Here is a 224,574-nt window from a genome sequence, read left to right on the forward strand (position 1 = left end):
CCCCCCGCTGCTCTTGCAGACGGCTTCGCCAATTTCGTTGCTTTTGTTATGATTGCCAAGTGACGCAAAATTGAAGGCTTGTTGGTTCCTGGATTACGTCGGGTGGATATCAATAGCTTGGGTTGTTTCGTCTCCATGCAACGACGGGGCTGGTCATCCAGAAAGCGTGCAACCAAAGAGCTCGGTTCTCAAGAGACGCTTAGCGTATAGCAATGTCCCGTGCTGGAATCTCTTGTCCTGAGTAGTCTGTAAGGATCACCGATGGATATCCCGTTCATGGCTACATTGTACAAATGAAAATTGAAGCCGGGAACAGGCATGTTGGCCCGGGTCGGCATCGGAGCGGTCAAGGAAGGGAGGAGGGTGGTCGGATGGAACCCGAGGAGAGGTATCCGTACTTTGGGGAGGACGGGGGGATGACGGAAGGCGGGATTTGTAGAGGGCCAGCAAGGCGCCGGGCCTTTCCGTTGACCAGTGATGTGCTTCTAGGAATCGGGCTTCCAGGAATCGAGCAAGAGCGACCAGGTAGTATTCAAGACATGTCGGGTTGGCTGGGGCTCTTCGGGGCAATCGTACTGGAATTGGGTGCAGCGCCGGGAATTGGCTGGACCCCCCACTCCTCGGTCTCTGCGGTCCCCCTCGGTCTCTACCTGGTGAGAGCGAGCGGGAAAGTGTCAAAGCACACCGGGCTGCCACTGCTAGTGCTTTCCGCCCGCCAGCAGGGGTCGGACTCTCACCTTCCCGACACACTCCCATCCCGCCTGCCGCCTGTGGTGGGAGCACCAACAGTGCAACTCCAACACCAAACAACACTATAGTACCTAGACGGGAGGGATCGCCTCACCTCTTGGAAAATTCCATCTCCGGCGCTAGAACAAAGCTCCTGCATCAGTCCTGCACCGGTCCTGCATCGCCCAAACAGGCCGTCACGCTACAGGTTCCTTGCTTTCCCCTAGCGCACCTAGCGTGGATACTTTGGTCAAAGTATTTCTGCGCCGCAAACCATCTACCATGCTACAATGTATGATTCTACCTACTCATCCGTTCGGCATTACGATTGGCATCTTTGAACTGTATCGTGGGTTTGAGAAACGTGGGTTCTATACTATCTTGGCACGCTGCACCATCTTCACTTCTGCTTGTCGTCAAAATTGTACAGAGGTGAGTGCAAGGGCGAGGGCGGGCGGCAATTCTCCGCCTTTCCACTTCACCACACTCGATTCCCTCGATCCTGAGAAAGGAACACCATCATCCATGACACCACGCAGAGGACATATCCGTGCTTCAAAGAGCCGAAGACAGAATACCGGGATCGAAGAGACGGATAAGGCGCATCAAGGGACAGCCTACAGTCCGTGCTCTCTCTCCTCTTTCTCTCATCCACTCCGTCAGCCTTGAACCGCCCTTCCAGCAAGCATCCTTTCCCCTCCCCACACCAACACCCCAATCCTCGTCGGACCAGCCCGGCTTAACTTCGCACTTGGCCGACAATGGACCAGGGCAGGGCGTCTTGAGATGCCTCAGCCTAGCGTCGAAAAAGGAGCACTTTGCTTTGCCTTACAAGGCCGCAACCCTCAATCAAGGGGGATGGAAACCGTCGCAGAGGCCTGCAAGCGCAGAAACCCTGCCGTCTACTCGAGGGCCCTGGTAAACTCAATGTCAATTCCAAAAAAGCTCGCTCGACAAGCCGTTTTCATACAGCGGAAAGATGGTGCTTGGCATAGTACTACCTAAGGTACGGACGGGTAAGGAGAGTTAACCGGCCGTTGGGTTTGGTTTTACGACTAGGTCGAGTGACGACCAGACAGTGAGCCAGACCCAGACCCAGACCCAGACCTGACCTAAACCCGAAGCAGCACAGAGGAACCCAATCCCCCAAAGCTGAGTGGTGTGTGTGGAACACTGATCTTCGACCACTGGCAGTTGCTCGGCACTTTCCGGTCCAGGATTTGGCTCCCTGCTTTTCGGGGCAGTGAAATCCGGCGCTTTTACATCATCGCCAAAACGCCGGATGCTGAAAGACTCCATGGCGCTTCAATCCCCGTCCAAACCCTGGTGCCGGGCCCTGGCTGCACTCGAGAACGGCCACTGGCCAACCCCCCAAACCCCTCATGACCCAGCTCCCAGCTCCCAGCTACCAGCTCCCACCAGCTCCCACCAGCTCCAGCTCAAACCCCAGCCCCGGCCGGCGGGGTAGCAAGAACGCTGCACTGAATTCCTCGCTGGTTGAATCTCGCGTCATCATCCACCCAGCGACCCTCGACCCAGGCATCGCGCATCAAAGTGAAGAGCACAGCACACCAATAGGCACAGGCGTAAGGCGCAGGGACGATAGCATCAGCTCCGGTGTCCTCTGCCATCTGGTGTGGCCGGTTGCCCTTGGCCCTGCTCAACGCTCGGGCGCTCATCTCTAGGTTCATAGCTAGAAAGCGCTACGCTTCACCAGAGTCAAAAATTGACCAAAGACAACTGTTGGTACGGATACCTTACTCCATACATTGTGTTTCCGCGAGAATTCACCTCTTGTTGGGAGCATGCAGGTTCTAGTTCTTGGGCAGGGGGGAATTCAACCCACCGCTCCAAAAGGGAAAAGCTCACCTGGAGATGTGCGGCCGCCCTCACTTCAAAAGTTCACTCACCTCAGACAATCTGCCCGACGAATACCTTGCTTTGGTGTCCGTACCCATTCTGGCCTATACTATGAGTACGGATACAGAGACTCCATAATCTAAGGTACCCTGCCGCATCGACCATCGCCAAAAGGGTATAATGCAACGCCTATGACAACCTTGGACCATTGTTCACGGGTCAGCTCAACCCATTCCCCGGTAATCAGCATTGCATTTCGTCCCTATCCTGTTGCGGGATGGAGTGGGCGACGCACCAATCCTCCGGCAGTATTTTCAAGTCCTCTTCCTCGTCACCTTCAGGGGCCCTGGAACGGGATGAGGAGAAAAAGAGCCCAAGTTTATCAACTGTCAAATGAAAGACCAAACAAGATGGCGAAATGAAACCCAGTCCTGCTCGTATGCAAGCGGTCGAATGGTCCGCCAGCATCAGCGCCGCCCACTCGTCCCGAGCCCACGGGGCGTCCTGGTGCCGTTGAGCTCTGCTGCATCGGTACATCCCCGGGTCGAAAATGGCCAGCCTGATAGGTTATGTCGGACCTGACCCAGCCGGGTCTTCACTGCTCTTCATGGAGTGCCGTGGCACGCGTTCATACTGCGTGCTACGTAGTGAACGAAGTTCATACACAATGCCATGCCCACGCGCCTGCTTGGCGGCCGCCAAAACACTTGCCCGAAGCTGGGGTTTAGCCACCTGCACTTGAGGGCGGTCTCTCACCTGTCGTCTGCGATGTCAGACACCAGAAACAGTTCCAGCAGCAGTATAAATGGAGGTAACCCTGCTGAGCGGGCGAAACCCGCAAGCCAAGCCTCGATTCAGGACGATGTTCCCTGGGATTCGGTACGTATCTCGTCCATCTCCCAGCCCAGCCCCTGCCACTCAGTCACAGCGACTCCGCGACTCCGCGACTCCTCTCTGATCGCTGATGGCTCACTGCCCGTTAATCTATCCTTGGCGCGCTTGTTTACATCACTTACGTATTCTCAGGAGCTTGCCTTGGAAGGCCCCAAACTCTAAAGCACTTCCTGTCATCAGGTTTTCGATCGTCTGATGCACCTCGTCTCTTGCGGAGACAGCAGCTTGCATACGCGAAAGAGGGGGCAGATGTATTACACGTCGACCCATAAGACCATGTCGGCTTGGGCGAAGCGGAAGCTACTGGAGTGATTGTGGTATGCGCCTAGCTGGTTGGCGAGACCTAGTCGAGTTGAAATGTAAGACCTTCCAGACATCAAATGTCGACTTCACAAGTGACGCTATTCTTTAGCCGTCCACACCCGCTGAGAGACACAATCGGCCAAGACGGCGACCGGCCAAACGATCGCTCTAGGTAAAATGTGTTGTGGAGGTGGGCTGCAGTCCATAAACATCGCCAAGATTTCACTTGATCTATTTATCTTGCTCCTCAGAATCCAGACCTCTGCACAGCGGTACGAGACCCAGAACCAACACTTGAGACCTCCGACGAACTGGTACTTGGGTCTGGCTCCTCCCTCAATGGGCCCGCCACGTTGACTAATCTGCCATCGCCCCTCCTCTGTATGCCTACATAGTATGGTAATTACTGAATGCCTCCGCCGGGAACACGCGAACACTTCATGCATCTGGCCCAGCTCGCACGCACGTTCATAGTATGCAATGCTGGTCAGACAATAATGATGGAAGTGGTTGTGGCTCATACCCCGTGGGAAAATACATAGTAGGCGCAAAGCGATTGAAGATAGGGCCCTGACTGCGGGCGGTCGATTTGTCGCCCTTCCACCTTGAATCAAATGATTACCCAGTGCTCCACCTCGTGTCGACCATCTCCCAGGACAATCCACCGTCTGCAAGTTGCAACATATTCAACAAATGAAGCGCTGGAGCACGCCCAGAGATACGGAGGGGCCGGACGCGGTGCGAGAGAGAGAGAGGAGAGCGAGGCTAAACTCTTCCTAGACTCCAAGTGGAGTTGACATCTTGCAGGTGAACCCACTCCACGTCACAGCATATCCATGCCATTCCTCCACTAAGCACCGAACCCAAAACATACTCACTTTCATCTTCTTGCACCCCACCAGGGAAGGGGAAAGGAAGAGTACATGGTGTGTTGAGGAGCAAGGGAGGAGATGGGGCGTCAGTGGGATGGTCCATGACTCCATGTTCAGATCGGCGTTGAAGAGGCACGACACGACCTGGCGCAATATCGCTGCTTTCCAGGTCTTCGGTTTATCCTACGGCCGTCCGCCGCCCTTGGATCATTAGATGGTCCCATGTTGCTCTCAAATTAGAATAAGAATGTTGCTAGTGTGGCCGACCAGGCCGATACCCTTCCCCCGTCTCCATCGTACCTTCAGATCAACAGCATGAGCATGTGGTTGGCCGTTTTAATGGTCTGCCAAGTCGGGGGCATTCCTGTCGCTTATTCTCCCATCGGCTAATTTATCACATCGCTTAAGATAGTAATATGCGCTTAGAAGATCCTTTCCTCGACGAGACGGTTGAGCTATGAGGCTCTGGGCCTCTGTCATTTTTGATACATGCCACGAACAGCGATCAGGGACCAGGACTGGCTGTTCACTTCAGAAAATCGGTGGAACTAGGTAATAATGTATTGATTGCAGCAGAGAATGATGGATGCAATAATGGCCGGCTCGGCTTGTCAACGTTTTCCTTCAAGTTTTTTTTTTTTTTTTTTTTTGTATCCCCCTTCCCGCTCGTCGTCTTTCATACAGCATTGATTGCATGGGACACGACAGTCGCTTGTACGGATACAAAGACCCCGGTCGGCCACTTTTAGCCATACCGGATGAAGAGAGAGGGTCCAAGCAACATTGACGATACTGCGACCTTCTCTTCCCAGTTCATTCGATACGCCCATTCAGGCTTGGCCTTGCTTCGTTCGCCCAGATCGAGGATTGACGGAGAGTTCACCGGTGTGTGAGTGTGGGTGGATACGCACCTTCCTCCACTCACTCTACCGAGTCTACCCACCCTTTTTTTTTTTTTTCTGCTCAGATCAGGAGAGCGAGAGAGATTGCCTCTGCAACAGAGAGATTGAAGGCAGAAATATTAGGAAGCGATAGATTGAATTACACCACCAAAGCTAGGCAGTGGGCAGAGCGGGCACTCGCGCGGTTTGTGCGTCTATCCATGCGGCAAGGGCGCCTCCCCTTGTCTGGGGCCCATGTCCGGACACAACTTGCCTTGTCGTCCAGTCTTATCCCCTCTTGTCCCTGGCCGAGCTGACATGGTAGGCTGGCTAGTGGTGCCGTCCCCCAATTAAGCCTCGTCAAGTCAATGGCATGGGCCCTTTTGATATCAGCACGGCGAGACAGCGCCGGCCCGGCTCGGCTGAGCAGCTGCTTTGGTTTCTCAGGTCAGAGGAGACGGAAAGGATCCTATCGGCCAGACAGCAACAACGACCGAAAGCGAAAGAGGGAAAGAGAGAGAGAGAGAGAGAGATGGAGAGATATGGAGAGAGAAAAGTCCAAGACGGTTGAGTCGGCTTCCATGATTGGACCGTGTCCTGAATCCCCCCTTTTTATAACAAAAAGACACTTTCTGTCGATATCTCTTGAGGGGTGCTGCACATTTGTATACTGCATAGCAAGCAGCTAGTCTTGGACTTTGCAGACTGGGACAGGGAAGAGGGTTGTGTTCCTTTTTTTTCTTCCTTACCCCTTTGACCCTCTCTGTCTAATATCTACGAAGAGACCTTAACCCCCCTTCGGCTGGATTGGTCTCATGACTTGTGTGAAGGAGCTACAGTACGGAGTACGCCATGATGCGTGATGGGGGGTGGTGGGTGTTTGTCTGAGGTTCCTCCCCCAGCTCCCCAGCTCCCCAGCTCCCCAATGATCCCATCTCTTCTCCTCTTTCGTCCAGCCACAAAAAAGGGCCCAAAACACCCGTCAGTAGGCGAGAAGGCAGGGGTAGCCAATATAGAGTTTTTGAGTCCTGCCGTTCTTTCCAAGATTGGTCTTGACATACTTGGTATACTTGGTGTTCCATCCTCGGATCAATCCGACGCGACGGAAGTGACCGACCCTCTATCTACCCTCTGAGGTCGGAGTCTTCCTCCCTCTTGCTCATTGCGGCACTGTGATAGCCGGCTCATGGTACGTGTATACTAGAAAGGTTGCGTGTGACGGGTCAACGGGCGCGACTCGAAAGTTGCTGATCGGCACTTCGTAGGTTGTCATCGTCACCTTTCCAGACTACAGAGTTCCATCCCAAACTACCAAAGTCACCTACCTACCCTCATCTCTCTCTCTTTCTCCCCCCTCCCACTCTCGTTCCCCTACACCCCTGTCCCATCCTCGCGCGCTCTCGACTGGACTCATGAACTCGTGTGTGCATATGATGTTCTAATCAAACATTTTGGTGTAGGATCGTCAGTCCATAGCAAACTTTGCTCTCCGGTGTGCGTGTGTGAAATCTGTTGATCTTGTTTTGTGGTTTCTTTCTCGCGTAGTCTGGATGAGACTTCCCCTTTCCAACCCGCATAACTATGGTTAAATATGAAAAAAAATCCATAATCACATTCTTTTGATTCCATCCCAGAATGTGTGTGTATCATCCCCCGTTTCCCCAAGAAAGTCTAAAAACCGCCCAATGGTTTGGTACCCAAATGATGAAAAGCAAGGCGAGAAAAAAAACAAGAAACCCTCCTAAACCTTGTAAAGCGCCTTTCATTCTCCAAATTTCCCACCAAATGAAACAAAAACACAAAATCAGTGATAATTTGGGTTTGACCGCAGAAGTCCTCCAACCTGTTTCTGATGCACCGGTATCGCAGGTTAAAAAAATGGTCAAGAAAAAAAGTCGTGAAAAAGAACAGAAAGAGACCCAGCCACCACAGCCTCCTGGCCCGCATTCAAAATGCCATGACAAAACCAACCCTTTCTGTTTTATCTACTACAACAGACCCAATCAGGTAAAGTGTATGTGACTGTGTGCATGTTGTTTGATGTGTTTACCCTTGAGAGGTCCCATCCCATTCCAGCTAGAATGAAACTCAAGTCTCGTAACAAAGAAGGAGGACTTGAAGGAAAATGGAGACTAAGAGCTCCACGTTGTGAAGTATTGACAAGTAGGCGAAGAATTTGGCGCCAAGTGTTGTATCCGTCTCAGGAACCCTCAACGGCAACACAGCCACGAAGTTCGGGGTAACGGCGAACAAAGTTCTCATTGAGGCGCCAGTTTTCTATACGCATTGCGTGTGCTGTAAACGTGTCGCTGATCCACATCTCTCCAGATTGCGGGTCAACTACCAAAGCGTCAATCGGTCGGCACGGCCAATTGATCAGTCTCAAACTAGACGAATATACGCCTTGGAATTCTTCGTTTGCGTATAACTCCTGCCGTTCGATAATGGCGGTGCGCAGAGGTGCCCACAGAATGAGATCGACCCACTGAGGATGCGGGATGCTTGTCTGGCAAGGCTCCGGCGTGAGTTCGGGCATAATGGCTTGATAGGCCTCATGCGTTGGGCGAACAAGCCAGACGACGGCTCTTTGCGTGACGGCGAAGACGGCTAAGCGTTCGATGACATTTGTGACACCTGCCTTGTTGACGAGGGCGGTGATAAGCTCAGCCATAGGATGCTTGGCGCCGGGACTTGCGACCGATGTGGAAGCGGCTCGATCAAGGTCGGCTAGCTGGCACCGTGGAGGTTCTGTCGTGGGTGAGGCCGGGTGATACTCGAGGAAATTCTTCACGTTGACCCTAGTAGGCCGGAGGAGGTTGTCGAGACACTTCAGTTGAGACAGTCGACGGCAGTCCTGGATACAGCCGACTAACAGCTGGTCGATTCGACAAGTAGGCGGGACGATGAGGGTCGGGATCTCCCAAAGGGTGGTGCCAGGGTGGCGGATCAGTGAGCTGACGGTTGTTGGTAGTACACCGGAGTTGGATACGAATTCCACGACTGCTGATGATGAAGATACGGCTGATGATGGTGAGAGATGGGCACTTGCTGCTGGTGACCCAGTGAGTGGTGGTTGTGAGGGTATCCAGCGTCTGGAAACTGAGTGGTTAGCGTCTCAGAATTGCGTTGCAACCCAACCCACTGCACGGAGGGAGGACAACCCACCAGAGTCAACATCGTCATACTCGCTCATCTTCGCCGGAATGCTTCGTGCATCCATCATGGGCGCGGGAACACTCGTTGGGATGTAGCCTGCGCCGTACTCGTCTGTGTTGGCGGAGGATGACGGGCTTGAGACGGTTGAGGGCACGGAAACAGGAATGCCTGGGCCCCATGACTCTGACGCATCCGGCATGGGCACGTAAGAGGGGCCGAGTTCTTGCATCACATTGTAGTCACCATTTGAAGGGAACGGCGATGATCGGGGGCTTGGGACTGCGCCGCTAATAGAGCTCAAGTTGTCGTCGTACACTGGAGCCGAGTCAGCACGAACCAGAAGCAACCGCGCAGAAGTCGAGGCGATGGAAGCAGCCGTACCTGAATTCGGGTAGGACTGCCCATTGGGAACGCCCATGCTCTCTCTGAGCTTGAACAGTTCTTCCTCAAGTGCCTTGTTCTTGCGCAAAAGCTCCTGGACGGTCTGGCTCTGATCTCGGCCGCGCTCGCTCTTAAGCTCCTCGAGCTCTCGCTCGAGTCGTTCAATGTGCTCTTTCGTTCTAGCTCTGATGGCGCGCTGGGCTTCTCTGTCATTGGCACGCTTGCGCGCCAGCTGGGAGGGCGTCAAGGTTGAGACGCTTCTGGTGCCTATTAAAGGAGGCGGCCGAGTCAACATATTGTTCGTCACTGATCACGTCGCAGGTGGGGGGGGCGGGGGGGTGGCGCCCGGGCGGGCGGGGGGGGGGGGCGGGGGGGGGGGCGGGGGGGTTAGGTGGGAGGGCGCGGGGGGGGGTGAGAATATGTGTTGAGGGAAGAAGGGGGGGGGGGGGGGGGGGGGGGGGGGTGAGGGACGATCGAGGCGAAGACGGCAGAAGGTAGAACCACACAACTGCTGCCGCCTTGGTCACACGGCTCAGAAATGGTGCTGATAATGCGTACCCTTGCGCTTGGTAGGCTTTGTAGGCTCTGCGGAAGCTGATCGTGTCATGTTGTCGGCGGCGTACTTGTCGTCGTGGTGTGCAACAACGGTAATGGTGACAGGTCTGGTTCGTGTGTTGGCAACGGCAGTATGGGCCATGCTCTGAGATAGAAGACTGGAAGGAGGAAGAGAGAAAGAGAGACACGATCGGGCGACGAGTTGTAGTTGTTGTTGGTGTTGCAAAAGCAGGGATCAAAACAAGAGGATCGAGAGGCAGCGCATCTGGAGTTATAAGATCTATTGACGACAAGAGCAGACACAAGAACAGGGCCCCCCAATGCCGGCGGCAAAGTAGTTTCAGGGCAGCTGGGAGCAATGGGTACCTTAGTAGGAAGGTACGTACCGGGGCCGCATGGATCTAGGGGGGAGGAGGAGGAGCAGGGTCAGTGACTTTGGTAAAGGTTGAGGATGAAGAGAGACAAGACAGGCAGGAGTGTGTGAGTGGATGGAGGAGGAGGAGGAGGAGGAGGAGGAGGAGGAGGACGGAGTACGTACCGTACTGTGCCGATACCTACCAGCTCAAGAAATGGCATTAGAACTAGCAGTACATAAAGTAGGCAAGTCTGGAGCAGGGGTTTGAGGGATGCATGCATCCGGGCTAAAGCAGCCCAGTCTTGAGGTAAGGACGTGGGACCGTACCGTAGAGTGGGTGGTAGGGGTGTAGGGTCAAAATGGAAGGTCAGAGACAGAGAAAGTATCCAAGGAGCCGTAGGTACACCCGGTCCCGAGTGCTTCTGGGACAGAGAAGGGTCAAGTATCGGTGAAGAGACGTAACTTGGCACATGACAGTCGATGTTGGGCACAGACATGGCGCAAATTACTAGCCCACTTTGAGAACAACATACAGATCTTGCAAGGATGGACTGGGGATGGAGAGAAGCGGCAGGGGTCTGATCAGAGGAGGACAAGACAGCTGCAGGGAACATGGGGGAAGAAGAAGAAGAAGAAGTCGACGAAAGAAGCGGATGAGGCAAGGCAACAAGCAAAGGAGTACCTAGGTACGTGGTAGACAGACGGGACGGGGGGTGTTGTAGGCACCGAGATTCCCTTGAGCAATGTAGACATGTACCTTTTCGAGGCCAGTCACCCATCGGCCTCGACGGGGCGGTGGTGAAGAAGGAGGGGGGGGGGGGGGGGTGTGGAGAGCGGAGGGGTGGATAGTGGCCCAGGGGCGTGATGTGAAACCAGGGGGGGCGTGGGGACCAACTTCGTGTGAGGTGACTTTAGAAGAGCAACAGAGGTGCCCTTACCTTAGGTAATGTGCTGGATGGGTCACCACTTTTGCATGCCCGAGTTGTGGTGCTTTGCTATGTGTGCCTCACAATAGGAACTGCGTGTTTTGATGCGGAGGCAACAAGTTTAGGTTCTTCAGGTTACCTCGAGTTGTAACCAGCAGCCGCGGAATTCGAACGAGGAATTTTGCCCGTATCCCGCCGGACAGCACTCTCCAAGACTCATTCGGCTAGGTTTTGGGTTTGTCTTTACTCTGGTTCTCGTTGTGTCGTCGTCTGAAGCGAGCAGGGTGAATGGGAGAAGTGCTTTTACCACAGTACTATATCTGCAGGGGGAGATCCTCAAGCAGTAGCAGTCAATGTGGGTGGGCAACCTCCTGCTTTGTGACTGTGGCTTTGTGCTGGCTCGAGTCCGACTTCTATCTCAGCGAACGGGTTACCGGGTGGGATTCCTTATCCGCACTGCAGGTAGGGAAAGGTAAACGGGGCCAAGGTAAGGCAAGCATAGAGTTAGGAAAAGGTTAGCTGGGTGAGGTGACGAAAGGCAACGAGGGAAAGCAAGGCAAGGCAAGGCAAGGTTACGGGAAAGGAAAAGGTACCCAGGTGCCTTGTCGGATCCGTTGAAGATGACAACCAAATCAAACTCCTTCTCCTCCACCTCCTCCTCCTCCTCCCGCACTTGACCTAGTCTGTCGACTTGCTAGTGTATACCCTCCCATGGCCCTGTCCTGTCCGCCTTATCCATAAATGCGAATGAGGTGGGCAGGCACGTTGAAGAAGAGATAATCCCGTCTGGGCTTACATATTGCGTTGACCTGACGGCTCGGAACCCCGGGGGGGGGGGGGGGTTTGCAAGGCGGGTGACGAGGCCTGTACACTGGAAACAAGCATCAACGTCAAAAGGAAGGGCAACAGTCCCGTCCGGCTGATGTTCGGAATAGCCACACCCATGGCAAGCCCTGGCCTGTGTGGCCAGCCCATGGAACGCGCAAACCAAGAAAGGTGAGGTAATCTCCAATGCCCATCGCATCGCGTTCAAATCCGTATTGTGTACACCGTACGGTAGATGAGGGGCGAAGAGCTCGAAGAGCCAGGCTGAGCGAGCAGAGCTAGACCCATAAGCCTCAAATCTGGTCGAGGCTCAGCACTGCTGCACCGCTGCATTTGCTAACGCATCCCCAGCAGCCCGGGAAACCATTCGGCCACCCTCCGATGACGGGGGGGGGTTCCGATACAATGACGAAATGATGTTTTTCTTGCCGTGCCGCCAGGCCTTGTCATCTTTTGAGTACGGATATGGATTATCACTAGAAAGCAGTTAAGGAGTACAGAGTACTGTGTACATCGGGCCCGGAAACCACCAATGGCCAGCAGAGCGCAGACGTGCGGCCGTGGGCGGGAAGTGCGCGCTCAGGGATGGTTAGCATCGCATACGCATGTGTGGGTGTGAATGGCCGCTGGAGTAGCGTGTATCCGTAGACTCATAGGGGGAATATATGGGCTCTGGATGTCACACACACACACATATACGAATACTTCGTACACACACACACAAACGCGCGCGCGCGCAATAGATGAGGAGAGGCATGTCGAGTTCCATTATGAGTTAACCGGGAAGTGAGCGAGGATCGAAGGTGAAGTGTGAGGTGAGTGTGAGGACCAGGGCCCGTGAGGGCAGCTGGGCCCCAGAGGTAGGTGAACTGTGGGAAAAGGTGGGGATTCCTTACACCAGAAGGGGGCACGTATCCACATGCGAAAAATAAACTTTACGCTAAAGACAGATCTGTCGTAGCCTGGTGGGTGCCGATACGCGGCCCATCAGTGACTGCAACAGCCAGTAGTCAACACTCAGGAGCGAGGGAGAGGGGGACCAAAAAAAGTGGTCTGCTAATAAGGTACCTTATCGACCAGGGAGCACCTCACAGTCTCTGGCGGTCCTCTCTCACTCATTAGAATGGAATACTGTCCCGGTCGGTACGTGACCGACTACCGTGAACCATCTGCTAGCACCATGCAAGTGCACGGAAACCTGCTCCCACGTCGCTGCTCCGGCGGCGGCCAGCCCGACCGGTACCTTGTCCCCCCCACCACATCCAACCGTAACACGCTTTTCCCTTTTTAGAGGGTGTCTTCTGCCATGGCTCGTCGGCCGACATTGGGGATGGGGGGGTGGGGGGTTTGGGTGGTGTGCGGGCAGTGAGATTGTGTAGGTAGACCGTAGTACGAGGAGAAGTTGGCATTCGCCCTTGTAGCTCTACTCTCTAGCCAGCCATCTCTCTCTATCTCGCATTCGAACCGACGAGGAGCAACAAAAATGAGTTTGGGGGGGGGGTTGGCACCAGGTGGACGGAGATTCCAGAAAAAAAGTCCGCCATCGGCCCTTCTCACTCAAAGGGCGAGAGAAGTGGTGTCATAGAACGTCGAGGGTCTCCTAGTAGTAAGAACCGTTTGCCAAATGGAGTATTCCGGTGCGGAAACCCTACGTGACGGCGGCGGCGGTTTCGAATGGCGCGTTCGGGCCTGACGAACAAGAGGACCTTCTGGCCTGCCGACCAGAAACATTGAATACCAGCCGCCCTGTGCCCCAGTGCCGGTGCTATTGCCAGGAACTTCACTCGCTCTGGCGCTCGCTCTGGCGACATTCTGGCTTTCGGTGAGCCACGCCGCGATGACAATTCATCAACGGCCAAGACGGTCTTTCCAGCTAGCACGTCCGACGATCGGATCCAAACTATGCCTGGCCTAGATTTCGCGACGGCTCGCCCAGCCTCGTCACCCAAGGGCCTCGATTTGACCTCCAATCGTTCCGTTGGATAAATGCCCACTTGAACGGCATCCTCGGATTCCGTCGTGGGCAGGCCACGCGAAATTGAGAAATTCTTCTCTATTCACCGCTTTCGAACGGCTGGCTTGGAAATAGAATTGGGCAGGAGCGCGCGCCCTCCATGTGCGACTGAATGGCGTTCAATGTCGTTCCAATCATCGGACCTGGTTCCGGTTGCCCAATCCCACAGGATACCGCTACTGAACTGCCGTTGTCAATCTTTTCCCCCGATGGCTTTTTTCCGCCTTTCAGAATGCAGGCTCATGACGGCTTGTGCGTACGGCACCCCTGGTCGTCTGTCTGCAACTCGCAGTCTCTTGCCATTGAACGTTAGTCGAGTAAGCGTGGCCGCGGAGGAACCAAAGATTGGGTATTTTCTCCCTGCTCTGCCGAGTCTTATGTCGGCATCGTGTCTCACTTTTCAGCTTCGCGGCACGCCCTTCTGACCGAGCCAACATTGATTCAGCGCGGTCAGCGGATTCGCAGAAACACTCGCTCGAGGCGCGGCGTGAAGAGCTCCGCCAGATGGGTATGCACAGTATGCTCAATCGACCGAATGCCTGTCCTTGGCTGCCTGGTCAGCGAACCTCAGATCGTCGCTGTCAACACGAGCTGAGCCGAATTTCGCACGTGTGTTGATGTTGCCTCTCGTCCGTTGTTTCGGTTTTTTTTTTTGTCTTTTCTTCTCCTGGTTTGCGGCTTGTCTCTGCTCCAGTGCGTAGAGTGTAGGGGACTCGGGTGCGGTGTGAGAACTGAGAGGTGCACGGATACTGAATAGCAATGCGCCGACATTCTCTCTGACATGCGTGGCGGGCTTCTGGAAGTTCCATGGCTTGCTTTTGTCTGGGTTCTGCGTTGCCTCGGGCGTTCGAATTTAGCCTCTCATCGTCCAAGGGTCATGTCCGAGCACACCCATCGCGGTGACTAGCCATCGCGTCGGGGGAGGCGAGGAGGAAAAACGAAGCATATCTGTCGCCCAGCTGGATGCGACATTCACAGGGTTTCCAAGCTGGCGGGATTGTGGCGTTTCGGGGGCTCCCTCCACCTTCGAGAGTCTGCTGATGTGTCTGAGGGAATCTGTTGGTTCTCATCTCCCCGGGCCCAAAAAGTCTCACTCTACTACCTACTGTCAGTGAATGTTTCCAGCTGTCAATTAAGTCTCGTCCTCCCTCGTTGTTCCTTCATCTCCCTGCCGCATTTGCTTCTCATTCTTCCCCAGCTTCATCGCTCGGCATCGTGAATTCCAGCAGGCTGGTCGTATAAGGCGTTTCGTGCCGGCCTCCCGAAGCTGCACGCATGTTGTTCATGGGTCGTAATCGCTAAAAAGTTATGTCATAGGCGTTCGGTTCTGGTTGACGAGGGTGTCGGACACGGCGAAAGGCGTCGAGAACGTCAACAAAGAGGGCATCCGGAATCAGCGATTTTATGAGTTATTTCGGGGTGGGCTTAGCAATGCCGGTCCGGGGGTGATGAACCCCTGAAGAATGCCGTCTCGTCGGCGCAATGTCCAGTTCGGATCTCTGTTTTGTCAATTCTGACTCAGAAAGTCGGCCGTTGTATGTTTCGTTTCCTTCTGTCAATTCCTTCGGGGGATATATGCCAGACCAATGAGGCCGCCATCCCCAGAGGAAAAACAGGGCCTGCAGCAGACCCTGCTGCAAGACCCGGCGCTGTGCCTGGCATGCGCCGGGCACCCTCATCCTCCAGCCTCGAGCCTCTAGGCTCCAGCTGGTTAGGACGTTAGGGTGTTAGGGCAGGGCGGCCCAGCTGAGGGGAATGGGGGTGAGGACTGAGACCGAGGAGGAAGAGGAGGAGGGGAGCGGTCTGGCGGTAGGAAGGGCGGAAATCCCTCCGGATTCTGAGCACGAGGTACCGGAGCTGCTGAGGTACCTCGAAGATTTGAGCGCCTCCTTGACCCAAATCCAGGCGATACATGCGCTAGTAGCATAATGATGACCGCTTTTTCATGCAGCCCGACCAATCACTGGTCCACCCGGCCAGTACGGATCTCACTCCGTTGGGGCGGCAGGGCCAGTGACTTGGCATTTCCGGGTTTGTGGTCTGAGTATGGTGTCGGCTGCGGGAGAGACCCCAGAGACCCTGGACAAGTGTGAATCCTTCAGGCCGGGACTGTCAGCGGCCATTCCGTCACTTGCACGGAAATTCCGTGCAACTGCCCGCAATGGACATCATGTACATCATCGTGCGTCTGGAACCTTGTATGTCTCTATGTCTCTGGAAAATAATTGATACTGAGCATTGTTTGACTCTGCCCCTGTACAATGCAGCAGCAGTGCAGCCCAAGCAGAGCTTTCTATCAGTATCTGTTGTGGCGAAGAAAACGTCGTAAATGCCTCAATCTGGGGTATCACATCGTCCCAAGTTCAACAGAGAACTGGATCAGTGGAGTTAATCAATCGAACCGCCTTGGACCGTGCTAAGGTGCGTAATCGTATCTTTGCTTCCGCCGTGAATATCTCAGGCAATTTTAGTGTCTGTGTCTGGGACTGCCCCCACCAGTTCCTCCAGTCCCCCGACCTCCGTTGGCCCGTTCACGCCGTCCGGAGGAAGGGCCCACGCGGGCATCGGACTGGTGTAGCTCCAAGCCCCTCCGGCGTCTTCGTATCGAAGGCTGTGAAGCCAGAGCGACAGCTCGTGCTCGCCGGGGTCCGTGTATAGCGGCGTGTCGCAGATGTCGCAAAGCTCTCCCGACAGCTTTTCGGCCCTCCTCTTCTGGTACATGTCCACCAATTCGTCGTGATAGGCCACAGCGTCGGCGATGTCTTGTTTGCCCATCCTTTCCAGGCGCGACATGATATCTTCGTCCGTATTCTCAACTGCATCCGAGTCGTTGCAGCCCAGGTTAATTCCCCAAACTCGCTGGTTCGCATACAAAGGATCATTTTCAATTGGGTGCCCAACAAACTGCAGATGCACGCGGATCTGATGCGTCCTGCCCGTCAGAGGCAGGCAGCGAACAATCGAGTAGCCTTCTTTCTTGATCCAAGGCCGGCGTTCCTCGTCCGCAAGTCGTTCCGGAGTCTTGGGCTGCGCTGCCTCCGAGTCATCCAGGCTGTCCGGTGGATAATAGGCCAGGCGTTTGAAGACGGTGCGGGCCGATTTCCCGTTGGCGCGCACACGGTTAAGCCCTAGCCGTGGGGATATTTGGAGGATAGGTTGATCGCAGACAACTTCGCCATCAGGAAACTTCCCAGCAACGCGCGCCAGGTATTCCTTACGAACCGTGTGGGCTCTGATTTGAGCAGTGAGTTTCACCGCAGCCTGCGGCGTCTTGCCGATGAAAAGGATTCCACTGGTAAGGCGGTCCAGGCGATGGCATGGATATGGCAGGAAATGCTCGCCTCGCTCAGCCTTCATGATCTCGATAAGTGTGTTATACTTATATCTGCCAGCAGGATGTACCGGTACACCGGATGGCTTGTTGACGACGATCATCTCATCATCTTCGTGAATAACACGAATTGGCTCGCCCGTAACAGGTGGCTCATGGCGATGAATTGTGTGATTCACAAGGTCTCCATTCTTGACCACATGATCCGGGCCGACTGCCTTTCCGTTGACAACAATGGCTCCAGTTACCATGGCATTCCGGTAATACTCTAGGGTACGGTCCCTGAATTCATCCTCAAAGATCTCGATTAGCTTCCGGCCGCGCCAGCGTTCCTTGGCCCAGGTATGATAGGTAAAGTGATAAGGGGCAACTCTGCGAAGACCGTCCTCGAAGAAGTACGGCCGGGGCCACATGTCGCCAGTGGGTGTCGTCAAGACTTCAGACAACTTATCGGAAGCTCCAAATGGCTGGACATCCGGCAGCTCGGCGGCTCCAGCGGCGTGAGTTGCAGCTGACAGCGGGGCCGCTGGTGACGTTTGTGCCGTTTGATCGGAAGCCATGGCAGGCATGAGATATTCCCGTCGGAATGGCAGCCGTGCCAAAGACCAAACTGTACGCCAAAGGGTAGCCAGGATTGAACGGATAGGTAAGTTGACAGGCGGGGTGCGCGATGGTGTAAGTAGCGGTTGCGTATTGTGGAACTCCGTAAAACTTTGACTAGCCGTAAGTAGGAAGTTCTTGAGAAATCGCTCGCTGCATGCCTCGGTAAACCTGAATATCAAACACTAGCAAACTCTGCAGGTACGGTGCTGATATGTATCTCGAAAAGAGTCACAAATTATGAGCGGTCAGACGTGGCAGAACTCTGCTGAAGTCGATTGTAGCAGGCTGGCTCAGAGGAAAGGTGGATCTACAACGATGTGATTGGCCAATGGAGTATTCAGTAACACGGTAGGTAGGCTCATTGTTTATGTAAGCCCAGCTGGAGCTGGACGACAGGACCCGCCACACGTGCCACCTTATTCCGGCTAACAAGCACCCCTGTCTTACAGGTGTTCCGGCTCTGGACCAAACACGTCTGACGACACTGGCGATTGGCTCCTATTACCCTCGCGGCAACATGCCATTCTGCCTCGGCCCAGCCAGACCATCTACTCACCTACAGTCTGATTGTGGCAATCCCCCTTCAGAATCTCGACGATTTCTCCGCAACTATTTAAATGTGAAAAGTCACCAGAGCTTCTTCATCAAAGGAAGGTTCGAAGTAACGAGCTGGGCCAGAACTCAATAGAGAAAAGTGCCGAAAGGCACCGCACATTACTACTGACGTTTGACTGAGCATACCTCTTGTGTTCTTCTCTTGTGTCTCCAGAGTCCAATTCCATGCGACCAGGGCCAGGGCCAGTACCTTCGGCATTCCCGCCTACGACGTGCTCCGATCTTTCTCTCTATCATCTCGCAAGAGAACCACCATGGCAGGCTTTAACCAGTTAAGGCAGCGTCGAAGGGAGGATTACGGCTACATCCTGGACTACCGGACGCGATGGTGAGTTTACCTCCATCCCGTCGTAGTTTTCACAAGCTGCCATTGCGGCTTCCGCTTTTACTCCTCGTCCTTCCTGCGATCGACCTCGAAACGGAGGGACCGAGCTCAGTCCTCGCAAAGCTTCAAGGGGGGCTTGTCCGTGCTGCAACCGGACGGTCTCCTGTCCCTCGCCAACCTCTCATGCCCGCAGTCCGCCCCGGCCGGTCAATAAGGGGCGAGAGCGCCTTCACAGCATATCAGTAGCCATCATGTTCTCATCACTATCATCACCACCTTTCGCTTCCCCCCTTTGCGCTTTTGCTGCTTGGGCAGAGATTGACAAGGTTTCTTAGGGCCGACAATGATATGTACCAGCACATGAACAATAGCGTCTACAACTTCCTGTATGCTTCTCTCAATCCAGCGAAGTTCCGCGCGGCGTCCAACTAAATGCTGCAGATACGACTCGGTAGTCAACGCCTACCTGATCGAGCACTGCGGTCTAACTCCCTTGGGTTCTGAGCAGCACGGCCTTGTGGTACACTCGCACAGCGACTACTTTGCATCCATCTCGTACCCCGCAGTCGCTCAATTAGCGCTACGGGTGAACAAGTTGGGTAAGTCGAGTGTAACATACGAAATTGCCTTGTTTGAGAAGGGAGTGGACGAGGTGAGAGCAGTCGGGGAGTTTACCCACGTGTTTGTCGAGAGATCTACCGGTCGTCCAACCGCATCCGGAATGAAGGACGAAATGCGGAGGGGTCTACGGCGACTTCTGGTGGCGGATGGCAGGGAAAACAAGCTCTAAATTGAACTCTATCACCCACCCACTTGTGCCCATGGAGCTTATCTCTGAAGAATTCCTTACAAGTTACTGCTGCAAATACAGCTTCTGGATTGCGCCATCCTGCTCGCCACTCTTGAAGATCTTCTCGAGGAACTCCAAGTCCGCCAGCGCCTCCTCAGGTGACTGCAGGGGATTAGGTTTCCCGGCGACTAAACCTTCAGCCCAGGCCTTCACCTCCTCTTTCACACCACTCGTCTGGTCAAATTGAGTTGTTGTTGCCTCGCCATCAAAGGGCTTGACGGTGAGGTTGTGACTCGACAGGGTCACACTGCCCTTCTCGCCCGCCACGTGGAAGTCGAAGGCGTTGAGGGTTGAGCCAACACTGACGGCGAAGGAGCCGGTGGCCCCCTGCTTGGTCTTGACGACGGCGTTAATGGTGTCAATGGGCGGCAAGTGTTCCCGGGTCAAGTCAGAGAAGGCGGCAACCGAGGCCGGCGCCGCGTCCTTGCCGAGCAGCAGGCGAAGAGCGGCGGCGAAGTGGACGCCACCGTCGAGGAGGAATCCACCCTGGTAGTCAGGCTTCTTACGCCACGCGGTCTCAATGTACTTGCCGCCCAGCTTCACGAAGAAGAAGACCCTCACGTTGAAGCCGATGACCTTGCCTAGCTTCCGCACTTCGTCTCTTGCCGAAGTGTAGCGGGGTTGGAAACGATAGTTTTCTGCTATAGCAAAAGTCACGCCCCTTTCGGCAGACGCCTTCTTGTAATATTCAATGAGCTCCTGTGCACGAGCAACATCGGCGGCGATAGGCTTCTCAGCTAAGACGTGCTTTCCAGCGGCAAGGGCCTGCTTAATATAGTCGGGTTGGTTGAGGATGGGCAGGGCCAAGATAAGTGCCTGGATGTCATCACGGGCCAGGAGGTCCTTGAATGACTTGCCCTCGCCCGAGTCGTCAGAGTACAAGTCAGGCGAGGCTGACTTTGTGACGAGCTTGGCCGTGTCCTGGGCAGACTTGAGGGAGCGCGAGAAGATGGCCTTAAGGGTGAGGTTGTCGCTAGCTTCCACAGCAGGCTATCTGTTCCGTCAGTGACCAAGAGGGAGGACCGCGGCTTCCGCGGCTGGCGCTGTCGGCTGGTTGTCTTACCAAGTGCTCCTCCTTGGCAAATATGCCTCCGCCAACAATAGCTACTCCGATGGGGGCCATAGTAATCAGATGTAAGGTATCGTTCAAGATCGCCTTCGTGACGTGCGGGTGAATGGAGCCAAGTTAGAGTGTATGTTTAGTACTGGGTAACCTTCTGGTCTGATATGGGAAACCAAAAAGCCGACGAAGAAAAGAAGATCAAAGGTGGTTTATTTATTCAGGCTCAGATCATATTCCAATGAACCGTGTACCATTCAATTCCTTATTTGTCCGTATAATGCCATCATCGGCTGTCTCCTCCAATGTCTGGGGAGCTTCGTGACGACAGTGGGGTTTTGTTGGCGGGGTTTTTAGGGTGGCACAACCGTCCCGCCCGTACCTAACAAGTTGGTATAGCCATCGATAAGATACTAACTGAAGCTGGTGCGGCCAGAGCGCATTTCTGTTAACGTGTCATTAAGAGCACCCCGCTCTGGGTGTGACGCCTTACTCTTTTTGGAAAGAATAGCAGTTGGGGTTACCCGCTTCCTCATGCATAAGCCATGAGGTAGGCAGTATGAAGTTACGAATACAGAGGGGAGTGCAGAGATGAGGTGAATGTGAGGCAGGTGCTCACAACAGATGAGGCTGCGGCTACTACATTTTCAGGTCCCATACGGATATGCTATGTTGATCATTTAATCAAGGAAGGAAAGAAGATACTGACTAATCAAACAATTGCCCTTGATCATGGACAAGCCATCTCTCCCACGTTCTACCAGTGGCTGGCTGCAGACTCGCGAGACTCCACCACGGCTCTTCTACAACTCGGTCTCCTGATTTTCACCCTTGCTGCCGCATTCCGGAGCTGCAACCTCGAGACTCGGCTCCGCCCGACTTCCGATCTTTTTAGACCACACCAGAGGTCGTGCCTTCTGATTCAGCCTCGCCGTCGCTGCTGTCATCTAGTCGGTCGAGGGCTCGTTGACACTCCTTCTCCCACTTACTAAACCCAACAATCACCCATTCCAACGCCCCGACCAGATACAAGGCGACACATTGTCCAATCCACAAGCCGGCGAGACCCCAGCCATGAAAGGCGAGGTAGATGCCGGCGGGTAGGGCCCCGCCGTAGTAGCTGACGAGGTTCACCACAGCCCCGACCCACTGACGGCCCATGCCTCGAAGGGCACCGCCGCACGATCCATTGAGACCGTCTGCTATCTGGAAGAGGGCGACATACGGCATCACCTCCCCTACGAGCCGGACCACTCGCTCGTCATCGTTGAAGATTTTGCCAAAGACGTCCTTTGTCGCCATGAGCACAACAAGGACCACGCCACCGAGAATGACGGACAGTATTGCTGCCGAGTGTGCTGCTATCGCTGCGTCCCGAGGCCGCTGCGCTCCCAGCAAGTTTCCCAATCTTGCCGACGCTGCTACCCCGAGACCGAAGGGAATGGTATTGATGATTTGGTCCGCAGTCATGATGACAGACTGGGCGGCCAACGGGATAGTGCCAAGTCTCCCGGCAGCCAGTGCTACGATCTCAAAGGCCCACCATTCTGTGCCAACGTGAACGACTCCTAGAAGCGCGAGCTTAGAAAAGGGTCCAATGTTTCTGATAGCTTTCCGAAGCTCCAGGCCGCCCCAGCATTCCTTGCCGCGAATAAAGACGGCATAGGCCACCAGAAGGAGAAACGATACCCAGTACGAGATACCTGTGGCCAGGGGAGCACCATACAAGCCTAGTTTGAAAGTGTGGATAAACAGATAGTTGAGTCCGGCGTTCATCGGGGATGTTATCAGCAGCACGTATGTGCCCGGGCGATAAATTGCTATCACAGCCACGTCAGTGCCGTCATCTATCTTCTCTCATTCTTGTACTTTCTGGAGTTGGCACTCATCACCCTTGACTTACCTTGCGCCTGCAAGTACTTCTTCATGGCCTCGAACCACACGTACCCCAACCCGCCCGGGATCAGGCATCGCAGAAACGCCGAGCTTTGCACGCAGATAAACTCTTCTTGGCCCAGCGCCCGGAACACCGGTTCAGAGAACCACCAAAGCAATGCCACCACGGCATAAAATGCCGACAAAACAATGATACCTCTCTGCAGAAGTATGCCCAAGTCATGCTTGTTCGATGATCCCGTGAAACTACTCGATGCCAGCGTATCGAGCGCCGTCGTGCCGCCCAAGGCAATGAGCCATGCTGTCGCCATGGCGAACATGTAGCTGAACGCAGCGGTGGCGAGTGCTTCGGGGCTCAGTCGGCCAACGATGAGGACGCTGATGGTTTGCAGGCTGTTTTGCAGCGTGTACGCCAGGATGACCGGAACAGCGGCTTTGGCCAGGAGCAGAATCTCAGCCAGCCATTTCCGGACTACGTAGTATTCCTCCGACTTCGCCGCCGGGGGCTTCGGTAGCAACGCCGTAGTCTCGGACTGGGACGACATGGACGGAGGGCCCAGTGTATCGGCCGACGACGTATCCGACATGTTGGTGCTTACTCGGGTTGCAACCGCTTTCTATCAAGCTCGTTCTTACTCCGAAAGCAGTGTTTGTGGAAAATCCACCCGATTGATGAATCCGTTTTCCGAAAGTCGATATGGTAGACTGCAAGCGCGAGTCAAGGGACGAAGCAGATGAGACAACCCGAGGCTAGCTGTGCACCCAAGCACCGACGTGTTTGTTGGCGAATCTCCAAGGACTTAAGGGAGGGAGTGAAAGTTCAGACGATCAGATGTCGAGAAAAGGACAGCGGGAAACGGCTCAGCATTGTATACGGCATTTTTCAAAACTCCATCTCGCGACCCCTCCCCATCCCATGCTCGTCTCGAAAGTTCAGACACAAGATAGGTGACAAGAGCTATTTGCCACGCGCAATTGGGTCAAGTCTGTAACTCAACGACGGATAATTGACTTTGGTCGCCTCTCGCGAGGCATGCCTGGTTCTCATCGCGCGGGGAGAACCCCTCAATCAACGAGCCAAGATTGGACAGCGATTAGTCTGCATTTCGGCCGACATGAATTCCCTTCCACGCTTGCGAGGGTCTACTTGGGCGAGAAGGACGGTAGACAGCGGACCGTTGACTCTGAGTGGCTGCATCAATTATCGCACGGCAAATGGCCCATCCGAACTGACGCAATGAATGAGGTCGGATTTCTCGAAGGAGCAAGCGGCTGACATTGTGCGCAGATGCTGCGACTCTCCCCTACTTATTCTCTAGACAAGCGGCGGACACCTTGATGAGATACCAAGAGATTCGTGCCCCAACGCGCCGGAAATGCAGCTCGTGCATCCCGCATTCTTCAGCACGCTAAGCCAAGAGAAGCAGCCGATGCACAACCGATGCAGATTCTCTTATCTTGCATCTTATCCGCAAGCCGAGGACATCGAGGCTCAGCCTGAGCCTGGAGCAAAGGCCTGCGGCACCGGCAGCGGGAGCAGCGGGCAACGGCGGGCAATGCTTCGGTGAACCAAGCGACGGGAAACTGCCGACACCGGTATCGGTTCCAGCTTGGCCGGCGGCCGAGTGGAGGCCAGACTCACAAAAAGGGCTGAGGGGAAGGGAGAGGGGAGGGGGCGTTGCCTTATCGGCCAGTCGCATTGCTTCCAATCTGCTAGTACGGGAAATCATCGATTCATCATTCACACCAGAACCGACTGGCTAACAAGGTACTCTGCTCATCTAGAAGACTTGTCGAGGTCACAGCGCATAAGTACCGATTCCACTCTATGCTCATCCTAAGATCATCGTCGCAGCGACGACAGACCGACCTGATGACGAACGGGACACGATAAGGAAGAGGGGAAAAACAAATTTCCAACTTGCATTGGTACAGTACGAGAATGGGAGACGGAACTATTGAAGCAGCTCCAGAAGCCACTCTAGAAGAACCTTGGTCCAAAAAGAGGCAAAGGTGGAGACCATCGCCTGAACATCAAAGCGCAACGGTCAACACCGGGCCGGTCAAGTTGGGCAGAGGGCACGACGCACGAGGAGTCCATGGTCAGGGGTTCATATATGCCATCATCATCTAACATTCTCGCACAGAGTAACAACAACGATCAAGCTTTGGTCACGGAAACTTCTCGAAAACAGCCGGAATGGTGCTAGCTGCTTGAACAAAACTATCCAACTTTGCCTGCATAGGTCCAACGACGATTGCGGCCAATGGAAGACAAGGACACGACTAACAAAAGGCGATACCAGGTACTTTTCATGAGTCGAACTGGCCAGGAAGTACGGCTCCATCTCACGCGACACGAGGCGACATGATTCTATTTCATCACTACCTACTGCATTGATTGAGTCGAGCAAGAGGCGAATGCGGCTTCTCCAACGGAGAGAAGTGAAAGCATGCAGGGTTGAGTCCCTTTTCACAGAACGCATAACGGCGTCATACAGATCTCATGGTTACGGGTGAGAACCAACGAATTCTGCAAGACCAAAGTTAAAGTCTAAATAGACAATCCCCGTCCCCTGCCTGGTCAGCGCCCGCGAAGCCCGTCTGTCAGCCCGCTAGCCCGCCCACTGAGCGACATTGAAGGGTGCCATTTCTCATCGCATCTTGAAGGCAATCACACAAGGAAGATTCCCTGCCCGCGTTGGCGCAAGGTACAGATCAAATTCAGCAAAAATGGAGTCTGATCTGGCATGGGACGTGGCAGCCTTCTGCATGTACTTGATCCATTCTTTGATTGGGAAAGGAATTCGTTCGAAACACGCCGTGGAACGTGGCCCTAAACTCTAAACCTTTCATCGGGGAACCCCGTCGTCCACTTCCCCTCCGTCCCGGACTGGGCTTCGAACAAGTGAACACCGCCTGTTCCATTTCGACCAATACCTGGCCTTGCGAGGTACCGGACGCAATGTCTGTACCTCAGTTCGTCAGTGTACGGATACATCGCGACAACTGCCTCTCTCTTTCTCTCTATCCGCACCACCTTGACCGACGTTGTACAGTCACCCCTACCTACTATAGGTACGCGTGAGGAAGTCATTTTCCTTCACTTTCCTCTTCCTTGCTCGTGAGACACCCCTTTGCATACACCACCTAATACACGGCACGATGCTTCCACAGGTCCACACACCATTTTCCATCTCTCTCTTTGCCTTTGTACCCTTGGTATTCACCCGTCCTTGGTCCTCCTATCTACAGCCCATCATACACCCTCCTCCTTCCCCATTGCAGAAAGCTCATTCGCGTCGGATCGAACTCACCTGCTGTGCAGGCTTTTCCTAGCAGAAATTCTTCCAGCGGGCTTCCAGCGGACGTTCGGGATCGTCGCCGCCTTGCCCCTAGGCTCTAGCTTCCTGAATTTTTTTTCGGCTTCGGGGTTTGACGTCACTTCCGGGCGACGGGCGACGGAAGGGAAATCAGACTCCGGGTGCGGAAATTCCGAGAGAACGTTGACACTCCAAGTCCAACCGTTGAAAGGATCCAGCCAGCCGCCCACCCCCGGCACAAAGTGCGGATGCCACATACGGAATGGTTCGGGAGTGCCTCCTCTTTCCACATGCCCACCACCGTCCCGAACCCGCCAGTCTAGCTCTCTCCCTCTCTCCCTCTCTCACTCTCTCTCTCTCTCTCTCTCTCTCTCCGTGCCTCTCCGCGTCGCGATTACAAAGGTTGAGCATGCCATTCTACCGTGCGTCGTTTGCAAGGAACGGCCACTTGCAGTACCGACATTACTCAGCCGCAGCGACCTCGCTTGCTAGCACATCCGTACGAGCGTATCGTTTCCCCGGGGTAGCGGTGGAAGGGAAGTCAGGGCGTCCAAACGGTTTAGGGTTCTTCAGTGCAGCTTCTGCCGTGTCCACGTGGCTTCCGGCAGGTCAACGGACAACCTCCCGGCATCACCCTTTTTTGCGGCTTGCCGCTTCAGCGATGGTCCCTAGTTTCACGGGGGCCTCGAACGCTGCCCACCCCGGCCGTGACGAGTTACACGTTGCCGTCAAAAACGTGCGCAGCGTCGTTTCGTCCATACATTGTAGAGTGTCAAGAGAGGAAGTTGTCTGCTGGGCGCCCGCTGCCGGGACTGTTCCGCAAACTGGAACATAACACACACACCCTATAGAAAGGGACGAGGAGGCAGAAGAGGGGGACTACATTGTATGCATCCTCGCCCACTCTTTAAAGTTCGAGGCCGCAGCAACACCGCAGGTCAGTCTCTCCCCCCGTACCCTCCCTCTCGACGCTTGCTCGTCTTGACCCTGGTCTTTCTTCGAACTTTGCCAGCGGAAGGTGCAAGCGCTTTCCCCAGGAGTAATTTCGGAAGTCGGATCGTAGGGATTGTTGATGGGGATTTGGAAATGACGACGTTATGGCCCAGGTACGAAGTTACTGTTTCTCGCACAATATCCGTAGTCGTGATGCCAAAAAGAAAAAAAGAAAAAACCTTGCACCCTGCCGTATGTCAGGCCCCCTGGGGTTTTATCCTTGTCCATGGAGTCTTCATCTCCCCTGTCTGTTCCCTCCCCAGTGTCACCTTTATGCAGTAGCTCTCAGCAGCAAGCTGACCCTTGAGTAGCAACCGCTGTGCTACGGTGTTGCCGCCGGCAGCGGCGTCTTCTTCACCACCTCGTGGCAAGTTGAAGTCTTGCAAATCCCAGGAATGGACAGCCCGAGAATGGCAGGTTTGTTGTTGTCACAGACGTTATGCTCAAGGGACGTCATACTCGACGCAGAACGCAGTACTCTGCTCTACCAGTGGCCCCCCCTAATGCTTCACCCCCCATGATGGAGGGAAATATTTTTATCGATGTCGGGTTTTGTAACCTGCAATATGCGGCCGTGGACCGACGTGTCCAGCAACATCCATGGCTTTGCGGAAACGGAGTCTCTCCACCAGCCTGGAGGAGTCTTTCCAGCAATCGTCGTGTTGCTTGGCTACACACCCATTCACCGCTCTTCGCGCCCGGAGCGCCTTTCCCCTCTTGCTGATGCCGCTCCATCCCTCATCTCCTCCTCTTCCTTCTCCTCCTGCTCTCCCATGTCTTGACCCTCGAGCCAATGCTGCAGCCGCATGCCGGTCGTCGCGGCACCCATAGCCATTGCCCAGTTTTCCACTCCGAGCGTGAGGGTGCTGATCGTCATCATATTCTTCACGAAGCGCGCGTGCGGCGTCCGGTGGCATGCCGGCGCGATAGCCAGCATAATCCAGTGAAATATGCCCACGGCATCATTCCATGTCGACAGGGGTACGCGCCATGTTGTCGTCCAGATCTGCAGAAATTCCGATTCCGTGCACGTCCCGCTCAGCGGCGTCCTGGTCATGACGGCCCGCGTGTAAAGTAACGCTGTCAATCGGATAACCTGGTACATGAAGTCCGGACTCTGCTGCTGGTGGTATACGGATCGAGGGCTCGTCGGAGAATCGCTAGCGTCTCGGGTGTGTGACTTAGTTGACGACCATTCGGATGTGGTGGTGGAGTCGGAATTCGGACCCGAAGGTGATCGGCCCGGGCCAACGGAACCAAGTCCGGCTGCAGTGCCTGTGCTGGACATGCTCCCGCTTCGTACAGCCTCTCTGTCGACGGCGGCGGAATAGTCGCTATTGGGCGGCGAGCTCGTGCGAGTCGAAGGATTTGGAGAGAGGCCCTGACAATATCCCGGAATAGTAGGATTAAGACTGGTGATATGTTCATACATGTACTTTCCCATCGGTCGGGCCTTGAGTGAGGCTTGGATAGTTGCCATCGCCGATGTCGCCGATTCGCCGTAAATCGCGTCGACGGCGCTGAGGAGATACCTCACATTGTCAAGTATGGAGGCCGTCGCCGGGTGGATACGCAGACTCGTGGCACAATCGGAGAAAGACGGTAGTAATCCGCTACATGGTAGATGTGTAACCATTGGCGATAGATTCGCTAGACGAAGGGGCACGTCTTTTATAGGGTCGATGAAAGCGTACGGCATCGCCGAGATTCGATATGCTGAATTTTCCGCTCCAGCTGTTGTCGTTGACCCCGTCGCCCCTTCGTATCCGCTTCCATGGCCTCTACGGTCGTCGTCCGAGGGCGACAGAGTCAGTAGCAGTGGACTGTTTTCGTGGGCGAGGGATATGGAGACATCGTGACTGTGCATATGAGTCAGTTCATCGGGAAGGTAAAGACCACCCAGATGGGTATATCGTTTGTAGAAAGAGGACCCGTTCGCAACTCAAGCGAGTCAAGAGTCAAGGCCTCGAGCGAAAAAATGAGACCATAGAGGGTCGGACGGAAAAATGGAAACATGGGAAATAAGGCGGAGGATACTGCGTACGAGAAAATTGCCGGATAAGCAAAATAAAGGACGCAGCAGTGATACGGGAAGTGAAATGTACAAAACATAAAAAACGCATACAACTAGCAGTGAAAAGGACCTGACAAACGCACATCGACAAACCAAGGAATGACAGTCATACGAGGTCTGTCCAGCAAACAGATAATGGTTAGGACAAAAGACGCGTCTACGTACACGATGGCGGTTTTCGCCAAGAGGCCGTCCATGCCGAGCTGATTGAAGCCGCCGCGTAATCTGATCATGTCTCGCAAGCCCATGAGGTGGTATCGTAGGTCCTGTTCCATATCGCCCCAGTACCACTCAGCTACAGTGAGCTGAATGACGCCTGCGATGGCTGCATCGCTGGGTTTTTGTCTTCCTACCGCGGTGGAACTGTTTGCATCGGCTGTGGTGAGTGCGGTGGTGTTTGGTGCTGTGCGTTTGCCGTTGTCCGGCGTGAGGTTTTCGTTGAGCATAGCGATGGCTTGGCCTTTGTAGGTTCGCAGAACCTCTGTCCGTACATCCCCTGTTTCGTGGAGAAAGCAGGCCGAAGTGTAGAGGATGATCCGCATCACCAGGGGATCTTGGAGGCAGAAGGGAGAGTAGTATCGGATGAAAGGGTTGTTGGGGCTTGGGTCGCCGTTGATGGAGGCTTTGAAGCGCGAAAGGACCGCGATATCTGTATTTGCATGTCAGGATAGTGTTCTTGGCTGCTCAGGGGCCGTGACCACGCACACATTCTGAGTAGCTTCTTGTTCAGAGCGGTTTGATCCACAGGCAAAACGGCTATTTGCTCATCTATACCACTGATGGGTCGCTCTGGGAATGGTGTCCTAGACCCTGCTTGATGAGACCAGGCTCCAGGACTCAGTCGATGCTGTAAGACATTTTCGTTGTCACGGTTCGCGTCAAAGATTTCGAGGACCAGTTTTGGGACTGCGAGTCGGTGTGACAGGACTTGCTGCGATGCCTGGAACGTATCGGCATCTAGTATGCTGCGGTCAGGATTGACCAGTGGAAGCCACGAGACTGACGGCGGGACATGTCCAGCATCAATGTTGGGAGGCTCCGTGTCTAGCCATTGTGTGCCGCTTGTAGGTTGATCTGTTGCCGATTCCGAATTGGGGCCTGGGTGTAAAGTTAAGAGGCCTGATACAGCCCAGCCGGCGATAGAAGGATTCCCGAATGGTCCTGTTGACTGAGATGTTTGGATCAGGGGGGAGCTTACTCCGGGGAGTGCTGGAAGGAAGGGACCGCGCCCACCTGCTCTCGCTGGTGTCAGGAAGGTAGACGTTCCCGGTATCCGGCTGCTGCCATATCAGATCATATCCAGAACCAAGATAGCAGTCGTGGACCTGGCAGGAGGTAACAGGGTTCGGCACCGAACTTACTTGCTCACGCGATATTCGCAAACCGGTTGAGGAAATCGACGGAGGCAGTTGCTACATGGCTGACCTTGATCACACTGTATCCGAGTTAGTCTGGTGGTTCTCAAATAGGATTGGCTACACGCAAGACGAGAAGGCTTCCTTCGTTTCATGTCCCGTAAGTGATCGGCGAACACTCCATACCGGTACCCTCAGTACACGTCCAGAAGAAGAAAGGAAGTCTCAAGCAATCTATGTACATACATACCTTCTGCTTCCTCCTCCTGCACTCCCCACAAGAAGTTGTCGTCCTCTCGGCGCGTACCGCGTTCCGCAACGTCCGTTGCTGCTGCGAGCTATCGGACATCTTCTGAAAGCGGCACGGCGGCGGCGGCTGCTGCTTCCCTCTTCCGTCTTCCCCGGAGCATCCGTTCCTGGGGTCCTTGTTTTCCTGTTCCACCTTTCCAGTAGGTCGGCGGCGGCGACACAATAGCAAACATGGCGTGACTTTGGACCCGAGAATCTGGTTGAAATGTTCATGGTAAGGCTGACTTATAAACAAATCGGATAAAAGTGCAAAAGATCATTGTCGAAGCCTGGTCAAAGGAGAAAGGAGGCTTTGTCTGAGCTGCACATCGTCGGGTTTTGACACATTGGGTCTAGCGTCGTGGGGATGCCTTCCTTAGATCGAGCTGGGCTGAGGAAACGCCACAAAACAAGCCCTCTATTTCTTTCTTGGGGTTTTGTTGATGTGCACACTAGCTTCCTCGCTAGTGCGAGAGCCCAAACCTGGAAAGCAGTAGTTTACTGGTTCAAGGTTTTGCTCGCTGGAGAGAGGGCGTATATTGACCAGTCGCTTTGCTAGAATATCCGTGGGCAACGGGTGATGCATCGAGGTCAAGACATGAGATCGAGTGTGATGGATACCGGTCTCGACATCAAGACTTTGAGAGTGACTGCTGTGTGAAAGGCACACCCTGCTCAACACCTCTCACCGAGCCGTCGCGAGCATCCTTTGGCTGCGATCAACCTTTACGGTGGCTGCTTCCTTTCCGAAGTTTCCACAGACCGGGCAATTGAGCCACTGGGTACCAGTAGTCTTACCAACCACAGGCTGACCGCAGAAACAGTGTAAGCTCGTAAGCCTCATCGTTGACGGCGTACCATGCTCGAGCCTTGTCAAAAAGAGACTGGACAATACCACGCCGGTGGTGAGATAGAGTGGGACGTCAAGGTTGAGGATGTAGCCAGCGAGACAGGACGGCGGGCTCAGACAGACTTTCCAACGGCCCGCTTTCGGTGAAGCCCGAGGCGGACTCTCGACTTCAGGAATGCAGACCCAGAGAGCCGCCGATGGTTCGTCAATGTGCGAAGACGGTCAAGCAAGTCAACTGTGCCGAGATTCGTGACAAGCCTGCCCAAGAGTATTCTCCATGCTAGGGAATGTGACACCCACATAGTAACGAAACGATACAGCCGCAATTAAGCAAGTGCTCTAGCATAAACATGAATTTCCCAATCCAGACAGCTGAAGTGAGCCCGCGATGCTTAGCCTCCGCTCAATCTCGTGGATCTAGAGACTTCAAACTTAATCGACGTCGCTAAAGGTACGAACCGCTTAGCAATAGCAGAAGCCAAGAATGGCTAGGTCAGGTTTCCCGCTGAGGCAGAGATATCCCTTGGGCATCTCTGTCATTCAACCCCTGCGGAATTCGTCAGCCCTGTCCGTGGCGCACCGAATAAGCAAGAAATGAGGAATGGTTCTCCGTAAAACGTGTGAATGGAGACATGGCTTCGTAAAACGTGCCTATAAAAGCCCACTGTCGGCACCAAAATGTCTCGGTTGGCTTGGTCAAGGCGGCATTCCTGGGGTTTCCCAAGGCTTCGAAGACTCCACCTGCTGCTGATTCTCTCTTTGGTCTGTGATGCGAACCATGGTTGAGGTGGTAGGGAGGAACGAAACGAACATCAGTGAGACATTGGCATGTCCCTCGCGGCAATTCACATTTGCTCTGACGGGGTTGGTGGGTGCGGCGCTGTGGGCGGCGAGTCTGGAAAAAGCCCCGTTGGCTAGCTGAATATCTTGTGGACGCTATTGCAGATATGGCAGCAGAGTCGATGTTGTGTCGGCGGCTGAAGCATCGTTCTCAAGCCTGATCTTTGAAGCTTTGTCCGATCGAGTTACCAATGAAGGTTGCACAGTGGAAAAGAAGTCGCAGCATATTATAAGGAATCCAGTTGACCGAAGCAAACGGAAATATGATGGAGGTAAACACGTTTCGGTGGCACAGGGGAACGTGCCTTTAAGCTTAAGGTCGGTTCATGATCAACAGGGCCCACTCTGCCGTGACGTAGTGACCCACTAGGCGACCGGGTTCTCGGGTTCTCGCCACCGGCAGGAAAGGGGAAAGGTCCCGGATTTGGAAGTCACTGCACTGACAAATTAGGTACCAAGAGAGATATCTAAACGTGATGAATATGTCATTATTTCATTAAAATGGCCGGCTGCTGTGCCACCACTGCAAATCGCCAGTGGTAACGCCTACGTTGAAATGGTATCTTTACTTAAACCCGCCCTCAAACTGACTTCATTTTCCGAATAGAACTCCCTTTTACAGTGTGCTCTTACAAAGTCAGAGCCTCGCAGACCAACTCAGGCTCAGAGTTCCGCATCTCTGATGGTGTCAATTTACGACCTAAACTGTGTGCCGAGTGTTCTCCTATGGAGAAATGGGGTACCTGATTGATCTTCCTTCATTTACCTCCCGCGGTAGTCTGGCTTTCTAGCCATGTTCACTGGTGGAGGTTCGTCATCCACCGGATAGGGCAAAGGCGACGAGCCGATGGGACGGCGGCCACCGGCTGCCTGATGCTCAGGAAGTGGCGTCTTGGGAGGCAGCGGCGGCGGAATGCGCTGTGGTTGCTGCGATTGTTGAACAGGACCGTTGTTGTAAGGCTGGTTCTGCCATCGCGGATGCTCATCGGGGCTCATGATAGCAATCTTATCAGCGCCTGCTGCGTAGCGATATTGCGCTGGGGTGGGCGCAGTGACAATGAGTCTGTCAGTCTCGTCGTCCTTTGCCGGGGGTGGGGGTCGTTGCTCGGGCCGCGGTGACGGTGATGGTTGCAGTCGTTCGCCGGAACTTCTTGGAGAAGGGCTCATGGGCGAAGGGCTCATGGGCGAAGGGATATGCAAGTGCTCAGAACCAGATTCGTAAGATTGGCGGCTGGGTGGTGTGTTGTGCGGCGGCCAGGAGGTAGGGATATCGGCTGGCAGTTCCACCGCAAACGACATTGGTTCAGTCGTCTCCGAGTTTGACTTGACCAGTTCGGGGACATCTGGTAGGCGGGAAAACCTGATATTCGCTTTGTGAATTTTGGCCATCTTCGCAGAAGCCCCTTGGATCATCTTCTGTTCGACTTCCCGCCTCAGGTACTGCCGTGTGCTCGTGCTAATCTCAGCCAGGCGATGCCATTCGTTCATACCAAACTCGCCGACGCCCACCTCCACATTGAGACGATAGTAGTTTTCGACGTTGACGTTCCGCTTCGACAGGTGCTCTTTCCTCATTTGCTCGTGGATCGCCTCGCATCCTTCGATCTTGGAGATGAGCTTCCGGCGGGCTTCCGCAAACTCTCCCAGGAAACCCTCATACCACATATGTGAGTCCGCATCACTTCCTTTGGGCCGTCTACCCGTGCCGACACTGAGGAACACGCCGACTTCGCGGCCAGGCCACTCATTCACCACGGCTTCGTCAAGAGCCTCGGGGGAAGGGTTGAAGGTGCCGCCACCGTCGTCGTGAAACACAGACTGTCCGATTTGAATGGGCTTGAATGCGAGGCCGATTGCACAGGTCGCCCGCCCAGCCTGCCAGATCTTGCAGTCAAACTCCGGGGGGGGCTCTCTTCTTGAATCGTAGGATCGCAGTACGGCGGCAGGGCTATCCTTGCGGGAGCCTTTGTACATTGCCAAGATAGCGCTGGAATAAATAAAGTGTTAGAGATACATGTGTTTTTAGGTAGTAGGTACACCTTGGCAGAGTGCAGGTAACCAGTGTGGTCAAAAACGTACGTCTTGGTCCTGTTCTCCCTTGCGTCGTAAAGTCTTGCGTTTGGGTCACCGTGACGCGAGTTGAAGGCAGGTCGTGCCATCTGGGCCTGGGGGCTACGTGCGCTGAAGCTGACAGTGCTGGCGTTGCTCGCATGTCTCTTGGGATTTGACGTGTTGTAGCCGCTGAGAGGGCTGACTATATCATTCTCGGTGCCGTCATTGCCCTCTTTTTGATAGACGGTGTGTTCCCTCACAGCCTCCTTGATAGCCTCCTCAAGCTTCGAGGCCTTGAAGAGGGTTGAGCGGTAGGGAATGCCGGCGATGGTCTTATCGGTCTCGAAGACCATGCGCGTCATCCTAACGTAAAGCTCCTTGCACTGCTCTAGATCTAGACGCAGTCGACCGAGCATCAGGGCTATGAGACCGCCGGTACCGGTTCCGACGATGAGATCGAAATGATCGCAAGGTCGAGGGATTTCGTTTCGCCGCGGGGCTCTCCCCTCGATCTCGACAAAGGTGCGGTGCATGAGTTCCTGGAGAATGATAAACATGGAGTAACCACGGACTCCTCCGCCATCTGTCGCAAGGGAAGTCAGTTGAGTGCAAGGGCGCTTTCAGGCCAGTTACGCATGTCTTGCGCGCGATTTGGGTGTCGCGAGAGCGGCCTGTATGATTCGCTTCACTTACCTAAAGATAGGATGCGTAGAGGAGGGCCCTTTGTGGTGTCTCTCCTCTTGACCCCATTGAGGTCCATGACTTGAGCGGGCTCCCGTGGGTTAGCCAGCTTGGTCGCGATCCACCGGGCTTCTTGGTTTCTGTTGTAGGGGTTCAGGTGTCGTTCTTGCACAGTGGATTATGTTTTCTGCGAGATGCAAGATTTTGGGGATTTCCGAGACGAGGGACTAGTACTGTAGGTGCAAGTGAGTAAGTAGGTAGTTATGTCAGGCGAGGTAAGGCAAAATGCAGATGGTAATAATCCACCATCCACCTGCGGTACAAGGCCTGATGACGATTGGGAGGGTGACGCAAGGAAACGGCTTGCGCCTTGCACCATCCACTCGGATGGGATCTTGGCCAACCCTGTCACTTGCCCATTTTGTGGAGGAGGTGCTCACCACTTGCGGTCACTCTACCGGTGATTAGCAGATTGTCGCATTCGCAGCCTGTGCTGGTAGAAGTGCGAAAGACGGTCGGCTGGTAGCGATTGCGAAGGCGGCTGGGAGACAGAATAACAAGAGGGAACCTGCATTCCACCTAAAGCAACGGCTAAGATAGGTCGCGACAGCGTGTGACGCCACAGTAGTGTAGCTAATTTATAACCGGCCCAGGGTGTTTAAGCGACTTGGGAAAAAGCGCGAATGGGATGCCGCCGTTGCTCCTAGGCCCGATGTCTTGGTTCCCTCCCTTGTGGTGTCAGCGAGTGGGAGGCGGGAGTGAGATCCAACTAGGATAAGATCTTCTCCCTAATGAGGCGCTGAGGGTAGAGGTCCGAGACGAGTGCTTCAAAAGGCGAGAGGAAGGTGGTATCTTTCTTACTTTGGATTTTCCTCCTTGTGAGGGCGCCGAGGGGAGTTGATGAAGGAGTCGGGAGCACCGGCAGGGCAAGTGGTAAGAGGCAAATAATAAAGTGGGAGATGGGAGAGGAGAGAGGTGGCAGGACCTGGTCAAAGAAGTAAGATACCTCTCCAATGTACCTGCCTCGGGACGATGGCTGGGATGGTCGGATGGATATTTGGTCCTTCCCTCCTCTCTCTTTCTCTTTCTCGTTGTCTCTCGGAGGGAGCGAATGACCAAGCTCATGCTCTTACCACAGACACAGGCGCATCTGCCGTAGGTAAATAAGCCCAATTGCTCAGAAAGCGGTACTTCGTACTTGGGCGGAGACGACATTGCCCATTATTCACACATTCGCTACCTTAGTTACGAGCATCCTTTCCAAGTCTTTACACAGTCAGTCAGTCTATGCTTCTAGGCACAAACCAAAGATGACACCTCAAGACGAACGAGCCAAAATAAGACTCCTGCTGACGCGACAACTACCCCGAGGCAGGTCGCGAGGCAGACCTGTACACGGTTTGATAAGCTAACAAGTTACAAAGACACGGCCGTCTCGTAGCCAGTGCCTTACCTCCTGTCTGTAGACGAAACTAACCCCCAAGCCCGCAGGGACGCAAAATGTTTCCCACTCCGCCCAACCGCGGCCTGTGAAACCGAATGTCCGCCCACGACTCTTTCGGGACCTGCAACTTTGGGGGCCTTTGAGGCCATGTTCCTTGCTAGAGGATCCCGGGGACCTGCACTAGAATCATAATCATCATTCTCGAACCTCTCCTTTCGCGACAACGCCAATCGAAGCCGTCGCACCTACCTATCCATGCCGCAGCGCCGCAGCGCCGCAGCAGTCCATGGATACTGTCTCTGTGCTGGGCCTGCCCTGACAGATAATTACCCCGCTCCCTCGAGCTGTTCCCATGAAAGGAACCCATGGGTACTTCTCTGTCCCAAAGCTCCGAGCGGAGGCCGGGGCCGAGAAACACTCAACACTCTCTCTCCTCGTAATTACCCATGGTTTGAGGTTCGGAAGCACCCCACCAGATCCTCGGTCACTCTGGGCCCCGATGATATGACTGTGCTGCCATGGTCTTGGCCTATTTCTGACCTCAGCAGCCCAGTGTTCCCCGCGTCTGAATCTTTGCCAATTCACCATCTCTCAGCGTATTATCGTCCGAAGCCCCTGTCCTTTGAGACAATTCTTTTGAGGATCCCATCACCTATTTGGGTTACCGAACATTGATTTTACTGCATTTCTCACTTGCAGTAAAGAAGTAGCTGTCACGAGGTCTCGCCAGCAGTATCCTAGGCATTCCCGCATCGGTTGGTGATGCGGACAGGGGACCCCTTCGGATGACCACACCCATACGTCAGCAGTGCCACCAGCTTTCAGCTTTCCATGTGCCGTCTGGCCGCGCGCTAGCTCCCACCTCGAGCTATGAGAAAACTCACTGGTCCGAGGTCTTGATTGGCCATGGTGCTTTTTTCTCACCGAATCACAAGCTCGAAGCCTGTCTCCCGCGTGGCTGTGCAAGGCTTGGACGACTCCTCAACTCTTCTCACTCGTCCATCCTCACTTCTGAGCGTTTAAATTTCACTGTTCAGAGCCATCGTTGCCGCTCGGAAGCGCTCGCGTGACAAAACACGGTTCCCTTGCTTGTCGATTTCTCGAACGGTCCTTCATAGTGCCTCTTGGCAGTAGAATGTAAATCCACTCACTTGTCGGGTTTAGTGTACAGAGAAAGGCTTCTCCAACCCGACCAAAAAGTTGGTCAATACCTCCTCGTGTCCATTCATGCCCGAGGAGTTGTAAGGCCCAGTCCATATGACCCGCCCACCGAATACCGCGCTGCGACTCATCCTTGACTGGGCCACCGCGCCACACCAGGGATTTGTATATTCTGCTTGTGCACGCCACCTTGGAATACTTATCCTAGGCGCGGACTTCTTACTTCGGTCATCGTATTCGAGAAGATGGTCCTTTTCATGCGACTTGGCACCGGAAGATGCGGATCCATGGCGACTTCACCAGCTTGAGTAAATGACGGCGCCTTTACCATGTAGTCCCTCCAAGCCCTTTCCCGGTGACAACGCCGACAGCCGGGTGGTTGTGAGCCAGGCACGAGAGGCCAAGGTGGTGCAAGATTTCCCACCATCTCTTGAGGATTCGGGGCCAGCGTGGTGTTCATCGCATTCGGCGCGCTCAACCCAGCAATTGAAAAAAGACTGGGAGAACCCGGAGACGACGGATCGACAAACACCGGCTGCCTCCTTCTCCGGGACCCACTTCTCGGCTCGGGGCAAGCCGCGGCCGGAGTTCCCAGAGCTTTCAACCCCAGCATTGTTTTCACGGACCTAAATCGGTAGCGAAGTGGACAGACAAGCAGATGCATGCTGGTGGGCAATTCAACCTTCACTGTGTCATCGAGCCGCGAAGGCCTTCTCTATGAGTTTGTGACCGATGCCATACCCGTCCTGCTTCATCCTTGAGAACCATTTCTCATGACTGCAACAATTATACACGACTTCACTGGGATGGCAAGTATCGCAAATCACTGTTCCAAGTGTGAGCAGGATACTTCAAACATAAATTATTACTTCGTCCAAGCCTTGCCACCGCAATCGTGATAGTGTCAAGCGCAGCTGATGAGATAAATCCTATTTTCGCCGCGCCTCCGCTACCAGCCTACGACTCCACGCTGCCGGCAATGTGTGACGACGGCCGAAACTTGGCCAAGAGTGCATACCTTTGCATAGCATTATCTTGCACGCCAGCTACTTGCTCCCAGCCTCCAGCAGCTGTGGTCCCTACTACTGCGAGGGACCCTTGATACAAATTATCAGCGCCGCCTATCGAGGCCTATCATGCATTGGGTAGCACAAGACCAAGCCTCTGGGAGGTTTCAATGCAGGCATGGCAGTATCGAAGCGCAGCTTTGATAAACGTAGCAAAGCTTCGAATTTCACGGGTAATTACAGCATATCGAGACATAGTGGGAGCTTTTAAAACGCTGGGAGGATATGGTACAGCGTGGATGTCTTCCACACGGAGGCGGAGATGGGGCCCAACAGCGCAACGCGGAGGCTGGATTCTGGGAGGTGTAACTGACGGAGCAAAACAGCCGATAATTCGGAGGGCGGATGCACTGGAAACTGCTGAGACTCGGTCGTGCAAGCTCAATTGGCCAGCAGCAAAGGAGGTGGAGTGAGAAAAGGGTCGGATGTGTGGGACTAGAGGCCTGCAGCCATGCATGCCTTGCCGACGCGGGCAGAAAGTGTAATTGTTAAATCAACCAAGCAGAAGGTGTTCCGTCCCTCACCTGTTATGCTACCATTCTGCCGCGCTGCCCAGTTTATCGGTTAACAAGCCTGGACATCGAAAAAACAAATCTGGCGGCCTTGCGGCGCCATTCGCCGGTTGATCGTCAGACTACATTAGCCGACCTGTCACGCCTCGCGTGTGGCGGCGGTAGCACCGATTGGTATTGTGCTGCAGTGCCGAAAAGACACAGATAAGTCACTTGGTGCCTTAGGTAGGCACGTAGGGGCATGAATGAGGAGGGATGGGATGTGTGACGGATGACAGGTGGCAGGTGGCAGGTGGCAGGTGGCAGGTGCCGGAGCAGGCCAATTCAGGTCTATAAACACACCCGATGTCAAAGTCAATTCTGTCGAGCCTATCCGTGCTCACAGTCATGTCTGTTGCCTGGCTTGGTGACCTTGAGAGCGCACAATGCACAAGTCCAGATTGACCTTGCGGACTGAGGGAGTGTGTGGGTGAGATGTGAGGAAACGGGCTGGCGTGGCCTTGGACCCCCGAGGCATGCCCAACGGAGCTGCCTTGCAGCACAAGGTTGTACAGGTGGCACCAGTAAATGACATCGATTCAGGCAGGGTGCATATGAAAGACCAGTTATCAGGTCTTTTTGGACGCCTAGCAGCACGGCAAAGGCGTGAAGAGGAGGGGCGGTCGAGGCGGCGGCGGCGCCGGCGCCGGCGGAATGAGGGGCACACACACACCACACTCACACTCACACTCATACTCACAGAGATACACGCGAGGTGAGGTAGTTTTTCTATTCAGCCCAGTCAATATGAGTGAGCTGTAGGTTGCCCAAGGAATGGAGGACGAGTGACGGGGATGTTGATGTCGTCTGCTCGAGGTGACAAGAGTGACCATCGTCGATTTCCCCTTAGTTTGGAGTTTGGCGGGATGGCCAGATGGAATTGAGCCGAGATTGGGCAAGACCGAGCAGGATTTAGCAAGGGGAGAACGAAGCAATTGTAAGCGTCTCGGGGAGAAAGAAGCGCCTCATGACACGAGTGGTTGAGTGAGGTGCATTGTATCGAGGGATCTTAGGTAGGTGTGTATTCGTGCTGCGTACATAAGGATATCTACCTAGCTGGCGGCGCAAGGTCAATGAAGCTCCACTCTCACTCCTGCCCGCCTCGCTGCACGGACCAGAAGAGAGCACCTGGTGAGCTTTGATTGGCCCGTTGCAGAAAAGGCAGGATCGGCCCAGAGCCTTTCCACCTCTTTCCTGCCTTTCTCCTGCAACGAGGCTGTACGTAGACGTCCTCGGTACCTCTTCTGACCCCCCAATTATCACTGCCCACGACAATTCAGCCATCCCCCAATTCCTCCAGTGCCTAATTCCTGAACCTTCACACCTCATTGAGCGCCTCCATGATCATAACGCATCTCAATCCCAACCCGCGATTGTACAAATTGTCTCCCCATTGACATCTGTAGATGGAACAACCCCAGCCATCCAAGAAGCGGCGGCTTATGCCAAAGGAATCGCCGTCAAACCACACCACACAGCCGGTTCCCTTTCCCCATGAATCGGTGAGGATTCTATTCTGCGCTCCCGTGGCTTTCTTGAGCTGCTGGAATTAACCTTCTTGAACCGTCCAGCCTCAGCAGCACCCATCCCAGGAGGCCCCTCCAGTCGAACGCCATGACTTCGAATCCTTTGCGAGGCATCTTCAAGATGCTGCCATGCTGATCCAGCGCCAAACCGAACGAGCACCTTACGATAGCGTTTCTGTGCTTCTCCTGCAGTGGGAGGAGGATACCTCCGCCGAGGCCGACCTGACGGCCTTGGAAAAAATACTACGAGACCGCTACAACTACCAGACGAATCGATGGGCCATCCCGACCGTACCCAACCCCAGCATCAAGCTAGGGGTCCAGATGGCCTCCTTCCTCGAACATGCACGACCAAATCACCTGCTGATAATCTACTACGCCGGCTATGCATATGTTGGATTGGACAACCAGCTCTACTGGGCTTGGTGAGTCGAGATTCTACCGCGAAACACGCAACCGCATCCTTCTGACCGCCCTTCCATAGCAATACCCGAGAAGATGCCGCAAAGCTCAAGTGGGATGGTGTACGCTGCCTCTTTGAAGATGCACAGTCCGATATTCTGCTGTTGCTTGACGCCTGCTCTGTTCGTGATATACCCGTGTCTGGAAGCCATGGCATCAAGCAAGCCATTGCGGCGGGCGGCCCTGAACAGAATCCCAGAGAGTCTGCGGGCAAATCCTTCACATATCATTTGATCGAAGCTCTGCATAAACTGAGCATTGCAGGCAGACCATTTAGTGTATCGAGGCTACACGAGGAGATTGTCCAGCTGAGGCAGCAGGAAAGCGCACAAGCAGCTAAACTCACAAATGGTGCCGGCAAAACTCCGCCACCGTCGCCACATCTTCCCATCTGCTTCACCCTCACCCCCGGAAAAGGTCAGAGTCTGAGCTTAGCTCCCTTACCTGCTCGAGCGGCTCAACAGCAATCACCGCGCAATGGCGCTGATGGGGAATCACAGTCAAGGGCTGTGCGTGAAGACCAGCTCATTGACCCTGAATCCGTCGCTGATCTACGTTTCGATGAGGCACGAGTACTTGTGTGTACGACATTCGTTGGGGACGCCAGTCCAGACATGTCCTTCTTCAACGGCTGGCTTCACAACACACCGCCTCTGGCTGCCAAGATTGAGGTGGAGGGAATGTTTCTCGGCCCGCCCACCATGCTTCTGATATCAATGCCCCATTCTATATGGAATGTTGTACAGCATGATAAGGTCTGCTGCTTCCTGGGGTACATCACATCGCATAACATGATTCACCTATACCAGAAGCTCAAAGGCTCTCCCGGCATCCCTAAAGCCACAGCAAAGGAGGTCGAGGACGGACGCATTTTGCTGGAAGCGCGAGAGCTGGCAGCAAGCACACCAGCCATGCATCAACGCGCACTAGACAGTAAAGACGCATCTTTTCATGAGACGACGAACCGCATGGATTCCACGCCTGTCGCCGCAGTCGTTGATGGTAAAGATGATGTTGAGGATTCGGCCGAGATGCAGGAAGCGGCAGAGCAGTTGAAAGCTCTGAGTCATGTTCGCCACTTGAGCGACGAGGCACCACCGACAGTAGAGCGGCAACGTACGACTTTGCCAGACGGAGCAATGCCTACCAACCACGAGGACACAGGGTCTTCTCACGATGCGAATGAGTCGGGTGCTGATGACACGATGCACTCGATTGACATGAGCACGCCCAATGCGAAGGCCAAGCATCGGCGATCTTTGCAGAAAGCGACGCCGAAGCAAGAGACGAGATGCACATTATGTACTCATGCTCCTTTCAAGGATTCATCATCACTTCGCAAACACATTGCGGCCGCCCATACAAGACCGTTCCCCTGTGCTTTCTCGTTCGCAGGTTGCACTAGTACGTTTGGCTCGAAGAACGAGTGGAAACGTCATATTGCATCCCAACATCTCTGTTTGCAATACTACCGGTGCTCGTCTTGTCCGCAGAGCACAGTTGAGGGTAAGGGTAACGAGTTCAACCGGAAAGATCTCTTTACCCAGCATCTTCGCCGCATGCATGCGCCTTTCGCGATCAAGAAGGCCATTGCCAAAGGTGACAGTAAATTGCAAGTGGAGTGGGAGGGCCACGTCAAGGAGATGCAGACCACTTGTCTCGTTACACGCCGGTCGCCGCCTCAAAAGTCAGCGTGTCCGAAGTCAGATTGCCAAAGCATCTTCGAAGGGCCCGGTTCTTGGGATGAATGGACAGAACACGTTGGCAGGCATATGGAGAAGGGTGAAGGCCAGCGACTCGGTGTGGATCGGCTCCTGGCAAAGTGGGCTTTTGAAGAAGGAATCATCGAGCGAAAAGAAGACGGTGAGTATCGTCTTTGTGCTGGAAACGGCCCCGGCAACGGTGGTGGCCCCATCGGCGGAGACTCAAAGGATTCGATATCGGTGGCATATCCTGAACCGAAATTGGATGTCGACGAAACAATCGAGACTAAGGATACTGCCGAGGACAAGATGGAAGTGGATGGTTAGCGTGGAAGCGGAAACTGGTGCGGGCGTTGCGAACCATTTTCTTCGACCTTCTATACTACGGCGTCATCAATGATTGGAAGGAGTTTATCGGGTACGACTGACATGAGACACATGACCGGCTTTCATTCTCTTCGACCATATTTCGCTTCTTACTAGCTCAGAGCTCGCCTGCTTGGCAATGACGGAGCAGCCAGTCTCATTTGGTTCGTAAAGTGCTAGCACCAGCTGTGGGGAAACAATAGGGAATCAATAGAACAAAAGGCCAGACAATAGCCAGAGCAAAAGGGATCATCTTGAAGATTCTTACACCGTACCTGAGCATAGCTGTGTTGCTGGCCCAATGATGAGAGAAGCGATCGGAGACGGGGGTCAGTAAAGCTTCGCACTCATCTTGATCCAAGGTCTCCGTTTTCCCTGCAACCTGCTGGTCGTCTGATCCTTTCTAATCGGCCTAGCTTTGCAGCAGGAGCTGGCTGAGATTCGAGAAAGTGGCCAAGGTAAAGGGGAACTCGGGATGGATCAGTTCTAGCCCATGGTGATCCGTCCGCGTGGTTGTGTTGCATGTCATCATACCAAGCTTTGAGAGCCCCAGGTCGGGCCCGGTAGTCAAACCCCCGGTGATTCACTTAAACTCGATTTCTGTAGATCAGCCGATGCCCGATGCGGGCGGCGCCGCCGGTTTGACGTTGCAGCAGAATGCGGGGAACTAGCTGCCCCTAGTTTTTATCGCCTTACTTACGGAGGTACCGACAACCCCTATGTAATATCCCCCCTGGCACATCAGGGCACGGGGCTCCTGGTGGTGTGTTTCCAAAGGAGATGCCTATGGTGGAGCACATGGTGATAATGCCATGAACACCTCCCCCCTCGGTCCGAGCTGGGGTTGGATTTGAAGCGCTGGCTGACGATTGAAGGAATTGCTAATTTCCCGGCCGAGTTAGCCGTTTCCAGTTCGTCGCTTATCGTACCGGCATGGAGAACGGGGAACGCGACACAAGGAGGAACTAGGCCGTAGTAGGCTGGACGAAAGCTGAAATGACAGGTCTTTGAGATGCGCTCGAATAAACAATATCGAAATGACATGGGGACCTCGGAGCCGGCGGGGGGTTGGGGGGTTGCACTCTGGATGATTGGAACTCGGACAGTGGGCCGGTGATTGATGTGATAGTCTGTCCCAGAGCGAGCAAAGGACAACGCAGGGGAATATCAAAATGTATATAAGTCCGGGAGGGTCACGGTTTTCGAATTTGGGCTATGCTCTCCCAGCTACTTGCGTCGGTTGTGAATCTTCAACCATAGCTAGCAGTGGCAAACATCTACATCTGATTTGACGAGCACCGAGTCTTTCACGATGCGCCTGTTCAACGGTCTCGCCTCTCTGCTCGCGGGCGCGGGCTTCGCTCAGGCCACGCTCCAAATCATCCCCGGCGGAACTTGGTCAGCGGTAAGAAAACCAACTTTCCGTCTCAAATCCTACGCAGAAACTTGAGCTGGCTTTCTGACCTCCGGGGTTCCGTATAGAATAACACGGGCCGTCACATCCAAGCCCACGGCGCGGGCGTGACAAAAGTCGGCTCGACCTACTACCTCATCGGCGAGGACAAAACCGAGGGTTCGGCCTTCCAGAACGTCAACTGCTACTCATCGACCAACCTCGTCGAGTGGACGTACGTCGGCGCGCTGCTCTCCCGCACGGCAGCGGCGGGCGACCTGGGACCCAGCCGGGTCGTGGAGCGGCCGAAGGTGATTTACAACAGCGCCACGAAAAAGTATGTCATGTACATGCACATTGACAGCAGCAATTACGGCGAGGCGAAAGTGGGCGTCGCGACGAGCGATACCGTGTGCGGCAAGTACACGTATATTAGTAGTTGGCGGCCTTTGGGGTTCGAGAGCCGGGACATGGGCTTATTTCAGGATGATGATGGGTCTGCGTACCTCTTGACTGAGGATGTGAGTTTTCTTTTACCCTCTGTTTTCTTCTCCACATCATGGGTGGTGGTGTGCGTGATAGTCGGGCAAGGAGGGTGGGTATTGGATAGATGCTGACAGACGTAAACCAACAGCGACCCAATGGTCTTCGTATTGATGCCCTGAGTTCGGATTACCTCAACGTTACGCGCAACGTCTATCTCTGGTCCGAACACATCGAGGCTCCCGCCATCTTGAAGAAGAACGGATACTACTTCATGTTCGGGAGCAAGCTCACTGGCTGGGACCCGAACGACAACGTACGTCTTTCTCTCTCTCTCTCTCTCTCTCCTCTCTGTGCCCTCCTCCCATCTCCCATCTCTCTACACTTCACCAAATCTAACATATCCCCAAAAGGTCTATTCTTACGCAACCTCCCTCGCCGGACCATGGTCCGCCTGGCAAACCTTTGCCACCGTTGGCTCAAAGACGTACGACAGCCAAACCAACTTCATCCTGCCCCTCGGCGACACGGCAATCTACATGGGCGACCGCTGGGTCAGCACGAACCTCATGCGGAGCACCTACGTCTGGCTTCCCCTCGCCATCTCAGGCACCACAATCACCATGGCAGACCACGTCAATTGGGTCCCCAATGTCGCCGCGGGCACCTGGGCTGCGGGACCCAGCGAGACATCGTACGAGGGGGAGAACGCGACGCTCGCGAACGGCGCAAAGAGCATCCCCTGCACGGGGTGCAGCGGGTCCGCGGCCGCCGGGTACATCGGCGGCTCGGCCGGCGGGAGCGTGACGTTCTCCGGTGTCAGCGTGCAGGCTTCCGGGAAGACGACTGTGCGGGTGAAGCAAGTGAATGGCGATACGAGCCAACGGTGGGGCACGGTGACGTGCAACGGCGTCTCGCAGATCGTTGGCTTCTTGCCGACTGCTGATGGGAACACCCCGGGCAGCAGCTCTGTGTTCTGTAGCCTCACTGCTGGATCTGGGAATACCATCAAGATTGCGAGCTCGGATTCATCGTGGGTTGCTGACATTGACCGCATCTTTGTGCCAGTCAACTAGCAAGAGCATCACACAGGTCAGAGAGGGGTTGACGAACTCGCGAGGAAAGTGTAGGCAGTCAAGTTAATGAAATTCACGCTCTAAATATACACATTCAGAAAAGTGAAGGAACTACAGCTTGCACAGCGTGATCCACCCTAGACGAGCTCAATGACGAAAGGCCCAGTCAAGGGATACTCAACATCAACCGTCTTAACCGTCTCCTGTCTCTTCCCAGTCTGACCTCCGCTGAGAAGCGTAACCTTGGATACCTGGAGCGGCGTCGAGTACCCAAACTCACCATCCACGGAAACTTTGCCGTCCTTGTAATCAAAGGTGACGATCGTGACGCCTGCCTGTTCCAGGCTAACACCATCATCGAGATAAAGCTGACCCTTGGCAGTGCCATCCCTGCCAGCCGCGATCAAGAGCTCAAAGTTCTCTTCGCGCAGCTGCTTGGTCGTCATGGTGCTGTTAGCGCGCAGAGGCAGAACGGAACCGCCGCGTATGAAGAGCGGGATGGTGGTGTAATCCTGATTTGTCAAGGAAATGGTGGCACCGGTACCCTGGATAACTTCATGGGTGTACCAGTCGTAGAACACATCGTCGGGGAAATAGACACCGACTGAAGTTGAATCTTCTTCCGTAACGGGCGCGACGAGAACTGCGTCACCGTAGAAGTACTGAAGGTCCAAACCGAACGTCTTCTCGTCGTTTGGATAGAGGTAGAAGAGCGGGTTGATGAGCGGAGTGCCGTTCTTTGTCTGCTGATATAGCGCCGTGTAGATGTAATCGAGCAGGCGGTAGCGGATGGCGATGGCCTTGCGGGCACTGTCAGCTACCGTGTCCCAGCGGTAAAACTCCTGCGAGATACTGTCAATGGAGTTGTGATTGCGATAAAATGACGAGAAGGCGGCGAGGGCGGCCCAGCGCGCACAGAGCTGCTCGTTGGTGTCATCGCCGAAACCACAAGCATCGGAGCCGACCATGGGCACCTGGTAGATGGCAGCGAACTGCAGAAGCTGGGAGATGGAGACGCGGTACTGTTGCCAGTTGGAGAGGTTGTCGCCGAGCCAGTGGCCGACGTGCTTTCCGACGCCAGCGAATGTGGAGCGCGTGATAATGAGGGGGCGTAGGCCCGGGCGGCGGGCTTCCATGGCGACTCTGGAGGCCGAGGACATCATGGAGCCGTAAAGATTATGGGTATCGTACATGGCGAGGCCATTTTGGTGAATCACGTCCGTATTAACCGTCTTATTGGAGATACCACCACGGGCTGCGTTTGACTCTGTGTCCCAAGCGGCCTTGTTGTGGATGGCGTACTTGGGGAAGAGAAGATCACGGTCGGGCAAACCCTTCTGATCACCTGATGATTGTCTCTCCGAGAGGATCAAGTTATCGAACGTCTGCCCGGCGGGCAGTATCCTAGGCGATATCTGCTCCCGGACGAGAATGTCAGATCGCTTGGTCTGGTTATTACCGCAGTTTGTTCCAGGAGGTTGGAAATCGCAAGGCCAGCCGGGAAGAGGTCTGGGATTCTCGCGGACGGCTGGCGGCTCAGGGGGAAACCCAACAGCGGAACCATACGGGTCATCGCAGGGGAAATAGCAGGGGAAGTTGGACGGCTCGTTCATGTCGATCCAGAGGGCGTCGATGTCGACTCCCTTGTCGGCCGAGAAGAATTCAGCGAACTCATTGTTCCAGTATGAAGTGATATTCTCTGCGAAGAAATCAGGGAATACAGTCACACCGGGCCAGACGACACCGATCCAGACAGAACCGTTGCTACGCAGGAGCCAAATGTTGTCGTCGATGCCGCGCTGCAGGGTGGGTGATTCGACGTAGGCCACTGCAGGGTCTACCATGACGATGTAGTGCTGATCATTCTTATGAAGCTTATCGACGAGCTGGCGGACCTTTGCGAGGGGGTACCGCTCAGGATCGAGCGAGAAGACTCTGCGGGTTGTTAATTTGTGTCCAGGAGCATGCGGCAGGGCCAACGAGGCTTACCTTCGCCTGTCCATGTAATCAATGTCAGTCCACATGGTCTCGAGGGGAATCTCGGCGATGCTGTAGTTGTAGACGACCTCAGCAACGTCAAAGACGTCGCGGTATCCGTAACGACATTGATGGAAACCTAGACCCCAGTATGGCATCATCGCTGGCAAGCCGGTGATCTGAGCATATTGCCGAGCCACCTCAATGGGAGAAGGACCGGAAACGAAATAGAGGTCTAGGACTCCGCCGAGAGCGTTGTACTGAAGGTACTGCCCAGACTCCTCCGTCTTGTTGATAAAAACATCCATTCCGTTGGAGTTCAAGAAGAAGACTCCATGCGTGCCATTTTTGCGATGCTCGTAATAGACGGGGTGATTGCCGTACAAATTGGCACCCAAAGGAATACCGTACGAGTCCTGAGACCACAACGTGCGGATGTAGTCAGTCGTCTTCAGACGGAAGGGGTCCGAATGCTCGCCCAGACCATAAAGGTTGGGGTTCTCGGGCAACTTGGTCCGGAGGCGCAGGTACTGGCTTTCGAAGACGAGGCTGGCTCCAGAGGTGTCGAAGAGAACCTCGCCCGTGTCGGAACGGCTTACGCTGAATGAGAAGGGATTCTCGGTGTAGTTGAATTGCAGCTTGGATTCCGCAATGGTCAAGCTGGTGGCCTCGGGGCGGGGGAACACAGACTCGGGGATCTGGTAGACCTGGTTCGCGGCATCCTGGATCTTGACGTGGAGACGGGTATCTGCGGTGTAATCTGAGCAACTCTTCGCCATCCACGGCAGTGGAATTGAATTGATCGGAAACTTTTGGAGAACTCACCAGTCTGATACTCGACAGTCAGAGTCAAGTCCATCAGATCGGTTCCGTACGCGTTGCAGGCAACCCCAGCCAGGGACAAGTCCGCTGTCAGTCCGGTCGAGGTCAATTGGACTTTGGAAGCCTTGTAGCCCGGGCATGCTGAGAGCGCATCGTCGCTGGAGTAGTCTCTGCGGATCACAGCAGCTGAAGCTACGGCCGTGAGCAGTCCGAGGACAGAAAGCTTTCTCGCCATGGTGACAAGCTTCCAGTCTGACATATGTTTGGCAAAGTATGAGCAAACACGGGGAGAGAACCTTCGACGACAGCCCACGCCATGGCTCGCTCGGTGGCGGACTTTATACTTGGTGTCGCTTGCAGGTCTGAGGATGCGCAGTCGCATTGGCTGGGAAGTTGGGATATGCAACCCCCCTGGCAGGCGGCAACGACGTCTCCTGCTCTCCAACCGTTCATCCCGAGAGCCCCCAGGTCCCCATTACCTAATTGGGCTTTCACGCATGTTTTCTGAGTTAACCTTTGCAGGTGGCCTATGATAGGTGCAGGGTCACAGCATGAACGTCACCCCGTCTCTCATCTGTGGTGCCTGGAACTCCCTGGGGGAGCCTGGTCGATGCCGTATTCTCCTGGCGCGCAGCTCGCCAAGGTTCGGGGCCGGGCCTTCGGCGCTAGAAGTCTATTTGATTGAGTGGTGCGAGCAAATAATGGAGCGAGGTAAGGCCGCGTCTGCCAGTCCGAAGAGCAGGAGAAAGAAGAACAATGCAGGAAATGTCCGGTCTGGTAGGTCACGCCGTTCATTCTTCGCCCTCGACTTCCCCGCAGTCCACCGGCTTTTCAGTTGGAGGCTACGGGATTTTTGGGTGGATTGTGATGATGTGCATCTGCACCGACTACAGCGGGAGACAAGGCCGAGGTGGAGAAAACGCCTCATGCTAAGACAGCGCTGCGCCGCTGGTGCAAGCTTGCTGTTTGCCCGGTCCCAGGGTAGCTGTGCACATGCATGAGCTGTCATTGGTGGTGTCGAGGGAAGAAGGTGGGTTGAAACGAGACTAGCTTTTGAAAGCGAGAGAACTGATCCAATCTTTTCTTCTCATGTGTTTACTTCCAGCTGGCAGTGGCCTCTGGCTTCTGGCATGGGATGGGACAGAACGCGGTGGAGTGCCACAGTGCCCAACGGCCCGAATGGTGGCTTGACCTTATGGCGGGGAAGCTGGAGGCCCCGCATCACCCCGCACCCGCAAAATAGCCGTTGCCCCTCGGCAGACCTGGTCTGTCGGCGGAGTCTCCGCAAGCTCACTCCCTTCTTTTTAGCGTTGCTTCAGCTATCTGCTCCGACATTGTGTCACCCCATCGTGTGCCAACTGTGCCAACGATACACTTTTCCCCTGGTCAGGAGCTTGGGGCAAGCAGCACGCGGGACCGTATCCGGCCGAGTTGAGCATGGCCTCGGCCATACCGCGGAAGGGTCTTCTGTACCAAGCGGATGTTGCTCAGACGGGTTAGGGTAGAAGAGTGACCCAAGGAAGAGAGATATTACCGGGCGATCGCCGAACCTGTCTTGATTTGCCCGCTTCAATGTGGCCGCAATATTGGGTGGCTTCATCATGCGTTATTGGAGAGGTGTTGACTCTCTCTTCTCCCTCTAAATTCTACTTCTAAAGCATATCGATATTGTTGCCTTGAGAGTACCAATTCCATGAGACACAGGCAGCACTAACAACCACTGGTCATGACTCAATGTCTTCCTGTGACTGTTCAAAGGGACATGCAAAATTGGACCAAAGCCACAATGCCTTTACCGGGAAGTAAAAGACCATTTTCCAGGACATTTTTCATGCATACGGTAATGTTACTGTGTGATTCCTTCCCGACGTCGACATGTGTTTTGAATGGACTTGAATCCAAACTAGCCTGGCATATACCGGGCTGCAAATCATGTTCTACACTTCCACCAAAGCCGCCACCAATATCTTCAAAGCCATCTGCTACCGAGGCCGAAGGTGATTTCATGTGCCCTCGGGAGTCATGGAACGTTCTACTAGTCACCTGATCTGCGAGGTTTTTTTTTAGCTATCTTGAACTGTACTTTATGCCGTAGCTGAAAATAAGACTCCTTGCGTCTAAGCTCATCCCAATGGACCTCGGACTTCTTGATCTCTTCACACAGGACTCCTCAACAACACCCTCGATACTCGAGACCATCTCATCTATATGATAGAGTAGTCTACAGACCGTTGTACTTATAAGCTGTGCTCCTGGGACTTCTCGGACTGCATCTAGTAGTTCTTTCAGGGCCATCCTTCACTTCTAGAGATGGTCTCGGTGGCCAAGCACTTGTATGATATGGCCCTCTCACCGGAGCACCGAGAAAGCTTGGATCGATGAACGCCTCTTACCTCTCCATGGTAATTTGGCTCCACGAAGAGGGCACCCGCCTCCACAAAGATGAATAATAACAGCCCTTTCTGGAGGGCGCCTAATCCTCTCTTTCCCTTCTTCCTCATCTGAAAGAAGCTGGGTCAAACGTCAGCAGCTTTTGTTGCCCAAGAAACCCATCATTCGAGTAGGTTTGAGAGGAGTCTCTTCCTATCACCAAGCCTTTGCCATTCTGACTATAAGCTCTTGAGCAGCAGATCTTCAACTGGCGATTCCTCGAGTCTTCTCGACTGTTGGTGCCGGACCGGGCCTCCATCAGACCTGGCTCTTCATTTGGCGAATGACTTCTTTCGCGTCTAGCTAGGCACTTCCATCCATCAGCCATTGCCCTTCTTATTTCTTCCTTGCCTCCCATTCAGAGTCGAAAGCGATTCTCATCAACGTTCTGATCGAGAATCATTCTTCTATCGACGCCACTTATCAAGTGGCTTGTCTTTCATCGACAGATCAACAACCCATCCTCGCCTGAGCTCTACTTCAGTTTGCGGAGCTTTCCCGTCCTGAGGATCAAGAAGGCCGTGTTTTCCAGCCTGTAAGCTTTATTTCGATTGGCCTTCTTCATTAGCTGACGATTGATGTAGTCAGAGTCTCACTCCAAGAGTCCAACTTGACCAATAAATTCTTGACGAAGAAGAACAGTGCAAAATGGCGTCTCATGGCAACGACGAGAACAAGGGTCCTGGCGATGTCCGTCGAACTCTTTGGCCTGCGGCTCATCCTATGACCGAGATCACTAGAGAGACCAACAATTCCGAGCAGACCTCCGACAACGAACTTGTGGAGTTGCCCAGCGATAAGGAAGAGGACCTCTTTCCGGACCCAGGCACCGATATCAAAAGTGCCCAAGACTACCACACGCCTATTCCCCGCTGGAGTCGCGACAAGCACCTCCGTCATGGTACCAAAAACAAAATGGTCCGCAATTCCAATGACGGACTCAGAATGAATCCGGTCCACGGCTTCGGTGGCTCTACGGACGGCGATGCCCCCGGTAGCTTCGAAGATCCCGGTGTGACCCCTACCAAGCGACCCCAGCATGCCGTTGAGACCCCGCGTACGATCAAGGCTCTCCGTACCGCTCGCAATGTCTATGCTGGAAAGGGCAATGATGCGAAGAAGCCAGGCTTCGGTGCTGTTAAAGTTCTCGATTATGACCCTAGCCCCAAGCATTTTCTGGCGAAGGCTACCGCCAGCCTCCAGACCGATTCTTCCAAGGCTATTGACAAGCCTGACATCGAGCGCAGCTTCTCGACTCCTCCCCCTGGCTTCCGCAATGATGAGGGCATCGGCGCACAAATCCCTGACCGCCCGCACACCGTCAAGACAGCCCCTGCGACCATGTTCGCCGATATCGACATCGAGGAGGATGACTCGCCGTCCATTCGTCGCCAGATGGACCGTCTCCGTATCGCGTCCGTCCCGAATTCGGGCTCTCTTGAGCGTCCCTCGGGTCAGCCCGCTGGTCCTCGGCCACTTGGCCTCGAGCGTCCCCAGCACTACGCACCCATCAGCGCTGGTGGTGTGCAGATTACACCGGCCAAGATCCGTGGCAAGCGAAGCCGCAGTGAGTATGAGAAGACTTCTTCCATCTCTGGCCGAGACGTGACACTGGAGAGAGAGATCATGCGAAACTTCGCCGCCGCGGCTCGCGAGGAGGAGGACGATGCAGACGAGGAGAGCAGCCAGGATGAAGATGAGGATGGCGAGCTCACGCCCAAGGCTTCGGTTCTCAACAGTCACATGGATATTGATGAAGACTGATTCGACCACATGGCTGGAGTAAAAGAGTAGCCTCTTTACGGCAGTGCTCTCGTTCCCACTCGGGCGTCTCTTGAGGTTCTGTCCAGGGAAGGAGAGACTGGGTTGAAAGGGTGAAGAGCCGTTGGTCGTTAGTTGGTTGGTAGCCGCTTTATGCATAAATCGATCAAAAGCATCGCTTACGTTAGCACCTCTGTCCTTTGTTGCTCATCCGCTTAAGTCAATATCATATCCCCCAGGGCGTCTCGCAGCAATTACACCCCCTTCTGCCCCTTCCACCCTCTCTACCATTCCAAACCCAAAACGGTACGGATACAGATACATCCCACGAAGGAGGCCCGTCGCACCCGGACACGCGCGCCAGATAAGCTCCACCCCCAAGAGTGTCTTGTCAATCAAGACCGCCTTTCCATTTGGCAGCGGCGCCGGTTCTGGTCCCGTCCCCGGCTCACCTCCGGATAAAACACAGAAGCGAGCACGAGAGCATCTAACCACGGCAGCTGCCCGCCAGTTGTGCAACCCAACCACACTCCACCCCAAAGCGGGCAGAAATACCAAGGGCCATGAACTTTCCCACCTCCACCTCCAACGACTTCGCCTTCAACCCCATCCTCAGCTCCAACAACCAGTCGCAACAATCTCAACAGCAGCAGCAGCAGCAGCAGCAGCAGCAGCAGGTTCAATTCTCCTCCCGTCAGCTCCAGCTTCAACAGCAACAACAGCATCACCATCAACAGCAGCAGCAACAGTTACAACATTCATTGCCGCCTCCGCAACCTCCTTCCCCTGCGTCGTCCGCCAACGCGCAATCCCTCTCCGCCGCCCAGCAAGCCCTCGCTCACGCACAGTACCAGCAGTTCGTCCTTATGAACGGAATGAACGGCGGCAATGTGCCCAACGGCATGGGCGGCGTGCCCACCCCGGCCGGCCAGCAGGCCGAGCTCAATTATATCTATGGCATGGTCGAGGAGCTTAGCAGGCAGCTTACGGAGAACCGCCGTGTCACCGAGGACATAGTCTCTGGTCTTGGCAGGGTGCGCAGTCGCGCGAGAACACAGGGAACGGGCAATGACGACCTGATTCACAACGCCGCTGACGATATTCTTGGTACGCGCGCGCAAACATACGCACCAAATTGCTTTTCATCACAATTACTGACACATTCTCCAGCTCAGGAACAGAATCTCGACACACTCATCTCCATCCTCTCCGAGTCTCTCGAAAAGGCAAAATACAGCCGCGATGCCAACGCGACACTCCTCAGCCAATACGCGACAGTCTTCGCCGCAATGCTGAAACAATTCCACGAGTACAAGGCAAAACACGTCACTGACGTCGCCGCATGGCATCGCTCCTACCGATCGCAGCTCGCCGAAGCCCGTGCCGAGAATAGCAGACTCCGGGAGCAGATCTGGGAGATGCAGGAACGCGCCGGGAAGGCCAATGAAGTGCTTCGCAACTTCCGGCGCAAGCACGACGAAGACGAGACGCGATGGGATCGGCGCGTGGAGGACGTTGCCGCGCGCCAGGAGCTTCGGTTCTGGAAGCGCATGGCCATGCCCGAGGTGAGCGACGAGGACCCGTGCTGGAGCGACGACGACGATCTCATCGACCCGGCGGAAAAGGAGCGTTTGAAGGAGCTGGATAGGGAGCTGGAGAAGAGAGCTGCGCAAGAGCAACTTTCCGGAAGCCAGCAAATGGGTGACGAATACTCGCGTCCGCAGTCTCCAGAATCTAGCATGATGGGCGGCGTCCCCATGCAGAGAGACCTGGGGATCCCCATGGGCATGCCCGTCCCGCCGCCGAGGCCCTCGAGTGCGAACTCGAGCACTGGCTCCTCTGGCCAGTGAGGCAGCACATGACGCGTTTGCTAATTTACGAAGCATGCTATCGGGACTGGGGCGTATGGAGCATTCAGGGTAAAAGTTACCGGCGTTGGGGATTGCTGGGAAGGACAATCGCTTGAGAACGAGCGATCGCATTATACCTCATGTCATGCGGGTCAAGCACCTTGGACTTGGCCTATTTTATCGAATACATTAATGGTTTGTTGAAACGAAACAAATCTATTAACCGCATTGCCCCATGTGTACTGTTGCTGTGGCTGTTTGCCTAGGAGAGCACAAGGCACACTGGTTTCGATACCAACTCATTAAACTCCTTCCCATCGCTGCGATCGGCCAGCTCAACAATGTCGTCGTACGTCAATGACCCATATCACTTGCCACCAGTGATTGTAGTAACTCTTGCGTCGTCCGAGCTAGAAACATTGTCAAGGAGACGGATGCCCGTCCGCACATCCATATCTTTCAATGGAATGAGTACAGGCTGCTCCACCTTCATGATCCTCGACTGCCAGACCCGGTAGCCGATATACAATACAATCGGTATCACTGTCCCGAGATTGTCGCGGATGATGGCCTGCGCATCATGGCCGCCGACGGGCCAAATGGCCGTCAGAACATTTGCAAACAGCCCTAGAATGCAAATGGCAAGTCCAACCCAGCCTCCCCATACGCCAAAAGGGCTTTTCCAAAGGAGCGTGTTGGGGTCATGTCCTTGCGCTGCCCACGACTTGCGGAAACGAATATGACTGACGCAGATAGACGCCCACGTGTAGTAGTTGCTAGCTCCCGAGAGGCTCAATAGCCAGTCAAAGATGGCGCCGCCGCCGGGTGCCAGGTTGACGAAGGCCAGGAGACCAAAAGCGGACGTGATTACGAAGGCGTACACGGGAACGCCCCATTTCACTGTGGCTCCCCACCGGGGGCCCATACCCCTCTCGCAGATGGCTTGGAAGGCCCGGCTGGCCGCGAAGATGCTGGTATTGGCCATCGACACGATTGCCAAAACGATGAGGGCGTTGAAGAAGCTTGGGAGATGCTGGATGTTGGCGAGTTGCGCAGCGAGCGTGAAAGGGCTGTACTTGGCACCGGAGCCGGTCGAGGCCAAGTCAGGGTCATTGGATGGGACGACAAAACCGAGCAAGAGGAGCGATACGATATAGAAGAAGAAGATGCGGCCAAAGACGATCTTGGTCGCCAGAGGTAGGGCTTTCTGGGGGTTCTTGCACTCGGCCGCCGTCAGACCAAGGAGCTCCGTGCCACCGTACGACATGCCGGCGGTTCGGAAGACCAAGAAGAATCCGGAAATACCATTTTTCACCGCGCCGGGATCGTGCCAGAATTTGGCTCCTGTTCCGTGTCTGTGACAAGTCAGGTTGATTCAGTCGAGAGGGAGATCAAAGCAGGAATAATTACCGTGGATCTGATGGGACTGCGCCAGTGATGATGAAGATCGCAACAAAGATGAAGACGGTGATAGCGAGGGCCTTGCCGATGCCGAGAGCATGTTCAATTTCACCGAACCACTTGGAGCCAAGGAACGAGGTCGCGGTCAGAACAACCAGAATTGGTGTTATCACATAAGCCGGCTGCAAGGTTGGGGCCCAGTACTTGATCTGTGCTGCGATCACCGTGAGCTCGAAAGGGAAGACAATAAGCCAGTTAAAGACGAAGTTCCAGCCCATTGCAAATCCCCAGGGCTCCGATATCATGCGCCTCGAATACTCGTAAAAGGCGCCCGCTACGGGATACGCGGCTGCAAGAATGTGTCAGCGTTCTCCTGTTATTGCGATCTGACATGTACATATTGGGAAGCACCAAGGGACGGGGATAGGGAACAACACTTACCGGCGAGTTCACCCAAGCAGCCCATGGTACATGTTACGCCGAAGCCGACGAGGGCGAAGTTGAGGACGAGGGACAGAGGTCCGCCAGAGCTGAGGGCAGCACCAGATCCGACGAAGAGGCCGGCACCAATGGAACCACCCAACGCCATGAATACCATATGCCGGATCGAGATGTTCCGCTCGAGCTTAACACCCTCTGCGGTGTCGATGGGCTCGGACATACCCCTATCGCTGGGCGACCTCGATGCCCTCATCTCCAATATCGGTGCCTCCTTCTTAGGAGACATCATAGCGAGATGGAGACGGACGAAAATACAAATTATCAAGCTGAAGATTTCAAGGATTGGAGACGAATGTGGGGGAAAGAAGTGTCAAGACAATAAAAGCTGAGAGGATGGAGCTCAGGTCTATATAGAGAGTGCGCAGTAGCTTCGACGTACGGACATCCCGATGGAAGTAGAGAGGGGCGGAACGATAATGCCACGGCACTCGACCGCTTTAATCAGCTCATGTAAAGATAAGAGATATAGTTCATGGCAGGTCACAGGCCCGAGACATTCGCGACTTCACGAAGGTTTGGAAAGGGCGTTCCGCGTTTCTGCGACCACACGAGTGGCAGTTGCTCCAATGCTTCTTTCCACGCTCGCTCATCTGGACCGAACATCTTCTTCTCCCTTCTACCATACATATCGATGCTCAAGAACATGACATCTTGAGCATACAGTCAGAAAGAACACAGAAAGACGTTGGGGAGATCGATTCTTTCCGCTGTCTTACAATTCTTGTGCCACCAAGTTGGTTCCGTATTGAGATGTGTGCCAACCAAGGTCCTCACGCCAGTCTGTAATCTGCCGGCGATGATTCTCTGACCGCCACGTACCTAGTGAGGTAATGATGGACGGGACTCCACCTGGTGTAGGCGAGAATTCTAAGCCGCTGGCGGTCTGTAGGCGAGAGAGCGAGAACGTAAGCAAAAGTCGTAGGCTTAGGAAATCTGTCGAATTGGAACGCCTCACAGCACACGAGGAGAAGAAATTTTGAAACTGGGTCATGCTTCATGAATGGAACTGATCTTGCTTATAACCCTCTGTTTTTGCAACACAATCGACGATGCCATTCGGGAGAGAAATAACGTCAACATTGCGTACCCATAATGGTAAACTCAGACCAGCCTCATGCTGCTGCCATCAAGGTCGATGTAGCTTACTTTGGATAGTCATGATGCAGATCGGGGGGCTGGTCTCGAAGAGGCCCTGACGCTCGACATGCGGTGATCAAAAATGCTGTCCTACGTCTGCTTACGGCTGTGTAGCTAGGGTAGCCTTGAATTTTGCTTGATTCTGGAGCTTGGCCGTATACGATCGTTGCGCCGCAGAACATGGGCGGTTCGTCTAGATGAAGGTGCCCGTCTGGTAGGCTTGGAACCTGGAGGTCTGGCGGCGTGTTGGGCGCACCTTTGATTCGTCGTGCCCACTGCTCACTCAAACTTGCTGCCAGGGTAGGTGTGGTACGAGAATAATCAGCCAGGGATGACGAGTAATTCAGTCCCAGCAGTCGCCAGAAGAAATGTTGAAAAAAGACGGCTTCCTCAAGGAGACATGACGTGATTGTTGCCAGGCCGTAGCCGCCCAAAGAAGTCGAATTACTAGTTGGAGCTGAGTGAGCTCAACACAGTCGACCTCGTTCGGAGGCGTAGGAGCCCTATATCCTCACAAACCATTATCCTTGTGGCATGCCATTTGCCTGCCAACCTTAATCCGAATCCAACATTCAAGCTATCATACAAGCATAACCTCAAGCGCAAGAGATACCGTGGTACTCAAGCAGATCAGTAACCACTTTGCTCCCGACGCTGGTCGTCCTTATCGTCCTTTGAACCACTGGCCGCCCCTCCCGCGTCCTTGATGGCCTGGTCGTCGCCTCTGAGCTTGGCAAAGTAGGTCTTGATGTCCTCTGCGCCGATCGCTTTGCCACTCTCTGCAAATTGTTGGAAGAAAGGCTTTAACTGGTCTTTGAGGTGGTTGTACGCCATGACGCCTTCGATCGCACGAACACGGTCGACATTGCGAAGGGCACTTTCCCCACGCTCTAGCAGGCTGCCGCTGCCATTTGTAGAGCCTCCGTGTTCCGAGTTTCCGCCGTCGGACAGAGGTGGCTCGTATGTTTCCTCCTCCTCCAGCAGCTGTGGATGCGGATCCAGATTAGGATAGCATGACGAACATCGACAAAAATTGTTGCGGAAGTCCTCTTTCAAAAACAACGAGAATTCTTCGGCTGGCGGAGATGGAAGTCCAGCCCACCGGCATGTAGCGGACGGAGCTTCTTGGGTCTCCGGCTTGGTTTCCGGATCACTGCCGTCAAGCCGACCCTCGGCTAGTTCGGAGGTGCTTTTCAACCGCTTAGCCTCTACCATGTCGACGTCGTCTTCTGCCTTTCGTTTCTTAGCCGTTTCCTCCGTGTTTGATACATCAGCATTCTTTTGCGTCGTGAAAACAGCTGGCAGGAACCCCTTGGCTCCCGCGTACTTCTTGATCCATGGGTTGGCATTGACGCACTTGTAGCATAAGAATGCTTCAAAATCGTCCTCGCCTGGAAAGCCGGGTGGCATCGGAGGGTCCTCATCGTCTTCCTCCTCCTCCTCCTCCTCCTCCTCCTCCTCCTCTTTCTGCTTCTTGTCTGCTGTTCTTTCGTCCACGAGACGCGCTTCTGAATCTTCCGAGATTGTGGGCAAAGCCGTAGCTTCTGTGGGCTCCTTCGCAGTTGTGGTCTTCCCCTTCTTCATACCCTCAAACCAGTTGGGCCCCATTCCAACCAAGCAGCCAGGGTGGTACCAGTCTTCACCGCAGCCGCCGGTCTCGGACGTACCCAGTCCCAAGCACTGGAACATGGTACCTTTCTGCTGGAATGGATCATAATCACACTCGCACGCACAGAATCTGTTTCTAAAGTTCTGATTGTACTTGTTGTTCGCATCAGGCTCCTCTGAGTGCACGCCGCCTTTAGTATTAGTGGCAGAGTTGATACGTAGCCTGCAGGGGCTGGTAGATGGATATCGCTTAGTGCCGCAGTCGCATGTGAGGTTTCTCTTGGTAAATATCTCGACAAGAATATGTTCGCCGTGGCACTGGACAGAGCAAGCATAACAGACGCCTGCACCTTCGTATGGGTCTTTCGATTCGGCAGGCGGAGGATTACAGGTGAGACAGGCGAATACACTCTGGCGCAGGGATCCAAGAATCTTGGTACAGCTTTCGATGCTCTTGAGACAGTCAGGAAAGTTCATCTTGCAGATAGACGGGAGTGGCGATAAGACGAACATAGGGAAGAGCCTCGCGCGCGTCAGCTTCCAATTGCATCTGGTCTCTAATAAACCTATGCAAAAGATAAGCGTTAGTCTGTGATCAACACTGGAAGAATTTGGAAGATGGCGCACTCAGCAGCAGTTTGGGAGTCGTTGGATTTCTGTGACGAGAAGCTTTCGCTGCGTGTAGCCTTCGGCGCGACAGCCGGGGCATCAGCATCGCCAGCCGGAGCTGGTGGTGGAGGGGGGTCCATCGACATTGTGGAAAATGCGCAATCTCTGTCGCAGATAGATCAATGATGTTGAGAGGGTGATGCGATGGTATAGAAATGTTGGGAAGAAGTGGATTAAGGATATCCGAAGTGGTTGAATAAGGTCGGGTGGTAGAGAAGCAGATCGATATGGAAAGCATGCCAGGCCTCCAGCCCAGCACCTCCCCCCCCAAACGCGACTTCTCCATGCCGGTACGTCAGATACGTACCTGCACCAGCTTCCACTTTCCAGGTTCCTTGCAGCCGTCCACAATTGCCCATTTACGCGTCGTCTGTTTTAGGCAAAGCGGCACTTTACGCGCTGCCCCCTGACGCGATTCCCCCTGGCGACGTGGATGGGGCCCTCTGGTAATTTCATCCCGCGCCCAGTTCTCCCCATTTCTGCTTCCCCCCTCTTCTTCACAACCGCTATCAACGAATTTGTCGCAAGCTCCCGCAGTTCGGGAGGAGGAATATTCCATTTCACAAAGAATTCCTCACACGCTGCCATCATGAGGTAAGAATCATGATACTGCCCCATTCTGCCCTGACACGAGTCGCTCCACTGTGGTGCATGAGGAAAAGACTTCATGGCTAACCGCTTGTGCAGTTCTCCCCTCCGAAGCAACCCCAGCTCTGCCAACAGAGGCCTGGCCTCACAATCGAGTCGCAAGCGTGGTCGCACAAATGGCGACGATGGTTCATCAATCGCCCCGACCTCGAGTCCCATGCCCTCATCGCCTCCTGCTCCTTTTATGGCACACGGTGGGGACGACGACGAGGACATCGAGGACGAGGCCGAGATTCAGGATGACTTGGACGAACTTGATGAAATGGCCGAAGACGAGGTTGACCTTTTCCGAGATGGATTCGAGCAAGATTACAGAGCTAGGGAAAATGATGGATATGAAGGTATCGACATCGACGACGAGGGCGAATATGGAGACATGGACCTTGCTGCGAGAAGACGGCTCGAGGCCACGCTCAACCGTAGAGACAGAGAAGTCGCTCGACGCCAAAGAATTCCTGCCGCGTTCTTGCCTGGAGAAGACGACGAAGGCGATATCGACCTTTCGGCTCAGCCTCGGCGTCGGCGCCATGCCTACGACGAGGACCCTGATGAAGACATGGACGCCGATATCATGGACGAAGAGCTTTCTCTCGAGGCCCTGCAGGATGTCAAGGCGGCCAGTCTGACCGAATGGGTGTCTCAACCATTTGTGCAACGGACCATCAAGAGAGAGTTCAAAGCTTTTTTGACAGAGTACACCGACGACCACGGCTCCTCTGTCTACGGAAACCGCATTCGTACCCTTGGTGAGATCAACGCTGAGTCTCTCGAAGTTTCCTACGAAGAGCTCTCCACATCTAAGGCCATCCTCGCCTACTTCTTGGCAAACGCACCATCCGAGATGCTCAAGCTCTTCGATGAGGTCGCTATGGACGTCGTACTCCTTCACTACCCCGACTACGAGCGTATTCACTCCGAGATCCACGTCCGCATTTTCGATCTTCCCGTTCACTATACCCTGAGACAGCTCCGTCAGTCACACCTGAACTGCTTGGTGCGTGTCAGCGGAGTCGTCACGAAGAGAACCGGTGTCTTCCCCCAGCTCAAATATGTCAAATTTGACTGCAGCAAGTGCGGTGTTACACTCGGCCCATTCCAGCAAGAATCCAACACCGAGGTCAAAATCTCGTACTGCCAAGCCTGCCAGTCCAGGGGGCCGTTCACACTCAACTCAGAGAAGACGGTATACCGCAACTACCAGAAGCTGACCCTTCAGGAGTCGCCCGGCACAGTCCCAGCAGGTCGCTTGCCTCGCCACCGAGATGTCATCCTTCTCTGGGACCTTATCGACAAGGCCAAGCCTGGCGAAGAGATTGAGGTGACTGGCGTATACAGAAACAACTACGATGCCCAGTTGAACAACAGGAACGGATTTCCTGTTTTCGCCACCATCCTAGAGGCAAACAATGTTGTCAAGTCCCACGACCAATTGGCAGGATTCCGCATGACTGAAGAGGACGAGAATGAGATCCGCAAGCTGTCTCGCGAACCCGGCATCATTGAGAAGATTGTCAACTCCATGGCGCCAAGCATCTACGGCCACAACGATATCAAGACTGCGGTGGCGCTGTCCTTGTTCGGAGGTGTTGCCAAAGTAGGACGAGGCTCTCACCAGGTTCGTGGAGACATCAACGTTCTGCTGCTGGGTGATCCTGGTACGGCCAAGTCTCAAGTTCTCAAGTATGTGGAAAAGACGGCGCATCGGGCCGTTTTCGCAACGGGACAAGGAGCTAGTGCCGTCGGTTTGACGGCCAGTGTCCGGAGAGATCCGCTGACGAGCGAATGGACGCTCGAAGGTGGCGCTTTGGTGCTTGCCGACAAGGGCACCTGCCTGATTGACGAATTCGACAAGATGAACGACCAGGACCGGACGTCGATCCACGAGGCCATGGAACAGCAGACTATTTCCATCTCCAAGGCCGGCATCGTCACGACTCTCCAGGCTCGCTGTGGTATCATTGCTGCAGCCAACCCTATTGGCGGGCGGTACAACTCGACAATCCCCTTCTCCGCCAACGTCGAACTCACAGAGCCCATTCTTTCTCGTTTCGACATCCTTTGCGTGGTTCGGGATACGGTTGAGCCCGAAGAGGATGAGCGTCTTGCTCGGTTCATAGTTGGCTCGCACAGCCGCAGCCACCCCTCGTCATCACAACCCGGAGAGGATTCGATGGAAGTTGAGCACGAGTCAGAGAACCAGGACACGCAAGCAGAATCGCAAAGGAAAGAGGGCGAGATTCCACAGGAACTCCTCCGCAAGTACATTTTGTATGCGCGCGATCGCGTCAGTCCCAAGTTGTACAACATGGACGAAGACAAGGTCGCGCGCCTTTTCGCCGACATGAGAAGGGAGTCACTAGCAACTGGCGCGTATCCAATCACGGTAAGTGTTCCAAATGAATTTTCCCATAAATTTCGAAATAGCAAGCCAACTAACGTCATCGTAGGTGCGTCATCTCGAAGCCATCATCCGTATCAGCGAGGCCTTTGCAAAGATGAGACTCTCGGAGTACTGCAAGGCGGAGGACATTGATAGAGCCATCGCCGTGACGGTTGAAAGTTTTGTGGGAAGCCAGAAGGTCAGTTGCAAGAAGGCACTGGCGCGAGCCTTCGCCAAGTACACGTTGAGCAAGCCAAACTCCCAAAGGAGGGCTGGCGCTGGAAGCCAGGCGTCGAGACGAGCGGGTGCAGTCCGAGCATAGGCTGCTGATTCTATTTTGAGGGCCATGATCAAATACTTTGCATTAAATCACTATGGGCGGAACTTTACGTGTACTGGCAAGGCAGGCTGGCGGCGATCGGCGCAGAGGCGAAGCGCATGTGTCCTGGGAGGGTGTTTGATAGATGAAATCAGGCTATTGTAAGCAGTGGCTTCTTTCTTTGATGATACATAAGGTAGTAATGCAAAATGAAATGAGGAAAAAAAGTCTAGCGTGTAAGCATCTGTGCCGCTCGATCTGTTGGGAGAGGGCAGTAAGTCATCGATCGCCCGCTGTATACCTCGCTCGTGCCCGTATCCCGACGGGCATCTTCGAGGCGCACTTGCGGTTCACTTGGTTTCCAAGTTGGATTTCTTCGATAACAAGGTACTTGGGCATCTTCGAGGAGGTGGCAAGAGGAATAGACGAAGGCCCTCGATCGAAATGTCTCCAGCATGCGGTTAAACCGGTGATTTAGCTTGATTAGGTTGATTCCGTTGCGGCGGGATGATCCAATTTAGAAACAAACATGGAGGAGGATGCGGCATCATGCGGGTCAGGAGAATGTGCGGTGCACAAATTGGAAGTTGGACCACCTACGGCAAGCCGCAGCCACACAGCCTCGCTCTCTACTCCCATCAAGCAGCTCTTGCATGGTTGCCTACATGAGCTCAAACTGTTTGACGAGTGCGAGTTGGATAGAAGTAGGGGGGCATGTCTTTTGGACACACAGTTACACTCGAACCACGTGCGTCATGCTAGTCTCCCTTGCGTCGGCCTCGTCTTAAAAAGGAAGAGTCTGACAAGGTCCAACGACTCCAACCAACGAAGCCAAGACTTGATTCCGGCATGCGGCCGCCCTGGGCGATACAGGCTTGCATCACCTCCCGGACATCATGCAGGTTTGGGCGGCGGTGACCCTGAATTCTTCCTCTTGCAGCCTTCTCCAACCACCTTCTCTCCGTCGTCCCATGCATCGTTGCTTGGGAAAGCTAGCCTTTTTCTCAGCAGAAAACCCCCCAGCCGGGCTCCGTCAGGTCAGTTGAGACCGAGAATAGCCTCAGCTATAGATGTCCACCATGCGTCTCCAAGGATCCATGCCGGCTTCTTACATCCCCTGCCTGGGTTCCCTATGAAGTTGAAGTAAAGATCTTCGACACGACGGTCGAGGTGGGTCAGGGAGATGGAGTTGACAGAAGTCGAGACTCTCACATATGAAGAAGTCTTCTGCCCCCCGATGGCATCTGGGGCTCCTGCCGAGGCCGCAAATTCTGGTTGGTTTTATCTCACGGGACACCAGCTTCTTCGAGACTTTCTTCCTTCCCTCTTTGTAACTAACACACTTTGTGTCAACCGCCTCCCCCTCTCTCTCTCCCTATTTCCGCATTCTGTCACGCAGACACGATACCAAAAGGTCTCATCCAAATCATTCTATTCCTTTTTCCTCATACCAACTTTGGTCTCCCTGTGCACCCGTTTACGGACCGCATCCGGGAAAGAAGCCCCCTTTGAACACCGTCAATCTCCTGTCGCAAGAAACGAAATCGAACAACGACAAACAGTTCCAACATCCAGCCACCAAGCTTTCCCACACCATTCCTCGCCAGTCTCATATAGTACATTCTGATTTGTTTGCGCCGTGTCACGTCTCATGCTACGCGCCACCAAGACCTCACCGTACGCGACGCAATTACGGCTTCAACAGACGTTAGCGTTTATCGCGCCTCAAGACGTCCACCACCTTTAACGCATGTTTCTCTAGAATCATTGCTCAACTTACTATTGGCGCAGCCGACGTATCCTCGGTTGGAACCAGCACATCACCAAAGGGGCCAAGGATTCCGTCTGCCGTCTCATCCAAGGTTTCGACATCAGAAACCAGACGTTGCGTCGGTCTTTTGAGTGACGGAACCACCGCTCTTATTCATGTCTCATTGGATCATCAGTGTTTAATGTTTGCCCTGTAATGACACCAAGCCCTTGATTGTCCTTGGTACCCACCTATAATGGGAAGAACCGATCATAGTCGCATCCCTCTCTCCATAGATCCTATCCCTGAGGCGGAAGAGACTCACATTCTCAACTTACAAACGCAAGATGGCAACTTTTCTTTCCCGGACAGTTTTCTTTCATCCTCTAATTCCCAACGAGATGGCCGTGAGCCAAGGTCACCTGGTGACGCCATGGACCTTTCGACTCTCACCGGCGCTGCACATAACCAGAGTACTACCCCGTCTCAACCTGACAAGTCGAGTTGCTATGGGAGAGACCCGTTCGGTATTTCAGTGGAGAAAGTCATCAACCAGATATCCTTCGCACGTGTCCCCGTCGGTTCTAAAAGCAGTTCACCCGCCACGCCTCGTTCCAACAAAGGCCTTCTGGGTACACCAAAGCCTGGACATACATCACCACGAACAGCAGACCGCCGAGCCGCACCACTGTCACCCGAGTCAGATCTAGACATAATTTCGCCCGTACAGTCGCCGTTCTCGTCTCGAGACAGAAGACATACAGCAACTCTGAAGCGCAAAACATCAATGGCGTGGGACGATCCGCCAAAGTCTTCAAAGCCATGGCCTCTCATAGACGCCGAGGAGATGGGAGACCTGGGTCGCGCGACTCAACAAAAAGGCGAGAGTCGGCAACAGATTAGACCACTTCAATCGACTTCTGGTCAAAGTTCAACGAGATGTGATGAGAATTCTCTTGAAGAGCCTGATCCAATGGACGACGAGGATGCCTTGTATAAGAGATTCAGTAAGTTATGTCTTTACAAGCTGAACTGTGCTGGGTAATCACTGACACCCACTTGAGGTCGTCCTCCAACTTACTGCGACTCACGAAAGGATGTGCATAGGAAGAAGCATAATTGGTTCTCAATATCCATCTTGGCTCTATCATTCTATTCCACAGGACTGAGCTGCCTCTGGTTCGTCGTGGCTGTCTTGCAGCCGCGTTGGGGCCCTCAAATCTCATCAAGCGGCGGCATCCTTCCGTCAACAGCGTCTTTGGTATGCGCAATGTTCGCAAAGACCATTGAAATCTCTTTCGTGACGGTTTTTGTTACCTTTATCGGTCAGGTATTGACGCGTCGCGCTTTCGTAAGAAGGTCCGAGGGTATGACCCTCGCTGAGATGACAATGAGAAACTGGGTCATTGTAAGTCAAGGTCGTCTCTTGCTGCCGGACAAGTCTAATGTATCACAGCAACCTGGATTTCTCATTACGCACTGGGAGACGCTGCCGTATGCCGGCATGACCCTTCTCGGAGTAGTGTCCCTCGTTGCCACCATTGCTTCAACTTTCTATACGACCGCATCAGACGCCATGATCACCCCCAAGCTCAAGTTTGGCAACTGGGAGACCAAGACGTTGAGCGGCTATGTTCTGGCGTCCTACATGAACCCACCTTTTGCGCGTGAAAGCTGTCCGACGCCATTGCGAGATAGTGACCCATTGGGTGTTGACACTGCTGGAAACGCTTGCCTGGAAGTGCAGTATGCTGGTCAATGTACGCATCTACCAAATGTGGCCTTGCTATCAAGCGACGTGCTGACAACCTCTTAAGCGTATCGCAACTTGGTCTCATTCTTGGGTGACTGGGACGCCATCAATCATAATGGTACAAGTGCCACCGTTGATGTTGTACACCGTCCAGTGGGAACGGCGCTGTTGTATGATAACACAACGCTGACCTCTGCCTGGATCGATGCAAAATACAGCAACACGACTGAGAATTACGGGCGATTCGGCAGGATAATCAACAACGTGACCCTCGCAATGCCTCACCCCAGCGTCTATGATGCAGCCACGAATCCCGTCAACAAGATTCTCCAGCCGAATGATTTGTCGGGTGTCGGCGAGTACGGCATCAGAGCCAGCGTGGTCTCGCCCGCGCTGAACGTTATGTGTGTCAACATGTCTCCCGAGGAACTGGCGCCACTGGTTTATACGGAATGGCCTCTAGGCAGGATCTCCTCCACCGACACGCCAATCCCAGGACAGAAAATCGGACCCCAGGACTGGGAGCGATACGTTCCTGGCGTATCGGAAACGGAGTGGCTGAATCGAACGTCGGTGGATGGAGTTTTCCGCTGGGGTAAGGACTATGGGCGGCGACCGCCAGTGTTCCAGCTTGTAAGTGACCCCGATGGGCGTATCTACGAGGCAAGGACTAATAGCTATCCAAAGTATCCTTCGGACTTCAACATTATAACCAACACATCGGCAGTGAGTGACGCTATTTACATCCTCACTAAATCGGTATTCATAGCGAATTATACCCTTTGTGAAATGAGATCATGGGTGTCACCCAGTTGCTCAACCCACTTCAACATCTCTGGCACTGCAGGAGCGCATATGCAGGCACACTGCGACGACAGCGGCGATACGGACAGCTACACCAATGTCCACACCGAAGTCACCGAATCCACCCCCGTGACGGACTGGAAGGTGAGGAACCCCCAATGCCCTTTTCTCTGTCACCTACTTACTCACTGGTTCCCCTGCCATAGAACATTGCGGATCAGTGGCGTCTGTCGATGGACCTCAACGGCGGAGCTCAAAACAACAACGCCTCCAACGCCCGTATCCTCTCCCAGTTCGTTCTCCAAGAGCCACAGCTCAACCCTCTCCTCCCCTCGATGGCCGAAGCCCTCGCCGTCTACGCCTCGTCAACCCTCATCATCGGCAGCCTCAACACCCCCTTTGAACACTACTGGCGCCATGAAAAGATACAGCTCGGCGCACCGGGGAGTCTGGATCCCTTCAACGCATCGATCCGCACGCAGGAGTACACCTCGGGCCACAGCGCCGAGTGGCAAAAATGCTTCTACCTCGTCCTCGCCCTCGTCTTCGTCATCAACGTCATCTGCCTCGCCTACCTCCTCTCCTGCTCCGGCCTGGTGACGGATTTTACGGAGCCGCAGAACCTGTTCGCGCTGGCGGTCAACTCGCCGCCCAGCGAACAGCTCAAAGGTAGTTGCGGTGGCGGACCTGCAAAGAGGGACCTGGTGGTGCCGTGGCGAGTTGCTTACACGAGCGGGTCGAACCACTACTTCTTCGAGGAAGCTAGCGATAGGCCGTGGCGCGGCAAGTATTCCAAGCAGGATATGACGGCTGATGCGGCGTACCATGGGCGGGAGCGGAGCAGTTACAGGAGGCTGAGCACGAGGAATACATGGTTGTAAGCGAAAGTGCTGGCTTGTTGACTTTTCTGGGCCTCTGGGGTCTTTTGACACGAGTACGGATACAAGGTGGAGGTATTATATTTTGGCGTTGGATAAGGTATGGAAAGCGGCAGCTCAAACGTGCACTTTTTCTTTTTCTTTTTCGGGACGTGGAGTTTCAAATGATTGAGCGAAGCGCTTGCTTCAGGTAATTACCACTTTGGTACGGCAACATCATCTCTTGTACATTGATGTATACGGATATACAACTCTGCAACTCAGTCGTCACAACTGAGACTATGCTTTCGTCTTGGCGGTTTAGTATTTACCTCGAGGCCTGTGCTCACTGCTCACTCATCGTTGGAGTCTTGGGACCGACCCCCCAGCATGAGGCGCAAATTTGGGCGGCATTAATCGCACGCGCCCGTCAGCGACGACAAGGTGGTTGCCGGCAATCGACGGCGTTCGAGAAAAGGAGGCTGTGCAAAACGTCCCCAAACTTGAAGGTTTCCTTCAGTCCTGATGGGATCTCACCCGACCCAGTCAGTCATGATTTGGTCAACTGGCAGGATTCTCGGCGAAGAGGCAGATGCCCTAACACCGATCCGCCCCCCTTTTCGGTTGCTAGAGGTAGGCTGTAGCAGGAGCTCTGAGAGATTCCTTGGTTAATATCCTCTTAGCCTGAGGTGATCACCAGCCAGCCTCGCCGCCCATCCTACCCGTTCCTGTGCTCACGCGGACTAAGGATTGTGGCTTATCCTCACCTCTCCCCTCCACGCCAAGGACCTCAATCAATCAACAACCACGGACGACGACAGGGGAAGGCAGCGGGCGAATGATGCTTGGGGTATCCGTACATTTGTATCCTTATTGTGGTGCCAAACTCTAAAAAAGATTATACAGCACAGCACAGCACAGCACAGGCTGCACCGCACAGCAAAGCACCCAGGGCAACGCACCGCACAGCACCACGTAGCACAGAAAACCCAGGGCAACGCAGAAGGAACAGATCAACCCTTCGACGCTTGCAGCGGCATCTGTGCGGGTCGCGCAGTCGCGCAGTCACCGTTCGTTGGCCTTCTGTTTTGATTTCTTGGCATCAAGCATCGCCCGTGGCTTCTCTCTTCCCGTTGTTCTCCGTCACGCCTACCTTACTTTACCTTAATTTAAGCACCCAAGGGACTAAGGTAGTCCACCAATTTGCCTCTCACCTCGTTTCCCTTTCCTATCCACAATTATTTCGTCGCTGGCAAGTACGGATACCTCACGCTGCAGCGGGCTGTTGATCTCTGCATCAGCTGCATCAGCTGCATCACCTGCCTCATTCGTTTTTTCTGCCATCTACACGCAGAGAAACTTGGTTGCATCTCGTGCACCGCCGGCCCACTGCATTAACTTTTCAACCTCCATCAGTCACAATACCCGGCCGAGACCCTTGGTCTTGGCATCCGCATAGCACCATTGGCATCCCAACTCGCTCGCTCATTTAGCCCGACGTTGCGAGGCAGTCTCCCAATTCAGATTTTTACCAGTCGACTCGGAATCTGGCTCGCACCAGCACAGCACGTTTTCCCTCCATCCCGTACGGATACAGGAAACAGAAAACGAGGGGGAGGCCAAAGGGGGGCTACCTTAAGCTAAACTGACAAAGCAATTCCGCTTGCAACATTCCTTTCCCCGCTCAATCTCTCGCCATTTATTGAGGAATGCCAGCCCTTCAACGCTGGCATCAACAAACATCTGCGTCCCGGCTCTTGCGATTGAACACAAGCCGACCGGGGCCAACAAGAGCGTCCAAACTCATCACGGAAAGTCTCCCTCGCCCGGTACCTCCGAGTCCGTTAGCAGGACAACCTCTGCCTATAGGAGATAGTAGAAAATGCGTGCGTCTTCTCACCGCCATCTCCTCCCGTGGCTCTCTATCGTGTGTTCATCTTGGTATCTAACAGCGAGCTAGCCTACTACGCCAGAACCAAGGGCCGGACCCAGGAAATCCCGCCCGACGGCAGCCGGTCTCCTCTGCCGGCCTCCGGCGCCCGGTCGCCGCTGCCGCCCCGGACAACACTCGGTGAGTCTCCGGCATCCAACCCTACCCACTTGCCTAATTCCACATTCTCGGCATCTCCTCCTATTTTCCGGCCCTCCACTTATTTCCTTCACGTACCTTACTTTACACCCATGGATTTCCCCACCATCACATCCACCCACTTAACCCGCTCATCACCTAATCTTCATCGCATGCTCTGCCATTTCACCCATTCCGTTTCACGAGGACTATCATGAATTCTCTTGCTGACAAGAAAATCAAAAGGCCGTCCGTCTTCCCGGTCACTACCAGACCTAAGCGCCGATGTGCGGAGCGCCCTCTCAGCACCAAAACACGGCGACGCTACCTACCGTCACAGCTTCTGGACCCGCTGCCGGTGCTGTCGCGGTGGACGGAGCCCCCTCGACCTGCTTCGTAGAGTCGTTCTTGTACCGATAGCCGACTTGTTCTTCTTCCTCGAGGAAGCAGCTGAGTCTGTGCCACCCATCATCCCAGCTCTCATGGCTTGCTTCTTCCTGTTGGTGGCGCTACCCATGATGATTGCATGGGATTTCCTCTGAGTAAGGCAGCCACGTTGATTGATCGGCTGTGTGAAAGGGAAGCAATAATTACAAGTTCAACTTGGCCATGCGCGCCTGAGACAGACGACCTCCTGAGGGCCATCCGAAGATGGCTTAAATCCGAGGAACGGGGATGGTAGACCGACCGTATGCTACGATAGACTGTACCAACTGACTTTTTTTTTCTTTTTTATAACTATGGCGCAACGACAAGCGAACGGATGAAACCCGGGGCATACCCAGATTCTGTGTTTCTATATTACTCTACATAGATAGACATGGCACGGTGAATACAATTCTGTGCTCTAATACGAGATTGCTCAGCTACCATTTATGAAGTGTATCTTGGTCTCGTCAAGTACCCTCGTAACAGATGTCAAATGGGTTGATCAAACCGCTAAAGATAGGCACACTTGCCGTGTCCGCAGGCCATTGCCAAATCCTTGCAATCTCCTCCATCAAATCCTTATTTACCGCTTCCCTCCCAACACCGCCAGCAGTCATGCCGCTCTCCTCCGTTTGGACGCGAGTCTGGTACCACTCCTTGATCCACCCCATCTTCCCGATCAAGTCCTCGCACGAGGACTCCCTAACGTCAAACTCGCCCCCGTTGGCCTCCTCCCAGCCGTCGAACCCAGCAGTGGCATGGCCCCTACCGCTATTTCTCACCCACGTCTCCTCCTTGAGCCTCTCCACCCTCTCTCTCCCGGCCTGCAGAACCCGTCTGAGAAACGCAGCGAGATTGTCGCACGTCTCGGCGAACCCGAACGAGTCCCTCGCGCGCTTGAGATCCCACCCCTCGACGCCGGTCAGAACCAGCAGCCGCGTCGTCACGGCGAGGGCGCCCTGCGATAGGCCCGTGTCTACCGAGGTGTGGTAGAGGTATGCTTCGGGGGGCAAGGCGAGGACGGCGTCAAAGTAGGAGCGCGCTGCGGAGAGGGCTGCTTGGAGGTAGGTTACTCGTCGGTGGGCTATGCTCTGGAAGGACGAGTATTGGGGGGGTGTTGGTTGTGATGACGATGATGATGAGAAGGAGGGTTTGGTTGCTGGTTCGTAGAGCTGGACTAGGAGCGCTAGGTGCTGTAGGCGGAGGTATGCTAACAAAAAGAAATTGATGTGTTAGTCTTTTTTCCATTCTTCTTCTACCCCTTTTCTCTGGTGTTTTCGTTTTTTATGACACCTTCCATGAATTGGGAAGAGAATGGACAAGGGACTCACTCACCATAATAGGGATCCCGCGCATCAAGACCCTCCAAAACACCTTCAACACCCGCCTGAATCCGCCCAGCCTCCTCCTCGAACCCGACCCCCATGCCCAAGCCCCGTCCACACTCCAACACGGGCCCGAAGCCGTCGGTGATCTGCGCAGAGGTAGCAGCCATCTTGAACATCCTTGCCGCCATCCGGTCCTCCACCGTCCCGGACGCCGTGAGGATCTCGCAGCAGACGTCTAGATACGCCAGTCCTCCTTCCCTGCTCATGAGCTGGTGCGGCCCCCGAATACCTTGGTCCCGGCCCCCCCCAGAAGACTCCCATAGACTTGGGAGGAGGGGATTCTGTCTCCGGGAGAACTGCGTGCAGTTGGCCGTCACGACGCAAAAGAGACCCAGGAACGTGCGCTGTTCCTCGAGGGTGTGGTGCTCCGTCATGTTGAAGGATGCTTTCATGGAGAAGCAGTCCTCGGGCTGCCGCTCCTCGGGGTAGTAGTGTGATCTGAGACGGGTCGACTGCAGGAGCGAGCGCGGGGGTTTCGTGATGCCCAGGCTGTGAGCGTAGCCCAGAGCTGCGTAGACTAGTCGCGTGATTTGCTTATCAAACCAGTACTTACACTCGGCCCTGTGTTTTTTTCGGCGCACTTTGTGAGCGTTTGATGGTCTCGAATCATTCGTGCATTCAAGCCAACAATAAATGAGACAACATGGCTTGAGTTTATGAATGGTAGTACACAAAGAAGGGGGCCTACGAACCACATGATGACAACCAACATCCCCTGCAACAAATCCAAGCCCCCCTCCTCCTCGAGCAGCAGCCGTCTCCCCATGTCCGCCAGCACCTCGCGGTGCATCACCTCGGCCCTCGACTTGGACACAGGCGCGGCGACGAGCATGATTGCCCTGAAGAGGAACGGCTTGTCGCGCGCGAGCCTCTGCGGGGATCCCGTTGCCGCGGCGGGCCCGTCAATCTGGACAAAGGGGAAATTGGGGACAAAGTTTGCACGGAAGTCGGCGAGGATATTGGCGGCTTGGGACCAGGTTAGACCTAGGGGCGGTGTTATTGTTGTCGTTACGCTGGACGAGGAGAGGTGGGTTATGGGTCCTGCTGGGGGCCGGTGAATGAGGGCTGCTGTTGAGTGAGGTTCATTGCGGCGGGCGTGACAAGGAGGCGGAGATGTCGAGGGTGTTGCCCTCGCGTCGTTCGGGGTCGAGTCCGCTGGGGATTTTTCTGGCGTGACGAGGTGGGCGATTTGCTTTTCTAGTGTTGCGATGCGGCTGTGTTTCTCTCGTCAGTCTAGCTCTGGACCCGCGGCCCTTGATTCCTCCTCATGCAGCTATTCTCAAGAGTCTACTAATGACTGACCACCAAAGGGGGGTGGACTCATGGAATTAAACAAGGTACTTACTTCACCAGAGGCTTGATTTGCCGTGTCTTCCTGACACCCTTCGTCTTCGCAGAGCAGTCAACATTGAGTCGTTCGCATCTACCCGTTCGCATCACGTCAGTCCCGTGTACACTTTTGAGAGGTAACAACTCTACGAATTTATTTTTTCGGGACGGAGCCCGCTCATCTCAAGTCAGTTTGACGACGTACCGATCGCACAGGTGCCGGCGGGCGTTCTCCTCGCGAAAATGGCAGCGGGCCTTGGCCCGGGTGCACGGCTCGCAGGCCCGTAGCCGGCGCGGAGGGCTATCGGGTCTCGGGGGCGGTGGTAATGTGTCCATGACGAGGTTGACCCCTGTCCAAGTCCAAATAAATTATAAGGAGTTGTGGTCTGACACACTCTTGGTTCAACTACTAGAAGGAGAGAGGCGGCGAAGCGAGGCGTGTCCTGGAGACTCCTTTACTGAAATCGTGTAGCATCGAGATTCATAGAAAGGAGGGACGACAAGGCCCGGGAAAATCTCGAAGCAAAGTGCATGGCCATATATACGACTCGATAAGGCGCTCTTAGAGTAGCAGAACTGAGCATTCTACCACAAAGCGAGGTCGTCATCGCGGATGAACTCGAGCTCACTAACCCGGACCGGGATAAAAAGTCGGTATCCCGGGTTTGTGGCTGTTAGGCAACTGGTGTGCATCCACGCGCCAGCACTAGCAGATGAAAACCCGGCGACCTGTCCAGGCATGTCAGATAACCAATCCTTCCGGTGGGAAGCCTGTAAGCGCGACGCATGTCAGATAAATACCTAGCCAGCTAGATGCGCTTCTGAGAATTGCTCTCGCTACTAACAAGGACCAAGACACAAAAGAGGTGTCTCGTCTAAAAAGTGGTCGACACCCACGTGTGGCTAGCCGCATGCAGCAGGGACATGCCGCAATCGATGGCAAGTCTCTTCGGTCTGATTTTCTGCGACGGGGTCTGTTGCCTGGACCGACAAAAAGGTGTGTCAGTCGTATGCTAACATCATGCCATCTGATGTCCGAGTTTAATCGCGGCTTGCGCTGGCAAAGATGACCAGCGGAGTTGGGATTGTTTCTTCCAAACAAAAACTGGATCCGATCAGAAAAGTGGGATATGAACAGGCCCAATTTTCAGCGTTCAAGGAATGCCTGTGTTACTAAAAGGAAAAGCTTTGAAAAAGGAAAAAAGAAAAAACAATCCTGTAAACAGAAAATGTCAACAATGGGCGAGAAGCGAAGGACTGGCTTAGCGCAACGTGAAATAGGTATCATTAAAATTGGTGTGAAATAGGTATCTGCGGCGTCGTAATTGACATATAGCCGCCTCCTAGCGCCTTAAACCCCCGTGTAGTCGTGATGCTGCTATATACAGCCCGGATGTCTTCTCTTGGAACACAAGCCTTTCGTAACACCCCAATCCTGCAGACGATGGCGACATTTTGAGAATCGAAAACAATAATCGGTTGCCGAATATCCGTGATCCGTTAGGTGTGTGATGTGAACATGATTGCTGTCGACAGATGATGCTGGCTCCTCCGTATGTGGCCAGCCGCGACTCTCTCTTTCGCATGTGTACGTATGTGTAAGTGAACAAGAGAGCGCCGTACTGCTACCGACTTGAAAGCGTTTCGTCCATCTTGAAGTTTGTTTCATTACTTCCCAGCTCCGCTCCCCTTGGCCATGATGAGATTAAGTAGGTTTAAGCAGCCTGGGACTCCTTGGCTTGTCTCTCTGCCTTGCGCCTGGCGAGGCACTTGGAGATCAAGAGCCCAGAGATTCCGAGGGCCACGATGAAGACGATACAGAAGACGACCACGACACCGGCCTCTTTCTGGGCCCAGTTCTTGCGCTTGGCGAGCTGGTGGACGGCGTCGCGGGCGACGATGGTGTTGATGGCAGGCATATTGATGGGAGGGTTGAGCGGAGAATCGGCTGTGGGAGGAAGAGAAGACGTGTCAGCGGACGACGGTTTGAAAATTAGAGGGCAAGGTAAGAAGGGAAAATCAGATAGAAGGCAGCGATGACGGGCAAGTGAGTTAATAAGTATGAGTGGAAGGCTCGCGGCGACTGTTTGCGATGAGTGATGCCTTGCCCAATGCGGCCAGGGTCGGAAGAAAAAACAAACACCAGAACAAGGCTTGAGGGAGCTTGTCCTATTGAGGCATTTTGTGGAGACGACCGCCTCTCTTTCTTTTTTAGAGCCAGGGAGCTTGGATGTGCTCATCGTCATTCCCGGGGTATCCGGCGTTGGCGTCTAGGGAAGATATCCACATGTTTTTCTTCACGGTGCCCTGTGATTTTTGGATACTGGGCGCAAGTCTCGTCTGGGTTGTCGCAAAAGGCCAATTGACAGGCGAGAGCAGTCTTGATAGCTGAATTGAGACTTGGGCGATTGGAAATTGGAGATGTTTACCTTTGGTAGACTGAGAGTTCCGAGTCGGACGATGTGAGTGAGGTGGGGGAAAGAAACCTGGTGGCTCGATCGAAGTGACTGGGGGGAGGGGTGGCCGACTACCTAAAGCGCAGTTTGTCAGCGTCAATGAAACCAAGCTTGGCTTCTAAGGCTCGCGGGGAGGCGGAGAGCACAAGCCTAATTACCTTATGAGAGGAGGCGGGAATCAACTGGGGGAGCGATTGCTTGATTACGGAATCGTCGAGTGACTGTTTTGGAGGAGGGGGGAAAGTGAATCAAGAGGTCGAGCCGGAAGTTGGTAGGGACGGGAGGATGGAGAGGGTGGGCGAGGTAGTAAATAGCTCTTCAAATAGTCGGCTGATGGGCAAGCAGGAAGGCACGCAAGCAGGAAGCAAGCAATAAGAAGGAGAGATCCAATGGCAACGCACCTGTCAGTCTCAGGCTTTCCTCAAAAAGCTCGACGATGGAAAAGTGACGAAAAGTATCTTTACAGGTCGTGGTACTTGGCAGAGTCATCTCTGCTGGGCGCTTTGGCAAGTCGCGAGGTGTACTCGTGAGGTGGCATCGGCGGTCGCGGTGCGCTGTTAGTGGCAGAGAGAATGGCGCCAAGCGAGCAAGCTAACAGAAAAAGCTTGTCTCCATGGATGCCGGGAACACGGCAGGGTCACCACAGGCATCCGTTGTGGAGAATCCACGCCTGATCGCTCCAGGTACCCTGTCACCACCACCTACACAACCTCGCCCGACACAGCACTTGCAGCCCGTCTTTGCTCTGTTGGTCCCCAACTCCTTTGCTGTTTACTCTCTTTCCTTCTCGCTGCGGGAATTTCCTACCGCTTACCGACATCAGACTACCTTACTCTTCTTACCCACTTTGGGATCCCATCGTCACCAAAAGTCACAAGTCATGACCATGATCCCCTTCCAGACGAAATAGTCCGTCCTGAGTTTGGTGCTTCGCTGCTTGTTGCGCACAGAGTCTGCCAGACTGGGCGGACCATTGGATGAGATGGGTCATCTCATGGGGCCGGAGCCGGGATCAGGCCCTGGCACTCTCTTCCGATGGTTCGCAGGGCCACCGGTTCATAGACCTCCGCCGGGTTGTGGGCTGCTTCTGTAGACTGTACCTTACGTTATCGCTGCAACACCTCGTGGCCGTAGGCGCTCTCGAGGTCGTTTGCATGTACCAGACACACCAGACACACCAGACACACCAGCAACACCACAGTAACCACACAATCCTGACTACAAGACAGACTCTTTCAAGCTCTCTGTCATCACTTGGGCTCGTCCGAGTCCCGACTCTGCTTGGGTTAGTCGCTGCCGCCACCGCCCCTTCATGACGAAAATGACGGTTGGTTTGTTGCGTAGTAATTCCTTCCGTAGTGTTGGTCTGGTCTTCCGCCCTCACCGATTTTCCAAAGTTTCGCTGGGGGAGATTTCTCGGGAATACCACAGCAGACGAAGCGTACCTGTCCGACCGAAGGATGCCCTTGCCATGCTCACCTCTGTTGAAACTTGACCGCACATGCACTTAGTAACCTCAGTCCCGTCCCATTTTTCTTTCTTGTTATTGTCGTCTCTCCATTTGTACGACAAAGGTTTATTCCTTCGTACCCTGCTACCAAGCGCTCGAAATTTGCGCACCCTTGGCAAATCACCTCGCCTCAACGTCGACAAGCCTTGGCAGTATCGGCGCCTGAGATGGCCTCAACTCCAGGGCTCTTGGAGTAGCGAGGCGTACGGATACACAGCAAAATCTTTCTTGTGTCAGTCCTACGGACCTACCCTCCTCGAGCTGTCAGACTGCGCCCGGCCAAGCTGCTGCGGGTAGGTTGGCAAAGGGTTGGCAACCAGGCCACTTGATTCATGACCATGAGCCTTTTTGAGTTGGGCCAAGAAACTGCCGGAATCGGCCATTTGACTGAGCCTCGGCCAAGCAAGGAGATCAGCACAGCACCTACGCGGGGTTAGCTTACTCCATTATCCAGCCCGAGGTACGAATAGTATAGCACATCAGTCCAGCTCTGAGAGAGAAAAAAGGAGGACGATGGACAAAGAGAAGACATCACCCGCCGGGAGACAAGCTGAGGGTTACATGGCAATGGAAGGGATTGCATCGTTTGTGCTCCGCTGACAGGCAAGCCCCATTGTTCCCTTGTCCGTCACATTGCATCGACTTCCTTATTCCACAGTACCTAGGTATCACGCCAACCAGCCCATCGCAATCGGATCGGTCGTCGCGCCTAGTCAGGGCCGATAGCTGCTGGTTCCGCGGCCCAGCCACCCCGCCAAACCCTCACCTGATCAGTCATCCCGCACCCGTCTTTCCCGCCTTGGGCCCAGACTGTATCACTGTTGTAAGGTAAGTCAAGCTCAGGTAAACAACTCGTTTCCTCGGAGCTTCAAGACGCGATGCATTCACCGGCCGGGTCTCCTCGCCCAGTAAGACACATGGGTAGCCTTAGCATCCGTCCAGGCCGAATTCCGCCCGCCGTCCCTTCCGCTGCCCCAGCACGAGCCTTTTCCTTTCTTCTATCCGTAATTCTTTGCCCAACCTCCTCCCATGGATGGATCCAATCCGGCGCTTATTGCTTATCGCAAGAACAGGCTCTTGGGAACAAGCATTTATATCCCGCATGCGCCCGTCCTAGGTAGCTAGACGGTCACCTCGTCTACTTCACGGTCGGTCGTCAGCCAGCTCAGTCATCTTGTCTACAATTCTCCACTGCTTTCACTAGGTACCGTTAGGCTAGGTAGTGTACATGAACAGTAGGTTGTCTTATGTAATCTCTCTCATTGTAGTCGTCCAGCGACGCTGGATCAGATCATTGGCGGACCCGTTCAATCGGTCTATGACGAAATGTTTACTCAAGCAAGTCGGCCCATCAATATCCGTACCTACCTGAAGATTGAAGGTGCGCTGAAGGTGGCAGGCGTGGCAGGCCATGGGCTGGGTACAACGGCGGGGGCACCCAGCACTGAAGATCAAGCGACCAATCACCGCCAACTGAAACTTCCGGCCGAGGAGTTCCTTCCTCCGAACTCCACCAATAGTCGGGACTCGTCGCGCCCGGGACGGGATGCTGACCTGTAATGCTGCCAATATCATCCCGAGGGCGTCGCCAGCCACCATATAGCCCAACGAAACGATAAATCGGCTACATTTTGACATTCAAATCACAGTCAGAATTTAACATCTCTGGCGTGAATCCACCATTTTGCAAGTTTTCTAATAGTTGTATCTTTAATCTTTCATTGCCACTTTTCCCACAAGTCGGGAACTCGTCTAGTCCCCCGCATCATGACGGTTCTCAGTCATCTAAAACGAGTCCATCGACATAATGTCGCAACCCTGCGCGGCTCACCCGCCGCAGAGGTCTCTGGCGCTCTTGGTGATCTAGGAACCCTTCTTCCTCTAATGATTGCCCTTGCCGTCCAGAACTCCATCTATCTCGATAGCACGCTGGTGTTTTCGGGCATCTTTAACGTTGTGACCGGCGCCGTCTTCGGCATCCCGCTTCCAGTCCAGCCGATGAAGGCGAGTGCTCAGATATCCATATCGAAGAAGCAGCTGTGCATACTGACTACTGTAGTAGGCCATCGCCGCGGCAGCCATATCACGGTCCGAATATGGTGGCATCAGAACCGTCATGGCCGCAGGCCAGTGGGTCAGTATGGCCGTCCTAGTCATGAGTCTCACAGGCTTGCTGCGCTGGGTCACGCGAAATGTCCCCGTCCCTGTCGTCAAGGGCATCCAGCTCGGCGCCGGTCTCTCCCTCGTCATGGCCGCCGGCTCCGGCCTGCTCAGGGACCTTCACTGGACTCATCCCGTCCTCGACAACAAGCTGTGGGCCTTGGCCGCCTTCCTCGTGCTCATCTTCACCCAGGGGCTGCCGCGATTCCCCTATGCGCTGCACATCTTTGTCCTGTCGCTCGTCTTCGCGTTCATCTCCATCATCACTTCGCACGACGACCCGCACACCTACCTCCCGGTTCCCAGTCTCTGGCACCCTCACTTGGTGCACTGGAACCTCGACTGGTTCAAGTACAAGCCGTTGTCCATGGCCATCGGCCAGCTCCCGCTCACCACCTTGAACTCGGTCATCGCAGTGAGCGCTCTCGCGGCGGACCTGCTGCCGGACATACCCACGCCGTCAGTCACCGCCATGGGCATCAGCGTCGGCGTTATGAATCTGGTCGGCACCTGGTGGGGCGCCATGCCCGTGTGCCACGGCGCGGGCGGGCTGGCCGCCCAGTACCGCTTTGGGGCGCGCAGCGGCGCGAGTGTCATCATTCTGGGCCTCTTCAAGATCGTCCTGGGCCTCCTCTTTGGAAATTCCCTCATTGGCCTGCTTACGCACTACCCAAAGAGCCTGCTGGGCGTCATGGTGATCGCCGCCGGCCTCGAGCTCGCCAAGGCCGGGCACAGTCTGAACCACGGGGCTTCTGACCTGTGGGAGAGCGCCGCCGGCAACGAGGGCGGCGGGGGGATCGTTCGGAAGCATCGCTCGCTTTCTGATGACCAGAGGGCTGAGAGGTGGACCGTCATGCTGATGACTACGGCCGGGCTCCTTGCGTTTAGGAATGATGCTATTGGCTTCATTGCGGGTATGTTCTGTTTTTGGGCGTACCGGGTCTCGGAGAGGACGCAGAAGTGGTGGGAATCTAGACGTGGCCGGTCTCTATTTGGTGAGCGAGCGCCGCTTCTGAGTTAGTGGTTTAAAGGATGATATACGGCTTCTTCTTTGATTTTGACGCGCCCGACTTGTCGAGGAGAACGATCTATCCATGTGTGCGGCAATAGTCTGTAGGGCTTATGGGCGCTTGGCCCGCTTGGCTCACTCAAAATGAATTCCTAGGTATTGAGATGCGGCCCTTATACGTACTGCACCTCTTGAAGAATTGCCTTATATCACGGGTGCCGGCCGTTTGTCAAACCTCCAACATTTGAACTTGCGACATGTTCGACGTCTGCTCAATGACAGACGGTTACACGATGGGCAGGAAGAGAGAAAGGAATGAGGATTCCAAACCAAAATCCTCCTCTACCATAGCGGCTTCATAAACAATCTGCTTTTCAAGTTGAGTTCGTGTGGTATACAACGTCCTTCCAAGGATCACGAACAGCGAGGAGAGGGGCTACCCTGCGCATTTTTCTATCCAATTCAAGGGCCAAATAGTCCACATGGCATATCTATATTAAACACAGTTACAGTATCTATTATTTGCTAGCATACACCCTCTTGAGATAAACCAACTACCTTGAGATCTCAGAGGTGAGGGGCTACTGGAGCATCTCCTTCACCGAAAGACGACCTACTATTGGGGCGTGACCGAGAGAAGTGGGCACTGAAGTCGGAAAGAGTGGGCGATCTACGCAGGGTGGTTACTGGTAAGGGAGGTATGCTTTTCTCTCCGTACGGATACCTCTGAGTGCTCTGCAAGGAGTCGAATGAGGCTTTTTCTCGGACCTTGACCGACGATGCATCGTGAACAGCCTTGCTGCTCACCGCAACACCTGGTCGAACCAAAGCGCTGGGTCCAAGGCTGAGGCATTGAAGCCCGCATACAAAGGCAATTGGCTGCATGAAAGGGTCCATGACAGGATGAGTCATATCTTCAATGGAATTGGGGAGCGTGTTCCATCGGGTTGTGGTGGAAAGCTGCAGTTGCGAATGTGAGTGAGACGGAAGCAGCATGCGTTGGCACATGGGCAGGAGCTTTCCAACTCAATTCCCGAATGAAGGATGAACAAAAGGAGGGAAGGAAGGCAGCGACGGAGACGCTGAAAAGGAAGGACCTGGCTGGGCAGGGTCGGGCTGGACTGGAGGCTCTTTCCTCCTATTGGAAGGAAAAAGGTACTTGAGTACTTGTACAGCGCGGGGAAGAAGGCTGGTTTGTTCAGTGTCCACGGTGAATCTCACCGACAGCCAATCAGAGACGCTTCCGTCGACCCTGTCAATCGCAGCCAGGACTGAATTGTTCAACGCCGATTTTTTTGGCATCGCTCGTCTCGATCGCAGCCTGCCTCAGGTCCAAACCTCGTCGCGCCTGACCTAATCGCCTCTCTTGGCTTGCCGATGGCGAAGGAGCTGATCTGTGCGACTACAGAGCAGCGATGACTTCGTCCAACGCCGGCCAAAATGGCCTGGCGCCCGTTCCGACCACGCCGCCGCCCAAGCACAAGACGACGACACCAGGCCGACCTGACCCCGACGACAACAATCACATTGCCACCACCGCTACCGACCAGCAGCAACCATCGCGCGCCGACGCACCTATAACCGCACATCAACCTACCGACGACGCGTCGACCAAACAACAAACCGCCTCTGGGGCCGTCGATACGTTCATGGCCGATGCCGACGCCGGCAGCGCTCCACCCGCGACAATGTCGCAGCCGGCCTCAGCCGTCCATGTCGACGCCGACCCCTTCGCCTCGTCCTTCCCACACACCCCGATGCCGAACATGGACCATGCCTATATGATGATGGCTCTTGCGCATATGGCTGGCAATCAAATGTCCAATCAGATATCACCGCCTCCGACCGTCACGCCAGCCCAGGTCACTCTCCCGAGCACCTTGGGCAACGGTCACGATCCGCTCGTCGCAAGCACGCACAACCTCGCCGTAGCAACACAAGGCCTCGAGTCATTCGCGCGTATAGAATTCGCCGACAGTGTCTTCCAGATGACCACTTATGCCGTCATTATCGGTCGTGATCAGAAGGCCCTGAACCAGGCGCGAAGAGACCAGAAGCGCGACGATGCCTATCGCAAGAAGGCGGAAGAATACGAACGCGAGGGTCTTCCGCCTCCCTCTCCCATCAGACACGGCCCGGGAAAGTTCAGCAAGTCATACGTCAGTGAAGAGGGAGGCATGCTGGGACCCGAGTCCGACAGTGAAGGAGAAGGGCGACCGGCCAAGCGCCGCAAGACGACCAGCACTGGATCATCGCAGAAGCAGGAAGAGGATGAGTCACAGGAGAAGCTCATCTCAAATCGGCAGTATGTCTCGCACACACCAGGTGCTGCAGCCGTGGATCTGGCTTCATTACGGCCCTCTCCTCATCACGTTCCTTTCGTCGGCATCCACTCGCCCGGACCTGATATCGCCAGCAAAACCAAGGCTATCTCAAGAGAGCACCTCAAAATCCAATTCAATAAGAGAGAGGGGGTCTTTGAGGCTATCCCACTTCACAAGAACGGGTTCTTCATCGACGAGGTGCACCATAAGGAAGGTGTCGCCGTGCTTCGGAGTGGCGATCACCTGCAGATCAAAGATGTTGATTTCCGCTTCGTGATTAATGGTGTTCCAGAAGGCCGGACAGGCGCCGAAGAGTATGTAGAAGAGGAGGAGAAACTCAAGAAGAAGGCGACGGGTGGAAAGGAGATGAGCTTCGAGTTTGAAGCCTCACATGGCAACGGCCTCGACGACACAAGCGATTCTTCACTTAGCTCGCCAGCACCATCGGACGTAGACATGTCCGATGTCGAAGCAGAGGAAGAGGAAGTCGAGGCTGAAAGTAGCACTAAGGCCGAGGCTGAGGCAGAAGCTAAGGCGGAAGCAGCAGCAGCCGCAGAAGAGGCAGCCGCAGAAGCAGCCGCTGACGCAGCAGAAGCAGCAAGAGCACAAGCGGACGCTGACGATGAGGCCGATGCTGAAGCAGACGCCGAAGTTGATGTTGATGCTGATGCTGACGCCGAAGCTGATGCCGAAGGAGAGATGTCCCTGGATTATGGAGAGGAAGCAGACGATATCCAGCCTACTACAGAGGTCAAGGCAGAGGACCAAGAGATGGTGCATCTTCTGATGGGAGGTGCTCCATTAGGTTACCTGAACAAAAAGAGAGGACCCGGCAGACCACCAAAGAACGGAATCATGTCCAAGCGAGAGCAGCGGCTGCTTAAGAAGGCCCAGCAGGAGATGGCCAAGAAGACGGTCCCACAGCCTCCTCCCGGAGAGCCCCCTATCAAGAGGAAGGTCGGTCGCCCTCGGAAACACCCTCTGCCAGATGAAGGAGGAGATCGGCCAGAGAAGCGCAAATACAAACCTCGGAAACCCAAGGGTGAAGACGGTGCCGAAGGATCAGATGCCGAACGACGCGCTAGAGAGAAGAAGGAGAAGAAGGCCCGGCCAAAGTCGCCGCCTCTCGAACTCAAGATTGAGGACTACACGGAGGAGCAGCTGCAGAAGCCAAACAAGAATTACGGAGTGCTCATCGACGAGACCCTTACCGCGGCAGGGCCTGACGGTCTCACCCTCAAACAGATTTACAAGCGAATTACTCAGAGATACCCCTGGTTCTACTTCCACACGGAGACGAAGGGCTGGGAGTCTAGTGTGCGGCATAACCTCATTGGCAACGAAGCATTCAAGAAGGACGACACGACAGGCTTGTGGTCCAGGGTGCCCGGTGTCGAACTCGATGCCGGCAAGAAGCGCAAGGCTACGTCACCAGATCGTTCTTTGAGTGCGGGTTACGGTCACTACAACCATCCAATGTACACCCAGTACGCCCAGCAACAGAGTCACATGCCGCCCGGCTATCAGCATCTTCCTCATAACTACCATGCGCAAGCCTACGCCGGGCAGCAAGCGCAGACAGCTGCCAGGACGCCACAGTACTCTCCTCCCGGAGTGGCGCCAAACCCTACCCAGGCCGCTCCACCAGTGACCTCACAACCAGTGGCGCCAGCGACACTCCCTGGGTATGGGGCGGCTGCTGTCATCGCACGGCCTCAAGGTGTCGCAGGGCAACCTTCCACGTACAGTTCGCCGTACGCTTCGAGGCCACCTCCAACCCATACCGCCGTCAAGACCGAAGATGGCGCCGCCCCAACTTCAGCAACGCCCATTACACAACCTGCCCCAGCCGCCATCCCTGGAGCGCAACTACCACAGATACCCGCTGCTACTCTGCCGCAGCAAGCTCGACCTACGCCCACACCACCGGCAGCACAATCCGAACCACGTCCCGTCATTCAGCCTAGGCTGCTCTCAGCTGTCAATGGCCTCAAAAATGGTCTCATTGAAAACTTGAAGAAGGCCAAAAACCCCAAGGCAGAGGCCATTGTCATGTCTGCCCTCAACCGCTGTCTGGGACTCAAGAGTGCCGCGACAGAGAACCAGACCATGGAGGATATCTGTATGAAGGGAATACAGAAACTCCTAGACGGTTTCTCTACCCGAAGCAACACTCCCGGGTCGGGGGGTACGCCCACTCCCACTGGGCCGACCAATGTCTTTGATTCCAAGGTGTTCAATTCCCTCCTTGGGTTCAAGAACGTTTCGTCGAATGCCCTCAAGAGCAGAATCGGCGAGGCCAAGGCTGAGGCAGTCACTCTGTCTGCCATTGATCGAGTGTTGGGCCTGGCAGACGCGAGCATAGTACCCCCGCCTACGGAAGCCAGCACTTCGGGGTCTCCTGCAGCAGGCTTTGACGGGATCGAGTCGCACTTGATGAACTCGGTGAAGCAGCTCCTGTTGGGCCTCAACCAAAAGCTACATGGAACATAGAAAGAGATGCCAAGGTGCAGACGTATATGTATGGTCCAAGGAAATGGAGGGAAGGAAGAAATAAGCGTTACCAATGTTCGGCGTTTCTGTGTCGGCGACTGAGCCCTTCCTCGAGGAGAGAAGGAATTGGTTGGGATTTTCAAAAAAGGATATGATCATGAATCAGCGAAAACTGCGTCCACTCATAGCATAGCTACGTGTTGTCGTTTAGCACCTACGAATACACAAAAAGCGTTTACATATTACGTCTTATGGCGGTCGCCGGTGACATGGGTCATCTGAAGACGCCTGGGGTACTGTCTAAGATGTTACGGGTTCTCGTATGGACTTGAATTGATTCATTAAAGAAAGGCCGTAGTGTATGAGTATGCTCATCCAATCTTCTTAACTTTGCTGGTTCACCATTGTCTTCGTGGCTCGGTTCTGTTATGAGTATGCATAGGCACGACCCTGTAAGTAAAATCCATTAACCTCTACTCCTCGGAAGCTCCACGGGAGAGGCGCCCGGCAACTCAACAGGAGCAGGCGGGTCTCTTCGAGGCTCTGATCCATACACTTCGGACGGGCCCCGCCCGACGTACATTTTGTTATGTTCTGTGTTGTCCTCGTTTGTATCTGTCTGAAGAGCTTCACTCAGTTCGTAGTTGGGAGGCTTTGAGGATGACCTCCCCCATGACCTGAAGCGGCTTCTCCGCTTCCCCTGAGGTTCCCCGGTTCGCTTCTTACGTCGCATAATGCAAATGGCAACAATAACAGTGACACAGATGATTGCGACGCCGCCAACGACGCCGCCGACGATGGCGCCCGTATTACTGGACCCCTCGGACGACTTGGTTCCGTCTCCCGGGGAAGTTATCTGGCTTGGTGGCAAAGTCGTTTGAGTTGCGGACGGAGATGCGACCGACCGTATCGTGGTGTCCGAAGCAGACGAGGGTGCCTCCGAAGTGACAGTGATGCTGGGGACAGTGGCGACTGTTGGTTCTTTGAGCAAAGTCTCTACTGTAGCTGCGGCACCACATGCGATATATGAGAAGCCTCCTTCAAACCCTCCTTCGAGTATAACGGTAGAACAGAATCGATCCTTTTCACTATTTCATTTATGTGAGACTCTTTTCCGTTGTGTCTTGCAACAGAGAGAACTCACCAACTAAAAGTCGTCAAGCCTGTGATGCCCGTCTTCCCGCAGCCAAGACTGCAGTAGTGAGAGTCGACGCAGTTGCCAGCTAGTCCGCAATCCTTTGCAAGCATCACGGTCGTGGGGCAAAACCCCCAGAGCCCGCGGTCTATGTCCTCGCGGCAGCCGTAGCCCGGGTCGGCCGTCCTCGACTTTATCGGATCGCCTTCGTAGTATCCACACACGGTCAATATCGAAGTGACTTGGCGTCTTTTGAGGTCATCATCCCAGGTATTGGTCCCATTTCGCGAAGGAGTCTTTGTTGGCTTTGGCGGTGAAACGGGCGCAAAACGGAGGTTAATTGCTAGGACGGGATGGCATCCCAGAGCAAACAGAAGAACAAACAGGAGAAGAGCTCGGGGCATACTGGTAAGCGGCACTGAGACGACCAAAGCCACTCGAAAGTGAAAGAGATACAGCAGGACTTTCCTGTTTGTAGTTCTTGGTAGACCACCCAGGATGGCCTTTTCCCGTTCTTCTTTTGTTTGGTACTTTTCCAGGCTTGATCGAAGGGTTGGTAGAGAAGCTCCAAATGGCATTCTAGTGTGACCCGAGATTTGCTATATTGTTTGATTGTTTGACGCCGGTTCCACGCGAAAGATGTAGCTATAATAACTTGAGGCGGATTTTGTGTGACCAAAGATTATCGTAGAGGTGCAATGAGCAGGGAACTGTACGGAACGATAGATATCGCGTTGTCGCATAACGAAATTCAACGAAAAGGACGGACAGCCCGCAGAACGAGAAAAATAAACAGCAAGCATGTTAGACAGGAAACGTGGCGGTAGGAAGACAACCAAACTATATACGTAGCGCAGCAAACCGCCGAGGCGAGGAGATCCAGCCTTCTCAGCTCATGGCCATGGCAACGTAGGCCTTCATGTGGGAGAGAGACTCGACGCGAGGCTCGTGGGCGGTCTTCTTGGCATATTTCTCCATTGTGTTTGGCTCCATTCGAGGACAAACTTGCAAACAGGCGAGAGTTTAGAAGGAGGGCACTGGGAACTTGTTCTGTTCTGTCCCGACAATCTGGTAACACCCTGGTATCTCATTTCCCTTCGGCTTCGGTGAATCACCGTATGATTATCGAGTCCTGGGCGCATCTATCAACAACACCCATGCATCGTGAGGGAGCAAGTTTCTGTGTGCGCCTCAGCGGAGAGCTGACCAGGGGAAGAGGAAAATATAAGGAGGTATGCTCCGGGTACAGTCCCCGGGTGAGACTGGAAGATTAGGTTAGGGAGATGGGCGCAATGGACCGAACATCCAGAACCAACATGATGAAGACCAGAACGCATGAGAAACCGCCTTGGCTGCGGGTTCATCATGGTGTACTGTAGTGGACCAACCAGGCCGCGTGTGCGAATCGCGTGGTTAAGCGCCCGCAGAGAGCCCTTGCACCTGATTTCTTTTACCGGGGGGACGATGTGCTCAGAAACTTTGCGTCTCTTCCTGCCCCCGACCAACGGACTCCACGGATGTCGACCGTCCGACAGGGCGCGCATCTAGGTTACTTGGTGGTCCTCAATGGCATTGGCACAAGGTTGGACAAGCCCCCCCTCTTGATATGCCCATTGCTGTGTGTTCCAAGTCGGAGAGACGCGTTTGCCCGTACATCCATTCTGTCACACTCAAGGCTGATGATTCCAACTCTCCTTCCTTTTCTTTATGTCCTTCCCCCTCCTGGCTTTTTACGCCTCTCGGATCACGATAGTAATGTAGTGCTCGATTCTTCGTGAGCAGACCATGCCGAGACGGAGACTCAGCACTATCGCACGGGCGAGCGTAGTGTGCCTATTGATCATCAGCTTGCTGGTCGCATACGATCTGTTCTCAGAGCGCGAATACTTTGACGTCGCGGACAAGTCATTCCGTACGACCTTCACCACACAACTCACCTGCCTCGTCAAACCCGATGTCGAAAGAAGACTAATTGACTGACACTTGACTCAGGAAAGCCAAACCCGACCGAGGAAGCACACGGCGCAGCCCCACACAATGGGGGAAATCGGACAAACACCGCCACAGCATCGCCGGCGATCACGCCGACGCCGACGCGGGTGCCGGTGGGCGTCAGCTCCACATTACCGGACGCCAACCCGGAACACATTAGAAACGCATCGCTATACATCAACGCAATCCTCGACGCAGACGACAAATCTCTACCCAGGCTGGACTGCCCCCGCCCCGACATCTCACGCTACCAGTACCTCAAACCCATCACTGCCCTCAAGAAATCCAAGTTCTTCATCGCCCTAAACATACGCGAGAAGGCACACCTCCTTCCGCGGCTGCTGGGCTCCATCGTCGAAGCCCTGCGCTTCCTGGGCCCGCAGAACTGCGTCCTCTCGATAGTGGAAGGCAACTCCGGTGACGGTACTTACGAGATCCTCCACCTCCTCCGCCCGGAGATTGAGAAGCTCGGCACCGAGTATCATTTCTCCCGGAGCGATCTCGACCCCAGCGCGGGGGACCGCATCTCCAAGCTCGCCAAACTGCGCAACATGGCCCTCGCGCCCCTTGTCTCCGGCGACCCCTCAAAGTACGCCGCCGACGCCGTGGTCCTCTTCCTCAACGACGTGGCCATTTGCCTGGAAGACATCCTCGAGCTCGCGCACCAGCGGCTGTACCTGGGCGCCGATATGACCTGCGGCTTTGACTGGACCTACGTCGGCCCAGATCCGACTTTTTACGACGTGTGGATCAGCCGCACCATTGCGGGCGATTCCTTCTTCGAGATCCCGCCCGACGGCAACTGGAACTCGGCGTGGAACATCTTTTGGAATGAGGACACCTCGCGGCGGCGGTTCTTTGACCACAAGCCGCTGCAGGTATTCTCGTGCTGGAACGGGGCCGTGGCGATGACGGCGAGGCCGCTGCTGGATCGTCTCGTGAGCTTCAGGGCGCCGAGGCCGGGCGAGTGTTATCAGGGTGAGCCGCAGCTGTTCTGCAAGGATATGTGGAATGCCGGGTTTGGCAAGATTGCGGTGGTGCCGAGCATCAACTTGGAATACAGCGACGATGCGGCGAGGAAGATCAAAGCGGCAAAGGGCTACACCAGTCAGTGGGTGGGAGACGAGGACGCAATCGAAGACTTCAAGGTGGACTGGAAGGCTGATCCCCCTGAAAAGGTTAAATGTATGGCGAATTATGAAAAGCAGACGTGGGAGCCCTGGAACCAGGCGCTGGAGTAATGGGAATAACGTGCCCATGATTGTAACCTCGCAATGTTGTTATTGGAGCTGTTTGCTTTTGTTCCTATCTGCACTGCTATACATCCCGGATCTTCGCGCCTGACTCTCATCAAAGTGAAGCTAATATGTCAATCATCACTCTTTTCGACTCCTTTCTCTTGTATCATCGCCATCGTTGATCGTCGTTTGACGCCCTCTGACGCCCTTTGAAACGAACACCTCCCAGCAAGTAGAATCATCCAAATCCAGCTCGATCAACCTCCTCGACAGCTGAGGCGTAACCTTGCTTTCCTCATCGAATGCTCGAAGCCTCGCCCACGCCTGCAACATCTCCTCTACCGCCTTGGCCCTCGATATTTCAGCCTCGGAGAATCCTTGGTGTTCTATCTCGCAGTGGCAAGGTGCCCCAGGTTTTCTGGCGAGCTTTTTGTTGATCTCTTCTGGGAGGATAGCTGTCGTTGGAGTTGGGGTTCTGTCCTCTTGTGCGGCTCGTCTCATCGGCTGAGGTGACGAAGTCGTTGTGTTGTGTGGTCGCACAGAACCCTTCGACTCCTTCTTGGAGGCGACAGAATCTCTCCCGATACCGAGGTATACGCGAATTCGACTTCTCCATTGCGTTGCCAGGTCGGTAGCCTGGGCTTGATGAGACCTCTTGCACAGCACCAGCTTAGCGAGTCGCTCGAGGTGGTTCGAGGCAGACGCCAGGCTGCCACTATTGATGATATAAAGCACGACGGACGGAAGCTCTGATCGAGACGCTTGGTTGATGGGGTTATCGCAGGTTGGCTTGTTTTTGGAGTGGCCTTGACATCTGTAACAAGAGCTGAAGTTGATGTCGAGGCAGCTTTGGAGCTCGTTGGTGCTTTTCAGCCATTTAGTCTTGGCGAGGAGGACCATGATTGCTTGGAGATAGATTGTCACTTTTTTTCCTAGTGAAGCGATGTGAAGAGAAGTTGCTGCTACTCATCAAAATGGGATCCAACCTCTGAGATATACATAAAACCACCCGTTTGCATGGAGGCGACAAGGCTGGATCAGGGGCCAGCGAACCACCTCTCCATCACAGCCCTCGCAGTGACGAGAAGCCACGGCGCTGTTCATGGAAGGGCTATAGAACGAGTTGAAATGCAATATGACGTCCAGAGCCGTCCAGAGCTGATCTGAATCCGAGCGCCAGCAGCTACTGGGACAGTTTTCTACAGTACAGTGAATATCTGCATTGGCGAGTGAGGTGGCTGCAACAAAGAATATAGCACGTACAGACCCTACCATTTGCAGGGCTGTCCGAGACACAAAAACAGCACAAGTTACAGTTTGTCTCTATTTTCTTCCGTGTCTTGGTTGAGCAGGTCCTCTGATTAGCAACCCCAGACATGAGCAGTGGACTTGTTACTTATTGGATGAGTACGGAGTAACCGGCCTACGCACCTAGCCGCATCTGTTTTGTGCTGTCGGTTCCAAGAGTTTTCAGCGATGGCTTTTGATACCTGTTCGGGCGGCTGCGCCTGCTAAACAACAGACAACCCGGAAGTGAGGCAGGCTATCATGCCATTGAGCCTCCTGGTGTAGGCAAGCCTTGTTGTAATAGAGAATGATACTCTATTGGTTTGGCTCTAGTAGTGGAATGACCGAGTGCGAGAAAAGACCAAAAAGATGAGGGCACCTCATCAAACAACATGAGTGGAGATAACCCTCCTTGGAAGCTCCTAGACAAGACAGCCAGTGCGTTCATCGAGCTGGATATTCGTGCCAACCTTACCAACAGGAATCTACAGCAACGTGGTTTCCTTCAGCCTCAGGACTTTCCAAACGGAGGGTGCAGTATTGATGGAGGGATACGATGAAGCCCTGAACCTTCTTGAACATGTCAATATGCTGCTTCCCGGCGGACTAGTCTTGGCGAATACAGAGCAAACGGCACCGTAGAGGGAAAGGGGGGTGCGGAGTTTTTCGTTCTCTTCGCTAACAACTATACAAATTTGTTTTCTCTTAGATTCAAGTGACATGACCAATTGATCTGAACTGATTGTTAATCTGTTTCCTAGCCTCAAAGGGTAGAAAGAGGAAGACAAGGTGAAAATGTTTTTTTTGCCTAGTTGGGTAGCCCCGGTCTCTATAAGACTTACATCGCGGTATCTATTGTGTCAAATTAGGCATAGCGAGGACCTTCGAGCATACTTGACTCTGGCCTTCTTCACCTGCTTCCCCCATTCCCTTCTCCTCAAGTGAGGCTCATGCAGCTATGCACTGTCCATACGGGATGGCATACCGGATCATCTAGCAGGCCCAGCGTAAGGTAACGCGTGACGCCAGGCGGTTCCTCTCACCGCTTGCCTCGGGACATTATCTCTTAATGGCTAGAAGGTTTTGTTTTGCAAATCTGAGTTCCTGTGTCCTGGTTACAACGAGACATTACCTCTCCTCTGCATGACTGAGCGGAAAAGGCCGCTTAATATCATGACTTGGAAAGGTTATTGCAGCTGGAAGACAACTGATTGAGTGAAGAAAAATCCATGTTTCTTGATCCCGTCGTCTTGTTCCGGGTCTGGCTCCGTGATTGTCGACAAGAAGCAAGTCGACCACTTGGGTCTGACCAAGGGCCCCTGACACTTGGAGGAATTTGTAGAATATCCAAAAAGTCCTATGTGTAAGGGAGTCGGGATCGTAGTTATAGCACTATTACTTCGCTGACTCACAATTGACCAACAATATTTGTGCATCGTGGAGGAAACTAGCGCTTGTGCCGATTGCAGATCATCGGATTCCGTTGCCGACGGAGTAGTAAGCCCGGACTTTAAGGACTTAACTTTAGTTAAATGGCCACCGACATCATATCACCCAAAACTTCAATGTTGCGCCGATTCTTTGTAGTTTTAGAGAAAACAAAAAAACGCATTGACTCCGCAGAAGCAACCAGCATGGACTTTGATTCTGAGACACAAGCAACCTCATCTCAGCGCATGTACACCGCGCGAGCAGACAACTATGAGAACTCGTTCCATCCCGACTGGACCAGGCGCTTCATGGCCGTTGCTGAGATTCAACCCGGCGAACGCGTCTTGATTCTGGCTTGCGGCACCGGCCTCGAGGTCTTCACCGCTGCCGAACAGGTCGGCGAAACGGGCGAGATCATCGGTCTCGACGTTACTGAAGCTATGCTCAACAAAGCGAGGGAGAAGCAAGAGCGCCTCAAGCCTAGTGCAAACATTCGTCTGTTCCTCCACGATGCCACCAAATTGGACACCCTGCCGGAGCTCGACGGCCAGAGCTTCGACGCCATCCTTTGCTCCAGCGCCTTTGTTCTCTTTGACGACCCAGAAGGTGTTGTTGCGAAGTGGCGCAACTACCTCAAGCCGGGAGGCAGGGTAGTCATCGACATCACGCACGAGGACAATTTCAAGATCGGCCTCATTCTGGAGAAGGCGGCCAAGCGCCTGCGGTCAAGATTTCCCAGCAACAGATCCTGGATCACAGACAAGAACTCCTTTACAAAGATTCTCGAAAGTGCAGGGTACGTGGTGGAGAACATCGAGCTGATGCACGATATCTCTGGCCAGGGCGACACGTACTATGGTATGGACCAGATTGACGAGCAGTTTGATCATATAACTAGCACGTCGTTGGTCACCAGTCTCCCAACGGACGAATTCAGGGATCAGGTTAGGGCTCTGTTTCATGAGGAATGGAAAAAGGTTGCTGTTGATGGCAAAGTAGTGAACGTGGATGCGCTTTATATCTATGTAGCTCGGAGAGTCTAGGCACGAATATCTAATAAGAACCCTTCATTATAGTATCTCTACAGTTTCGCCTTCCCATTACCCTTTAGATTCGGCTTCACCGGGACCTTTGGATGGTCGCCCTCCAATGCTAGTCCAGTGACTTTCTCGAGCTCTTCTACCGCCTCATAGGCCCTGCCTAGATGGACTTTGATAGTGTTGAATCCTTGTTTCTTAGCCTCCTTTAGGTTCTCGCCAATATCATCCAAGAACACGATATCCTGTGGCTGGATGCCCTCACTCCACTTGAGGGTCTGGCCTCTCTCAGAACTCGCATTCTCAGCGGCGTACTCGTTCAGTCTCTCAAGCGCGAGACGATACATTCGCGGATCCGGCTTCCTCAAACCAGCATGAGCCGAAGAGATGAACACGTCAAACAAGCTGCGAACGGGGTCGTCCATGAAGTCCTTTCTATGCAGTTTATGGCCCTCGGGGAAGATGACGGTGTTGCTCAGCGCGGCAAGAATATACTTCCCACTGGCCTTGAGCTTCTTCAGCGCCGGGTACATCCACGGGTCCGGGGGGATTGAGTTGGTCATCATGGTGTTGAAGAGGTACTTCGCATCGACGGTAGGGAGGGGTGGCGTCTCTTTGGGGAGAGATGCGTTCTTGGCTATTTGGGCGGCGTAGAATGCCTCCCAGCGGCCTTGGTCGTGAAGATCTTTGGTGAAGCCCTCGAAGAAGGCCTTGTCCATGGGTATGGAACCCGTCTCAAGGCGGTGCCAGAAGCCAGTGGGACTCGTCTTGGAGATGGAGTAGTTAACCCATCCTGGCGGAATACCGAGGCTGAGCTCATAGTTGAGGATGGATTGGAATGGTGAAACGACCTTGTCAAGTCAGAACAATGGCCGGTATCTTGTTTTGGCAAGGTATTTGTAATGCAAATTCAGACATTGCCCGTGATGAGTTACAGGTATGGGCCATTGTACTTACACACACACCACCAATATCAAACAAAAGCACCTTGGGTTGCTTAGAGTCGGTCATATCGTCCACGGCTTCGAGAACGTGATCAATCAGAAAGGTATCGGATTCTTCCAAGGACTGCATGGCTCCGAGAAATGGCTCCGCGAAACGGCAGATTTACATTCTCTTCAGGCACTTGTAGTAACCTACAATTCGGACCAGCGTTGCAAGCCGTGGAGGTGCCGAAACCTGGGGGAGACGCCTGTCCCCACCTCGGCGGATTGTGCCTGTGGACCTCGGCCCAAAGCACTTAGAGAGGGAAACCTTCCATTCAATCGGTCACTCGAGATGAGTAAGCTCATTTGCACGGACCAGCTCGTCCCCGGCCGAAGTTTAATCCCCACGTGACTCGTCCCCGACCTGTTTTGGGAGTGACAATCGAGAGGGGAGGTGGGGCCGCACATTCTAGGGCTGTCTAAAGCCCACAGAGGAATATTATCGCGACAAGTGTGCCTGGGACTTTTTTTTCCCTGACAACCCTTTGACAACCACCCACACCGACAAAAGTTGAGCCAACCGCCCGCTCATCAACCGTCAAGATGGTAAGTTGAGACATGACCATCAGCTTGTCCACAGCCTGCAAAATGGCCGAACAAAAAATTGCGACAAAAACTCTGCAGCCAGCAATGGCAAAATGGCCCCCAGCAGCAGACAGAAATGTCTCTTGGGTTTAGGAGTCAATGCAAGATGCTTCGGGTCAACAGGCCACATCTGAAGCGCAAATTGCTGACTCGGGATCTTTCGCACAGCCTTTCCACAAGTTGGTGAAGAACAGCGCGTACTACAGGTTAGTTGTTACCACATTGAAATATTTCCTTGACTTTCAAGCCTGGGGTTCGAGACCAGAGTTCGCTGACCTCCCAACCAGTCGCTTCCAGACCAAGTACAAGCGTAGAAGATCCGGCAAGACCGACTACTATGCCCGCAAGCGCCTGATCACCCAGGCCAAGAACAAGTACGGTGCCCCCAAGTACCGTCTTGTGGTCCGCTTCACCAACCGGGACATCATCATGCAAATCGTCACCTCCGAGCTCACCGGCGACAAGGTCTTCGTTGCCGCCTACGCCCACGAGCTCCCCGCCTACGGCATCACCCACGGTCTCACCAACTGGGCTGCCGCCTACGCCACCGGTCTCCTGATCGCCCGCCGTGCCCTCACCAAGCTCGGCCTCGACAAGACCTTCACCGGTGTCGAGGAGGCCGATGGTGAGTACACCCTCACCGAGGCCGCCGAGACCGACGATGGCGAGCGCCGTCCCTTCAAGGCCAACCTCGACGTCGGTCTTCACCGCACCTCCACCGGTGCCCGTGTCTTCGGTGCCATGAAGGGTGCCTCCGACGGTGGCATTCTCGTCCCCCACTCCGAGAAGCGCTTCCCCGGTTACGACATCGAGTCCAAGGAGCTCGACGCCGAGACTCTCAAGAACTACATCTTCGGCCAGCACGTCGCGGAGTACATGGAGACCCTCGCCGACGACGACGAGGAGCGCTACAAGTCCCAGTTCCAGCAGTACATCGACGATGACGTCGAGGCTGACGGTCTTGAGGAGCTCTACACTGAGGCTCACGCCGCCATCCGTGAGGACCCCTGGAAGAAGCTTGACCGCTCCAACACCAAGACCAAGGAGGAGTGGAAGGCCGAGTCCAAGAAGTACAAGACCAAGCGCCTCACAAAGGAGGAGAAGGAGCAGAAGGTCAAGGAGCGCATTGCTGCGTACCGCGCCGAGTAAATTCTTCCCTCTATATCAAGCGGTTTAATTCATTCACACGTGTGGTGGGGTTCGGTATCTGGGCAGGCATTTGACGTTTTGGCATGACACTTTCGCAGTCTTCTCGGGCGTTATCAGGCAAAAAAATCCGGAAGGAGGATTATGATGGTCAAGGGAGAAGGAAAAGAAACTCCTGAAGAATTCAATAAGAATATCCCAAATGCCAGACGTCAAAAGTTGTTGACCACCCTCGAATGTAATCCAAATGAAGGAACGTGAGAAAACAGTTTCAGCAACCAAATCTTAGTAAGCGTAGGTAACCGCCTCGACGATGTGCCAAACGAAACGTGTGCGGAGGACGGCGCTACTGTAACGTGGTGCCGTATCGGCGGCGCGACTGCGATGCTTGATCGCTCGCTAGTCGCACTCGATGCACGCCGTGACAGGCGATGGACTGTCAGCCGCCGCACGGTAACGCAGATTGGCAGACATGTGTAGTGGCGAGGCGGAAAAAAGGAGGGTATGAGACCCCGCATGGAAGCACCAATGATATCAGATCATGCAAGACGGCATTGGGAAGAGTGACGATCCCTTACGAGAATCAAGAGATGATGGCATCTACAGATTGCTAGAGCCGCGGAGGGTTCCGGGATGGCGCAAAAGGCTATACCGGTAGCTCCATCCACCCGGCGATGATGTCGATATGGGTACAGAATGTTCCCAGAGAGATGTTGGATCTGAGATGTTTATAGCCTCTATGCTTCCCCCATTGACTCCACAGTAGGTAATTCTGCAGCTACCGCGAGGCAGAAATGGGTCGACGAGCGTTGGGTCCCACAAAGCGCCCGAAAACTTTTGCATGGCGACATAGATGAAATTGAGGAGACACTGCTGGTGTGCGGCAATTCGAGGAACTCTGCGTGCGTTCGGGAGCCATCGATGAGCCCAGAGTCGTATTTCGTCACGTCGCGCGCGGGAATTACGGGATGAACGGACTCAAAGAGTGCATAGCGGCGGGATGGGAGGGTCGTAAGAGGCGGATATTCCACCCAGTCACCATTGTCCCAGACCCGGAGCACATCATTTCATCTGGTGAAAAAAGGAATGGTCTGCTGGGGAACACGGCACACTGTTGCAGAAGGAGTTGAGGAGACGAGAGCCCACAATCGCGCTGCTTGCCGCCGCGCAGGGTTCCATTCATGAGTGGATGAATAATTGGCCTTGTAGCGGTGTCCATTATCTGCCCCTTTTAGACGAGGGGACACCGCTGAATGTTAAGCAGGGGATACCCCTAACGGCAGCTCCGTTGAGTAAGGGCCGCGTGATCTCGCCCTGCTCATGGGGCGATCAGCCGGTCACGCCTTGGACAACAGAGGCCCGTCTTGTGTATTTATGCCCATGGGCTCGTGGATCGTTTTCTTCCGAATTAATGCAGACATGGAGGGAGCATCTGCACCCTGAATTGACGCCGCCGTGCGTGATAGTGTCCAACGGTGTGCCCTTGAGTTTGAAGGTTACGGCTGCGACAGGCAAGTGTAAGCTTGGTCTGACTTGTCCATGGGCGTTTGGCGGCTTGCCTTGATGGCTGGCTGGCAGGCTGGGCGAGCGAGTCCAGTGTCTGAGTAACTTGGCAGGCCGCCGCCCCGGTGGTGAACTGTGTGGTCAGTCTGGTGCTTGAGAGGCGCGCGATTAATAAGAGCCCCCATCTGCGTCCAGCCCACGTCCTCTTGTGACTCTGCAGTAGTGTGCGGTTCTAGTGGCAGGTTGCAGAAAGATGCAGGGCTGTTCGCCCGCTTGCGAATGGAAAGTGATGGCTGTGTGGTGTCACTGTGTCGGGGTTGCCAGGCCCTTGGCAACGGCAACGAACGCCAGGGAAATCAGCTGGAGCAGCAGACGGAGGTGAGGCCGGCGGCGAGAGACTAATTGACTGAGAGAGTTCCAGGTTGCTCTTTCGCTTTCCTGACGTTCAAGATCCCCGCTGGCGAGTGGAGAGAAACGGCAGTGGCATCCAACCAGAGAAGAGTCAAAGCAATCCACAGGCCACCTGCTGACTATAAGTCTATAGGGCGACGGAGGTTCCCTACAAGTACATGGGTACCAGAGCCAGGCTACTAAGGCACGGGGCACGAATACCGCGACGCCGGTGCCTCTGGCCGTGTCAGACAGGTTCCTGCTGCGTGCGGTGAGGAGGCACGGACATGCGCAGTATCCGTACGCAGTAACAATCGAGTGTGTTGTATGCGTGTCCGCGACAGATGCCCTATCTCAGCCCAGCTACCGTGCTGCTCGTCTCAACGCGGCGGACCGAGTTTCTTACCCGGGGATCTGATCTCCAAAGCTCGCAGTGCCCACGAGAGGGAAGTCTGGGGTCGGGATGGAGCGAGCCGGGAAGACGGGAATACTCAGGCACGCAATAAGTTAGTCTGGGAAGATTGATGGTTGAGGGCAAAAAAAAAAAAAAGGGCCTTCAGTGTTGCATGAAAAAATGTACTGGGGAAGATTGCGGCACAAGATGTCCGTCCGTCTGATGGTAGTTGACGCGGGACTTCCCATCGCGCCAGGATAAGGTACTTTGCGGACGGCAGGTGAGGGACGGTATTTGTCTCCAGGGATGGTCGGACTTTGTATTGGGATGCCGTTGAAGACTATTTTGTCTTCTGTACGTCGCTTTTGCGGGTATAAGGTACCTACCTACCTTGGTCAGGACGAGAAAGGGAAAGCATGGCATCTTGTTGGTGATGGATAGATTGACAAGGAAAGCACGACATTGGTGACTTCCCCGTGTATTCGTATCTTACCCATCGATCTAAGGTATCGATCAGGTCAGCTTTCTCAGGCCGAAGGTCAGCCAAGACCGGCTGGCCCCCCCAGCTGCCCCGTCTGCCCACTCCGGTGAAGTGGTGTCTCCAAATCCAACCAGGCCGGGCCATGGCGTCGCTCATCTCCTGCCAATGACGAGATGCGTCGCCTCTAAAAAGGTTAATGAACCCCCCGCTAAAGCTGCCACGTCCGGCCTTTCCTCGAAGAACCTACTAACCTTACGGCAAGGTACGGACTCCTTGGCTGCTTCCCATTGCGCTCACTGTTTTTGCTAATCTTTTAGGTAGGAATACCTGCCGTCCCCTCTTCTCCCCTCCCCCTCCCCCCATCCCCCCATCCGGACCCGGACCCTGACGTGAGGTATCCGAACCTGCGAGTCTACCAAGTACTTGGTCATCGCCCAAGATCACCTCGACTCTGCGTACTGCCACCACCTTCTCAACCAACATCCCACGCCCGCCCACCCTTCCACACCCTACACGCCTATCAACCCGGCTTTCCCTGAGCTAGACGGATCGAAAAGCGAGGCAGCTGTCCGCTCTTGCTCCGAATCAACTTACCGGAAGGATACAAGGTGGTGTATCCTAGGGACCGGGGCCACGAACCTCGAAGTACCCTCCACCTCCCGCTCCCGCCTCCTCTTAGAAATCAAGCAAAAAGTCACCCTCCAAGTCTGGGCGCGCAACAATTCTATTCCTTTCTGTTGCGCCAAAAAAGAAGAAGCGATAACCACCCCCTCCTTCTTCTACTCCGCCAAGCATCTTTCTCGTCGTCGCCTCCTCCTCGTTTGCTCGGTCGACTGTGTGCCTCTTGTTTTCCTTCTTTTTTCTGGACCTGTTGGCGGCCCTTTGGTCTCTCATTCGTCTTCTACCCTTATACAGCATCTCTGCGACAATCGTTATGGAGCAGGTTCATGGAGTAGATGTTAGCTGGATGACCCACGGTGGCTCTCCGAAAGGTATGCAAAAACGTCCCATCTGACCTCATTCTCCAGAGGAGCTAGTTGGCTGTCGCGCTGGGCCCCGGTAACCCACTCACCACTCATATCGCCTTCGCCAACGCTGCCCTGCACCCGCATCCCAAGCCAAGCCGACCCAGATAAGCAGCTCGGAATCGACGCTCTCTCGTTTCTGGCCTGTGGATATATCCTAGAGCCCATCACTTTTATCCCCCTTCTTTCTTGCCTCTATGTCGCGCACGACTTCTATACCCAAGCCACCAAACATTTCCCCTGCTAATCTAAAATGCGCCTCACAGACAGGCCGCCGAAATCAATACCCATACGACGATCTTCGACGTCTGCACCGAAAGAGTCATCGCCACTCCCCTCTCCGACCACCGGCCAACCCGCGGTCTATGGCCAGACCAATGGCACCGCCAACGGCGCAATAGACCCTGCAAAAGCGACGACAGAAGGCACAAAACCTATGCAAGTCTCGAGGCCGCCTCTGGGAAGAAGCCCATCCAACGAAAAATCACCAGGGCCTAACGGCACTCCGCCAACCCGCCGGAACTCGTGGTTTTCCAATATCTCTTCCAAGTTTTCCTCTTCCCCCGACAGCAAAACCGCCCAGGCATACCAGCAAGTACAAAGCACACCGCCAAAGGACTCTGGCCCAGTGCCTCCGAAAGTGACTCCCGCAAAGAATGCCGTGCTCGCACACGCCGCTAAAAACGATGGCGACCAGCCGTACACCCCAGCACCTCCCGGACGCGGCCAGGCCGGCTTTCTGGGGGTCTTCCGCCGGCTGTCTTCGTCTGGAGGTGTTTTAGGACAGGGAACGAGAGGGACCCACGGCCTGGTAGAGCGGAAGGTTCTGAACGTCGACCGCAACCGCGAACGTTGCCAGATTTCGGACTTGCATCAGGCGAAACTCCGGAGGGTCGCATTCAGTGTTGATGTCGAAATTGCCCCAATGCCCAAGTACGTCGATACAGACGTGCCCTTCAAAAAGCCACTGGAGAAGTCAAAAACCAAGAAGATGACGGAGAAGGGAGAGGGCGAGGCACTAAAACACCCGAAAAGCCTTGAACAGCAGAAGGAGCGCGATGGCCTCATCCACACAACCGGCGAGACCGTACCAAAGGAACCGGAAAAGGAAGGAACGGACTCGGTCAAGGCCAAGGAGGGTGACACGAACGGTGCAAGTGCTGCACCTGTGGACAAGGAGAAGGACAACAAAAAGAAGGAGAAGAAGAAGAAAAGCGAAGAGGAGAGGAAAGCTAGGAAAGAGAAGAAGCGGAAACAAGCTGAGGCCAACGGCACGATCCCCATGGAAATCCACGTTGACGACAGCGACTCTTCCAGCGATATAACCCCAGCCGCAACGCCCAAGACGACAGCGTCCCCCACAACAAACCCCGTGAGGATATATCGCCGTTGTTGCCAGTTGAGAGAGACGCCCATTCTCAAGAAGATCACCGAACAACTGAACAGCCCTTCGAATTGCTCTTCCGATATCGGCATGGTGCAGAAGTTGGATTTGACGGGTTACTGGATGCAGCTGCCTGACTTGATCACTCTAGGCGATTACTTGGCGGTCGTGCCTGTCAAGGAGGTTATCTTGGAGAATTGCGGCCTCACAGATGAAGGCGTCAGGGTGATATTGGCCGGTCTCTTGGCAGCAAAGAAGCCTGATTCAAAGAGGCGGAAACACACGCAGCCAGACGGTCTCACTACGCAGGGCGGCTTTGTCGAACGGCTCGTCCTCAAGAACAACAAGATTGGGCCCGAGGGTTGGAAGCATATGTTCCTCTTCATCTACCTCTGCCGAACGCTCAAATTCCTCGACGTTTCGACGATATCATTCCCCCGTCCTGCTCAGCCATTACAAAACGGAAACGGGCACGGCCACCACTTGCTCAGACATAATTCCAATGATGAGCAACCCCGGAACATATGCGCAACCCTGTTTGCCAAGGCCATTGGCGAACGACTGGGTGGCGCTACATTGGAGCTACTCAATCTCGGAGAGACTAATCTTAATTCGGATGATCTCGGCGTGGTAATAGACGGTATCATTCAGTGTGGTGTAAAGCGACTTGGCCTTGCTCACAACAACATTGATGAAAAGGGGCTCAGGCATGTTGCCAGATATCTATCCCACAGCGGATGCGAAGGCCTTGACTTGGGCGGCAACGATCTTAGGGACCAAACTGATATCATTGCCAGTGCGATATCAGAAAAGGATTCTTTGTGGGCGCTCAGTCTGGCTGAGTGCAACCTAAAGCCCGGCTCGCTATGCAAGATTTTCCCTGCACTCGCGCAACTCAAAGACTTCCGCTTCATCGACCTTTCTCACAATCGGGATCTGTGCAAATCGGACCCCAGTGCTATTGGTCTTTTGCGCAAGTAAGCAACGCCGATTCACTGAACAAGACTAAGAAGCTGACAACATCTAGGTATCTACCAAAGGTACAGGGACTGCGACGTGTTCATCTTGCCGATGTCGCCATGACCTCTGAGCAAGCAATTGCGCTTGCTGAAATTCTTCCTGAGGCTAAGATGCTTGCTCACATCAGTCTCCTGGAGAATCCAGAACTCGTCAAGCTTGCAGACGCCAAGACCGAGGATGCTCAGGAGGAAGCTTGCGCACTCTATGCATCATTCCTGGCTGCCACACGTGTCTCCAAGACTATTGTGTGTGTCGACATCGACGTACCTAGCGACAACTCTGGCGAGGTTGTCAAGGCTTTGGCTAAGCAAGTGGTTGCCTATTGCTTGCGGAACATGGAACGCTTCCCCATCGGCGACATTAGCGCGGTCATTTCTACAGTCCTGGTTGAATCCCAGGACTCATTGCCAGGCGGCCCAATCCCACCTTACCCCGATGTCCTCGCACACCTCGTCGGCCACGATGTTCTCAGAGAAGACTCGGACAATGAATCTGCGCCGGACGATGACTACGTTATTGGAGGCACCGGTGTTGTTAAGGCTCTTACTTGCTGTCTTAAGAACAGGGGAGATGAATCAAGAAGGCAATCTGGCGAGTTTATCCGGGATTTCGAAGATGGTGTCCCGGTACCTGCGAGCCCGCGGCCAAAATTGCCTCCAGGGAAGGCAAAGGATATGTCCAAACATCTACTTGCCAGTGCCCGCAAAATTCGCCAGCGGCTACAGCCTGCGCTGTCCAAGGCTAGAGTCAACCCGCAGGAAGATGAGTACAACTTGCGCAAGTTGATGTTCCTTGACGTCACACTCGCCAACATTATCAAACGGTTCGAAGATGAATTCCCCGAGACTCGTGTGTCCACGGATGAGGCATCGGAGACCACCTTACCCAGCCAGAGTGACAAGCTCGGTACCTCGCTATCCTCGACGGAAGACCCTGATCAGCATAGCATTCCGTCCGATGTCGAGGACGAAACCGGCCTGTCAGTTCGGTCCGGTCTGCCGCGCACCAATTCGACGTTGTCGCACACCTCGAAAGCCCTTGCTGAAGAGGAGGGTAGAATGCACAGAGCTGGCCACAAGATTCGTTCCGGAATTATCAAGCCCGAGTACTATGGCATGCTTAGCGGTGTACTCGAAGTTGGCCTCGACCCTGAGCATACAGCTATGCTCCACCAGATGGTTGAAGAAATCGACGACCCTGATTTGACTCAAAAGGTTGAGCGAAAGGGCATCATACGCGTCTTCAACGAGGACCGCGATCAAGTCCGCGAGGGACTTCGGGCACTTGATCCCATGCACTGGGATCGGTTCGTTGAGAGTCAGGAGAAGGCCCGTGGGAACGTCAAGTCAGGCATGACAAACAGCACGAAGCCAATCGACGAGAACGCCATTGAGGACTGAGCCCTTGCTCTCGCACACCTTTGTCACCTTTGCATAATACGGCGGCAAATATGCCGCCTTTTGTATTCATAATTGGCTCGACATGAATTGTTGGATTGGGAACTTTTTTGAAACGGCGAGAAGCAAGCAAAGGCGTAACGCGAGGAGGGAGTCCATCATTCACAAAAAAACGAGATTCCCTCTTTGCGTCTTCAGAGACACGGAGGGCTTTAGGTTCACTTTCTTCGGTCAGAAATTTTGGAATGTAGATGGATTCATCTCCGGCGACCGCAACAGAGGAGTTCATCGGAGGCGAGGAGGAAAACAGTCGAAGCGGGATACAGTCGCTACTGAAACCTGTACTAGTGTACAACAACATTCTAAAGAAATGACCCCATTTCCTCGCCCTCGGGGCGAGAGGGCCGCCGGGTCTGACGTGCCAAAGTGTCCTACCAAGTTGGTGTCGCCTTGATTATGAATGGTGTTGTTCTCGCTCAGATGAATCGGCAAGGCGCCACAACCCAGACAAATACTCGTGCAAACGTCAAGTGGTGTTTGGAAATCTTGAAGGGCGGCCTGCATACCGTCAGAGCTAGAGCTCATCAGGTATATGGCTTTGTTTACTAGGACAGAAGGTAAAGTTGTCCATGCCAACATCTTGAGGAGCGTTTCACGTCCCACGAGCACCTTCATATATGACATGAGGTGTTATGTGGGATGTGTACAGAATGGTTTCTGAAAGTGGACGGAAGACCACCCGCATCAGAGTCGCCAGTATCTCGAAGGTGCCTCTGAGCACTCAAAGTCTTGAGTGACATGCACACCCGAATCCGATGTGTCTACAAAAGGTTTGTCCGGGTTGAGAATGTACAATCTCTCACGCAGTATGGCGGCTTCTAGACTTTCTCCAGTCCATACGCCAAGTGCTAATCAATGACAAACTCCAGGGGGATACCGCGGGTTTGGATGGAGTCATGAAAAGGTTCACAGGAACTGAATCGGACTTTTGGTGCTTAGGTAGATGCGAGGTTTGTCCCGCAGAATAGGTGAGGGAAGGTTTCCAAACAATGCCAAGGCGCCCATTACATGCCATCCATATTTTTGAGACTGTGTTTCCGCCTGCCAAACCAGGATGTTGACTGCAATACTCACAGTAAGGAGGGCCACACCATTTAACACGAACTTTGTCATCCCAAGGTTAAACGACTAGCGACGTGGTTAGACTTGAGTATTTGAAGGAGGAGTGCCACGCTGCCCTTTGTATTCCGTCTGATTTACTCCTTTTTAAGAGGGCGGAGGGACCAGCCGTTCCGCCCACCAGTCCTCATCTTCTTACACACAAGACATCGAGTCTTTTCTATCCCCGAGAGAAACATAGAGGGAAGCAAAAAATTCACATTCTTCTACCGCCACCTTCGTTTTCCTCTCTGCTTTACAAACACACTCGCTTGACAGCCCTAGAAGGAATGAAGTCGTCCAACAGAATCGCCTTGCTCCTGGCAGCAGTGGCAGCAGAAGCGGGTCCGGCGGCGGCCTTTACAAACCAAAGTCGACTTTCTTATGCGCAAGAACATTGATCCCCTTGTCCTCTCTGGCCAGTACAAGAGCCACATGCATAGCTCATCTGGCAGCGATGCTGTCAAAGTGAACATGAGCCCGACAGCCGAGTTACAAAAGGGGTGTTCCCCAACGCAGAACCCCAATAACTTTTCCGTCTATTATTCGTATTATTTTTTTTCTTATTCCATTTTCTCATTCTATTGCTTATATATGACTCGGCGATTCCCTCTTCTAGTCTGGTAGCAAGCAAAAGTTCCGCGGTACCAAAAAGCAAAACATCAGCTTACACCCAAGCGCACCCTGGGATACATACTCACATTCTGCCACGTCCAAGGCGAAACAAGACCCCCCCCAATCTAGCCAGTCTCCTTTGTAGCCTACCACAGCTTTGAAAAGGACCTCGTCACGGGATCCGAAGTGACCTGGCTCTGTCAGAATCAGGCCTTTGACCCCGGCGGCAAGGCGTACTCCCAGTTCCAGCAGGAGACCTGCTCGACCTCACTGCAAGCCGTTCTCTGGTTTCCGAACTGCGTCGACGAGAAGAAGCTCAAGTCGACGTACTCTGATGAGAAGAGGGGTGTTTGCGCTCAGGGCATGAAGAGGGTGCCGCAGCCGCGGACCAGTATCCGATATGATGCGAAGAAGGCCGTCCCGGAGCCCCGGAGGGCTGGGAAGGGGGAGACCCGCCGATCGAGCTGGAATGTGGCGGGAGTCACTGTTTCCATGGGGAATTCGTGAATGTGTAGCTTGTGGAGGTGGCGGAGACGATGGTAACGAAGCTGAAGAGCAAGAGGCAGTTTGAGGCAGTGGATGGGCCGAGTGGGAAAGCCAAGTCAGGGACGGCGTTTGATCGTAAGGCGAGGGATGCGGATCCGGAGAATGGGACGAGTGATTGGGAAGGGGAGCGTCAAGTTGATGGGGGGCTGCGAGGAAGAGGAAGACGAGGAGGAAAACTGGGCTGGCGAGGCGGATGGGGTTATGAGGTTGGTTCGCTGGGTTATCTACCTTTGGCGAGACGGGGTGAGGAACCGGCATGTTGTGTTGTAGTCTGGCGTGAGAACTAGGAGTCGATGTCTCTGTTGCCATTGTTAGGATGAGTAGCCAGAACCCTCTTGTCATGGATTCTTCAGAGTTGCGACACCTCCGTTACGCGGATATCAAAAAGTGTGGTGATTTTGTCAGACAAATACGTGGCTACCCTTCAAGGGCCGCTCCACTCGCCGATACGAGAGCTTGAAGCTCGATAGAGGCTTCACTATCAGAAATCCGTCCAAAGTCGATCGATGGCCAAGAGCCCTGCTCAAGCGGGACCTCATATCCCTAGCCATGGTTGACGAGCGAGCCTAGGGATCATTCCATCGTCGGCCTTCACGTCCTAATCTGCGTTCATTGCCATTGTTCTTCTATATCGTCCGCTCTTGTCTCTACAGAATTGAGTGGGTGGTGAGGGGAAACAGTGTCAATATTCAAGAAGTCGAACATCATGTAAGAGATGACATATATATAAGCAGTTCTATACTGCAAGTTTGGGGCATTATGATCCTTTATTAGGACAAATTTCCGCGTTTGTTTTCACCTTCCCCGAGGTAAGTATGACACGCTGCTGATGATAAACCACAGCTTGAAACGTCGTCCAACTTGATAGTGATGTGATAACCACAATGAATCAGGCGTTTTCCGGGAGACACGGGCAGCGCGGTAGGACCGCGATTGTAGTCACTGTGCTGAAGAGTACATGGACAACGTTACACAGAGGCCCGTAAACTCCGATATGCGGTCCTCGCAGCTGCCGCGGTCAGAGACAGCCCGACAACGTAGGTGCACTTGATACCAACACCGGCTTAGCTTTGCGTTGATTACTGCTGAGATGCTACGCCTTGCGAAGGAACATCGGCAAATAGCCTCGAATCAATGCCTGTGGCGCCCCTCGCCCAAGTCACTGCGAAGAAATAGAGCAGCCTAAACTCAACCTACGTGTTTCCGTAATTCAAGCGCCGAAAGGGGCGCCATATCAAGGGCGGCTAGACGGCCATCGATCGGTGATTAGCGTCGACCAGGCCGAGCACACAACATAGCGGAAAATGTCAAACCACTTGGGATGAGAAATCGGGGTGAAAACCAGTTGATCGAAGGGGTGATGCCACCGTACATGGGACTAATAACGACTGGGGAACAGTTAAAAAAAAAAAAAGGACCAATGTCGTCGGGGTCGGAGTGCTCGGGAGCGCTCAGTCAGCTCCACGCGGCGGGTATCCGGCCGAAAGCCTGAGGCTTGGCCTTGCCATCACTCGGGCGCGCCTCGATCGAGCAAAAGGCCGTGTTGCTCCTCCATTGGCGCGCAGTGGTGGTGAGCCTGCGTCATAACTGGAGCCCCGGACTAAACCAGGGACAGCCACCGAAGGCCAAGACGGGTCTTGGAGTGCAGGAGGGTTGACGAGTGGGTGGGTGATTACGTTTGCTGGCATAGCTGAGAGTCTTGGAGATTCAGGAGGAATTGGGTCATCCATTATCAGCTGTCCTCGAATTGCTTCTCTTTGCCGGAGGCCTCGAGTGCTTGGCTTGCAGGCCCGAGGTCTTGGAACCGATGTTGTGCAGGCGGATCGATGTGTAAGTGTGAATTTGCTCCTTCTTGTTGCCTTTATTTACAACAACAAGAAGGAGCCGTGGGTGGGAAATGAATCAAATGAGGAGCTGCGGTCGAGACTCGAGGTTCATAGGTACTGACGGAGATGAGCGCGAGTTGACGAGTGGCCTTGCAGAAACTGGACGATCGTTCTTGGTCCCGCAGATCGCAGATGTGTCCTTCGGGTGCTCATCAGCGTCAGCTCATCTGCCTCGTCTGTTTTTTTAACATTTTTATTTTATTTTTTTTTGGACTTGGTCCTGATCGATTGGTGGTTGATCTCGGCTGGGTTGGATTGGACCAAACCTTGGCCCTGGCGGAAGTGACCTCAGAAAGACTGTCGAGGAACTTGGTCGTGGCCGGCCCGTCCAAGTGTGATCGACGGAAGGAGGAGCATGGATGGCTGGGGCGTCCAGACGGCCCGTGCCCCACCAGGCTTTTTGCTAACTACCTACGTTCTAGCGCAATGCAATTCTGCGGTCACTAGCCTTTCGGTGATGAACTACCTTAGGTAGGCTCAGGTCAGGACTCAAGAGCCTAAGCAAATAGAAAACTTTCATTTGCAGCTTACCTTGGGATCCATCTGCTTTTGATCAGATTGTGCATCCATGTATAGCAAGTATACGTAGTAAGTGGGATGACTGAGAGGAAAGTTTGTGTTGAGTGAGGTCAGTCAGGCACTGCCTGAGCGACTACTGGTACGCACTCATGAGGTACCTTACTTGACAACTGGCGTGATTACCTCACCTTCTGAGGGGCCGCCAACCTTGTATTACTTGTTCCGTTTCTGGCAGATGGCTGCTCCAACTTCCAAGACTCTCACTCATCCGTCTCCGCGCCTGACGAGCCTGGGAGTAAGCCCTACCTCAGTCTGGAAAACGCTAGGGAGCAGCTGGCAGCCCAGAGCCGGGCAGTTAGGGAGGGTGTTTTGATGACGAAGCCCACCCGTGCCAAGATGGGAACGGTTGGCAGGCAGTTCACCGTCTATCAGTCCCTTTGCAACCTTGACCCAAATGTACACTGCTCTGTTAGGTTGGGGTGACGTTCAGATGGCACGAGCCGCTTCTCTTGGCCCGCGCTGGCACTTGACCGGAGGAAGATCGACCAAGACTCTTGGGCGGCGCATTAGAAGTATTTCAATTTTCCCATGCAGTACTTACGCAGGGTGAAGTCTTGGCGAGGAGAGCCTCCCGATCCGTTGCATTCAAAAGGAATGGAGATGGAAGGTGCCAACCCTTCAGCCGCCAAATCTTCACCTTGTGCCATTACCCTTCTCGAATCAAGTCTGCAGCCCGGCACCACATGCCCGAGTTCGGTCGTACGTTTAGGGCTGAAGCGATGGAGCGACGGAAGCGCGGCACAAATAATGGCTAGCCATGTCGTACGGTACAATGCTGCAGGTGCTGTTGCAGCCGGCGAGGGGCATACGCCGACAGACTGGATTCGTGGAGATGGAGGGGAAGAGGGGGCCACGCCATCGACGAACTACGCCGTATCGAGAGACGATATGGGGTTTGATATGGAAGACCGCAGGCGGCGGGACTTTTGAAGAGGGGTTTTCGGGGCAGCGAGATGGATAAATTGAACGGCCGACGGCGAGGCATCTCGACCCGGTCCAGAGAAAAGGTGTGGGAATGCAAGGTATGGAAAGTCTTACAGCAGTCAAATGAGCGATTTGACAGATCCGTACACGTAGTGAAACGTGAAGGTCTGGCCACATTGGCCCGAAGCAAGGGAGAATCGGGTGACAGACGTTGGATCGAGCGGCAATTCAGGGGGTTCGGGATGACCCTCTGCCTGACTGGACGAGCTGGAAGTCGACTTTCGTTGGGAAGACGCGGGTAAGGGTGAGGAAATTCAGGGAGGGGGAGGGTCATAGTCTAGGGCCATTGACATGTACATGGACTTGGGCCTGTCTCAGTGCCGGTTGAAGATTCATGGCCTCTCTTAGAGATTCGGACCGGATTGACGCGGGATACTTGACTTGACGATGAATCGGGAAAGGGCCAAGAGGGGGAATCCAGGCTGCTGGGCAATATCTGGGGTAGTTATAGGCCGACGAACTAGACTTGGAAGGTCTATCGTGATGCGCGATATGTTGACGAGACGCGAGTGCCGCTAAATTGGCGACAAGCGACTGAGGGAATAGGCACGCGACCGACGGGCCGGAAGACGCACGACAGGGAAGAGAACGAACGTGAGGGAGAATGACCAGCGACGGAGGGGATTCGGAACGGCATAGTGACTACTGCGGATGGGGCGAGATTGGGCGAGATGGGGGCAAGACAGGGACGTGCATCTAATTGAGGAGACGGTCTGATAGGATGGACAAATAAGGTGCGCAGTGATGGTCAGGCATGGGTTATTGTGCGAGTCCGAGGTGCTGTGTTTGTCTTCTGTCTGCAAATGAAGTGGAGGGGAGTAAAAGTGAGAGGCATTTATGTCTGTCTAGTCTCAGGTGACGGCTATGTAGGGAATGAATGATGGAGTGATGAGAATACCATAGGGTGAAAGTGAAGGATGAAGAGGCGGTAGAAATGCAATGTGACGGAGTCGAGAAACAAGATGCACAAAATAGGTACCTTTCAACAAAAGCAAACGCAGAAAAGCAAGTTGAGTTTGCGTCGTCTCTTCCTCTCCCTTGCCCTCGCCCTCGCCCTCTATTTTCGTGCCTTCCTAAATACCATAGCGTGGGGGCCAGGCATTTTGGCGTTTCTGCCCCTTCCTGCCGACCCTATCAAGCTGTCTAGGACGCTGAGGTCCCTTACGTTAGGTTGGTAGGTGGTCGAGCTTGCTCTGCCTTAATTATTAGTGACTTGGGCGCTTCTTCTCATGGTTATGCACGTCGATGTGGTTGCACATGCTATTGCAATTGTGGAGGGAGTGAGAAGGAGCGCCTAAAACCACATTTTCGTCTTATCCGTAGACGAGAGGACGTCGTTTCTCGGATGTTTCCATTTTGGTACGGCGGTGCCTTGCGTGCCTGTTGATTGAGGTAGGTAATTGCACCCCATGCTTTACTTTGCGCATACAGGACCCGGGGTGCAAGTGCAAGTACACGTGCTGACAGAGGTAAGACTTGGCGGGTACGTACTGCAGAGCAGACATGATACCCACCCTCGAAATGTATCTTACAACACCCACTGGGAATGCCTCACATGCTTGCTCACGCATCGAATGAGAGTTGCGAGTTGCAAAGAAGCACTACCCTAGACGCCAGGCGGCCGGAGGTACGCATCTCGCTTGGATTGAGGTAGCAGGCCAGGTAGAGCTCGCTCGCTTTCGCCTATGTACGCATCACTTGCAAAGACCACGTTCCAGCCAGTGCAGTGTGGTCGGTTTGGTGAGGGAATTACCTCAAGCACTGAAGCAGTGGTAAGAAGAGGAAGACGTCCAAGATAGACAAAAACATGGCCCGGACCTCCCCTCCCAGTGTCGTCTGTTCTCGTTCCCGAACTCTACTCGGGTTCTTCTATCCTTCTTCCTCACTGTTTAACCTCTGGGCTTCCATGGGCGTGCGGCGTCCCAGTGTTTGTACATTCTCCTTGCCCAAGGTACCTTAGCAGCCTAGGTACCTAAGGTTAGCATACCAAGTAATACCTACCTCCGTCACCTTATGCGAGGTGCCCAAAAGCGTCTCTCCAGCGGTTCCTGTTTCCGGTTGTGTTCCTGCTCACCTGTGGACGCCCGCTGCAGCTTCAGCTCCAGCTCCGTCTCTGTCTCCAGCTCTGTTCCCTGCTCGGGTTCCCGCCTCTCGCCCCAAACCACGCCAAACGCCTCAAGTGAACCCACCGCACCATCCCCAAACAGTGGCTACCTTGCCCTCCAGGGCACTGCACCACGAGCCGAAGCACCCGCGGACCTTTCCAGTCAACGGCCACCGCAAGTCGTCGTATCTGGGACGGCATAGGTACGCTGGAACATACGACGAGACGAGACGGTACCTAGCCTCACCACCAAAATCGCACCAAACCCCAAAGTAGCCGCCCGGCCTGAATACCCTCGCTATTTGTTTGGTCTCGTCTTCACGCGGGCACATCGGACGTACAACAAAAAAGGTACCCCGAATACCGCTTCTCTTGCAATTAAACCAGAGGTCCATATCCATACCCTTTCCTTACCGCACTTCTTTCCCCTGGGCAGAATCAGAGTGTTCACGCTGTCTCCCCGATCTCGAACCTGCGCTTGCATTGAGCGGTGGAGTTCTGCGACGCCTCTGCTTCTGCTTCTCATCTGTCTCTTGTCTGCCTCTCTCATTCTCTCATCCTCTCTCACCCTCACCCTCTCCCTCTCCCTCTCCCTCTGCCTCTTCCTCTCTTTCTTCCGGACTATATTCACAAGAAACATAAAGTTGTCTGCGCCGTCCTAGTCCCCTACCTTTTTGCTTCCTGCTGTCGGGCCCTTCTCCCTAGCTTGCTCCTTCGTTCCAGTTGCACATGGCGGTGGCGCCGGCTTGGATGTGCATCGAAGCCACATAATTAAAACTGTACATTTGTTCACTCAACTTTCCATTCTCGACCCCGGACCTCTTATTATTCAGACATCAACCCTCAAGGGGCCCCAAGCTCCTACCTCATCTCTCACTTCCTTTCCTCTTCTCTTCGTTGCTCTCTGGTTCCAGTCCTCACCCCTTTTCCCACCAACTAGACACTCTCGCCTGGTGGGATCGATCACCGACCAATACTGATATTGACTTCAACTCAAGCGTCGTTGGCGGTTCCGAACCTGCGAGGTCAAACCCCGAACCGGTATTTGTCTTCAGCTGCATCTCGAAGCAATCAAGGACCCCTGCTCGACACGCTACCAAAGGCCTCCCCCAACCACATCCGACAGCAATTGTTACGTGTGGCTCGCCAGTCATCGCCAATTCGGCCAGAGCTCTTTCGAGCGAACGCCACCTTTCGCTGTCTTGCGAACAGTCCAGCTGGCAAGGAAGGACACATCGTTACGGACGGGACGCAGCGTCATACTCGCTGAGAAGCGCGGATCAGCAACCAGCAAACCATACGGCTACCGAAACCCTGTCACGACTTGCAGCTGCGGTACCTCACCTCCTGAGCCCGCGCGCCTCTACCTGCTTGCCGCACGCCACCACCACCACCGCTCCACTCACTACCTAATACCTGGGCCCTGTCAACAACAAACCGAGCGCGGCAACAAGTAAAGCAACAGCAAGTCGAGGTGCGTGAAAGGTGGAAAAGGGTGGCCTTGCTGTACACGTCCACTCCAGAAACAAGTCGGGTATATCGCCTCGGGTCATGCCAATTGGACTGCCCTTGGAGCCAAATACGTAAGGTACCGCAAGTACCTGACGCGACCTAAGGCTTCCCAGCGCTCCGCATTGCGTCTCCTACGTCACCCCGCCCCCCCCAACCTGGTCCCTCTGCCCGTGAGTGGTGTCTGCGCTTGGCCTATCGCCCTCACACACACGTCGTGTGCCCTGCGCCCTCCAAACCCTCTTCTTGGCTTGCCGCAACTCTTTTTAGGGGCCGCTCCCCGACCCGCCGTCGTCCACCATGGTCCGCATCATCCCTGGACGACTCAAGTCCAGCTCCTCCCTTCGCAACAGCCGCAGCAGCAGTCCTACGAGAAACAACAGCACCGGTAGCACCAACAGCAAGATGGATTTGAGTCCAAAGGAGAATGGCTTGACCTTGAAGGTTGTCGTCATGAAGGTACTACTCTATCACTGCCATTGTATCGCCAATGCGAGGATACCAGTTGGTTGCTGAGACACATGATTGCTGACGGTTGAGCGCATGTTAGGCTCGAAATCTCGCCGCAAAAGACAGACGCGGCACGTCCGACCCGGTACGAATTCGAATGCAACCCGTACGCTTCCGCTTTCGATCATCTAATGTGAACTCTTATAGTACCTGGTCTTAACCCTCGGTGATGCCAAAGTCACCACCCACGAGGTGCCCAAGACTCTCAATCCGGAGTGGAACGTTATCGAAGAACTCCCAGTAAATTCGACCCAGAGCCTTCTTCTCGATGTTATATGCTGGGACAAGGACCGCTTCGGCAAGGACTATCTCGGCGAGTTCGACCTTGCTCTGGAGGAGATATTCGCCAATGAGCAAACCGAGCAAGCCCCGAAATGGTATCCTCTCAAGAGCAAGAGACCGGGTAAGAAGACGAGTGTTGTGTCTGGCGAGGTCATGCTCCAGTTCACCCTTTTCGACCAGTCCAACACGGCCGCTACCCACGAACAAATATTCGAGAAGCTCAATGCTCTGCTCAATCTACTACCCGCGGGTTCCCGACAAATTACACCGACCATGACACCCCTCATTCAGCCAGTCCAGAATATGAGGCTTAGCGGAACAGCTCAGTCACCCCCACTGTCGCGTAATCAGACCGACGCTTACCAAGAAGACGATGATGACGATGATCTCGATATCGAAGATGACACCCCCGAGGACGATGATCCCAGCAAGCCCGAAGTCGCCGAGAAACGGAAGCGCCGTCTGAGGATCAAGGGGTTGAAGAAGAAGAGGAGAGACCAAACATACGAATTCAATAATAGTGGAAGCGACGTTGTGGGAGTCATCTACCTCGAAGTCTTGAACATCACGGATCTGCCTCCCGAACCCAACTCGACCCGGACTACATTTGACATGGATCCTTTCGTCGTCGCATCACTCGGCAAGAAGACATATCGAACGAAGCGAGTGCGGCACAATCTGAACCCGGTTTTCAATGAAAAGATGATTTTCCAAGTACAGGGCCACGAGCAAACATACTCGTTCTCCTTTACTGTGATGGACCACGACAAGTATTCTGGGAACGACTTCATTGCCGACTGCTCATTGCCTATTAGGGAGCTTATTGACAAAACCCCCAAGGCAGATCCCGAAACTGGTCTGTACGATGTTCCCGAACCCCATGAGTATGTGGCCCCTCAACAACGCCGCTTCAAGAAGCTCGCGATGTCCCGTACGTCGTCTTCCCAAAGCTTAAGCAAGGTGCGACCTGGCTTGTCGAAGAATGCAAGCAGTGCGTCCACGATTACCCAGACCGGAACGCCAACACCAACGCCTCCCGCCCAGGGCTCGACTTTGACCACGGAGTCTCTGTCTCCTGAGCAAGCTCTTGCAGGAGCCGGTGCGCAGACTGCTGAACTAGAGGCTGACGACGCTGAATTCCACGACTTCAGTGTCTCCTTAAAGATGAAGGATGCCAAGAAGTGGGAGGCCAAGCACAATCCGGTCCTCTATATCCGCGCCAAATACGTCCCCTACCCGGCGTTGCGTCAGCAATTCTGGAGATCGATGCTCAAACAATACGACACCGACGAGAGCGGCCGCATCAGCAAGATTGAGCTGACTACGATGCTCGATACCCTCGGATCGACGTTGCGCGAGTCAACTATTGACAGCTTTTTCCAGCGATTTCCTCACAGAGCTCAAGGCGATGACATTTCGGACCTAACGTTCGACGAAGCTGTGATATGCTTGGAGGATCAGTTGGAGGCCAAGAGCCGCCCGCAACTCACCATCGCAGACAGAATGAAGGGCATGATGCCCGATGCCGACAAAGTCAAGAATCTGCTTTCTGCTCAGGGTACCAGCAGCGCTCCCAGTAGTCTACCGGCAGAAGGGTCTAGCTCATCCGAGGGAACACTTGACGTACCAGAGCTTAGCACTCCAGGAGAGGAAGGTGACTTGCTCGACAGGGACGACTTGGCTGAGGATCGTGCTGGCGAAGAGCATGTGGTCGAAATCAGAGAATGCCCCATCTGTCACCAGCCGCGCTTGAACAAGCGCAAGGATACCGACATTATCACTCACATTGCGACGTGTGCAAGCCAGGATTGGAGACAAGTCAATAATCTGGTCATGGGCGGCTTTGTCACCGCCAGCCAGGCCCAGCGCAAGTGGTACTCCAAGGTCATTACGAAGATCTCATATGGTGGCTACAAGCTCGGTGCCAACTCGGCCAATATCCTTGTTCAAGATCGAATCACTGGCCAAATCAACGAGGAAAAGATGAGCGTGTACGTCAGACTGGGTATTCGCCTATTGTACAAGGGACTCAAGTCGAGCAACATGGAGACCAAGCGAAGTAAGCTTCTACTGCAGATTTCTTTAAAGAAGCTTGACTGACAAGGTTTCCTCTAGTTCGCAAGATGCTCAAGAGCATGAGCGTTAAGCAGGGTAAGAAGTTTGACGACCCGGCTTCGAAGGCTGAGATCCCCAAGTTCATTGAGTTTCATCGCCTCGACATGTCCGAGGTGCGCCGCCCGATGGAGGAGTTCAAGAACTTCAACGAGTTCTTCTACAGAGCTCTGAAGCCTGATGCTCGCCCTTGCTCCGCCCCTGATCGTCCGGACGTCGTCGTCTCCCCTGCCGACTGCCGTAGCGTTGTCTTCAACAGTGTTAGCCAGGCGACCAAGGTTTGGATCAAGGGCCGCGAGTTCTCCATTAAGCGTTTGCTTGGTGACGCTTATCCCGAAGACGTGAAGCGCTTTGAGAATGGTGCTCTTGGTATCTTCCGGTTGGCGCCGCAGGACTACCATCGCTTCCACATCCCTGTTGATGGTGTTTTGGACAAACCGAAAACGATTGCCGGAGAATACTATACGGTCAATCCGATGGCTATTCGCTCGGCTCTCGATGTCTACGGCGAGAACGTTCGAGTTCTTTGTCCAATCGACAGTCCGACACACGGCCGCGTCATGGTCATATGTGTTGGTGCCATGATGGTTGGTAGTACTGTGATCACCCAGAACGAGGGTGCCCAAGTGAAGCGTGCCGACGAACTAGGCTACTTCAAGTTTGGTGGCAGCACGATTGTTTTGCTGTTTGAACCTGGCAAGATGAAGTTTGACGATGATCTGACTGACAACTCCAATGGAGCTCTCGAGACTCTGGTAAGTTCCAAGCTTACTGCTCCCCTGTAACAAGGAGCGGCTTTTAACTGTTCACGTAGGTTCGCGCAGGCATGTCTGTCGGACACGCTCCCGATCAGCCTCAGTGGGGTCCCGATATGCGGAAAGACGCAAAGGACGTCACCGATGCTGAAAAGAAGGACGCCAAACGCCGTATAGGAGGCAGCCTCGGAAGTGAGGAGTCATCCAGTGGCGAAGAGACACCGAACGCAAGCGCCGGCATCAATACGCACGCTGCGTCGGCCATGTAGTGCCCCCGTCTTCACGATGCGTCTGAGCACTTCGAGCGCAGTGTGCGCCACGCCACCGTTTCCGAATACGAGTACCCATCAGAGGCATGAAGGTAGAAGAACCAGGAACAGGTAGACAACAAAACGGTGTTGGGGGATTGGGTGATTTCTTGCTCTTCGCATGAGTCGCGTCAAGCTTGTTCATTCTCGGCCCGCTTTGATGATTTTGGTGACTTTCAACAGACACACAGCATCGTTGAATGCGGCAGTTGTGCAGCGATAACGGTACCTGGCATAAAGGCATGGGACGTGGGAGCACACATTATTGGATCAGAAGCAATACTTGACGAAATACAGAGGACAGAAAACGGAGTAGGGAGGTTAACGGTGCGGGGAGGGCCTTGCTTGGCGAGGTGGGGGATCAGCAATGTCGCTCGCTCGCTTTGAATGAATGCGGCAACACGTCAGTTTTTCTGTAAAGGCCCCTGGTTCCTGATGAAGCCAATGTGATGCAGTGACCAATGATTTGGTACGTAAAGGTCTAAAAGGGAAGGCCACCTGCGGTACCTGCGGTGAGGCACCAGATGAGTGCATGCTCCCAGGATTTTGAAGAGGGTTGCAGCAGCAGTGTGGTCCGGTTTTTGCGCGAGCGGGACCATCTTCACTTGTCACGCTGGAGATGATGGTCTTCAGCGCGAGTCGCAGAGGATTCTTCCAGAAGACGGACTAGAGTCTAAATAGGGGAATCTTCATGGCATTGATTAAGCCTCGATGGAACTATGGAAGTTCCTATTATTAGCATTGACAAGTTTAAGAGATTTGACTGGGGGTTTAATTGAATTTTCCCTTCCCCGCCGCCCCCTGCCTTTTTTTTTCAGACTTTTTATCCTTTTGTCTGGTCTTGTCAAGGATGATACTGGATTCGTTGGGGTTGTATTGGTGCCGTGTGCCGACATGGGGATGCTGGTTGCGAGAGCTGACTTGAGTTTTCAGCCCCGTTTTCTTTATAGAGTATAGAGTGTGTGAGCGTGCAGGGAAGGGATGGAGAGGATGAGAGTCATGATTGACGGTTGGTGGGACTGGACGAGTCGCAAAGGAGGTGAGGATTGGGACAGTGAGGTGAGAAGGGTGAGGTGAGGGGGCTGCAGAGAGGAGGGCGGGGCAGCCAGTTCGGTGAGATGGAAGGGATGTGGTGCAGGAGGAGGAGGAGGACGGGGCTCGGAGGAGGGGTGGGTAGGTGAGCATCGTCGAAGGGAGTTTTTACCGTTCTACGGCCCATGACTCGAAGGCGGGCTGGAAGACTGTTTCTCTAGTCAATGCTTTATGATGAAATTTGAGTGATGTGCATTGATCTTAATTGCTCATATTGGTTCTATTTAAAATGAAAAAAAAAAAAACGAAATTTTTTTTTTCCATGTCACTGGGTATGGAATGTGTAGTGGTGCGCGTGCACGGCATGGTTTAGCTGTTTGAGCGGGGAGTTTTGCAATCCATCAAATGATCTACTCGTCCCTGGTTGTCTAGGCACTAAGTGCTTCACCGGGGGGGAAACTTGCACGAAATGGTGGCTCATCAACAGAGAGCATGTGAAAAACACTGGGGGAAAAAGTGAATAGTGTCTAGCATCGTGTATGTAGAATAGACAGCCAGATAGGCCAGGGCCCCGGGGGAGGGGGGTTCTAGATCGCTGCTGGTGAGAACATGGTGCAATAGTACGAATATTCCAGTTTGGCTGTTTTATTGGACCCTTGGTCTGCCGTGACCTTACCCCCTCCCCGGCCCCGGACAGAGCGGCGGGTGACCGCCTACGGAGCGGTGGAATTTCCCGGGAGCCCTTTTTCCCCCTCCTTTGCGTCATGGTGGAGCCCGGTCCCCGTCGGCGGCGGTCTACAGTTACACTGTTCGGATGAATCCATGTTGCGGTTGTTCCTGGTTTAGAGATGGGGGGTCCAATCGACCATAGCCTCATACTGATGGTACGCGATTATAACGTACGCAGGTAGCAGGGGGGAAAGGGCGGGCTCCGCCGACGATCACTGATTGATAGAGCCTCTCTAAGTGCCGGTCGGAAGTCGGAAGTGTTTTGTGGATGGGGTCTAAGGTTGGTCGGGACGAGGAAACTTGGCACATGAAGAGGGTTATCGGTTGCAGACGGGACTTTTTTGGTGAGAGAGAATTCATTGCCACGTTGGTGAGTTGGGAGATTACAATGGTTCAATCACAGTTGCCGAGAATTGCTACGGAGTTCACGAGAAGTTGTTGATGTGAACAATTTATTTGGGGGTATCTATTCCGTACATGAGAACCTGTATTGGAGGCTCTGCTAAATAAGAACAAGAACGCAGACAAGCAAAAACAGGCAGAGGAGGAGGGGCGGAGGGGTTGAGGAGTCGCAATTGGGAAGCAAAATGGAGACGCATGTCGTAGCTTTGCATGCCTCTCGAATGACATCCCCTTGCATTTTTATCCCACTTCCTCCCCGTGCCCCGCCAACGATACAATGATGGAGGGGTAAGAAACTTCCTTGCCAGTTGTGATACGAGCAGAAGAAAAGAGGGAACAAAAGAGAGAGGGAAAAAGTGGGCTTGATGCGATGCCCGACCCTGATGGCGTGATATGGGCCTTTGGATTCCTTCCTCCACGAACTGCCGGCAATGATGTGAATGTTGCGTACGCCGTAAACTCCCCGGTGCTGTAGTGTATATCCGGAAAAACTCTCAATTGACGAGGATCGAGGTGGGCATTGGCGGCAGTCTCAAGAACCGCCGTTGCTTGGTAAGGTATCCGAGTGCGAAAGCGACTGAGTCAGCGGCGCCGGTTGAAGGTAACGTCAGCGCAGGAAACCTTTTGAGGTCCGCCATGCAAATCTAGCCTCGAAAATCGAAAGATTCCAGTTGCTGTTTTAAGCCAAATGTCCCGTGACGCCTTTCCGGTTTCCGTGAATATCATGAACGCGTACATGCAGTTAATCCGGCGGCGCCAAAGTTTCCTGAGGTGTTGCTTGGTCCGACTAGCGTGTGTGCAAAGCCGATGAGAATGGTTGTCGAGAGCTTCTAAGCACCCCAAGCTGAAGCTCAGAGGGAGCTTTCAGACTCGGGACGTCAGGGCAGACCCGAAAAGCCATGGAATCGTTCGTCTATTTGGGACTCCGCCACGAGGAGCTCGAGGATGATCGAGACATTGGCAAGTTGGTCTCGCTGCGGTCGCTATCCATGGAGCGCTTCTCAGGAGAAGGGCTGCGAGGGAAGTAGGAGGTCATGTTGGGTGCCTGGACGCCAGGGGAGGGTAGGTCGGAAGGCGAACGGCGGGTTTCGCGCCACGAGGCGTAAATGGACTTGCACAGGTGTGCGGACATGGTGTATGTTGGCGACATCCTTGACGTGTGTGTGTGGTTGTTGTGAGGGAGACGGAGAAGCTCTCTAATGTTGTAGAGAGATGGTCGCGTGCTTTGTATAAGAGGTTTGAGTGAGACTTGAGTGAGGCTTAGGTGAAGCTGGTTGTGGAGTTGTCGACACGCGGCTCTGGTAGAAGAGAAAGGAGGACGTGTTAAGAGTCTTGGTCGGTTATTATTAGAATCCTTGAAAGGCAGAATGGGAAACAGGATAATAGTTGGCAAGCTACGAGGGGGACGGGCAGCATTATATTTGGGCTGGAAGTTGTGTGAGAAGAAGAACCGCGCGGTGGCACCAGGCCCCTGGGGACCCTTTTTTCGTTTCTCCCTCCTCCACTCCCTCTTCTGACTTGTAGAACGATCTGTACGCATGCCACAGGTACATCTTTGATGTATCCTGAAGGCGCGCGCGCTCACACCTGTCAACTTGGACCCAAATCGGCGGACGGGGGGCACGAAACATGCGATTTGGCGTCAAAAGAGGCAGAAAACGGACGAGGGCGGGCATGGGGAGATTGGGTGTGACTCGCTGCACAGAGGGAACCGCCCACTAGCGAGGCCCGGCGAGTTCCTCTCACACCCCTACGGAGTACGATGAGGGCGCTGGCTGGCAGCAACCTCCACCCTGTCCACCCTTCCACTGTCGAGGGAGGATAGCCGCCACAGTCGAGATGCTCCAATGAGAGGCTCGGAAGAGTAAGATTGATGTCTTCTGACCAATGGACAAAGAGATAAAGTAAGCAGGCGGATGAATCTGTTGCAATCTGACGGGAGGAAGGTGGGAGTGAAAACGTGCGATTCGAGGCCTGTGGCTGTGCTGAATGGCACCACGGACGGGTGGGCGTTGGTGGTCCGGAACTTGAAAGGCGGACGGGTCCTTGTGTTCGTAGGGCGTAGGCTGGCTGGGCTGACCATTGTTTGCCATTCGGCGTGGCCCTGTCCCCCCCATCTAGATCCAGAAGAGCTTGCCCTCGGATAGAAAGTGTGACTGGTTATGACTGGTTGCTGATCCTTTTGGCGGGGATTGGGACTCGGGAGTCAACGTTGGGACTGTGGGATAATGGACCGTTTGTGAGCTGTTGATAGATATTGCGATTCGTTAGTATCTCACCAGATTGATGTCCTGTCCACATTCAAACTGCTCACTCTGGGACAATTTAGCCCTCGCGGAGACACGACACACCGTTCTGTCTCGTGTCGACGTCCAGCAGAGTGACGAAGGAGGGGCAAATTTGTTTGACTCTAACCAAGATACGTCACTCCTTGCGTGCTGGGGATGGGGAATGAGCAAGCCAGACACCAGCCACAATGGGCATGGTAAGATCTCTTGATTGGCCAGGATTCACGACCAAGGCAGTCGCAGCCTGCACCGTAGTCGACGGTCCACCGAACCGACCCTCGCAAGGCAGAGGCAAGAGATCCCGAACTGGCAGCCGTAACTTCGTAAGGTACGCAAGGTACGGTAGGCCCTCAGCTGCTGCCCTGCCTAGAGAGGCAGGCAGTGTGGGTCAGCCGCTTCGGGTCGGAGCCCCTCCCGAGTTCTGCTCCGACTTCCTTTCCCGATGTGATGCCCAATAAAGGACGATCTGCCAAGTTCGGGACTCGGGACTGGTCAATCTAGGTTAACTAGGTTAACTACGCCTGACGCTGCGTGAGAAGCTACTTGAAGGTTGCAGAAACTGAAATCCTCGGCATCCTCAACGTGGACGGTGTGATTACCTGGGTGGAATGTCTTGAAGGGCAGAGAAACCCGACCTGGGAGCTCCGCGTTCCGAACCGTGGGGTCCCGACGCTTCTGCTGCCCGGCGACGCGAGATCCGATCAGCAGGCGTTCCCCAAAACCTTAACGCTACAGCAGTGCGCTATATCCGTACAACCAGCTTCAACTCCTGCTGTGCCGATTGGAGCTGGCAAAACCATCTCTTTTGTCCTACGTACGGGACCACAAACTTTCAGATGTACCGGCAACCATTTCCCGCGGGTTTGCCAGCTCGGACGAGTTCGTGCCAGTCGGGGGGCCTAGGATGCGACCGACATGGATGATTTAGAGAGGTGTAGGTTTCCGAGTGTTCCAGATGCACATTTTCATCCGGCGGCTGAGAAATGCTGGCAATTGGTTTTTTCTTGTTTTTTTTTTTGCCGAAACGTTGATTGTAAAACATGAAAGGTCAAACGCCAATCTCTGTGTCATCGCAGAATGGTGGCAATGGTCACTATTGACATTGGTATGGTGCAGGACTGGCTGACAGTTGAAGTTGTAAGGCGAGCTGCATGACTAGTTGAAAGGGAAACGTGTAGTCCACCTACTTGCTGGCTTGCAGAAGCTTTGCTCGATACGAAATTTCAGGGAGCAGAGCGACAAATGTCATTTGTTTAAGTTGAAAAAATGTCTGGCCAGTTTCTGGAAGGGAGGTGGTGTGCCGTCTAGATGGCGCGTTTGACCGAGCTACTTATTCCTTGTAAAGGCCAGTGATATATAAGTCCGATATGGTGTAGTGGCCAACATGATGCCCTCTCATCTCTATGAGAGGTTAGGCATAGCCCCGAGTTCGATTCTCGGTTTCGGAATCCTTTTTGCCCTTTTCAGGGCGGAGATTGGCCGGTTTCTTGTGATTGATCGCCTCATTTTGGCTTGTTGCCCCCCGTCTCCTTTCCTTGCTTGGTTCTTCGTTGATCTGAGATGCGGTTGCGGAATGCCTCGTTGAGGCAGAGCGGTTGGCACTCAGCACGGTGCGCTTCTTCTGATAGACACCTCCACCTTAAATGTCGGCCCAACACCAAAATGCAATTTACGCACAGCTCTCCGCTAGCACCAACATGTCAACGTAAGCAGCTGCCCGTCATCGGCCTAGCAGAGCCATCATCGCTCTAGCCTCAGTTGTCACCGCAACCCTCAGGTCTGCCGTGGCGATCAGCAGCGGATGGTTGGCAGGTATTATATGAGATGTCATAGCTTCACAGACCCCGCGCGGCGCACGAGGCGCACTGCCGTCGTTTCAAAAACGCTGGCCGGCCGCTATTTCACTCTCGATCAAGAAAATAGTCTTTCTTACCTTGGCAGTGATAAGTATATTCGGCCATCTTATTGAGAAATTGCGACGGTGAGTCGTAAGCAGAGGAAGGATTGCTTACGACTCACCGCCCGTCCGGAGTCGCTGTGAGAGAGGTAGTCACTGGTGTTGGTCTCGTTCGCGAGCAATGACCCAAACATCCACAAACATAGCGAATGCCAATTTTCAGCAGAATGATACCTCGATACCGGAAGGTCTGTCCTATTCCATTGATTCACCCATTGGAGATCTCCTTGCCTGGGTGCTTGGAAGGGAGAGGGGCAATGTTCGGGGCACTGACGGCGAAGGCGATGGCGGCGGTGGGCGGAGACAGGAGGAGATTTGAGGGTTCAAAGAGAGGCCGGCCAAGCCTATGCCATTACGACATGGCGTCGCACGGAGTCGCGCGCTCTTTCTCATTGGGCGTATGTCAGCGCGAACTTGGGGTTTAATTGAAGTTGGGGCCAGTTGAACCTGCGGACGGGTCCTCCAGCACCGACCCTTTCGACTGGAGTGAAGGGAAGGGTTCATCTTTAATTGACTTTTAATGACCTCTGGTCGTAGACTTAATGCGCAGAATGAGGCTGTAAGGAAGCACGAGGAAGGGTGGGGAGGACGGAAAGCCATGAAAGGTGTGTCCTTCCAGGGGGGAAACCAGGGTGAGGCAACATGTCAAGCGGTAAAGCTGTTGGCTGCAACTTATAGGTGCCCGGTATATGGTTCGACGGGCATATTCGCCGAACTCTTCTAGCGCAGCAGATTGGTCTTCTCAACCCCCTGAGAGACGATTTTGAAACAGGCAGAACCCAGATGTGGTGGTATGGGGCGACGCTGGACGCATGAAGTGTGAGTGGTACCTCGTTCGCCTTCACATTCGTTCCTGTTGATGGGCCTTGGGTTGCGAGGAGGGCAGATGGGATGGGGGCCAGGGGCGATATGCGGTAGGCATGGTTGGGTTTTGGATGGATGAGGACCCGGGTTCACAGTTCCAGGCCATGGTGGTCTCTTTTCCTATGGGATGAGATTCCCGCATGAAGGATCGAGACATTCCTGCGCAGGGTGCTTCAACGAGGGATGTCAATTATAAGTTGGTCCATTTGGAGATGCCTTGAAGTCTTGTCCTCTGCGTCTCAATGTACGACCAGTCAACAGAAGGAGGCAGAGATAGCCATGTTCCAGCCACGGCCAAAAGCCCATCGAAAATGGCATAGTAGGTAGGCGTCCAGGAAAGAGCAAGCCGGTTTCTAAAGATGGAAAATGCAGAGTGCCACGTCAGCCTCTGATTGGCCTCATCTGTAACAAGACCAGCTGTCCATTGGCAATGCCCACCTTTTTCCTTTTTTTGTGGATTTGGGGTGCCTCAAATCCCCCTTGTCCCCCCTTCTTGGCTGCCGTTTCCTCCAAGAGGCATGCCGGTAGTCAAGCGTGCCTGCAGGCTCCATTCCCTTCACGACAGTAGTAGCGAGAACTTTACGTCTGAAACGGCAAAGAAATTGTCGACGTCCAATCATGTCCGTCCCAACACGGCCTGACCTAATTCCACCTAACTACTCTTGGGATACTCTCACCAACGCCGCCGCCGTAGCTCCCGGATCGACGTCGTCTCTCTCGTCCATCTCGTCCATGGCTGCAGATGTTAGTAAGTCCGCCGCCTCTCGATTCCCCTTCTCGTGAAAAGAAACACTCAGGCGTATTCGTCAAAGTACCGTCGGTGAGTTACAGTGTTGGCAGCCAAGCCAGCATTGACCGAGATTCGGATTCCCCTTCCTTCTCCCTCAAACGTCGAGAACCAAAGACATTGTCAGACACGGCCGGGACTCGACATGTCAAAGATATCAATGCTTTCTTCTCCGTCCCTTCTTCGTCCGTTCTACCATCCCCTCTGATCCCAGATTATCGGATCCTCTAGCCTGTTCTCAACTCACACTATGACCCGTAAGCTCATCAAAGCTCAGCCACCCCTATTGCCAATTACCCAGCACGGTCAACGATGTGGCTCCGGGCTTACTTGCTCTTTTTTTCTTGTCATCCAATCCATAGACCGACCGAAGAAGGGAAATGGCTGAATCGCTCACCACGCGCGAGGGCTGCCATCTCATCTTGCATCTCAAAGCACCTGCATCCAACATCCCTGGTCGCTCTCGTCATGCTCCGACGTCGTCGCCTCTCCATCCTCGGGCATTATACAGCCCCATGTCACATCTCCCTCGAGGACTCCCCCCTTCCACCCACCCATCCCACTAGTCGTCCTCGATTTGCGCTGCGGCTCATCCCTCCGCATCAGAAAAGAGGCCTGAGAAGTCTCAAATCCCTTCCTAGGCCGAAGGGGAACAGGGTCCCTCCCCTGCTCATGATCTGCCCATGCGCTTAATCCAATAATCGGTCACCACCCTTCCTCCGCCTACGCTCCTGTGCCCTTCCTTGTCAGGACCGCCTCTCCCGCACTAAGCCCGTCGTCCGAGTCTGAGAGGTCGGACGGACGAGAGAAAGAGAGACACTGAGAGCATATGACATATACAAGACGATCGCAAACCCTGGCGCTCGGCCATGGATGCGTTTTTTCCTTTCTCATTCTGTCCCCTTCACCAAACGTGTCAGTTGCACGTCAATCTAAAACTCTATTCTGTTTTGTCTACACTGTTCTAGACGAGACGAAAAAGAAGCTGCTGCTGCTGCTGCTGACGCCTCTGCCTCGTCCTGCACTGACTGGCTTCTGCAACTTTACCATACCACCCCTTATTCATATTGACAATACCTTCAACCATTCTTCTCTTTCATTCTTCTTTTTAATCTCCATGTCCATGTGCCGCGCGAACATCTCTGCGCTGCCGTCCTCCGCGAGGTCATGGAGGTTGTGATTCCACCCAGAGACCATGGGCCGTCCTACAGATATGTATGGGACAATGATGGACAGGTCGAAAGGATAGAAAGGTTCATCCATTCCAGCACACATTCTCTTACAAAATCCTCCGAAGTTAAGTTTGTACCATCAACTAACACAAGTCTACTCAGGGTTCGCTTCCAAGAAAGCAATGAACAGAGAGACAGTACAGTTAGCCGGCAAACGGTGCAATGGCCATTTCTCCGTCACCAGAGCTCCGCTTCCGATGTCGCCTCGTCGAGGCCTTTTACTGGCTTCACGGGGAGCTTCCCGGACCCGCAGAGTTTTCCACCAAAAGAACCAAAGGAACCTGTACGAAGAGCGACGTGGGCGCCGGGGAAGCGTAACTCGACGGCCACGATTCTGGAAAATATCGTCCCGGACTACATCATCAACTACATCAGGGGAGAGACGCCCGAGACCATGGCGCAGCGGAGAGAGGAGCGCAAGAGGCAGACAGAAAGCCCAGACACGATGGAGGCACAGGCCGCCGCGGCGAATCATGCGGCGGCGCAAGGATTTTACGACGAGGCGACCACGGATCGGCCGTCGACGGCCGAGAATGGGATTGGAGACCTCGAACAGATGCTTCCGCCGGGCGAGAAGCGCGGAGGCGGCGGGACCTTTAGCAGGATGAAGTCGGGTTGGAGGGCCGGCATCGCGTTGAACATCATCATCGGCTTCGCCATCCTCATCGTCGCCATCGTGTGCCTGGTTCTCGCACTCGTCGTCGTCGGCATGGTTAGGGGTGAGAGCATAATCTTCAAAGGCTCCTGCGCGGCAGCCGACCAGCTCAAGATTGGGCTCTTCGTCGCTATCAATGTCATTACCATTGTGCTGCTGTCTGCCGCCAACTACGTCTTCCAGGTCCTGAGTAGTCCGACGCGCATTGAGATCGAGATGGCGCACGACGGGAGGCGTTGGCTCGACCTCGGGATCCCTTCCTTTAGAAACCTGCGTTTCGTCTCGAAACCGCGGGTTGTCATGACGGCCATCATTATGCTGGCGGCCGTCGGTACTCAAGTAATGTATGTGCGCTTGCTGCGAACATGCTGCTCTAATTCTCGGCTGACAGGCCTTGACTGACTTTTTTCATTAGTTATAATGCCGTAATCTTTTCGACACAACCCGGCTACGCTCACCAGGTCGTCTTCGTCACACAGGAGTTCCTTGCCTCGGGCCAGTTCAGCAACACCTCAGAAACCAACGCCGGCGGTCTCTCTAGAAGCGACATCCTCGACCTCCAAGACCTGGCGTCCCGTAACCAGCTCACCAACTTCACAAACGCCGAGTGCGCAAGGGAGTTTGGCGGCGTCTACCAAAGCGACTTCACCGCCGTGGTCCTCGTAACGGACGTCGTCGCCCCCAGCAACGCCCTCGTCCAGACCCAACCGTCCGGCTCCTCTCTCGCCCAGTTCATCAACCCCTCCGACCCGTCGCAGATCAAGATCAACAGCGCCTCGGTGGACTACTGCCTCGCCCGCCTCGACACCCACAACGCCTGCACCGTCGTCCTCAACGGCTCTCTCCTCGGCGTCATCGCCATCCTCAACCTCGTCTCCGTCTCCGCCATCGGCGCCGTCTACTTCTTCACCGGCTTCGAGCCCCTCGTGACCCTCGGTGACGCCCTGGCCTCCTTCATCTCCCAGCCGGACCACACCACCCGCGGCATCTGCCTTCTCGACAAGACGGACGTCAAGCAGGGCCGCTGGGGCTACCGCGAGGCAAAATACTGGACCTCGCGAGACCACTTTTGGTTCCAGACCCCCGACCTGACCCTCTGGACCGTCTGGTTCCTCACCTGGGCCGCCCCAGCGGGCCTCGCGGCCGCGGCCCTCGGTGTCTCCCTCGGCAAAGCCCCGTCGTCCTCCCTCGGCGCCTTTGGCAGCGCCCTCCCGCACGAGCTATACCCCCTCCCCGACGGCAGCCCCCGCGCCGGCGTAGCCATCGTCGCCGCCCTCCCCCACCTCCTCCTCGCCGCCCTCTACCTCTCCACAAACGCCCTTCTCTCCACCTACTACCTCTCCCACGAGCTGAGCCAGTACGCCCTCCCCGGCATCTCTCTCCCCCTCCGCGTCAGTTCAGGCCGCCCCCGCGGCACCCAGACGACGAGCCTCTACCTCACCCTCCCGCGTCCGCTCTCCTGGCTCCTCCTCGCCCTCTTCGCGGCCCTGGGCCTCGTCCTCAGCAACGCCGTGCCCGTGGTCTCGGTCGACATGCGGCCCGCCACCCGGGACGACCGGTTCCCGGAGCCCATCAACGGCGTCGGCTTCAGCGGCGTCGGGCTGCTCGCGTTCCTCGCGCTCATGGTCGTCGTCGTGGCCCTGGTTTTAGGCCTGGGATTCCGGCGCGCGGATCCTTCGCCCACGAGCGTCGATGGCGAGAAGGCGGGGAACCCGCTCGTGTTGCGGGGCGGGAGCTGTTCCGCCGTCATCACGTCGCGGTGTCACCGGCCGCCTAGCGACGTCGGGGCGGCGCATCGGAATGTTGCGTGGGGTGTCGTTGACGAGGAATCCGACACCACGTTTGGGCATGCCACTTTTACTAGTCAAGCTGTGAGCGTCTTGGATCCTGCCAAGGGGTATGCTTGATAGGGGCTGTCTTTGGTTAGCGTGCCCCTCGTCATGTCTGCTGCATTTAGTGACTAATTGCCTCCGTTTCGAATTGCTTGCATGCTGGTTTTTTTTTTTTTTTTTGGTCTATTCCCCATTCTGTTGTACATATTCTCCTGGGTTCTACACTGCCCATTGTTTTTAAGTCGGGGTGCATTTAGTTTTGGCCGCGGTTTCTTGTTCAAAAGTTGCGTCTTGGAAAGCATTTGAACGGTGTTAATTGGGGGCTTGTTGTGCTGTGGTGTTGGGGGGAAACGGAAAGCCGCGGTCCACGGACTCGCTGGCAACACCGCCTTGTTCGGTAGTTCAGGGATTCGGACGACATAGGGATGGGGAAAACGAATTCCGACATGAGGTGATGATGATGGGTGTATATTTTCGGCCAAAGGGACAGACGGGTCATAGGGGAACGGTTATTGTAGTACGTTTATACCCTAGTGTTTTGCTTTTGACTGGTAAGGGAAACCAGGACGGAAATGCAGAAGAAGCCTCTGGACGAGGTTGAATTGAATAAATGGCGTTGTTTAAGCACCACTGGTCATGTAGTAATATTGATTCGTGGAACTCTCTCCCTCCGGGTGTGCGAGCCTGTTCTTGTTTGACGATCCCTCTAGAGATGAAGTTGCTCTGTTTCACTTCCAATTCAGTCAGCTACGACGCCTGTCCTATCAGGTTATGTGTAATTGGCACTCACTTGGTATTGATCGAGTATTCAACTCGCCGTCAAGACGCTTGTTGAGTGTTCACAATCACCAAGATCGAGAGCGATTGTTCATGTCAAAGGCAAGCAGTCATTGAAAACGACAAATTGTTTAGTGCATGGTCTGTATCTGTATCTGTATCTAATGATGTTGCAGATAGTTTATCAAATCTCTTTACATCTCCAGATGTCTAATTCATCAACCTGTACCAGTATCCAACGCCGGAATACCCATAAAATTCCGATTCAAAGCAACGCACGCTATGCACCGCCGTCTTAGATACGAACGACTTGTGAAAAAAGCAAGTCAAAAGAGGACACCTAAGCAAAGACGGGCGCAATGTTGGCCTTCTCGATACCAGGCGTAGCAACGCTGAAGACCTCGGGCCACAAAAACATCTTCTCCTCGGCGGGCGTAATGGCAACCAACTTGGGGATAGCCGTCTTGCTCGACATGCGTCTCCACATGTTGGCGCGCGGATTGAAGGCGGCGGGCATACCCTTACCACCCGTCTTCTTTTCATCCTCGTCGCGAATGCGCTGGATCTCGCTCTGGATGTCGGCAAAGGTGTCAAATGGGATATAGCCAATGGAGTTCTCGACGCAGTACTCCTCGAGACGAAGGCCGCGGCGGGCAAAGAGAACGTCAGCTTGGCGGGCGGCGGGCAAGTCAGAGACGCCGTCGCCGATGAAGACGATGAGGGGGATGGTGCCGTCCTCACATGCCATCTCGGCCTGCTCGCGGGCCTCGCCCATGGAGAGGGCCTTATCGTGGCCGAGCTCGTTGTCGTGGCGCCAGATGGGCTTCCAGGCGGAACCGTCGTCGGTGATCTCGGCCTCGTTGGCGACGATGTCGATGTGGGCCGAAGCGTCCTCGCCCAAAAAGGTGTCGAGAACGCGGCGGAGAATGGGCTTGAGGCCGGCGGAGATAACGTTGAAGGGGATCTCGTTGGCGATGCAGTACTTGTGGAACTCCTGGAAGGCCGGGTCGATCTCGAGCTTCTTCTCCATCACCTCGAAGCCGTCGTCAAAGGGGACGTTGAGAGAGCCCCACATCTCCTCAGAGACGTCGCGGAAGGAGCGCTCGCCAGACTTGATTTGCTCGTCGAGGATCTCGCGCTGCTGGGAGCCGCAGCCATGGGCGTCGAAGAGGATGTGGCCAGTGTCTTGCATGAAAATTGTTCCGTCAAAGTCTAGAAATATCGTTATTAGCAGGTGGCGAGACCAATGGGGGAGGGGTTTTGATCTTACCTGAGAAGCAGATGATTTTGCGCTTCTTGTTCTCGGTAGCAGGCAGGCCAGACACGGCAGCGGCCTGGACTGTTGAGGGAGAGATAGCGATAGGCATTGTGACGGTTGAATATGGTGTATATGCTTTAATGGTATCAGGATGCTGGTAAGATGTACTGGCTGTGACACAAATACTTTGTAGTCTCGTGGAGGAATACAAAAGCGTTGGTTGACTAGAAGTTAAAGTTGCCACGCACCAGGTTCAATGGGAGGTGTTGAGCTTTAATAGAAGTCAATGCCCACACGCGATACTGCCGAACTCTCGACCGAACCGCGAGCGGTAGCGGCGAAAAAAGAAGAAAAAGGCGCAAAGCCAGGCGGGCCAGGCATACCATCCTCTTCACGATGACGGCCTGTATTGCAACAGGTAGTTAGTTTTTTCCTTACACCCCTCCCCACCACCCCCGTTCCTCCCGCGAGTCCTCCGCCAAATACGGGGCGTCAGGGCGCGCCAACCTGCATGAGCAAAGGCTTACACCAAGGGAAACAAAAAAGGGGGGCATGGACAAACAAGAGGAACCCAGGCCAAGGCCAGCCAGCCCTCGATAGAGACTCCGCTCTCGTTGAGGATTTCAAAGCCGCTTCCGGGATGCTACTGCACAATGGCAAGCGGCCGAGACGCCGACTCGGACGGCGTCAACGGGCGCACCACAGACTGCCAGTCGCCAATGGATATCGCATACGATGACGGCGTCTCGCAGGCCCAAAGGCATCTGGCTTTCCCGAGCCATGCCCACTTGGGACGTTCTAGCGCGAACGAGGGGCAGGGCCAGATCCAGATTCGACAGTGTATAACTGGCTGATTCCTTGCCCCCCTTTCGCTGACTCTTGAGCTTTTCGGGATGGGCTGGCTGGATTGCCACGCTCCCACACCCTCTCGGGAGACGGAAGACGGCCGGCTGTGCACCTCATAAATGGCTGTGGGTGTTGTGGCAGACAGCCACTGGGAGCCTCCGACAAGGTCTCAGAGTCTATCAGAGCCTCTGATGATCGCCAGGAGAAGGTTTCTCCAACGAACGCGGAACGAGCCCAGTGGAATGGCGGACTGCGGTCTTTGGTTGTGAGCTGTCAGCCCCAAGGTCGGCGTTCAGAAACATCAGAATCAAAGTGGACAGATAAAACCGTTTCCGACTGTTCAAGACAGCCACCACAATGGCCGATAATGGCTGCAGAATCCGATACTTCGGTCAGCGCGCCCCATCGGCTCACTTGACAAGGGTGGGATCGGGAGGCGACAAGATACATCCGTCCGAAGAGAGAGAAAAATAAAATAAAACAAGACATGGAAAGGTGCTACCGAACAGAACATTCCAGTCCCCAAGGACCACGGTCTAAAGCCTGGCCGCATTGGTACATTACACAGACATGGGGGAATGGGAAATATGCCACCGAGAGCGGAGTCTTTAGCCCGTCGCCCCCACATTCACTGCGCCGAGCTGATCGAGCACAGCAGAAAACGTAAGGAAAGTTCAGAACATGAGGATGCCCAGAGAGAATTTGCTGCTTCGAGACCGAGGGTAAACGAACTTGCGTCTTTCCATGATGCGTGCAAGGACAAGGGTGAGAGGCCCCCAGTCGTTCCTTTGCCAACAGCGGATTGGTTTCCATTTGGTGGGAGGAGGGGGGTTTGGAGGCAAGCGGCATTTGGTTGGCGGATGGGGAAAACATGGGACAATTCATGGAAAATGGCCAAATTCGAGCTTCCTGCATGGTGATGTCATTCCGTCTTTTGGTGGGGCTCTTTATCGCGTTGCTGGAAGGCGCAAGTTGATGGCTGCTGAGAAGAGCACCAAAAGGCCCCCAAAATGCCCTTGTCCACGTCCGACGTGCAGTTTACCTGCGCTCAACCTTCAACAAGATGCGCTAACCAAGTTACTTTGTCGTAACGCGATGCAACGCGGTGCGGGCAGGCACGCAGGTTTGGCTACATTACGTGCCTTGTTCGTTGCTGCTGCACTCCAGCTCGTCCAGCCCAAGGCCTGTGGAGACGTGCATATGCATTGTGAAAGGGGCTTGAGGGCGAGCGAGATCGAAACAATCGAGGTCGGGGATGTTGGGGCAAATGAGCGGAGCCTCCATCACTCTCACTTTAGTCAACTCTCCGCTGCCCTGCCCTCCAATGAATCCATCCCATATGTAGCGGTCCGGGCTTCTCATTCGTCTCGTCTCCGGCTGAGAGACCTCGACAAGTCCTCGCAATGCAGTTGCGCGAGGAGCATCTTCTAGCCGATGAACACCCATGTCTGTTTTGGCGGTGAACACGCGATGCCTGCGCTGTACGTATCGAGGTGAGCCTGACCAGTAGGAACCTGTAATCCTCCATGAGGGGTCCTTATCGTCAACTTTCCTTGCGTCAAACGTCTCGCAGGCCGTCATAGCATAGCTCTACCGGCAGGCCATGGCCGATATCATCAACCCACCACAGCCGATGACGTTGAAGGCGCCCTTTGCATGTGTCTGCGGATTAAGTGAGATGCGGTGACTGAGCATCTGCATCGTGCAGTCTGCAATCTCGAGTTTCTTTGAGCCCCGTGCGTCCGTGCAAGACCCTGGGTAGGGTAGGTACTCATTCATTACCCCTCCACGTCCAGGTTAGATCCACAGGGCAATGCTAGACCGGCGAGACAACTGAGACAAAATTCGATGCTGTGCGATGCAAAAGATAGTGGCGATATTTGATTTGCGCTGTCCATCATTGCTCAAACTCAATCCTTGCCGGAAAGTCTGCTCCGTTGGCCAGCTGTTCAAAGCGCAAGCTGGATTGGCCTACTCCGGCAGTAAGCCCTAAAACAAAAATAAAAAATAAAATACTTGCCTGTGATTTTCGTACTTCTTTGACTTGAGAAAGTTGAGAGAAAGCCCTGAGTCAAGCGCATGGGGAGCCGGCTGTCTAGCTGGCGCTTGGTGCTAATCAAGAACAGGAAGCCATAATGTCAATCTGCCGATGTCGAAAGCCACCGATCCCTCACCTCGGGCGGGTTCGGTCAGCCGGCTCTCCCAGGTCCGGCTGTGCTGCCATACCCCGGGGATTTAATCATGCATGCCCGAAACGAACAGCTGGCCAGACGGGCTCAGCGATCCCATGGACCCTTCGAGCCCTGCTGATCACTGGCGGGTCGGGCGCATCTCGCACAGAAAGAACCGACCTTCGGAACAAGCGAGGGCGAGTGGAGGGGTATCTTCAAGCGGAAAGTAGTAATTCGAGTGGTCTCGTTGCGCTTTTCCGAGCCGTTGTATCTCCATTTGAGTTCCTCTAAACCGTACGCCTAACATTATGCCTCATCAGCAGTACACACCGCCCCACAGTCTATGCAGACACCTTGGGGCTGTACTTGGTCGCCGCCTTGTCGAATAGAGCACTCTTCTCCTCCAGGTCCACAAGGAACTGGTGCTGAGGGTCCGCCGTCTTCAATTTCCTGTGTCCACGTGGTCAGCATGTCGTCTCAGCGCCTTAACGAGCGAGGCACCGGAACTTACTCCGTGAAATCCTTGGGATCCTGGCCCGAAATCACCGTCAAAACCAGCAGGTTGGCAATGGCTTGGGCATAGCTTGCGTCCTTGGCCAGAGCCTGGTCGAGCGCTGCTTGTGCCTCCTCCGTGCGCCCAAGGTGCAATTCAGCAACGGCCTGAGAGACGAGAGTCGCAATGGACGACGTTGCTGGCGCCTGCGCAAGCTCCTCGAACACGTAGAAAGCCTGTTGATACTTGTCTCCGCCCTGTTCTTCCTTAGTACCTTTGCTTTTACTCGTGGTGCAGTCATCGTACCTGTCTCAGTCCAACCCATGACTCGGCCAAATTTACCAGCAAGCTGTCCTGTGCCCATCGTCTCGCGGCTGTGACCTCCTTGAGGGCGAGGTCGTTGCGGTTCTGCTGGAGGTGGATCTGAACGATCAGGGCGACGGCATCCACTGCGAATCCAAGGTCAGCGCAATTTCTTCCACAATCGATGCATATCAAACGTACAGCTTCCCTGGTGTTGCGACAGCAATGTAAGAGCCTCCTCTGACTTGCCCGCGGCCTGCAGGACTGTGCCTCCAACAATCTGGACTGTGGCGTTCTCCCCCTCGGACGCGGCGAGCTTCTCAATCGTCTTCACGGCAGAGTCTGTCTTGCCAAGTGCGCTCTCAGCAAGGGCACCGAGAGCGAGAAGTTCGGGCTCTTTCTCTCCCTGTATGTCGGCGAGAACATCTTCGGCTTGGCCAAGGGCGATGCGGGCTCGCAGGACTAGGATGCGGGCGGGAAGCTCATTCTCGGAAGAGAGGGCGGAGGTATCATAATCAATGACCTCTTGGTACTGGGCCTGGTGGAAGTAGTTGTGGATGTTGATCAATTCGCCTTCAGCAGAGTAGGGATCCATTTTGGCGGTTTCGTTCGCGGGGCGTTCGTTGTTGAAGATTGATGTCAAACGATGAGCAGCTGCGAATGCGATCTGTTCCCCTTGACCACTTAACTGATGTGGGGGCCCTTCAAGCAACGTGGAACCCTGAGAAGACACGGAGGAAGCCGTGGCCGGGAAGGTGGACCTATCGCGTGGTCTGTGCGCCATTAACGTTCAACAACAGTGACAACAGCAACAACTCCATCCTGCCTCGACCTTGCGATCACCAACTAGGTAGGTAGGTAGGTACTCACCGACAAGAAACCTTGTCGACATCGGGTTGAAGTAGTCCCCTGATCCTATCAAGTGATACTATTTGTGGCTGGTTCTTACACTACCTTTGAATGTAAAGCCTCTGAAATTCTTCTGACTTCGACTCCCAAGTAGTCTTGGACCTCTCGCTCTCTCTGTCTCTCACCGTCACATGATACGCCAGACAGCCCAGTGCCCAAACTACGACGTCATTAGTTGAGCGGCAGAAATTTCAAGCTCATTGCAGTTTCAAGCACCTGTCCTTCATTATGGTATTCCTTCCTCTTCTTGTTCGTCTTCACCTGTGGGCTCGTATCAGTGACTTTCTACAGACACTAGAAGCTCTGCCAATGTGACTTAACAGAGCGGGCGACTTGCCTACTGAGGTCTAAATGTGGGAGGCTCCATGCAGTAGCAGAGAATCATGCACTAGTCAAATCTGCAGGATTTTTGACCATTTGGCTACCAGGCCCAGTGCTTGCTGTTGGAATATCATGGCACTGAGCTTCCAATAAGGGCTCCCTGGGCCAAAGGTTGGGATGCTACCTGGAAGTAGACCAGTGTCAAGTCCCAGCGGTTAGCTGTCTCTACTCTGCTATGATTCTATGAGCATAAGAAATGTTTCCCAACTTTGAAATATCCTCCAAAGGCTCGATATATATCACATGTTCTCCAATACTTCTCAAGCATAAGGCATGCAATGAGAGTGCTCACTGCATCTACAGATGGGCGTGCTTTTACAGTCAAGTGCCCGGCTTGGAAGATAGGGCAGATGCCACTTGGATTACGATGATGAATATACCAAAGATGATGGCAGAACAACACCCAGTATTTCTGTCTCCTGCCGCCTGGGGCAGTTGCCCCTTCCCTCCGTATTTGGGAAATTAATACACGCTCAAACCTAAACATCTCCCCTCGTCACAGTTGAAGGCTCATGCTATTCACACCAGCATCACATATTTTGAATTAGCAATCACTCACCAACTTCTCTTTCATGGAAGTGATTTTGACACCACCTTTGGCTACCCATATTCTGGGCTTGGTAGTGAGCTTGATTCCTATGTCCTGCCTTTACCTCTTGCTTCTCCCTTTTGTTCACGACGATTTCCTTCTCGCTCTCCTTGAGGGCTTGTTCATGCGTACCGCTCACATCAAAATTCGCTTCCATATCGCCTTTCGCTTCTCCTTCGATTGAAGCTTGAAGCGCGTCATTCTATCCCGTCTCATATCACCTGACCTTCCTGGCTGGTCATCCCGACAATCTCACGATGGATCCTTTTGACCCGCTTGAGCTGAGAGAGGCAGGCCCCCAAAAGCCTAGAGGCCCCCTTGAGCCCAGCGTCCTCGACCGGAAGAGACCAGTTGCTCGGTTCCCAGACAGCTTTTCTGCCAATCTCGGTCGCAAGGCTTCTTCCTTCTTTCGCCAAGACGAAGCTCCTGGAATTGACCAAAACACCTCATCATCTCCTCCTCCTCTCCCAGAAAGCAAGAGCATCATTCATCGCAAACGAGACGTTGTACCTGGCTTACCTTCTCCATCGACATCTCGCGATCGTCAAGCTTCCGCCGCGTCTTCTGTCAAGGCAATGGTCGCGAAATTCGAAGGTGCCACCGCTACGCCTGACAATTCCGACAAGATGGCTGACCACGGAGATCACGATCTCACCCCCTCCACGCCCGCTGCTGATAAGGGCAAGGGTAAGGCTTCATTCGATGAGTCCACTGATACCACTGCCGCTTCGATTCCGACTGGTGCGGCTTCACAGCCCATGAAGGATCAGTCCGCGGAGGAAATCACCGATCTGGAGCTTCTCAAGATGGAGGAATTTTTCAAGACCGAGTCCCTCGCGCGCTGCCTCGACAATTATGTCGCTCCGAAGTACATTCACAAGAAGGTCAAAGTCCTTCCCCTCGAGGAAGATGAGGGAGTCTCCATGGTGAAGGCCGCCAAGATTGAGCTTTGGAACAAGCTGGCTTCTCTCAATGAGGCCTATGAGGAGCGCCACCCGTCCGCTAAGGAAGAGCGTCTCGCCAAGGAAGCCGCTGTGGCTGCCGCCAATGCTCGTCTCGATGAGGTTCTCGGAGAGTCATCCAAGCAGGGCGCTCTGAACGAGGCGGCCAAGACTTCGACCCGTGCCGAGCGCAGAGCTGAGCAAAAGGCTCAAAAGAAGGCCGACAAGAAGGCCCAAAAGGCTTCCAAGCGCGAGATGCCCGCCGCCAACGCTCCTCAGGCTGTCACTTCGCCGACCGTTGAGGAGCACGCGAACAAGGAGGCTTCGCTTCGCGAGAAGTATCCGGAGACCTACGCGAAGATTGACTACTGGCGCTCTCTTGGTGCCCCCGACAAGCCCGCCGATTCTGGCAGCGAGTACACCGTCCACTCTGACGACGAATTGCCTCATGCGGCTGCTCAGCCTGTGGCTCAAGAGACCCAGACGATCACCGCCCAGGGTCAGGCCGCAGCTAGCAAGGTCCAGAAGAAGCAGGCCCCCGCCGATGATTCCTCTTCCGAAGATGACAACTGGAGCACCGGCTCATCCAACGGCGACCCTTTCTATCTGAACAAGTACCTCACACCCGAGTATCAAGCCAAGGCCCAGGCTTATCTCAAGTCCTTCGACAAGGATCAAACTCAGGCCGCCGACAAGCCCGTCTATGGACCCGTCCCGCCCCCGTCTTTCATCCAGTCCGGAGGCAAGACCATCGTAGGCAAGCCGACTGCCACTCATCGCCGCCCCCAGCAGGCGACGGAGAGCGACGAGTCCTACACCTTCATCCAGCGAGACCCGAAGGAGGTCGACGCGTTCTAGAGCAACGTGCGAGCTTCCCTTCACATCTCCGACGATGAGCTTTCTGACACCGAAGACGTCAAGGCCGCCAAGGTCTCCGCTGCCCAGAAAGAGAGAAACGAGATCAACCGTCGTGCGTACGAGCGCGTCAATGCCGCCCACGCCCGGGGTGAGATCGTCCACTTGGAGAACACCAAGCCCATCCGTGACACCTTTGCAACCGACATCAAGAAGGAGGACATTGTCCCCGGCTTCGGCAAGGGCAAGAAGAAGCAGGCTGCTGCCGCCTTCGACGAGGAGGCCTATGCCGCCCGCTCCATTGCGTCTCACACCATGAAGCCTGCTCCGCTCCGCATCCCTTCTCGCGCCAAGCAGACCGCAGTCGACAACGACAAGGTCGGCGTCAAGGATGCTGCCCAGGTACAGAACAAGACGCCCACCGTTCCTGACGCGCACCCGTCGAACACTGGCAAGTACCGCATGGTCGCCGGAGAGTCCACCTCCTTGGACTTTGATCTCAACAAACTCGGCTCGATCCGCGGCAGCACTAGAGCGGCCAGCGGATTGTCCACGCAGAGCGGTGGTCCGAAGAGCAGCGGTAGCGCTCGCAACTTCAGCTGGCCCAAGAAGCAGCAGACTCGCGGTAAGAACAAGTACGAGTTCGTCGACGACGACGACGACAACTCCAACGACGAGGCCGCCGGGAAGAAGAAGCAGCCGGGCAAGACTCAGACTCATCCCACCGTGTCTGGAAGCGGCGGCGGCGGCGGCGGCAGCAGCTCTCGCCAGTCCGATCCCCTCTCGACCTTGCTCAACAACCACAGCGGCTTCGGTAACTTCACCCGCAAGCTGGCGCCCCTCCCCAAGCCCCAGACCAAAGACGGCAACGACGAGACCGGTGGCCGCCGAAGCTTCACCGCGGATGAGTACCAGACCCTCATTCAGGATGAGTTTACCCGTTTCACCCAGCAGTCCCCCGAGAAGAAGGCGCGCGACCTCGAGGTGGCCATCGCCATCCTCAATGGCGCCCCCTCTCTGCCCTCCTCCTCTGGTCGAACCTCGACCGCCTCGGCGCCCGCCCCCTCGAACAACGTCACCCGTCAGACCGTGACCGTCGGTCCCTTCCATCAGCGTCCCGCCGTCCGCCTGGCCGGCACTACAGCCCTCCCCCCCACGCCCGCGACCTCGGCTGTCCCCGCGTCCACGGCCGAGAAGATGGCTGAGCTGGATGACTTCTTCGCTGAGGAGAATGATCATCACTACACCATTCCCGGTCCTGCCGCCACCGGTTCCAGCTACGGCTCTAGCTACAGCTCCACCGCCTCCGTCGGCCAGCAGACCAAGCAGCAGGAGAACCAGGAGAAGGACCAGCAATGGAACGATCCCAACTATCACGAGGATGCCCTCTCTTTCGGCTACGCTTACCAGCAGACGGGCTACACCACCCTCCCGGACGAACTATCCCCCGTGCCCCTCACCCACAATCAGCGCAGACAGGTTCTCGAGCAGTATGGCATCTCCGAGGCAGAATACCCGGCCCCTCCCGCCGGCTATCCCAACCCTCCCGGCCCCGAGCCCGGCTCCGTCGCTCCCCCTTGCCCTTCGCGCCCTGCTCCCATGGTCCCCCCCTCGATCACTCCGGCTACCAGCACCGGCGGAGGCAGCAGGGTCACAAGTCGTCATAGTCGCAGCAGCGGTGCTCCCGCTCCCGCTCTCGCCCCCGCCCCTGCTACCGTCCAGAGCCTGCGCACCCCTCGTCGCTTCCGCCGCGCGGCTACTGCGCCCTCCGCGCCTGCTCCCGAGAGTCCTGCCCCCGGCTACGATGATGATTGGTTCGGAGCGAATGAGAAACGACGAAAGAACGAAAGATACGAAGAACGAATGAACGACTCGAATGATTACAAACGAAACAGTCCGAAACGTCTTTGTTCGCTGTTTTACTGAATGCTGTTGCTTGTTATGCTTCAAATATCTACGAAAAAGGAGAAGAAGAAAAAAAAAAAAAGAAAAAAGTTACCCAGCAAAGTGCCAAACGCAAAATGCCCAAACCACCGTCGTGGGAGCATTGCAGCTGGCTGAACTTGGCTTGAATGACTCTTTGGCATTTCCTGTTCTTGGAACTGTACTTGGAATCAATTGAACCGCCCGGATCACAAATGCTGCGACATGGCTTTCGAACACACGCAAAAAAAAAAAAAAAAAAAGACAAAAAAAAAGCAAAATGTGTTGGACTATGAGAAACAGGTGGTTGTTTTTGACCACAATTTTCTTCTCAAGTAAAGTTGGCTTGGAAAAGAAATCAAGACGGGATATATTCCCTTGCTCCCTGCAAGGAATTTGCCTGCTCTCCCATTTTCAAGTCTTTTGCTTCGCTCATTCTTCTTGTTCAGAATACGACTGGGATTTGTTTCACTTTCTTGGGAAGGGAACAACCCCCCCACCGTCGACCTTTTTTTTTTTTCCTTTTTGCAATGGCAGCCGCAATTCGCGTCATGCTTTTTGTATGTACGTGATACACCCGTTTATTGGGGACGTGGCGTGACGAGATGAGTTGAGACAGGAACCGGACAGAGAGAACCGGGGAGACGTAAGGCAAAGCACAGATGAGGAAAGCAAGGAAACAGTATGTGAACACGTTCCTATCATCCTCTTGAACAAGAGAGGTTAGCTAGTTAGGTAACCAAACAAAATCGATCAATGATGATCAACACACTGGGCTCGTAGAACACGTTCCTATCATCCTCTTGAACAAGAGAGGTTAGCTAGTTAGGTAACCAAACAAAATCGATCAATGATGATCAACACACTGGGCTCGTAGCCAATCTCAATCTCGTGACAGGTTGCTCTAAAAGTCAGGGAGCACTGCATCGATTCATGGCGACGGACCCAAGCAAACTCCCTTCCCTGAATGTACCCCGAGGCTTTTGCAGTCAATACATGTTCATCAAGCCATACTTTAAGCAAGATCAACATCAACAAGATGGGTGTATCTTTTCAGCTCACATAATAATCTGGACATCATGAGGAGCATACGCACGTCAGAGCATCTCTGTTTTAAGAGGGAGATCATCGAGTTCGAGAAATTAATCTGATTAGGTATCATCCCCTGTCCATGGCATACCAGCCCCTGTCGGGGAACAAAGGCCATTGTGCCAACTCCATTCATCAACGTAGCCTCTAGTGCGCGTTAAAGGACTTCCTTCTTCTCCTGTGTATGTACAGCATCGGTGGTGTGCTGTCAACAGAGTCTCTGCCCTCTACAAGGCGACCCGACAGCCATTGGAAGAAAGAAAAAGTGAAAAGGAAACAAAGGGAATCACTCTTGTGTGAAAATTATTCGCTCGTATGTCCAGGTCCATCGTCCTTCCTTGCTGGACCTTCTGGCTCCCCTCAAGCAATCCCAGATACGCCGCCCCTATGCGGAATTCGTGTCCCTCATACATGACAAAGGTATATATAGAAAGTCCCATCGTACAAGAAAGGAAGGAAAGGGGAACTGATTGAGAAGTGCCGCAAACACGCTCAAAAGGGTTCCACCTCTAAGCACTCTGTGGCGGGAGTCCGGCCGTGCCATTGTTCTCCGATTCCAAAGCCAAATTCCGAGGGTCCGCACTCTCGACCTGGGGGAAGTTTGACTTCTCTATGCCGGAAACCCCACTGTCGGTTTCACCAAAGGTGATGCCAAGAGAGTCTGCATTTTTCTTTGCCTCGAGTGCTCGTCTTTTCTCATCTTCTTGAGCTTCTTCAAGGTTCATCAACGCAGGGGGGCGGTGTCGCTGCTGTCTAGCCTTGGCGAGGGAAATGGTCTTTTGTTGATACGTCGTTGTTATCGCCTGGGTATCATCTCGGTCAATGGTGGCCTTCATAAGGGCTGCCATCCACAGTCTTCCCGACTTAAGATTAGGTACTGCGAAGTAGTGAACAGTAGGTTTGGTGAAGTTCACAGCGCGGGACAGGCCTGCTCTTGGTGGAACCAGCTTGAAAATGAACATTGTGTCATCTCCTTTTTCCACCGAGGCATTAGCTTCGTGTCCAGTGACAGCACCTGCACCAGTGAGCTTGGCGTGGAGTCCAGTCAATTGCTCATTGTCAGCTGGGAGAACACGATGGAAGGAGATATCAATGAGTCCCTTCTCTTCATCGTCGTTCTCCGAGTAGTAGTATGCTAGCCGGCGTCCTTTGAGCACAAACAATCGGGGTTTCCATGTCGTCATGAGGTTAGAGCTCTTCTTCCTCATCCACCCGCTGTAGTCGGCATCCTTGACGGCTTCAGCAGGACTAATCTTCAGAAGGCCCCGTTGATAGGCGCTCGTTTCTTTCTTGCCCTTCTTCCTACTACCCTTGCTCGCCACGGTCGTAGCAGTGCTGGGACTCTTTGCAGTGTCAGGCGAATCGAGCTCGAAGCTTGGCCCGGCAGAGGGAGTGCTCGATCCTGTTCTAGCGGGCGAGGGTAAAGGCGAATCCTTCAGGGATGGGTCGATTGGTGAGGCCATTTTGTTGCGATCGCTTGAGATCGAGTCCGAGATTGCGCGCAAGCCGGGCACCTTCATTGACGGCTTCACAACAGCGGAAAGCCAGTCAGCGTGTATTCCCTGGCGTGTCGCAGGAGACTCGGGTACCGGAGAGGCACGAGCCTTGGCTTCAAGCTTTGTGACGCTGGGCGCCCCGACATCCTTGACGGGAGGCACAGGCCGTGCAGACTGAGTGGTACTCGTCGAGGCAGTTCTTCTATGGGCGGTGGATGGGATGCCGTAGTACTTTTGCGCCGCAGGAGACGCAACACTGTCACGATTCGAGTCGACGCTTCCAAATCTCGAGTGCCTCGAAATGGCTGTAGCACTACGCACCCGTTGCTCCTCGGCGTAGCTGTTCTTTCTGCCTTGGCTCGCGGTGCTATCGCGCTTTCTAAGCACGTTCCGACGCCGTCCGTCAACTTCAGTGCCGCTGAAGTAGCCACGATCGGTATCGATGGCGGACTCTGGGGCATGAAGACCAGATTGTTGCATAACGTCTTGAAGTCCAGTAGAGGAAAGTGGTCGGCTTGAGGCGCTGCCAAGGGTCCAGTTTCTGTCGAACGAGGGTTGCTTCTTATGAGCTCCATCTGTCTGAGGAAACGTTCCACTCGTGGCCAGTTTCGGTGTCAGGGTACTGGCCATAGGCTGTCCTGCCAAACGAAAGTCGGTGGACGATGAGTGTCTGCGAGAGTGGTGCAGATCTCTGACAGACGCAGCCGAAGGCCGTTTCATGTGAGATGGTCGGGTGGGACTGTCGACAATCGGGGAGACTGGCGACACAATCGATGCTGTATCCAGTTTGGGTGTTTGCGAGAAGGAAAGCCGCTTGCTTGAAAAGGACATGGCTCTGTCGTCCACCGGTGTCATCCTGGGCATTGAGCTGGTCAAGGTGTCGGCCCGGCTTCTAGACCGCTTCGCATCTTCCGAGCCCACATCGCTGCCGTACGTCTGGGTGGTCCTTCTCGTCGCAATACCTAGGTTATTACACTCGTCTTGCAGAGACTTGATTTTCTGCCAAGTTTTGAGTCTCCTGCCAACAGATCCCAGTTCGAACGCTTTAATGAAGAGGGAGCTCTGGTCCATGCCCAACAAGACTTCGCCGGTGATCTCCTGGTCGCGGAATACTTCGCAGTGCGATTTCTCGACGCCGACTGTGAATAGATACTCAGCAACTTGGTCCGGCGTCCAAGCCTCTACCTCGGACCGGCTGTGCATGCCCTCCTCTTCTTCATCCGTTTCTTCGCCATGGATGTAGGACATTCGATGATCGAGCTGGGCACTATACTCGCTGCCGGAATCGGTGGGAGGGGCACGCATTGCGCCGTTGCTAGGTGTAGAGCGAAGATCGGTGATGTGCTCGTCGATAACGTTGAGAGTCTCGCTGAGTACATGGTCCTGGTTCGTGTTGATACGGCCGAGGGCGGCCGAGGGCGGCGCACTCGCGGTTGGCGGCGCATTTTCGATTGGGCTCGTCTCCTGTTTGATGTTACTCAGAGGCAGAGTTACGGGAGCCGGAGAATCGGGTGGCGGCGTGGGAGTGGGTGGAGCGGCGGGGGTAGTAATCTCGTTGTCGGCCGGGTCGGGAGGGTTTGTTTGTTTGTGTTCGTTCACCACCTCGGGCAGTGTTGCTAATGGCTTCGAGAAATTGTTCGCGGGGACAGTCTTCGGAGCTGGCCTGGTGTATACTGGACCATAGATAATCAGTATCTTGTCGTTCGCATAGGTCAGTTACCGTCTAGACGTACCTTCAGGAAACAGTCCGCTGTTCCCGTTGACTAGGTGCTTGCCCAAAAACCATCCGTCTCCAAACTCGTCATCTCGTTCGATCAACTCGACTCGATCGCCTTTGGTCAGGCTCAATTCGTCGGAACTGCGAGCAATGAAGTCGTCTGCAAGAAGAAAAACAGGTCAGATCAAAGTCCATAGCGGAGAGACCCGGTCCGGTAAGGTTGAGGGCGGGGAGACGATAACGCTGCATGACGCGAGCGAATACGAGTGACGACGGGCGGGACAAGGCGGGCGGGTGGGCTTAGGCGTTGCTAGCGGATGAGTGGGAGGGACTCACGTATGACCAAGAGGGTATCGCCAACTTCTGGCTTCTGAGCAGCCATGATGTCGACGATGCCAGGCGCCGCGACAGATGCGGGTGGCGTTTGCTGAAGAGAAGGAGTTGTAACGGGATCAATACATAGGAGACGAGTTCGCTGGCTGGGCAGCCTGGTCTGAGTTGGACTTGACTTGGGTGCGACGACGACAAGGGGGTGGAGACGTGCTGGCGAAGCGAAAAAAAAAGAGTGGCAGCAGCCAGGGATTGTCAGTTATTCGGCAGCTGGGACCAGGTAGGTAGGTGGTGGGCGGATAAGATGGCGAGGAGGAGCGGGCGGATTGGAGGAGAGAAGGGCGAGCGAGGGTGGTGAATGGGAGATGATTGCGACTAGGGTGAGAAGAGAGGAAGGAGCAAGAGAGTGGATTTCTTGACGATGGCCCCCAAATAGGTTGTTTTCCCCGTCAATGGGTCGAAGACAGAGCTCTGGCAGACGTTTCTTTTCCAGCAGGATGACTTCTCTTAGTCTTCCCCGTGTCGATCTCTCCTAGCCAGCCTCTCCGTGTGGCTACTGGTGTTGTCGGGCTGAAGAGCTGACTGCCGAACGGCCAAAAAAAAAAGCGGCGAGTGGATTGAAAAAGGGTCGTTGCTGGATCGGGGGAAACAATGCAAGCTGAGGTGCGAGGTTGGAGTTGCTCAAGGCGGTGTTGCGGGATGTGATTGGGGGATGTAGAATTGGCGTAAAGGGCCGCTATTGGGTCATTGCGACCTCGAGGTAGGGCGCATAGACGACGCTGAGGGGGGGAACTTCAGTGGACGGATGGAGTACCTTGGGACGGGACAGACGGGACGAAGCTGGCGGGGAGCCGGTGATGGTCCAAAGCCTTCTGCCGTCCGCTGTACAACTGCACCTGCACTGCGCATGCGCAGGTACTAAAGCATGGAAGCCGAACGTCCGAGGTGTTATCTACCTTAATTAACGTCAAATCGTCGTCGGCCAGGCGAATCTGCAATACGAGGCAACGAGAGACTTGTCTTGGTCTTGTTCCTTCCTGAGGCACGGTAGAGCGACGTGCGATGCGCAGGGATCAACAACAAGAAAAACAGAAGAAGAAAAGTGCACGGTACTAAAAGGTGGCAGGAAGGGGTCACAAGCTCGGGTTTCGAGTTGGGACGGGAGGAAGGGACCGTCAGACGATGGTGGTGGTCGAGGTGCAATTGATGAGATTCAGATGAGTGAGGTGAAGGCGAACGTGACGGTGACTGGCTGGAGCTGAAGCCGAAGGCGTGAGACCTGTGTCCTAGGAGACCTGACAATAACCTAGGTGAGGTCAAGCAGGTGGAAGGAATGCAAGAGGGCCCATATAAGGAAGGCGGCTTGCTGATACGGGGGCCGTGTGATGAAAGCGAAGCTGACGATGCGCAACGCCCAATGCAAGGGACGGCAGTGTCCGTGAGCCCGTTCCTGTTCCACCTTCCTGTCGATGGTGTTGTGGCTTTCTTTACCCAAGGCGCGGCACCTTGGTAACGATGATCAGACCAAGGCTCAGAGCGCGCGGTGCGTACGGATACTCGCTCGTTGGATCCGGCCCGGCGGAATTCTGCTCGGGGGCCTCGTGCCGCTCTCTGTGTCGGGGGATACTCCCTTACAAAGTGTGATGGATGATGGAAAAGATGCAATCCAAGTCAAGCAGAGGCGAGGAGTTTGGTTACAATGGTTTTGTAGGTTATGCGGGAGAAGGGCCCGATGTAGGTATTTGCTCGTTGAGGCGCAATAAAAAGGGACGGGGATTTGAGAATAAAGAACTGTTTCTTGGTTTACGACTCAAGACACAAAGGACGGGAAGGGGCGTCTTAAGCTGAAGCCTGTGGAGGCACAGAGGAACTCCCGCTCGATCCCGTCAAAGTGCATTGGGGAGCTAAAGTTGGGCAAGGCAAGTACCTTTTTCCATTACGAGTAGACCTGACGGGATGCAAAAGAAGCCGCTGAACGGCGCGAATGGTATCCGTAGAGGCAAAAAATTGGAATGGGAAGGCAGGAGCCAGGCCCGGGGCTCTTTCCCTTCTACAAACACATCTCACCTCAACCAGATGGGACCAGCAAGACCCATCCCAGTTGGACAGTTCCCTTAATAAAAGACGCGATATTGGAACTTGCGATGCATATGGACATGCATCTTACACGCTATAAGCTTGCTACCATCCAGACCCGTGGACCCGTGGGAAACGCGGATAGAGTTCGCTGCTGCGAGGAGCAGATGGCGAATCAAGTCACCGACAGGAGGAACATGCTCACCACGGCCTGACACCATCCCGACTTCTTGTCTCGACCGCAGCACCAGAAAGCACGACTTCAGGTTCCAACGGCAAGAAGGCGAGTCTAGAAGGCGAGTCTCGTTTTGTTTCGGCCTCCGGCTGACTTGACCTCCTGTCCCTTCTTCTCCGCCTCCCCTCAACATCTCCTCGACACCTTCGTAATGACGATGCGCAAAGACGGGCCAGAACACCGTGATACGACCTACCAGAGTAGCCCGTCGTCGTGCCACGCTAACGAGTCCCCCGTTTCTCATGTCGCTAGGACATGGTTGGCTCCAGGCTCGCCCATTGCGTAGCCAACCGAACGGACAGTCGCGACTGTGATCACACCCTACCTTATCCTCCCTCAGGGTGGGTACCCCGAAGAAACAGCTCACCGGCGGTCCGTCCGGTGTGCCCGTCACCCAAACTCGCCATTTCGCCACGGCCCACGGGTCAAACATCAGACCTTACACGCTCCACGAGGCCCGGAGCAACCAGGGCATTCCCGTTCCCCGTTTCCTCGTGGTCGTGGACACCAGCAACCTGAGGCGACTAGGAGAGGGGACCGGGAGGGGCATCTTGCAGCGTACTACTATGTATGTAATGTGCAGCGGCTGGTTCCCCCCGACCCAGCAAGGGTGGCCCGGAGCCACAAGCAAAAAGTTGGTCCCAGACACACCAATCAAGTTGGCCGTGCATGTCGGTTGTGGAGAGAGTGGCAAGGTGATGCCGGCCTTGCCAATGCAGTTAATCTATTGCTCTTTGTCATCCTGGCGCGTCCAGCTCGAATCACGGCCAACTGGCGAAATTGACAGGCCAGGGCAAGCCCGGCCGGCATGCAAACTCACGTGCCGACCATTTCCTCTTTGAGCTCTGACCGTGTCCCGTTTTTGGTTGGCCTTGGGATGGGAGACTCAAGGTTCAAGAAAATTAGATGAAAGATTCTGCGTTACATAATCTGCCTGCGCCCTGAGGGCTAGCTCTCTCAATCTCCAAGAAGAAGCAATTCGATAATCGAAGCTAAGGTAGTGATATGGACGGGGGGCCGTTGGAGTAAGATAAGGTAGCTCCATCTGACGCGGCCCCCCGACTTGGCCACTGTCAGGCATGATTGCAACGACATCTCTTCCGAGGTTCCATCTCTTCATTTCCCAATGGCTTTTATGTCCCCTCTCCTTCGACACTGACTTTCCTTCTGAAATATATAGAAGGTGCATTTGAGCTGGTGGAATAAAGACGATAATTGGAAGTATGTTCTATGATCTATCAGTATCATAATCCTGTCCTAGCATTCACCTTGACACACATCCTTTGTAGAGGGGTTTGGAGCTCAAATCCGGACTTGTCGAGGCCCTCAGGTGGATGGATGAGTGCGACGTGACACATCGACGTTGGCCGCTTTTTACACCTCAGAAAACCCAAGAGCTCTCTATCCATGCGGCGGACGAGGCTGGTTACACAGGAGACGTCTTCTGGAAAATAGCAAGAAGCAAGAGCGACAAAGCAGACAAAGAACTGCCACTCTTGTCATACCCATCACCCCTGAGCCACTATCAACGGCGAGAGGCAAGACATCAACGATGTGGACGCAAGGGGTGTGCGCCATGAGGTTTGGCGCCAGGTTGCATACCTCGAAAGTGTGAGTGGGAGCTTTCTGAGAGCGCAAACAGAGACATCGATGCTCTGTATACGAACACCTTTCATGTATACGAGGCCTATTCGTAGCGGGAAGTGGACTTTTGATATTTAGTTCGGTTTCGACTGAGCCTGGGTTGAGCCTTGGAGAGGAGTCATTGTAGGATTACATCTTGGCAACCAACATGAATTCAGCTATCCGTTTTGGGTTGATTTGGCCATGGCTGTAATAAATGCAGAAGCGCTATACAATGGTGCATATTCATGGCATCTATTCCCACGCAGGCAGTGGGAGACACTATTCTCAGGGTGCACTCTTATAGCCGCATGGATCGTCAGAGCTCGACTCCAACGAAACGTTTGCCCTGCAAGCCATGGCGAGTCTAACTAAAGCTAGACGGGTATCGCGTAAGAGTGCCCATCGAAGAACTAAGCCATGATGGGACTAAGCCATCTTGTCCCCACCAATTGCCACGCCCCCCTCTCTCCCCCCAGTGGCCAGCTTCTCGGCTCCAGCCTTAGCCTACCGCCCTAGCACACCTAGAGGCTAGCAAACACCTCCCCCGTCACACCCTAAAATGTTCCAGCGGGCTCTTCGCTCCAATCTTCCTTTTGGACGGTCCTGATCTGGTCTCCATCTCCAGTCTCTGGTGCACGTCCCCTGCCACAACCCGACTTTCTCCCTTTGCGCCCCATGTTCACAACCGTCACCGAAGTTTTTCCCGTCCCGAATGTCGGATCGTCAGTCGAGGAGAAATTACCCAGATCTCTTCTTCACTGTTCACCTTCGAGCCTCACTGTTCATTTGCCCAACATTCCATCAAAGCTCGCGTTTACTATTCGACAAAGGGCCTGGCTACAGAACAGAGAAGACAGCGCGCCACGCCGGACGCCTGCGACACGTCTGGGCTGTTTGGCTTGCTGAATAAGAATACGTTCCTTCCGATCGCGACAAGTCCCACGGTTTAGGACTTTGCCTTTCTAGATATTTGAGGCGCGCCTTCCCGAGACCTTCATCACTTACCACTGGGCATCGCTATCTGCCGACCCGAGACATCCATATAATCCCAAAGTGCAAGAGGAGGCAAGAGGGGCCGGACGGCACTTTCCTCACCCACCGCCCTGCGACTGCCTCTTCTTCTGCTTGAGACGATCGTTCCTCCCCCTACCGACCCAGAGTTTTCCTTCGACTTGGACTCTGACTCTTATTGGCCGGACTTTCCTTTTGTAGCTAGCTGGGACCTCATCCTCATGGTATGCGTACAGTTCCACTTGTCTTGACAAACCACAGCCTTGTTAACCAAAATGGCTGAGTCCAGTCTCGCTCAAGGTCCCCGTTCGCTTCCGCCGCGCAGCCGCCGCAAACCCCGTAAAAACGATCGCACAAAAGCAACATGCCACCTCTCGGGGCTCAACAAGATTCGGTCGAGGGCCTTGTGTCAGGCGCGCAGGTCGCCCGCTCGAATGAGACTGTCAACTTTTTGCTAGGAAATCGTCGTCCCACGTGGATGACTTCGCAAAATGCACAAACATCTCGCAGCCCGCAGTCGAACATGGGACCGACGTCGAGCAACCGCCACGGTGCTCAAAGTTTCCTGAGGAACCCAACCCCTCGGCCTCGGAACCAGCTTTCGACAAACACTTCAAATACACATCCGGCACTAGGAACCATCGCGGCAATCACTTCGCGACCGCCTGACAGCCTACAAGACAAGCCCACAGCTGCGCCAGATTCCAATCAAATCATAATGTACGTTCCCTACCCTATTTCATCTTGTGGAATACCAAGGCCTTTCCATCACTCAAAACGCCACAACGGTCTCTAACTTCTTCCTATGGCAGTGACTGCGCAGCCGCTCTTCCGTCTCCGGCCCCAACTGATCAACCCAGTCCACCCACAGCCACCTCAAACCAAGGCTCGCACCAAATTCGAGAGACATGCTTTCAAAGTCCAGAATCGGGATTTGATCCTGTGGCCAATATCTCGAACGCAACATCGGCTTCGACTGGCGAGAACCCCGGCCGGGAACAACCAGCCGGTATCTCTCCGCGGGATCCCTCAGGATCTGTTTCTGGAGCCGCAGTCCCAGATCTGAGCGACACGGTTTCTCTGCTAAGAGACCGTCACTCCAACGCAAGGTTTTCCCTCTTCGAACCAACCGAGCACCAAACGCTCTTCACTCAGTCAAAAACACTTCCGGGGACATCGCCAAGCTCGTTCTCTACCCCTCTGATTCCCGGCTGTCAAGCAGCACCTGGCCCTATGCTCAATGAACCATCACGACCACCATCGAGCCAAAGCGCAAGATCGCCAGCGGCTTTGCAGCCGCTTGTTACTGGTCACCACACAAACCAACCCCCTAGCCAAAGCCAAAATGTCGACCGTAATACTAAACCTCTCCCAAAAGATAGCCAGGACCCTCCCGACAGCCTCCGCCAAGTAGTCATGGCCACAACCCTCGACAAACACATTATCAATCATGGTGGCATAAGCAACCTTCCCGAAGATGGTACTACTGGACCCAGAGTCCGACTTCTCAAAGACGCCATTGAGAAGGCCGATTACTTCTACATAGTGCTACACCAAATCCTTTGTGTCTGGACGCTTGACAGAGAAGCCGCATATGGCCTCCTTGGTCTTCCTTCCAATGTTGGAGAGAGCGCTCTTAACATCGTGCAGAACGTCCTCCGGAAGAACGAAAACATGGACCCAGACCAGATTCTCTTCTTCGCAAGATTTCCAGCTAGTGGCAATTCTGGGCTATGGAACACTGAAGCCTACCGCAAGCATGTTGGGGATATTTCCGTTTTCCTAAACAACCTACACGAACAGTGGAACAGAATCTTGATTCCTGCCATGAGACCTCAGTCAGGTAGAGGGTATCCTATTTTAGCAGACGAATTGCACTATCAACTCAAACTTCGGTCGCCGGTTCTAGAGAATATTTTCTTCACCGTCACTAGAAGGCATACTGGTGTCCCAGACGGCCCCATTGCCGACCAGATGTCTGCACTATTCCGACAAGATTACCAGAACGACAAAACCACGTTGTCCGAAGATGAGCAAAGGGTGTTCCAGCAAACGTTGATCTCGCGTTACAAAAGGTTAGTTACTCAGAGCCGCCAGCACCAGCAACAGCACCAGCAACAGCACCAGCAACAGCACCATCAACAGCACCCGCAACAGCACCAGCAACAGCACCAGCAGCAACAACACCCACAACAGCACCCGCAACAGATACAACAGCGGCAGATACAGCAACACCAGCAACACCAGCAGCAGCAGCAGCAGCAGCAGCAGCAGCAACAGAGACATTTGCAGCAACAACAGCAAGCACAACCGCAACTTGCAGGTCACCCACAGCAAGTGCCATCACAGGACGTGGCCAGAACAACCGCCATGGCCCGACAGCAGACCGCAATTGGCCATGTTAGAATGATGTCTACCAACTTTTCTCCAACACAGGCCAGGATGCCGATACCGACACAAAACTCTCCGACTGAAGGATTTGGCATGTTTCCGTCCCCGTCGGGCCCAAATCTGGCCAGGATGCCAAATCTCTTCACTCCGCCTAACGTACCACCACAATACATGCTTCGTGGCCAACCCCTGACTCCAACAGGCTCGCCTCACTATGGCAGCATGCAGTTGCCGCATGCTGCGAGAGTGGCACAGGCTCCAGGGCAGACATCTCCAGTTCTCCAAGCCCCTCCAGGCGGACTATCAATGTCTATGCCAGCCCTGACATCGCCCACGCGGGCCATCGCCCCCAATGGCCCACCAGTTCATGAGTCTCAAGCTATTCACGATCCTCCACATCCTCATTTTCAACCTAATAACCAAGACCCTCAATTTCTCCAGCAAACTCTGAGTGCGGATCGAATGCGTCAAAGGTCTCGGCAAATGCAGTTTGCCCACCACCAAGCTCGTGCTATTGTGCAACTCCAAGCTACGAATGTGGCCGCTTCGAGAACGCAACCGCTTCAACCCCAGCTTCCTCCACCCCCCCAACTCATGCAGCAGGGGCCGTCTCATGAAGCGTCTGTACGGACACCACAGTTGCAGCACATGCCTTCTCCTCAACACGTTGCTTCTATGTCGCAAACGAGTCCACAAGGCTTAGGGATGACTCAGGGAGCTGCGAGTACCCCCATGACACGGCCCTCTTCAAACAGCGTATGGCCCAGTCGTGACGCAGCAGGAAGGCTCGTAGGCAATGTTTTCCGCCCACGCAACGTACCGATTCCACTAGACCGTATACCTCATACCCCATGGGAGCCAAAGGCTGTAGGAATCGCACTTCACCAAGTCCAACTTCGGAGTCCGAGACGAGTGCCGCGAGACTTACCTGGAGCGGAAGGCCAGGCGACACCGATGAGGTTCTACCAGTCCATCAAAGGGCTAGCCGTTGGCCCGATCGCAACACCGGCCAAGCACTGCGTACACCGTCTTGCCTTTGTAGTGCCCGATGAGTACCGCAACAAGCTCTGCCCGATGCGTACTTTGATAGGTGACTGTATCCCTGTCTCGGAGTACTTTGAAGGGTCTCTACGATACCGTCTTCGTCTCTGCGAGTTGCCGGTCAAACTGGACGAGCCGGCCAATATCTCGGAGTCTGTATGGGCAGTAGCGCAGTCCCACTGGCCCGAACATATTGCCATCATGGTCAATGGCAACGCCGTAACGGTTCGCCGAAAGCAACATAATGGGCAGCACCTGCCAGTCGAACTCACCCCACATATACTACCTGGCACAAATTCAATATCTGTCAGCATCACTCCCATGCCAGCGACTCAAAAGCCAAACATGATGTATTTCATGGCTGTTGAGGTGGTCGAAACCCTGAGCCACGACAATATTGTCAACATGGTCCTGAGACAAGGCATCATCTCGGCGGAATCAACTAAGAAAGCCATTCAGAAGCGTCTGAAACCTGCATCTGCCGACGGGGACGACGAGCTAGTCGTGGTTGGCAACGATCTCAGCATTGATTTAGCCGACCCTTTCAGCGCCACGATATTCAATATTCCGGCGCGCGGCGTTAATTGTACGCACATGGAGTGTTTTGACCTCATCAATTGGCTGCAAACCCGACCGGTCAAGCCCAGGTGTACCGCACACGGGGCCGGCGATGCATGCCGCGTTTGCAATCGCGGAACTGAAGGGAGACCTGAGCCTTCCTTGGTTGACAAGTGGAAGTGTCCTCTCTGTGATGGAGACGCTCGCCCATACAGTCTTCGAGTTGACAGGTTCATGGAGGAAGTTCGCATGACCCTCGAGGCAGAGGGAAAACTTCACACGAAAACTATCTATGTGACGGCAGTTGGATCGTGGAAAGCCAAGGAAGAAGAGGCAGATGACGATGATGAAGAAAATGCGGAGTACGGGCAACCGCCGGCCAAGCGGACCAAGAGACGACTGTCGGTGCCAGAGCCAGAAGTCATCGAGCTGGACTGATGGTGAGGAGGACCAGACTCTGGGAGGTATGAGGCCGGAGCTATCGGCGTCTGAGAAGGAGCGTCGGAAATGTTCACTTTCCTTCCTGATGAGAGACTGCTTTTCATTTTGCTTTGCGCGGGCATTGGAATGCCGCAATGATACCATTTGCAATATTGGGGCGTTTTAGGGATTCGCGACGGGGTGTTATACCCTGCATAAAGGCCTTAAGGGGCGTCGCGTCATGAATAAATTCAGAGAGACAACATGATGTTAGATGTCGAAGTCAAGTGATAATGATGACGGGTGCTAAAAGCAAGTGTTGTAAAGCCTTCAAATCATACGTACAAATACAGACAGCACGTTAATATCAACCACGCTGCTATCTTATCGTTTTGAGACGGGCAATCATATCAGAGGCATATCTCGGACCCAATTCAAGACGTAAGCCGTGGATACACGATTCCCAATCATCTGAAGTTGGTAGAGGTTCAAGCTTTGTGCAGCATCCCGCATGGTGTCTATTTAAGGTGCGCCCAAGGTCGGTAATGTCGGCAGGGTGCGGACTGAGGTAAGACGACTGCCAACAAGGGAGCGGCAGCGGCGGTGATTGGGTCAAACGCCCAATGACATCAACCCTGCCAGAGCTTCAACCTAACACATGCGCGGTAGTGACTTTGCAGTCCTCGACTCGACTGGAATCTCTGACTGCGGGATAAATTGACTTGCCAGCCGTGAAATACCTACCACCTCAGGTGCTTTACTTGGGCCGTCCTGGTAGGAATTTGCAATAGCTGTCATCCCTTCCCTTGCGTAAGGTTGGCTCGAGACAGCTTGAGCTTTTTGAGCTTGGGCCAAAGTCTCGCGGCTCAGTAGGGCACTCCAACTCCAGCTTGGCCCCAGAAGCTGGTCAATCGTCACTCAGCTCCAACGGCAAGGCTTGGAGGAGGGCTCAGCCACACGCGTCTACGTTGCCTCCTTGTCGACCGCACGCTCTCGTCTACAACCTACCGCCTATTACCTGGACGCCGAGACAGTGAGTCGCCCAGGCTTTGACCACTGCATATCCCGTGGCGACGCAGACGATACCGACGACGCCGGCTGTAGGTAGGCCCTGCCTCTTCCACCTCATCCGGCAGACTCCATCTCAGTTTCTCAGGGCCTCTGATGAACTGAAGCGAAACTTCTCCTCACCCTTTCTTTGCACTCGGTCTTGGCTACCTTCCTGCACCTCTATACCTGACGTCAAGCATTGCACGCAGTCAAGAAGAAGAAGAAGAAGAAAAAAAACCTAGAACCGGGGGGGAAATTACACACCACCCCACCCAAGTTGCTTGGACTGGACTGTCCCCTCATTCCCATTCGGAGCTCGCACGGTGCGATACGTTCGCTCAATTGAGGTCGAGGAACTGTTTTGCGACGTCTGGAGCGCCTGTTCGTCTGTGCCTCATCCCACTACCGACCGGCAAAACCACCATCTCGGAGGAAGGTGACAGCATCTTACACAAACGCACTCGGTACCTGGACAACACCCCACCACCCGGCTGGCAACATCTCCCACACCACCAACGACGGAATTCCTGTTGAGCAAGGAAAGCGGAGTGAACGAGCACCCAAAACCCACAACCATGTCCATCAGAATAGCGCTCGACAATGCGCCAGAGTTCTACACCAACCTAGACAACGTCAAGGGCCGCGTTGTGCTGCACCTGAGCCGGCCAGAGCAGATTGGCGGCATCGTCGTCAAGCTCGAGGGTGAGTCCAAGACGGCCCTCGGCCTGCCGCAGGATAGCTACCACGAGCGTAACACCCGGCCCGGAGGCGGGCCCGGGAGCATTGCGAGCGAGAACCACAAAATCCTCTACCGGGTCGCACAGGTGTTCCCGACATACGAGGAGGACCTTGGCGGCGGCGGCTCGAGTTTCTCCCAGAGCTACGTCATCCAGGGCGGCCAGCACGAGTTTCCCTTCAACTTCAAGCTGCCCATCAACAATGCCTGCAGCGATCCCGTCTCCATGTCCAAGATTGGTGGCATCGGCGGCATGGGAGGCTTCGGCGCCGGCATCGGACCCTTCGGGCTCGGCGGCGCGAGGGTCATGGACGGGAGCAAGCAGCTGTTCCTCCAGCACGTCACCAAAACCTTGCCGCCGTCCTTCACCGGGTTTCCCCGGCAGGCCGAGGTGCGGTACTATCTCAAGGTCACCATCCAGCGCCCGGGCTTCTTGAAAGAAAATTGGCGGTACCAGATCGGCTTCAAGTTCATGCCCATCGAGCCGCCCCGGCCCCCCAAGACTTCGCAGGAAGCGTTCGCCCGTCGGCCCTTCACCTTCAAACCGCGACCTCGGAGCTTGCAAACGAAAAAGTCCACAATCTTTGGCTCCGGCAGGGACGAAGGCGCCGGGAACGCCGATGCCGTGCCACCTTCAATCGAGCTATCCGCGCGCCTGCCACATCCCCCGATTCTGACGTGCAATCAACCCCTTCCGTTGCGGCTCATCGCCAAGAAGCTCATTCCGTCGCACGAGCAGGTATTCCTCACGTCCATCCAGATCGAGCTCGTCGGCAAGACCAACGTGCGATGCCACGACCTCTTCAACACCGAAGTGAGCAAATGGGTCGTCGTCACGCAGTCGGGCCTCAGCATCCCGCTCCTGACGGACCCGACGTCGGAGGACCTAAACCTCGAAAGCGTCATCCCGGATGACCTGTGGCGCACCATTCCGCTGCCCAACACCGTCGCGCCGTCCTTTCTGGCATGCAACCTCCAGCGCTTCTACGAGCTCGACATCCAGCTGGGCCTGTGCTGGGGGAAACCGCCCTCACGGGGCGGCTTCCTCAACTCCTCCAAGGAGAACCCGGCAGTGCAGACAATCTATCTCCCGCTGCACTTCTCCAAGGTGCAGATGTACTCGGGCATCGCCCCGCCGCCGCAGCTCCTTGAAGCCCTCGCGGCCCAGGCGAACCGGCCGGGCGCCGCGACGATGAGCATGCCGCCCAGGTTACCGCCGCGCACGGCGCAGTCTGCCCCCATGACGGCGACGCAGGGGAGGCCCCACGGCGGCCAGCAGCAATATCAACAGAGACCGCCGCAGCAGCACCCTTCGATGGCGGCGCCGCAGTATGACCCGCTGTATCCGCCTCAGATAGGCACGCCGGGGGCAGCAAACTTTGATGAGGCTCCGCCGAGTTACGACGAGGCTATGGCTGCAGAGGCGCCGGCGCCTGGGCCGGAGTCGAGGCCGGCGTATAGTGGCGTTACGAACGAGAATGCGCCGAGTCAGATTCCGGAGAAGGGGAATTAACATGGGTGGGAATGAGAGTCCGGGGGCGTTTTTTTTTTCTTTTTCACTTCGTTTGTGATGTCTCACACCTGGGCTCTTGGAGGGACGAGTGCAGGGTTTAGACTTGAGGATACCTTAGGGGGAATTGGTGAAGCAATATCGGATTTTGTTTAGGTGTCTGAGAGGGACTGTAGAAGAAGCCTGGCAGATGGGCATCGACGTGGGAAAGGGGAATTTGATAGATTGGTGAAGCGTTTCGTTTATTATACCATGATTCATATTGAGGAACATTACACTTTGAACCAGATGACCCTGTAAAATGGGATGCCCTGAACTAACCTGGACATGCCCTCTTCACCGTAAGGTGGTTATCCCGCCAACCTCCCGATGCTGAGCTACCAAGTATGGATATTGGCTATGACACGTATGTATACATACTCTCAAATTCCAAACGATGTATGTACTGCTTAGAACGCTATGGGTGCTGACCTTGGAAATGAAACCATGCGTGGTCAGCCGGTGTATAAGCAATATGACGCCAAGAATGGAGCTGATGTGACAGTCGCGCCCCTCTCCCTCCTCTCAACAACCATATAATGATCGAGGTGTCGACTGTACGGAAGAAGACTGGGTTCCTCAGGTCATTACCACATACTTGGATCTGAAAATTTTCCAGAGATCGAGGTACTCGGCGACTTGGGCTGCGTACGGAGTGTTGACCACCAAACCCACCTTGCACGTTTGGCGCCTAGGGAATGTTTCAACTTGGAACGTTTTCATATAACAGAGCAATGACGAGTAACCATCGTGCTGGGTTGTCTTTGGTCACTTTGGTATCAAGGGGCGATGATAAGTACGGAGACAGACGGTGGACCGATGAAGATGCAGTCAGCATGATAATCAAACCGCCATCATAGCACCATCCTCTGCAACCATGAAGCAAGCCGCTGCTCTCCACGCAACAATCCGCAGAGTTTATGGGATTAAGCTTGTATTCATGGGGGAATTTTGAACTCAACCCGAGCTCACGTAGCTTTCTTGGTCCAGCTCCATCTTCGCCTATAACATCTTCAGCCAGCCTTGAGGTTCCTGACGAGATTACGACGAGACCCAAGTTAAACTCGCGCACGCCATGTTTCCCGTGCGTGCTTCATACAGCATATCGACTTCTCAATTTTACACTACCAAAGATGTTGCATAGGTCATCTGAGATATACGCGTGGGAGTCTACGTATGTACTATTTGGATTGCTACGTGTGCCAAGGGTAGTCTAAATATTGCAACAGCCTCCGGACTTTTCTAGTTTCTGTACACATAAAAGGTCTTCCACTCCCACTTCGATTTCGCTTGGAATGATTTAGGGGTTTTGTACGGCGCTATAGTGCTCTCGAGTGGCTTCAATGTTTGAAGCGTTTTTACTTTTCTACGATCCGCAGCATCTCTTGCGCAAGCTTCAGCGCTGAGAGGTTGTTCCATCAAGCTTAATCATCTTCAGTCACACATCCATTCAGGAGCGAATTTCAAGGCGGCGATAGGCGGTGGGGACGCACCACCTGTGGCATCTCATACAATCTTTATTTCAGCACCGCCGCATGATGATGGCGAATAAGTCAACTACAATTCGACAAACTCGTCTTTGGATGGAACGGATGCGAGCGATGCAGCGTACATGATTTGACGGAAGCTACATGATTCTTATTTCGGCACCAGGAGATTGAATATGGATGGGCTGGTCGGTACATGTTGGTAGTCTCTTCCAGGATTACGCCGCGGGCTTTCTAGTGAAAGTAGCGTCACGTCCCCGATTTGGTACAGCTGTTGCGGCTCTCTCTTTATCGACATGTTTCCGTAGCGCAATCTCTACGTATCAGCAACTGGAACTCTGCCATATCCACATGTCTATGTCTACCGCAGAAGGTGGGCACATTGGCCATGCTTGTTGTTGCGTGTTGCAGATTCTCAACCTTTGGTGCCATCTTGCGGCTCACTAGTCCAAGAAATGCAATGCTTCTCAATAATTACACGTCTCCTGCATCTGATCCGGCCGATAACGCCGTTGCTCGCAATATCTATCCCTTACCCTCTCATACTCTTACACAATTTTTAGTAAGGGCTTAAGTCGTTGCCAGCGTCATTGTACAGACCCCTTTAAGAAAGCCCATCTCATATCTCATACTCATACACACAGGTATTGACCGTATCGCCGTCTCATAAACCCTCCTTGGCCAACATATCTGCAATGTCAAGATAAAACGCCACAGCATTAAACGTCCTCGTCTGCCCCATCCACACTTTTCGCAACGTCCACTTGAGCCGGTTCGACCAGTTGATCAGATCCAGATGGCTCACATCTAGCAGGGTGCCCTGGTACTTCCCCCACCGGCTGCTCGCAACGCTGACCAGCCCGTCATTGGCGCCCTCCGCCTCCTCAATAACCCAGTGACTCTGCCGGAACGGGCTGAGCAGCGGCGGCGTGTCCGTGCAAGCGCCATAGCTGAAGTACCGCACCTCGTCGCTGTCGGGCGTGGCGGGGTTGAACTTGTCCTCCATGTACCGCTGCGTCAGCTGCTCAAACGCCTGGGTCCCCAGCCCGGCACGCTCAATGAGTCCGTACAGGTTGGCGAGCTTGATGGGGCCCTGGCCGTCGAGGAGGTAATCCGCAAAGGCGCTGCCGCGGTGCGGCGTCGCGACGGTGACGAGGCTCAGGACTTTTACGTCGCGCGGCTTGAGGTGGGAGATCATGTACCGGGCGTCCAGGCCGCCCATGGAGTGGGCTACAATGTTCACGGCGCGGCCGCCGGCTTTGGCGGCGATGTCGGCGCCCAGCTTGGCCGCGCGCTCCTCGATGGATCCCGAGGGTGGGACGGAGGTGGTGATGATGTTGGATGGACCGGAAAGGGTGCTCAGGGAGTCGGATATGCCCCGCCAGTAGTGGATAGGCGGAACGTAGGCGCCGAGGCGCAGTTCAGAGAAACCCATCAGTCCATGGGCGAGGACGATGGGGTTCTTTGGCGTGTCTGCCTGCGTGTAAGTGTGGGTGGATCATTGTCATTGAAACGGGCGGGGGAACGGGGACTCGAACAGGGTTGGGAGGGAAGATGCTGGAGGGTAGATGCTAGAGCGTAGATGTAGAAGGAGGAAAGGATTGGATGGGGTAAATGGTACCATAGTGTTCTCTGACCACGGCATACTCGTCCGATATCTGTTTGCCCAGGTCTCTGAACCTTGGGTCACCGTCGTGCTTTGGCCGTAAGGGCGAGGCGGAAAGACACCGGCTATCCCGCGATGCAAGAGGGCGAGGCAAGCGAAGAGACGCGGTTGGCGCACAAATCAGCCAGGAGGAGGGCGCGCGAGGGCGGCACCTCGTGAGGCATGCGCTGTTCATGGCATGGAAGGAAGAGCGCAGGCCGCGGGGTGGTGGTGGTGGTGGGGGAAGTGTGAAGGTCTCAAGTTACCTTACTCGAGGAGGAGTGGGGGCACTCTCGTTCTGGTTCTGTTCAGTGTTTCCTCCCCTCTTTTCTCTGCCGGTTTGTTTGTTTGCTTGGTTTTTTTCTCGAGAACGTGAATGGCCGGGTCCAGTCCCTCGGGGGTTGCGACTTTTTTCTTTCTTTCTCTGTACAAGGTCGAAATGGTGTGTGGAACAGGGTTACTTGCTTGCGTGTGGTGTGCTGCGGAAGGGAAGGAAGAAACGCGCATTGCTGAGCAATGAGAGGTGTTTGCCAAGCATTTTTAAGCGCCCGGCTCTTTGACGTCACGCAGGGCCGGGGCCGCGAACAGTTTAGCGCGGCAACGGGGGGTTCATCGGCCGAGGGGTCCACCGTGCAGTGCGGCCGCTAGTGATTAGTGGACGGATGTGTCCCGCACAATCCACCACTTGGTCAGAGCTTCTTTCTTCCACTTCAGTCGCGATCTGCGCCCTTGTCGACCGGGGGTTGGCAAGGTTGGGATGGGTGCAGACAGTAGTCGTTGTTGGCCGTGGTTAGCTTTGCAGGCGTGGCGGCGTGCAGATGCTGCTCTAAAGTTTTGTCAATCTTGTTCCGCGTTCGGGTTCCGGCCTTTGATCAGAGTTCAGACTCTCCCGTCCCAGGTTCCCCGTCCAACTGCCAAAACCAACAACACCCCCCCCGGCCGTTGGTTCATCTCTTTGCTGTCGCCCTCCGCCGCCTCTTCGAGGATATGAGGGCGGCCGCATCATGCAAGCTGCAGTGCCTGCTGTGTGTTGCGGGCGTGCGCACACAGTTTGTTGCACTGCACCTGCCATGGCAGAGACAAATCTCGGGTACGTCGGCCATCGGGTCCTGGCGATCTGCCCTCTCATTTCCTCCATCCTCTCTTCTCTCACTGCACCTCGATGCTGCCGTTGGTCGGTCTTCGGAACCAATAAGCACGATACGGGAAACCCATAAGTCAGGCTCCGATCTCGAAACATGCCTAGCCCCCTCGGTGTATTTGCCCTTTCGCGAATGATATCCCACCGTGAGCTGTTTCCCCCGCTTTCTTGGGCTCCGTCTTGATTATTCCCCCCCAACCCCCAACTTGTCCACGGGTTCAAAGTATTGTGCGGCGTAGCAGCTCAGAGTTCAAGGGACTGGCTGTTAATGAACCTGTTCGACACCCTCCCGTGGCCCAGCTGTAGGGCAGATGAAAGTAATGACTGTTTTTTCTATTGGCCGACGGCCCTTTGCTCACCGGCCATCGTAGACCAAACATGGGCTCAGTGAATGACCACCCAATGTAACCACCTCATCTGCGCCGCCCGTAGGTAAACAGGTCGCAACCGCCAATCTTCCTGGGTGATTGGCCCAGAGCTCCTGCTGAAGAGGGCCCGGATCTGCAAACTTTCGACTGTTACACCGTCGAACCGTTCCGCTGGGACGGCTTCGCCCTCTCACGCCCGCCATCCACACCCACACTTGTGTTTGTTTGCTTGCCTGCCTCTATGACTTGTTTTGAGGCGTCTGCGTGTTCTTTCTCCCTCACGGCAACTGGGCCTCCGTGAAAAGCCACTCAGCCCTGCTTATCATTGTTCATCGATCAAATTGGATTCGTCTTATAGGTACCGTGAATGCTGCGTTGCCGGTCAGCGACGAGAGGTGCCCGTGAGGCTGCCCGGTTGGAGGTCGACTGAAGAAAGTTCTTGTTGGTACAACGTCTCTTCCGAAGTGGATGTATCCATAACGGATGAAACCGCGGAAGCTGATGGTGTGCCCGTTTGGATCGACCCCGGCCTCGTCCTGCGCGTACCTACCTCCATCTCCGTCGGGCCGCCCATCTCCATTGCCTCTGGCTTCTGCTGTCCGCAGTCATCCATATCCCAACCGTCGCGATTATGCAAACCGGTATGCTTGAATGGATGACCCATTACATACCTAGCCTTTGCCGCGTGTAGGTATATATCCCCAATGCCCAGCGCGCTTCTTCCTTTCCGGCTCCTTCTCTCGGCATGCCCAGCCATCTGATGGTCAAGCGAAGCAACATTCACTGTCGCCTGTCAAGTGGAACGTGAGCACAATGACAGGCGACTGCGGAGACTCGTGCCCCTACCCGGGGGGCTTTACCTCCTACTCGCCTTCGGTAATTGGTAGTGCCATCTTTCTGGTAGCCTTTGCGCTGCTCGTGCCTCTAGCCTTGTACCAAGGCTTTCGTTTCAAGACGCCCTTATTCGCTTCGACTCTGGCGACCGGTCTTCTTCTGGAGGTACTGGGCTTCGCCGGAAGATTGAGGCTCCAAGAGGATACCGCCAGCCGAACCTCATTCTCCCTATGGCTCATCGGTGCCATCTTGGGCCCTACTCTCATCGCGGCGGCCATATGTCAGATCCTCCCCCATGTCATCGCCCTGTATGGTCTTGGGATTGGCTTTACCCGACCAAGGGCTACAGTCCTGTTACTCATATTCGCTCTTGCCCTCGTCGTTGCGCTAGAAATTGCCGGTGTTGTGTCGGCTGTCGTTGGACTAGGTGGTGTTCAGGTACGAATCTTTGAAGGGTTCTGCTGCCCAAGAGTCTCCATTATTAACAGGCCTCCGCAGACACCTTCGATCCTTCTTGCAGGCTTAGGCGTCCAGATTCTGGCGTTGCTGCTCTTCGTCGGGCTGTTCCTTTGGTTTACCCAAAAGATTCCTGACCCAAAGCACATTGCGGTGTACCAAGCACCGCGTTTCAAGAATTTTGTCAAGAGTGAGTAGACTAATTGCTGCGAGGAAAACAGAGCCTGACAATCTCTTCCCAGTGATACCGGCAGTCGCTGTCGTCTTAATGGGACACACCATCTATCGACTCGTTGAGTTTTGGGACGGACTCGGTAGCCCTCTTCAGCGGTCGGAAGCCGCATCTCTCGTCATTGGCAGTGCTTTGCCACTGCTAGTCGCCTCGATTCTATGCGTATATCATCCTGGCGCATCTTTCGGTCGGGCTTGGAGTCTTACTTCGCCGCGATACCGATCTCTTTCTTTGCGGTCGCGCCGCCATGCTCCATCACCTCTTCATTCGCCAACTGCGCCTTGGGACGACCACAAGGGGCCCCGTCAGCCGGGCTTCACGGCCACACGGTTCCCGGACAAGAAGATGTCGCCCGTTGGAGTCGGCCCAGTTCCCTTGAGAGAGTCAACAATGGCAAGCAAAGTTGCTGGCAGCGCCGGGAACAGATCGATCACCTACCCCAGCCCCATCGCTTCAACACACAAGCTGAGCCCAATCGCCTCACAGCACAAACAAAGCCCAACGTACCAGGGTACTCAACAACAGCCGGCAAATCCGAATCGCTATAGTTCTAACAGGCCCAATATGAAGCCGATGGTAAACAGTGAAGAGCTGTGGTAGCCTGAAGTGGGCACAAGTAAAGAGTGCCTCGGAAGTAGGTGTTGATTTGTGCAGGGAAATTGCCTCTTTCATGCGGTAGCGCGGCGTTTGATATTTTTGGTGGCGGGAAATGCTGTGTTTTTGGGTCCTTTTTTTACCAGGATATCATTCTCCTGTATATACTTTGGGCGGCTAGAGTTGATCTCGAATTTTGTGTTTATCTACGACATCTGCGTGTCGAGATGTAGATGGCTCAAGTTTATAAAGTAAAAGCACCTGTGGCTCTCCTCCACAGAAAGTATGCTAAGCCAAAAGCTGCGCCTCCAAGGTGTCCGGCGTGTCCCACCCCCGTGTCTCGCTCAGTGCTCAGGCAGTAGGCATCCACGGCAAACATTCCTAGAACGACAACGCGCAAGGGAAGCACCTGATTTGTTCCGGAAAGACGAACCTTCATTGTAGGAAACATACACGCCAGTGCCGTGCCGAGACCAGTCAGGGCTCCGCTTGCTCCAACAGCCGTTCTCTCTGCATTCTTCTTTGCTCCCCGTCCTCTCCGGGCGTTGAGTATGTGACAAAGACAAGCGGCGATTGCACTCCCGAGGGATAGCGCAACAAAACGTAGAGGTGATACACCCAGTGAGTAAAACGACTCAACGTAAGTTTTATACGTTGACATGTTGACAAATAGGTGTAAAGGCTGGATATGGCTAAAGGCCGAGGTGAAGAAGGTGAGTAGGCGGGGATGACTTGAGTTGAGCATAAAGTACTTGTGTAGAAATTCTGAGAGACGCCTGCGGTCGACTGGGAGCGAAGAGAAAATGGGATGGAGGGCAGCCAGCCAGGCGAGATGGATGGCGACATTGGCTAGGGGAACTCCGTAGAAGAGAGCAGTCCAGAGTGGTCCAAGATTGCTGGGTCCGAACCTTGCGGGATACCGAAAACTTGAGAATGATGCCATGGTGAGATTCACTTCGTAGGGAAATAATAAAATACGGAAACGAAGAGGTAGTAGACAGAGATGGAGACCACAAAGCGGCAGCTTCGGGTATAAAAGAACAAGAGACAGAATGTGTTGGACGTGCTCTCGAGCTTTTTGGTTGCACGGGTTGCACTGTTCTAAAGCTCTTGATTTCTGGAAGCTCTAGTCTCGAAATAGGTATAAAAATGGAGAGTTGTCAAAGAATATGTAGATCGGATAGAGTCTGAAAGGCGCGATGCTGACCCCTTGTGTCGAGTTACCTTGGATTTCGAGGTTCACGATGTTCCGTTTTCGAAAGGAGCCGACGTTGTCGTCTTGCATGCACGGGCCATGGGAATTGGAGCATTCGTGGTCCGTGCTTGGGGCAGCTGTCAACAGTGCTATACTCGAACACTCGCACTGTACTGATTCCATCAAGCTTCGTTGCTCCAAGTTTTCTCCTCGTCTCATTCCCGAAATTTGGACCAATACTTTGACTACTGAAATTACTCAGACGTCTCGCATTTGACCACTTGATACTGCCTCTTCTTCTTCCGGTCTTGGACTCTTGCCGAATGTTACTGGGATCGAGATATCTTTCTGCTGGGCAATGTGAGCAGCACCATCGCCCTTCTCGAGATCGACCATCTCGACATCTTCAGATTGGCCACCTGCAACCTCGACTTGCCCAGCGTCACCTCCCGGTGGTTGAATTCTGGCGCTCTGGCTCCGAACATAACCAGTACTTCGTGACCACCTGTCCAGAACGCTTTTCCTGTTGGAAGTCGCCGTGGACGTTACCGTATTTCTCTTGCTTGCGGCGCCTGTGCTGTCCAATTGACTGCGCATTCCTAGCATCAGAGTTGCATGCCGGAGTAGAGGCTGCAGCGCTGGAAAACACCCAACCCAAAGACCGACATGGAGCTCAGCGTCGGTCCACGCAGCTACAGTCAGCATCTTGTACGTGCTAATCTGTGTCAGCATGCTCAACATAATAGCTAAAGGAGCACTTACGTATTTACGCTGAAATCTGTCGTGACGATTATGGAAAAGCGAACGATACCAGTGATGACGGCAAATATACCCAGAGAAAACACGAGCAAGATTTGTATGGCCTTGACGCCCACTTTGACGTAATTCGTCACGACACAAAGCGGAAGAACGACCAGCATGCAGTCAACAAAGATGCAGATGATAGCATAGGCCAGCATCATCGATCGCTCCTCGCCTTTGTCTACGCATTGCCGCCATGTGCTGGAATAATTGAAGACATCACTATGGTAAAGAATCAGCAAAATCATTCCTTCTAGTTCTCAGGAGGGGGTTTGACCCACGGTATCTGCGAGCATTCTGTCAAGACAAAAAAGAACCCCGACAGACTGCTTATGACAACGATGGCATTGAGGGCATATATGCTCCACATATACACCTCTGGCATCGAACATCAGCACCAAGCCTTGTGGGGGACTAAGTTTATCATACTGTTCTTGCTCAAGCGTGGTAGAAACGCTAATATGGACAATCGTACTACACCAGAAGCAAGGAAGTAGACCAGTTCCATGATGGAAAGCCTCTGTTCGCAGTAAGTCAGCTCTGTGGAGAAATTTAGCGAGGCGTGCCCACTGACCTTGAAGAATTGCAGCAGCGTCGGTCGGGGAACATCTTCGATCTGGGCCCCAGTGCCATAATTGGTCGTGTCCATCTCAAGGGCCGAGAGCGTGATGCACAAGGCCTGGTTCCAGAGTTAGTCGGTTGCATCCACTACATGCAGAATAACGCGACTTCACCTACCCAGGCTAATATTGCAAGGAAGTCATCCCAACCTAGGGCTTTTGCTATGATCTTTCGCGTAAACAGTCGAAGGGAGACGAATATCGTCGAAACTATAATCAGAGCTAGGTTCAAGTTGAATTCGTGGTGCCCACCCGAATTAGGGTGGTACAGCAAGGATTCTCCGACAGCAGCAACCATGATGAAGTCATCAACTGAACGTCGTTGGATCTGAGTGCTTCGAAAGCTTCGAGTCTTTTGCCATTCATGGAAGGAAGAGGCCCAGATCATGTGCCGGTTATCCGAGAGACGGCCGGTGCTTATAATGAACCATGATCGCCAGCGTGCAACGAGTCCCAAGCACGTGGGCTACGGAAACGTCTATAGACGAGAAGGGCGCACTTGACGCCCAAGAGACACGCCAAGCCCCGTTTCGAACATTTTTTTGTCTAAATGCTGACGTATTTAGCCTATGGACAAATACTAGAGTCTACAGAATAGGTAGGTATGAGAGACCTCTGGAGACGAGGTTCAGACTGGGACACATGTGTCGACGAGCCAGAGCAGTTGCCGGAATCGTCAATCGCCACTAGCTCTGGAGTTCAAGCCTCAACCCCAGTCTCAGAAGCTACTCCTATAGCCGGAGAGGCCTGAAGTGGCTAGGTTGGCTCAAGAACGTGACGAACACTCTGTCAAGTGAACAAGCACTAGAGCTCGAAGATTTGGCAGCCGCGATACACCATCCAATGACTTTCATGCTTACCAACGGTAGAATGATGGGGATGAGCTGCCCTTCCACCACCTGCAGAGCCTCCAATTCTGTCGTTATCATCAGGCAGATCACTTCGCGCAGTAGCAGGAGTCGCCATCTGTATTAACCTTCCGTTCCCAGAGGCTTTCGTCCTTGTTTCTTTCCTTTCCTTTCATTTACTGTCCCACTATAACGTTTTCCGGCAAATCTGTCGAACGGCTGGACACAGTTCTTTGGCAACGGACGCAAGTAATAGTCTACTTACTAGTTATGTAGAGTACTTTTCGAAAGCTTGGCCTGGACCCTGATAATGACTTGACGAAAACGTCAACATTCAAATTTCAATAATTATCTGCCGCCTGCCTCAAAGATCTTAAGCTTGACCTCCTCGGCTGTCACCGAACAATGTTCATCGCGGACAGAATAAGTTTCGCATTAAACGTTCAATGGAACACATCGGGCTGTGCTTAGTCATGCCCAAAACAAATGCGCATTCCTCGTCATTGCCGCGTCCAGATTCTCCCTTTAGAGACACTCAAGTCTCACCTTTTTCCACATAGCGTGCCATTGGAAAAGCCCAGTGCCCTCTCATCAATAAAACTGGCAGGAAACAGGCTTTCTTTGACAGATTGCACCTCGGGCTACATAAGTCAGCAGGGAAATCGGGCAGCGATCCAGACGATTTCGGTATCTAGAGCCAGGCAATTATTCAAAGATTCAACATTGTTCTATTCTATTGACTCAAGTTTCCTTTCGGCAGCTCTTGGCAGGCGGCGCCCTCGACGAACGCGGAAATCGCTGATCCATACCAACAAGAGATCGGGCATCTTGGCCTGATTCTGATTCCACACCCTCCGTTACTTGTTCCGCCGGCCCGCGGAGAGGGGGCCAAAGGATTTCGAGAATTTCACATCGAATCATCAGCTTCATCACCTAAATCCGAAAAGCCGTTCAGAGCAGCTGGACAACTGCCGCAAGTTAAGGAGGTCAGAGTTGAGGAAAAATCTCTCGTTTTATTCACTCTTAGTTAATTCCGAATCAAAGGTCCTGCGCCAACTTCATCCCTTGCAGCACCCTCAGCTCTGTCAACCTCGCCTTCACTCCTCAACATTGCACGACGTTTCATCTCGTTTGCCTTAGAAGTAAATTTAACCGAATTCTGTATTTCACAGCCCAGGACTCGGGCCTTTCAAAATAAGTTGCAATAAAATTGGAAGAAGAAGCAAAGGGAGAGAAACACATGCAGGCTCCCTCCGTGGCACACCAAACTAGCATATCGCCGTTTTCGTCAGGACGCCCAGCAAAACCAGCTTTCGAGCCGCACAATACCAGGCACCAAGTTCTTTCCTAATGAGTAACTCGTCTCAATCCGACACCGCCACTGCTACCGACTCCATTGCCCAAACCGTCAACGCCCTTCTACTCCGTACATACGCACTGCTGCAAACACCTTTGTCTGTCCTGAAACTTCACCAGGCCCTCAACTCTGCAGACCAGGCCCTCGCGATAGCGGCCCACTCTCACCGCTTCGACCTCGAGCCTCGCGCTCACTTGTACCGCGGCCATGTCCTGAGCGCCTGGGGCCGCTGGCGCGAAGCGCACGCCGCCTACGTCCGCGCTGCCAGCGTTAGAGGGGTCGGGTTCACTGGGACAGATATCCGGGGCTTGACGAGGGATTGCATAGTGATGATCAAGTTTGAAGCCGAGAGAAGTCAGAGAGCGAACCGCGCTCTCGAGATGGAAAGCAAAGCGAAGGACGGATTGAAGATGGTGCGGTTTAGGGATGAGGAGGTGGTTCTCAAGGCCTTTTACGATTATGATGATGATAATGACAATGACGACGACGAAATGCAATCTGACGCGAGCCAGAGTGGGTTCTGCCTTATTTTGAACGGTGACGGAGAAGTCGTCGGTAGCCGTGAGCGTCTGCCTGATCTGAGGCGTGTACGCGGTAGATCGGTCAGCAGATCGCCAACGCTACGAGGATGAAGGATGGGATAATGATTGGCATTAAGCTTGTAAGAGTAAGGGTTGTAAGATGTGGAACGTTTACTGCTAAGCGGATTCATGTGAGAAACCCACATGATCAATCCAGAAGAGGCTCGAACAATACAAAGATTGTCTGATACTCCCTTTCCTGGCTGCCTTTGTGAGCTCGAACTATTGAATTCCTTGATGATGCCATGGACGTCTCGGCGTATCCTTTCACAACAGAAGCATAGGCATCAACGTCTTTTTGTTCTGCGCCTGCCTCCCTTGGAAGGTTATCGTAACATTTAACATCGAACATAACCCGGTCCAAATGCCACTATGATGCTGTACGAAGATACGAGGAGAAGCTCTGATGTCGTTGAGCGTTGGTTCAATGGTTGATATAACCAGGAAAGTCCTCACAGTCGTAAACTTCCTGAGGATCTCATGCTCAGCTTTCGTCCGTTCTGGCTTACACTCTCAACTTTAGCCTCAATAGATTGACTGTTCCTGATGATATCTGAACAGTAGCCTCAAACATCATGGCTGAGGAAGACAAATCAGCACCTACAACGCCCAAAGGAGACGACCATAATAATGGGGGCGATAGTGGAGATAAAGTCACGACGCCCTCGCACTCTTCCACGCATATCTCTTCTGCTGCGGGCCGCAAAACTCCGCAGGCGACAGTAGACAAATCCTCAGCCCCCCAAAAACTCTCGCCACGGTCAGACTCAAAGCAGCAAGCAATCCAATCACAAGTTCATGGCCAGAGCCAGTCTTCTCAAGAGAGACAACAGCTATCGGACAAGCAAAACGTCGAGCCCGGAGGGACGGATCCTTCCTGCCAAATGACTACCAAACCGAGGCTTCTATCTGACGCCCTGGCTTCATTACAATCCGCACTCGATGAAGATCTTGTCCCGCCTTCCCTGGAGAACATCACTGCGACATCGACAAATGGGAATCGTCAGAGGCGTAAGCCACTTGCTGCAATTGTTCTCAGTAACGATTCGGATATTATGAGCCCCCTCCAACTCACATCATCCGCCCCTCGTCCGCAAATCCGGCCGGTAATTGCTACAATAACGGCCTCGCGAGATTCTGAGGGAGAGTCCGGATCGGTGGTCGAAGGCTGTATAGAAAAGGGGGCGGCTGTCGATAGAGAGGTCCGCGAGGTGGGAACAGACGCTGCTGCCGCTGGCCCTGCTCGCCTTCAACGAACTCCGGATACGAACGCTGCGCCCCTACAAGCCTCTCGTCGCCCCTTACCCCCTTCACCGACCGAGAAAGCCTTGGAATCACAGTCTGAGGATGCCTCATTCGGGAGATCGCCCAGCACCCCTCCTTCACGTTTTTCGCTGTTGACAACTGGCCTGAGCCATGAAGACGCCAGAAGCAAAACTGATGATGGCGAAGGCGAGAATAACTATCCTCTCCTCTCATCGCCAGTCTTGAAGGAAGCGGAGCCCTTGGCGTCGGGGTTCAGTCCGAGAACCCCTAGACCTCCGTCTGCGAGACCTTTGACACCGAGGAGGCGGCTGGCAGCGCGTGAGAGGGCGAAGAGGGGAATGGATCGTCAGCCCAATTCAGAAGTTATGGAAGAGGGACCGCCATATCCTGAGAATCCCATGGTAATCCCTGTTTCAAACCGTGGCAGACCAGAGCCTTCTCAAGAAGACACGCCTACTGGAGAAATCCATGCCCGAGACCGGGGGGTTTCTCTTGTGTCACCGGTCATCCTTACGCCTAAGCCAACCAGACCCGGTGACATCCCAGAAGTCCTGAGGTCCCACCAGCTGGTCTCGTCCTCGACTCCCAGCCAGAAGAGCCAACGACAGCATAGTTCCCGTCACTCGTCAGAAGACACTGTAGTTCCGCCCCTGCCCCCAGTTCATCAAACCCAACGCTGCCGCCCAAATCAGCAGCTCCCCGCCGCTCTGGGTGCCTATAACACCGAGCCGGTTCGCGAAGGCCCCGGCTTCAACCTCCGCCGCATCTGGGCCCCAGCCCCAGGTGAACCAACCCGCACACACATCTTCATCCGTCCCCAGCCCCTTCCCGGCGGCGACGAGGAACGCACAATGATTATCAAAACCTGGAACGAAATCTTTGCCACGATGCCCCCGGAATTCCAGTCGATGCTCTCGAGCCGCCTCCGGTATCCGAGCTACACCCGTGACGTGGCAGCCCGCTTCAGGAAAGAGGAATTTGAAAAGGCAACGGGGGAAGGCTTGTCCTCGGACGACTACTACGCCCTCTTCGATCTCGAGACCTCCAACGACGGCATGATTTCCGCACTGCTGGAGTGGATGCAGGGGCGGACGTGGGTCAAGGTGCAGTACGTGAACCGCATCATTCACCAGCTCTGTCGGCTGATGTACACGTCCGCTCAGGAGGAGGCTCGGCTACGTCTCACATATCGACAGGGTATGGATTCTTTGATTGAGAAGCTCGATGAAGTTGAAGTGAAGTGCGCGGCGGAAAGGATGCTGCGGGCCTGGGAGCGGTTGGACGAGTCTATGAGGGGACAACACAATTTCATCAGGCAAACCCTCACCAGGAATGGTGATCACTGGGGTCATATTCCCGGGGTTGTAGTGATGAGTGGATGCTCAAGAGATGTCAAGCACTGGGAGAAACTCCTCGCGACATCACGCGCGCTCGCCCTCAGCCACCACAGGATCGAGGAGACTATCAAGGATAGAATCGACGACAATGGTGAGGTTCACAAAGAAGATCTTGGGCAGCTGCAAGAGATCCTCAGAGACATGGAGAAGAACAGCAGGGAGGTGAACGAGTACTTGAGCGCCAGAGGCCAAGGGGACCAGGTGCAGAGGATGTTCCAAATCGAGAACAAAGACCTAGTTGACTCTCTGAGAGTCTTCAACGACCAAATCAAACGTGACGATGACGAGCGTAGGTCTGCCGTCATGGGATTCACCAGAATTGCAACTCACCAGTTGGAGATGCGCCAGAGATATGCTCAGAGTATAGACAACGGCGTGGAAAACCTTTCGGAACCTACGATTCCCGCATTGTTTCAGTCATCAGAGAGGGTTGACAATCATGAGCTGCCCCCACTATCTAGTGAAATGGGCTTCAGCGCTTCCCAGACGGAGATTTCCATGTATGATATCTCATCAGCGTCGGCAGCATTCGAAATTACCGCAAAGCACGAAACCCCGCCGCCGTTTGCCCGCGATGGAGGAAGAATCGTCTTGACCCCCGGGGGCAGGCGGGTTGTAGAATTTAGGGGTACGGTAGTACCTCGTCAGCCGAGCCCAACATTCACAGATCCCTTCGCCAAAACCTGGACAAAGGTCGATTTGAGTGCGACAAGGCCGGAGTGTCCCCGATGTCCCACATTGGAGAGAGAGATCAATTCCAAACTGCTGGAAATCAAAGACTACTGCCGCATACTGAAGTGCAGGTTGGAAGAGAAGTTGAAGCTCGAGAACGCGCTCGAAGCCATGACTTATCGCGATATCAAAAGAGCAATGGAAGCCATTCACGCCTACAAGCAGCTGCTGGAGCGCCCAGACGTGCCTGAGTCTCTGAGATACACCGTGGAGATGTTGGGGATGCACAGCAAGCGAGCATCCGACCAGACCGGCCTGCTGGAAAGATCACTCCAGTTGGGGCAAGACGGCGAGTCGACAGAAAAGATCTTGGCAGAGCTAAAGATGACAATCCGAACTGTCAAACGACTGGCCAACGCCAACCTCGAGCTCAAATCGCAGATGACCCTTTACCTCGAGCAAGCCTATCCCAAGGCAGGAGACCAATCTAACTCAGACAAAGAGACCACACAAGAGAGTGCACAGCAGAACTGCCTGATAAAATCGTTGCAACGACAAGTTGAAGAGTTGTCGGAACAGACCAAGCATGATATGGAACAGCAAGCAACAGAGAAGCTCACGCTATCGCGCGCAGTCGAGCGCCGCATGAAGGAAGAGAGCGACCGCCTCAGAGCACAAGTTCAAAGTTTCCAGAACAAGGTTGAAAAAATGGAGGCTGAGGCTCAAGAACGAGACTTGAACGCAGAGCAGACAATGTCGGACCGACTGAGAGAACTCCACAAGGAACGCGAGACACAAGAGACGGAACTTCGGAATCTCGAAATCCAAAATATCGCTTTGGAGGAGCAACGGCAGAAGGCCGCAGAGAAGCTCGCAACCCTAGAGAGAGCCAAAAGAGAGAGCCAAGACGAACTGGAAAAACTTGCACGACAGACCAGGGATCTACAGATCAAGCTTCAAGCTAAAAGCGAAGCGGTCAAGTGGACATCATACATGACTGTTCCCAGGGCCGTTGATGACGACGCTAGCTCCGATCCCCAGCAGAGTGACAGAGTCTCTCAGCTGCGGACGGAGTTGATGTCTGCGCTTAGCAAGGCACGGTCAGAATCATATCACATATTTGGAGATCGGAAAATGAGGAAGCATCTGCCGGATTACATGCAGAGCGTCTTGTGGCCCGATATCAAAGAAAAGGACGGCACTAACGCAGGTGTCTGCCACTTCTGGAGATTAGCGGCTTTCGTGAGAAAGAGGAAGGAAGCTATTGCAGCACTTGAACATGGCGATTTGCAGAGCTTTCAGAGAGCGTCCGACTTGCTCGAAAGGCTCCATGCGTGGGACATCGACTTGGGCCCTTGGCAGACGGACGCCCAAACAGCAGAGGTTTGGCGGTCCATCAACCTCCTACGATCGTACGCCAACCTTGAGCTTGGAAAGATCGAAGGGCTCGATGCTGTTTCTCCGGACAGGCGTGAGGCCGCCAGGGAATTGTTCGATCAAGCGGTGGCTTCTGGTGACGCAGCAGAGACCAAGAAGCCATGGAGTTCCTTGCAGAACTGTCTAGAGGAACAGTTGCAAGGGGATGCTGATGACGCATCCGCCTGCGACTGCAAATTCAAACCTCGCCTTTGCCCCAAGCACCAGGCAAGCGGTGGACTCATGTTCCACAACTTTATGGAGGCAGACGGTTCGAGACAGGCGGAGATAGAGTTGACGCAGGAGGCGTCCGAGGTGCTTCAGCGATTTGGGCAGATGTTCAAGGTGTCGTCGCCGCTGTAGGTTTGCGCGACAGCGGAGGCATCCGGTAGAGATTGCGTATGCTCCAAGTAGAGTTCTGCCAGAGGAGGATGATCTGCATGGCAGTGCAGTTTGATATCGGGGAACCAGTAAGGAGCAAATGAGGGTGCATGCCGGGTGTTTATTTGTTTATCACCATCGAATTGCAATCCACAAAGACTTGGCGGCTTTTGCCGGGGGCTTGGTGCTTGTTTCAATGTTGAGAGATCCTGTTCTAGAGTCGGAGTTGACGTGGCGCATGTCTCTGCATCCGCGCGGCCAGCGCATTCATGTGTTTCCCCGTTGACCAGGGCCGCGAAGCATGTTGACGAAGCCAGCCTGGGTTGAACGTTGGAATCTGCCAATGACAAATGCGGAAGTGTGTGTCGACTGGGTTGACGTCGGGAGTGTTGGGCAGGCGAGAAGTCAAATTGATGTCGAGAAGCGGATGGTGGGGCCGGGAGGGTGAAAAGGGGGTAGAGGGTGGTTTGGGATTAACAGTGGTTACTGGAATACTATGGTCTACTGCTAAGTAGTGTGTCAAGGGAGGTACTATATTATCAATGCTTGCGAAAGTCCTTCCCTCGCCCACCTTAGCGTACCTTAGTTACCCGCGCGGGTGGATTGCTTACCTCACCATCGCATTCCACCCGAGACCTCGCTCTCTTCGCGACGCACTCACGCCCAGCTATCAACGAATCCACCATGGCTCTTCCTCGCGAATCAGCCCTCTGCGCCTCTCCCGCTTGTATGCTCAAACCATAGGTCAGCTCAACCCGATCTACCTTTAATAACTCCACGACAGACAGATCTGGACATTGTCTCGGGAACGGCATACCCACGAGCCTCAACCTGCATCGCCATTACGCATGTCAATTGTCTCAGCCCAAACGTGGACCTGGAATGACCAAGGGGTGTAGCTTTGATGCCTCGAAGATTATGTGAGCGGCACGCAGACACAGGCAGGATCCAGGCACCTACCTTGCGCATAGCTACATCTGCTGTGATGAAGGCACCTCTGGCACCCAACGAAAACGAATGCATTTGGTGTGCTTCAGAACCTGCCGCCTCCCACTATCACCGCCTTTCACCTCGCATCACGGCCGAGAGCACGTGCGCGAGCAATTCTGTCCTTCAGAGACCGAGTGGGCTGTCCGGAAAAGTAATAGCTAAGAAGCAACGGAGGCACCAGATCCATGACGGCCCAACAAGTCAACGGCTATATGCCAGCCCGCCGGATGGACTTGCATCGTTCCGGATCCGGCATATTGCTTGGACTCCGGCACAGACTATGGTACGCGTGGATCGAAGGCCGCTGCTCTCATCAAGACATTGTCTTCTGATGATGAATCAGTCCTTGGCCAAGGCTACCGGACTATCGGAGCCAGATGCAGGAGCGAGAGAAACGGGCAAGTCGTTACGCAACAAAAGTCTGGTACACGCGATGCTACGCAAATGAGCACGATACAACGGCATCCTGGCTCGGAGCAGCCATTCGCCCGCCTACTCTAGCTAGGCGGCTTGGGCAGTGTCACCGACCGAAAGCCTACCTCACGCCATTCGCCGCCGCCTTTTACAACAGATTGATTAGATTGATTGACCTGGCCCGGTCTCATTGGACCCCGTCGTCGGTTGATTTTGACGCACACCCACGCTTTCGCTTCGAGTTATGGACTTGCCCTTCTGACGCAGCGCGCGGCTGGTTCCGGCGATGGCAGATCAGGCCAGCCGCGTCGCGCCACAGTACACTGAGTTCCTGCTAGACCGTCAAACTAGAAGTGGCAGATTAGAGTAGTCCTGCATTGGCCAGGCCAGGCCAGGTCAGGTCCACGCCACTCCCGTCTGGCCCTGGCGCCTCTAGTTCATCCCGTCCCTGACGTGTAAGTCGAGGAGCCCCCCACTGGAACGTTGCCGTTTCGAAGCGACAACACGAGGCCTGTCAAGCCCTTGGCGACTTACCCTCTCGGGGATTAGACGCGGGTGGACTATGGCGAAGATCACGGCTAACGGGTCCAGGGCCTAATGCAGCAAGGTCGAGGGACCAGGGTCACCCTTTTAGCAGGTGACTCTGAGCAAGCAGGCAACATGGCGCTGCTGACAAGACATTTCAAGGATCTCACAAGGGATTTTTTGACTCGAGCTGTGCCCGAGAAATACGGCCCATACGAGGGCCATTTGCAATAATGTTTCTGTCCCATCTAGGCAAGTCAATCTATCTGCAAGATGCAGATAGGCACGCTGATACCGGAGCTCCACACTGGATGCTACTGTCTGGATGCGGTTTGGCGCCGGAAGCACGGCCTTCACACAGCCCTCAGCCATGACAGTGTCTGGCCTGTGAAGCGGACTCTGTCTCTGCTAGGCGTTGTCTCGTTGCTTTCTGCGGTAGGCTCAATTTACCCAAATTGTGTCAACAACCCCCGTACTTCCGTCTTTCGTTGTGTACCGGGCCGTTCGAGTCCTGGCGGCGGTCCACGGCATGCTGCAGAGAACGGGGGGGAGGCGGGCTGTTCATCGGTGGCCCATCTTCGCCCTCGCCGCGTGTCAATATCGATCTACCACTCTACTTTAACCTCAACGAACTCTGCCTGCGTTCCTTTCCTTGCCCTACCCTACACAAAAGTACCTCGTTACAGGCTATAGCCTTTTCCACCTCAACGTTAAAAATGCTAAGTGCTTTGTCAAGCTGACAAAACCGAAGTAGCCAGCCGGATGACGTGGAGCTAGACATTGCGGTCCTCTTGTTTCTCGTAGGGGAATCCATCTTCATCTAGATCCATGATCCGTGAGACCACCCTAGCAAACAATTTCCCCCGTCTTTTCTCGGCTCCCTTCCCGCTGTCCAAGTTCCCGCCCACTGCGCCTGCTGCGGAGGACAGGATGGGGTGAAGGTTACACCGGCTACCGGCATCGAAGGGCCCCGTCAAAGTTGGGGCCGCCATCTCGTCAATGGGCATGGCGGCGAGATGTGTCCACTAAAGGTGTTCGAGCCCTTTCAGCGGCCGTACGATGCAGTCATCCAGGGACAGTTCGAGGCTCTCCACATGGACCAAGGCTTGATTCGACTCTCGAGGGCGGGACGGAGAGATGGATCATACCTCATGAGGGAGTCACCTTTTCAAACGGGGCTTCGCCAACGATCGACTCATCTGGGGAACGTGGTGCTTGTCTCACATGGATGTTTATGGAGCTGGCAATCGGCCGTGGCATGCACAGGTCTTGGGCCCGCCGTTGTGTAAGTGCGTTGTAAGCACATGAGAGCAACTGCTGAGGGTGCATGTGAAGCGGGTGGCAACCCGCGAAGGGAAGGTCTAGACATACAATGCCACGGCTATCGCTGCAACATTCATCGGGAACCTTAGCTGATGGCTTTGAGTCGGACGGTGGTACCCCCCTCCCCTTCTTATCTCAACGTTGCTCTCTGACGCCCCAGATACGAATCAGGTAAGAAAGGGTGGACGGGGGAGACCAGGGAAAATAAGGGTAAGGGGAGAAGCCACACGGAACAAGCCACGGGAACTACGTCGGTTGACCGCATCCATCCAAGGACAGCGTGTAAGTGGGGGCATGCAGACGACTTGTGTAAGTTCACGTCTGAATTAAGATACTTTAGGATGGGAGGCCTTGGAAGTCTTTTTAGACTGTTGAAGGTTTTTCCAACGCCCCTCTTCTCGATCAGATACACCTCAACAGTAAGGTATGGGATGAAGGAAGAGCAAGATATAGGTCTGGAAACAAGCAAGGAAGGAATGCTGTGGGGGACCAGGCATTAGCAGCTCCTTCCTGGACAGAACCGCTCTTGCTAAACCTTATACTCTCAGATACCTCATACTATTCAGGTTTGATTTTCGTTTTCGTTCTTTTTTTGACAATTAAATCGGTTCTTGGCCACAAGGGTGGGAGGTATGAACCTAAAGACTGAAGGAAGGCACGGACTGTGTACCTCACCTCCTTCCCTGCCTAATCTACCTGGGCCAACTACCACCACCACTACTTGGCCCCCCTCCTTCATCACCTCACCTTGATACTTGCTCACATCACTTCACCTCAAATTTCTTTGGCTCGTGCTTTCCCGCTCCCGCATGCCGCAAACGGGGGCGTTCCAAGTTTTCTTCCCTCACACACACCTCCCTCTGCCGGGCCCGAGTATCCTCCTCCATCATAATACTCTGAGACCCTCCGCGCCTTTCTTATCGACCAGGATCCTTTCATCTCGCCACAACCCTATCTTTATTCATCATCATAACAATACCTCTTGTTATAAACTTGGCACGTTGTCAGTTTCTCTCGACTCTTCTGGTTCACTTTGACTCACATCGACAATCCAGCACACTTCGCTGCTCCTTCCTCCTAGGGATCACGAATAGCTTCACATCATTCACACCCAAACGACTCATCCAAAATGGCTGGAGGTACCGGTACCCCCTCGGCCTACCTTTTGCTCTTTGCCAAGCGAATCCAGATGAATAAGGAAGCCGTGACTTATTGGATCATTGTTGTCGCTGCTCTCATGGGTTTCTTTATCGTCTTCCATCACAGTCGTCTTGCTGCCTCAAAGACTGGTATAGCTGCAAAGCTGGGGGGTTTGGCAAAACCGTTCGTCGTTGTGTCCCGGTAAGACTTGGGAAACAATAATCTGCATCTCAGAGCAGCACAAAATTACTGACCACCAAATAGATCCCTTCGAAGAGTCACCATCCACAAGTTTCCTGGTTTGCCATCCAACGGCCACTTCCTCACTGCTCTCGTTTATCTCGCAGTCAACGTCGCCTTGCTTTTCACCCACATCGACGCCTCAGTTCTGCCGTACATCACAGTCATTGCGGCTCGTGCCGGATGGTAAGTCAAACAACACCTCATATCCCATCAGAATCATTGAAACCACCAGGACCTGATATTTCATAGGCTATCTATCACCAACATTGCCTTCGTTGTCTTCCTCAGCCTAAAGAACACCCCTCTCGGCTTCCTGACTGCCTGGTCCTACGAACGTCTCAACGTCCTCCACCAAATTGCCGGTTATGTCACCATGTCTCTCATCATCGTACACGGTGCTACTTACTCCGCATACTTCATTGAGTCTGGTAACATGGCACGCCTCCGAGTCAGCGAGGAGATTTACGGCATGGCTGCCGGTTTCACGTTCTTGACTCTTGTCCTTGCCGGCGCAATCGTTCGTCTTTGGTACTACGAGCTGTTCTACATCCTCCACGTGTCTTTCTTCGCCATCTCGCTGGTTATGGTCGGCCTTCATCAGCCTGATATGAGCAAGAAGATCATTGTCATCACGGCAGTTGCTGCTAGTATCTGGGTTGCCGACCGCGTCGTGAGATTCGTTCGGGTTGTCCTTTACAGCTTCAACAACAACGCCACCATCTACCCGCTCCCCCATGGCGGCACTCGTATCATTTTGAAGAAGGCCCCCCTTGGAGCCAGCTCTGGCGAACACTGCTTCCTCTGGATTCCCAAGATCCGCGCCCTCGAGATGCACCCCTTCACGATCGCCGCCATGAACCCCCTCGAGTTTGTCGTTAACTCGTACGACGGCTTCACCCGTGAGCTTCACGAATACGCCGTCCAGAACCCCGGTGCAACCCTCAAGGCCTCTGTCGAAGGATCCTACGGCACATTCCCCAACCCCGCAGAGTACAACAAGATCGTCCTGGTCGCCGGAGGCAGCGGAGCCAGCTTCACAGTAGGCACGGTCCTCAACCTGATCAAGAAGGTTGCGCAGGGATCGAAGCCGAGCGTCACTTTTGTATGGATAGTAAAGGATCCCGGTAAGTCAATCCTCGATTAACTTTGTCTCCCAAACGCATTAACTAATCGGGTCTCTCAGCTCGTCTCGAGTGGTTCGCCGGCCACCTGTCGACGATTCGCCAGGCCCTCAACGCCTCCATCCAGCTCTACGTTACCCGCGCGCCCGGAAGCCAGGATAATTCCCAGAATCCCAGCTCCAAGGAGGACCGCTCCCGCTCGGGCACCATCTCATCTGAAGCGTCGACCCCCTTCACCCCTTCGTCTGAGAAGTTCGAGATCACCAACGGTGTTCCCCAGCACCCCCCCAAGATCCTCACTGGCGCTCTATCCGACCTTGAGAAGTCCGGCTCCGAGTCTGATGCTACGTCTCCCAACTCTCCCACCATCCAGCAGAACAAAGCCTTGAACAGTTTGGGTAGTATCCCTGTCCACTATGGCCGCCCCAACGTCGTCAAAATCATTCAGAACGCCATCAATGAGACCTCTGCCGATCAGCGCGTTCTCATCATGGGCTGTGGTCCCGAGGGCTTGATGACGCAGGTCCGCAACACGACCGCCGAGTGCATCAGCACGTCTGGTCCTGCCGTAGAGCTTCACTGCGAGCAGTTTGGCTGGTAAGTCATGATGTTTACCCGTGGGAGAGATACTATGAGTAAAATAAGGGGCCGGCATGACTTGCTATCCATACCCTTAGTTTCATGTCGTTGATCTCACTCGACGAGATTCTTCATGTGCATACCTTGGTCTCCTTTGGTCTCTTTGTATGGTGTTGGATTATATAAGGGCAAAGGAATGAGGTTTTAGTTTTGCTCTTTTCTTGCATTTTCGCGGCAGCTTGGCAAGGAAATAAAGGATATGATGATTGGATCCTTTTGTTAGGGGTTTGGATCAATTCTCTCAGCGTGGGGGGAGAGAAGCCGAGAGAGACAAGTCATTTTGCCAAGAGCTGCCGCCGGTCTTCGTCGCGCGCGCGTTCATACCCTTTACAGAAGCTCGGCCTCATGGCCATACTGTATTTTCGATGATTTTAGAATAGTGGACAATGCGGGAAAACATATCTTCTAAACACCCTTTTCCGGGGAAAGGTGAAAATGTCTTCCATGGCCACTTTCCCCTTTTGGTTTCAGTGTGGAGTTTGGGAAAGAAGAATACTTTGCGGAATAATCTGAACCTTTGGGAAACTCTGAGGACGGATCTGGTAATCTCTTCAGGTTTTGACGACCAATGAGTTTGGGGTAAGAGCACATAATACCTGCGGGTTGTCTCGACGTTTTCAACGGTCGTCTGAAGTCCGAATCGTGATACCTCGCCAAGAACTTCTGTGAGGAGAAGGAGGAGGTGGGGGGCAAAGTAGACGGAAGAACAGTCCTCCTCGACCCCGGAGCAGCTCCTACTGCGTCGAACTCTAGATTGACCACCTCAGGCTGAGCCAAGACAAGTGACGATCCATCCGAGTTCCTATCAAAGGTTACTCGCAAGTGCGCTGTCTTTTTACGCCGCCGCCAAGTACAATCAGGTCTCCCGGGTCCCCGGTCCGGCTCACTCAAAATCCTCGGGCAATAAAACGACATGTACCAAGAATCACTAGCAAACGTACCAGGGAAATACAAACACCACGTCAGTGTGTTTCCGAGTCACCTTTCTCCATGCCATAGGACACCCCCAAAATCTCCGCTTAGCTCAGCCCGGCAATACTGAGAGAGCGAGGGAGAGAAAAGGAGGGCTAGGAACTGAAACCCCACAAGAACCAGCACAACTCGAGCCGGCCCGACGAAACATTCGTCACGAGCGAGCGACGTCCATGGAAAGCATGGGACTGGCTGTGGCTCATCACCGAAAGACTGCACCAAACACACATCGCAAAAGGATTAGCCATCCCTCCCATCCCATCTTTAGACTCGAATAGAGAGACCAAACGGAGAGCATCGCTTCCCAGGATCTCTAACCCCTGTGAAACGACAAACACGGCCCTCATCTGCCAAGTGGAACAAGGTGATGGAATTTTACCATCGAGTTCTTTGAGAAATGGACGACAGACGTTCGCGAATAAATTACGGTAGGGAGAAGAAAGTTACGATGACCGATTTTGTGCGAATGTGTGGTACGCTTTGGGAATCCTCGTCGGAGGCAGAAATGAGATGGCAAGAGCCTCCGTGGCGGTCGCTGCGGATGTCTGCCGATATGCTGGAGATTTCGGCTCCGAACCTGTCAATCTGTAACCCCCTGCCCTAAGGTACTGTACGAGGACACATCTTTTCCCTTTTGCATTGCGGTCGGGTAGTATTCCTCCTGCGCGGCGGGCAGGATGCAGAGATTGATCGCCACGCTTCCAACATGCCAGGCAAGAACGAGGAGGACAAAGAACAGCTCCCATTGCGAATAAATCAAGCGCGTTTGCTTTCTTGCAATATGAATAGTCTTGTATTCTTGTATTCGGTCTATCTAAGAGTCCGACAGGAGGTATCATTGTTGAACAGATGCACATTTCTTTAAGTCTTTTCTTTCCCGTGATCCCCAGCGCCATTTGTTGAATAAATGTCACCGGAATGCCGCTTCCCTTTTTCCCACGTCCCACAATGAAAATCAGTTCTTTCTATAAGCGCCCTCCCAAATTCCAAATGTCGCGCTTGACGTGACCCTCAGCACACTTAGAACAGGCCGTCAATCTCGCCTGTCTCGGTGTCGACGTCGACGTTCAAGTAACCAGGAGCCGTAGGCAAACCAGGGATGGTCTGAATGTCTGCAGCGAGCGCGTATCTGTAATCGCGTCAGTAGTGCACTAATTCTAGTATGGATGGCTTGACTTACACATAACCTGCACCAGCAGCCAGTCTGACATCCCGGATAGGAACCGTGAAGCCAGTCGGGGCGCCCTTCAGGTCGGGGTCATGAGACAGGGAGTACTGCGTCTTGGCCACGCAGATAGGAAGATTTCCGAAGCCTTGCTTGGTATAGGTATCGACCTTCTTCTGAGCAAGCTCGCTGAACTCAACAGCAGCGGCGCCGTACATCTTTTGGCCGATGGTCTCGATGCGCTGCTGAACGGTTCCCTCGAGATCGTACAGAAGCTTGTAGTCCTTGGGCTTCTCACTGGCGGCAATGACACCCTTGCCCAGCTCAATGGCGCCCTTTCCACCCTCGGCCCAGTGGTTGGACAAGATGGCATCTTCAGCACCGGCGGCAATAGACTCCTCACGGATGACGGCAATTTCAGCGTCAGTGTCCGTGACGAACTTATTGATGGCAACAACAACAGGAATACCGTACTGCTTGGCATTCTGGATGTGCTTCTTCAAGTTCACGCAACCAGCGCGAAGAATGTCGACATTCTCCTCCTTGTAGACAGCGTTGAGAGCAGCACCTGGTGCGATAGGTGGACCACCGCCGTGAACCTTGAGGGCACGGACAGTAGCGACAATAACAACGACGTCAGGGACAAGTCCGGAGGCACGGCACTTCAGATTGAAGAAACGCTCTCCACCCATGGTGAAGTCGAAACCAGCCTCAGTGATGGCGAAACCAGCCTTCTCAGAATGGTCCTCGTCAGGCTCGGTACCAACAATCTTCAGGGCCATCTTGTCAGCCAAGATAGAGCTGTTGCCTACGCTGATGTTGGCAAAGGGACCGGCGTGCACAAACACAGGAGTGCCCTCCAAGGTCTGCATGAGGTTAGGCTTGAGGGCGTCTCTCATCAAAGCAGTGAGCGCGCCGCCAGCGCCGATATCGTCGCAGGTGACCGGGTCGCCGCTCCTGGAGCTCGCAATAACCATGCTGCCCAGGCGCTTGCGCATATCAGCCAGGTCGGTGCTGAGAGCAAGGATGGCCATGCACTCGCTGGCAACAGAGATATCGAAGCCGGTCTCACGAGTCTGACCCTTCTCAGTCGGCGCGGTGCCAACGGTGATGCCCCGCAAGTGACGATCGTTGACATCCAGAACACGTCTCCAAGTAATGGTCTCAGGGTCGATGTCAAGGCGGGCGAAACGGCGGATTTCCTCCTCGGTAAGGTCATCGGGGTTCGTCTTCTCGATGCCGAGCTTCTTGAGGCGGGGTAGCAGGACTGGCGGGAACACTCTTTTGCCGTTCTTGGCGGGTACAAGTCGCTTGTACAGAGGACCATCCTTCTGAGTGTTCTCGTGGAACATGCGTGTCTCGATCGCTGCTGCGAGGAGGTTGTTTGCTGCAGTGATGGCGTGGATGTCTCCAGTCAAGTGGAGGTTGAACTCATCCATGGGGATGACTTGGGCGTAACCACCGCCCGCGGCACCACCCTTAATACCAAAGGTAGGGCCCTGACTAGGCTGGCGAACGTTCGCAAAGGTGATGCGGCCAAGATGTGCGCCCAGGGCCTGTGCAATACCCATTGTCGTAGTAGATTTTCCCTCACCGAGAGGTGTAGGGGTGATGCCCGTAACGACAACGTACTTGCCGTTGCGACGGTGCTCCAGTCGCTTCAGGATGCTCAGGTCAATTTTCGCCTTGTAGGCTCCGTACGGCTCGATTTCATGAGATGCGATGCCGACCTCCTTGGCCAGACGAGTGATTTGCTTGGGGTTCTGAGCTCTGGAAACCTCAATGTCGGAGGGGACAGGCTCCTTGAGGTGCAGGGGGAGAGGAGAGATCGTTCTCTGCTTTTGTTTCTCAAACGACTTGAGCGTCGACTCGACAACGTTGGACAGAAGCATAGCGACGGTCATGGGACCAACACCACCCGGGACAGGAGTGATGTGAGAAGCAACCTGTGCGGCCGAATCGTAGTCGACGTCTCCGACGAGGCGCTGACCAGACTTCTTGGAGGCATCGGGGACATAGTTGGTGCCGACATCAATCACCACAACGCCAGGCTTGAGCCACTCGCCCTTGACGAAACCGGGCTGGCCAATGGCCGCAATAACGATGTCCGCCGCCTTGAGGTGCGCCTCCAAGTCCTGGCTCTTGGAGTGGCACACGGTGACAGTCGCATCGGCGTTGCGAAGAAGGTAGCTGACGGGGCTGCCCACGATATCACTGCGTCCAAGGACAACAGCGTTCTTACCCTTCAAGTCAACTCCGGCCTCCTTCAGTAGAACCATGACACCTTTGGGAGTGCAAGGGATGAAAAAGGGGCGGCCACCCTTCTTGGCGAGCTCGCCGATGTTCCTGGTGCCGAAGCCGTCGACATCCTTCTCGTCTGCAACGGCAGATGTGATGACATACTCATCGAGGTGCTTCGGGATGGGCAGCTGAACCAAGATGCCGTGGACGGCAGGGTCGTCGTTGAGACGGTAAATGCGATCCAGCAACTCGGGCTCGGAAATGGACTCGGGGAAGTTGACCAACTCGCAATCGACATTTGCCTGGCTATGTCAGTCACTGGCTCATATGCTTGATACCTCAGTGACATGTCTTACCTCCTTCGCAGCCTTCTGCTTCATGCGCACGTAGGTGCCTGCGGGGTTGTGAGCATCACGACAAATTGAATGGTGGGGTAAGGATGGATGCACGACATACTTGAGTCCGATCTGTCGCCGACTATAAAGCAGTCTTGTTAGCATTGCAAAGGTATGATGGGTTCCAAAAATGATGAAACATACCTTGGATAATGGTAAGCCGAGGCTGGAACCTAGGGTTCACCTTTTGCTTCTCGAGAATGTCGCTGGCGATAGACTCCCGGATCTTCTTGGCGACGGCAGTGCCATCGATCTTGTTGGCGACCATGGCTGAGGTTGCAAAGGACCTGTTTGGGGAAGTCGTGTGATAGGAACCCGGGGTCCTTGCGATGAACGGACGGGGGGGTTGCCAAGAAACCAGAGATGCAGCTTGTCCTCGCAGGTGTCCAAACGCGAAGTTTTTGGGATGATGGGAAGAAGATGAAATTGTCGGGACGGGCACCGAAGCCAAGCGCGCAGGATGGGTGTAAGCGGGAGCAGCGAGAATGAGGGGTGGTGGGCAGCGGTGCAAGTCGGAATTTAGCGCGCTGTAGGGCGGCCGGCGGTCTGATGGAGACCGACCTGTATCTACCCCAAGGCTCAGAAGTGACCGGCGGGAAGGGGAAGTCAAGGAGTCGGACAATGGATTGTGACTGGACAATGCTGCTCTCGAGGGCAACCCGCGGGTTCTCAGCCGAAGCTGAGACTTGTTGGGCGACGCCAGGCGGCGTGTCCAAGACAGCCTCTGAGGGCCTTTCAACTGGCTGATAGACGACATGCCGAATCCCGAAATCAGTGTCTCCCTTGCGGCTTGCGGTGTCCCTTGTTGACTTCTCGGTGCTGTTCACTACTACAAGTCGACCTTTCCCTTGGGTGGAGCTAAGCGATAGGGCCCTGTGACTCCTCAATGGCGGGATTGTGAGTCGTACCTATGACTGTTACTGTTCACTGTTGAGGCTCCCTGGTCCTGGATACGCAGGCTCTGTACGAGTGACTCTGTGATTCCAGTGGAAATGATCTGCCGTTTTGGGCAGGTCGAAAATTTTCGGGCGAGTCTCCGAGGCCGGCGGCAAATCCGATCGATAAGAAGCCGAGTTGTGGGTATTAGTAGGTTCAGCAAACAGCCTTATCCTTAGTTTTGGCGGTTGGTTTCTCGTGAAGGGCAAAGCAACCAGTACGGAATGCGCTCCTGTGAGGGATCTGAGGCGGATGACTGGTATCTTGGGAAACACACAATTGAAAACCCAATCAAGACTGTGACAAATTCGAGTTGTCTCTCCCAAGACAGAAAGAGAACGGGGTGAGTGATACAAATATGGTACAAGAAACAAGACAAAGAAACAACGACGGTGGTCCGAACGGTCTGATTTCTTCGCAAAAAAGACTGTCTCGGTAAAGCGCATGTGAAACTACCATGAGCTTGACGTAGTTGAGCCAAAGGGTCCGAGGCTTGACTTGATAGTGTTTAATGCCAAGTTTCGAGGTCCGAAAACGCTGTTCATGGAACACGTATGAGTCAGGCATGAGTCGGATTGCCATAAAAGGACGTAATAACAAACACAAGCCGTAATGGACAATGGACAATGGAACGGCGGGAATTGGATGATGATGACCGCACTACTCGACGGGCACGGAGCTTCAACGGCTGCCACGCTGTCTGGCTTGGACTTGGAGGGTTGGAGGGTTTGCTGCCATGACTCCCGTCCCGCCGCCAGCTTCCAACGGGCAGCTCCTTCCGTGACGTGCGCCGGGCAGGCCAACCGGCACGCTAAAGTTCTAGAAGGCTGGGTTTGCCTGCACCGATGGAAGGGGAAGGTTCCTCGAACACCACCCTCAGGCATGACAGGTACCGGCAATGCCTGAGGCACATCACCTACCTAGGTATCTTGCCTTACGTTATGTACCTATACCTATGGTGCCTGAGGTGAGTCGCCCTGCAAGCGCTGGCGGCGCCACGAGCTACCTTACCTTAAGGTAGCTCAGTTGACTCACCTTGCTGTGCCACTGCCTGTGCTAAGCTACCACCTCTCTGCCTAAGGCGGTCCAAGGCGGTGAAAGGCCCTCACCTGAACCGGCAGAATGGTCGCGGGGAAAAAGTGCGCCCCACACACCAGAGCACCGAAACCCACAATGTCGAGGTGAAGGCAAAAATTCACGATTGACCCGACGACATCAGCCTTTTAAAGACCGACGTCCCCTGCCGCGACAACGTGCCCGTATACCAAGCCCCGATACCGAGAACCGTAAGACCTCCCGAAATCAGACAATATGAGGCCCATTCTTTTGGCAGGCCACGAGCGTGCGCTCACCCAGATCAAGTACGTTTCTGCCCCCCCAGCGCGCGAAATGTCCATTCCGAGGAGGGGGGAAGCGAGGCGCCAGGGCTCTCGCTTCCTCATCGCCAACTCGCGCACCGTAGGAGGGGCCACGCATGCTAACCCGCCGCGCCCCTTCGAATAGGTACAACTCGGACGGCGACCTCATCTTCTCGACCGCCAAGGATCAACAGATTTGCGCCTGGTACGCACACAATGGCGAGCGTTTGGGAACCTACCACGGCCACGTCGGTGCCATCTGGACCGTCGATGTCGACCCCACCAGCACCCTGATCGCTTCCGGTTCCGCCGATAACACAATGAGACTTTGGGATGTCAAGACCGGCAAGAATCTCAAGACCTGGGAGTTCCCCACCGCTGTCAAGCGTGTCGAGTTCAACGAGGACGGCACTAAGCTGCTCGGTGTCACGGAGAAGCGCATGGGTTACCTCTCCAACATCATTGTCGTCGACATCAACCCCGACCCCGAGGCCGAGCAGAGTGACGAGCGCGTCCTGACCATCGTTTGCGACGAGAGCAAAGCCACCGTTGCTGGCTTCAGCTACCTCACCAAGTACATTATCGCCGGCCACGAGGACGGTTCCGTATCGCAGTACGATGCCAAGGTGGGTCCAACCAGGGGGATATCGCATGGAGAACTTCAAGCTGACCGTCTCCCAGAACGGTGACCTGATCTACAACGAGCCCGTACACGAGCTTAACACGCCCATCACGGATCTCCAGTGGTCGCAGGACAGAACCTACTTCATCACCGCCTGCAAGGACAAGACGTCCAAGGTACACGCGACCCACAGCTGACTGTCCGCGAGACCAACTGCTGACTTGATATAGCTCATCACGGCCAAGGACCTCGAGGTTCTCAAGACCTATACCGCTGATACCCCCCTCAACAGTGCCACCATCACACCCAAGAAGGACTTTGTCATCCTCGGAGGTGGTCAGGCCGCCATGGATGTCACCCGTACCTCGGCGAGACAAGGAAAGTTCGAGGCGAGATTCTACCACAAGGTCTTTGAAGACGAGGTTGGCAGAGTCCGTGGTCACTTCGGTCCTCTGGTAAGCCTCTGGGAGCTTTTAGATTCATATTATCTCGGTGACTGACCATATTCAAGAACACCGTCGCTGCAGACCCCACCGGAAAGGGCTACGCAAGTGGTGGTGAGGACGGTTACGTCCGTGTTCACCAGTTCGACAAGGGCTACTTCGACTTCATGTACGAGGTCGAGCGGGAACGGAAGAACAGACAGGAGAACTAGAGAGAAGGGATTTTGGTTGGAAAAAAATAAGAAAAGAGCAAGGCCCCTTCTTTTTCTCGTCTTCTTTCGCGGCTTGCATTAGTACGGCGTTCTGGGAAATCTCTGGGGGATGGTTAGATTGGTTTTTGTAAAAACCTAGGGCAGTCCGCGAAAACCAAAACGAAAAAAGAAGCCTGGTAACGGATGATATCAAACTTTCCTCTCCGCTTTCGGGGCGGGCAGAGCCTCGAGGATGAGATGAACCAAAACGTAATGATGAGATTTCTGACAATTTAGTACCAACGAATGATAGTCATGATGAATGTTTGATGTGCTTTTTGACTTGTTTGTTGCTTTGCCCCTTTGGAATGTTGTCTTAGTATTGAAGTTACCGGCATCCGAGTAGCGAGGTCACCAGAGAGGCGCGAAACCTGGTCCCGCAACCTTTGGAGAGGTGTAAAATAGGTATATAACAGCATCACTTCACGCCCGTCAAACTATTTATCTTTGTACGTAACAAAAAGGGGGGAAAAGGAAAAATGAAAGGGACGAGACTCGAACTCGCGCGGGTTGCCCCACCAGGAAACAGATGTTAAGCTGACCTTAACCTGGCGCCATAACCAACTCGGCCACCCTTCCGATGCATATTTTATTTAGGTTCTTAACCCATGAAGGTCAAAGTTAGTGGAGTTCTTTCGAGTGGTGATGGTTGATTTCCATCGAGCGTGTGCAGTGGTGAGTTTTCCCATCCCGTTCTGTTAACGGGCGTGGTGTTTGACCAGGGTCTTCACGTGGCCTCCCCCCGACCGAGACCAGTCCAGGAATCTAGGTCAAACTGGTAGAAAAAGATTCCTTGAGATATTACGGTTGCAATTTCTGAATCAACTGGGTCTCTGTAGAGTACTATCACGTCCAAAAGAATGCGCAATGTCATCAGCCTCTGCGAAAGCATTGCTTCTAGAAATCTCAAGCTCAAATTCTCCGGCGGCTGGAATGAAGCATCTGGCATGTTCTGAAGAATGTGGGGCTGGACCGATGACTCTTGCGCATATTAGCGCATTTTACAGTTGAGGGACTTTTTCTTGCGCCCAGGTCAGGGACAGGACAAGTCCAGATAGGCACCCGGCGGGTCCGAACACTGGTGTTTGGACGAGAAGGTTGGGACGAAGCCCGGAAAGCTTTGCCTACGCTAACGGGATGTGAGTGCTGGTGCCTGGAGTGTGTTGAAACATGTTTGATTCCCACGACAATATGCACATCAGAAGGACAGGCCGACTAAGGAACACACTGAAACCCTGAAATCTGAAACTTTATACCAAAAACATTCCGCACAATGCGAAAAATGTCAACGTCATTCCGAGGGAGAGAAAGGAGAGAGAATATGTAGGCGACAACAAGAATGTCTTTATGATTACCCCTGTGTTGATGGCAGCTGACCCTTTCTGAAAGGTCATCGACATAAACCGCCAACAAGTGACAGGGGAGCAGATAGTTTGATGATATATGTAGCTATGGTGGTCGTGGGCTAGCTAGCCGTCCCTTTAATTTGGCATCATCGCGATAGAGAGTCCCAAAACCTAACACCGCCCCATGCACCTTTGTAAAACAAAAACAAAAAGAACCAACGCCGCTCGTGAGCGCACATTCTAATACTTTGCGCAAATTTCTTCCCTTCCTAATAGCCCCTCCTTCCCACGTGTACGTGTCGATGCTCGCTCAATCCCGTTCGTCAAGACACACAATGTGTCCGTATAACCGTAGACAGACAACCTGGGCCCCAAGTTGACTGCTGTCGAAAGTGAAGAAAGTCGTGGAATGCTGTCGGCAAAGACGCTATGTGTGCCTGCTACGCTTTGATCCGCCACCAAACATGTTCTTGTCTAGACTGCTGAGGTCGAATATCTCTGCAAAGTTGATCTTCCGCTTCGAACCTGCGCCGCGGCCCAGGTTGTTTCCTTGTCTTGATGCCGAACGCGGGTTGTTGGCAGGGTGTCTTGGTCTTGCTGTGCGCGTTGCGGGGTTTGTGTTTGCTGACGATGAGTCGTGTGCCCGAGAGTCCGAGAGATCCAGATTTGCGAGATTCAGGTAGGCGTCTTGTTGAGGCGGTTGAGGCGGCCAGGGGTGAGAAGATTGAAAAGTGAATGAGTCTGCCGTCGGCACCGTGATTGGTATGGGTTCGGGTCCATCCTCTTCTTCCACAGGTTGCGGGATACTAGGGGGCGCCGAGTCCGTCCTCAGGTGGCTTTCCCCCCGCAGTGAAGAGAGTTGTGTGCCACTGCTCGTTCTGTTCAGCTCCGGAGAGGCCGCGGTTTCCGCCTTGTCCGCCTCGTCGTCGCTTTCGGCGTTCTGGGAGCCCGTATCTCTGGCACCGTCCAGCCTCTCGGTCGCCCAGCTTCGGATCCTCCAGCCATCGCCGTCGCCCAGTCCAATTCTCTCCTTGTCGAGGAACGATAGCATGTCGTCGAGGCAGTCTTGGTAGCCGTCCATGCGGGCCTTGGATTGGGCGGCCGCGGAAGTCTTGTAGAGTTTCGTCACGGAGAGCGCGGCGGCCTTGAAGGCGTCGAGGAGTTGCTCGGGGGAGTCATTTTGCGTCGGCTGCTTGGCGGCTGCGGAGGCGCCCGGGAGGGAGGTGTTCAAACTTCGCATGGAATCCATTATGTGGTAATGCCAATAACCAAATCGCTGAAAGGAATCAGTACCGAGTCGAAGGGTGGGAAAGATGAGTCCCGCACCTCTAGCGGTGTAATGTAGGTAGTTGAGTTGTCGGGTAAACAAATCTTGCAGTTGACGCCGGGGTGGGGTCCAAACGGGGTCCCCCAGCGAAGTCAACTGTGTGGCGATAAGGTGTGAGGTGATGGCTCGAGTGCAGCTACACTACGTAACGAGGTCTTCCGGGCGGGCTGCCTTGGCCGCAAAGAGTGAATAGAGGAGATGCCGAAGACGTGGTGATGGAAATGGTCAAACAGGCTGTAATGAGACGGTGCAGTTGATTGACGACGGGGTGAAGCACTGAGGTCAGCTTGCCTTCACCGCAGAGCACATGACACTGGACAGCGGTGCTAACCGACGGCCAACTGCAGCTGAACAGGCCTAATTTACCTCAGCACCTTTACGTACCTAGGTGGCTTTGGCGTTATCCCCTCCACTCGTGGCCAGTGCGCTAGGTAGTCATAGCCGGCTGACCCAATCTTGGAGCGGGCGGTGGATCCTCCAATGCTTACCCAGTGCTACGGCTTTTGTCCCCTGGCTGGGCGCCCAAGACGACGGGATAGAGAAGGTCGGAGGCTGTCTTCTTCCGGCCCCGAGCTCGGACGGCGTCAAAAAAGTACGTCGTTTGCTGCACACGCCGGGGATTGACACGGCGAAAATGCGCTAGTCCTGATTGGACATTGTCTTCTACAGCAGAGGAATCCCACCTTTCCTCCATCATCTCTAAAAAAACATCTACGGACCGTTCACCCTCGCGCAGCAACAAAGCATTCGGCCATTTTTGCGAATGCTCCGCGAACGCTTGCACTTCCGAACGAACCCAAGTACCTGAGTTGTATCTACCGTTCTGGAGCGCACCGTCATATCCTCAAGAAACGCGTGTAAGTCGCGTAAAGTGATTTACAGCCGTCAAGATGGCTCCTCGATCTCGAGCTGCCGCGGTCGATACTGACGCGTCAATGTCCGACGCCGCGGATGCTCACCCCGTGGAAGAAATGGTACGTTTCTTCTGCCATGATGTGTCGCGTCAGCGTGCTCCCCACGGAGCTCATGTTGCGATTGAATCTATTTGCCCTTTTGCTGACTTGCATGTAGGAAGTCGATGAGACGCCCGACTACACCGACTCAGACACCAATGCGAACACCACTGCTAGTAGTGTTGTTGGAGAGCCCCTCGGAGATGGCCGTAGGAAGCGATCCGAGGCCAATCAGCTTCGCCGCAGCATCTTTGGCAAGAAACATGACAGACTGGGCGAATCAAAGGTATGACAGGCGCAAATCATGCGTCTTTCTGAAAAGTCAATCGTTCACGATATGCTGATCCAAATTTCAAACTAGGAAGAAGACAGCATTCGCCGATTCCGATACTTGCTGGGTCTTACGGACCTCTTCCGCCACTTCATCGAGACGAACCCCAACCCAAAGATTCGCGAAATCATGACCGAGATTGATCGACAAAACGCCGAGGCATCAAAATCCAAGAAGGGTGCCCGTCAAGGTGGTGCCAGTAACGGACGAGTACGCCGGACTGAAGCTGAGGAGGATGCCGAACTGCTCCGTGACGAGAAGCACGGCGGTTCCGCCGAAACAGTCTTCCGCGACTCGCCCGCCTTCGTGCAGGGTCAGATGAGAGATTACCAGGTTGCTGGTCTCAACTGGCTTATTTCTCTCCATGAGAACGGTATCTCCGGTATTCTCGCCGACGAGATGGGCCTCGGAAAGACCCTGCAAACGATCTCTTTCTTGGGTTACCTGAGACACATCATGGATATCACCGGACCGCACATCGTCATCGTGCCCAAGTCAACTCTGGATAACTGGAAGCGAGAATTCGAGAGGTGGACTCCCGAAGTCAACGTGCTGGTGCTGCAAGGTGCCAAGGACGAGCGCCAGGCGCTCATCAATGATCGCTTGGTCAATGAGGACTTTGATGTCTGCATCACGAGTTACGAGATGGTTCTGCGCGAGAAGAGTCACCTGAAGAAATTCGCATGGGAATACATCATCATCGATGAAGCGCATCGTATCAAGAATGAAGAATCATCCTTGGCACAGGTTATTCGTCTCTTCAACTCCCGAAACCGACTCCTTATCACCGGCACACCCCTCCAGAACAACCTGCACGAGCTGTGGGCTCTGCTCAACTTCTTGTTGCCCGACGTTTTCGGCGACTCCGAGGCCTTCGACCAGTGGTTCTCTGGCAGAGAACAGGACCAGGACACCGTCGTACAGCAGCTTCACCGTGTTCTCAGACCATTCCTGCTCCGACGAGTCAAGGCTGACGTGGAGAAGAGCTTACTGCCGAAGAAGGAGGTCAATGTCTACCTCGGTATGTCGGAAATGCAGATCAAGTGGTATCAGAAGATTCTCGAGAAGGACATTGATGCTGTCAACGGTGCCAACGGCAAGCGGGAGTCGAAGACCAGGTTGCTTAACATTGTGATGCAGCTGCGAAAGTGCTGCAATCACCCTTACCTGTTTGAAGGTGCCGAGCCTGGCCCGCCCTATACCACCGACGAGCACCTGGTTTACAATGCTGGCAAGATGGCCGTCCTCGACAAATTGCTGGCGAGGATGCAGAAGCAGGGAAGCAGAGTTCTCATCTTCTCACAGATGAGTCGCCTGTTGGACATTCTCGAAGACTACTGTGTGTTCAGGGAGTACAAGTACTGCCGTATTGATGGTGGCACTGCGCACGAGGATCGTATCGCTGCCATTGACGAGTACAACAAGCCCGGTTCTGAAAAGTTCATCTTCCTGTTGACGACCAGAGCTGGTGGCTTGGGTATCAATCTCACCACTGCCGATATTGTTGTTCTCTACGACAGCGATTGGAACCCCCAGGCCGATCTACAAGCCATGGATCGAGCGCATCGTATCGGACAAACCAAGCAGGTCGTTGTGTACCGCTTTGTGACGGACAATGCTATTGAGGAGAAGGTTTTGGAGAGGGCAGCTCAAAAGTTGCGTCTTGACCAGCTGGTCATCCAGCAAGGGCGCGCTCAAGTCGCAGCAAAGGCTGCCAATAACAAGGACGAGCTTCTCTCGATGATTCAGCATGGCGCTGAGAAGGTGTTCCAGAGCAAGGGCGCCACTGGTACGCTGGCCTCCAAAGGTACCGAGTTGGACGACGATGATATCGACAAGATTCTTTCTTCAGGTGAATCGAGAACAAAGGAGTTGAATGCCAAGTACGAGAAGCTTGGTATCGACGACTTGCAGAACTTCACCTCAGAATCTGCCTACACCTGGAACGGTGAAGACTTCAAGACAAACAAGAAAGAAATTGGCATGAACTGGATCAACCCCGCCAAGCGTGAGCGAAAGGAGCAGTCGTACTCCATGGACAAGTATTTCCGACAGGCCATGTACCCGCCCAAGGAGAAGGACTCAAAGCCAAAGGCACCTAGAGCTCCTAAGCAAGTCCCCGTCCACGACTATCAATTCTACCCGCCTAGATTGCGTGACCTCCAGGATCGAGAGACGGCCTACTACCGCAAGGAAATTGGCTACAAGGTGCCGTTGTCTGACGGCGACGATGAGAATCTTGATGAGCGCGAGGCAGAGCGTGCTTTGGATCAGCAGGAGATCGACGAGGCCACTCCGCTCAACGAAGAAGAGCTGGAGGAGAAGCAGCGTCTGTCGCAGCAAGGATTTGGCGAATGGAACAGGCGTGACTTCCAACAATTCATCAATGCCTCAGGCCGCTATGGTCGCAGCGACTACGCAAACATTGCCGAAGATATCGACAACAAGACTGCCTCCGAGGTCAAGCAATACGCCAAGGTCTTTTGGCAACGATACACGGAAATTGCCGATTACAACAAGTACATCAAGGTGATTGAAGACGGCGAGGAGCGTATGCGCAAGATTGAGCACCAGAGGAAGCTGCTCCGCAAGAAGATGTCCCAATACCGCGTTCCCCTGCAGCAGCTCAAGATCAACTATTCTGTTTCTACCACCAACAAGAAGGTTTACACCGAGGAAGAGGATCGATTCTTGCTCGTCCTTCTCGACAAGTATGGCATCGACTCTGCCGGACTGTACGAGAAGATGCGCGACGACATTGCAGAGAGCCCCTTGTTCCGATTCGACTGGTTCTTCCTTAGCAGGACGCCCGTCGAGCTGAGCCGTCGCTGCACCACGCTGCTCACTACCATTGTCAAGGAGTTCGAGGATGTTCATCCCACGAAGGGTGCAAATGGCGTCAACGGCAAGCTTAAGAGAGAGGCAGAGGATGAGGAGAATGACGAGGACAGCATCCTCGGCATGGCCCCTTCGAAAAAGAAGACTAAGAACGGCGTCAAGGTTAGGACTAGAATGAACTGACAAATGAATGCGGCTAATCATGCGCATAGAATAAGGCGCTAGACAACGTCAAGTCGGAGGTTGGAAGCAAGAACACATCCGCTGCGCCTTCAAGGGCATCGAGTGTCGCCTCGACCAAGTCCACTACCAATGTCAAAAGCAAAACCAAGGGCAAGAAGAAATAGAGGCCGGCGAGGCTACATGAGTATTGGTAAAATTGGTCTTGGGTTGGGGTAATGGCTTTTCATGGCAGTGGCTACGATAGATGGAGGCGTTTGGTCTGGCATGACCTCTGGTCGGTTTTCTTGTAGGTTGCCTCATGTATGGCTTTCGCAATAGAGGGACTGAGGGCCATGTCGTTTAGTGATAGGGCATCTTTAGCTCGGACAATACGAGAATAAACTGAATTCAAGAATTTATGTTGAAACTGGCATGTTTGGACTCAAGGTATGGTGATAACCCTGGTAAGATGACAGCTGAATAGGGTTCATGCTTCTGACTACCCTTTGGTCTTATCGTCAATGTAACCGTTCAGGCTCCTTTGGATCCAGGACCTTTGGATCCAGGACAGACTCGAACCTTGTTCGGATGAGGTCTTTATTAGGGTCTTTCTGTTCTTCCTGTGGCCAAGTCCCTCGTTTGTCCCTCGTTCGTTCCTATATAATACTCGGAACTACGAAAGCAACCAAGATATCACCCGTCTCAGTCCATCATGAACAACCTCACACCCGCTTCTAGCATCCCAGTCGTCCGCGACAATTTCCATTTCTCAGGCACTGTCCTCGCCATCATCGCAGACAACGGCGCCGTCCACAGCCGCCGGACACTGGCCGAGCTGGGGAGACACTACCATGACATCGTATCTCACGGCGCGGCTGCCGTGGAGAGCTTCTCAGAGGCGGACTACCAGGCCCAACTTATCCACTACGGGCTCCCGCCGGCCAAGGGCGGGCAGAAGGCCAAATGGACTCTGATGGAGGCTGTCGTTGGTCTGGAGCCTTTGGTCGTGCCGGAGAAGCTATTGGGCTTGGAGAGGGAGATGAAGGAGGGGTGGAGGGCTTTGAAGTCGAGGAGGAGGGAGACCGGTGCGCATGATGGGCAGAGTGTGCTGGGTGTTGCGGCTGGGGAACTGAGACGGTTGGCGAGGGGGTTAAGAGGCGTCTCTGCGATGTCCTTACGAGGCAACCAAGGGGTTTCGGGTCATCCAGGTTTAGCAGCGGCCCGCCGAGTTGCTCCCGTTTCGTCTTTCATCGGAAATGGGTTCAACTTTAACACCACGCAGACACGGGGAGGACAGTCGACGTCCTCGCATAGCATCAGCCAGAGATCCACGCTTTCCTCGCGCTTTGCCGTCTTGGACAACCCACTTGGGTCGATCACGAACATCTTTCGCTCTCTGGGCTCCCCCTTCAGGACTCCTCCGCCAGACCCAGAGACCACGAAACCCCCTCTAGTTAACGAAGCCCCGGCCCCTGCCTACGTCTGCGCCAGCCTCCCAGGGTTAGGTTCCGTCGAAGGTCGCTACGCAATCCCGAGCCTAACTTCTTCTACCGGTTCGGCAGATCCGACGTTGGGCCGGTTCCCCAAGACCATGGTCTGCACCGTCGACAAGGAAGCCCTCTGGGTGCTCTTCGACCTGGGTTTTGCCTATGGATCGATGGCCGTGACGCAATGGCCGCGCATCTCGGCGTGGGTGCCCGTCCAGGCGACGTGGTGCGGCAAGAACCGGGTTCTTGAACGGAGATGTCACCTCGTCCGCGAAGGGGGACTGTTGTTCATTGGCAACGGCTGCGTTGATGTTATGATTGAATGTGATGGTCAACGGTGGGAATTCATGGCTGTAAGGATTGGTGGTCCAGCTGATGTGCCTGAGAATCTCGATTGGCTGGCGCGGGGGAAAAATCAGTGGCAGATTCTTCCTCAGGCCTTCATGAGTGATGTAGATTAATGGTGCAGTGGCAATACATGGTTGTAGGCGTCGCGTGGAAGTGATGCTGCGACTTCCTCATGGTGCGGTTGCTGCTTCCTCGCGGCCTTTCACTGTCGGGCCCGGGCCGTACCCGAAGCGGAGTACGTACATGCCTTACATACATACCTACCCAGCGATGCGGATGAAGAAACATGGACCTACATTCTCAGAACGCAATGGCAAAATGATTCGCAACATTTGGGTCATAGTCCAGAACAGCCATAGACGAAAAAAGAAATGGACGCGATCCGTGGGACTCGAACCCACAGCCTTCCGATTAAAAGTCGGACGCTCTGACCAAATTGAGCTAGGAAAGCGACGACGTTTGTTGAAATTCCGGAGTGTTTTGGCTCACTATGTACCCTCTGCGTGTGGGGAGTCCGCCACATGCACCACATAGCCATCGACCCACGCCGTGGCAACGGCTGTGGAGGCCTGGTTCAGCTGTGTGAAGGCTCTTTTCTAACGGGAAACCTCAACAGTACAGACACTGTTCCATTGGGGAAGCCATAGCAGGCGTATATAGATTTTGAGTGCTGGGTGGGCGCTTCATTGTTTTACTCAGAGTGTGTTTTCGTGCCTGTAACTCACTTGGTTTTCAATTTGGATTCCTTCGAGAACAAGGTACTCGGAAGGTTCTTTGGTAATCGGCCAACAGTTGGAGAAACGGCCGTTACTTCTCGTTTTCTGAGCTGAGGTGCATTTTAGTTGGTTGGATGTACAAATATACTGGTTGTCTCTTATGCGGATGCCTCCATATCACATGTTCAGCACACGATGTACTTGTATGGAACTCGTGAGCTACCCGAGTTAATGGTATACTTCAGCTCAAATCCAAATCAGTGCCTACAACTCTTACTCGTCGTCTATCAACACAATACCAAGCAGTCGCAATGCTTGCAGAATGTCTACAACATCCCCAGACAATGGCCGCGTCAGACGGTGTGAGTGGTTGACTAGCGAAAGAGGGACCTGGAACGTCATTTCTGCCCCGCAGTAGCAAGAGTTAGGTAGCAGTAGCACTGCCCCTCCATCCCAGATCGCCATCCCAGCTCCTGGTCCAGGTTCCCACCCGACACCGTCGACCGCCATTGTGGTGCCTGGCTCACTCCCCAAGCCTCTCGAACATTTCAACATCTTTGCTCGGAGCTTTAGGGACTTCTATTCGCATTGTATACCAGCGTGCTTGGACTTCTCATCATGTCTGTCACCATTGAAAAGATCTTGGCTGCTTCGCCCGCTACTCAGCGTGGCCAGCCCACGCAGCTTTCCACAGACAACAAAGGAGAGCGCATTGCCTATGCTGTTAGTCCAACCGGCACCTCATGACAAACAATGCCTCAGCTGACAATGGTTCTCGCAGGCTGGCAAATCCATCTTCCTCCGATCCATCGACAACCCCTCCGTGTGCAAGCAATACACCGGTCACACGGCGGCAACCAGCGTCGCCCGTTTCTCGCCAAGCGGCTTCTATGTCGCCAGTGGAGATGTGTCTGGGTCCGTGAGAGTTTGGGACGCTGTCGAGGCCGAGAACACAAAGGGTACAGCGTAACCTGTGCACGCCATCGTCAGCTCTCCGTCGGTCGGTACTAATGACATTGCTAGGCGAATACCACATCATCTCGGGGCGCATCAACGACATTGGCTGGGATGGCGACTCCCAGCGCATCATCGCCGTCGGCGACGGCAAGGAGCGCTTCGGCCACTGCATTACGGCCGACAGTGGCAACTCGGTCGGAGAGATCAGCGGTCACTCCAAGGTGGTCAACTCGGTCGCGGTGCGGCAACAGCGTCCGCTGCGGGCAGCGACGGTCTCTGATGACAGCTCCTTGTGCTTCCTGCACGGCGCGCCTTTCAAGTTCAACTCGAAGAATGCCAACGCCCACAAGGGCTTCGTCTTTGGAACGGCCTTCTCGCCCGATGGCAGCCAGCTCGTGACGGTTGGCGCCGACAGACGCATTCAGCTCTACGACGGAAAGACGGGCGAGCCTACGAAATCCATTGGCGAGGGAGAACACACTGGCAGCATCTTTGCCGTCTCGTGGGCCCAGGATGGCACCAAATTCGTCACAGCGAGTGCGGACCAGACCGTCAAGCTCTGGGACGTAGAGTCAGGCAAGGCTACGCAGACGTGGAAGTTTGGCGACGGTGTCAGTATCGGCGACCAGCAAGTTGGCGTTGTCTACCCGCACGGCAGAACCGACGGCCTGATTATCAGCTTGAACCTTAATGGCGATCTAATCTACCTGAACGAGGGCAGCGACAAACCTAGCAAGATCGTCCAGGGCCACAACAAGAGCATCACGGCATTGGGCGCGTCGTCTGATGGCAAGGGCCAGACGCTGTGGAGCGGTAGCTTCGACGGCCGTGTCTGCCAGTGGGATGTTGCCACGGGCACTGGTTCAGTGGTTGACGGCCAGGCGCACACAAATCAAGTCACTCAGTTCAGTGCCGAGGCGGGACAGACGTACAGTGTCGGATGGGACGACCACCTGCGGATAGTAGACGAGTCGGCCAACACGTTCTCAGGCGAGGCCGTCAAGCTTGCTGCCCAACCCAAGGGCGTGGCGGCTACGGATGGAAAGGTGTACGTGGCCACCATCGAGGGCGTCGATGTCTACCAGAAGGGCCAGCTCCTTTCTGAGAACCGCCTCGGATTCACTCCCGGCGCTGTAGCTGCCTACGGTTCGACGGTGGCCGTGGGATCAGCCAACTCCGTCAAGATCTACACTGCGGACGGGTCAGGCAAGCTCTCCGAGACAAAGTCGGTCGACAAGTCGACGGCTTTGATTTCCTGCCTGTCGTTCTCCAACGACGGCCAGTACCTCGCCGCGGGAAATCAAATCGGAAAGATCGTCGCCTACAAGACTGGCGACTGGGAGGTTGCAACGGACCGCTGGTCTGCGCACACTGCGAGGGTTACGTGTATAAGCTGGAGCGATGCCGCAACGCACGCCGTCTCAGGAGCGCTGGATACCAACGTGTGCGTGTGGAGTCTAGCAAAGCCTGGAAGCCGTGTCAAGGCTCTCAACGCCCACAAGGATGGTGTCAACGGCGTCGCGTGGGTTGAGGGTGGCAGCAAGATTGCGAGCGCCGGAGGCGATGCCGCGATCAAGGTTTGGACCGTGACTGGGCTGCAATAGGCAATAGCTGGGCTCGGTGTGGAGTCTGTAGATGTTTTCAGTAGGTGTTGGATGAATAAATGAAAAGCAACATGATGTTATCTCGATGAAGAGCGCTGTTCAAATTTAGGGTATCTTTCGTGTCTAGGAGCAAGCTCTTTGCTAAGGTTGACTGTTCATATCATGCACCCCATTCCTTGCATTTTTTCTCTCTTACAACCTCATCAAGTGTTCGTCATAATCGTCCCTCATCCTAATCCATCCCTGATCGCCGAAAGGACGGAAGGGGTGTCCAGCGTTGATGAGACTCCTAGCCCATCGTCATCTGCGCCACCTCCTCCCGCTGGACTTCTCCAGCACCGCCGCCGTCAGTTACTTTGGTCCTCCTGGGTACGGCAGGACCGGTTTCATCGGAGTACCGATTCATTAACGCACTGCTGACCTGCCAAAGATTCACATCCACCGGGTCCGCCGCCGCCCCGCTGCCGCTGCCGACGCCGACGGGGTGAGGCCGGTACTGCTGCTCGGTCTTATCGAGCTGCAGTGCCAGCTGCTCCAGGGCCCACGAGATGTCACCGAGGCGGCCCCAGATCCCGTAGCCCTGGCGCTGAATCTCCTCGGCCAGCTCGACCTGGTGGTTATCCTTGAGGGTCGGGTTGGGGACCACGACGAGGGGGACGCTAACGCGCATTCCGTCGAGGATGGTTCCCGTGCCTGAGGATCAGGATCAGCTAAAACAGCTCTTACACACATTCCAAATCGAAGAGAATCATGTGATGACGTGTGATGAATGCTTGCCCCTGGCTTACCTGCATGACAGATGACCACACCAGCCTCGCGCACGCCCGGCTGAGCTCGACACTTTACCATTTCGGTAGTCAGATCGTCGACAAAGTCAAAGGCGGTGATTTCGATTCCAGGATACCGATTCAGCAGCGGAGGCAGCATCTGGCGGGAGAAATCTGCGTAGTCTTTACCGCATTGCAGGGTGAGGTGCGTGTAGCGGCTCTCGGCGATGAAGTCGAGGAACGCGGCGGACAAGACCTCGGTCAGGAGCTGGGTGAAGCGCGCTGTTGCGCCTACTGTTACAAGGCAGTGGCGCTCAAGGCGGGCAGAGGGTTTTGTGGCCATGATTGGTAGCACCACCCGACTCTGTTGATCGCCGGTGGATTGGGATTGGGTGTGCGGCGGTTGTGTTGAAATTGCCAGACGTTTTCGAAAGCGTGAAGTCTGGATGCGTGGTGGTTGTGAGGTTATGTTGAAGCTCTCACAAAAAGGTACTTTCCCAAGGTACACACACTCCCCGCCTGTAATTGAGATAGGTGCCTTGCGCTTGACGTTCAACCGCTGTGGCATAGGCGATTGGCATCAGCTCGGTCGTGGGGCGGGCTAGCAGATCGGGACGTGTTATAGCGGCTGCCGGCCCTTAAAAAGGCGGGACGCCAGGGATAGACGCCCTGACCAGGTAAGTTAGCACGTTGGTTAGGGCCCGTCCATGGCCTGGCGTCCCGTACGGCTGGAAACTGGTGTGCCGGACCAGCCTACCTTAATCTGAACCATGTCCATATCACATCGTCTAGGTAATTACTTCAATTTCACAAGTTGTGTTGCAATCATTACGTTTTCTTCATGGGGTATCTGTTTTCCCGCCCTGTATTTCTAAACCATCCTGCTTCACACCTACTTATGTGCATTGGCCGTCTGCCTTTTGATGTCTGACAGAGGCTCGACACCCATCTCTCGGAATCTCTTCGTCTCGTACGCCTTGGTCACCGCCCAGTTGCTCACAAACATGACCACTACAATGCCAATTATACAAGCGCCGGCAATGAGTGGCGCCAGGATCGAAAAGACTGTGAAGCCGTAACTCACACTCTGAAACGCGCCGTCGCCAACAAGCCTGTCCGTGGCCAAGCCAACCTGCATGGCCGTCAGGACGATGACAACATAACCGAGCACCGCCGCCAGCGTTGCGAAGTTGTCCCGCAGCAAGTCTTCGTACACGGCATGAGAAACTACTTTGGAAAACCCCCGGAGCACGTATCCCAAGCGGATGCGGTAAATCTTGTTCAGCCGACTGAGACGGAGCTCGCCGTACCAGTACCGCGGGTTGACAGATGCATAACAATGGTTCTGCGCGATCTGGGCCGATAATGCCTTCCACTGGTACCATTTCATCCCATCCGGGACGAGGCCTTTATCGACGGCTATGCGGAAGTCGCTCTCGTACGCAATGAGGGCTGTGTAAGTGTAGAGGAAACCGAGCGCGCAGCTGACGAGCTGCTGCTTCCGCGGATCAGACTGTTTGTCCGAAGCTTCGGCCAAGTTCGTAGCCCAGAATTCTGGGTTTAGCAGCCACCTTGGCATCGGCTTGATGAAGATGCGGTTCTTAGCCCAGACTAGATGAAGTTCGGGGTTCTCTGTGACGTGGATCTCGCGGGAGGTCAATATCTGGTAATGGAGAGGCCGAGGCGGCATCGGACGACCGCAGATCCAGAGGAGATCCTGTATGTCATTGAGTCGCCGGACGAGCAGCTCTCGTTCCAGAAACTCGACATCGTCGGCTTGCGGCACGGTGATGTGATCGTGCTTGGTTCGGGTCGTTGCCGGCAGCAGATCGCTCCAGTCTCTTGGCTCTCGCGCTGTCACCGCCTGATTGACGGTGTCATCGAGTACCCGGATGGGAAAGGGCACAGACGATTTCTCCATGGTGCGACTCGAGAAGCTTGACGTGCGGATGACAATCGGCTTTGTGCTGGTCTTCGGCGTGTCTTTCCACATACGTTCGGTCCCGACGCTCTTCTAATCTTTGATGAGAGAGATATCACGGTCCTCCGAGGCGCAGTCTACGCAGTCTGCCAGACCGTCGGTAAGCGGGCGAGATAGGGCCTTTTTGGCTTGCTGAAGCGCCCGCAATAGAAACGACTCTGGCGGTGGTAAAAGCCCACCCGAAAATAGTCAACGGCGTGATTAAGAACCTTTCCAACAAAACTGATTCGGCTGGTGCAAAAAGAGTAGGCAACGAGATTCCATGAGTTCCAACAGCGGCAGCCCCCCTGTCATTTTAAGATGACTTGAGTGCCTAGAACCTCAGCCTGCAGCAGCAAACCGTGTTGGGTCCCAAATACAGACGAACCCGAACCCGCCACTGCACCGTGAGACCAAATGCTTACTTGTGTGACAGCGCTACAAAATTAGAGGCGGTTTTGGTTCAGCTGATGACACTATTGGCGCAGTCGGACGATCGTTGGCATCGCAGGATTACAATGCATGGGGGTGGCTGACGCCGCTAAGGTCGTTTCGGGCCGCCCAGTTGCAGGGGGAGGGCATATTAGAATTTGGACCCCAAGTGGCAGCCCTGTCAGGCTACGCTTATTACGCCGGTGCCTAGCTCCGTGGCTCGTATTCAAAGCTTGTTGATCCCCTCTTTCTCGGAAGTCGCGGTTGTCAGGTTGTTGTTGTGTAAGTCTTCGCAGTGAGCGGGATCATCATGTCTATCCGCCGCGCTGGAACGAAAAAGGTGCCTCACGGCGCCGCCGGGTTGCCGAAGCCCAAGACGACGTATCAGACGGTTCAGCAGGGCTTCAAGGAGTTGTACAATCCCCAGAAAGAGACTGGTTCTGCCATTGATGTTGAGTATGCCTCGCCTGCTACCTAGGTTGAGAGTGTGGTCTCATGAGGGTCTAACAGTTCGATAGCATTGTTTTTGTGCCTGGACTAGGTGCATCCCCGGAGGACAGTTGGAAGTCGGAGACCGGGTTCAACTGGGCAACCGGGGATGGCGTCTCGAAGCCCTCGTCTGAATCTACGAGCAAAAAGGAGGGCTTGGCGAGGGATTTCCCCAAAGCTCGCATACTGCTGTATCAGTATGAATCAGCGTGGGTTGGAGACCTCAAAGTAAAGACTTTTATGAGGGACATTGCCAAATCAATGTTGGAGGGGTTGCAAGCAAATCGGGAGGTAGGTTGATTGTATCGAATCTTTAACCATGGGCTCGCTCTGATCTGAGATTAGAACATCAGAGATCGTCCTATCGTATTCATCGGCCATAGTATGGGAGGCTTGGTTATCGCAAAGGTAGGCTTCAAAACCAATTGGCGAACTGCGTTGAGGCTGACGACACATCCAGGCTGTCATACTTGCCGCAGAGACGTATCGGGACATCTTCCCTAGGCTGTTTGAGTGCATTGCCGGTTGCGCCTTTTTTGGAACGCCCTTCGGCGGTGCTCAAGTTGCCGCCGTCGCCTCCATGCTCGGTTATGTCGGCGAGCAACTTGGGTATACCAAGTCGTCGGCGTTAGTGAAGATGATGACGCCTGGAGATGAGAGCTTGAACGAACTGCGAGGCGACTTTCTACGATTGGCTCTCAAACTGAGCCCTGCCGTCCAGCTCTTCTGCTTTTACGAGATTCACCAAACCGACTTTACCCAAGAAAAGTACGGAGCAGCCATGTCGAAAATCACCAAGGCAGTTATTCCCAAGAATCTGCAAGATTTCGTCCCGAGAGCGTCGGCGACCTTGCCTGGAATCGAGGAGATGGCCCTTACTGCCAATCATCGAGATCTTGTAAAGTTCAGCGACTTCAAGGACTCCCGGTATCAGCTCGTCAGAGAGCCCCTCAAGAGACTTATTCATGGCGCCAATCTCGTGGCCAAGAACCGACTGAACTCGACCCGTGGAATCGAGCCAGAAGTCGTCAACAATGTCATGGAGTTGCTGAACGGCGGCCAAGTTTCGAGGAAGCGGAAAATGCTGGAGCCCCAGTTCCCGCCATCGATATGGATTCCCAAAGCGGAGGCATACTTGGAATGGTTGAAAGACGACCGTGATACGGGGAGTGCGACACGGAAAAACAGAGGACAGGCTGTGTATATCCGTGGTCCTGAGGGTAGAGGAAAGACGCGAGCAACTATGGCGGCCCTCCAGGACATTGACAAAATCATACAAGCCGACGAAAAGGGGAATGATGGTCGAGGACGCGCCCTCGTTGCCTACTTCTTCTGCGACCCTTCTTCAGACTTCCTGACTGCTGAAGACTTACTCAAGTCCCTGGTGCGGCAGCTCATTGGCCAGCAAGCCACCTTGTCTGTTTACGCGAAGCACTTTGTGAAAAAGAAGGGCGAGAATTCGGCGATCCTCACAGTGGAAAATCTTTGGCAGACTCTTCGGGATATTCTCACGGACGAATTCATCGGCCGCAGGGTCTACTTCATCATCAACAATTTGCATGTTCTGCCAGAAGATGCCGAGTCAACTGTCAAACTCATGCGTTTCCTCAACGCCGAGCTACAAGGACTGAAGAGTGAGGATGACAAACGAGTCCCTACCAGGTGGTTTCTCACAAGCAGAGAAGTCCATCACGTTGAAGACTACCTAAAGGTAGAAGGAATTCAGCTTATCGATCTCGAGGATGACAAGTACTGCGACCAGGTTCAGCGGGAGCTGCGCAAGGCGGCGCAAGAGAAGGTACAAGAACTGGGCAGCTCGAAGAAGTACAACAAGGCGCTCACCTACTATGCGAGCAGTCTGATTGGGAAGAGAGCATCCAACAGTCAGTGGATCAAGCTTTCCTGCATGCAGCTCGCAGAGCTCCCCGACGCAGAAAGCGATCTCAAGATCAGGCATATGCTTGAGGGGATGCCCCAGGAACTTAAGGCTCTTTTGGACGCTGCGTGGGCAAAGATTTTCCACTCAAACCAAAAGGAGACCGACAAGATCAAGGAGCTGTTGCGGACACTCGTTCTGACGTTTGAAGAGCCCACCGAGGACGAGCTCGTTGTTTTGGCAGGATTTCCTGCCACGGACTCGGGAAAAGCTGAGCTCCAAGACTTGGTAAAAAAATGCAGGCCGTTGTTGACGGTGAAGAGAAGCGGCAAGTCAGAGAACACAATCGGCTTCATGGACAGGGTCGTCAAAGAACATCTTTTGGAAAAGGAGACGTCCAGGAAGACTCTCGGCATGTCGAACGACGAAAGCAAATGGCAACAGGGCATCATTGCACTGCGGTGCTTGGCACACATCAAGGATGCGTTTGACTTCCCTGCGGAGGAGAAGCCTGTTGAGGAGGCCCACGAGGAAAGCGAGGAAACAGAGACGCAGTCTGTAGAGGACGGGGATGAGGACAGGGAAGAATCTGAAGTAGATGGCCAGGAAAGTGCTGCCACTGATTCTGATCAAGACGATTCGGACAGCGACACGGACTGGGACGACGACGACGAGTCCACATACGGCTACCAACAAGACGACGAGGATGAAGAGGCAAGAATACTGGCTGAAAAGGTGCTACCATATCCTGTCAAGCACTGGCTTCACCACGCCAGTAAGGCCACGTTGGAGATTGCGGAGGATCTCAGCGAAGATGACTTCTGGCGGACCGAGTCTTTGATCCGGTACCGGTGGCTCGTCGTATACATGTCCATGACAAAGGTGCTCGACGGTTTCTTGCCCAAGGAGCTGACTGCTTTGCACATTGCGGCTGCGATCGGATTCAAGCAACTCGTTTCTGCGCTCATTCAGAACGGCCATGAGGACGAGATCAATAAGAGAGATAGTCTTGAGAACACCCCTGTAAGGCGAAATTAGCTACCCATCCGGCCCTTGAGCCCTTACCGGCTTGTTATTTCATTGGTTTTTCTTTTGTGGTTCTTTACTAACCCTGGTGGCAGCTTCATTTCGCCGCATACATCGGCAGACCAAACATCGTGGATGAGCTTCTCAAGAGAGGTGCCAGCATCGACGATGGCATCGAGATTGGTAAAGAGACACCGTTACACAAGGCCGCATTCGCTGGCCACGTCAAAGTCATGGACAAGCTTATTAAGAGGGGTGCGAATGCCAATGCTATCGCGAATAGAGTCGGCCCAGTAATGAATGCCGCCATCACTTCCGGTAGTCCAGACGCCGTCAAGCTACTCGTCGAGAAGCAGGTCTCGTTGGCCGTCGAGGACGATAACATCGACTCGCCTCTGGCACTGGCTGGTCTCCATGCAGACCTCTCCATGTTTGAGTATCTCACGCATACATACGCTGACAAGCTCCCGGCCAAGGAATTTGACAAGGCGCTCATCAAGGCTGCCGTCTCTGGCAGAGTGGACGTGTTCTACAAGTTGCTAACTTACTCCCACCCTCAAAATTGCTTCCAGACTGCGCTAGAGGTGGCGGCAAAGGAAGAGAATTGGGACATTGTCGTGATACTCCTGGAGCAGCGCAGGGGCCTCGACTGCAACGACCTTTTCCTCAGTGCGGCGAGAACGGCGGAGCATCAAGACAAGGTTTTGGAGGCCGTCTGGAAATACACAAACGGCAATATCAGACAGGAGACACTCAACGAGAGTCTGTACGAGGCCACTGATCTCGAGAAAGAATCGACTGTCAGGTTGTTAATTGATGATTTCAAAGTCAACCCCAATGCCACTGGAGACTAGTGAGTTGCCCTGCTACATCACTGTGTGGATCAAACTAACAGTGGTCAGTTACGGGACCGCCTTGACTGCCGCAGCATACGATGGGACCCTTGACATTATCAGATTACTCTTGGACAGAGGCGCCGATATCGACGCGCCCAACGGATGGGCTATCCAGGCTGCCGCTGCCGAAGGTCATTACGATGTAGTCAAGGAGCTTCTCGACCGAGGGGCTGACGTCAATGATCTCACCACGAATGAGAATTTCCCGCAGGGAACTGCTCTCCAGGTAGCGTGCGAATCAGGCAAGGTAGAAATCGTCACCCTCCTGCTTGAGCGCGGCGCCAACCCTGACCTCGGCACTGGGGAGGAAACATGCCCTCTTATCGCAGCTGCCTTGAAAGGAGAACAGGCGATCCTCGAGCTCCTTGTAAAAGCCAAAGCCGAAGTCAACGTCTTTGGAGGCTTTGACAACTCGACAGTCTTGATCAACGCCGCCGCCACCCTCCCGGTCGAGTCGCTACGCGTTCTGGTGGATGCGGGCGCCGATATCAACCTGGCCGATCAGGAGGCCGATACAGCCTTAATCGTTGCTGCACGAGCGGGAGATGCGGATAGCGTCAAGTTCCTCTTGGACAATGGCGCCGACATCTTCCACGTCAACAATGACAACGAAAACGCGCTTCAGTCAGCCATACAGTACGGAGACGATGAGGACTGTACAGCTGTGCTCGTAGAGCGCGTTTCGGAATTGATGGCGGCTATTAGCAAGGCCATGAAGGACGGTAATACGGCCGTTTCGGAGGTGGTCCGTAGCACTGGGTTTGGAAACCGGGGTCTCGACTATGACGATGAGGATGTACAACCATCACAGGGCCAAGATAACAAGCAGCTAACGAGCTCTGAGGAGAGAGGCGACGTCTTTGATGGAGATAATGACAAGGGCAGCGACGAAGACACCCCGAGAACGGAGTCGTTCCCAAACAGCGCCAAAAAGGTCGACGATGCAGCATCTGAAGAGAGCGCTTTCCGGCCCGTCAGAGAGTTGTCCGAAGAGCTCGAGGCCGCCCTCGTCACCCAAGTCTCGCTGCTCCAAAACTTCACATCCCTGCCGCACCGACCGCAGAAGGTGCCGGAGCGGGAGCCTGTGGAAATGCCACCGACAACGATCGCGGAATTGCCCTCCCAGCGCAGATATTCCCAGCAAGTCCAGCTGGAGGAGCAGCTCGCGCACTACGAGTTCGACCAGCTGACCCGCATGGACTCCTACGCCTCGAAGCCTGCCTTTGTCAAGCAGCCGACGCTACAGTGGGCCGCGCAGGCCGAGAGCCTCCCTGCCGGCGAACCGCTCATCTCACCCGGCCAGGCCCCGATCCGACGGAAGCCTGCGCCGAGCACGCCTGCGCCGTCAAACGTGTCGGGCAGCCAGTTCCAACCGCCAGCGCCGCCAGCCGCGCTTCGCAGGGCGAGCATGGACCAGCGCTCTTCCTATCAGAATTCGACGTCGTATCCCGGGGCGCCCGCGTACCAAGCAGCGGGATACGCGAGCCAGACACAACTCGCTTCGCAGCCTGCGGCCAACAGCCAGATGTCGGTGGACTACCATGCTCCGTATGACCCATCATCATTCGACAGGCCGAGCCACAGTCCGGGGACGACGCCGCCGCAGAAGATGCAGCCGTTCCCTGATTTGCCGTACCAGCTGCCGGGTGCGTGGCAGATTAGCCCGCCTCTCTCCGGTGGTCAGCAGCAGCAGCAGCAGCAGTCGTACTTTGGTCCAGGCAACGGGTCGCCGCCTCAGCAGCAGCAGCAACAACAGGAATGGGTCGGTCAGGATGGAAGGTGAGTTTTCTCATGATTGGTCAAACCTTCCAATGAGGATACCGAAGCTGACGTTTGCGTAGCAGGCCTGACATGAAATCCCATCGTTCTTCTTTCTTGGGAATGAAGAACACGCTGGATAAGGCAAAGCAGTTTAGTAATGGGATCATGAATCGGAGACCATCTGGGTTTTGAGAGAATGCTAGGCATACCGAGGAGGATTCTAATGGAGGGAAGTTGTGCGCAATAAGATATGTAAGGAGTTGATGATACCGTAATGAATGTTTCCTACCCTATTATAATCACCAGAATGGCATTGCAACATCAAATGCGTTGTAGAGAATCCATAATATGTATTCTTGAGCTCTCTGGGGAAGACGGCAGAATAGTCCGAAAGACGGAAGATGATATTCGATCGATCAGGAATGTCAATTGACATAAAAGGCTGCTGCCATTGATAATTGAATATCCTGTAAGGGTGTATGTACTTGGAAAGGGCCCCAAGAAATTGAAAAAGAGATCGAAGCAAAAGGCAAAAGGCAGAGTCAAGGCTCGAGCCTATATACTTCAGAGAAATCGAACATGCAAGAGGACAGGGCTATTAACCACTTGAGCTTCCCGGGCACTTTCCTTTTAACTGATGATTATTCTGAACGCTTTTCGAATGATACTGGTTTTGTGGCGTTGATGAGGTAGGTAGCCGTGATGGACCCACCTAATAGTGTGGCTTGAATGGGGCAATGTGGCTGGAGCTCCGTCCAAAAATTTCCGGGGAACAATTCCCAACGCCATCTCAGTAAAGCGCGACCAACTCAGGAACCAAGCATTGCACTCGGCCGATGTAAACGAAGCCAACCCGCCCAACATGGCAGCAGCAGGGCAAGCATTCCGACTCTGTGTTCGCAGCAGTCGTAGGATACCCACGACTCCGCGCATTGCCGCACCCCACCCGACGACGACGACATTCGCCCACCGCCAGATCCAGAGACGAGAATTCGCCGCCAGCACCACGAGACGGGCGCGGAACGACGAGGGAAACGATGCGTTGAAATTCGACGAAATTTATGAGCCGGAGCGTGAGACCATCGAGGAGATGGTGGAGCGTCTCAAGCCCGAGGAGCTCCAGGCTCTCGAGAAAGTCAGGAAGCTTGACCCGGAGGCTCAGCAGATGTCGGTGGCGCAGTACCTCAAGAAAGAAATGGGGAGGGACGAACAGGAGCAGGAGCCGATCTTGACCTCGCAGGAGTGGAAGAAGGTTTCGTCTGAATCCCGACCCGTGAAGTCGTCGTTCTGGTACGACGAGGACGACCCGACAGCCTCGACGGAGGGCGCGATGGAGGAGTTTGACGAGAACGACATCACGCCCATGGCGCACGGCAAGTTGGATGAGATCCGCGAGTACAGACACTACCACCGAATCATGGCGTGGGAGATGCCGCTGCTGTCCAGTACGTGAACTTGTTACCCTCAGCCCCGGTTGAGCTCTTCTGCCTAGGGACGACTTGCTGACTGCGGAAACCCCGGCAAAAACAGAGCTCGCCAAGCCTTTCGAGCCCCCCAAGGAGGGCGAGGTGCTGCGCTTCCGATACACGTCGTACATGGGCGAGTACCACCCGGCGGAGAAGAAGGTGGTCATGCAGTTCTCGCCGGCTGATCTGGGACTCACCGAGGTGCAGGCGGACAAGCTCCGCAAGCTGGTCGGGCCGCGGTATAACCCGGAGACGGACATCGTCAAGATGAGCTCCGAGAAGTACGAGCACCAGGCGCAGAATAAGCGTTATCTGTCCAACTTGCTGGATGACCTCATTGCGAGCGCCAAGGTGAGCATACACAGACACACACACACACACACACATGTCCCGAAGGATTACGTGCTGGCCACGTCGCACGAGAAGAAAAGGCTGACGATAGAATCTCTTTCCACAGGACCCCAAGGACACGTTCAAGGACATCCCCCTCGACACGCGACACCACGTCTTCAAGAACAAGCCCAAGTTTCCCAAGGAGTGGCGCATGACGGAGGAGCGCCGCAAGGAGCTCGACGGGTACCGCCTGCGGACGCTCGAGATCGACGCCGGCAAGCTGGAGGAGGGACAGGTTATCGACGGCACGGAGAAGATTGAGCAGTTCCTCGCGGCGCCGTCACCGGAGGCGGAGGGCAAGGTGGCCGAGATGGTGACGGTCCGGGGCCGAGGTGGCAACAAGTCAAGGGGTCTCCCCCGTCGGTAAAAGGAGATGGAGGCCTTGCGTATCCGTACTACTCCTACAAGCCGGCTTGAGGACCGCAGACTCGGTCTCCCGTTCACAAGGGGGGGGGAACTAAATCTCGTGTATGACTAGGCGGCGCGGTCCGTTTATGGACTTTTGCCTGTCCGTGTAATATCTCCATGTATACTTCCGTGCCAGATCGGAATTATAGAAATTCAAAAACAATGGTGGCTTGTGTAGGCGACTCGTATCGCTGTTTCAAAAGTGGACGACGGTTCAAGGCGTTTTCTCAACATGGGGACTACAAGCTTGTGGAGAATGCTGCTGATTAGAAGAGTGGCGGAAAGCCCGAGGCGTGTTATCAAAAAAGAAGCTGGTGGGCAAGCCGGGTTAGACGGGGATCTTGCCTGGGAACCATGGATTGCTGTCAGAGTTGAAGGTCGTAATCCTTCTCGCAGGGCCTTTTGCCCGACTGACACTGAATTGATGTCATTCAAATAAGTATGCATGTCCAATGCCCAGCACTTGGATAGAACCAACCACTTTCCGCAAGTTGTTGCCCATGTGATTCACGGTGGAGAACAATGGGTTAAAACTTTAATGCACCAAAAAAGCGGTACTCGGGTGGGAAAATAGACGCGCTTCAGGGACAGGGATTGCTCGAGTTTAGTCAGCCGCATGGAACAAAGTGTTGAGTGATGCCTCGGCAATTTTTTTTTTTTGCCCTTCTCTAGTCTTGCCTACCATATTCTTGCACGTCGAGGTCATGCAGGTGCAAATGGCTGCAGGGGGTGGCGTCTGTACCCATGTGGGGAAGAAACGCAGCGGCGGGAATGGCGGGCGGCCGCGGCGCCCCGGGCGGTCTTCGATAAGGTAGGTAGCAAAAGAGAGGGGGCCTAAGGTAGCCTGGCACGCCTGGCATGCCAGGCTAAGGTAGAGCTCTCAGCTTTGCCTCGGACTCTATCTAAGCTCAAAGCTCAAAGCTCAGCATGCGACCGTCAATCTGACATTGACGGATGGTTCACCTGAAGCTGTTAGTCTCTCAGAAGGCAGTGTTCTCTCGTTAGCTCGGTATAGCTCGGCATAATATGAAATAGTATGAAATAATGAAGAGCATCCAATTTTCATCACGGCGACTAGCTGTCCAAAGCATCAAGCATAAGAACCTGAGATAAAGCGGTTGGCCGATGGGCCGCAGCATAGGTAGGTAGGTAGGTAGGACATGATCGGACGGCGTCCCCCGTCGCAGCCCGCTCCGTCGGGACATCTAGGCCTCCATTCCCCGCCCGTCCTATTATGCAGCGCCATTCGGTACGGATCAGTCGCAACCAAGCATCTGTATCCGTAAGGTTGCCGTGCTAGCCCAGGTAATAACTGAGGCACGGGGGAAGAGAAAGTCACAGCAATTGCTGCTTGCTGGGTGCCGTTCACATGCAATTAGCGCACCGCACCGTTCCTGTAGCTTCCCTGCCCGCGCCTTCCTGGGGACGAGTTTGTTTCCAACGTGCAGTCCAGCGCAGTCGCCTCCCCCTACCCTCACCTCTCCACTCACCAACCGCTCGTCCTCCTGCTCTCCCTCCTTGCTTTACGGGTTACACCCCAAATACACCACCACTCGCATTCGCACTCGTATCATCCAAGTGTCGTCGTCAACCATTTTTGACCGACCCATTGCAACGATTCTTCTTCCGCATCACCAACGGGATAGAATTGTTTCTCGCATCGTCCTGGAAAAGAGGTTTTGGCACTCTCTGAACGATTCGGCATCTCCCAAGGACCCGGCTGACCTTGGACAACTGGACCGTCTCATCCGACGAGGTTTCTAAGCCCGGGAGTCCCTACCCACACATTCAGAGTGCCTCCCTACCTCGCGTACCTGTCCATCACACCCACGCGACACGGAGGCCGAGCACCTGTGGAGCTTTGTCGCATCCACCACTTTTTCCCTACAAGCTAATACCGATACCCTCCGCATCTGCTTGGCTGCTGATGTATACTACTCGGACTACATAAGTTGAGGCAACCCTTGCAACTCTATCTCCCACCGCCAACACCATCTCCTCTTCTTCTCCGCGGCCCCGAACCCCGACATTTGCTAGCTTCCCCTCACGAACCTCTCCTTTCCCTAGGTCCGGTTCATCGCAAAAAAAGAAGAGTAGAAAAGAAACCCATCCATCACACTGGAATCACACCTCAAAGCCATCAACATGTCGCTCGCAACGGACTCGAAGATCGCCGAGTTCGCTCACACCTCAACCGACGACATCTACCGCCTCACAGACACTATCCGCGCCACCTTCCGCTCCAACAAGACCAAGGACCTCAAGTACCGCACCCTCCAGCTCCGAAAGCTCTACTGGGCCATCAAGGACTACTCCCCACAGCTTTGCGACGCCCTGCGCAAGGACCTGAGGAAGTGCAAGCATGAAGCCGTCCTCTCCGAGATCGACTGGTGCGCCAATGACTGCCTCTACATGCTCAAGAACCTCAGCAAGTTCGCCGCAGATGAGAAGTGCGAGGATATACCCCTGACCTACTTTGCCCTGAAGCCGCGCATCCGTAAGGAACCTCTCGGCATGATTCTCGTCATCGGCGCCTTCAACTTTCCTGTCCAACTGACCCTTCTCCCCATCATCGGCGCCATTGCCGCCGGCTGCACCGCCGTGTTGAAGCCTTCCGAGAGCGCCCCGGCCACCGCCATGGTCCTGGCCAAGATCTTTGAGGTTGCCCTCGACCCCAAGGCCTACACCGTCGTCAATGGTGCTGTCCAGGAGACCCAGGCGCTTCTCGACGTCAAGTGGGACAAGATTATGTACACGGGCAGCACTGCTGTCGGCAAGATCATTGCCAAGAGGGCTGCCGAAAACCTCACGCCCGTCACCCTGGAGCTGGGTGGACTGAACCCGGCTTTCATCACCAAGAACGCCAACGTCAAGCTCGCAGCTCGCCGCCTTATGTGGGCAAAGTGCCTCAACGCTGGCCAAGTGTGCATCTCCCAGAACTATATCCTGGCAGACCGCGCCATCGTCGAGCCTCTCATCCAGGGCCTCAACGCTACTTACAAGGAGTTCTTCCCCAGCGGCGCCAAGAACAGCCCTGATTTCTCCCGCATTGTCAACAAAAGGTCCTTCCAGCGCATCAAGAAGATGATTGACGAGACGAACGGGAAGATTGTCATGGGCGGTGGTCTGGACGAGGACCAGCTCTACATTGAGCCTACCGCTGTACTAGTCGACTCCATGCTCGACTCCGTCATGAAGGATGAGTCTTTTGGTCCACTCTTCGCTATCATGCCATACGATACCCTCGACGATGCAATCAACATTGCGAACCAGGTCTACAGGACGCCTTTGGCGCTCTTCACTTTTGGCAATGACCAGGAGAACCAGAGAAGTAAGCATAGTCCACTGTTTTTCAGGCATAGGCAGTACTAACATGCTCGAAGTCCTCAACGAGGTGACCTCTGGCGGCGCCACCATCAATGATGGCTTTTTCCACGCCTCCGTGTCGACTGTTCCCTTTGGCGGCATTGGTGAATCCGGCACGGGCAACTATCGCGGCCGCGCGTCCTTTGAGGCTTTCACCCATCGCCGCTCCGTCGCGCAAACCCCGGCGTGGCTGGAGAAATTCATCCGCGTCCGCTACATGCCCTATTCACCCAAGGAGCTCGCCCGCCTCCAAGGCATGACAACCGACAAGCCCGACTTTGACCGCAGCGGCCTCCAGATCCGCGGGTTCGGGTACTGGGTCAAGTTTGTTCTAGGGCTCGGCGCGAAAGGTGCTACAGGTGCGTTGCTGAGATGGGTCTTGGCCCTGGTAAGTTGGTACACCCTAACCCAGCGAAGGCGTTCTTAGGAATTTTATCGGATGAATTGGGGGACAAGAATGAGTTCAAACATAAAGCGTTTACACACTTCACCTCGCTATTTTGTCCCTCTATCCAAATGCACGTCCCAGGTGCGATTGTCAGTTTTTTGATTGAAAAAAAAAAAAAACACAGCCTCATCACCACACATGCGATGCGCACTTTTCTTTGATTGTAAGTTTAGTCCCCTTCAGATATGACCTGCCTTGGAGATTCTGGGGACGTGAAAAACGTTTCGACTTTGTAAGATACACTCGTTTGGAGTGGAAGGATCTTTCGTTGCTGGGGTGGAATAGGAGTGATTTGGGGATAGGTCACCTTGTCATCATCTCCATTTCAGACGCGCTTTGTACGGTACTGTGCTATATACCATTCCCTATACGTCATGCGATAGTAATGTGAAAAGGGCAAAACGTGCCTTTAACGTGCGTTGAAAATGGTATGGTTAAGGATATGGCTGAGCTCTCTGCATCACGGAAACGGGTTGAACTTTGTGCGAAGCAAAAGGAACCATTTCCACCTCTACTTGTTGCCTGCTGTCCTGAACCCAAACGGCTTCTCCTACATCACCTCGCAGAACCGATAGGAACATTCCACGATCTCCTCTGCACCTCAACAGGAACGTTCATCTCCAATCTATCGTCGTCATTTCTAGCCACCGACACTGCTGTCTGTGTCTGCGCGCGTGGTGGCGTCGTCGTGGGGGACAAATCCGGATCAAAGTATCCAGGCCTGGCGTCTGACCTCCCTCTCCTATTCCTTCTCCTGCGCCGTCTTTGACCTCCTCCGAGAAAGGTCGAGTCGATAATGGACGAGAGTGTGCTTGACCTGGAGAGGGTGCGCGGCTGGGGCGGTGCTCTCATCTGGCGCGCTGCTCCTTTTCCGTCCAAGGTTTGGCTTTTATCGAGAGTACGCATCAGGCCACTTGCCTTTTCCTTGTCCTTGTCTTTGTCCCTGGTCTTCGGAATGACTGGCTCGTCGAACATGTCATGGACATTGTCGTCCCGAAATGGAAGCGCATACGCAACGGTTGGATTATCCTGGTTGATTGGACTCTTCTGGCGACGTCTTGGCTCGGTGGTGTTAGACACCGCAGCGAGTGCCGCGGCAGCTGGTCCCCCATCCATATCCTTCTCGAGCCACCTCCGGTCGCGGTGCGCCTTGTATGTCATGAACTCGGCTTGCGCGGTGGCGTCTCTTTCGACGAAGCGTTCGAGGAGGAGTTCGAGGCGGTCGCGGAGACGTAGGAAGATGCGGGAGGGCGTCACTCGTGGTCGGGTGCTGGGGACTTGTTGAGGTGAGGGGGGCATGGTATGGAGATTTGGAAACGGGTTGGTGATGGTGTCGAGACTTTGAGGTTATTGTAGAATGGAAGAGGACGTGAGCGAGGTCGGTGGTTGGGGATGTTTCTCGCAAATAGGGCGCTGAGCTGTCGTGTCCTCCATGAAGTGCCCTCAGCCAACTCAATTTCGTCCGCCGTTCCGCGAACCCCTGATTGATGACTCGGGAGGTAGACGAGATACAGATCAAACGGCCCGGTTGTACCACACACACGTCTGCCCATGTCCCACTCTTCCCGTGTGAGCCAAAGAAGGGGGGGAAAATACGCATGCTACAAAGGGAAAAAAGAAGAGGCTTGCCGTTGTTATTCTATATATGTGGTCTGGTAGTACATCTCCCACAACCGCTCCACCCGCCTTCCCGCGTCCTCATGACTCCACGGAAGCAAGGAAAACATACGGGTCGACCGTAATCAGATACCCCTGAGCTGAGTATTATCCTGCTCATCAATCTTCCGGTACCGCTCTGCCAGCGTCTCCTTCACACTCTTGGTCAAGCCGCTCGGCTTCTCGTACCGCTGGTGGAGCGCCCTCTGCACCGGCGACGCCGCGGGTAGCACCGCGCCGTCGACCTTGACGCTGACCTTGTCCTCAGCGATGCCCACCGCCTGCTTCGCCGCCACGAGCACCGCCTCGCCCTGCTGCCTGCCCTTCTCCACCACGTCGCCGACCACGGCCTTGACCTCGGCGGCCTTTGCGTCGATAACCTTCTTCGCCTCGGCAGCCTTGGCGCGCGCGGCCTCCTCGGCGGCGAGGCTCTTTTCTCTTGCGCGCTCCCACGCGCTGCGTGCCTCCTTCTTGATTTCTTGTCCTGACTGCTCCGCGATAGCGCCGCCTCGGGCCGACGCCTCCTTCGCCAAGGGAACAGCCCTCTTCTCCACGGCCTGCTCCGCCTCACCGGCCTTCTTGATGCTGCCGCCCCAGAACCGGGCGGCACCGCTCTCGAGGTCTTCGCGCACCTCGCCCCAATCCGTGCGCTGCGCCCAGCGGACGGCGTTCTCGACCTCGCGGTTCCAGCGGTCTTTTGCCGAGGACAGCAGCGTCTCGCGATCCTTGACGGCCTGTTCGGAGCGGGTCAGAGGCGGCGGGATGCGGATCTGGGGCTCGAGGAGGGAGGAGAGGACGTGGTGTTGCGTCCGGAGGGTGTGGGATTGGGTTTCTCGGTTGCGTTGGTGGGCGAGGACTGTGAGGTAGGCGACGCCTAGGGTTACGGTTATACCGCCGGTCTGTCGATGGGAGAGATTTTGTTAGCTATCTGATGTGCTCATTGCATGTGTATGGTCTCTCTGCGATTGGGATCTGAGAGGCTTAGAAAAGTGAAGAGGGTGTGAGACGTACGAATCCAGTGGTGAAGCCCATGATGGCTTTTGATCAGGTCTGTACCAATCCAAATGCGACGTGCGCAATTGAGCCGAAATTTGATATATGAGTTCCTCTCCGTAGATTAATTCGGTTTCAAGGTTTCATGATGCGATTGTAGGAAGTACGTCGCAAAAGTCGTCTTGAATTGGCGCGTTGCTTGTCACTGATGGCCTCCGAGAAGCGGGACGGGCAGCTTCGGTGCGGAATGACGTTAATTAATCGGCTGCGAGCGAGCGAGCGACTTTCAGCCTCCCCGGGTGGATTTCGGCGAGCCGTGAGCAGGGGTCAAGGTACCTTGGCTTTTTGGACTTCGGTCCCCGCATAACTATTCCGCTAAGCCAACCAGAGGCTCCAAAGCACGATTGCCAAAAATTTGGTTAGAGAGAGCGACTGCAGAGACACCAAAGGCGATCTATCGTACGCCTTTTTGACGATTCAGTTCGATCTGCCTCCGAAATCCACCGACCGACCTGTACACCACACAGCGCAGCTCCGACACGGCCTCCCAGCTCTTCCTCTGCGGCCTAGACGAACCGAAACGGGGCCCCGCCGAATCTCAATTGAGACGACTCGAACACATTTACAGCAGCCATGGCGGGAGGTCTCACCAAGTACAGGCACCTGAGCCGTAACTCATCAGCGCGACAGGCCCTCCTCCGCGGCCTCGTCACCTCCCTCGTCGCCCACGAGCACATCCACACCACGTTCGCCAAGGCGAAAGAGGCCCAGCGCCTCGCCGAGAAGCTCATCACCTACGCGAAGCGCGACAATGAGGAGACGAGGCGGAAAGCTCAGGCAATTCTCTACGTGAGTGGCACCCTAAATCCCTGCGGCTCTATAAGATGGAGAACAGCTACCGGTCCATGGAACCAACTAGAGAAGAAAGGGAACAAGACGACTGACAGAGGACATAATATGCCAGACACCCCACGACCTACTCCCCAAGCTCTTTGGCGAGCTCCGCACACGCTACTCCGAGCGCCCCGGCGGCTACACGCGCGTGCTGCGCACCGAGCCCCGGAGCACCTACGACCAGGCCCCCTCGGCGATCCTCGAGCTCGTCGACGGGCCCCGCGACGTGCGCTTCATGATGACGGCCAAGGCCGTCGCCCACGACAAGGACTCGGGCAAGAGGAGCACGGATCTGACCAAGAAGAACGTCGCCAAGGTGACGAGGTACCGCAAGGACGGCAAGACGGCGTTCGAGGATATGGTTGCCAGCTTCAGGCTGCTCAAGGCTAGGTCGGACGAGAAGGCGGCGCGGAAGGAGGAGTTGTTGGAAGGGGCCAAGGCGAAGAAGGCGTAGGCTGAGGCATGAGGTCGGCCGCGGGATGGGGGGCGATGGAGCCTGCCACGAGCACAGAGGATGTGGTACGATGTGGTGAAAAATCTGTAACTCATAAAGAATGGTGTATTATCAAGAGGGAAATACCTGGCCAGTCTATAGGTTACTGTCGTATAGGGTATACATGTATACTACGGAAGCTCCAAAAAAGACAACTTTTTACGTCCGCCATATGGCAGCAAAACACATCCATCTTGCATCTCTCTCTCTCTCTCTCTCTCTTATACAAAATCAAAGGTATCGCCCTTCTCCTGAATCATCTTGCCTACACGCTGCGTGCCGACAACACGCTCTAGCTTCATGACATCGTACTTGGAGAACATGACGCGCACGCTGCCCTGTCCGGGCTCCAGCTTCATGTCCTGCTCGCTGCGGGCGAGATACTCGCCCGCGATCTCGCGATAGAAGATTGGGTTGTCCGGCAGGCTATACATGATGACGCGCTGGACGCCGCGGATCTGCGTGCGCCGGAAGTGGTGCGCTCGCTCCGTGTACAAGAGCACCTTGTGCCGGCCCGTCAAAAAGTGCGAGCGGGCGCGCGAGGCCTCGGGGACGTCGGCGTACTCGGAGATGGTGCCAAAGGAGAGGGCGGCGACGGCCGGGTTGGCGGCGAAGTAGTTGCGCACGCGGACGAAGTCGAGGTACGAGGGGATGAATATGAGCGTGCCCGAGGTGTCCTTTGCGCGCTTGATGAGGGACGGGAGGATGGCTGAGACGAAGTAGTCGAAGCGCGCGTCCGGCTCCTTGTCGATGGAGCGGCACTCGAAGCGGGAAAAGGTCTGGCGGGCCTTGAGACCGAGCTGCGTGAGGACGCCGGGGTAGTCTGCCTGGAAGCGGACCTTGCCGGCCCAGTTGTGGCACTGCGTGCGGAAAAGCTCGGTGAGCTCCGGGGTGTTGAAGCCCGAAAGGACAATGGTCTGGCGGAAGTACTTTGCCTGGTCGTCCAGGTACCAGCTGCGCACGCGGCCAAAGTCGCAGCCGTGGGCGTCCTTGGGTTGGAGGTTCATGTGCTCAAAAATGTACTCGACGTGCTCCCAGTTCTGCATCAGCTGAGCGTCGGCCTGGTCGACGACGACCATCTCGATGGAGCTGAGGAAGTCGTAGTCCATCTTCTTCTTGTCTTCGTCGGAGCCTATGGCCATGCGGAGACCCAGGGGACTGGCGAGGAGTATGTCCGAGTTGTAAAACTGCGAAAAGTACTTGACCGTCTTGCGCGTGAACTTCATGCCAATCCGGAACATGTCGTCGTCGTTGCCCTCAAATAGTTCGCGGAAGTCGGAGGGCTTGTCTTCCCCGAACCTGGCGTCCTCATCGGTGTACGCCTCGTCGAACCGCTTTCTATTTTCCCGCTGGTCCGGCGCGCAGATCTCCTCAATTGTATTCACAATCTTCAAGCAGGACTGTCTGGTCGGCAGAATAAATAAGATCTTGGGGCGGGTGAAACCCTGGTCTCTGAGCTCGAGATCGGCATTCTCTTCCCTTGAGAGTTTGTAGTTGTTCTTGATGACTCTGTCTCGGGTCCTATATATGTGAGCATTTCATTCATGAGGCAAGTGATGGGAATGTCCTTACTTGAAGACGTGGTTGACGGCGTGTAAGCACACAAGCTGCCGTAAACCGTTGGAGTTTTGAGTGTTTCGATTATCGTACAACAGGTCATTGTAGTTGAATATCGTCGGGGCGATGGCTCGCTGCAGCATGTCGAGCGAGGCCATCTTTTTAGAGGCGGTCTCCCGCAGCTTCTGCTTCAGCTTGAGGCTATCCAAGCTGGAAATAGGTGAGAGAATCGGCGGGGCTTCTGATCCCTCCACTTGAGGGAATGTCACCACAGCTTTCGAAACCTTGGACATTGTCCGCTTGAAAGTCCACTCATTCTTCTGAATCGCCTTGACTCTCTTCGCTGTCATCTCTTCATCAGGGGTCGTGAAGTGGCTGTCGAACGGATCTGAGGCATCAACGTCGTCTTCATCGTCGCTCTGCTCCGCTTCCTCCTCCAGATCAGCCGTTGGGTCTTCAGCTTCCTCGACCCTATCGACATCCTTGTCTTCCTCCTCGATCTCATCATCATCAGATTCAGATTCAGACTCAGCCTTGGCGGTGCTTTCTGGCTTGCCAGTTTCGAGCTTCCGTCTTTTAGCACTCGGCTCTGAAGACTCCGTGAATCCTTGGAGGAGCGCCATATAAGGGCGGGTGTTTTTGGGTTGCTCGTCCTCGTCCTCATCATCAGACATGGAGATATCAGAGTCCTCCTCAGCCTCAGAGTCCAACTCTTCTTGAGACTCATCATCCGAAGACCTACTGGTGTTAGATTTTCACAATATTTCATAGATTGGCATGGGGGCTGAAACGTACTCCTTTTCTTCCAGACGCGCAGTATCAAACCTTCTGCCTCCTCTTCCTCTACCTCTGCCTCTCGCGCCTCCTCTACCTCTTGCTCCTCCTCTACCGCCACCTCGGGCTCCTCCTCTTCCTCCTCCCCGGAATCCGGCCCGACCTCTACCTCTTGGGCCCATTTTTTCTCACTTGTTGTCACTGACAAACCCCCCCCCCCCCCCCCCCTCCCCCCCCCCCCCCCCCCCTCTCCCCCCCCCCCCCCCCCCCCCCCCCCCCGCCCCCCCCGGCCCCGCTGCATCCCCCTCCCTCCGCCCCGGCGCCCCCGGTTCTCGACGCGCGTTCCCCTCTCCCCGCTCATGCGCCCCCTCCGTGGCCCCGTTCCATGCACCCACGGCCGCTCATCTGTCGCTGCCCCTACGGATACCAGTACATACCTATACCCCTGAAACCAAGGTTAGCGACACCACCACCACCAGCATCGTGCGGTTCACCAAGAGC

At 54.3% G+C, this 224,574-nt stretch overlaps 68 protein-coding genes across 68 annotated transcripts; 38 read left to right on the forward strand and 30 right to left on the reverse strand.

Moving 5' to 3' along the window:
• Window positions 1-2,111: 2,111 nt before the first annotated feature.
• Window positions 2,112-2,414, forward strand: CORC01_09389 (uncharacterized protein; the record flags this gene model as incomplete). The annotated part of the gene is made up of 1 exon (XM_022621018.1): window positions 2,112-2,414. One exon carries the CDS (start codon window positions 2,112-2,114, stop codon window positions 2,412-2,414), a length of 303 nt encoding a protein of 100 aa, XP_022472406.1.
• A 5,325-nt stretch (window positions 2,415-7,739) lies between these two features.
• Window positions 7,740-9,773, reverse strand: CORC01_09390 (uncharacterized protein; the record flags this gene model as incomplete). The annotated part of the gene is made up of 3 exons (XM_022621019.1): window positions 7,740-8,638; window positions 8,705-9,343; window positions 9,635-9,773. 3 exons carry the CDS (start codon window positions 9,771-9,773, stop codon window positions 7,740-7,742), a joined length of 1,677 nt encoding a protein of 558 aa, XP_022472407.1.
• A 6,435-nt stretch (window positions 9,774-16,208) lies between these two features.
• On the reverse strand, window positions 16,209-17,651 carry CORC01_09391 (RluA family pseudouridine synthase; the record flags this gene model as incomplete). The annotated part of the gene is made up of 1 exon (XM_022621020.1): window positions 16,209-17,651. The coding sequence occupies one exon, from the start codon at window positions 17,649-17,651 to the stop codon at window positions 16,209-16,211; it is 1,443 nt and encodes a 480-aa protein (XP_022472408.1).
• A 903-nt stretch (window positions 17,652-18,554) lies between these two features.
• On the forward strand, window positions 18,555-19,415 carry CORC01_09392 (thioesterase superfamily protein; the record flags this gene model as incomplete). The annotated part of the gene is made up of 3 exons (XM_022621021.1): window positions 18,555-18,628; window positions 18,961-19,011; window positions 19,067-19,415. The coding sequence occupies 3 exons, from the start codon at window positions 18,555-18,557 to the stop codon at window positions 19,413-19,415; spliced, it is 474 nt and encodes a 157-aa protein (XP_022472409.1).
• Window positions 19,416-19,478: 63 nt separating this feature from the next.
• CORC01_09393 (oxidoreductase) lies at window positions 19,479-20,598 on the reverse strand (the record flags this gene model as incomplete). The annotated part of the gene is made up of 2 exons (XM_022621022.1): window positions 19,479-20,465; window positions 20,539-20,598. 2 exons carry the CDS (start codon window positions 20,596-20,598, stop codon window positions 19,479-19,481), a joined length of 1,047 nt encoding a protein of 348 aa, XP_022472410.1.
• An 828-nt stretch (window positions 20,599-21,426) lies between these two features.
• CORC01_09394 (MATE efflux family protein) lies at window positions 21,427-23,018 on the reverse strand (the record flags this gene model as incomplete). The annotated part of the gene is made up of 2 exons (XM_022621023.1): window positions 21,427-22,355; window positions 22,439-23,018. 2 exons carry the CDS (start codon window positions 23,016-23,018, stop codon window positions 21,427-21,429), a joined length of 1,509 nt encoding a protein of 502 aa, XP_022472411.1.
• Window positions 23,019-27,429: 4,411 nt separating this feature from the next.
• Window positions 27,430-30,525, reverse strand: CORC01_09395 (uncharacterized protein; the record flags this gene model as incomplete). The annotated part of the gene is made up of 5 exons (XM_022621024.1): window positions 27,430-28,606; window positions 28,987-29,470; window positions 29,527-29,919; window positions 30,020-30,098; window positions 30,427-30,525. 5 exons carry the CDS (start codon window positions 30,523-30,525, stop codon window positions 27,430-27,432), a joined length of 2,232 nt encoding a protein of 743 aa, XP_022472412.1.
• Window positions 30,526-32,467: 1,942 nt separating this feature from the next.
• On the reverse strand, window positions 32,468-34,966 carry CORC01_09396 (patatin-like phospholipase; the record flags this gene model as incomplete). The annotated part of the gene is made up of 4 exons (XM_022621025.1): window positions 32,468-32,588; window positions 32,921-34,141; window positions 34,234-34,789; window positions 34,900-34,966. 4 exons carry the CDS (start codon window positions 34,964-34,966, stop codon window positions 32,468-32,470), a joined length of 1,965 nt encoding a protein of 654 aa, XP_022472413.1.
• Window positions 34,967-37,804: 2,838 nt separating this feature from the next.
• Window positions 37,805-38,122, forward strand: CORC01_09397 (uncharacterized protein; the record flags this gene model as incomplete). Its single annotated transcript, XM_022621026.1, has 1 exon — window positions 37,805-38,122. The coding sequence occupies one exon, from the start codon at window positions 37,805-37,807 to the stop codon at window positions 38,120-38,122; it is 318 nt and encodes a 105-aa protein (XP_022472414.1).
• A 2,394-nt stretch (window positions 38,123-40,516) lies between these two features.
• On the forward strand, window positions 40,517-43,128 carry CORC01_09398 (uncharacterized protein; the record flags this gene model as incomplete). The annotated part of the gene is made up of 3 exons (XM_022621027.1): window positions 40,517-40,612; window positions 40,682-41,061; window positions 41,121-43,128. The coding sequence occupies 3 exons, from the start codon at window positions 40,517-40,519 to the stop codon at window positions 43,126-43,128; spliced, it is 2,484 nt and encodes an 827-aa protein (XP_022472415.1).
• Window positions 43,129-44,479: 1,351 nt separating this feature from the next.
• On the forward strand, window positions 44,480-46,119 carry CORC01_09399 (galactan 1,3-beta-galactosidase; the record flags this gene model as incomplete). The annotated part of the gene is made up of 4 exons (XM_022621028.1): window positions 44,480-44,572; window positions 44,650-45,081; window positions 45,195-45,359; window positions 45,457-46,119. The coding sequence occupies 4 exons, from the start codon at window positions 44,480-44,482 to the stop codon at window positions 46,117-46,119; spliced, it is 1,353 nt and encodes a 450-aa protein (XP_022472416.1).
• Window positions 46,120-46,256: 137 nt separating this feature from the next.
• Window positions 46,257-49,177, reverse strand: CORC01_09400 (glycosyl hydrolase family 31; the record flags this gene model as incomplete). The annotated part of the gene is made up of 3 exons (XM_022621029.1): window positions 46,257-48,054; window positions 48,109-48,844; window positions 48,922-49,177. 3 exons carry the CDS (start codon window positions 49,175-49,177, stop codon window positions 46,257-46,259), a joined length of 2,790 nt encoding a protein of 929 aa, XP_022472417.1.
• A 2,819-nt stretch (window positions 49,178-51,996) lies between these two features.
• On the forward strand, window positions 51,997-53,112 carry CORC01_09401 (uncharacterized protein; the record flags this gene model as incomplete). The annotated part of the gene is made up of 1 exon (XM_022621030.1): window positions 51,997-53,112. The coding sequence occupies one exon, from the start codon at window positions 51,997-51,999 to the stop codon at window positions 53,110-53,112; it is 1,116 nt and encodes a 371-aa protein (XP_022472418.1).
• Window positions 53,113-53,672: 560 nt separating this feature from the next.
• On the forward strand, window positions 53,673-54,959 carry CORC01_09402 (uncharacterized protein; the record flags this gene model as incomplete). Its single annotated transcript, XM_022621031.1, has 2 exons — window positions 53,673-54,216; window positions 54,280-54,959. 2 exons carry the CDS (start codon window positions 53,673-53,675, stop codon window positions 54,957-54,959), a joined length of 1,224 nt encoding a protein of 407 aa, XP_022472419.1.
• Window positions 54,960-55,326: 367 nt separating this feature from the next.
• CORC01_09403 (amino acid permease) lies at window positions 55,327-57,087 on the reverse strand (the record flags this gene model as incomplete). Its single annotated transcript, XM_022621032.1, has 3 exons — window positions 55,327-56,314; window positions 56,370-56,709; window positions 56,802-57,087. 3 exons carry the CDS (start codon window positions 57,085-57,087, stop codon window positions 55,327-55,329), a joined length of 1,614 nt encoding a protein of 537 aa, XP_022472420.1.
• A 1,541-nt stretch (window positions 57,088-58,628) lies between these two features.
• CORC01_09404 (uncharacterized protein) lies at window positions 58,629-60,361 on the reverse strand (the record flags this gene model as incomplete). The annotated part of the gene is made up of 3 exons (XM_022621033.1): window positions 58,629-60,059; window positions 60,118-60,172; window positions 60,234-60,361. 3 exons carry the CDS (start codon window positions 60,359-60,361, stop codon window positions 58,629-58,631), a joined length of 1,614 nt encoding a protein of 537 aa, XP_022472421.1.
• A 581-nt stretch (window positions 60,362-60,942) lies between these two features.
• Window positions 60,943-63,625, forward strand: CORC01_09405 (MCM2/3/5 family protein; the record flags this gene model as incomplete). Its single annotated transcript, XM_022621034.1, has 2 exons — window positions 60,943-63,306; window positions 63,371-63,625. 2 exons carry the CDS (start codon window positions 60,943-60,945, stop codon window positions 63,623-63,625), a joined length of 2,619 nt encoding a protein of 872 aa, XP_022472422.1.
• A 2,003-nt stretch (window positions 63,626-65,628) lies between these two features.
• CORC01_09406 (uncharacterized protein) lies at window positions 65,629-68,810 on the forward strand (the record flags this gene model as incomplete). Its single annotated transcript, XM_022621035.1, has 5 exons — window positions 65,629-66,379; window positions 66,437-66,780; window positions 66,829-67,132; window positions 67,190-68,073; window positions 68,136-68,810. 5 exons carry the CDS (start codon window positions 65,629-65,631, stop codon window positions 68,808-68,810), a joined length of 2,958 nt encoding a protein of 985 aa, XP_022472423.1.
• Window positions 68,811-69,802: 992 nt separating this feature from the next.
• CORC01_09407 (uncharacterized protein) lies at window positions 69,803-70,245 on the forward strand (the record flags this gene model as incomplete). The annotated part of the gene is made up of 2 exons (XM_022621036.1): window positions 69,803-70,042; window positions 70,141-70,245. Coding segments are annotated over 2 exons (345 nt in total), but the record flags the coding sequence as incomplete, so codon positions are not given.
• Window positions 70,246-70,668: 423 nt separating this feature from the next.
• Window positions 70,669-71,396, forward strand: CORC01_09408 (uncharacterized protein; the record flags this gene model as incomplete). Its single annotated transcript, XM_022621037.1, has 3 exons — window positions 70,669-70,672; window positions 70,747-70,857; window positions 71,101-71,396. 3 exons carry the CDS (start codon window positions 70,669-70,671, stop codon window positions 71,394-71,396), a joined length of 411 nt encoding a protein of 136 aa, XP_022472425.1.
• A 354-nt stretch (window positions 71,397-71,750) lies between these two features.
• CORC01_09409 (uncharacterized protein) lies at window positions 71,751-74,336 on the reverse strand (the record flags this gene model as incomplete). Its single annotated transcript, XM_022621038.1, has 5 exons — window positions 71,751-72,493; window positions 72,619-73,232; window positions 73,364-73,885; window positions 74,017-74,094; window positions 74,206-74,336. The coding sequence occupies 5 exons, from the start codon at window positions 74,334-74,336 to the stop codon at window positions 71,751-71,753; spliced, it is 2,088 nt and encodes a 695-aa protein (XP_022472426.1).
• A 1,379-nt stretch (window positions 74,337-75,715) lies between these two features.
• CORC01_09410 (uncharacterized protein) lies at window positions 75,716-75,919 on the reverse strand (the record flags this gene model as incomplete). The annotated part of the gene is made up of 1 exon (XM_022621039.1): window positions 75,716-75,919. The coding sequence occupies one exon, from the start codon at window positions 75,917-75,919 to the stop codon at window positions 75,716-75,718; it is 204 nt and encodes a 67-aa protein (XP_022472427.1).
• A 3,814-nt stretch (window positions 75,920-79,733) lies between these two features.
• CORC01_09411 (sulfate transporter) lies at window positions 79,734-81,147 on the forward strand (the record flags this gene model as incomplete). Its single annotated transcript, XM_022621040.1, has 2 exons — window positions 79,734-79,955; window positions 80,029-81,147. The coding sequence occupies 2 exons, from the start codon at window positions 79,734-79,736 to the stop codon at window positions 81,145-81,147; spliced, it is 1,341 nt and encodes a 446-aa protein (XP_022472428.1).
• A 1,403-nt stretch (window positions 81,148-82,550) lies between these two features.
• Window positions 82,551-85,952, forward strand: CORC01_09412 (forkhead domain-containing protein; the record flags this gene model as incomplete). Its single annotated transcript, XM_022621041.1, has 1 exon — window positions 82,551-85,952. One exon carries the CDS (start codon window positions 82,551-82,553, stop codon window positions 85,950-85,952), a length of 3,402 nt encoding a protein of 1,133 aa, XP_022472429.1.
• A 466-nt stretch (window positions 85,953-86,418) lies between these two features.
• CORC01_09413 (uncharacterized protein) lies at window positions 86,419-87,491 on the reverse strand (the record flags this gene model as incomplete). Its single annotated transcript, XM_022621042.1, has 2 exons — window positions 86,419-87,040; window positions 87,097-87,491. 2 exons carry the CDS (start codon window positions 87,489-87,491, stop codon window positions 86,419-86,421), a joined length of 1,017 nt encoding a protein of 338 aa, XP_022472430.1.
• Window positions 87,492-88,872: 1,381 nt separating this feature from the next.
• Window positions 88,873-90,320, forward strand: CORC01_09414 (alpha-1,3-mannosyltransferase CMT1; the record flags this gene model as incomplete). The annotated part of the gene is made up of 2 exons (XM_022621043.1): window positions 88,873-88,999; window positions 89,080-90,320. The coding sequence occupies 2 exons, from the start codon at window positions 88,873-88,875 to the stop codon at window positions 90,318-90,320; spliced, it is 1,368 nt and encodes a 455-aa protein (XP_022472431.1).
• A 135-nt stretch (window positions 90,321-90,455) lies between these two features.
• CORC01_09415 (uncharacterized protein) lies at window positions 90,456-91,217 on the reverse strand (the record flags this gene model as incomplete). Its single annotated transcript, XM_022621044.1, has 1 exon — window positions 90,456-91,217. One exon carries the CDS (start codon window positions 91,215-91,217, stop codon window positions 90,456-90,458), a length of 762 nt encoding a protein of 253 aa, XP_022472432.1.
• Window positions 91,218-93,238: 2,021 nt separating this feature from the next.
• Window positions 93,239-94,078, forward strand: CORC01_09416 (methyltransferase; the record flags this gene model as incomplete). Its single annotated transcript, XM_022621045.1, has 1 exon — window positions 93,239-94,078. The coding sequence occupies one exon, from the start codon at window positions 93,239-93,241 to the stop codon at window positions 94,076-94,078; it is 840 nt and encodes a 279-aa protein (XP_022472433.1).
• A 38-nt stretch (window positions 94,079-94,116) lies between these two features.
• Window positions 94,117-95,146, reverse strand: CORC01_09417 (haloacid dehalogenase-like hydrolase; the record flags this gene model as incomplete). The annotated part of the gene is made up of 2 exons (XM_022621046.1): window positions 94,117-94,923; window positions 95,030-95,146. 2 exons carry the CDS (start codon window positions 95,144-95,146, stop codon window positions 94,117-94,119), a joined length of 924 nt encoding a protein of 307 aa, XP_022472434.1.
• Window positions 95,147-95,742: 596 nt separating this feature from the next.
• Window positions 95,743-96,792, forward strand: CORC01_09418 (ribosomal L18p/L5e family protein; the record flags this gene model as incomplete). Its single annotated transcript, XM_022621047.1, has 2 exons — window positions 95,743-95,849; window positions 95,931-96,792. The coding sequence occupies 2 exons, from the start codon at window positions 95,743-95,745 to the stop codon at window positions 96,790-96,792; spliced, it is 969 nt and encodes a 322-aa protein (XP_022472435.1).
• A 3,699-nt stretch (window positions 96,793-100,491) lies between these two features.
• On the forward strand, window positions 100,492-104,386 carry CORC01_09419 (cell wall biogenesis protein Mhp1; the record flags this gene model as incomplete). The annotated part of the gene is made up of 3 exons (XM_022621048.1): window positions 100,492-100,549; window positions 100,849-102,943; window positions 102,994-104,386. 3 exons carry the CDS (start codon window positions 100,492-100,494, stop codon window positions 104,384-104,386), a joined length of 3,546 nt encoding a protein of 1,181 aa, XP_022472436.1.
• Window positions 104,387-105,925: 1,539 nt separating this feature from the next.
• CORC01_09420 (uncharacterized protein) lies at window positions 105,926-106,663 on the forward strand (the record flags this gene model as incomplete). Its single annotated transcript, XM_022621049.1, has 2 exons — window positions 105,926-106,089; window positions 106,312-106,663. The coding sequence occupies 2 exons, from the start codon at window positions 105,926-105,928 to the stop codon at window positions 106,661-106,663; spliced, it is 516 nt and encodes a 171-aa protein (XP_022472437.1).
• A 3,098-nt stretch (window positions 106,664-109,761) lies between these two features.
• On the forward strand, window positions 109,762-110,097 carry CORC01_09421 (uncharacterized protein; the record flags this gene model as incomplete). Its single annotated transcript, XM_022621050.1, has 1 exon — window positions 109,762-110,097. One exon carries the CDS (start codon window positions 109,762-109,764, stop codon window positions 110,095-110,097), a length of 336 nt encoding a protein of 111 aa, XP_022472438.1.
• Window positions 110,098-114,064: 3,967 nt separating this feature from the next.
• On the forward strand, window positions 114,065-117,692 carry CORC01_09422 (phosphatidylserine decarboxylase; the record flags this gene model as incomplete). Its single annotated transcript, XM_022621051.1, has 5 exons — window positions 114,065-114,223; window positions 114,315-114,359; window positions 114,422-116,615; window positions 116,672-117,423; window positions 117,483-117,692. 5 exons carry the CDS (start codon window positions 114,065-114,067, stop codon window positions 117,690-117,692), a joined length of 3,360 nt encoding a protein of 1,119 aa, XP_022472439.1.
• Window positions 117,693-120,807: 3,115 nt separating this feature from the next.
• CORC01_09423 (uncharacterized protein) lies at window positions 120,808-121,044 on the reverse strand (the record flags this gene model as incomplete). The annotated part of the gene is made up of 1 exon (XM_022621052.1): window positions 120,808-121,044. One exon carries the CDS (start codon window positions 121,042-121,044, stop codon window positions 120,808-120,810), a length of 237 nt encoding a protein of 78 aa, XP_022472440.1.
• Window positions 121,045-126,957: 5,913 nt separating this feature from the next.
• Window positions 126,958-129,584, forward strand: CORC01_09424 (uncharacterized protein; the record flags this gene model as incomplete). The annotated part of the gene is made up of 3 exons (XM_022621053.1): window positions 126,958-127,043; window positions 127,125-128,021; window positions 128,093-129,584. The coding sequence occupies 3 exons, from the start codon at window positions 126,958-126,960 to the stop codon at window positions 129,582-129,584; spliced, it is 2,475 nt and encodes an 824-aa protein (XP_022472441.1).
• A 1,042-nt stretch (window positions 129,585-130,626) lies between these two features.
• Window positions 130,627-131,653, reverse strand: CORC01_09425 (2,3-diketo-5-methylthio-1-phosphopentane phosphatase; the record flags this gene model as incomplete). The annotated part of the gene is made up of 2 exons (XM_022621054.1): window positions 130,627-131,498; window positions 131,557-131,653. 2 exons carry the CDS (start codon window positions 131,651-131,653, stop codon window positions 130,627-130,629), a joined length of 969 nt encoding a protein of 322 aa, XP_022472442.1.
• A 544-nt stretch (window positions 131,654-132,197) lies between these two features.
• CORC01_09426 (uncharacterized protein) lies at window positions 132,198-132,398 on the forward strand (the record flags this gene model as incomplete). The annotated part of the gene is made up of 1 exon (XM_022621055.1): window positions 132,198-132,398. The coding sequence occupies one exon, from the start codon at window positions 132,198-132,200 to the stop codon at window positions 132,396-132,398; it is 201 nt and encodes a 66-aa protein (XP_022472443.1).
• A 1,126-nt stretch (window positions 132,399-133,524) lies between these two features.
• On the reverse strand, window positions 133,525-134,091 carry CORC01_09427 (uncharacterized protein; the record flags this gene model as incomplete). The annotated part of the gene is made up of 2 exons (XM_022621056.1): window positions 133,525-133,904; window positions 134,016-134,091. 2 exons carry the CDS (start codon window positions 134,089-134,091, stop codon window positions 133,525-133,527), a joined length of 456 nt encoding a protein of 151 aa, XP_022472444.1.
• An 811-nt stretch (window positions 134,092-134,902) lies between these two features.
• Window positions 134,903-135,952, reverse strand: CORC01_09428 (coatomer epsilon subunit; the record flags this gene model as incomplete). The annotated part of the gene is made up of 4 exons (XM_022621057.1): window positions 134,903-135,011; window positions 135,073-135,311; window positions 135,361-135,503; window positions 135,559-135,952. 4 exons carry the CDS (start codon window positions 135,950-135,952, stop codon window positions 134,903-134,905), a joined length of 885 nt encoding a protein of 294 aa, XP_022472445.1.
• A 1,541-nt stretch (window positions 135,953-137,493) lies between these two features.
• Window positions 137,494-140,958, forward strand: CORC01_09429 (uncharacterized protein; the record flags this gene model as incomplete). The annotated part of the gene is made up of 2 exons (XM_022621058.1): window positions 137,494-139,020; window positions 139,099-140,958. 2 exons carry the CDS (start codon window positions 137,494-137,496, stop codon window positions 140,956-140,958), a joined length of 3,387 nt encoding a protein of 1,128 aa, XP_022472446.1.
• A 1,595-nt stretch (window positions 140,959-142,553) lies between these two features.
• CORC01_09430 (SAM domain-containing protein) lies at window positions 142,554-145,798 on the reverse strand (the record flags this gene model as incomplete). The annotated part of the gene is made up of 3 exons (XM_022621059.1): window positions 142,554-145,213; window positions 145,274-145,417; window positions 145,594-145,798. Coding segments are annotated over 3 exons (3,009 nt in total), but the record flags the coding sequence as incomplete, so codon positions are not given.
• A 2,355-nt stretch (window positions 145,799-148,153) lies between these two features.
• On the forward strand, window positions 148,154-148,417 carry CORC01_09431 (uncharacterized protein; the record flags this gene model as incomplete). Its single annotated transcript, XM_022621060.1, has 1 exon — window positions 148,154-148,417. One exon carries the CDS (start codon window positions 148,154-148,156, stop codon window positions 148,415-148,417), a length of 264 nt encoding a protein of 87 aa, XP_022472448.1.
• A 2,482-nt stretch (window positions 148,418-150,899) lies between these two features.
• CORC01_09432 (MIZ/SP-RING zinc finger) lies at window positions 150,900-154,963 on the forward strand (the record flags this gene model as incomplete). The annotated part of the gene is made up of 2 exons (XM_022621061.1): window positions 150,900-151,255; window positions 151,348-154,963. 2 exons carry the CDS (start codon window positions 150,900-150,902, stop codon window positions 154,961-154,963), a joined length of 3,972 nt encoding a protein of 1,323 aa, XP_022472449.1.
• A 1,607-nt stretch (window positions 154,964-156,570) lies between these two features.
• CORC01_09433 (arrestin) lies at window positions 156,571-158,244 on the forward strand (the record flags this gene model as incomplete). Its single annotated transcript, XM_022621062.1, has 1 exon — window positions 156,571-158,244. One exon carries the CDS (start codon window positions 156,571-156,573, stop codon window positions 158,242-158,244), a length of 1,674 nt encoding a protein of 557 aa, XP_022472450.1.
• Window positions 158,245-160,431: 2,187 nt separating this feature from the next.
• CORC01_09434 (triacylglycerol lipase) lies at window positions 160,432-161,597 on the reverse strand (the record flags this gene model as incomplete). The annotated part of the gene is made up of 2 exons (XM_022621063.1): window positions 160,432-161,244; window positions 161,538-161,597. The coding sequence occupies 2 exons, from the start codon at window positions 161,595-161,597 to the stop codon at window positions 160,432-160,434; spliced, it is 873 nt and encodes a 290-aa protein (XP_022472451.1).
• Window positions 161,598-163,734: 2,137 nt separating this feature from the next.
• Window positions 163,735-165,043, forward strand: CORC01_09435 (uncharacterized protein; the record flags this gene model as incomplete). The annotated part of the gene is made up of 3 exons (XM_022621064.1): window positions 163,735-164,193; window positions 164,254-164,401; window positions 164,454-165,043. 3 exons carry the CDS (start codon window positions 163,735-163,737, stop codon window positions 165,041-165,043), a joined length of 1,197 nt encoding a protein of 398 aa, XP_022472452.1.
• A 238-nt stretch (window positions 165,044-165,281) lies between these two features.
• Window positions 165,282-165,980, reverse strand: CORC01_09436 (rhomboid family protein; the record flags this gene model as incomplete). The annotated part of the gene is made up of 1 exon (XM_022621065.1): window positions 165,282-165,980. One exon carries the CDS (start codon window positions 165,978-165,980, stop codon window positions 165,282-165,284), a length of 699 nt encoding a protein of 232 aa, XP_022472453.1.
• Window positions 165,981-166,490: 510 nt separating this feature from the next.
• CORC01_09437 (uncharacterized protein) lies at window positions 166,491-167,951 on the reverse strand (the record flags this gene model as incomplete). Its single annotated transcript, XM_022621066.1, has 6 exons — window positions 166,491-166,947; window positions 166,995-167,255; window positions 167,315-167,411; window positions 167,463-167,553; window positions 167,608-167,712; window positions 167,772-167,951. 6 exons carry the CDS (start codon window positions 167,949-167,951, stop codon window positions 166,491-166,493), a joined length of 1,191 nt encoding a protein of 396 aa, XP_022472454.1.
• Window positions 167,952-169,851: 1,900 nt separating this feature from the next.
• On the forward strand, window positions 169,852-170,490 carry CORC01_09438 (uncharacterized protein; the record flags this gene model as incomplete). Its single annotated transcript, XM_022621067.1, has 1 exon — window positions 169,852-170,490. One exon carries the CDS (start codon window positions 169,852-169,854, stop codon window positions 170,488-170,490), a length of 639 nt encoding a protein of 212 aa, XP_022472455.1.
• Window positions 170,491-171,014: 524 nt separating this feature from the next.
• On the forward strand, window positions 171,015-175,553 carry CORC01_09439 (uncharacterized protein; the record flags this gene model as incomplete). The annotated part of the gene is made up of 1 exon (XM_022621068.1): window positions 171,015-175,553. The coding sequence occupies one exon, from the start codon at window positions 171,015-171,017 to the stop codon at window positions 175,551-175,553; it is 4,539 nt and encodes a 1,512-aa protein (XP_022472456.1).
• Window positions 175,554-178,273: 2,720 nt separating this feature from the next.
• Window positions 178,274-178,507, reverse strand: CORC01_09440 (uncharacterized protein; the record flags this gene model as incomplete). The annotated part of the gene is made up of 1 exon (XM_022621069.1): window positions 178,274-178,507. The coding sequence occupies one exon, from the start codon at window positions 178,505-178,507 to the stop codon at window positions 178,274-178,276; it is 234 nt and encodes a 77-aa protein (XP_022472457.1).
• A 1,445-nt stretch (window positions 178,508-179,952) lies between these two features.
• CORC01_09441 (ferric reductase like transmembrane component) lies at window positions 179,953-181,928 on the forward strand (the record flags this gene model as incomplete). Its single annotated transcript, XM_022621070.1, has 4 exons — window positions 179,953-180,164; window positions 180,228-180,389; window positions 180,456-181,330; window positions 181,390-181,928. 4 exons carry the CDS (start codon window positions 179,953-179,955, stop codon window positions 181,926-181,928), a joined length of 1,788 nt encoding a protein of 595 aa, XP_022472458.1.
• Window positions 181,929-183,958: 2,030 nt separating this feature from the next.
• CORC01_09442 (formate-tetrahydrofolate ligase) lies at window positions 183,959-187,007 on the reverse strand (the record flags this gene model as incomplete). The annotated part of the gene is made up of 5 exons (XM_022621071.1): window positions 183,959-184,067; window positions 184,119-186,646; window positions 186,701-186,738; window positions 186,801-186,821; window positions 186,884-187,007. The coding sequence occupies 5 exons, from the start codon at window positions 187,005-187,007 to the stop codon at window positions 183,959-183,961; spliced, it is 2,820 nt and encodes a 939-aa protein (XP_022472459.1).
• Window positions 187,008-188,986: 1,979 nt separating this feature from the next.
• Window positions 188,987-190,310, forward strand: CORC01_09443 (eukaryotic translation initiation factor 3 subunit I; the record flags this gene model as incomplete). Its single annotated transcript, XM_022621072.1, has 5 exons — window positions 188,987-189,036; window positions 189,179-189,659; window positions 189,715-189,831; window positions 189,886-190,110; window positions 190,167-190,310. 5 exons carry the CDS (start codon window positions 188,987-188,989, stop codon window positions 190,308-190,310), a joined length of 1,017 nt encoding a protein of 338 aa, XP_022472460.1.
• Window positions 190,311-192,122: 1,812 nt separating this feature from the next.
• Window positions 192,123-192,944, reverse strand: CORC01_09444 (uncharacterized protein; the record flags this gene model as incomplete). The annotated part of the gene is made up of 1 exon (XM_022621073.1): window positions 192,123-192,944. One exon carries the CDS (start codon window positions 192,942-192,944, stop codon window positions 192,123-192,125), a length of 822 nt encoding a protein of 273 aa, XP_022472461.1.
• Window positions 192,945-193,912: 968 nt separating this feature from the next.
• On the forward strand, window positions 193,913-197,491 carry CORC01_09445 (SNF2 family domain-containing protein; the record flags this gene model as incomplete). The annotated part of the gene is made up of 4 exons (XM_022621074.1): window positions 193,913-193,996; window positions 194,094-194,261; window positions 194,337-197,306; window positions 197,357-197,491. 4 exons carry the CDS (start codon window positions 193,913-193,915, stop codon window positions 197,489-197,491), a joined length of 3,357 nt encoding a protein of 1,118 aa, XP_022472462.1.
• A 527-nt stretch (window positions 197,492-198,018) lies between these two features.
• Window positions 198,019-199,254, forward strand: CORC01_09446 (uncharacterized protein; the record flags this gene model as incomplete). The annotated part of the gene is made up of 1 exon (XM_022621075.1): window positions 198,019-199,254. The coding sequence occupies one exon, from the start codon at window positions 198,019-198,021 to the stop codon at window positions 199,252-199,254; it is 1,236 nt and encodes a 411-aa protein (XP_022472463.1).
• Window positions 199,255-200,475: 1,221 nt separating this feature from the next.
• CORC01_09447 (WD domain-containing protein) lies at window positions 200,476-202,418 on the forward strand (the record flags this gene model as incomplete). The annotated part of the gene is made up of 3 exons (XM_022621076.1): window positions 200,476-200,580; window positions 200,639-200,816; window positions 200,881-202,418. The coding sequence occupies 3 exons, from the start codon at window positions 200,476-200,478 to the stop codon at window positions 202,416-202,418; spliced, it is 1,821 nt and encodes a 606-aa protein (XP_022472464.1).
• A 289-nt stretch (window positions 202,419-202,707) lies between these two features.
• Window positions 202,708-203,528, reverse strand: CORC01_09448 (glycosyltransferase family 28 domain-containing protein; the record flags this gene model as incomplete). Its single annotated transcript, XM_022621077.1, has 2 exons — window positions 202,708-203,111; window positions 203,207-203,528. The coding sequence occupies 2 exons, from the start codon at window positions 203,526-203,528 to the stop codon at window positions 202,708-202,710; spliced, it is 726 nt and encodes a 241-aa protein (XP_022472465.1).
• Window positions 203,529-204,077: 549 nt separating this feature from the next.
• CORC01_09449 (uncharacterized protein) lies at window positions 204,078-205,106 on the reverse strand (the record flags this gene model as incomplete). The annotated part of the gene is made up of 1 exon (XM_022621078.1): window positions 204,078-205,106. One exon carries the CDS (start codon window positions 205,104-205,106, stop codon window positions 204,078-204,080), a length of 1,029 nt encoding a protein of 342 aa, XP_022472466.1.
• Window positions 205,107-205,887: 781 nt separating this feature from the next.
• Window positions 205,888-211,817, forward strand: CORC01_09450 (uncharacterized protein; the record flags this gene model as incomplete). The annotated part of the gene is made up of 7 exons (XM_022621079.1): window positions 205,888-206,033; window positions 206,096-206,357; window positions 206,412-206,474; window positions 206,527-208,965; window positions 209,064-209,821; window positions 209,871-211,643; window positions 211,709-211,817. The coding sequence occupies 7 exons, from the start codon at window positions 205,888-205,890 to the stop codon at window positions 211,815-211,817; spliced, it is 5,550 nt and encodes a 1,849-aa protein (XP_022472467.1).
• A 670-nt stretch (window positions 211,818-212,487) lies between these two features.
• Window positions 212,488-213,851, forward strand: CORC01_09451 (uncharacterized protein; the record flags this gene model as incomplete). The annotated part of the gene is made up of 3 exons (XM_022621080.1): window positions 212,488-213,070; window positions 213,156-213,442; window positions 213,549-213,851. 3 exons carry the CDS (start codon window positions 212,488-212,490, stop codon window positions 213,849-213,851), a joined length of 1,173 nt encoding a protein of 390 aa, XP_022472468.1.
• Window positions 213,852-216,037: 2,186 nt separating this feature from the next.
• CORC01_09452 (aldehyde dehydrogenase) lies at window positions 216,038-217,685 on the forward strand (the record flags this gene model as incomplete). Its single annotated transcript, XM_022621081.1, has 2 exons — window positions 216,038-217,223; window positions 217,276-217,685. The coding sequence occupies 2 exons, from the start codon at window positions 216,038-216,040 to the stop codon at window positions 217,683-217,685; spliced, it is 1,596 nt and encodes a 531-aa protein (XP_022472469.1).
• Window positions 217,686-218,261: 576 nt separating this feature from the next.
• Window positions 218,262-219,005, reverse strand: CORC01_09453 (uncharacterized protein; the record flags this gene model as incomplete). Its single annotated transcript, XM_022621082.1, has 1 exon — window positions 218,262-219,005. The coding sequence occupies one exon, from the start codon at window positions 219,003-219,005 to the stop codon at window positions 218,262-218,264; it is 744 nt and encodes a 247-aa protein (XP_022472470.1).
• A 443-nt stretch (window positions 219,006-219,448) lies between these two features.
• Window positions 219,449-220,394, reverse strand: CORC01_09454 (uncharacterized protein; the record flags this gene model as incomplete). The annotated part of the gene is made up of 2 exons (XM_022621083.1): window positions 219,449-220,261; window positions 220,374-220,394. 2 exons carry the CDS (start codon window positions 220,392-220,394, stop codon window positions 219,449-219,451), a joined length of 834 nt encoding a protein of 277 aa, XP_022472471.1.
• A 594-nt stretch (window positions 220,395-220,988) lies between these two features.
• Window positions 220,989-221,703, forward strand: CORC01_09455 (ribosomal protein L17; the record flags this gene model as incomplete). Its single annotated transcript, XM_022621084.1, has 2 exons — window positions 220,989-221,204; window positions 221,320-221,703. 2 exons carry the CDS (start codon window positions 220,989-220,991, stop codon window positions 221,701-221,703), a joined length of 600 nt encoding a protein of 199 aa, XP_022472472.1.
• A 260-nt stretch (window positions 221,704-221,963) lies between these two features.
• On the reverse strand, window positions 221,964-224,255 carry CORC01_09456 (uncharacterized protein; the record flags this gene model as incomplete). The annotated part of the gene is made up of 3 exons (XM_022621085.1): window positions 221,964-223,263; window positions 223,315-224,037; window positions 224,095-224,255. The coding sequence occupies 3 exons, from the start codon at window positions 224,253-224,255 to the stop codon at window positions 221,964-221,966; spliced, it is 2,184 nt and encodes a 727-aa protein (XP_022472473.1).
• Window positions 224,256-224,574: the final 319 nt, after the last annotated feature.

This window comes from Colletotrichum orchidophilum, assembly GCF_001831195.1.
Source record: "Colletotrichum orchidophilum strain IMI 309357 chromosome Unknown Scaffold_85.1, whole genome shotgun sequence".
NCBI lineage: Eukaryota > Fungi > Ascomycota > Sordariomycetes > Glomerellales > Glomerellaceae > Colletotrichum > Colletotrichum orchidophilum.